This window comes from Vicugna pacos, chromosome 16 (assembly GCF_048564905.1).
Source record: "Vicugna pacos chromosome 16, VicPac4, whole genome shotgun sequence".
Taxonomy (NCBI): Eukaryota; Metazoa; Chordata; class Mammalia; order Artiodactyla; family Camelidae; genus Vicugna; species Vicugna pacos.
Genome location: NC_133002.1, coordinates 55,443,454 through 55,731,811, shown reverse-complemented (window position 1 = coordinate 55,731,811; position 288,358 = coordinate 55,443,454). Strand labels below are relative to the sequence as shown.

Genomic DNA, 288,358 nt, shown 5'->3' with positions numbered 1-288,358 from the left:
AGGCCATGCGTGCAGCATGAACAAACTGCAGCTTGGCTTTCGCTCTGTCCTGCTCTGGCTTTGTCCGAAGCCACCAGTGTGTATTCTTTCTTTTGACAGAGAACTCCCTTCAGGGCTGGAGCTGGTCTCAGCCTGTGTCCGTGCCCAAGCGAAGCCTGCCGATGTGGACAAGTGGGAAATACTTGGTCAGTGGCCTGCAGTAAGAGGGTGGCCAGCCAAACGATGAATGGCAAGGATGAGTCAGCTCCTGTAGAGTCAAACTCAAAGAACCTATCTTATCAGGCCCCGAATGGCCAACAGGGGACCGCTGTTCCCTGGGGGAGGAGAGAGGCTGCTTAAGTGGCCTCTCCACGATGGGAAAGGTAAAAATAAAGAGAGCCTCGGCTGGCGGATGCCTGGAAATAACTCCACCACGCCACTGAGCCAAACCCTTCTGTTTCCAGTATTGATCTGAAATGTGGCTGTTCCTCTAGTTCCTACTTCTCTTTCTTAGATTTTGTTTTGTTTATCGGGAGGCTGTCAACTGGTCTAGAATGAGAAGTCGCTGGCAGCAGCTGGGAGGTGAAGGGGGTTGTAGCTGAAAACAAACTTCGCAGGAGTGAAGGGGGCGAAAATAATTAATGAAAGATGGTGTAGAGGCCACCGGTTGGAGTTGGCTGAGGCCGTGTGAGAAACTTCCTCGTGCTGGGGCACGTTGTCCAGGAGAGGGTGTTGTCATCTGAATTAATTTGCATGACAATAGGCCGGCCCCTTATTATGCATAGGAATGCTAATGGGTACCAGCCTCGGAGCATTTCCATGGGAAAAGGATCTTCCTTTGAGGAGGCAACCTCTTCCTCCTCCCCCTCCCCTCCTCCTCCCTTTCCTCCCCCTCCTCCCTCCTCCTTCCTTTTTGCCCTCCCTCTTTTTCTCCTGTCCTCCTCCTCCTTCTCACAGTGGAAAGCCCCCCCCCACCGCCAATCGCTCACCCAGTGGAATATCCCCTCGGGGCCAGCACTCTAAGTGGGAAGGAAAGGGTGCTCTGAGGTGGAAGGAATGCTTTTCAAAACCTCCCCCAGACCCGTGTTTCTCCCTCCCACCTCTTACGAAATGACCAAGAAGGAGGTGTGAGTGTGTGTGTGTAGTTTAATTAAAAACAAATGGATCTGCAATACTGCCAACCTCTTGGTAACTGATGACACGGGTGTGGGGGAAGACGCTGTGGGAGCAGGTGGGGCAGAGGATGCCAAAGTTTAGGGTGGGAGCGGGTTCCAGGAGAAAGGATGGAGACGAAGGTGGCATGGACTTTATTCAAGCACCTGGGAAGCCATCTGGAAGCAAGCCATTCCCTTGTGGCTTTCTCATCAGCGCTCTCTTGTAGGACCTGAAACGAGGCATGGTGCAGCTGCTCAGCCTTGCTTCCCTCACTTCTGCTCTGGGGGTGGAGGGGGATGTAGAATTACAGGGGAGCCAGAATATTTGGGTTCAAATCCCATCTCCAACTTTTCACCAGCCATCTGACTTTGGCCCTGTGACTTAACTCTTTGTTGCCCCAGTATCCTTATGGGTAAAATTGGTACATAAGCACCACCATTAAGGAAGGTGCTTAGAACATACCCGGCACACTGAAAGCACCCAGTAAATGTCAGGTGTCACCATCCTTCCTTTCTTCTCTGGCTAGTTCTTCCATTCCACGGCCTCCATTGTCTCCATGTCCCTTTAGAAAATAACCCAGGTGGCCCCTTAGGCTGTTAGATGTCTGATTACATTGGCAGCCCCACCCTCACCCCTCCACTGCTGTCCCCCATCACTACCACCGCCTTGGGGGTGGCAGGCTTGGTGTGACTGGACAGCTCAGGAGCAAATAGCACCCTTAGGCAGGGACTGTCCCTGTTTTGTCACATTGTATCCAATAGGTTAGCAGAGGTGCCCAACATACTCATTTAACTGTGGTTGCTGCAATTCTAGAAGGCTTATATACAATGTGTCTCATGGTATAAAGTGTTCTCTCTTCCCCAGGACAGGATTTGATTGCAGAGGTTGAAATTTTGCATCTAAAAGGAATTTTGAGTTGCTTAGTTTTGCCCCCACAGTGTCCTTGAAGAGAAGAAATAGGGCATCTCACTGGAGGAGCATGTGACTTACAGGCTTGGACAATGAGTCTTGAATATCTTTGCAGCATTTTTCTCACACTTAAAAAAAAAATTCTGAGGCTCAGTTTTGAGAAATACAAGTATTTGATTTCCTGTGCTGTCATTTAATATTTCAAAACAGATATTTCCACTAAATGTAAATCAAGCAGGTGGTAATTTTAAATATCCTTTTTTGTGAGTCCTTTATTAGAGGGTGTGATGGGAGGACCACCCATCTGGTCTTGAGTCATGAAGCTCTAGCACCATGAGTGAGTGGTACCCATGGCAGGATGACATCAGGAGGTGGACTTGAGACAGACGTAAAGCCTGTTTGTTCTTATGCTCAAGATAGCCATATCTCGTAGACCAGTTTCAGCTGTTGTATGCTAGAGGGGCGTTGACATGACAGCAAATCTCCAGAGGAGGGTCATTTGGTTCTATTTTGCCTCAGTCCTGTTCCACATTTTAATCAATAAAAATTAGATGATGCCATAAAAGAAAGGTTTAATGGGAGGACGTTATAGCTCAGTGGTAAGAGTATGTGCTTAGCATTCAATCCCCAGTACCTCCAGTAAAAAAATAAACAAATAAAAATCTACTTGCCTCCTTGTAAAATTAAAAAAATCATAATTTTAAAAAAGAAATGCTTATGGTATGTGTTTGTGATCAATAATTGAAAGGGATGTCACATTGATAGCTCCACCAACCAGTCAAAATTCAGAACGATCTGAGAGTCCGCAGCAACGGACACAGGTAAGCCGAGGGAAACTCAACGGGGTGGAAAGTCAAGTCCTGAAAATGTTAGCTCCAATAATCAGTTAGAATTGGTTTTTATGGGTATAAAACTAGATGTTTGGGTTAACTCCGTCAAATTCAAAAGCATGGAGAAAGGACCTAAAAAATACTTTAAATTCAGTCTTAAGATCTGTTAATAAAGATTTCCAAGTTTAGAGGAGATTATTTTCCAAATCTTCACTTATAACCGTGTTTGGAATTCAGAATGTATTTTTAACCCCCAGAAACAGTGCTTTAAATTCACCAGGCTTTGATATAGATTGAGTTCAAAATCTAGCCGAACAGCAGTGTTAATAATAACTCGGATTCCCATCTGCAGACAGGAAGACCCTGTCTAACTGCTTCCAGACTGTACACTCATTTTGCCTTCCTTCCTCCTCCCCAGACCCTGCACTTCCCTTCCTCACAGTCAAGCAACACCTCCGGCTCCTTTAGTTCCCGGGGCAGCTGGACCGCGGGGCAGGGAAAGCTGACCATCGCGAAGAAAGACCCAGCGAAGGAGGCAAAAGAGATCGATGACAAATCCATTTTGGGAAAAGGCTTTCTTATTTGGTTTGGCTGCCAAACAGATTAGTAACCCCAGGTAGAAAGTTATAATCTGCATTTAAATAGATTTCCCGTAAAAGGCACAAGTTCAAGGCCCAGACTGCATTCTGTTGGAATTTCAAGACTTAGGAGTATTTTGTTTTTCCTTCATAGACTTTTGAACTGTTAGATCTCACCGTTCATGTGGTCATTTCCAGGCAAAGGGGAGGGAAATCACAGCAACCTCATGTTAGTTTTGAGCTTTTAGAGGGTTGAAATCTTTTCTGAATGAGAGGAAATCTCACTGTGATTTATTTTTATTATTATTTTATGTTTCCTTTTACTTTCTAATTCTGTGTGTGTGAGTGTGTGCGCGCGCGCATGTGTGTGTTAGTTTCTGGTGCACAGCAGAGTAATTCAGTTATATATATACATACATATATAAAGTTATATGTATACCTTCTTCTTCATGTTCTTTTTCATTATAGCTTACTACAGGATATTGAATAGAGTTCCCTGGGCTCTACAGTATGTCCTTGTTGTTACTTTCTGATCCTTGACACATCTAAGTTTTGAACATGGTTAAAATAATGACGTGTCACTAATGAAGTCATCTCATAATGTAATTTCCTCCCTGGCCTGGGTGCATGGAAGTTGCTGTGTTTCTGAACAGACTGAACGGTGTGTCCCCGCAAAATTCGTATGTTGAAATCCTCACCCCTAATGTGATGGTATCAGGAGGTGGGGCCTTTGAGAGGCAGATAGGTCATGAGGGTGGAGCCCCCATGAATAGGGTAAGTGCCTTTATAAAAGAGATCCCAGAGAGCTCTCTGGACCCCTTCTGCCATGCAAGGTCACAGCAGAAGATGAGAAGATTGTCCTCGACCTTGATCTTGGACTTTCCAGCCTCAAGAAGTATGAGAAATAAATGCCTGTGGTTTGTAAGCCACCCAGTCTATGGCATTCAGTTAGAGCAGTCCAGACTGACTGAGGTAGTTTCCATCAACAACCCAGTCATGCCAATGAAAGGGAACAGGACCCTGTGGTCACTCCCCCAAACCCGGGCCTCTGTTTACAGAAAAGCTGAAGTCTCCCAGGAAGGACAGGCTCAAGCAGTAGGTTAGGACAAGCCTGCAGGCACTGGGGGATGGCAATGACTCTGACCACCCATCTCAGTGATTAACTCGCTTCCTCGCTTCCCTTTAGAACTTTCAGGGCTGAACAGAATCTCTGGACATGATTTTTTTGGGGGGTGGGGTGAGGATGATGGGTCCACTAGACTGCCATCTTTCTGTTTAAAAGCAACTTTCCTTTTTCTCACCAAGCCTTTTGCCTCCGGGATCATACCCTTGCCCCTCTCTCAGATAGAAACTAACTTCTCTTATCTCAGGAGGCAGCTGCAGAGACAAACCAAGAACTGGCTAGAACCCAGACCAAGATGGTGGAGGATTTGACTTCCAGTGGACCTTGAGCCTCATTATACACTCACTGTAACAGATGAGCATGCTAAGTGACACGAACACCAGCACCATGACCGTTGACGATGACCAGGACAACAACCGGAAAGGCCCATCCAAGGACTGAAAGGCTCGAACAAGGACTGATTGGCTTCATCACACAGGAAAGGAGGATATGATGGCAGAAGCCTCTCATTAAAGTCCAACCCTGGCTGGAGCTGTCCCTACTGTCCCTACTGTCCCTACTGACCATCTTGGCTGATGGCTCCCTGCTCCAGCACCGCTTCCTCGCTGCAGTGCTCTCCTTCCTTCTCCCTGTTCGAGCATCTTCCTTCCTTTTCCTCTTTTGAGCAATAAAGGCAGTTTCCCTCTGTCCCTCTGCTTCAGCTGTGAATTCTTTCCAGCCAGCAGGCAAAGACCCACACTTTGGTGGGCCTCCTAATTTAGGGGGTTCACAATCAGCGAACACCAGGATGAATCAGGGATAGGTACCAGGTGGGCAAGAACCCTGACACCTCTTGGCACTTTGTTTTCCTTGTGAATCTTTCTAAGGAATGGGAATCAAAGTGATTAAGGCAATAAAACATTCCACCAAAGTTTCATATTGCCCCAATTACATTTATAACAGTGACGCCAAAAAAAAAAAAAAAAAAGAGAGAGAGAGAGATGCTCTCTCTTGTAGGTACTGGGTTGTAAATAAAATGTTGATGTCATCTTCATAGAAGTTTCAATCTCATGGGAGAGACATGCATGGCCACAGAGCATTGTAATACAGTGTGTGGTAAATGCTAGGAAAGAAGTGGTGATAAGGGCCTCTGAGAGTACAGCGGCAGGCTGAACCAGCTCAGGGGAAGAGGGGAGGGCTTCCTGGAGGAAGTGACTCACGGTCAGGGCTCGGAGGATGAGTAGGAGTTTCCCACGCAAAGGGGTCAAGAGATCAGCTAAGAGAACCCACTCGGGGGCCACCACAGCCATGAGAAACAGCCAGGAGTGACAAGCAGTTTGGGTTTGCTTTCACCTTGAAGAGCAAAGCAAACAACTCCAGGGGAGCCCAGAGATAAAGGTGTTCAGAGCAGAGAGAGGCCAGGTCACAGAGAGCTTTCCAGGCTGGATGAAAAAGATCAGACTTTATTCTCTAAACAAGGGGAGCCTTTGAAATATTTTAACACCGGAGATGGGCATAGCTAGAGGGGCTTTAGAATCTCCCCTTAGGCAAGAGCACTACTCCGAGTTGTAACCGCCATCAAATAGGATGAAGGGGAGACAGCAGAAGGCTTCACATGGGAGGTAGCACTGGAGGTGGGGCTTGAAATCCAGATAGGATTTGAAGACACAGAGACAGAGGAAAGGCCCTGGGGAGGGAAGTAGGTCATCCAGCGTGAACGGCACATAGAAGGGTCGAAGGGGAGACGAGGGAGACTTCAGAACCACAATGTGAGTGGCACCAACATCACGGAAGGCCTTCTTGTTTGTCTGTTACCTGTGTGAGCTGCCCGCCATCTTTGATTGTGAAGTCTTCCGCGCCACGATCAGTCCTGCCTGCTTTGTTCCTTGGGGTGACCACACATGTTTGCTCTCGGCATCTCTCCTTATGGTGCTTAGTTATGGTACCTCCCTTCTGAGTTGGTGGCCAGGGCCCCAGTGCCAAGGGGGAAAGACTTTCTCTGTGCACTGTTTCCTTAGGCTTTGCTGCAGGAATGGTCTATAGACTGATCCATGCTGGTGTCCCCACCCTCTGTCACGCACGGCCATTTGGCCATTTTTATTACTTGCCCCAGGTAAGTACCCTCTTCCACATAAATTTCCAGGGACAGAGCAACCTGGTTAAAAAAAAATGTATGGGCTTGTATCTTGCAAGGCTTACTTGCACAACTATTCCAATAAAGCGATTTGGGTTAAATAAAAAAAAGCAGCTGGTAGCTACAGTAATTGACATATAATCTGTATGCACGTAGGACATTGGCACGAAGCTTTCTCCTGGTAGCTGGCTCCCACTTTGCACTTCTTCCTGTCTCCACAGCTTCAGAGGGATTCTAGTTCGGAGACTCGAGGAACCTTGCTAAGCCTTCCTTAATGTAAAGGAGTTTGGACATGAACTTGAATAGCTACTGAGCTGATTTTCCAGCTGACAGGAGATGGTTAATTGTACACTGTCTATAGGAGTCTTAAACATCTGTCTGGCCACATTAATGGCAGCTTGAAATTTATGACTTGGGACCACTGGGGGCGATCAGGACCCGAGAGCCCCAGCAACCCAGGGTAATGATCCCTTAGGTGGAAAACAGAGCCCAGTGGGAAGACCTCACAGACCTATAAACAGAGATGATCAAAGGCAAATATGATCCAAGTTTAGCATCCCTGGTGATATTACCTTTCTTTCCTTCTGGGAGAGCATCTGCTCGTTCAAAAGCCTGTACAGCCAGCTGACAGGAGGTGTGAGAGCTGGAGGTTACGGGATGGGCTGCTCATGTGCTATAGGGATGGGAACGCTGCATCATTTTCAGGAATCTGCTTTTCCCTGGTCTGGTATTTTGTTCTAACAACTGAAAGGTTAGACAGGCAATTTATTACAAGTGGATGAATGGGCAGATCTTTGTCTTGCCTTGAATCCTGAGTCAAAATGCAGTATTGACACCCATGGAAGGAAGACAGCCAATCTGTCTCCCAGGGGGAGTGTGGAAACCTCTTCCAGAATTCACAGAAGATGCCTTGTTAAGAAGTAAGTTCTAGTACAATCTTTGGGGAAGAGGAACAGGAACAGATCGGTATGAGCTATAGATTCTCTGCCCAGAAGCATAGAGTCATAACTGAGGATCTGCTCAGTGGTTCTCTGCTGTCAGATTCTGGCTTTACTGGCCCTAGTTTAGCTCCCAGCCTACCTGACTCTCAGCACCTCTGTGGTTCCTTCGATTGCTTCCTTCTCATCTAAATACCTGGAAAGTGGAGCCAACGAGCTTTGCCTACCTCATGGGGTTGTCAGGAGGGTGGAATGAGACAGGCGCTCAGCACAAGGTGCTAGATGGATGGAAGTCCGGTAAATCACGCTGCCCTAGGTTTCACTCCTGTGCTTGCCGGACACACAGGCACAGGAAGGGCACGTGCCATGGTTAACGGACGCTTCCACTGGGAGCTGGAGTGTGTGGGCTCTTCTGCTTATTTCTACTCCTCTGCAATGTGTGAGTTGTTCACAACAAGTGAGACATCTTTTACAGTTAAAAAGAACGGCTCACGTATCATAGTATTAAAGAAAATGAAGGATCTTTTACCATACCCTACATACAGCAAAGTGGCTCAGGAGAAACCATCTCATCTGGTGTGAACAGTGGTTACTCAGACTCACAGAATGGATGAGAAAAGGCAACTGTTCTGACCATAGTTTTTAAGGGTTCCTGAGTTCATGAGCCAGGTCAGTATCATCCCTTTCTTCACCAACCATGCACATGATCTGCTTTAATTCAGCTGAGTGTCCCCTTTCCCTGCCTCCCATGAGAATGCACCTCCACCTGCAGGGAGGGTAGTAAACTAAAGGCCTTGGCAGCTGCTCTAGGAAACCCAGAGGCATGTTGGTGCAGAAGACACGCCCCTCACAGGCTCCTCCTGGCCAAGGGCTGAGCCCAGCAAGGATGCTATGCTCGGGGAGAACTGCTCCGGGGAGACCTGCTCCGGGGAGAGCCAGCATCCCTGTGAAGGCCGACTTTGGCTGGATAATCCCTGTATGGCCTTGCCCAGCAGCCTAGGATGCTTTTACCTCTCTGGCATTCAGGGTCAGACTTGCATTGTGGTCTGCTGGCTCTCCCAGCGTGTCCAGCTCCCTCCCTACGTTCCTTCACACAGGCATTTCCTCTAATAAAGTCCTTGCACATTTAATCCCATCTCCGCATCTTCTACTCAGAAGACCCAGGCTAACACATCTTGGGTTTTTTGTTTGTTTGTTTCTGTTTTCCTGTCCGCAACCTCCAGGGTGCCGAGGAGGAACTATCCATGTTGGTTTCTCCCTCTGAGGAGGGAGGAAAATTCCAGGATTCCCTGCAGGGCCTGGCATGGCCTCCCCTGGAACCATATCCTGAGATGCCCTGGTTCTTTCCTTGAGCCGCAGCAGCACCACTGCCGGCTTGGCAGTGAGATTTGCTCATTTCTACAGGAGCAAGTGCTTTTTTTTTTTTTTTTTCTTCTTTGATGCGAGAACTAGACTAGACATTACTCAGAAATTTTTGAGCTTAGACTTTGACGTCGAGATAAAAATGGGTTCAAGTTCTACCTCAGCTGCTTCTGAGCTGGGACCTGACTGAGGCTGGACGAATGAACACTGCTCATCTGCAAAGTGGGGTTCGCAGTCCCCGTCTCAGGGGGCTGTTGTGAGAATGAAGGCGGCTTGGAGAGTTTCTGCACTTAGCAGGTACTCGGGTGCAACGTTTGGACAGTTTGTAATGTTTATGCCCTTTTCTCGTTAATTTGGTGTAAATGTCTCTACTTGTCAATGTAACTCAATATTCTGAAAAGTATGCTAGGATTTTAAAAATATGTAAGTATACATTTTAAACTTTAAAACCTAATGCATGAATATTTGTGCAAAGATTCTTAAAGACTGGAAAGTTTATTCATTCTTACTGTTAGTTTCATATATATATATACATTTACATATATATATATATATATGTATATATATAAAGATGTATTCATGTGTGTATATATAGCCCAAACTCTGAGCCAGGTTTGGTGAGGACCACAAAAGTTGATCCCCTGGAGACCACGATTTAAGAAGATGGCAGCTTAGAAAAAGAGAAAAAGTCATTACACAGCAACCATAACACCGGTTAAGCATATAGAAGTGAGTAGGTATCACAACAGGACTTTATTCCATTGATTCTAAGAGGCACATTTTGTCTTTCGATCGATAGCATCTTAGATTTGGCATTGTTGTTGTTGTTTGTTTGTTTTTTTTTAACAGAGGCACACAGGGTTGAACCCAGGACTCCGTGCACGCTAAGCATGTGCTCTACCACTGAGCTCTGCCCTCCCCACTGTAGCATTTCAGATTTGATCAAATACAAAAATCCTTCCAGGGTGCTTTGCTAGTTCAGAGGAAGGAGCGATTCTTCCAGGCTGGGTGCGAGAGCAGAGGAGGACAAGGCTCAGGACAGGCATAAACATGCACAGAATGCGGACAGAAGGCCACGGGGAAAGGCATTTTTGAAGGAAAGAACATCGTGAACAAAGCGCAGAGGCAAGTAAGAACTTGACGCTGGTGAAAACATGGAGGCAATAAATACAGAGCAGGGGGGAGAGGCATGAGAAAGCCAAGGTGGGATGGGGAAAAGCGCAAGAGTTTCTGGATTTCATCGTGCAAATAAGATAAAAACCATTGGACAACCAGGGCGGGGTGAGACTGGCACTGAGTGGTTAGAGGCCAGGGGTGCTGCTATGGTACACAGGACACCCTGCATCTCAACCAAATGTCAGTACGGCTGAGGCTGAGAAACCTGGATCTGCAAGGATGAATAATCCAGCACTGTGATGGGGTGTGGGACAGATCATCCAGAGAAGCAATGGGGGATGGATCCATTAGGGAAGGGGGAAGAGCCGGGCTTAAAAAAAAAAAAAAACAAAAAATACCTAAAGGTTTGCTTGGCTGAGCATGGTCTTTAGGATCCAGGGCTGTGGGTTCTTGAACGATCCAGAAACGTAAGAAAGCTGGTGCTCCAGGAAGCTCTGATGACAGCAGAAGCAAGAAGACCGTTCAACCAACTTTAGTGTGAAATGCAAGGGCTCTTCCTAGGGTGGGTGTGTCCGGAGAGATAAGCTGGAGATAAAGAGTTAACAGAATGTGGGGACATACTCTTGCCACTGAGCGAAGGAAAAATAGTCAACAAAAGCCTGGTTTCGGCACTTCAGTATGACAGTATCCTCAAAACCCTAGCTTTGTCCTTGGGACCTTAGGGACTTTGGCTGGATCTCACAGTATCCTTTCTAAAAATTTTTTAATTTATTACTTTTATGGAAATATAGTTTATTTACAATGTTGTGTTAGTTTCAGATGTACCACAGAGTAATTCATTTATACATATTCATATATATACATACTTTTTCAGATTCTTTTCCATTAAAGTTTATGATAAGATATTGAATATAGTTCCCTGTGCTATACAGTTGGTCCTGGTCGTTTATCTCTTTTATATATAATAGTGTGTATATGTTAATCCCAAACCCCTAATATATAAGTTACAGGGGTCCTTCTTTTCAAGAATGACACTAGCCTCTTCCCTCTTAAGGGGCGAGTTGGTATTTCAACTAGTTTCCAACTTTTCTTAAGCCTGATGACATCATTCCTCCTAGGTTTTCTGGAATTGAGTGAATTTGTCTGTTTGGTTTTTTTTTAATTTGTTTTTGTTTTTAATAGAAGAGTTAAAGTAAAATAAAAAACCCAACAGCAAGTTCTACAAGGAAGAAAACCCATTGTTTTCACAAGAAGGTTTTGCTCCTGCATTCGCGGCTGCTCTCCCCAGACTCTTTCCTTTAAAGCTTTCTGAGGACACCAGCTCCCCTCCCCACGGCTGCCTCTCATTTCAGGTCCCCGGAGTGTCGGCGGGTGGGGGACATTCACTTCTGGTTCCTGTCCTTCTCTGTCCGGAGGGCCGTTCGTGGTGCCTGGCGCGGCGTGTGTGTGCGCGCGCGCCTGCCTGTGCTTCGCCCCTGGGAACAGGGAAAAGCACGGGAGAGAGACAGATGGGCCCCTTGAGCTTCTCTTCGGCCTGGAAAAATGAAAGGCGGAGAAAATCGTAATAAAAAACGGAAACAGCTGTGGCAGGACAGCAGCAGCTTGTGGGTGGGTCCTCGCCTGAGGGGGTTGCAGTCTGTCAAGAGTCTCCTCCTAGGCGGGGCGGGTGCCACCAAAAAACGATGTCCTCAGCACAGCCGCTGCCCGCTCCGTGGGTCATCAGATCGACCCCCCGCCCTTCCTCCCCTCTTTGCTCCCCAAGCCAGACTGTAAGATGGGAATCAAATTAACCTGCATCAGAGGAGAAGATTTGCAAAGAAACCCCTCACTGCTGCTGGGTAGTTAACCGTCTGTGTGGCTGTCCGTTTCTTCTTCATTTTCGTGTAAATTTCCCCAACTTGGTTGAAATCCGCATTTTGTCTGGGTCTTGGCACATCAAGCCAACAGCAGGTTGGCACACGGTGTCATTTTTGTCCACCATCGACCAGGATGATACACTGAATAAGCAGAAAAGACATTTAGTCATCATCATTGGCTCCCTGTCAAAAGCTATTGGATTCTCTCTCCAGAGGGACTTTTGGGCTGGGCAGCTCTGAGAAATCAAGAGGGAAAATGTGGCCACGGCAGGGGAAGAGGGTAGCTAGCGTAGCAGACTAGACAGAGTAGACAGAGTTTCTGGGAAAGCGAGGAGTTTGTTACACACTCTCCACCATCAGTAATGAACGGTAATTATAGTTTCAGTTAAATCCCTAAATTTATAATAAAATGTATATAACCTTGTCACGTAGGGGAACCTAAATGCCAATCAACTGGAAGATGGCTCTACAAATTTTATTTGGGGGCAATCCATTTATTTACTTATCAAATAATCTTCTATTTCTCATCTGATGTTTAAAAGCAATATACATTCAGACGAACACATTTAGAAGCAAGGGAACTTCTGACTAGAAGCTCTCTTTTTTTTTTTTTTAACTGAACTTGGCTATATTTAATCTAGGAACGTAACTCTCCAACATTGATTAAATCTATGTGTTCAATGCAGATCTCTCCCTACTAGGTGTGGGGTCCCACTAAACTACTAACTTCCAGCGTTGAGCCTGTCAGGCGGCGGATGAGCAAGAAACATTTGTTGTCTCGATGATCATGACCTCTTGAGCCATTGGGCTGAATAGACAGGAGCAAGACTGTTCTGATGAATAGCTGTCCTCTAGCTGGACAGCTGAATTTCATGGCCTCATGTCCACAGATCAGTGACTGCTCATGGCTGATTTCTGATACTCTGTTGGCTCAAGTTACTTTCCTGCCATCTTCATTTTGCTGTCTGGCACGAGGTGCAGGCTTGGTTTCAGTAGTTAACCACTTGCGCGATGGTTCAGTCGAAATGACCAGAGAACACAGGTGAAAACTGGACTCCAAAGAGTCTTGGTGGGAACAGGGGATCAAGGAGCAGGGGCATTGGGGAGACTTAAAAATGCCGTATCTTTTTTTTTTTTTCTTTTCTCCTTCCAATCCCAGAAAACAGCTGCAGGTGGAGAATAGGATGGATTTCAAGAATTCTCCATGGAGGCAGGGGTTCAGACAGAGGCCAGCTGGGTGATGAAATCAACTCAGAGGTCAGATGTGTGCTCATGTTCAGTGAAGGCTTCAGAAATTTCAGGGACTTTCAAAATTGGTTCTGGAGAGAGGCGATCTGTTGACTGGGGAGGCAGGGATGAATGTGTGATCATCCTGGGATTCAGGGGCCTCAGGCTTAAGGGGAAATGAGTTCCCAGACTCGTTCCACTATCTTTGTTTTTTGGAAAACTCTAGGGAAAAAAAAAAATGCCCTTTTTTTTTTTTTTTTTTTTTTGCTGAATTTACAGAGAGGTAGGACACTCTAGATAGAAGAAAATCTCACCCCTTCGAGGGACTTCAAGCTATAAAGTATGAAAACCCCACAAACATTGTCTTTCTGTAAGATCCCTTATCTGCATGGAAGTGGGTCAGCTCCCCACAGGTCAGAGAATTTATGGTAATTTGAATAAGCACCACCTAGCAGTTCAGATGTTTGTTTGCATTTAACATTTCCCTCCATTATCCTAACTTCCTCCACCTCCCAAGTTGCCTCTAAGGGAGCTGAGAGTCTCATATTAGACGCTCCTGGATTCCCAGCCCTATTTGTCTCCAGCTGGACCTGGGGAGCCAGTACAATTGGCTCCCTCGTGGTGCTTGGCACACCCCGTATGGGTCTAGCAGGATTCATACAGTGCCAAGGCAGCTGCAAAAAATGAAAAGTCGCAAGAAAAATGAATATTCAAACTCTTCCCATCCAAAGAAAGAAATAAACATCTGGGTTCCAAAAGAGTGTAGGGGGTCATTCGATCAGATATCATATTAACTCTTTAATGCGAAAAGTTGAGCCGGGAAATTACGCAGGGTGTCGAGGAAGCCGGGTCACTGGAAATGCATGCTGGAAGCACACGATACCATTTCACGCTCACAGAAATAGGTGTCAATGTTTTAAAATCTGACAACGAATGTGGGTATTGGTGTAGAGGAACTGGAACGCTCCTATCTTGCTTGTGGGAGCGTGAAATGACTTATGCACCTTAGAAAATGGCTTAGACGTTTTTTACAAAGTGGAGCATCGATCTCTTCTATAACCTGGTAATAGTATTTCTAGATATTTGCCCAAGAGAGAGTTGTATCAGTTTTATTCAAAATAGCCCCAAACTTAAAAAAAAAAACTGAATGTCCAGCAGCAGGAAAACGGATAAACACATGGGAAAAGTCCTGTTCGTGTCGCCCCCAGCTCCTACCCCTACCCTCAGGGATCACTCAGGATCAAGGAGATCCCAGCTCCTGAATGAAGTCTAAAGAGGCAGTAAAGGTAAAAATAAAGTTGCATCTTGAGCACAATTCACATACTGCACTTGCTCAGTACTATAGGTGACGTGTATGTCCACGTGCCCACAGGGATCTCCAACCATGTTCCTATGCTCCACGGTTCGTGAAGTGGCACCACCTCTCACCTTGTCGCTGAAGACAGAGCATGGAGGTTATCCTCAACTGCATCTTCTCTGTTGACATCCCACCAGTTCCCAAATCCTGCCACTTCAACCCCCTGAGTCTCCTCAGAGCCATCATCCTCTCTCCATCTTTATTGCCTCTGCCTTGATCTCAGCTGGGGCTTTAACGCTTCTTCCTCAATGGACTGACAAGAGACTCCTACATGGTTTCCCTGTTCCTGGATTGTAACAGCAAAGTCAAAAGCCTGGGCTGGAATGACGCCCTCTATTCTTAAAGCACACACCTGTTCTTGTCATCACTCTGGTTAAAATCTTTCTGAAGTTCCCTATGATTCCACCTTTGCTTCTCTCATAACTAATTCTCCTCCATTTACCTACCCGCATCCAACCCTAGTCAAACTGAACCAATTTATCGTTGTCCCCAAGTGTGACAGTTTCCTGCCTCCGTTTTTTTGCATAATCCCTTCACTGTGCCTGAAGAGTCTCCCCCCTCAGCTAACCGGCTTCCCCCTCTCCAGAAGGCTCCCTCTGCCTTCCAGCTTCTGCATTCATAGAGGATTCTGTGCACACCTCCAGCTGAACACGCAACACTATTATTGGCTTAATGGCTTTACCTCCATCCTTTTTCTTGTGAGCTCCTTATCTTGTTAGTCTTGGAGTCTCCAAATCCTACCTGGCACAGAGTGAGCACTCATGGAATGTTCACCAAGTTGATGATTTAATTACAGAGTAATTGATGACTTTTGGCCTTTGAACCCTGAATTCTTGATTCCCACCTCAGAATCTAGGGGAATAAAAAGGGCTTAAAACCTCAATGAATTCATCCATAAACAATTTCTCACCTCCTGCTGTGGGTCAAACTCTTCTCTAGGTACTAGAGATAAGATGGACACGAGGCAAAGCTCAAACAAGGCCTTAGTCAGAAGAGAGGAGCCATCTAAATGAGAAAGATCATTTCAGGAAGTGATGGCGCTACAAAAATACACTGAAAAATAAGTGCATGGCTATTTGATCTAGGGTGGTCAGGCAAGGTCTCCAGCAGAGATGCTGTCTGAGCCGAGACCTGAAAGACTGAAAGGAAATTTCTGATGAAAGGGTGCTTTAGGCCCAGGAAGTGCAAAGGCCTTTACATGACAAAGAACTTGACAGATCTGAGAATGAGAAAGAAGGCAGAAGGGTAGAGACATAGAGAGTAAGGGGGAAATGTGAAGAGATGAGGTCACAGAAGTAGGCAAGGGCCAAACTGTGTAGAAACAGTGTCAAACCTTCTCTGTAAAGACCAGCTGGTAAGTACTTTAAGCTGGTAGGTAGGCTAACGGGCGTGACTGAGTTCTGATAAACCTTTATTGGATTGAGTACCTGGGCTATAATTTGCAAACCCCTGGAGAAGGATCTGATAGCCTATGGTAAGGAATTTGGATTTATTCCAAGCGAACAGGTAGCCATTGGAATGTTTGGAACCAGAGGTGGCAGTGGTTGGGGAGGGGGGCGTCATATGTCAGATTTTACTTAAAAGATATTCCCTGGAATATAATTTACAACAAAAGAAGGTACTCTCCCATCCTTATTAAAAACTATGCAAACTCTCTTTTGAAAACTGAGGACTTGGTAGGGGGCGGGGGAGGCAGTCAGCAAGGTGAGGAGGGGTCAAGGTAGCTGTCTATGCCGATCGCTAGTTACGTGGCTGTGATCTTAGGTTAATCGCTTCATTTCTTTGAGCCCCAGTTTCCTTCTTAATAAAACTGTCATAATAACACCTGTCCCTCAGGGTTATTTATTGGGTTAAATGAGATCATGTATATAAAACATCTGCCGCAGTGCCTGGCACCGTAGGGGCTCAATGATGTAAATTCTTTTTCCTCCCATTGAATTTGTATACATCACGCTCCAGTCGAGACAGAGGTACATGGAAAACTTGGTAACTGAGTTCAAAAAAAATCAACTGCACAATTATAGGATAAGAATTTCTCCCCATAACTGGGTGACGTGGCTACTGCAATAACAAATACAACTTGTTTAAATTAATAGACGCACAATTTCTGATGACAAAAGAGATGAATCTATTTGTGTTCTGTGTTAGTCAAATCCTATCTGGAGTCCTGGAAATAACTCTGGGCATGCTAAATTGAGAGAAATGTTAGTAAGTGAAGTACATCCAGAGAAAAATGACAAGATATGAAAGGGCTTGGGAGTCATACCCTATGTAAAAATGGATTGGAAATGTGTAGCGTGGTTAAGTCTCTGAAGATTAAGAGACTCTCTTGGATACCAGGGACTGGATCCTTTTCTTGAGGTCTCTGGTTGAAAAAAAAAAAATAAGAGGATTATGTGATATATGAATCTGCGTTTTGTCAAGAAGTAGAGAAGACTGATAGAAGGTCATTGGGCGGGGGTGGGGGGACAGGAGAGAATGACTAAGATAGAGTGGGTCAGCTTTTTGCAAACTGGGTCCGAGTAAATTTCATGTCACTGAAAAATGGTTGGAGATCAGGACAGGAAAAAAAAAAAAAAAAGGAGTTCTGGAAGTTCTTACCAAAATCGTTCCCAAATCCATTAACTACCTTGTCCTTCTGCCATCCTAAACTAGACCACCATCATCTCTCGCCTGGATGGCTGCAACCACCTCCCAACTGGCCTTAATCAGTTGCATTTTTTTCATAGCATGTGAACAAATAAATATCGGAGTGCTACTTATTTTTGCCTGCCTCCATCACTCTAAAATGTAAGCCCCATGAGGTCAGGGATTATGTCTGTCTTGTTCACTGCTGAATCCTAACCCCCAGGAGATGCTCTGAAAATGTTTCTGGGAAGAATGAGGAGCATAAATCTTCCTAAAGTGGAAAATGGCAGCATGAAATCATGGTACATGGATTAAGTTCAATATAAAATCCTGAAGTTTCAAGAAATACGTCTAGCAAGAACTGCAAGGTAATGTACATACGGTCCCAAATTTTGCCTGGTTGTTTTAAATAAATGCAAATATGCATCATTGTTGTATTTGGTCAAAAATTAATTTTTCAGATATTCAGAGTAAGACGGTCCTTGTCTGTGAGCGATGGAGAAAGAGTAGCCCCAACAGGGTGTAGCAAATTTTTTGCAGCTGCAAAAATCAGTGGGAGATCCTAAGAAAATACAGGGGAAAGGTGGCATAAGAGAGGAAAGTTAAAAAAAAAAAAGAGTAGGAAGAGGGCAGGGAAGGAATGAGGAAGGACAGGTGATTAATATTTCTTGCGGGCTTTACTTCCTTTAGCCTCTATTAAGCCCCTGAGGTAGCATCATTTGAGTCTTAGAGGACTAAGAAAATCGTGTAAAGCCAATGATGGAATGTTCTGGCACAGATTCCCAAAAACGTGTTCTGTGACACTGCCAGCAGGTCCATGGATAGGAAGAAAGGTCGGCCTTTATTAAGCACCTACTATGTGCCTGGTACTGCGGAGAACAGAAGGAAAAGCATCTTGTTTGCAGCCGCTGAAGTCATGGTTTGCTGTCCAGCAGCAGTCGTCACGGACAGACCCAGGTTTTGTGGGGCCTGAAGCTTACAGGGTTTTTTTGTTTTTGTTTTTTGAGAGGTTAGCTCTTAAAAAATTGATAAAATTTAAAAATACAAATGTAACTACAGGGTCTTAGAAGGAGCCTGTGAAAGTGATGTGATGAGTGCTAACGCTTAAGTTTCTTTAGCATAAGAGGCCGTCCATCTCTGGTTATAGCCATGGTTCATCCATTAATTTAATTTAAAAAGTGCTGCTCAAAATGAGCTCAAAAATGCTCCTTTTGGAAACCAGGGGAAGGGAAGGGATGGGATGGAGTTGAGGTGGGAAAGCTAAACACACAGCTCAAACTAATTCACAAGTTCCATTTTAATAGCGGTGCAAACAATTGATTCTAAATGAGATTTTTTAAAATCCCTTTTGTTTGTTCCATTTTGCTAAAAATAAAATCTCTTTTTGTTAAAATAATAAAAGAGAGAGAAAGAGAAAGATTTTATTTTGAGTACAAATAAACAAATAACCCTGGATCTACAAGTACAAGCCTTTTCTGGTCTGGAAGACTTTTCCCTAGGTTTCCAATAGAGGTCTTGTTGTCAAGGTGATAAGCCCTGCATTTCTGGATTTAGAATAAAAATTCTTCTCAAGTATTTTACAATCTGCTGATACCGGGCTTTGACTAGATCTGGCGGACGGACGGGGCTGAGCCGATTCAGAAGCATTTTCTGTCTGTGCTCCAGTGTCTCTTGTATTTCCCTGGGGATCAGAGGCACTTGGGGAGCTTGGGAAACCCTTCTTTCCTTCTCCTCTTGTGCCTATGCAGCAGGAATCCTGCACAGACCAGTCCATTCTGATGCAGTCAGTCCCCAGGCTGCTCCTTGCTAAAAACAGCTCTGAGGACAGCTCTGTTTCAGGAGGGAAGGACTGTAAACATTTTAACCAAAAGGGAAACCGAGGCAAGGGAGAGTAAGGGACGTGCCCTAGGTCACTGAGCACGTTTACGTCCGAACAGGCCATTCTGGCTCCAAGAAGTTCTGCCAAAGGTCACATACTGAGGGCAAGAGCCCACTTCTAGGAGAAGAGAGAACCGTCCAGCAAACAGTAGAGATTTGGGGAAAGGGTGGTCGTGATGGGATGGGATGTGTTGATTTTAACGGACTAGTGAATTCCATGAAGACTGTTAAAAGGGACTTTGTGAATGTTGGCAAGGGGGGAAAACAGAGACTTTTTACTCCTGGAGGATTGTCTCTGGGCCTGAGTGAACGGGACAGTCTGACACAACCAAGGAGCAGAGTGTGACTCTGGGGGGTTGGGGGAGGGCAGGGAGGGATTTGCACGGCACCCCGAAGGTCACAGGCCCTCAGTCCATGTTTGTTGAAGGAATTTGCAAAGGAGGAGAGTACTAGAGGGGCCTCGATTTGATAACTACCATTTTCCTGGTTGCCATGCTCCTGGGGTGGGACGCAAGCCAGGAATCCAGTAAGCAAAAACAGACAACGTGAGGTAATACCAGAGTTTGGATGCTGGTGAGACTGTCAGAGACACGGGCCCAGTAGTCAGACCAGCCTGAGCTGTGACAGCAGGCTTGCCTCGTTAGAGCCGCTTCCCCAGTCAGCTGGGGTGGGGGTGGGGGGTGGGGGTGGGGGGTGTCTCAGTGTGGGGGGTGGGAGGGAAGGAGTGATTTCATCTGTTTAATGAAAAATGACCTGAACGTTTCTCTGATCCTGGAAACTCCCATGTAACTGAGGCCAAGGAAAACAGGATTAGGTCTTATTAGTTCTACGATGGCTTTGCATCTTCTCAGAGTGAGTTAAACTGCAGGGGACAGAAAAATAAGGGAATCTCATTTAGTTGTCCCTGCAGATAAACCAGGAGACTTAAAGGGGACAGATTTCTCTCTGATCCCCTTCGGGCACTATTTTATTTGGGTTCCCTTTGCCTCTTAAGCGGACACCCGTTTCCTTGCTGTGTGTTCATAATCACAGAAGGTTAGCTCTACTAAATTCAGACAAGCAAGTCACCCCCTTTGGCACTCCGTCTACTGACAAGCTAACCAATTTCAGGGCTAATATTACCCCTTTGACTTCTACAAGGGAACACCTTTGCCCTGAAGCATGAGGGTGTTAAAACCACAACAAACTTTTTGCCAGGAGGGCAACTGCTGACGTGTAATTCTCCATGTGACCTTAGGGGGTGGCACTTTTCAAGGTTTTTCTGCTTTGATTTTTGGGGACACAGTCTTTTCTTCACAGTCAATTTTAGGACTGCCAAAAGTGTGCATAAAAAACCAAAAAGATCGCAATGATCAGGATATCACAATCTCTTTGGTGCCCCAATTCTTCAAATCATCCTTTGGGCGAGAGAGAACCAGGTGAGTAAGACCATAGGCCGTTTTGTTTTTAATGCAATGTATATTTATTGTAAACAATAATATACAAAAAAAGAAAGGAAGAAAAAAAGGAAAGGTAAGTTTCACAGAGAAAACAAGAAGTCTGGGGAGGGGTGAAACAAGCAAAACAAACAAAGCACAAACACAAACCAAATCTTACCTACAGACAGAATATGATTTAAATGCCAGGTTTCTTAAGTTACAGAAATATTTTTTTTTAAAAAAAGATCTGCTTTTATACAGAAACTGAAAGATGCCATATTATAAGAGTGCTTTAAGATTTTATTCTACTGACTTCTAAAACTGTTAATATATCTTTTTTTAAATAAAAAAAAAAGTTTGCTGTCTTTTTTAAAAAGCAATCCTCAAACTCTCCAGCCACAGAAGGAATTAAGCATTAAGATCTGTCAGTGGGCCGACTCCCTCCCCCTTCCTCCCTCTCTCCAAGAGAACATGCAGGGGGACACAGATGACACATACTTGCACTGCTTTGTGTCCCAACACACACACACACGCACACGCGCACACACACACAGTTTAGGTGGCCCAAAGACCTGTGGCAGAAAACACTGCAAATGACTCAGTGATACACTACATCTGCAACCTCTCATTTGTACACAAAGAAAAACAAGTTTCCAGTTTGTTTTCAACAAAACAACAAAGAAAAAAAAAAAGGACAGACAAAAAGGCATTTATACAAATCTAGGACAAGGAATCCAAAGAAACTTGCTTTTAATAAAAAAAAAAGATTAAAGAGATAAATAAAAAAAAAAAAACTGGTTACAGTTAAGAACATAATTTAACAACAGATGACCCTACCCTTTGAGGACGGCTCTGACAACCTATTTTAAAGAAGGCAAATTTAAAAAATAAAAAGAGGAAGTTTGTTTTTGTTTTTGTTTTTAATTAAAACCTCTCCTTACAAAATAAATAATTTTAGCACGTGGAATGTCTTGAAGATTAACTGCTGGTGTTCAGAGAGGCACAGGTGACAGTTAAGTGAGGGACTCTAGCATCTGTGTTCCACATGGGGCCCGGGCAGGCAACCAGGGGGCAGTGTGCTGGGGCACGCACATACCGGCTGCTGGAGCACCCCCCAAACAGATTTCTTCTCCTTTGCTTGCCTTTTGCTCCTTTTTATAAGATTGCGGTGAACAAGCAAACACTGGAGGAAATGCACTAAAAGTGGGCGAAAGCATTTTTCAGCAGCATGGTTTTAAGGCTCAAGGTGTTTTTCTCTTGTTGAAAAAAAATATATATGATAAAGCTTACCAAGTGCATCTCTAGACTATTGTTTACTTCCATATTCACAAAATAAGGCCTTTATTTTTCTTTCTAAGGCAACTCCTCCTTGAATCACAAAGCCTGAGGAATTAAGCAAAGCTAACCCCCCAAACTGATCCCATAACACAAATTTGTGGGGTTTTTTAGGTTAATACAACACACACACTTTTTTTGTTTGTTTGTTTGTTTGTAAGAGAAAGCAAATCTGTACAAAAATACTCTGGTTGCAAGAAAAGCTAGGGCACACTGTTCAACTAAGTAGTTTAGCTGTTGGAAAAATAAGAGCATTTAATTTTTTTTATCTAAAAATATGTATAAATCCCCTCAAAATGGTAATGAATCATACACAGTACATACTAAAAATATTTAAAATAGAGAATATTCCTCACAGAGGACTTTTTTCTTTAATTACGGCTAAAAAATAATTACAAAGTCCAAACAGGCAGAGAGTGAGCAAATTGGTCACAACGAAACTCCATCATCCTCCACACTTGCTCTGAAGGTTTCAAGTCCAGTTTCCTGTCGATTGCGCTGGTCCGTCTAGCCAAAAGTGGCCTGGCCACTGATTCCCAACAAGGTGGTAATGCGTTTGAATAGCCAATGTTTCTGTCTTGGAATTTGGGTTCGAGTTGCCTTTAGAGTCAATGTCTTTCAAAAAATAAGAAAAAAAATGTTCAAAGGAAATTCTGGTTGGTTACGTGTTTCTTCGGTTAATTTTTATGATCATCACGGCCATTATCACCCTCTACGGTCTCCTCAAGGTCTGGTGAGCTGCGTGTAGACGGGCTGTTCCCAGTGCTGGGGGCTGTGGGTTTGCGGGATGGAAGGGACCCCGGAGGTGTCGGCGATGGGCGTGTACATGGGCCGCTGCGCCGGGTTCATGTAGGTGAAGGTGGAGTAGAGGCCGGAGCCCTGGCCCGCCGCGTGGCTGTAGTAGGAGCCGGAGTTCTGGTGGTCTGTGTAGTCGTACTGCGAGCGGGTGATGGGCGGGTAGGAGGGGCTGTAGTGCGGGAGGCTGAAGGGGCTGTAGGCGATCTGCTGCGGCGAGTGCTGCTGCTGCTCGCTGTAGTGGCTGGGGCTCAGCTGCTCCGTCTTGATGTGCGTTCGCTGCGACTGGCCCGGCTCGCTGCTCAGCGTGGTCAGCGTGTGCGCCTGCGCCTGCGGCGGGGGCGCCTGCGGCTGCGGCGGCGGCGCCTGCGGCTGCGGCTGTGGGGGCGCCTGCTGCTGCTGCGGGGCCTGCGGGGGCTGCTGCGGGGGCGGCGGCGGCGCCTGCTGCTTGGACATCCACACGTGGCCCGCGCCCGCGGGGGTCGCCGCCGTGCTGCTGATGCCGTAGCTGCCCGTGTAGGTGACCTGGCCGTGCGTGGCCGGCACCCCCGGGTGGCCATTGGGCGGCAGGTATTGGTCAAACTCGTTCACGTCGAAGGTCTCGATGTTGGAGATGACGTCGCTGCTCAGCTCGCCGATGTCCACGTCGCGGAAGTCGATGGGGGGCTGTCTCCCGCCCTCTGACAGGGGGCGCCCCTCTCGCTTCAGGTCAGCCTTGCCCGGCTGCACGTCGGTTTTGGGGGTGGTGGGTGGCGTCGGTGGACCCTGGGATTGCCCTGCAGGCAATAAAAGAGGAAGATGCACAGGGAAATCAACCAGGGCTGTGCAAAGGCTTTAGTCTTAGGAACCCTCCTGGGACCCTCCCTTCCCGTTAAAGTGTCCTAAGGACCCATATGCGCTCCGGAGGCGCGATGCACCCGAGATAAGTCGCAGAATGATTAACCTGCCAGTACACACTCGGCAGTCTCCTTTTATCGGGGAAGGGTTTGAGGCCCAGAGGGTCCGGAAGACCAAGCTGCTACTTGTAGAAGAGCCCTGTGTGTGCTTTTGGGGTGGGGGAGCAGAGAGAAGAAGGGAGAAGTCCTGTGAAGCTGTAAAGGCATTTTACCTCTCAATAAAAATTAATCTGTTAGGATGTAGGGATTAAGTTGTGTGTGTGTGTGTGTGTGTGTTTAGAGGCTTCGTGGGACCCTGGGCAGGGAGGGGACGAGAACCAGTCGCAGGGGTTAGTGCTTCTCTCCCCCGAGGAGGGCAAAGTCCTTAAGCAGAGCCTACTCGGGGGTGGCCTGGGGGTGTGTCAGACGGGGCCGCGGTGGCCTGGCCTGTGCGGGTGGTAGTGGCTTGGCCTGGGGGCCGTGAGGAGACTCACCCGAGTGCTCGCCAGGGGAGTGCACCTCGCTCATGCCGGAGGAGGAGTGCGGCGAGTCGGCCTGCAGCGCCTTGAAGATGGCGTTGGGAGAGATGTGCGTCTGCTCGGAGGCCTCCTCTGACTCCGCCTGGCCGTTCTTCACCGACTTCCTCCGCCGCGGCTGGTACTTGTAATCCGGGTGGTCCTTCTTGTGCTGCACGCGCAGCCGCTCCGCCTCCTCCACGAAGGGCCGCTTCTCGCTCTCATTCAGCAGTCTGGGGGCGGGAAGGGGGAGGCGCAGAGAAAAAGAAGGGCTCTGTGAAACCGGCTGGGCTGTCAGTTCGGCGGGAGGGGAAGGTGATCCCCACCACTTGGATTCTTCGCACACAGCCCCTTTCCTCCCTCCTCCCTGCTTTCCAGACACTACAGCAGCTCAAAAATTTTCTTAAAAAAAAATAAAAGAAAGGAAAAGGAAAAAAAACTCCGCTCTTCTAGTCCGACCTGAGCGGTCACTACCCGCCCCGCCCCGCCCCGCCCTCTCCCCGTATCTTCTATTTTGGAAACCCTGGAGATGAAAATAGCTCTCCGCTGCTCTGGCTCCCAGTGCCTTTGCTACTGGAGTTATACCCGCCCCCCTTCTGTCCCCAACACTCTTTAAAAACTTTCTGCAAGGAGCTCCTTCTGTCCCCCGCCACCGCGCGCACACACACACACTGCACCCACCTATTTCCAGCAGTCTCCCTTCTTCTCCCCCCAACCCTTCCTGCCAGGGGGCCCTCTAGCCTCGGCTTCTTCCCCAATTCTGCATCCCATCCCCTAGGCGTAGAGCTTCGCGAGAGAGCGCAGTTTGAGGGAGGGAGAGGTAAACTTCAAGTCCCACCCCCAAACCCCCACCTTGGGATTGGACTTCACTGCGGCAGGAGGTCAGGCTGGCAGCCCCCTCCCTCCCACCGTGTCTCCTACTAGAGTTCTCCCTTCATTTGGCTATCTACCCCCGCCCTCGCCCCTCCCCGCTCCACCTACCCTCCCCCCTTCCCCCCAAGAGCAATCCAAGAACTTTGTCAAACTCTGAGCCAAGTTACACCTCGTCCCCACTCCCCCCTCCCTCCCCACCTCTTCGGCTCTGGGACCGGCAACTCCCTCCTGCTGGGAGGCGGGACGTGGAGAGACGGTCCCGGCCAGCGCCCCCCGCCCCCCCTGCTCCCGCCGCCGCGGAGCCCACCCTTCGGCGCCCGCCCTACCTCCAGAGCTTGCCCAGCGTCTTGCTGAGCTCGGCATTGTGCAGGTGCGGATACTGGTCGGCGAGCTTCCTGCGCGCCGCCTGAGCCCACACCATGAAGGCGTTCATGGGCCGCTTGACGTGCGGCTTGTTCTTGCTCGAGCCGTTGACGCGCACCGGCATGGGTACCAGCGTCCAGTCGTACCCCTTGAGCACCTGGCTGACGGCCTCGCGGATGCACACGGGGAACTTGTCCTCCTCGCTCTCCTTCTTCAGGTCCGGCTCGCCCTTGGGGAACGTGTTCTCCTGGGGCCGCGTGTTCTCGGTGTCGGAGCCGGAGCCCGAAGGGCAGGGCGAGCCCGCCGAGTCCTCGGACATGGTGGGGCTGGGGGCGCCAGACAGGCCCTTCTCCTGCTCGTCGGTCATCTTCATGAAGGGGTCCAGGAGATTCATACGCAGGCCCGGGGCAGGGGGCGGGTGGCCGGGAAAGGCGAGAAGCCGCGGCGGCTCGGGGACTCGAGGCGCGGGCTCCTCTCCCCTCGGCTGCCCGGACGCGGGGCGAGCGGCTCCCGGGGAGCCTGGCGCGTCACTCGGCCGCAGCGGCGAGCTTTTAGGAAGGCGCGCAGTGGCCAGCCTGCAGCTGCCCGCTCCAAGTGGGGGAAGGAGAATTGGAGAGGAGGAGAAGGGGAAGAAAGGAGCAAAAAAACGGGGGCGATTGCACCCCTTCTCTCCTCCTCCTGCAAAGAAAAGTTCCTGGGGTGAAACTGGCAAGTCGCGGCGCCACTGAAGTTTCCAGTCAGTTTCAAGCTCCGCTCTCCGCTCTCCAACTCCCAGCTCAGGGGCTCTTTAATAAATACTCCCCCTCACCTTAGAGACCTACAGCCAATCACGGCACGGCATTTCAGGGGTTGGCAGGCAGCTGATTGGGTCCAATTTGGGGGGAGGAGGATTGTGGCACTGGGCTGGGTGACGAGAGGGGAGGGGGGAGCGAGGAGGGGAGTTCTGCCGCTGGTCCGGCGGGTGGGGTTGTGGGGGGTGCTGCGGGAAAGGCGGGGGACCCGGGACGTCCAAGTGTGTAAGTTTGCCTTCCTCTCGTAATGTCAGAATTCGGTGCCGTCTCCGCGCGAATCTTTGCGTGTGTGTGTGTGTGTGTGTGTGTGTGTGTGTGTGTGTGTACTAGGATCTATCCCCACCCCCAAGCATTTCTGTTCACTGCTTTCTCCGAGGTCCCGGGGAGTTAGCCGGAGTTTGCAGTGTTCGAAAAGCTGTCTCTCCTTAAAGCGTAGCCCAGTTTCCGCGCCTGGAGCCTGCGTCCTCCGAAAGTGCTTAGAAATTTTCTTTTGAAGCAAATGTTTTGGTGACTCAACGCCCGCTGTTCCTGTGTAATAATCCATATAAATAGATCAACATGCTCTGGTTTGCCGGGGCTGGTGCGGCCGGTCGGGATTCGGCTGCGCTCTTGCAAAGGGAATCAATGAAAACTAAAGTTAAGTCCCCCGCACAAGCTGGCGGTCGCGGCGACGCCGTAGCTCTGCGCTCGCGGGAGACGTCCCGCGCTTCACCGACCTTGAACTCCGACAAGTCCTTCTCCAGCCCTCCCGAGCCCCCAACCCGCGGATGCTTCTCAGTGACAGGGCAACCGCTTGGACGTTCTGCTCTTCTCCTCTGGCCGTCAGAACGTCAGCAGAGTTGCCACGGGAAAGAGTTTGCAAACTGTTCTGGCTTTGAGAAATCGAACTTTGCGAATGTGGCTGTCCTGGGCCGCGAGGCTGAGGCCGGGCACCTGGTTTGAAAAGGCCAAACGAATGCGCACCACCGCAGACAAAACACTCCACTTCGGTGGAGTCCTGATGCTTGCCTGCTTTTGCCTTTTTTTTTTTTTTTTTAAACAAAACACCTGGAGCGGTGAAGCTCCTGTCGTCCTGACTTTAGTCGGGTCCTTTCCGACTTGCAGACATTCCGGAGTTCTGGGGAGAGGGTGGGGGTGTCTCTAATGTATTTCAAGTATGATTTGAGCACAACCTTTCTGTTTACACGAACTGCTTAGAAGCCTGGTTGGGTATCTGTCCTGGGGAAGATGAAAAATCTTTGTCGCCTGCGGGTTACATGTCTTCAAAATCACAAATAAACGCACAACTGTGGAAAATTCAATTTTTAATACCCCCTCCCCTTTCTGGCTCTCGCCAACGTTCACCTCCGAATTAAGTGATTGTTATTGTGAATCGGCCCGCGTCATATCAAAGACTTGCTTATTTCTAATTTGCAAATTGTGGACACTATTACAAGATTTCAAAGAATGTTTTCCTTGAAGAAATTTTTGAAATCTCGTTTTCTCTCGTTTTCTTCCGAAGAAGCCGATATTTGTTATAGAAATATGGAACTGTTCAGAAGATAGTAAGTTACAAGCCTTTAAAACAGTATTTACTTTTTAAACGACTGTAACTCACAAGTGGATATCTCCAGTACCCTACAGCCTGTTTACACGTTTGAGACCTCATACAATAGCTTGCTTTCGTGGCTCCGTATATAGGCTTGGAAAGTATAAGAACAACTTCGTCCTGGCTTGGAATAAAAAAGCCCCGCTTAGTATGGACTGATTTCTGTGTCCTAGGGAGAGGACAGTTGCTAGTATAGCTGTGTGATTCACAGACACCTGACCCAGGAGGGAACCCATAGACCAGAACTTCGGGCAGAAGTTTTAACCAGGCAGTCTGTACTTAGTTACATTTTATTGTAATTCCTGTATTTACTGGTATAAAGGCAGTGAAGACGACTGTGACTTCAAGATATTTTGGAATACTCCACTAAATATTTGTGAAGATAAATACGTACATATAAAAATATATTTTAATACAATTATGTAATAGGAGATACGTAATATATAACATGTAAAACCACGAACTACGGGTGTATATACCTTTTCTGTTCGTTTGATGCCAGCGGTTTTGTGTTCTTGTATCTTTTTGAAAATTTATGATAAACAGTTTTAAATAATGGACTGCAATTTTTAGCTGTATCCAGAGGGGGCGCCAAAAGCCCAGAAACTGTCTAACTCAGAAACTGCAGGAAAAGTTAGATGGTGACTGGGCGGGGGAGGTGGGGGGATGTGTTCCATTCAATCAGGACTGCTTTGCTGCCGAGATTTATCTCGGAAGAAATTCCTACTCGATATTCCCTCCCGTGCGGATCCACTTCTGAGCAGCCCAGTTCGGGGAACTGGGAGGTGTGTGTCTATAGGGAACTGGGCAAAAAAAAAAAAAAAAAAAGCGCGTTCGAGATGCCTGACATTTCTATTCTGCACAGAACGGGACACCGAGACCACAAGGACCCCCATCTCTCAAGTGCCAAGCGTTGCCCTTTGCTCAGTGTGCCAGGATCAGGCCAATTCTGACGTGTGGGCACCGTCGATTAGCCAGTGGGGCGGTCCTGCATTTTTGCAGGTGCTCTGGTGCCAATACCCCCACCTCCGTGCCGGGACTCATTTCGCTCGGGTGTGAATTTTCCGGGTCGCCCTTGACCTCTCTTCCCTGCCAAGGGAAGAACGCTTGCAGTCTCTGACCACAGAACCCGAGTCAGAGAGAGCCCGAGGGGAAAGGAACCCTTCACAAGGTTCCGATTACAGATCGGGAAACTGAGGCTGTTGGCCCAATTTCAGCCAGAGCATTCTGCCAGGAACAGGCTGGTGGGGCTGAGGAAGGGAAACGGCGCAGATCAAGGAGAGGGACAGGCAATGGACCACATTTCACCAATACAGGACGTGCTTTCGGGTCCAGCTCGGGAGCCAGCGCCGCGAGGTCTGCCGCCGGGAGCGGAGACTTGGAGGTGCGAGCGGATCCCAAGGGAGACCTCGGGAAACCGAGGTCTGGGATCCGCCCCCTCCCCCCTTCTCTCTCTTTCGGCATCCGGGACCGGCGCCGGGCTCAATTTCCCCAGCCGGGGCTGCCAATCGCCCTCCGCGTCTACGCGGGAGCCCAGGGTTGCTGGCGCAGAGCGCGTTTCGCCGGCTCTGTGGGGCGGCGCAAACGCTCGGTGCCTGGGGTTTTCTGTCTTGGATGGTGGTGGACGGTGTGGGCTGATAAGGTTCCCTTTACCTGGGGAACTAAGGGCCACTACCTCCCTCTCCAAAATTCCTTAGCAGAAGTGGGGACTGCGTCTAAATCCGTTTTCTGCGGGAAGGCAGGTCCTAGAAAGTGGGGAGGGGGGCGTGAAAACAGCAGCGTCTCCCAAAGATCTCAGCCCTGGGCCACGTTTTCCATAGAGGCGCTCGGGGGCAAGGGACACCCTTCCTCTCTGCCAATTCCCCTGACCGGGTTCCCTGGAGGTAAAAGACCTCTATCCCCGGTGGGACACTGAGGTCCCCGCGCCCTCCCTCCGCTCGCAGCCGCTCCTCGGTAATTAGCACTCTTCCCTGGGCATGGAGCGCCTTTGCCCGTCACTCTTCACGCCCGACACCAGTTCTCTTTGGAAAAGAACGGCAGGTAGGCTTGTCTCCGGACAAGCGTTGGGCTGGACAGCAGCAGCAGCAAAAGGCAAAAGGAAAGTCCCAGATAGTTTCGTAGGTACGCAATAAGTATCTGTTGACCGGCCAAATAAATATGACCTTTGGACATTTTGCCCGAGTGTGTGTATGTCCCATCACAGGCCTGCAGACCTCCCAGCGACACGTTCCGTAAGCGCATGTGGCTGTATGTTTCTCCGTGTGTATTTCTCCCCAAACGGACGCCCTGCTCTGGGAGGCTGTCCGACATGTGTCACCCAAGACCAGCGCCCCTAAAACTGCAGGCCGAGAGGGAAACTTCAATTTTCTTCCCTTCTCTCTTTTCGAAGAGAAGAGGGGTGAGGTGGACGGGAGGTATCGGGTGAAAGAGGCATGAACCGTCAGTATGCTCCCCCGGTGACCCAGCCGGCCCCGGGGCAGCGGCGGCTGCAACCCAGCGCGGCGCCCCGGGGGCGCGGACCAGAGCCAAAGCGAGAAACTGGACGAGCTGGCTAGTCCAGGACTGGCTGACTATCTGAGGGGGAAAAGAGGTGTGGGAGTGGGGAAGTCCCAGTCCCAGTCCCAAAAGGGACTTTGCTTCCAAAGGGAGCGTGCTCGCCTTCCTTTTCCGAAAATACCTGTTTTTAGTCAAGGTACAAGGGAGCTGCGCGTCATTCGGATTCCCTCCACTCATCCCTAGAAGCGGGAAATTTCCTAGGCCAAGTTTTTTTTTTTCTTCGTTCCTCAGTTTTCCTCTTTTAAAAACCTCTCAAGCATGTTCAGCTGAAGGTGCTTTTTTTGCCTTGCTAATTCAAAAATACAAATAAAATAAACCCTCGAGGCAGCGGTGCCTCCTTGGCAGTGGGCTCCGCGGGGTCCGGGGGCTCACTTCGAGCCAGCGACCTTCCTCCGCAGATAGAGGATTCCCACCTGCCTCCCCTCGGGTCCACCTTTCGGTCTAGGGATGTTCGGTCCCAGGGATGGAACCGACAGAAAAGAGCTCAGATTCTCAGGACAGTTATGTACGATTTCCCAAAGGGATGGCAGGCTCCAGAGCAACAGCTTCATCTCAGCCTAAAGGGACTCTAACCAGTTGCTCCCCCTAAGATGCCCTAATGGGTGGGTGATTATTTCAGATCTTTATTGTTCGAAGGAAATGTCTCCATCAAACCGCGAAAACAAGAAATGCTCTTATGACACAATTCCGAAGGTAACCATCAGAATTAAAGACAAATTATCTTGGGTCTTCTTCGCAATCCTTTTCTATCTCAGCAGGCCCCCGGAGGCCCGGGGGCAGAGCGCATGCCCCCAGTTTCTGGAACCTATACGTTCACTGGGCCAAGCCGGGCGTCCTTCCTTTTGCGGGTTGGGCTCCGCTTTGGAGCGGTGTGAGCGAGGAGCGAGGGCAGAAGCGCGCAGCTGGGTCGCCTGCCCTCCGGTTCGGTCCGCGCTCAAGGCCATGAGGTCAGCCCCCAACTCCCAGGTGTCCCCGGGAGAGACGTCTTAACGCGGCGGGCTGTGGCCACGGAGGGTTCTCGAAGCTGTGACGTCGCAAAACCTGCCGAGGGTAGGCAGACCGAGAGCCTGGTTCAACAGCCCTGGGGCTTCGCCAAGTGGGGGCCACAGAGAACCCGGGGACCCGATGGGCTTCCCGCCTTGCCACTGTTTATTTCAAATTAATTTCTTGGGACGCGTCGCTGTCTGCAAACCTGCAGGAGCGAGGGGCAGCATTATTACCGAATCTGTCCCGGCTTTGTTTCAAGGGAGAAGCAAGGAGTGTCTCTGGTACTCTCCCAACTTCCAATAGGCAGAGAGGGTTTTTGAGAAAGCAGTTTTTCTTCCTCCCTCCCTCCTTCCCTCTTTCCTTCCTCCCTCCTTCCCTCTTTCCGTCCTCTTTCCTTCCTTCCTTCCCTCTCTCTGGCACACGCAAGGCACTTTCACTGATGTAAAAGAAGTAAGTAGCCTTTTTAATTGCCACCTACCCCCCCTTTTCTTGGATGAGTATGAAATTTGGCCTGGCAAAAAAAGACTTAAAGGAGAGGGACAATTTTTTGTTTTGTTTTGTTTCGAAATCATTAAGACTCAGAAAATCTCCCAGTGTTCCTGTCATGGTCTTTAGGACAACATGTGCTTATGTCCAATGGGAGAGTGCAGATTACATCTGTCACAGCCATTCTTCTCCGACTGGAGCTTGCTTCTCCCCCAATTTCCAGGTGGGCTGAAATGTGAGAGAAGGCTCAGCAGAGCAGGGTCTGGATGAGGCAGGAGTGGTTGCAGAAACTGCTTCCCTTTCGGTGCCCCTAAAGCTCACAGACCTGTCAGCTTCGGTTGGCAGAAGCGGAATGGCTGAGCACCCTCCCTACAACGCAGAGACAAACAGCAGTTACAGGTATAACTTAGGGGTAGGGTCGCCACAGAGTCAAATATCAGGGCATCTATCATTCTTCAAAAGGGACGGGTAATCTTAGCCCTCAATGGAGGTACCTCTCCCTTAAACACTCGCTTTCTGGGAGCCGTGGACACCTCTCACAGGTTGGGCTGTTCTCCTCAGCAACCAGGAGAAGACTGGTGTCTGGTGGAGGGAAGGGCGCTATCTTCAGTAGGAGAGGAAGGCAGGGTGGGTGGTCTTGGCTCAGATGCTCTGCCCAGGCGTTCACTCCCTTCCTCCAGGGTCTGTTCTTGGCCTGTAAGGGAGCCCCAATCCAGCTTTTGTTTGAATCGCAGCTGTAACAAACACATGAGGTATGGTGGGCAGCCAACCAGGTGGCCACCGGGGCTTGTGAATTTTCAAGGTGTGGGTGGCCACGGAAGGCCATGCAGGAACTGGAGGAGTGGGGTGACAGGTCTGAGCATCGTCTCTAGGACCCCAGATGGTGGACTACAGTTCTGGGTAGAGGAAGTGTAACACAGTGGGAACATCTTATCCTCTCCATCCCATTATACCATCCCCTGTCGTCTTTCACTTGTCTCCTCTTTCCCAGTGAGCCCAACAAGGTTAATCCTTCTCAGATCCCACCTAAATCAGTTCAGCAGCTATCACTTGATGGGCCTCCTATGTGCCTGAACAGCCAAAGGGGACAAGGTGGGGTCCCTGCTGTCATTGTCTCCGTCAGAATTCAGCCTCTGAATTCCACCCATTCCCTGCTTTGCTCTCTGGGCTCCCTGGGTCCTGAGACCCTCTCTCTCCACCTCTACCACAGATTCCCCTTTTCTTGCCCTGAAGAAACTCATGGGTCACAAAGAGCTGCTCCCCATCCTTGCCGCTCCATCAAAGTGCTGAGGGGAAGACAAAGCAGGAGGGAGCAGTGGTCCTGAGCTCCTGGCTCAGTGTCGGACCCCCTTCTGTCTCTTTCCTCGTGCCCGCAGAAGTCCCCTCTCGCCTTCTGTCCCTGGTGATGTTGCGCTGCTCTGGGCCGGAGCCATCCATCGTCTCCCCTGCCCCCTTTCTCGGTCCAAGCCCAGAAAGGCCTTGTAGTGTGTGGTACACTTCCCTCTCTCTTTGGGGGACATCTGCCAACCAGTGCAGTGGTGATGACAGTTTCCAGATGATTTTCCAGGAGCAAAGAAATCTTCTGGGGGAGGAGAGAGGGGCACTGGCCAAACGCTGAGTGGGCTGAACATTGTGGTTCCGGGAGAGGCCCAGGGAGGTGGAGTTCTTGGAGGCTCCAAGATTTCTTTTTCCCCTTTAGATTCTGCCTAAAGCAAAAGTCACTAATTGCTTTTTATTTTCCTGGCACTGAGGAGGCTCCCTTGATTCTGAGCCTCCTCCAGGAACGGAGGTCTGAGGAAAGCAGGCCTTCGGAGTGATATCGGTGGGAGCATTTGCCTCCAAGCTCACTTCCTTAGCTCAGCGAGCCCTGAGACCTGCTTTAGCCAACTCTTGGGTTAGTATTATTAGCGAAGAGGACCATGCCATTTAGACAAAGGATGGCGTGAACATTCACCTACCCTCTTCCTTTGTCCCTGGGCTTCGTGGCCCGGCCCGTTTCTGCAAAGGGCACTTTGATTTTTCAGTCAAACAAGCCAGGAAGTGGGGGTGAGGTTGTCTTTGAGATTTAAGGGTAAGTCCAGAGAAAAGACTTGATTTAAAAAAATCCCAAGCAATGCCTCTGTAGAATTTCCTTAGAAAGAATTACTGATTTGCCTTCATTTGCTCATTTCTGAGAGTAGCCCTAACTCTTTGAGTCTCCTCCATATTTTTTTGGTTGTTTCTCAATGGCTCATATATGAAACTGGTTCAGACTTTCTGGATTTATGTACTGGCTTATTCCCCAACTTCAAGACTTTCCTTGCTCGTGGACTGGGAAGATTTCCTTACAGCCCTTTCTTGAAGCACTCCTTTCCCTCTTTAAGGAAGAGTGTCTCTCTCAGATAAAAGCTGCCCTCATCTACTGTTCTCTTGGGAAAGATGTGAGCCTCTTTCAGACTATGGTGTAAATGACTATATACTTTGTATATAGTCTCAATCTAAGAGGTAGCCAGCCTTTAATAGGGGATGGAGATCCAGTTCACATGCTAACCCCTTGAAGACTTCAGGTCTCGTCAGGAATAGATATTTGCTCTTATCTGTTTGCATAACATTTTGTTTATGCCTCTTTGTGCTGTCATTTGTTCTTTGTGTGGATATGCTTACTACTAAACTGTGATCTTTTTGAGGACAAGTACAGAGTGGTATCCTTGTTATATCCCCAGTCTGTATGCCACAAAGACTCTGCTGACTAGATGTTCATTTAGAGAATGAATGACCAAAATTTTAGCCAAAGCAATGAATACCTAATGGTAGATTTCAGCTAGGCACATGGTGGGACACCTTGGCCAGCTGGGTGGAATAGCTTTATGACTCCCCTCAAAATGTGTCCTGTAGATGGCTGCTGTGCCACTTATGAGGAAGTCTGTCCTTGTTCTGGAATCCTTTTTTAAATTTCCCACCCTCTGACTTCTTTCTATAAGAAAGGGTGTTGGAGACATGCCTTCAGAGAATATCTGGAGTGATGGATGTAAAGCTTTTAGATTGCAATCTTTATACATTTCTGGCCTGGATTTACAGGTTTTGAGAAAACAATCAAACCACAAACTGAAATCATTATTAACATATCAGAGCCTCTCAAACCCCTAGACCTTGCTGCCCAAATATACAAGGATAATAAATATTTTTTTCTTCCTGGTTTTCTTGCTTGCTTTTCTAAGCACAAGGCACAGTCCTTTCACGGATGAGCCGTGATGTGGTGGTCTGTCGAATGAATGGTGGGCGGGGGTGGTTGGGCAGGGGGCAGGGAGGGGAGGGGGTCAGAGCAGAGGAGACAATTATGACCTGGCTTTCCTCTGCAGCTCCTTGAAGAAAGGCATTTTCTTTTCTCTGCAAACGGTGCTGCTGTTTGTTTGGAGAAGGAGAGCTGTGGGTATGGAATTAGGGGGTGTCATGTGGGCTGCACGTGTGGCTGGAGCTACCTGAAATCTGTAGGCTAATCACTCCCAGATGGCCCCAGGGACTGCAGTCCCAGGAGCCCCAGAAGCACAAATCTTTCCCCCATTCCTCTTTGAGGGAGGGGGATTTAAAGGGAAAGAGAGAACAGTGTGTCCATGGATGTGCGGTGTCTAGGAACTTGGGAGACTCGTGCAATAATGTTTAGACCTAGCACCCTCCATCCTCTCGGACCAAAGGCACTTGAAAAACAAAAATCACCCATCTCCACCCCTGCCCCTAATTCCAAACTGTGATTTATTTGGAAGAAGGAGGAGGAGCGGGAGAGGCGGAGGACAATGAGAAACAGGAGGAGAAAAACACTAGCTTCAGGAAATACTGAACTGGCTTGAGGGTGGGGTGGGGTGGGCAGAGTTAATTTCAACAGGTATTTATTTAGTTATTAAATGTCAGAGTGCCACAGTTTTTGCTCCTCCTAGGTGAAACTTGTTGCCAGATGGGTGGAGCGATGCAGTGAGGGATCAAGGATGGGCATTCTCTTCCAGCCAAAGGGTGGCCACCCCATGTAGGAAATGTAGGGTACCGGCTTGGGGAGGAGAAACCTCCAGCTTGCCCTCAGTCTGTTCAGAACTTCTATACTCCCTGTTCAGTCCAAGGCACTGTGTCCACTCCATCCACATCATGGTCTCTATTACTCTGTCCCCCCAAAACTGGCAACTGCCTGGACTCACCCATCACAGCTCCCCAACACCAAACACTGCAGAACCACTCACTCCTGTCCAGGAATCCTAGGGGTACAAATTTGTTCTCTCTCTCTTTCTGCTGCATACACACACACACATATGCACACACACACATGCATCACTAAAGCACACACAGCCGTCTGTTCTTGTACCTTCTCACCTATTGCTGAAAAAATCATTTCACTGCTAACGAATATTCCTTGCTGCCGCTTCCTGCTTCTGCTTTTGAAGTGCCTTACATCCACTCGTCAGCTTTATTCCCCGGACATCTCTAGGAGGCTGTGAGGGGAAGAAATTATTCTCTTTGCTTTTTCAAGTGCAGAAACAGAAGCCCTGAAAATAGCGTGTGGCGTGCTCAAGGTCACACTGTTAATGGGAGAGGCAGCTCCCTGGGTCTCGTGCCTCCCCCGCTCGCCCCTGCGCTCGCAGGATTCCACGGGCTGCAGTTTCCACGGAACCCTGGCTCCCAGGCACGCAGGCCAGCTCGCCCACAGAGCCCACTCCCCCACGCTCTCATTGTTCCGCCAGAGCTCTCCTTGGGCCCTGGCTCTTCTTTGTGGGTCACGTGGAGAGGCTGGGGCTCCACTCTTTTGTGAAGTGTGTCTCTGATCTTATCTCCTCCCTCCTCCCCTAATCAGAGTTTGGCTGCCTTTGTCTTGGAGGAGCAGAGAATAAAGTGTGACTTGAACCTTGTAGGTCTAATGCGTCTTCCCTCCTCTTAATTTCCTTTCCGTGAGAACTTCTCCGGGTTTACAGGAGTGGTGCCCGGGTTGACTTTGTTTCACGGTGATCGCTCTCCTCTGGGTTGTGGGGCAGCCTTTTTACCTCTGGATGCAGGCTTGTCCAGATTTTCAAAATCCTTTTGTTCTACAAACTGGAAATGGGAGGTCACCATCCACCTAATCCTGGAGAAGCCCTCGTTATTCCAGAAGTGCAGGACCCTCTGTCACCACCCTGTCCCTTTTCCTTTTTGCCACATTGGGTCATTTATCAGTAAGAGGAAATGTTTGCAGAGTCCTTACTATGCGCTTGGCACTCTGCTAAGGGCTTTACCTGGTTACAGCACCTGTAATCCCCCAAGAAAGCCTTTCGTGGTAGGTCTTAACCCCACCCCCCCCGCCCCATTTAACAGATGAGAAAACTGAGGTTCTGCCTGGTGACTTCACTTGTCCAAACTTTTACAGCCTTAAGCAGTAAAGGGTAAAAACTCCACACTAACAGCAACAGTGAAACAAGAAGGCAGTCGCTACCAACCCCTGGATGCTTACTATGTAAAAACTCATTTACCACCAAGACCAGATGGGCTATACCACTGTAACCACCGGTCTCCAGTGGGGGAAACTTCACCTACGGCCTTGCTTCTTTTGAGCCTTGCCCTGTTTCCTTTGGACTCTGTGTTTTGTGGCGCGGTCCACACCTGGGGACAGAAGCTCCCAAACGAGGCTGTCAGTGGAAGAGAATGAGGACTGGGAGGGAAGGAGGGGTGCTGGGACACCTGCATTGCAACGGCTGTCTTGCACTCGGCATAAGCCGTGGCTGGTTGGGTAACCTGATGACCTCACCCCCCAGTGGGACTCGCTGTTTGCCTCACAGCCATTCTCCCCTTCTGCCCAGACTCCCGAGAAGGACCATGTAGGAGACGGACACGTTCTTTTGAGGGAGGGATCGAGATTAGAATCCCCAGGTTCAAACCTGGCCTGTGTGAGAACACATCTCATTTGCACGGCGAAGACTGGTGTCTAAGACTCGATCATGTACAACACGCGGGGAGAGGGCTATGGTGCCGGTTTAAGGAAAGAGGAAGTTGCCGCCCAGAGGGTGGGGGGGATGGATGTCTGCGGAGACTTGGAACTCAGGTTCCCCAATGATGCTGGTGTGCTTTCCACCACTCTCCAGCTGTTTTCTCCAGAAAGAGCCAGATTAGAATCAACAAGGCTCAGCCTTAGTTTTTGGCAACGAGTCCTGTATAATTGGCTGGAAACAATGGAAAGGTGGGTAAAAGGGATGGCATGGGACTGTCTGCAGAGATTATCCAGAACGAGGACAGAAGACTTGAAGAGAAGGACAAAGATCGGTTAGTTTAGGGGCACATTTTATTGACGTTTCCTGAGCTTGGAGCCTTCTCAGGGGAGCCAGGGGGTCTAGCTGAGATGAGTCATTGATAGAATGTTTGAATTTGCCGTTGTTCAAGTGTTCACATTCCTGTCTCTGGGAAGCATCCAGCACGTTCCAACAACGACACAGAGCTCTTTAAAAACAAAACAAAACAGAACAGCACACATTCATTCCACAAACATTTCACAAACGTCTAAGAGAGGCCTGGCTCGGTGCTACCCAACCACCCAAATGGACCACCTCAAGGGCAGCGTCATTTCTGAAGCCACCATGGCACGTGGTGGTTGCTGCTTTCTCAGCCGAAGCCCTTGCCCATCTGGCCTTTGCAAAGAAACGCCATGGGGGGACCTGATTAAAAAAAGAGAAAGCCACACAATTGGACCCTGCCACGTGCCTTCCCCGCATGTCGGACACTGGTCATAGTCTTTTTCTAGGTCTGCGGCCGCGAAGGTTTCCATGGATGTTATAAAGTGCTTTGTGTATTGGAAACTGTGAATAAAAAGGTAGAGGGAAGCAAAAAAAAAAAAAAAAAAAAAAAAAGCTAACCATCAAGCTCACCCAGACTCTAAACCTCAGACTCTTGGAAGGAACCAGCTGCATAAAACAGCCCCAGACTACAAACATACCGTCAGCAGGGAGCCGTTTCCGAAGAGACTGGTGGTTCTGCCGCTCTGGAGGCCTCGGCCGCCGAGTCCACCCCGAGCAGAGCACTGGAGGTCCTTTTAAAGTTTCTGAAAGCAAGACACTTTCTTCCTGCCCCCCGCGTCCCCAAGCGTCGCTGCCTCTCGGGAGGCGGGTCCTGTCTTCCGGGGGCTCCTGGCTGACCTCCGAGAGCTCACGCCAGCGTCCTCTGGACAGCAGTCACCTCTCCTGCCAGCGCTCCTCTGGGAGAGCAGAAGCCTCACCTTTCAGATTCCCCGTAGCTTCTGAAAGAGGGTATTGTTATTGTCTCAAAACTGCCCAGGTTAGGAACGAAGGCGGACTCTGGATCTTCCTCATGCAGGAGAGAACTGAACTGGCATTCCTCGAAAATGGCTTGTTATTATAGCCGGTTTCTGCTAACAATTACCTGACAATACAGAAGGGCTGACTCCTTTAGGGTCCTGTCGGATTTTCCCTTTTTCTCTTTGTGGAGCCTTAAAAAAAAGAGTGGTGCAGACTTGGAGCTTCGACAGGCCTAGTGTATTTACATCCATGACATACGTGGAGATCTGACTCGACAAATAATTATTTTATACAGGTGTGCATGAGTGGCTGTGTGTCTGTGTGTATCTGTGTGCGTGTTCTCAGAAAAAAATAGAAAATAGGGCTAACTTCTTTCATTTTACAAACATGTTGTCTCTTCTTGAGAAAAGGATTGTGAAAAAGCAAAAAAAGGAGTGAGTTACTGAATTTTGGAAACATCTGCATGGAGAATATGATATGATGGTTTGCTTCACGAGCAGATTTAGCATTTTTTATCTGGCTTGAGCAAATGCCTTGAAGGTCATTGATGCTCAACAAATACTCACTGAGAAGAGTTCCCCCTGCTATGTTTAGGTAGAAGGTAGTCCTGGTTATATGCTGGAACTGGTTAGGTGGGAGGAAAAGGTTTTATTGATGATTTGGGAGATAGAGTTCTGGAGATTCTAACGCAACAAATCTTCAGCAGATGGTCTGCATATTTGGTTAAACCTGAAAGCTAATTTTTGTCAGCAAAATCCAAGCTCCATATGCCTTTCAGCAAATAATCCTAGATCCAGAATTCCTTAGACCAAAATGGTGGCCTCTCTGTTCCTGTCAATACATTGTGTGACCTTCTGAAAAACACTCTGCTTCTCATGGAGCCTGTTTTCTCCTGTTAAAAATGAGACGTTGTCTGGTCTGAGTTTCCATAGGTATTTAAGCTGCACTGACTCCGTCCTAGGGAATTTGGCTTGCGAGATAAGAGCTGAATTTAAAGGGCCAATCCAAACCAGACACCTGGCATTATTAGCGCTGTTACCCATTAGATCTACTTGCTCGATAGAGAAGCTGGGGGTGGAGTGGGTGGGTGTCCTCAGTGTCCCAGCCTGGTGAGAGGTAAGACACTCTGTAGATCTCTCTCCCAGGCCAACAGACCTGAATACCAGGAGATGGGTGTGTTTGGGGATGGATGGCAGCTCCCTCGAGACTTCAGACTTGTGCCAGCCCTTTCAGAGGTGATATGTGTCTAGAGAGGGTCACGTCCATGTAATACTCTTTGTAACATGAGCCTCGTTCCAAATGAGCAGAATCTTTTTGATGAGAATGGCTCCCGATAGCAGATGGATAGGTTTTTGTTTGTTTGTTTCAACCAAAACCAAGGTGTCGCCTTCCCCTTTCAGCCCTTCTGTTTCCACCTTCCCGGTTTCCCTCCGCTGTCGGGGCCCCACACATTGATTTTAATTTTCAACACTTAGCGCCTGACTTAGTGATCTAAGATCACTGACTCAGAAAACGGGAAAGGTCAGTCTGACTAACACCTCACCCAGCGTCCTGGGATTAGCATCCAAAACAAACAGATGGGAGATGGGCTGTAGACTCCCAGGAGACGGTTCCCACGTGTGAGAAAGCCTAGGAGAAACGGATGGCGTTTCTCAAGCTCACTGACGTCACTCAAGTTCACGATCCAAGGCTTTATCTTACTGAGGTTGGGGGTTGGGATTCTACCGGGAGAACAGAAGAACTGGGATGGCGGATTTAAAAAAAAGAAAAAAGAAAATAGAGGGGGAGGAAAAGGACTTCTTTCTGCTAATCAAAGGAGAAACCAAATGAAATGAAAGAAGTCCAAGAAAAATACAACTCTATTGTTTGGGGGGCATAAGATGCTGGCTCGAAGGCTTCATTGAGTAATCCAAGTCACACCCTTTCTCTGTGGGACTGAAGGAATGTTGGCTGTTTCTCGGGAGGCCAGGTGGGAGGTGGGTAGACAGGTCTATGGAGATGAGGATTTCTTGGATCTAGAACTCTCTGAACATCCCCGTGGCCTTGCAGCTGGGAGGCTGGCACACAGAACAGCAGTAATGCGGTGCTGAATTAGAGCCAGGGCGCAGCAACCATGGGAAGGAATGCGGGGAGCAGAGAAAAGTGAAGAAAACTAGGAAACAGGGAGGGTAATGACCTTGTGCTTTTCGTCCTCATCTGAACAGGGGCTCCTGTGTCCTCAAGAGCCCCTTGGCTCCCTTTCATTAAACCGTAGGGCGGATGCCCAGGGAGAGGTGGCGTGTCTGGGTCTGGGGTGCGACGGGAAGCAGGAAGTACCAGTCATTTCACAAGAAGGCTTGACAGTGGGGAGAGAGCCAGCGAAAACTGGCAGACCCCCAAGGTGGGGTAGGAAAGTCTGGCCCGGCCTGAAGAACATTTGCTTCACATAGTTCTGCGGGTACGTTAAAAAACAGGGCAGTCCACACGGTTGTTCTGCCAGCCCACCTAAAACATCACTTTCTCTTCCCCAACCTTGATTGTTTCTCTACGATGACATGTCGGCTGCTGGCGGTGAACGTCCATGGCCCGAGGAAGGGTGGATGTGACCAGATGTCTTGGCAGGAGAGTCCTTTCCAATAGCAAGTTCTTAAATATAATTCTCATAAATGTGTGTCGGCTCCTGATGGACCCTGCTGCCTTATTTCATCCCTCCTACCCCCTCACTCCTTCTCCTTAGATTTTAGCGAGAATCCTGTTGGTCTAGAGACAGCTCTGAAATTGCTTATAACTCCACTTTCAGGAGAGTTTCACTGTCGGATCAGTTGGTGGTCCGTTTCCTTCGGAACATGCCCATCCCTTCTGTGGCTCTTTGTCTCTTTCCTGGGCTGGAGATCTCTTATCCAAACTCTGACTTATCTTCTTCAACTATTAATGGCCAAGACTCGGAAGATGCCCCTTCTTTTTCATCTTGGATGCAAAATTTATCAGATTCATCAACAGCATCCTATCTTGGTGTATCTGAAACGGCATCTCTTTGAGAAAGACAATATCATCAGGGTGCTTTCAGTTTTTCCCAAAATGCTTTTTTCTACAAGGATTTGTTTCAGTCCTCGAGTCTCTGGACTCACGCAAATGGGTGGTGTTATTTATCTGGCTTTCTCCCGTAAGTTCTCTCTCTCTCTCCTCTCCCTTTTTTGATCAACTCGCCCTGTGACTTTAGAAAAGCTATACCACATCTCTGGGCTTCAGTTGTGTCTCCCACCCAGAGATGGTTCATCAGAAGTTTGCGTCCACTCACTCGTTCTTTTGCCTTTCCCGAGGCCAGACAACTTCTCGTAGAGATCTCAGACATGCTCCTTTCTGGAGGAGCCTGGTTAGAGTTGAGTTTGAAGGGCTTAGAATGAGGGAAGGGTTGCAAACTGTCAGGAGCTTTTTGGCCTGAAAGATGGCAATCCATTTGCTTAAGGAATCCCAGGCCTTGCCCTCGAAACAGAGAAGAGCTAATCATCTCTGGGTCACTAGCCCCAGAACACTCAGGGTTTTGCATTTGTATGGCAGCCACCACGGAAAATAGCTTTGAGCTGAAGAGATGAGGGATGAAGCCGTCTGGAAATATTTCTACAATGTAAATAGCCATGCTTACAGGAGGGCATATGGATGGAGTTTAGATTTCATAAATTTCCATCACTTAAAAAAAAAGTTGATCCAGCCAATAAAAGATATACCTTAACCAGTGCTGGTATCTGAATTCTATTTGTCTGATACAGTGTGGAGTTACCCAACTGGGGCATTTTAATGTCCTCCAGTTCCCTAACACAACCAGACTGTCCAGTGTTCTGAATTTAAAATCTGAGCACTCAAAGCAGTGCTTTAGCAGAAAGGTCTTTGCCAGCTAGACAGAAAACAGCTCTCCCGTGAACCCTTGGTTTGGGGGTCACACCCTTATTGCTAGGGCAGAAGTAATGGCCTCAACTTTTCAAAGAATTGAGTATGGGAAACCCTGGGAGTGACAGGCACTGTCACTGTTGGCTATGTTCTCTGCTGTAACAGGGTGCTGATTCGGTACCTTTTCTGAAAACACTACAACTGCTAATAATCTCATTATCATCATCATCCTTGAATGATTCGCTGAAAAGCTACCATAAGTAAAAACTTGTATCAAACGTGCCACGTCCACTATTGCTCATTTCACCAGGGCACTGCAAGGTAGCAGATGGACGTCCAGCCTGGTTCTCTACAATAGGAGCCAACACTAGGGCCCCTCTCGTGAGGACACTGTGAGGATCTGAGCTAGCGGGTGTCTATGGAAGAGTTCCTAGCGTCTAGCAAACGCTGAGCATGGGGTTTATGGGGTGAACTTTCTGCCCATCATAAACTGAAGGCAAACTGAGCAATAAAATAACGCACCCAAGTGCACAGAGCTGGTCGGTAGAAGGGTCGAGATCAAAACCCAGGTCTGTGTGTAACCATCACCTGGGTTCTTCGCATTTCTGAAAGAGGGTGGCCGGAAGCCCTGATTTCCTGTGTCACAGGTTTCCCATGACAAGTGTCTTGAAAAATGTGGCTTGGAGAGAAGGATGGGATTGTAAGAGCCATGCAGGAGGAGGGTAATGACTGAAAAAAAAAAAGCTGAAAAAAATCTCCTAGGTGGTTAATCTGCGATCCTTTGAAATTTTCTGGATACTTGACATTTTCACAATAAAATGTTGGGAAAAATTATGGCACAATGGGAGCAAGAGGAGGTTGATGCAGAAGGTTAGAGGGCCTTCGCCCAGAAATACGAACTGTCATCTCAGCTTTTTCTAGAGGCAAAGAGGAACAGCAGTGGCCTGATGCTCTGAGCATCGTTCCTGGGGGCCTGGCTCCTGAGAGTTGCTCGGCCTGACTTCAGGGGCCATCTGCCCCGGTGGAAGACAGGTTCTAAGTAACAGAAAGCCCCTTTTCCTAAAACCTTGCACAATGTGGAGTTCTGTGCCTGCTGTGAGGCTGGCAGGAGCCTGAACGTGCTGTGTTGATAATACATGGAGTCTTGCATGCAAACTTTGTTTATATGCTTGGCCCTCCCTCTGCGTCTGGGGCAGGTAGCCGGCTGCCCAGCCTCCACCAGAGCCTGGAAGAGTCAGTGTTTTATGGACACTCATGTTTATTTTGCTGTCTGACTATGTTAGCCATTGTGAGTTTGGTTAAAGCAAAGCACTGGAAAGAAATGGAGAAAGCATTCTTTGATAGAGTCAAGGGCTTCTCCACGTGGATCTTCTTTGTCAGATGGCAACCCTGTCCACGGAGGAGGGCCCAAAGGGAGATTAGAGCTCTCTTTTGAGGCTTTATCTAATTGCCTCCCACCCCAAATTTTGTTTTTATGTGAACAACCGTTTAAATATTTAACCAAGTTTTGTGTCAAAGCTGACATCTGAGAACTGGAATTCCGTCCTTGAAGGGATAGCAGAAAGACGCATTCCAGTCTCTCCCTTCCAAGTCATCAGATCTGAGTGGGAAACGAGACCAGCTCTTCTCAAGGAGCCTTCACCATCCCAGCCAAGAGGGAGTTCGGGCCTCAGGTTGGGGCAAGTTCCCATGCAGCAGCCAAATGTTTGCAAAACCAGCACCAGGATGAAGAGGCTTAGTCTGCAGAGACATCCCAAGGTTGCTACAGTCTTGGAAGAGATGAGGGGAGCCAGGGCTGGGAGGCAGACCGCCTGGGAAGAGCATGGTCCCCTCTGCTTGCTGCCTGGGCTGCAGGGCACTGGGCAAGGAAGGGCTAACTGGCTGGGATAATTGTCCAGTGTTTATACTTGAAAAGGGATACTACACTTCCAGGATAATTCCCTCCAGCCTCCTCTTGGGCTAAGATTTCCAATTGGTCTAGAATCCTGAAGAGAAATCAGAGGCTGATTACCTGGCCGACTGGGCTGCAATCACACCTTTCAATACTAATTATCTGCTCCTTGAGTTCAATGACACTGAGCGTCCAGGCTCTGGCTGGGGCGAACCTTGTTCCGTGGTTTGCATCACTGGCTTAAGACAATGATTTGAATGGACAAAGTAGCCGCGCTCTGCCTTGATAAGCAGGAAATGAATGCTTGTTTGCAAATAAGATTGGGAAATGTGATCACCTTCTTGTTCTGCATCCGTCTTTGAGTAACTAGCCTGATAATACTAATGTAGAAATAATATGTCAGAAGACACCAGAAAGGGAGCCTTTTTTTTTTTTATGACCCTCGCCTACAACTTTCTGTACCGAAAGCAAGGGCAGAAGTAAGCGAAATGTCATTTCTTGTGTTTTTATCCTCCCGAAAATATTCTAGCCTGAAATGTTTCTTTGTGGGGATTTGGAGAAACGGGTAACGATTTGATATGAAACGTTCTCAGTGTTGGGATTTATTCGCATACATGTCTTTTCCTAGACGCCTGCTTCTGTTCTCGGCCTTCTGTGACCACTTCCCCCAGGAAGCCCTCCTTCACTGGATAGAATAAAATTTTTCCTTCTACTTGGATGCAGCTTAATCAAGGCTCCTTAAGTTACACAAACAGCTTTGGTGTAGAATCGTTTGAGGGGGGTGTTACTTGGTAGCCAAAATGCATTCGAGAGTCTGGGAGCTCACGAAGTTTTCAGACATGGGGTGAGTGAAGGGAGAGAGTTTACAGGCCAGTTATCTGTTGGAACTGCCTGCATTGGGGTCCATTTTAATGTATCACTTCTGGTGAAGGAGTATTGGGACAAGGAGTAAATGTTCACATCTTTAATCTCCGGAGAATGTTACTTTCACGACTCGACTTCTTGATCAGAAGTTAGGGAAGGCTAGTGTTCTGGGTTGCACTATGTCCCCCTTAACGCTGTGGGAGCGCCTAACCCCTAGTGGTTCAAAATGTGACCTCATTTGAAAACAGAGTCATTACAGATGTAACTGGTTAAGATGAGGTCATACTGGAGTGGGGTGGGCCCGTGATCCGACATGACTGGTGTCCTTTTAAAAAAGGAAAATTTGGACCCACACACATACAGAAGGACGAGGCAGGGAGGATGCCAGGAGAAGGGAGAGGGTTGGATTCATGCATCTCTGAGCCACGGGGCACCTGAGGCTCCCAGAAGCTGGGAGAACAACCTGGAGCAGATCCTTTCTTAGTGATCCAGAGGAAGCATGGACCTGCCAGGATCACGCTTTTGGACTTCTGGCTTCCAGATCTCCAAGACAATCCGTTTCCCAGTTTGTGGTGCCTGGTTGGGGCAACCTGAGGAAACGAATGCACCTAGCTTCTACAGATCCAGACACACTGGCCAGGAACACAGTGTCAGTCTCTCCAAGCCAAAGAACACACAGGTCCTTTGATTCTCCAGCAGGGGCAGTGGGAGACTCCCAGGCTCTCCATCTGGTACGCCCGATGTCTTGGAAGGGCCTGGCCTATCTCGGAGGCGTTTAAGTTTCAGGGGACTGAATCAACTCCAAGCGAGCCTCGGGCCACATTGCTAACTGGGGTCAGGATGCAGCTGAGGCAGACGTATGGTATGATGGACTTCCACTTTGAATTCCTCCTTCTTACCTCCTTGACCAGCCTCAGGGCCCTCTGAAACAGATCGGGGTGTTCCATTTAACACTCCTCCCACGCAACTTCCCCCCAAGATATCTGGAACACAAGGGGAAAGTGGAGACCCTCTGGCCTGAGAAGAGTGAGCGTATTTCACCTTCATTTCTTTGTTACTATCCTGAGAACCACTAGATCCACATGTGTCTCTTTGTCTACTTAGATTCTGCTCTGCCATGAGAAGGAAAACCAGAGAGGAGATTTGTCTTGCCTGGGCCCTTGCTTTCTGTCATGGTATTTACCCTCAATAAACCCATTAAACCCTCAGAGATCAATATTAAAGCTTCCTTATTTTTAATTGAGAACGCTGAGGTCCAAAGAGGGAATCATTCTGTTCAAGATGCTCCTGCCTTCAAGTGGGCTTTGAATCCACGTTATTCTGAACCCTGCTCTTAGTTCCACACCATGGTTCCATCCCTTCCTATCGCTGGAAGCCTCAAGTCTTGGCTAATGATCTGACAAAGTCTCAGTTTTCTGTCTTCCTCAAGCTCCCACCCAGCTGCCCCCAGACCACACAGGGTTGTTCTCTTTCTCTGTGCAGGCTGCCTTCTCTCCTTGGGGTACTTTTATCAGGAGGCAAAGGAGCATTTGCTCTTTGTCGTGCACTGTGCTGGGTGCTTTGCCTGGGTTAGGAAAGGAGGGGACTGTGGTTCCAAGAGGAGAAAGTCATGTCCCAAATTATCCAGCTATTAAAAAGCAGAGCTGGGTGCCACGGTTCTCTGGGGAGGTTCTTTTTCCAGCTAGAGGACGAGGACCACACCCGTGGTGCGATGCTTGGGCGTGGTTGTGATCGGCAGAGGGAGGGTGAAAATGGTACCTCCATGCTACATTCCCATTCTTGGCCACGTTCTTCCAGCTCAACTGTTTCTTGTTTCCAGTCAACAAGAGCATTTCGGTTCAACAGGAGCAATGCCTGCTATCTGTAAATGAGGTGATTTATTTTTTTTTTCCTGCTCTGAACCTCCCCAACATAAATAGAACACTCTATGGCCATGGCGCACGCAGACTCCCCCACGGCACGCTTGTAGGTCCAGCATCACGGTCAAAGCAAATCAACAAATACGTGGTGGTGGGCACCCCCGATGCCTAAGCTGAAAGGAGTGATGTGTGAGCTCCTCTATTTGAGTTGGTTCCTAGCCTCGAGAGGGATGACTCAGGGGCCACTTAGCAAGTCAACATGCCCCAAATAAGGATGTTCCATGAGGAAACCAGCCACTGGCCACCCCTCAGTTCACCTCCAAGCCTTTCCTGTCACGTCTCTCCATTCCTAGCCCAGTCCTGTTGCTATGGCCACTGCCACATCCTGCTCACTCACGTTGGTGCCACGGCCAAGGGTTTACCCCACCTCCTCCTAAAATGCCCCGCATGAAGTAGTGGAAAGACTGGGTACCTGGGCTCCTCACTCCCGGACCCTCCTCTGCTACAGGAACCAGGCAGGGGGGAAATCCCACTGGACCTCATTTTCTGCATTTGTAAATAAAGGGTTCTCCTGAAGGAAATGAAAACAGGATATTGGAAGGATACATGCACTCCCAAGTTTATTGCAGCATTATTCACAATAGCCAAGATAGGGAAACCATCGCAGTGCCCGTCAATGAATGAATGGATAAAGAAGATGTGATATAAATGTGATTTTATATGTGTGTGTATATATATATATATATATATATAACTGTGGACTCCAGCTCTACAGATTCTGTATGGTATTATTTATACGTGGCAGCTTAAAAAGCCAAACTTTGAGAGAGTTAAATGGTGGTTACCAAGGGCTGGGAGGGAGGGGGACAGGAGGGATGTTGTTTAAGGTTACAAACTTGCAAGTTGTACATAAATAAGTCCTGGAGATCTAGGGTAGAGTCTAGCGAATACAGACAACATTATTCTATTATGAGCACCAAACCTGCTTAAGAGGTGAGGTCTTAAGTATTCCCACCACAAAAGAAAATAATAATTACGTGAGCCAGTGGAGGTGCTGTAGCTACAACGGCAGTCATGTTACGATGTAAAATTGTATCAAATCAATGTGATGTACATCTTAAATTTATACAATATTATATGTCAAATAGACTTCAAATAAAACGCTTGTAATAAGGGCATTCTATTTAATAACAAAACAAATTCTTCTTCCAGTTCTAAGACTTTATAATTTTTTTTTTTGGTGCCAAACCCCATTCATTCACTCTCTTCAAGTCTTTTGCCGACACTCTTAAGTTTTTCATAACTCACTCTAACTGAAAGCATTTAACTAAATGGTGTTGGAGTATTATTTTATGCTTTTAAAATAGGGCGCCTAGGATAGTTTCATCAGTATATATTTTGTTTTCGGAGCAAGATCGTTAGCTATCAAGCATAGAGTTATATCACTTTTTTAGTTATTAACTCGGGCATTCACCAAATCTGCATTGTATAAATGGAGCTTAATTGTAAATTCCCATATATCGACCCTTACTGATAATATTTTTTTCATCCAGTCTGCTATTAAATTCTTTGATGGTTTAGATTTTTTTTTTTTTTTGTAAACACACTCCCACACCCATGCAAGGCAGACGTGTGGGAAATGTCATACCATCAGGGTAGTATCCATGTTATAGGATACAGAATGAAGCGTCTGTGATGTCTCTTCTGGCAATAAGAGCATTCGTTTCCTCGGCCTTTTGGGCTGCACATCTTTCTGCCACTGATGTTTATCATTCGCATGAACTCAGCTGAAGAGAAAATTGCCCGCAGGATCAGGGATTCTGGATCCTGGTGACAGCTATTGATCTTTCCCTTGAACTAATTAAGCCTGGACAAAGCAAGGACATTTATTATTATTTAAACAGATATTGATTGAGGCCTCATCAAATTCAGGCGCCGTGCTGATACAGCAGAAAACAACCCCCAAGGAGCTTCAAGTTTGAACAGGAAGACAAAGCAAATAAAGAGTATTAGAGATGGTGACAAATATTTGAAGAAAGCCAATGAACGCCTGAGAGAGAGAATAATTGGGCTGGGGTTGGTGCAGAATGACCTCCTTTAGACAGGGCAGCTGGGGAAAGGCTCTTTGAGAAGACGGCATTCAAGCTGAAGCCTGATGGATTAGGGATGCCACTCATGAGAAGGAGGGAGTGAAAGGAGGAGGAAGGGGTGGGGAGCATCCCAGGCAGAGACAAGAGCACATTCAAAGGCCCTGGGGCGGGGAAGACTTTGGTATGTTGGAGGAACCAAAAGAATGCCGACAAGTTGTCAAATGTGGAGCCTGTGGCATAGCAGCTAAGTCACTTTTTCAAGCCCGCCCTGCTAGAAAGTGGAGAATCCAAGTCTGCTCTCTCCCGCCCGCCATGCTTCAAGGCGTGCAGTCAGCTGGGCGTGTGCCTCTGTAAGGAAGTCAGGATGGATCACCCGTCAGGACTGGGAGGCTGGGGCTTGGCTGGCAGGATGTGGAGTGTGTGTGTTTTCTGTTTATTCTTGAAGTTTACTTCCCTGCAAATACATGCCTAACTGCCTTGCACCTTCCACGAGGAAGCCAACGCCAGCACTCCATCGCTCATGAGCAATCCTGAAAAAACAAATCCATCTCCTCCGTGCAGCCCTAGTGCCAGCCAGTCAGGCCTGCACTGGCCGGGCAGCCCGGAGCTTAGGAACAATCTGGTCCTTAGGAAGGGAGGGAAGAAAAACAATTTCGAATTCCAGGCGCCGAGGGCCTCTTACAGACGGCCATTGTCAGAAGAAGGAAAGTTAAACTGTGTGAAGGAGCACGGTGGCGCCTCTGGGAAGGGGAGAGGATATTGAGTTTAGGGGCCGCTGCCCAGGGCGCGTGGGCGGTGGGGCCGGGGCTGGGGAGTCTGAAGACGGGCTGAGCAGTTCCCTCGTGTGAGCTTGGGCAGTTTCTTTAAGGGGACTCAGTTTCCTCATCTCAACTTATGGGAAGGTTAACATCTGCCTTGCCTCCCTCAGGTAGGACACAGGAATGAGGACAGCCGTAGGAAAGGCAGTGCACTTTTTAGATGGAGGGGACAGCCAAAGGGGGCTGCTCCCTCCTTAATTGTGTCGTTGGCTAGACCCTCCAGAACGCCCTGGTGACCTTTCCCCTCCTGGGCGTAACCCCGTGGGAAGACTCTTACAATTCCCTTTTTCTAAAGGGGACGGTAGTGGGTGGAGACCTTTGCAGTGATCTAGGCTAGGTTACCTCCCCCCCACCAATGGGTTTGGTAGCTGCAAAATGGTACCAACTCAAGTTTTAGGGTCCATCATAGAGAGACGCAGCAGGGCTATGTTAACATTTGGATGATGGTGGGGACGATGACCTTGACAATGGTGACAGGCATTGTTAAATGAGTTGACTGACCACTACTGCATGCCTGGGGTCTAAGTGCTTCGGCTACTGAAACAAAAATACCAGAGACGAGGTGCTAAACAGTGATTTATTCCTCCCAGTTCTGGAGTCTGGAAGTTCAAGATCAAGGCACCGGCAGACTCAGGGGTGAGGGCTGGCTGGCTTTCTCATGGACAGCTTTTTTTCTCAGTGTCCTCGCATAACAGAAAGGGCAAGGACTCCACCCTTATAACCTAATCACCTCCCAAAGGCCCCCTACCTCCTATATCGTCACATTGGGAGTTAGGATTTCAACATATGAATTTAGGGGAGAGACGAACATTCAGTCCACTGCATCTGGTCAGTAGCACTAAGCAGTTCATTCTTATGATCTCATTTGATTCTCCTAACAACTCTATTAAGCAGATGCTAGACTCATCCCCATTTAGCAGATGAGAAGACTGAGCCAAAACGGGGTCAATAATTTGCCCAAGGTCATACTGCTAATAAGTGGCAGGGCTGATACTCAAAGCCATGTATATCTGACTTCAAAAAGGATGACCTACCAATTCTACATATATATGGATCATTGTTAAGAAATGTACCTTAAAATTTGACTAACTGATGTTCATCTTTTTAATAAATTTGCATAAGCACTTATAAGCTGTACTTAACATTTAATGCTTAAAGATTATTTACCATAGAGCATTGCTTGATTCATGGCTTTGCACATCCTTTAGTTCTTTGAGCTTTCAGAGGAGCAAAATATTAACAGAATACAAAACCTCAGCTGAGACTTGGTACTATTTATTTTATGTCATATACTTTCCAGTCCAGTAGATGTTAGCCAGAGAAAGGGAAGGTGGGGAAAATTCAGCTTCAGACAGAGGGAACAGCATGGGCAAAACCCAGGTATCAAGAGAAAACATGGCAGGTCTTGGGAATGCAAGTCAGCGAGGTGGATGGAATATAGAGGGTTAGTGAGGGTGTGGGGTGGGTGTGAGAGAGAAATCTGGGAAAAGCGGCTGGTGCCAGATCAGAAGAGGTCTCACCCGCAATGTTAAGGACTTCAGAATTTATCTAAAACCAAAGGAAGGCAGACATACTCGGATTTACATTTTAGAACCAGAATGCCTGGTGTGATAGGCCACTTCCCTGCTTCAGACCTGGCATTCCTCCCTCCCCATCCCCAATTCAAACAGTGAGAGCCTTGGATTCTTTTTTTTTTCACGATCTGGTTCAGTACTCTGGGGGGTTCCCCAGAAGGGTTCTGCCATCCTCCTCTTCTGGGATTTGAGCTACCACAGTGGATGGCGCAGCCCCGCCCTGCCCCAGTGAGAGCACGTGCTCCCTTCCTGATTTTTAGTCCAGGTTTGTGCTCCCCCCTCTTTTCACTAATGGGACGCTGAAAAGACAGGTGCTGGGTTTCAGGACTTTCGGCCCCTTGACTGGTAGCCCTTTACGCTGTGTTTTGAAGAATGTTTGGCTGAAGCCACTTGGATGCAGACACTGATGTGAGGCCCTGAGTGATTTTCCACCTTAGTTAGAAGTCCTCCCCCACATCAGGAGGGAGGAGGTTGAATGGGGCCTTGGCGTCCCTGTGCTTGACGACGACATAAGAGATGTTGTTTCTTCATCTCCTGTGGCCCTTCCACCTCTAAATGGGGTCCCCATCACCACCACAGCAAGATATACAGGTAGATAAGAAACTGGGCACGTTGGACTCAAAATGCGTCAAGTCTGCCGACCTCTCTCCTTGATTTTGCTCTTCCCGGAAGCCAGTCTCACCAGCCCCTCTTTCTTTGGTCCAGTCCAGACGCTGCAGGTCAGTGTGGGAGGCAGGGGGAGGGGTCTGCTTGCTGCTTTCTCGGATTCAATTGTCCAGTTCACTCAGATCACTAAATACAAATTTCTTGAGGCTCAGTTGTGAAGCCCGACTAATTAGACCAGAAGATCCTGGGTGATGACTGTGCTCGGAAGCAGAGCCAGAAAATTCCTTCCTTGCTGTTTCATAGGTGTTAGGTCTCCAGACGGCGAAGGACTGCTGTTTGCAGGGTGGACCTCTGTCACCTGAGTGGAGCTTGGGAAACTTCACAGCTCCGCTTCGAACTCGCCTGTAAGAAGGCAGAGCAAACACTGGAGGTCAATGACTACATCGTATCTTAAACCCTTTTCCCATGAGAGGCAAATTCCATCGCCAGCTGTTTAACCAGGACACCTGCAACCTGAATGTGAACATTTTGACGTCCGTTTCTGAAGGGTCAGTTCATTGGATGACGACCTACCACTATCTTTTAGCCACAGGAAGAGGGGGAAGGAATAAAAATGGCAGAAAATGTTGTGCTGCCTTTAATTTAGTTAAATGGTTTAACAACCCCAGTGGCATCTTTGAACGCTGGTTACTAAAAGATTGATCATAAATTACAGACTTCTCTTCCATTTTATCCTCTCCGTTTGAATTTATTTCAAGACCTAAATCTTCTCTGTGTTAAAAGTCATGGTTCAGTTAGGGTGAGAGTCATACATTGTGATTAAACAAACGTACGGAGTTGCAGAAGGAAAATAAAGCAGATCTAGAGGGTAATGAGTGTTGGCTGGTAGAGGGTGATGTTTTGGAGGGGGTGGCCGGGAACGATCTTTCTGAGAAAGTGGCATTTGAGTAGGATCTTGGGGGATATAAAGGAGGGAGACAAAATGCAAGGCTCACATAGACATGCTGCAGTTATTTTGTAAAATAAATTCTTCCTAATGTGCATCTGACTTTATATGAAAAAAAAACCCCACAAGCTTGTTGGGGGCAACAATGTAATAAGAGAATGTCGCTCGCCAAGGCAAGGCTTTATGAGCTCTTTCAATCTACTTGCTGCGGCTGGAGGGAGGAGGTGGAGCAGATGGTCCCTGGAACTGTTATGTTCCAGAGGCTCCACGGGCATAATCTTCTGATGGGGGATTTGAGGTCTGCTGAGTGATTCCCTGTTTGTTCTTCTGAACTGAATTAGAATTGGGCAGTCTCCATGTTGCGGTTTTGTTCTCCAGTCTCCGGCGGACCAGAGCATCAGCCAGTTTTCATCTGTGCTGATTTGCCCGGAGGAAGAAGTTGTGGCAGACACTGCCCGAGGTGTGTGAACTAAAGCCATTCCTGGTGGGTTGCTGCAGACTCTGTTTCCGTTAGTCTTTCCCTGGGGTGGTGTTTTCAGGTCTCTGTTTTGTTTTGTTTTTTTCCTCAAATTGAAGTATAGTCAGTTTACAATGTGTCGATTTCTGGTCTCTGATTTCGAACGTCGCACAAGATGGCGGTGCTCCCGCTGTGAATTTGTAAGTCCTACCTGAGGCTGGGTGAAGACAAAAACTGCAAAGACAGTATTCTACGTCACCTACTGGGCAGGTGAATAAGTTAGGTGAGGCCTGGACTCTTCCTCCGTGAAGATCTAGAATGTGGCGGGCAGTTTTGCTTGAAGACTGGATCTTTCACCTCTTCCAGCCTGGGACTCAGAGGAAGTTCACAGCAAAAATGTGATCTGGGTAAGTGTAAGTGTGAATGAAGGTAGCTGCTTTTGGGGACATCTTTGGCCAGTGGTAACATTTAACTCTATCCAGAGCCAAATTTTAAGTTTTGGCAAAAACACGTTTTGCAACTCAAAACGTCTCTTCCTGCTTTACCCTGTTTAGTTGTTGGTTGAAAACTCTCAGCACCTCAGCTCTGTGCACCCCCCACTCCTCTTCCCCCCACAACAGCAAACTTCCAAGCAGAGGGCTATGCCCAGAGTCGACACTTATAACAACTGTAGGAAGGCAGATGGGAAGAAGCTGGGAAAGAGGGGAGGACAGAAGGGAAGGAAGAACTGCCTAATTCATCCAGGTCTAGTCTTGGAGATGCTGCTCTATAGGACACAGAGGGTGCAAGCATCAGGAGTGAGAACAGTGGGTTCAAATCTCCATCCTCCACTGAAAGCACTGTGTGACCTCAGACCAGTGTCTCAACCTTTCTGAGCTTTGGATTTTCCTCATCCGCAAAAGAGTAACATGAGGATTCATTTCAGTGAAGTAACTTTAGTCAAATGGTGCTGTTAAACTGCTCAGCAAATTGCCTAACACATAATGAGCATGAAACTTGAGCACTCTTTCATTGTTACTTGATTTAGACACTGGGAGCCCCCGTTTCTGGGGGTGGCGCTGCCTGGCCTGGGGTAAAGTTGCAGCCATGAATCCCAAGTCCACAGAATCTTTGGTTTTACGTAGTTAAGAGGCTTGAACAACTCCAAAGCTCCAAGAACTTCAGAGGGGTTCAGATGCCAGCAAAGCCTTGAGAAGCTGTGATGGTTAATTTTGGGTGTCAGCTTGCTGAAGCTACAGCATCGAGCTATTTAAATCAAACGTTCATCTGAATATTGCTGAGAAGGTATTTTGTGGGTGGGGTTAACATTCACAATCTGTTGGCTTTAAGTAAAGGAGATTACCTCAATAATGTGGGTGGACCTTGTTCAGTCAGTTGAAGGACTTGGGAGCAAAAACTAAGGTTTCCCAGAAAAGTAGAAATCTTGCTTCTAGATTGCAGAATCAGTGCACACCTGATTTTCTAGTTTGCTGGCCTGCAACTTGGAGCTTTCTAATCTCCATAATTGCATGAGCCAATTCTGGAAATTAATTTCTTCATATATATGTACATTTATATATATAAAGTGTATATATTTATATATAAATATGTATTTATATATAAAATTGTATCTTTAAATGTATATATTTATAGGTAATATAAAAATATATTATATATTTTAAAATAGGTATATGAAATACATATAAATATCTAGATATATATAAAATGTCCTGTTCGTTCTGTTTCTCTGGAAAACCCTGACTGACACAGAAACCCATGACTTCACACGTACGTAGACAATTTTTAGCAGGAATCTTTTTTCAGCTCGTCTATTATAGGAATCCAAACTTGAGTGCTTAATGAAAACAACACCAAAGGATGCAGGCAGGAGCTTCTGGCTTGGTGGGGACCGGTGTGGGGAAGGATTTCCTAATCCTAAGCTGAAAAGGGAATTTTGGGGTGGAATGGACGGCATCCCAAACCCCAGCCCAGGGCCCCGTCCCTGAAAGGCTCTGGAGAAGTAAACAATCAGGGTGGAGCGAGCAGTTTTGCCGGCTCCATTGCTTCGCGAGCCGGGCTTTTCCCGCAGGCTCGGTCATGGTGGTTTGTTTAAAATTAGCTCTTGTTTGGCCTGTGGGGAAGAGTGAATTGCAGAGTCTGGGATTTGCTCTGAGCCTTTGCATTTCAGGTTCTGAGGCCGGATCGCTCGTCTATTTTAAACGTGGAGAGACATGGGCCCAAGACTGCCTGCCCACCATGTGACCAAACCTCCATCCTCGTGGCAGACCTGGCTGGAAGAAGCCTAAGCAGAGTCTGAGGCCATCACCTGGGTCCGAGCTGAGGAGGATCTTCCTGGTCCCAAATGGAGCTCCTCACCTCCCAATCTCCGGAGATGCCTCCAATCTTCTCAGAGAGCGGACTCAGGAATGAACTGTGAGCAACTGCCCCCTTACACAAGTGTCATCTCAAGCATGAGCACACACTGTCATTCCATTTCAACTTTAGGAGTAACTCACATCTCCTCCAGGAGGGTCACCTTGGAACAAGACACCGGGTGGGTAAGCTTTGAGGAAGGAAGGGTGAGATATGAACTGCGTTATCACTGCCTATTTAGAAAAGAAATTCTGGCTCCCTGGGACTCAAAACACAATCACTGGGAGCTGGGGGGTGGAGGACGTCAACAGAGGAAGTTCTGTGAGGGGACAATGGGGCATGAAAGCTGGCATTCATTCATTTCACGAGTGTGTTTCCAGCTGGCATGAAACCTTCTTGGATTCTGGAGCTTTATCTAAATATATTTGCTTTCCCGTTTTCTGTAAAGTTGGTTTTGATTCCAACGTCAGAGTAAGGCTACACACGACTAACTAACCACATTGCCTGGTCCCTGTGAGGAGGTCTGAACTACTCTTGCATTCGGGTTGTCCTTAGTGGATCTGTATTGTGCAGTGTTATTTGAATCAGGCACCGTGTCGACAAGCCATATTGCAAACATGTATTGTCAGCTTGGGTGGTTTAAGACTCACACTACACATCTTCACACACGCTGGTTCCCCACATAGACATGTGTACACACAGAGCATTTTGCTGCATGCTAAGCTGAGTTTACTTATATTCATTTCAGTCTCAGCCACGCTGGATGACTTTGCCAGATATCAGTGGTAAAACCTGAGGTGATGAAAGGTGACTGCCTCTAGTCACCTGACGGTGCATATTTAAATCTTTGGTGGGCAATTCAGTCTCATGGTCACCAAAAAAGAGTGATCCTTGGGGTAAAGACCAGCTTGCTGAGAATGTTAGGATTTTAATACCCTAGATATCCTAAAACAAATTAAAAAAAAAGAAATAACTGGAAAACGTGTGGCTTTTCTCTTGCCTTCTGAAACAGCCTGCATTCTGTCTATGGGGTATGTATCTCTCTGAATAAGTCTACCTTTACTCAACAACAAGAAAGAAAGAGAGAGAGAGGGAAAGAGAGAGAAAGAGGAAGGTAGGAAGGAAGGAGGAAAGAGAGAGAGAGAAAGGAAGGAAGGAAGGAAGGAAGGAAGGAAGGAAGGAAGAAAGAGAGAGAAAGGAGGGAAGGAAGGAAGGAAGGAAGAAAGAGAGAGAAAGGAAGGAAGGAAGGAAGGAAGGAAGGAAGGAAGGAAGGAAGGAAGGGAATTCAGGGTGCAGACAAGTCAGGACCTGCTCAAAGAAACAGAACGATCCAAGTTTCTCATGTCTCTACTGCACATCACCTCTGGTGCTTCTCCTCTTAGGAACAAGGAGATGCAGGCACGCTCAGCCCTCTGAAGATCTGTTGCTTCTTTATGAACCTGAGTAGAAAAGAGGTCAAGTCACGGCTGGGTCTGCTCGACATGAAACTACGAGTTGGTCACAAGAAAAATGGTTTTCATTTCAATTAACCCAGCCATCTGGTCTGCTCAGGCTTTAATAGCCCAATGGAAGGAACTGCATTTGGAAGAGATTAATTTACTTTTGTAGTTGAGCAAGGGGGTCACAGGGGTCACTCTCAGGACCTTGCCAACACCAGACCAGCCACTGATGGAGATCCTAACTGGGTGTGACAGGTCTGAACGTCACGCTTCCAGGTTGTTGCAGGGACACACTTCCTGAAAATCACCTCTGATTTAAAACTTTCCCCTGACAACCCAGCCGTGAAAGCACAGTATCTGGAAAATTCACCAAAGAAGTTAAAGAAAACGTCCACAGGTCATCATGGACGTTTCTAGCCCAACCGTCAGTGAATAATTCATCAAGGACAAAGAAGTGTATGAAAAATAGTGTCCACAGGGGACCGAGATGCTTCACTCACCACTGCTGGTTTGGGGTTGGCCATTTCTACGGAGTGAGAACACCACTGCGGTAAGAACCATCACAAACAACCCCCCTCTCAATTGAGAAGGGACAAGAAATGAGAAGCTTTTGATGGAGACAAGGCTCTGGGGAGAAGACGGCAAAGTCAAGAGCAAAATCCAACTTTCTACCACTTACCATTCTACCTCCCTCTTGGTGGCACCACTGGGGTGGTCACAGCCCAGGGTGACGACATTCCTTCTTGCTCATGGGAATCGGGGAGTACCAGGAGATCTTTTACATCTTTCTTAAACCAAGACAGACTAAAAATTTTCAAAAGTCTCACAATGTTTAAAAATAGATCTTTATCAGAAGAAAAAAAATTTAAATGTATGAGTAACATGAATTAGTGGAGTTTTCAAAAATAATTCTTAGAGAACTGAAATATCACCATAGAATAGCCCCTGTGACCAACAGGCTTTTGTCTTCATTTCTCTGGCTTCCTGTTTCTGTCCCATCTGGTCTGGGACTTTTTCACTCCTTAGAAATTAGTCTGAGCTTCCTGCTCTGATTAAAGTTACATATGACTAGCATTTTCTTGTTTCAAATATATGTATTCCTCAGTGTCTATCCTCTAAGGACAGGATTATGATTTAGAGGAAGAATCTCGTTCTTTATGTTTATGCAGCACACGTGATTAATACCCTTTGTGCACAATAAGGGCACGAGCTCTTCCAATTTGTCCTTCTCCCTTCCACTGCTCTCTGGATCATTCTTCACATAAATTTGTCCCCTTCTTTTGGGAATTTTCTATGTGGAGTCTAAAAGAATTTGGTAATAAGGTATCATCTCCCAAAATGCATTCCGTGGAACACTGATCCCCTGTGAACTGGTATTTCGTGTTCCACCTAATAACAGCTTCCAAGGACTTGTGTTCTCAGGGAAATTCTTCGGGAAATGTTGGAGTGGTACAGTATTCTGGGGAGAAACACAGAAGCTGCGCTGACTAAAATTGCCTTGGCGTATTGGAGAAGGTTTCTGAGAGGAGGTGATCTTTTATCTCGATCCTGAAGACTCAGAAGGAACTCAACTAGAGAAAGAGGCTCATGGCATATTACCCTAGACCAGGTTAATGTCTGAACAACTCAAAGAACCTGGTATTTTTGGAAAGCTTTGGAATGTTCCCCTCGGAGGGTACATGGGAGTGAGGGGTGGAGAAGAAAGGGGAAGCAGTTTGGACCAGAGCTTGAAATGCCTTCAGTTCTGTGCTAGATTTCTTCTGTTTGTCCCTCCAGGTCACTCTCCACCCTTGTGCACCTTGCTCTTGGAAGGACATCAATGAGTTCCTTTGCCCTCTGGCTTCTGGTTGGATTCACCCAGCGGAGCCTTGGCAGGAGATTGGAAGGAGGGAGGAGAGTGAGTTTGGTGTTCTTGCTCCACTGGCTCCCCCCACGAGAAGTCATCTTGGGTTGACTGCTTTTCCCAATTAAAATCATTGGTCGACTGAAGGTGTCCTTCCAGGATCAGGTAACTTCTGCCTCTCCTTATCTTTCTGGGTCTAGAATTGGTAAGCCCTAGGTTACTGTGCTGTCTCTTGTGATTTCCCCTATACCCCCACTTGTGTAAATGGTTGCTATGTAGATAATCCCTTCTCCAATTGTCATCTTCAAATGTGCCCTCTACTTCCTGTTGTGGCTCTGAGTTATATAAACATGATGCTAAAGACAGAATATAATGGAGACCAAAAAAGAGCAATGAGAATCTTTAGTAAGGGCATGGTATCACCTGATTTACATTAGCAGGAGACCATTAGTAGCCCCAGACTCAGATCTCGTTGTTGGATGTGTTAATGAAGAAATGCATGTATCATATATCACGATTTTGTTTTTCTAACTATTTGGAGAGCTGTATTTCAATATAATTTTTTAATAATCCTTCATATTTCAAGTTATGCATTTACAGAAACAACTCTTAGAAAAAGCCTTCAACAGGTTTCCAGAAGGGTTCATGGCACACCAGTTGTTAAGAATTTGTGTTTATTCACAGACGCTCATTCAAGACAATAAAGCAAAGGCTGGCTCTCAGGGATATCTCTTTCTAGGAAAAAAACCCCAGTCACTAGAAAGCCTGAATAGTTTCTACATTTGGAGTTTCTAGACTACATCCCTTTAGTTCAGTGCATTGACTACAACTCAATTACCTTAAATATTTGATCTAGTTCTATTTTTCTCTAATTCTGTGTATGTTTCCTAAACGTATTTCCTATTTACTGTTTGTTTCTCAAATGTTAAGAGGGAAACATGTCATCCGTGGCCTAAGTTTAATTTTCATTAGGTAAACTTGTAAGAGGTAACTCACAACTTGGTGTCTCATAACTCACTTCTGAAATATCCAATAAGAAACTGCCAAGTTCTTCACGGTTGTTTATTTTGGTTCCAATACACTGTCCATGCTCTGGTTGACTATCTCGCCAAATTTCCTCCAATTTATTGCAAAGCAAATTGGCAGAACGATGAGGAAATTTGTTTGGGGCCAATTTCAGGCAATTGATGGTGCCGCTTCTTCCCCCCACCCCCACTTTGCCCTAATCCCTCAAGTTTCTTCCAGATCTGACCATTCTTAGCGGGAATATAGCACCCTGGCATGACTCCAAAGATGAAAGAAATACATTCTTCCTATCCTGGGCCCACTTCTTCCCTCCCTTCTGCCTCCTATTCTTTCCTCAAAACCCACACCCCCCAAAACTTACTTCTTTCAGCAAAGAGAATGGTCAACCTAGCACTGCAACATCTGGAATAAATCTTATTTTGAAAATGGGCAACTGTGATCTTATCAATAAAAGAACGGGAGATTTCAGCCTCTTTCCATCAAGGTAAGTCCTTCACAGAGCAGCAAATCTGGGATGGTTGCAGGGTGGTTGATGTTGGTGGGAGGAGCTGTCTTGCAGAACCTACTGGGATCAAAACTAGGAAGTGTCTTTACAACCTGTTGATATTTTGTGCAGATGATGGTGCCTTTCTAACACAGGCCTTAAAGCTCTTTCATATAGATTCTCTATAGATCTCTCTGCAATTTTTTTTTTCTTTTTAAGGACAAAGAAAGCAAGGAGATGAGATAGTTTGCTACCATTTATGGTCTGAAGACTAGAGACTCAAGAAGATGATGTGACTTGTTTAAGGTTATTCAGACAACTAGCACCAAAACTACAGTGGAATGTTTTCTTCTCTTAGACTCTGCTGCCATTTTGGGCTAAGAATCTGATTCTCAGATGTTCCCTAGGTGACAAGCAGAAAGAAATGCTGGATATTGTGCTAGTTAGGGGTACAGGCAAAAAAACCCAAACACATTAGGTATTTCAACAGAGGGGTTTTAATATAGGGGATTGGTTATGTAGGTGTTCAAGGACTGAAAAAGTGAAATAGGAACAGGGAGGTAACATAGTAGCTGATGGAAGAGGCTTCCCCTCTAAGGCTGGGGGAACACGGGAAGAGATTAAGTCCAGAGATCAGAGGAAGGACCCTGAGAAGACAGAGCCCAAATCTCTGAGGAGGAAGTTCTGCACGGCTGCTGATGGCATCCGAGGAGCTTAAGGAAGTGATATATGGAGCTGGAATTCAGATCTCTGAGGAAGGAGTGATGCTGCCTTGCCGGGACTTGTACCTCTGAGAAACCACTTTGGGGCTGGCTCTGGGAGATGGAGGCTGCCTCCGACTGCTGCTGTGGGGATGGATGAAGTGCTGCTGCTAGGTGGCACTGGCAAGAACGCAAGTGAAAAGGAAGAGGGGAATGCATTCTTCTCTCTCCTGTTTTCAGTCTCTCTCTAGTGCCCCTATTGCAAGAACCTATGGAGAAGCAGCTAGCAAGGATGAAAAGGCATTTGTAGAGTACCCCGTGGCATCAGAAGTGATGCACGGGAGTTTTAGAGCTGAGCAACAACAGCTTACTGCCTCACACAGGTATGCAGGACACTTTCAGATGACCAGAGGGTGCACCAGTTACCTGTAGGGACAATTGGTATCAGGAAGAGGCTGACTTAGCATGAAGCCTTCAGGTCATGCAGGTATAGCCCTCACGTGTGAGTCACCGGGACTTCAGATTTCCTAGGTCCTCTCTCTTGTTTGTACAGTCTTGTTGCTTGGGGCAGAGAGAGTGGGGCTGGTGTGGGAAGAAGGAGATTGCAGCAGGCCAGGCTGCAGGTGGTGGTGGTAGCAGCGCCCCTGTCCAGCTGTGCAGGTACTAGAAACTCCCTAGCAGTTTGGGATGAACAGCAGCCAGGGGTTCAGGCAGAGAGGAAACTGATAGAATATCTAAAGGACACATCAGTAACATTTTCACGTGGAGCAATCAGTGTATCAGTCTAGAGAAGCAATCATGCCTACTTATGACTCAGGTTTCTTGAATTATAAGGAACTGAAAGACTCTTAATCATATAAACCTACAGATGCATGTGCTCATCAAATAATTATGGAGTGTCTACTATATGCTACTCATCATGCTAGGGCCTGGGGATTTGTAGATGAATTACATAAAGAAGAATCTGTGAATAAAAGAATGCCATTTGCAGCAACATGGGTGGACCTGGAGATTGTCATTCTAAGTGAAGGAAGCCAGAAAGAGAAAGAAAAATACCATATGATATCACTCATATGTGGAATCTAAAAAATAAAGAGACCCAAATGAACTTATCTGCAAAACAGAGACAGACTCACAGACATAGAAAACAAACTTATGGTTACCGGAGGGGAAAGGAGGTGGGGACGGACAAATTGGGAGTTTGGAATTTGTAGGTACTAAATAATAGCAAACAATAAGGGCCTACTGTATAGTACAGGGAACTATATTCAATACCTTGTAATGATCTATAATGAAAAAGAATATGAAAAGGAATATATACATATATATGTATAAATGAATCACTAAGCTGTACACCAGAAATTAACATAGCATTGTAAATCGACTATACTTCAATTAAAAAAAAAAAAGAATCTGCCTCCAGCGGAACTCTAATGTTAATAAGTGCATATAATAGAGCATTATGGCCACATTTTTATAGGCCTCTTTTTTTTCTGGCAGAGTGGGAACAAAGTTGAGGGAGAGGTAAGTTAACTAGGACACTTCAGGGAGAACTTCAGAAAGGAGCCGCAGACCTAAGTGCTGATACATACAAGGATGGGAGCTCAGGGGCTGTCAAGGTCGGGGCTGCGGGAGGAAGGAACACGACTGCAGGCCCACAGGGACAGAACAGCCTGGTGCCCATGAGAAAGCGGGAAGGAGAGTATGAGAAGCTTAGGGTCTTCACTGAGGCAGCAGCTTCACTCTCCTCTGCTCAAACACACTACCGGGTACCAAGCAGACCGACTTGGGTTTCCCCGGACTTCTGCTCACCTCTGATGAAAGCGATCATCATCACTACCCCAGAGAGCAACCAAAGGAAAAGAACCCACAGAAGACCCCACTCTCTCTGCTCCAAGCAACAGAACTGTACAAACAAGAGAGGACCTAGGAAATCTGAAGTCCCCGTGACTCACATGCGAGGGCTCTTGGCCATACCCACATGACCTGAAGACTTCATTTGATATCAGCCTCTTCCTGATACCACTTGTCCCTACAGGTACACCCTGTTGGGATACTCGGCTCCTGGTTAATGGAGAGAAGACGGCCATGAGAACAGGCTTGATTTACTCCTGAAGGCAGAGTCCTGTGCTCCCGGCATCTGCACTTTTCTAGAACCATTCCACATTTCCCTGTGACTTCCCAAGGTAGAGAAGGCATGTTGGGATCTTTGGGGGTCCTTTTTTCACATTTTAGAGAGAGGGAGGGGCCCACAGTATGGATAGGCGGAGTGTGAGACGCGGGTCGCTCTGAATGAGCTGGCCGCCAGGGTCACGCCAGGAAGCCGTGTGACGGTTTGAGCCACAGCTGCAGCAGCCTTCCGTCAGCCTCCCTCCCCCGCAGAACCTTTGGCTTCCATCTGACCGGCCTTGACACCCAGTGTCCAAACACCGATAAAACTGATTCCCCTGAGTGTGGGAAAGTCCTAGAGCATCGACTGTTTCCTCCTCTTCAACACCCACCCCCTCACTGCGTGCCCTGGTGTTAGCGCTCTCCCAGCATGTACCGTGTGCTTGTTTGGTTGGAGGAGGTCAGAGCCCTGATGAAGAATGAGAGGAACTCCACAGGACCAGGCCAGTCCTGATAAATGACAGCAGGGGATGGTGCGGGGATGGGGAGCGGACTGGGGAAGTGGGCAGAACTGATTGCCTTACAAACAATCAACCTGTTGCCTCCTCTTGTTCCACCAGTCTGTCCAGTGCTTTCAGAGTGACTGACGACTTGCCATTCTACATACTGGGAGTTTCAAAAACTTATCTATGGAATATGACTTTTTTTCAAGGTAAAAATGTTTTTGAAAATACTGTTGTTACACCTTACGGAGCTAGAACCAACCAAGCACCACTGACTGTCATTAGTTGGAGGTTCCTGTTCGCTCTGACATTTTTTTTCTTTTTTTCCCCCACATTTTTACGTATTTTGTTTTGATCTATATTTCTCTAGATGTTGTAGAAGCTATACATAATCAATTCAAAATCAGCCAAATCAAAATGTTGCACAGACCTTTCAGCAGTCTGTCCTCTTGAATCTGCAATCTTACTAAACTACAAAAAAAAAAAGTCAGAAGTTTTTATGAGTACAGACGTACATATTGCCTAATTGCCTTTTTTTTTAAGCATAGTTTTTTTCTTCTTTATTGCTGTGAACATAATCAGTCCACCTGAAGCTGTGACTAGCTTACTGTCCTCTTGGCTGGGTTCTCTGCCGTTAAATAGCTGGTGACTGTCTCCAACTCATTATCAAGTGAAGGGCTGGTTGGTGGTCTCTAATGTTGCTTCCTTCCAGCTTTGACTTCTACGGTCTCTACCCCCAGGTACCTCATCATGTCTGCAGAACAGACATAGGTAGGTTCGAACTCCAGACGAGCCATCCATAAGGTGGTAGCAGGACAGAAAGAAAGTTCTTGGGTTATCCTTTACATCGTCTCAAACCCAGCCAGGGACCACAGTGGCCACACAGCGTGGAGAATCACGGAGACGTTTTTGGTTATTCTTCCATGTGACGTCCCCTAAGGAGAAGATAACTGCTCACACTAACAGGAAGTTACACTAAGATAGAACTACCTTGATTACAAATGCTACTCAGGTCTCTTAGTCAGAGTCCAAGGTGCAGAGAACCTGGAGGCTTTTGGACCTATGGCCAATAGACTTCTTGGGAAGGCCCCCTCCCAGTCACAAGAAATGTCTTCTCATTGTTTAAGCCCCATACACCAGAAGGAACATCCATTTCTGTTACCTTGGGGCTTAAAACCATGCTGCAATGTCCACGAGGGACTCTGGCATGCAGGATTCAATAGAATGGGGTTGCATTTATGTGCTCTCCTTTCCTTGATGATGAAGATTCCTTCCATTTAGTGCAGTGGCTCTCATCTGGGGGCCATTTTGCCTCCAGTGGACATTTAAAAGTTCATAGACATTTTTGATTGTTAAAAGGGAGGATGAGTGCTACTGGCATTTAGTGAATAGAGGCCAGAGATGCTACTGAACATCCTACCATGTTCCCACAGGGAAGCTCCCCACAGCAGAGGATGATCTGTCCCACATGTCAGTAGTGCTGTGATTGAGAAATCCTGATTTAGTGACTCCAGGTTCCAGAGGAGTAGGAGGGTGGTGGTGGTGAGGCTAAAGCTTTCCTGTTGTTTGGTGGGAAGACTCAAATTCAGTTATTTATACCGTATTTGGTTTTGCTTAAGGTTGACTACACTAGGCTGGCTGTGGAGTCAAGAGAAACCCCTCCTTTATCAAACGTGGCTTCAAAATATGTCTGCCGCCCTTCTCTGGTGAGTTCTCTGTCCATTCACAAGTGTGGGAATTAGGAAGGAGGCCACTGAGAGACTCCCCAAGGATGCAATAACTGGATGAAGAAACTCTGGAACTGAAGGGGACCTTAACGACCATTTCTTCCATGTCTTTGCTTTGAAACACCAAACCCAGGGGCCAGCCAAGGTGAGACCATGAATTATGCCATTTTCAGCATCGCTGTTCACAGTCTGTCTACACTTCCCTCCATCACCTGCACTCTTTTTGGTGCCTTCTTTTCTTTTGGATATTTCTTCTTCCTCTTCTGTGAGCAATATTCTGGCGACTTTGGGTCCCTGCAACCCCCAGGAGAACACAATCTAACAGATGAGTTCACGCACAAAAGTCAGCAACTCATCCTGCCATCACTGGCAACTTTCTCAGCCTTTTTAAGTAGAGTCCTTGAAGAAAGAAAAATACTGCTTAGCCCCGTTTTCCAGTAGTCGAGTCCTGGGTGTGATCCCACCCAAAGGAAGAAAACACTTTCGGCTATGAGCCTCTTTTATCTCTTCAGATTGCTGTGTATGGGCAGTCACTCACTCTCGATAGCTACTTGATGGATGCTACTATTCTGAGCAAGGTATTACATAATCTCCCTTGGAAACACACCTGGGAACTTAACAAGATGGCATCCTTGAGATGACATCGCCACATTCACCTAACTCTGAACTCTTGAATATAGTAAGAAAATATCTCACTTGTACTGTTTCGGAATAGCCATGACCTAGACCTGCTACACTGCAGAGCAGTTGAGTCTCCTGGCATTAAATGTGACGTGTCTCTCTGTGTGCCTTATTAACACTGGTCAGCCCTCTCTGTTGCAGAGTCACAGGATCCATTGGAGGCGGACCGCTCATCTGACTCGGGTTCAGCAGAGGGAAGGAAGGTGGCACCTTCTTAATTAGGGAAAAGAAAGTCTAATGAAGTCCAAGAGCCTTCCCCCCAGCTCCCAAGAAAAGGGCTGGAACTGGGGCTCTCAGCGATCTGAGAAAAATCTCCCCCAGGCCTCCCTGTTTCCTTTATGACTTTGTTTTAGAGAAAGAAAGCTACCTTCCAAAAGCTCTCCTCTGTCACTCTCCCTTACTGTGTGTTCTTATTAAAATGGTTATAAGATTCTTTATCTTTCGATGATGATGTTAGGACTCTCGTCAATTAATAAGACATACTGTAAACTACAACTTGCCATTTCACTTTTTAGGATACGAGAATAACACATACAGGGTCCTAATCATTTCCTAAGCCAGTCCTAAAGTATTCTCAACATCAGTAGAGACTGTTAGCAGATCATGGGGTTTTTCAGACCAGAAACGCAGTGAATACATATCTGCTGATGTTGCGGTCACACTCCTTGCTTGTTGTGAGAACATGTGAAGTGTTTTCCGAGGCTGACAGCAGCAGAGCAGTCACTGACTATTTTAGATGTTTTCCGATTGGCTGTAATTTGTCACTGTCAGACAAATACGGCCACTTGAATTCCTTTGACGGTGGCCCGTTAGCAGAGGAGTAATATGTGTTCAAATATTAGCATGAAAAGCTTATGGTAAGTAAGCTATTTCCATTAAATATCTTGACTATCTGATTAGCAATTCTGCAAAAATTTAAACATCAGTAATTTTATAGTGATGTCAAAATTTCACAGAACATTGGAAAGCGTGAAAAAGAAAATAAACACCACTCACAATCCCATCGCTCATTTCTAATGCTGTTAACTTTCTGATATGTAAGTGGGTACATGAAGATATAACTGCATCGCGTACACACAGACCTGTAAACCAGCAACACGTAAGTGCTTTGGTGATCCTACGGCACGTGCGATTTTGTAAGCTCGTATTCAGATTATACTCTGAGCGTTGCCTCCTGTCAGTACAGAATTTTTTATAAACAGTTTAAGGGGTCTGGTGGTAAAGCATGATGTGAGCACAGCAGACTGTTACTCTCAGCAATTATACAAGAAGACTGTTTTCAGTTTTTCACTATTATAAACAACACTGCAGTGAGCATCGTTGTCCCAATCCTGCAGATTTTTGAGAGGATGAAATGAGATTGATGCATGTAAAATTTCTAATAGAACAGCGATGAACATTCACAATGCTGTCCTTTCCAACGCTCGTGCGCCACCTACTTTCCTCCTTCTCTGTCTTAATGCACTTCCCACCCCCCACCCCCCGCCCCCAAGAACAAGATCCTAGAATTGTAGCTATTCACTTCAAGCATATACACATTTGTTAAGGTCTCGGGTTGGGCCACTAGGTGATTTTCAGTTTGTACCACGTTTTCTTTTACACGGACTGCTGTTATTTGCATCCAGACCTTGACTGTTTGGTGCTGCTTCTTGCTCTCTGTCCTAGTCTCAGCTCATGTTAACACATAAGAGGGTGGGGAGGAGGGTGTGCTCTGGGGTCCAGCATCACTGAGTGGGAAGGCTTGTGAGCTGGTGGTCATGTCAAATCCTTGCCCATGCCTAGCTTTATTCATCTGAAGGAGCAGCCGGCCAGCTCCTGAACCAATCTTGACAAGACTGGATACACATGAGGAGTTCCACCTGCTCTGGGAGTGGGGGGTCTGGACTTAAGGTCTGGGTGGTGATACCCAAACACCTCCCTGTCCAGCAAACCCATTTTATCCCACCATGTTTATTCAGTCCGTAAGATTGGACCTGCACGACCCCAATTCCTGACTTGAACTTAGCTTTCTTTCCTCCTTGCAAAGGAAACTCTGTCCTAAACATTAGCCCTACTTCTCTGGGGCCTGGAGGCCCTGTCTGGTTCCTGCCGATTCGGTATCCCCAGGGGAATGCAGGGTGTTTCCAACTGGATGGACCACGTGGAAACACGTTGCTGTCATTCAGTCACATCGACTTAAAAATTTCTGCTCCTCTGTCCCACCCACAAAAGCCAATCTCCTTGAGTATTTACAGTATTCCAGCTCGAGGTCAAATTTTCCATTCCTCTCTGGAGTTTTGGCCGCCTCCCTTCCCAAAACACTGGCCCTGGGACTGATTCGTTCCATCTGCCGTGAGCCCACCATCCCCAGCAACCTTCCTGCATCCTCAGCCAACGCCGCTGAGTTCCTAGCCCACTCATGGCCAAGCCAGCTCGCAAAATACCACTCTCCAATGTACTTCTGGCTACGAGCAGAAACTATAAGCAGAAGCAGCAGCTGGCAGAAGACATGTTGAATAGACCAGAGTCCTATGGGAATTCCAGAGTTCAGCGTTCCCACCCCCTCGGGACACCTTTCACATTTGATTGATTTTTTTCGATTGGTTGTTTGCCTGACCTGATCAGAGAGTTGGGGCAGTAGTTTCTGTTGACACTTTATTTCACTTTGGGTAAAGTTTAAACATGACTTATCACAGCTCTGACACATCGAGAAGGCCATGTTTTGCCTCTCTCCTGTTCTCGAGCTGTTTTGATTGTGAGAACACAGTGTATAAAGGCGTTACACACACACACACACACACACACACACACACACACACACAGAAGCAGCAAGTTCATGGCTTTGGATCTTTCTGGAGAAAGGTCTTAGACAGTCCAGGTTGTAATCATTGCTAGACAGACGATCCTTCTTTTTTCACTCTAGACTTAAAAACATTCATATTTATTTCTTTTCTCAAGGTGAAAACCATTTATTTCTTAGAGAAACACCACCGTGGGATTGCAGAGTCTCAGGACCAAGACTTCTATATGTCTCTTTCCAGTGAAGTGGCTGAAGGTATGGAGCTGAAGTTGCAAATGTCACAGTGTCCTCGAATCTCAAGTCCAGACTGACGAAGTCCCTGAAGTTCCGCTGGTTCAACCTTCTGTCTCACGTGGCAATCCATTCTACAGTGTCCTTACACGGGAATCATAGGTCTCTGACCAGCATAGTCTATGTGGGGGCTTATTCTCATAATTAAAACCTCTTTCTCTCACTCAATGGGAAATTACCTCCAATTTCTTTTCACTCTCTCTTCGCTCCCTGTTATAACAGTGCCAGGCATGCTGCTAGGCTCACGGGATATGCAGTTGAGTACATGCCAGGATTTGCCTTTAAGGGGTTCAGAGTGGAGCGATGGACAAGGTTACAGGGTGTAGTGCACACAGTTCCCGGGGGACACAGGTGGGAGCGCGCTCAGTTCTGCTAGGGGAGGTGGGGCAAGATGCAGATGATGTGACCTTAGCACTGAACCTTGAGAGGTAGGGTCAGATTTCATTATGCTGAAAACATGGCAGAAGAGCATGCTGGGCAGGAACGGAAACATAATCACCCCTCCCTGACCTAGAATCGTCCGTTGCATACATACTGGAAACAGAGAACAGGGGTGCTCAGGAATGGATGATTCTGGAAAGGTGGGCTGCAGTGAGGTCCATGTGGACCTTGAGTGCCATGCCCAGAGTTTTGGACTTCACGCTGCTAAGGAGAGGAGCCATTACAGTGAGGAATGTACAGGCATTTGCAGCATAGCTGCTGACTGAACCAAAAGAATCCAGAATCTGGGGCCGAGATCGCACTGAATTCAAGACATTTTTGGGAGCAGGATCACAGAACGTAGCAACTGCTGTAACTGGAAGGGGACGGAGAACGTCGCTCCAAATCCTGCAGCGCCCTGAGCATCATTCTCCTGCTTCTCCAGGAGCCTCCTCTCCTCTGGCACTCACTCAGTATACCACATACCACATGTGTTCCAGAAGCTCCAACATCCTCATCACCTCCCTTAAAACACGGCGCTTTGTTGTGGTCCCCAGAGTTGAAAACATACAACAAAAGATACATAACCAGGGGAAAATGTCATCTCTTTCCAGGTGAACAGGACAGATATTTTTTTTTCTTCTCTCAATTCCACACCGTGCCGTGTCCTCCCCTCCTGCCCAGGGAGAACCTTCCTCCCTAAGTCTCTGTTCATCAGCACAAACTATTAAACAGAGCACACAGTCACTTAAAGAAAAAGTGAATAGAAGTCATTTTTGAACATTCATTCATCCACTCAGTAAAAATGTATGATGTTTATAGTGTGTCAGGCATTATAATTAAATACTTACTATGCAACAGACACCCCCCCCCGCCCCTCACTGGGGCCATAGGAGGTAATGATGGGTCAGTTTCAGGATTTGCCTTTAACCAGTTCAGTCTAAATATCTAAAATACCTAAAAAGATGTCCAAAATAAGTGTTCCAGTAACAAATAACTTAAGAGTCTAGAAGGAAAAGAATGGCGGCCACCCACACTTGCATTCATGCTGTAATAATAATTCGTGTCTTGCATAGAACTCTTCCTCTGTCCGGGTATCCTCTGAAGTTCCTGACATGAATTAACTCACTCTGTCCTCACAGCAACACCGTGAGGCAGGTGGTTACTCTTACCAACACTCCCATTTTACAGAGGAGGAAACTGAGGCACAGCAGCTCAAGGCCACATAACTCAGAATAAAGGGGAACCAGAATTCAATGGCAGGAGTTTTGCCTCCCAGCTCTGCACCCTTTACCTGAATGTTGTAAGATCTTGCAAATAACTAACAGAAAAGGTGGAGAGAGAGAAAGGCGATGAAAAGGGAGAGAGAGAGAAAGGCGATGAAAAGAGGAAGCGCAGACCCCTGTGGCTGCTTGTGATCCCTTTGTAAATGATTCATCCCCAGTGTAGGCTTCTCCGGAGTGCATTTCCCATTTCCGGGTGCCGGGGAGGGAGGGTACAACGGCCTCACCTGGTGTGTCTATCCGCTGCCACCTGTAATTTACAGCAGAAGGGCTCACACCCAACTGGACCTTGGTGTTAAAAGTAATAATGTTTTATGCTTTTGCTTTTAGCAGGTGACAATAAAAAATCAATGGATTATAATTACAGGACCTTGAAGTTTAGTGCTGCCCCAGACTGTAATGAAAATTCATTTATGGCAGGACGGCCACAGATTAGCAATTTCTCTCCCCAAATAGCAGGGCGGTTTATTATGTTGCTGGTTTGCCTCCTCTTACAGAAGGGACCAGATCGTGTGCCAGGTTGCCCCAGTGAGTAATAGCCTGGTTTTATTATATGGGATAAATCAATCTCGTTGACTTCTTGCGTCGGCTTAATGAGGTTAGATCAGCCGGCGCGGAGCTTGGGAAACACTTGTTGGTCAACAGCCTCCGGGTGCTGACAGAGGGCCCTCAAAGGGTTGAATTTGGAGTGAAAACTCAGCAGTTCGCTTGCAGGTGGGTGGTAAGAATCTGAGGTTTGGAATGGGAACTGGCTTTCAAGAGGGCGAGCATTCTGAAAAACAGTTGAACCCGCAGAGAGCTTTTGTGCACTAGTAGATCAGTGACTCAATAAATGAAACAAAAACACAATTAAAAAGGAGTCTTTTTTTTTTAATTTTAATTTGGTAGTCCTTGTCCTGTCCCCATGCAGTGATGCCTTTAAGTTCCCGGAGGGTGGGTGTGTGGGGAGCAATGCACAGAAGGTGGATGGCTTACACCATGGTGGCCTTCATCCTGCTTCATTATAGCTAACATGGGTTGGAGTGCAGGGAGTTGTTCTGGCACCATATGTAGCCCCTCCCTGCCTTCCAAGCTCCAAGATAGTGCAAGAACCAGCCTTCACTGCTGGAGCCAGGGTCATGGCAGGGGAAAGGCATTAAAGCTCCCCTCTACTCTGGTTTACCTCTAGGTGAGTGAGAAGATTCCTCTGAATATCTCTCAGGCATCTGCTAACAGGGACAGACCATCAGGACCTTCCTCTGCCTTAGGTGACCCCTCCTGCCTAAATGTCCCATGAAGCTTTCATTGCCTCCCTCTGTGTGTGTGATTAATGAGAACATCATGCTCTCCAGACTGAAGTAACCACAAGAGGCCGTGTTGCAGGAGGTGCTGGAGCAGAGGGAGGTGGAGCCCAAGAGAAGGTACAGATGATGTCCACTTTTTGGATTCTCCATTTCAGAAGTCTAACCTTTTGGAAAGCAGCTTGAATCCTTAAGGGAATTATGGATGAGAACTCTGAAAACTTTCTGCCCCAGCTAATCCATGCCATCTTTTACTTCATGTTTCTCCTTTGTTCTTTTCATTAAAAAGACTTCGGTTTATCAGAAAAGAAAAAAACACAAGGTTTCAGTTATCATCTCTGTAGATGGAAATTTCTTGACATCTAAGCAGAAAGGGGAATCACTGAGACACAAGAAAGCATTTCATAACAGGGGCCATGTTGGTGATTCTGTCAGAGCTGGCTGCGTTGTATCAGTCAGGGATGTTAGGGTGTGGTAACAAACAATTCCCAGATATTTTTTAACCTTTCAGTATAAGACAAAACACAGATACAGTAACTCATAGGAAACAAATATTTATCACATTATTACAAAGCTAGCATCCTTCTAACAGCACTTAAGTTAGGATATGGGGCTTAGAAGTTTCCCCAGAAATCCCTTTTACATGTCCTATCCCTCCTTGATCTCCTAAACTAATCACCTTCCTCGCTTTCATAGCAATAACCCCCAAACCTTAATGGATTAAAATGATTAATGTTTATTTCTTATTCATACTACATATCTATCCCCAGAAGCTCAGGGTGTTGCTCCCTTGTCTTCACATCCTTATTCTGGGACCCAGGCTGACAGAACTTTCTGGGACATTGTCAGTGAGCGTGGCAGAGGAAACAATGTATTCTGGGGAGACGCACACTGGCTGAGCCTGGAAATGGCCCACATTCTCTTTTATGCAACTCACTGTCCAGTGCTGGTCACGAGGCCCCCTCCAACATGAGAGCCCAGGAGATGTAATCCCACCGTGTGCCCAGAAGGGGGAGCTGAGGAGGGAGAAGGACTATTTGGCAAACAGCACTCAAGTCTACCCCAGTTCTGGATTTGGACTCTGGGTTCATATTCTAGTTCTACCAGTGGCTAGCTGTAAGCCTGGGACAGGTCAACTTTAATACTCAGTTACCTTGTTTATAAAATGAGTCATGCATTAAAGCCTTAGGACGTTGCCTGGTAATCATAATCTTAACTCAGGGCTTATTATAAAAAACTGTTTAAACGCCCCCTACTCAGTTAAGATGTTCAAGATTGAGAGTCCCTCGGATCACTGTCTAAGACGGGGGCGGGGGAAGGATCAGATGGCCTTAGTGGTTTGAGTTTCTTTAACCCCCTGCGTAAATATGAAGGAACTGACCTGTGCACCATCTCTGGAAGCACCTTGGCGTCTGTCTGTCTCCCACTCCATGACCCACTCGCCTGGGGTGGGGGAAAGGGAAGATAGATACCTCTGGGGTTTCCATTTTGTTGTTATTGCTTCAGGATGTTGATCTTTCTCCCCCGTTTTTGGATGACAAGAAATGATTCATGTTCAGGGGAGGGATCCCATCCCTTCTTCCACTGACAGCAAAACTGTCAAAAAGCCCATCCCTATAAACACTAACCTGGCAAAGGAGACCAAGCCTCCATATGGAAAATCAAAGTAAGGGATCTGGCAGGGAGGCGCAAAGATGGTTTGAATCAGAGGCAGAGACAGCCCCTGGATATTGGGGTGGGGGCTTGGGGGCCGTCTGCACCCTCGTGCCAAGATGGCTGGGAACCTGGGCCAGTGACTTTCCATTTGCCGGGGGGAAGGCAGGCCCTGTCTGCGCTGGGAGCCAGATCATGGCAGGTCTCTGGTTTAAATTCGGCTCATCGGAGGGTCCTCCGAGCTAATTGGGAAGGAGCCGGGCTGTGTTTTCTTTCCTGCTTAATAACAAGGGGGATTGCTTACAGCTCTGGACTTTATTAGGGGGGGAATTTGACATTGTTTTGTTGGACAGAGGCTCCGTCCAGGGAGCTAATCTCTCACACCTGTTTGGCTTTGTTAAGGAGCCAAGGGGCCCTGGCCCTGCTTGCTGTTGGTTCCTGCAGAGACTGATACAAGGGGAGGAAGGGAGGGGACAAGAAGGAGGGCGAGGATTTTCCTCCTCACTCCTAATTCTTAAAATCTAGCGCTAAAGAGGATTCAAATGCCAGTGATGGAATTAATCAATGGGACACTTGCATCTGGATCAGATCCATCCAACGGGACAATCCCCTAAATACTTATGAAGCATCTACATTCTACAAGGCACTGTCCCCTGCTCGCAGCAAGCGAGACAGGCAGAGCTCCTGCCCTTTGGGAAGTCAGACGCTGCTCACCCCAAGACAGAACTGGAACATCTCTCATGAGTCTAGGAAGCTGGGGCGCTGGGGGGAAGGGCTGCCTCTAGGGGCTGCCGCTGGCTCCCTGCCTGAGCTCCTCCCTTCACTGGAGAAGCTTCCAACATTATATGCTATTTCACAAGCCCCCAGAATCCTGCCGTTTATCCTTTGGGAGGAATTTTATCCTTTTCAGGGGCCCTAAAATAATGATCAATGGAACCTTCAGGAACTCTTCAGAGAATATAAATAGGCATATATTCCTGCAGGAGAATGGAAAGGCCCTCATCCTGTAGGGTGAGCATTGGGCAAACCCGAGGTCCTTTGGTTACCAGTCACCCACATTCTCCCTTCTTGTCACACGGGCGCTGGCGAAGGAGGAAATCCATCAATGCTGGAGGAAGGAGCCAGCTGAACAGCGGAGGGAATAATCAAAAGATGCTGACCCTCGTGGCTAGAAGAGGGCCTCCCTTCTCCCCCACACAGGGATCGATAGCTCCGTCACTTGACCTGAGGCATCTGGGTTTGCACCTCTGCAGGGCCAGCTGCAGCACGCATGGGGCCTATTGCAAAATGAAAAACGTGAAGCCTTGGCCAGGAGAAGGGAAGTCATGGGCCCGCAGCCCAGACCCACAGTGAACATGCAACCTCCGCTCATGACTTGTTTCGAATCTGGACTGGGGATGGTTGGGAGGCCCCCTCCTGTCCCCCAGGTGGGAACAGTCGGGGCCGTCCTCACTTGAGAAACCCAGGGTGTGCACATGACCCTGTCCCTCTGTGTGCCTGCATCATGGGCATGGAGGGTGATGACAGAACACAAGATAGACTTTCCTTGTCTACAGGACCCAGGGGCTGCTGCAGGTGGCAGGGGTGGCAAAGGGGAGGACAAGCAGACCCAGAGCATCAAAGATGGGACACAGGTGGTCGGGAACCCATGTCCCAGGGAGGCCAAAAGGTAGCAGGAGGCTGGGCCACACATTAGCAGAGGCCCCAAGGCCCCAGGAAATGCTCCATCCGACTCGATTTACAAAGTGCAAATTCAAAGACAAAATTATTAAGAATTTTAAGACGGCATCCGCAGAGCATTAAACCCAGAGCATGGGCCCTGGGGATGTCCCTGGCTGACCGCACTGGTTGCATGCCCAGGAAGCCAGCCCTGATCAGCTTCGCGACTTACAAGCAGAAAAAGCTTCAGACTGTTACCTGGCCTCTTGAAGCAGGAATTTCTTCATCTACAAAGTCGTGAAGATGAGAGCATTTATCTCAAAGGCATGTTGTAAAACCTTTAAAGTGATCGTGCACTTGAAGTGGTCAGAGCACTGCCTGGTACCTAAGAAGCACTCCTAGCCATGATCATGACTATAGATTCACCTGCTTGCTCTTCCATACTCTGACGTACGATGGGAGTTTTATTTTTCTCCCATCTAGTTCTACCAAGGGGCCCTCACTCCTTCATTCTGCCCTTTTGTTGCTGGTGGCAGGAGATTTTAAGGTATCTAGCCAAGCTTCAGGAGGAGACCTACAGGGAAGAATATGGTGCCATCTGCCCCCTATACACGCACACACACACACACACACACACACACAATGCCCTCATTAACATTAAATGTTGATGTGGACTTTTTTAAGCTCCTCAAGACTAGGGTTCTTTGGTGATGCTTCAAGGGTTCCCATGAGCAGACAGCTGGTTATAACTGGCCACTGCCTCCCACTCTGCCCATAGAAACTGGCCTTTTGGTCTGAGTTATATTTTGCTATTTCATATAGGATTTTGCTTGAAAGACTGAAACGGATTCTGTGAAAACAAGTGCTCAAATGAACAGAGCCATAGGGCCAGGACTCAGATCCTGCACAGATATTCGTCCACTGAGTCTGGTTCTCTGGCCTGGTGACTGCGGACTTTGGAGCAGTGGCTATAAGTGGGCTGGCAGACCGGGCCAAACCTGGGCTCTAACATCTGGGTTCCTGGCCCAAAGAGATACAGTTAGGAAGTGTGACTGAGGTGACAGCTGCACTTTCAGGTGCCAAAGCGCCTTCTTTTCCCACTGCACTGCCTCCTCGCTTAAACTCAGGTTCCGGAGCGATGGGGCTTAGTAGAAGAGCTACTCCCAAGCGCGTTGTTCGATCCTCCCTTGAGAGACACTGGGATGGGCTTTGGAAGAGCTGTGTTCTAGTCTTAGCCACCCACAGCCGTGTGACACTGGACAAGCTACATAAGCCTCTCGAGCCTTAATACGCTCATCCAGCAGATGGGAACACTCTCTATCTTGCCTTTTTCTCAAAGCCCTTACGACGCTCACATGATACAATTTGCACAAAACTCCTTTTGGAAACTATAAAGTACTACTCAGATGGATGACAATTTTAAGGATGGGCTCTTGCCTCCCTTGCCTGTCCTTTGATGAGCCTTGTTCCTGGTGACCCTCACAAAACAGTAGGGCAGGTAGGAACAGCCCGTACTGTGTCATTTTTCTAGCAATAGCGTCTTTCACTGTTTTATGATCTGCCTCCACTAAACCTTAGTTAAGCGACACACGTGCAAACACACACATATATGTGCACTTCTATTTAATTATCACTCTCTAAGCCATTAAAGTGACCTGCTTTCCTTACATGCAGTTATGCTTTTGAACAGTAATGTGTCAGTAAATGTTTAGCAACCAGCTCTCTGAAGAAAATGCATTTATATTTATACACACATAAGTAGATAGTAAGTCGTACTGACATAAAGGATGACATTTGCTAATAATTCTAAAATGTGCAATACCCTTCAATGTAAATTCTGCACAGCAAATTGACTCTCGAAAAACATTTCAGACTTTTCTTTGGCAGTTGAGGAAAGAGTGTAATTCTGACACGAAGGCTGGTTGATAATTTTCATTTTTGTCGAGGAATGAGATGAAAGAATGAAGACGTATGCTGGAACCTCACTTCAAAGACCATGATATGATTCCTTCATTAGATCAGAGAATCGTTTTTGAATACTGGGAGAATATTTCCTGGATCTGTATCTGTTGGCTACTCACGAGGTAACACTATAGACATCATACACTTTAATGTTTCATTTGCGTTATTATTTTCTCCATCGCTCTTAGTCTGGGGACTTACAAAACCATAGATCAAATCCTGATTTGTAGTATTTTTGGGTTTCCATGGCGTTAACGTTACCATCATGACTAAGCTAAAAATGTAACAACACTGAACACAGAACAGGGGAGAGATGTGTAGTCATCAACCATCATACGGTATTTCTACCAAATGGACACAAGCGATGTAAATGACCTCAAGGGTACAGACAATAGTAAAATGTTGCAAAATAATAAGGAAGTGATATTCCTCGTCAGCTTTGTTTTTGATATGATTTATTTAAGTGTTAAGTTTACAGAATTTAACTTCTAGTAGTGGCCGTGCTTAAAAACTGGCTTGCAGAATTCTGGTGGACTGGATGGTCAGCCCCCATGAGTGAGGACAGGCTGGCTCCAGCCCAGCCCTGCATATTTGTTTTTCTCTTCTTGTGCATTTGGAATTTTTCAACATTCAAAAAGAGTTACTGAGCTAGATGCTGGGGATTCAGTGCTACCATCCCTGTCCTTATGGAGTTTCCCATCTTCTGGAAAAACAAACAAATAGAGCAGTGATTTAGAGCCGTTTTCTAAGTGCATGCTTGTTTTTTTTTTTTTTTTTTTTAGTTACAAGATCAAAAACTTCTGTTTGGCGTTCAAGTGCCTATCCGTCTCACCATTTCCCAGTTACGTTCTAGGTTTGGCTTTTTCTGTCTTTGCTTTCCAGGCTCCCAGCTTAAAAAAAAAAATCTTTCTCTCAAGGAAGAACTTAGGGTAAGACTGTGGCGCTAAGGACCATGAGGTGCTGTCTCCAAGCTGGCCTCTGACGTCTGACTGTAACGGGCCCGGCACCCTCCCCATCTAGAGGAGACGTGATAAACACCTTGCGATTTGTTCGGACTGCAGGAACCCCGCTTCCTATACCCTTAGAACCTATTCCTGAGACTTGCACCCTCTTCCACGGGCAAGTGCAAATTGTGGATCCCAAGCAGAGACCTAAACACATGAATAAAAGTTATAAATTACCCACTTACCCTTTGTTGAGAATAAATGCCCATCACAAGGGGACTAGTTAAAATCAGATATACTATTAATACATTCGTAGGGTAAATGCAAGTTAATAATGAATGTGGAAGCTCTTTAAGTACCAATATACGACAATTTCTGAAATGTGTTGTTTAAGAAAAAGGTGAGACGCAGGGAAGTCTGTAGAGTGCACTCCTCATTTTGTAGATTCCCCTCAAGCCGGAGACTTTCCAAGCCTCGGTGACACCTCTGCTTATGTGAGAGGGTGGAGAGCTTGGAGAGCACTGGTCACGTTGCTCAGGAATGGCTGCTTGTATGTGTGTACATACACTCACATGCACGCACACAGACGCAAGGAGAGAAAACCTCTCCTCACACCTGAGAAGAGGCTGTTCCTCCCAAAGAGTCAGCCGTGAGTTCTCTGTCATCGTTCGTAATAGCTCCTGAAATGACTTGGAGAACTTCAATCACGTGAGGGCTTTCTTTTCAGCTGCTGTTATCTTTTGAACTCCGGGAGCGGGTGGGGGAGCAGGCTACCCCGCAGCCCAGGCTTTTTCTAAAGAGCCTTTGTCTCTCTCTGCCCAGGTATTAAGTTGGTGGCACAACAATTGGAGGTATATTCGGTTCACTTTTCTCACTGCCTCCACCCCCCCACCCCCACCCCCTGCTCCGAGCACCGTCCTGGCTCTGAATGCGGGCCTGTGTTCTCCGGGTCCACCGTCCTCAGCCCTGCGCAGGGGACTAGGAGAGAATGGGCCACAGGAATGCACCCAGAACAGAGCCAAATTGTTCAAAGCCGCATGAAGAAGAAAGAAAAAAAGGATGGGGGGGTGGGATTGGGGGGGCGTTGGGAGAAGAAGAAAAGCTTTTCTTGTCGGCTCCATTTCTGCGGAGATATTTGGAGGATAATGCAGCAATTTGGAGGGGAGGGGCACGAGGGGAGCAAGAGACCAGAGAGCCGAGTTTTATCGGCACCGTGGCCCGTACGGGAAGGTGACATTTGAGAGAACAATTGTGAGGTTGTTTGCTGCTATGAATGGAGCTTCAGAAAAGCTGTCTTTGGATTGCTGCTAATAGTCATCTTCATCATTCCTGCACACACACTCTCTCTCTCTCTCAGTTCCCTTATGAAATAAGGGCACACGGGTAATAAACAAAGCACTATAAAAGATCAGATCGAGGTATTCTGTGGGCTCATTCAAACTACACACCACCGTTGGAGCTTTCAGCCTCGGGAGCAGGTTCCAGACTGAGGCGGAATTAGGCGGGACCCCCTGCACCCTCTCTCCACCCCGGCTGAATTGATCGGGGCCATGTCCTTGGTCAGCTAACCCGCCCCCGACCACCGAGGAAAACATGGCAGGATAGATTCCCCTTGGATTCTGCTCATTTGGATTTTGGAGTTTGCCCTGACTTTGTCAATCCTCAGGCCAGATCCAGGTGAGTAGCTACCTGGGTTAAAAAAGCCGTTTGTCAGTCGAATCTGACTTTTTCCTCCCCCACAGCTGCTTTGACAGATGATCCAGTCGTGACTCTTCTTTTCTCCTCCTTTTGCCACGGTGTAGGCACTGCTGGCGACAGCCGTCTCCCAGCTGAGGCCTGCCTGGCTGCCTGCCGCAGGAGGAACAGGCCAGACTGCCAGGGAATTGCGTTCATGTGTGCGGATGAGCTGGGTGGGCTCGCTGGATCTGGGGGGATAATCAGCCATGAGTGTTTGGAGAGAGGTAGAAATGATTCTTCTCCTGACAAGCGAGCTTTCTTCTTGCCTTGAGTCCTGGCCGAGCCTCTTCCGCCTGCCTTCACCTCCTCCGTAATTCTCCTTGGCTTTCAATTTGCAAGATTCACCATCAGTGAACAAGGGAATTCTTGGCCCTGTCTGGTTTCAAAGACAAGTAGCTTGGGCATCGGGGAACAGCAGGCATCAGCCCCGGATCTGGTTTCCTCCCACGAGCTGGTACCCAGTGTGTGCCCTTGTCTACAAAGTTCATCCACATGCAGGTGCTGGTGAGCTGGGCTCCGACAGGCTGGACCTCTGGGTTGACAAGTAACTAAAGATGAATGAGGGGACCCCATGGTTTTGGGGGGGGGTCTCTGTGCCTCATCAGAGCCTAGCCATTCTTTGCTATTTGTTCTCCTTTTCCTGGATCACAACCACCACTGCTGGGAATATAATCTAGGAATGAAACACGATGAAATTGTATCAGTTTTGCAGAGAGAAGTCTAAGGCTTGGATGGGTTTGTGCCTGTGCTTGTGCGTGGACAGGCACAACTGAGCGTGCTGTGCACACTTCAAAGGTTCGCTTTACAAAGCCTCAAAAACGCCTGTCTTGCTTACAGACAGTGTAATAATATCAGGCGTCTAGTTCCAGGCATCGTAAGGAGGAAATTGTTCTGGCAGCTGTGTATTTGCATCTGTCTTGTCATTAGCGAATAATACTTCAGTGTATAGTGCTTCAGCGTATACATTCTGTATGATTAGTCTCTCTTCTGTTTATGCATTTAGCCTCAGGACTTTAGGTGCTTTCCGAATAATCCGTTTATTATTAATTACTTTTAACTTCCATTTTGCGAGTAGACTGAGAAATGGATTCATCAGGGATTCCAGTTGTATCCCAGTTGTTACAAAAGAAGGCTTTCTGGAATTTAACTAAAACTTCGACTTCACAGATGGGCAAGACTCTGTGTGTGTGTATGTGTGTGTGTGTGTGAGAGAGAGAGAGACAGAGACAGATGACAGAGAGAACACACACTATGAGCGTCATATACAAACAGTGCTATATTGCTTGTTCTGTTCAGGTGTGTGTATGTGAGTATAAAATTACTGTGCTGGAGAATAGAGTCATTGTGCCTTGGTAATTCGGATGCAGGCTTTAGATCCTTCAGCAGAGGCGCCTGTGACAGACTGATGCATGAGAAATGAGGCTGGATGCTGCAAAGACACGGTAGTAATTCGTACGAACGGGGTTATATCTAATACTTCGTAGATGTATTTCACAGACATGTGCAAAGTTTACCACCCTTAGGTCTTCTCAACAATGAACCACAGATGCTTGAAAGCTTTCCCAATTTGCCATCGCATAGAAAATGTCCTCTTTATTTGTTCAGCATTGATGCTTTCTTTCCCAGGCTTGTGTTTTTCAAGCAGCACTGATTTCTCTGGAAATATCAGGATGTTTCATATGGCTGCTCCAAGAGAAAGCTGACCGACACAGCAGGGAATCAGTAACTGTCTGAAGAATAAAGGAACGATTGAATAATAGTTCCTGAACTGTAGGTAACGGCCACCCCTGTATTTATTTATGCACGCATGTACTCTCTGGAGTAGAATATTTACAGAGTTATTGGACTAGCAGTCTGGACTCAATTGGCAAATTCTTTTAATGTCTCATTTAGTTCATCAGTAACTTAAATTCAGTTCATCGGCTGATCGCTTTGGAACTAGGTAAATATATCGCCCATCTTTCCATCCTCCAAGTTTCCTTCTTTGTACATCACCCAACGTCATCTCTATTTAATCAACATATATTGGGCAGGTTAATATTAAGGCCTCACTTTCTTTGAGACTACGATTTGAAATATGTCTGCAGTGTAAGTACGTGTTTACTAAGCTGTGGAACAATTTAATTTCTTCTCGAATACATACCCATAATTTCTGATGGGAGCCTAGAATGGCCAGGAGAGTGGCAGCACAGAAGTCAACAATTATTATTCAGATAAGGTGAAGAGAGGGGGGGAAAGACATCATTGTGGAGAGGTCTACATGAAGCACAATCTGCAGCAGTATTCCAATAAGCACTTTGCCCAAATGACACTGGGTGAAGCAGTTACCAAAGGCGTCTGGCCCCAGACATCTCCCTCATACAGACTTATGGGGGTATGGGGACCCAGGGCTCAGACACATGCATTATTCACTGTATTTTTTTTTCCTCTGCTTCTTAGACTTGTGGGTAAGGGCGACATTAAGCACTGGCCCAGCCACCTTCTGAAAAACCTTGCAAAATGCAGAACACAAAACACATAGTCTTGTGTTTGGGGCTCTGAGAGGCTCTGAGGTGACCCGGTGCTTGGGAAGATCCAAGAGCAGATTGGCTTGTGGCCGTTACTGTTGGCTAATAACTGCGCTAATCTTTCTGAGGGGAGTTTCGTGTGCATGCACAATCCCCTCTCCCTCAACCCCCAAGTCGGAGAGCAACAGAGGAATTGTGTTTCTGCACTATTCCACGAGATAGGTCAGGGGACAGGGTGGATAAGGTCTGCGATGGATGACCCACTGGGCATTAGCCCTGAGCCATTGTGAATGAACCCGAGGTCTGGGCGATATGGCATTGGCCGAATTATAGGGAGACATCAACAGCTAAGTCATTTGAACAGCAGCTGTTTCAAAGTTGGCAGATCCAGTGCCCTTTGAGGGTGTGTGTGTGTGTGTGTGTGTGTGTGTGTGTGTGTGTGTGTGTGTATGTAAGGGAGTTGATGGATGTGTATATCCTTAATGTTAAGACAATCTACAAGGTTATCTGTGAGGGGGACACGACCTCTAATGTGGAAAGTGTTATTTAAATGTCCAGTCGTGACGAGGATGCTCCTTATAATTTGGAAAGTGCTTAGTAAATACTTATGCCTAGAAGTTCAGAACCAGAAGCCAAAGATTTATAAGATCCAAAGGGCAGGTAAACCTCCCCAGGACGTCCATCACAGTGTGTGCTGATTTCCTGTACTCTCCCCAAAATGGGGCACAATTATCATGTCAAACATCCTGAGCTCACCATTTTGTTTTTCATGAATTTCCATGGACCAGCGGTTCAAATGCCAGGCATCGTGACAGCAGGGTCCATGCCGAAGGCGCAGCTGGGATAAGCGCTGAGGATTTTACTTTTCCTCTGCCTCTCTGCCCTGGGAGTCTGCAGTGTCCACATCAGGGCTAAGGCTCCTCTCTCTCCATCTGCTCCCTGTTAAGCGGCTGCTGGGTTTAGTAACAAGAAGGCCGGCGTGGCTGATGGACTGAGCGTGCCGTTGAGTGTAATTTGGCAGGGGTTGCACGCTGGCATCGGAGGGCAGGGAAAACGAGAGGAGGTGAGGGTGCTCCACAGGGCGGGTGGCAGGGCTGGCCAAGCTAGCTGCCCCTGGTGGCAGCCAATGCCCTTGGGAGGCTCTGATCTGAATGAGACAGAGAGCCAAGCAGAGACAGCTTCTCGCGCTCAGACCCCGGGAGTTCCCCAGCCTGCGTTTTCCAGCTCCCCGCGTACATTTCCAAATTAAAAAAAAAAGTGTGGAAAAGTACAGTAAAAGTGACAGCGCCTTCCCAGTTTCCGACAGTTCTGTTTTGACTTTGCAATCAGCCAAACTGAAGCCCCCGCGGAGGAGCTGGTGTAATTTGTCACCTTGAGTTGTTAACCGTTTCCCTGCCTCTCTTGGTGGGTGTCCTTCTGGCTCCTGGCCCCCAGCGGGCTCAACGACCTGCTAATCCTGTGTCCTTTCTCTCAGGCTTGTGGCTCTGCCTGAAGGGCCTGGTTTCTCTTCCTGGAGTCCAGTCTGAAGTCACCTCACTGTCACCACTCTTGTTGGTTTTGGCCAAGAAGTGGCTGAAACAGAAGGGTGATGGGTCAGGGAGGGAAGGAAATGTCTCCAGAATCAGTTCTCTGATGGTTCAGACTGTTCCTTAGAGGTCCAACCGTTTAATCCATTTTTCTTGGTTAAGGGCCAAACGCGGAGGAAGGCTCATCTCAGAACTGGGATAGCTGAATACACGTATGTATACGCATGACTGGGATGTGCTGTGCACCGGAGACAGACACACTGTAACTGACAGTACTTCAATTAAAATAAAATAAAAAAAAAAGAACTGGGATAATCTACAGGGAAACAGATGGAGAGCTAATCTTCTCTCTCCATTTTCCAGCATCTCTTTGGTACCACATACCTTTATTTTGTCACTTCGGTACTCAGAATTTTCTTGGTAATAATACCAGACCTTCAGGCCATTACTGAATGCTTCCTTTCTCCTCCATATTCCCATATTCCCAATACCACTGTCCTCAAAGCCTTGTATTTTTGGGCCATCCAACTTATTTATAGGAGAAATTAATCCAAATTAATTCTTTGGGGGCTTCTAGTTTAAAGGGTTACTCAAAAAAGTGAATCTCAAAACTTACATCTTTTAGAAACAACTTGGATTTAAATTTTTTTTTTAATTTAAATTTTATTTTTTTAAATGGTGGTAAATTTGCATGATTCATAATTCAAAATATAAAAATGCATAACAGTGGAAGCTTCTCCTCCAATAATTCAGGTCTTTCTTTGGAGGCAACACAAATTATTAGTTTATGGTCTATTCTTCCAAAGATGTTTCATGAACATGTGAGCCATCATATAATCTCTACTCCCTTCTATTTTTAATGCGTTTTATTTTAGAAAGGTTTTAAATTTAAAGTTGCAAAGCTGTTGCAGACTTCCTATATATGCCATCACTCGGTTCCCCCTTTTGTCAACATCTTGTACTTCTACATAAGCTGTTATGTTTGTCACAGCTAAGGAACCAACATTGGTATATTATCAATAACTAAATTCTATAATTTATCAGATTTTACTAGTTTCATCCCAATGTCCCAGCTCTGGTCCAGGATCTCATCCCTGATACCACCTTGTCATGTTTCCTCAGCTTCCTCTGGTCTGTGGCAGTTTCTCAGACATACCTTCTTTTGATGACCTTGACAGTTTTGAAGAATGCTCCTCAATTTGCATTTGGCTAATATTTTGTAGAATGTTCCTCAGTTTGAGTTTGGCTGTTATTTTTCTCATGGTCTGCCAGGGTTATGGAGTTTGTGCAGGATGACCTGAGAGATGAAATGCCCTTCTCATCACTGTATCAAAGGTACCCGGTATCCATGGACTTACCAGTGATGGTGTGAACCTGCTCACTTGGCTGAAGTGGTGTCTGCTAGGCCTCCACACTGTAAAGTCACTCCTTCTCCCTTCTACACCGTAATTCTTTGGGATAATGGCACTAAGTTCAACCCACACGCAATGGGTAGGGAGTTATGTTTTACCCTCTTGAAGTTCCTTTAATTTCTAACAATTTGGCAGCATCCTCTCCAGGCTTTCCTGTGTCTCACCATTTTTTAAAACAACGTATTTCAGAGATTGTACTACATTGGTACTTAAAGAGCTTACACATTCATTATTAACTTGCATTTATCCTACGAATGTATTAATAGTATATCTGATTTTAACTAGTCCCCTTGTGATGGGCATTTAGGTTGCTTCAATATTTGGGGCTTAATAAACAATGCAGGAATAAATAACCTGGTTCGTGTTCAAGTATACCTGTGGGACAAATTCCTGACAGTCGAATTGCTACTGAAAGAGAGCGTGATTTGTAATTTCTCAAGCTACTGACTAGTTGCCTTCAAAAGACAGGGAACTGATTTATACTCACCTAGTAATGTATAATCAAAGTGATTCAGTGGATGGAATTTCCAGTTGGTGGAGGAAATGTTTTTAAATTGTGGACCATTCAATGTTTTGGCCAATCTCCTTAAATCACAGCACAACAGGAAATAAAAAAGTATAAGGAATCCAATTATTTAGTTGCAACTTGGTTTGTGACTTAATTTAAGGCATCTACATGCCGAAGACTTCGACCTGGTTCCTTAACTAGGCTCCCCTTCATGCTAGTTTTCTGGCATGCTCTTGAAACCTTCTTATCTTTGCATAGAATGTTCTTTATTCTTTCAAGTTTCTCCCCTTCTTCCCCAACTCTCCATGTACCCATTGAAAGCTCACATCTTGGTTAGGGTCATGTGGCTCATTCTCTGTCGTTTTAGCACAAATGAACTCCATTTGCCTATATTATTTGCACCCACGTGTTGCTATGCTCAGCCTCCCAAGTCACTGCTATGCTGAAGAATGGTTTTACCCTCCAGGTGTATGGGGAATAAATACTCTGGGGTAGGGGACTGTACCTCCTAATTATTGCATCACTCCCCAAAGGCTTCAGAAGCCAATGAGAAGTGAGTTCATACTGTTGGTAGAATTACTGATGGATCCTCTTCTTCATCTGCTTCATCATCTGGTAGAGGAAAGACGTGGGAGGAAACCATTGCTGGAAGGATATCTGCCTACCCCTGGATTCCTGGTGCCCATACTCTCCCCTCAGAATAACACGAGAGGGACAAATATTTTCTTTGTGGCTAAGTGATAATTTCTCGGGGGCGGTGAGAAGTAGCTCTAAAGGTCACTAGGGAGATCTAAAATTATCTGGAAATGTTGCAAATCACCAAAGACCAACTCTGGGCTCCAAAAGACCTCACGGATTGGGGGGACCATGGCTTCTCTGATGTGTTGGCCCTGGGATGCTGTGAATTTATTGACTGCCCACTGGGAAGGCTCCCCACTCAGCCTTACACCAGGCTCCTCTTGGTGCCAATCCAAGTTGAAGCAGAACATTCTGCTCTCGTGTTGGTTTTCTTTTGTCTGAGTCTCTAAAACCTAGCCTCCATAAGATCAGAACACTGAGAAGGCTGGAGTCCCTACACTTTGGAACAATCCTTTTAATTTGTCTACAAGAGAAACACCCCTCCCCCCACTGCCCTTCTTCTTCTTTAACCCCCTTACCCATTTCCATTGACATGGTTTCTGTGCCATTTGGTTCTCATCCATTCAACCTACTTAAATTATGAGATTTTCAAATTGGAAGGTATCTTGGAACCCCAAGGAAAAGACCCTCAGAAAGACAAAGTCTCTCTGATGGTCACAGAGCTGGTGGAAGAAGCTCAGGGGTCAGCGTAGACAGGTCTCTAACAGCCTCGAGCTGGTTTCTTTCTCTCACACCCCCTTATTCAGCAAGTGTCCCATAACAATAACAGTAATAATAGTGATAACCATGGCTGACATTTACTGAGTACTTTCCATGAGCCTAAATGCTTTCCCTATGTTGTTTCCTTACAACAGCTCTCTAAGGCAGGCAATTATCATTTTTGCCATTTATCAGATGATAAAATCGAGGAAACAGTGGTTAAGGTACTTGCCTAAGATCGCATGGCTCCTAACAGGTGAAGACAGGACAGTCAGACTGCAGAGCGTGCACGCTTATCACAGTTCTTACGCCTTGGCGTACTGCATTTCATGGCAAAGTAATGTATGGAACACGCAACATTAGGTTTTGCAGAGGGGATCTGGCCGAAACAGTCTCTGCCCTTGAGGATCTTCATTCTGCTCAAGGGCCAAGACGTGGCAATTGGGGTGCTGATAAACACAGAACACCCAGTTACATCTGAATTCCACACGAACATTAAGTTTTGTTTGTTTGTTTTTATCTAAATTATGTCTCAAACATTGCATGAGATGTGTTTATACTAAAAATCATTTGTTTATCTAAAACAAATTTAACTGGATGTTCAATTTCCAATAAAAATGATTTTTTCAAAAATATAAGTATATCCAAATATTTGCAGGGGACATACTTATCCTAAAAATGTATTTGCGGTGGATCTGAAATTCAAATTTAACCAGGCATCCTGCATTTTTATTTGCTAAATCTGGCAACTTCACATGTAGAGCGCTTGGAAAACATTATGCTGGTGCAGTACATACCATACGCTCTTCCTTAGCCTCACCCCTGATTATCTTCCCTCCTTCTTTCTGCTTTCTTGACATCTCTTCCTGTTGAGCCCCCCTCCCCACTGCGTGCATTCCATCCAGAATACATAGCCTTGTGACAAGCAGTGAGCTCTAGAGCTATGTCTCTCCCAGGGTGTCCAACAGTCTGTATGGAGACCTTTTTCTTTCTTCCTGGGTGCTCAGCTCTGGGGAGTGTCCTGAAACTCCTGAAGCCTCCACTCTCCTCCACGAACACTCTTCCTCTTGACTCTCCCTGGTTGCTCTGTCCAACCCTCCACCCCACCCAGACTGGGGTGCACTGGTTTGCATCAATCGGGCCACTCTGTGTTCATTAATACTCACTGAAGTCATGGGGTGGGGGGTGGGGGCAAAAGGGACCGAGGCAGCAAAGGCTACTTCTTTGTCCTCTGTCTGAGATAGGCTTTCACGGGGATCGGGGTGAGCTGTTGGGGTGGGGTGGGCGGGTGCTCTGAGCACACTAGCTAACAGTCACCGCCTGTGTACTCTCCGGGATGGGGGCGTTCCACTGGCTATTTTAAGGCCAGACTGGTGAATGTTGGGTTCCCCTTCGTTTACCTAGGCTCTCAATATTTTCCCTGGCACACTCTGAGGTGGTCACAGAATGTGGGAAACCAGGCAAGGGAAAAAATTAATGCTGTGTGATGACGCCCCTGGTCGCGGCTGCTAAGTTCCATGGAAAAGACAGGGGTTGGGAGAGTGGGGGGCTTACTATCTGTGTCTATGGGTGTCTCCCAAAGCTTTTAGCTGTATTGGCACCCACTCAACTCTAGAGATGGTGGAAAAAGAAAATTGGCTGCAAACTCAGTCCGAGGACCGCCTGGCAGCCCCAACTCCACCCACTCCCGTGGAGTGCCTTTGCCCGCAGTGAATGCCCCTTTATCGTCAGCGAGCGATACTGACTTTTCAAAAATACTGTGTAGGCCTTGTGCCCCAGATGCCTGTGGCATGCAGGCTCTGCTTTCTTTCAAGGGTGTTGGCTTAAAAACCCACCCAGAAACCTGAGAAAAATTTCTCCACTTGGCATCTCAGGAGGCTGACACCAACTGCCTTCTGCTTCTTAGCCTACTGGCCACAAGCTACCTACTGGATGGCTACTGTAAGGGAAGCAAGCAACTTCAGTCCGGGGGATGATGCAGTGGGCAAATCACAGCTGTTTAATAAGCCCTCCAGGGAGCATGCCCTGCCCCATCACTCAGACTCACAAGGCAAAGTTGTAGCTCATCACCTTCCACGAGCTGTAGATGGGCTTTGCAAGAATGCTCCCTGTTGTCCTTCTGCAGGCGTGGCCCTCCTGGTTAGCACTGTTTCATCAGAGCCAACAGTGGAAACTGAGACTGAGTGTAGGTCTGAATTGGGTATATGGTTGGGTGTTAGTCTTTCTCCGGGGTCAAGCATTTGTAAATGCTTACCGCACACCAGGGACTGCACCGGTCATACTGCATGCATTTTATCATTCAGCCATTACAGCAACACCGTGTGTTAGGGATCACTGGACCTGCTTTACAGTCGCCAGGTTATGTGCTAGCTTGACTGCAACCACCAGACGAGGTCAGCCTGGAATGCCTCCTGTGCTGTATCTTTCTTTACACTAAATCTCACTAATAGAAGAACTTTTCTCTCGAGTCCTTGTCCACCTAATGACAGCTTTGTTTCACTCTTTCTGGAAAACTTGATCATACCTGAAATTGAGAGGTCCACCAGAAGATATTTTTCAGAGTCATTCATCACATATTTGTAACTGAGTTCTGTTGAGATATGGGTGATGTAGTCTTACTGCTGTTTATTCAGAGTAACGCACACCCCACCCTACAGCTGTGGTCTTTCTGTCATAGCTGGATGCGTTCTGGTGACACGGAGGACCACATGTGTCTTCAACTGGTCAGAAGACAGACTGTTAAATGTGGTCCCCACCTGACTCACACTGGACTTTAAGATGTCACAAGTAGATCACTTGAGACTAGTTTAGAGTGTGTCCAGAGATCCATGAAACAACGCTTCATAGGAACTTTTATTCCTGTAATGTCCAGCATACAAGATCTATGTGTTGCTTTCCAACTTCCCAGTTAGACGTGAGTGCCCAGAAGTGCTCGAAGTCCTTGGTATTTGACTAAGTCTAGGCAAAAAGCCGTAATTCCAGGTTCTATTGATGACTAGGTCCCCATCATGGTCCCAGTTCCCATTGTTTCTTCTGTCAGCCAGCACACACTGCCCTCAGTTGATGCTGTCACTTCTAACTGGGACTACTGGCTTGTCTTCATTCCGAAAGTCCCAATAGCATCTCTAAGTGAAAATATCCACAGGCTACATTCATCAATACAAGGTCTGATGTTTTTAAAATTGAAGTAGTCAGTTACAATGTGTCAACTTCTGGTGCACAAGATAATGTCCCAGTCATGCATATATATACATATATTCATTTCCATATTCTTTTTCATTAAAGATTATTACAAGACATTGAATAGAGTTCCCTGTGCTATACAGAAGAAATTTGTTTCTTATCTATTTTTATATAGTGATTAACATTTGCAAATCTCTAACTCCCAAATTTATCCCTTTCCACCAGTAACCGTAAGAATGTTTACTATGTCTATGAGTCTGTTTTTGTTTTGTCAATGAGTTTGTTAGTGTCCTCTTTTTTCATTCCTTTTTTTTTTTGTAGATTCCACATATGAATGATTTATGGTATTTTCATTTCTCTTTCTGGCTTACTTGACTTAGAATGACAATCTCCAGGTCCATCCATGTTGCTGCAATGGCATTATTTTATTCTTTTTTATCGCTGAGTAGTATTCCATTGTGTAAATATACCACAACTTCTTTATCCAGTCATCTGTCTATGGACATTTAGGTTGCTTCCATGTCTTGGCTATTGTATATAGTGCTGCTATGAACATCTGGGTATGTGTATCTTTTTGAATTAGAGTTTCCTCTGGATACATGCCCAGGAATGGGATTGCTAGATCATAGGGTAAGTCTCTGTTTTAGTTTTTTGAGGACTCTCCACACTGTCTTCCATAACGGTTGCATCAAATTCAAGGTATGATTTTTAATTAAGCTCTTGACAACTCAGAAGACCACAACCTCCTCAGAAAAGGCAGACCTTCCCCTTGCCTGGAAGACAGGTGTTAATGAAGCACAAATATCTAGAAAAAATATACTCCAGTTCTATGTCCTGAAGACATCAATCCAGCCCCGTGGAAAGTAGGAAGAGATGACAGTATTTACAGAGAAAGTCTCGATCCTGGTATCTTAGTCCCCAGACTTGCCCATCATTCTTCATCAGACGGTTTTCCCTCCCTCTATGAACATGGAATCTACCCTTATACATACTCTGGGGACAAGTTGGCTGTTATTTACTTTAACTGCTTATCTTTTCTCCAAATTATTTTGCCTACGCTCTTTGTATTATGCTGTAAATGACATTCATCCCGTAACGTTTCTAACGTAACTACTACAGGCAAATCTCTATGCTTGGGGCTTTGAAGGACATGGATGAAGTCAAGTGTCAACAAGGGAGACTCGATGACCATGCCCAGAACTAGCCACCAATTACAAGGCGACAAGCAGACTGTACAAACCTGATACTGATAAGGTGTCTTAATGTGTGCTTTTGCCAAAATATGCAGATCAACTAAAGCTCAAAGAAATTAATTTAAAAACGCAATCACTCATTCACTCTTAGGTTCATTCAGCATATATTCTTTGAAGGTCTTAAATGTCCAAACCTTTGAGTTAAAACACACAAGAGGAAAACAGAACGGAAAACAGAGAGGTTTCCTGCCCTCGAGAAAATTGTAATTAGCCCATTAGGAGAAATGAGAAGTAGCTCCTGCTTATATTTTTATTGCAAACTGTAAGTATGGAGTCTGTTATTTACTAGGAAATATGTGATTTGTGAAATGCAAATTCAGACAGACATCACTTTTTCCTAGCCATCCTTAGATTAAAAAATTAAGAGTAAGAGGGAAGAAAGTTTGACTCTAAAGTGAATTTTTTTTAAAGCATTTCTTTATGTTGACAAGATATGTCTAATGTGCAGCAAGGGTGACTGTCATGGGGTGGAATTCATCAGGGAAACTCTCATAGGTAGTTTGAATGCAAGACAGCTTTTGAAGAACTTGAGTCACAGAGAGACAGGCCTCTAGGAAGGTGTAGGGGGGGACCTCCAGGTTTGAGCAGAGTATACAAGGGGTGTAAGGAAGTTGGCATAGTGGTGGGTGCTGGGAGTGGGGACAGAAAAACACTCAACACGCCAGGAAGAGTCAGGCTTTGTGGCAAAGAAGGGATAGTGGTAGAGCATATGCTTAGCATGCACAAGGTCCTGGGTTCAATTCCCAGTACCTCCAGTAAAATAAATAAGTAAGAAGAAGAAGAAAGGATAAATGTGGGCTCTAAGTGCTTGCTAGGCTGACACTGATTTTTTTTTATTATTAAAACAAAATTTTGTTTCGGTCTATCAGGTTTCAAGGCTGCGATCTTGCCTTTGCAAGTGCATGGTGCAAGCTTTCAAAAGGGGAGCAGGAAAAGCCACCAGATGCACAGGGCCCAACATGGAGAGCTCATTTCCACATTTTGAAACAAAAGAAAAAATATTTTAGCTCAGAAAGTAAAATGTGCATGCATTCGAAGATAAAACCGAGAGGTGTGGAGGAATTTTGTATTTTCAGCTGGCCACTCCCAGATCCCCAGAACTCTTTTCAGTTTTCTCTGCTAGTAGCAATTATTTGGTTAAAGACTTTGAGGAATACGGCACTGTATTCAGTCACCAACTCCATCTGCACACTGAACACAAGACATGCCATGAAAAACATTAGTACCTTCAAAACATCCTGGTATCAAAACAGCTAAAGCAAACACTGTTAGAATATGCATGAACAATTTGGGCAAAAAAACTCCAAAAAACAAAAACCCCGTACTTGTAAACCCAAATAAGCACAAAACCACTAAAAATAGCAGAGGGACTAAGTCTTGTGGAAGAGTCCTTCTGAACATCTCTTTCCTTTCTTTCTCAGGTAGCAGTACTCTTGAAAATCTCCACAAGTGGATTCAAGAGTCAACCAAACCAGGAGTGCCTACAGCTTGAAAATTTATGCCAGTGGAGGAATTTGTAGCATCTCATGAACTGTGAGCCTGTGAAAGGTACCCAATTCCTAGAGCTGAACCGAATGGCAGCCCTTTGTCCTTCCATGAAAGGAGACATCATAGGAGATAGTAGGTTTCCTATTGGATTGCTATCAAATGAATGACCTTGCCTTTTTTTTCCTTTCTAGCTCTTTCTATTGAAAGGATGCAGAAATGCAGCACTATTTTAACAATTCAGTGAGAGAAAGGAACTGTCATCATAGCAGGGTGATGTTGCTGTTAGTAATAACTTTAATGATAATAAAAATAACACCTAATATTTATAGAACAATGACTATCTGCTAAGCCCTAGAAGAGTGGTTCTCAACCAGGGGTGAATTTGCTCCCCTGGGGACATTTGTAAATATTTGGAGATATTTGTGATTGTGATAGTGGTTGGGGCGGGGGGGCGGGGGGTTGACATGTGGCTGATGGGGGGGCTACTGGGATTAAGTGGGTAGAAGCTAGGATACAGGTAAACATCCTACAGTACGTAGGACAGGCCTCCACAATAAAAATTTATCCCACTTGAAATGTCAATAGTGTTTAAAGCTGATCAGCCTTGCTGCAGAATGAGGCTTTAACACGCATACCTAACCTTCAAAATAACCCTATGAGATACATACAATTATTGTCCTCACTTTCTTAAATGAGAACATTTAAGCTTAATGTAACTAAAAAATTCTAACAAATTGTTTTGACCTTTAACTCTTTTAAGATTTCCTTCTCTTTCTTTTTTTTAGGGCAAACCCAGAGCTTTATTTATCTGGTTTTTTTTTTAACCAATCACATTGCCTATATTAAGATTTAAACACCACTTACTGAGTTCTGATGCCATGGGAGGCACAGGTAAGTATTAAATATTATTAAGTATTAATAAATGTTAAGATATTTCTAGAGCAAAAGTGGATGAGATCATTTTGATGGTTAATAGTCACTGCTTTTTTTTTAATCTCTGTCTTATTTATTACCAAAAAGGCTAAAAATTAGAGACATGTTATCCTACAGAAAGTTTGTGCCAGCTTACCTTCCCATGAATCATGCTTATGTCTCATAGAGAATGAGAAATAGATTTTTCTTGAGGTCGATTTGACTCTATAGTAATTGCAGAAAATTTAGATTTCTTCAGTCGCTGGGAATTGGCTCTCTCAAATGTCAGCTGAGGCTGATCCAACCCCCATCCCATTCTGAGATGAGACTGGCTAACAGCTGGTGGCTGGGGCAGGGGAAGAAGATATTATATAATGTCTACAAAAGTAATGAAAAGTTGCCTTAACTGCTAAGATAAGCAACCAGTAAGATAAAGAATAAGAATCTACTGTGATTTAAAATTTTGTTTCCTAAGCATAGTATCCAGACTTTCCCTCGCATCCTCTGTTTTTAGTCCTGATCTCTGACAGTGGCGTGGCACGTGCTGTTGAGGAAATAGAGGTCCCAATGCCAGGAGACTCAGACAAGAGAGGCAATCTCTCACCACAACCTTATAAAGAATTAGATCACTGAATTCCAACATTGTTGGGCCCTCTGGAAGACAACTTTGTTTTTTCTTGTTTTCCTTCTTGATAAATGCCAAATTCCTTGTCAAAATATTTATGACTAAAGTTGGGAAAATCAGACATCTTCCTTCAAATCATTTCTCTGCATCTGGCTTGAGGGTTCTGACCACTTCTCTTTCCTCTGCTTTTTTCTTTCCTCTTCTCCATTATTTTTCAACTTTTTCAAAGTTCTCTTTCCAATTTTTTCTCTCTCCTTGCAGTATTTCTCATTGACCATGTGAAATGTGAAGCAAGAGAAGGGAGGAGAATTGCCTAAACAATTAGACTGACTATCCAATGGGAAGGTTGGTGTGTCTGGGTCAAGAAAGGCAAGTATCTCTTTACTGCGGTTAGAAGGCACCAACTTTGAAGTCTTTTGAAAATGAATGATGCCCCCCACCCCCAAAGTCTATGAAACATAAGCTGGGCACAGTAGGTTATAAATCTGAATAATATTTTTCCCTCTCACAAGTTTCAAAAACTTTCAGCCCTAACCAGCTGTCAGCTTCCTACCACTGGTGCTTATTTAAATATTATTGTTATTTAAATTAACTGAACTCAGTGAAGCTCAAAATACAAGTTAATTTAACAAACATTTGTTAAACATGTATTATGGGGCAAGATGAGTATGATGTAACCAACTCTTGCCCTGGAGGAATTCAACATTTTGTTGGGTAAGATAAGTTAATATATATCCAATTGTAATTATATGTATTAGTTATCCATCGCTGCATAACAAATTACCCACCAAATTTAGTGGCTTAAGCTAATACCACATCTATCACTGCAGAGTTTCTGTAAGTCAGGAACATGGGCATGACTTCTCTGGGTCCTCTGCTTTAAGTTTTCTGGCACAACTGCTATCAGAGTGTTGGTCTAGAGTCTGTGGTCTTATCTGAAACCTCAACTAGAGAAAGATTCTCTTCTTAGCTCATCCATGTGGTCATTGGAAGGACTCAGTTCCTTGATGGTTGTTGGACTGAGGCTCTCAGTTTCTTACCAGCTGTTGGCTGAAGGCCAGCCTCAGTTCCATATGAGCCTTTCCAACATGGCAGATTGCCATCGAAGTGTGCAAGCTGAGAAGGCAATAGGGAGTCTGCTGACAAAAGCAGATGGTTTATACCATCTTGTATAAACCACTTTTGGAAGTGACACCTCATCACTTTTGTGCATTCAATTCATTAAAAATGAGTCATTAGGTCCAGGCCGCTCTCAAGAAGAGAGGATGACACATAGGCTCGACTACCAGGAAGGGGGATCACTGGGAGCCAAGTCAGAAGCTGCCAACCTCATAAAGGCTAAGGGATTGTTAAAAAGAGAGGCTCAAAGAAGCCGTGATTCTGTCAAAACAGGGAGTGGTATAAGAAATCTTATCTTTAAAAAGAGGTATTTTCTGGCCAGTCTGATACTGGACTGCTCTAGAAAGTTTCTAGCATCTACCTAGTGGTTTGTGGGATAATCCCAGGCTTACAGAACAGCGACTGCAGCTTTGGTAGCTAACAGCTGAGACAGTATGTCCCCAAACATGAAGAAACATAGGCCCTCAACAGTGTCCCACAAGTCACATTTACTTGTTCTATTCAGTATCTGTCTCAAGGAAATTTTTTGCAGAGCACTGGTCATTTAGCTGCTTATTCACTCATTTTATGCATCAGATAATGCTAGCTAGTGAAACTCAAAGATAAATTACTTCTGAGGAACTAGATAATGAAACTCAAAAATGAACGAGATTTACCTTTGAGGGTCTCTCCTCGGTCTAGACTAGGGGTCAGCGAACTATGTCCTGGGTGTTGTCTGTCCTTTCCCTCCTCTGTTTTTGTGTGGCTCATGAGATAAGGGTGGTCTTTTCTACATTTTTTAATGTTTGAAAAAGCAAAGGAGGAGACTATTTTGTGATGCACAAAAATGATACAGAATACAAATTGCAGTGCTTTATAAAGTTTTATTAGAACACAGCCATGGCCATTGATTTACATTTGTCTATGGCTGGTTCTACTGCAACTGCAATGTTGAGTAGATGCTACAGAGAACGTACAGCCCACAGAGCCTAAAATATTTACTATCTGGACCTCTCAGAGAAAATTTGCCCACTCCTGGTCTAGTGGAAGAGTGACATGCAAACAAGTAATCACCACATTGTGATATGTGACCTACTAGACTCGCAGACAAGGGTAACGGGGAGCACAGAGGTGGGACTTCTGTTCATTACTATTTCTGGGTTGGTCAGCGAAGGCTTTGTGGAGGTCCCCTTGAGGGTAAGTAGGGGTTTCCCTGGAATGGGAGGTGTTAAAGAAAAGTTATTCACGGCACTTGTTAAAGATGGTAAGGAAGACTTCACTCAAGAGAGACTACTACTATGATGAGGTTTTGTAGTAGGAGCGAGAGATTGGGCTCAAGTCCAAACACAATAAGGATTGATGGAGATTTATAGCCCAGCAGCAAGGTGGGGTCGGTTGGTGGAAAATTACTAAGATGAAACAGCAAGAATAGCGGGATTCGGGCTAAACCAACTTGACAGGATTTTTGCTGAAGGCTGGTCAGGGTGATAAGATATCCAGGGTGCAAGAGGAGAAATTTGATCAGATATGAAGGGTGGGGGATTTCTGCAAAACAGATTCAGCAATATTCTTGCTAAACCTAGACTGAATAATCCAGGGACAGGGCCTAGTCAGAAAGAGGGCTTAGGACTTAAGCACGGTCAAAGAAGAGAGTCTTTGCATCCTTGTCAGTGGAGAAAAGAGAGAAAGGACAACCTTTCAAGGGTCCGTAAATTGGTGACCATGGACTCCTTAGAGGGCTCAGGTGCTCCCTGAAATTGTTTGCCAAAACCTGTGTTTATATGCATATGTGCATTTTTTTCCCTCCTAGGGAGAGGGTCTATGTCTTCCAATGGGTTCTTAACAGTTTAAGAATCACTGTTGTGAGCAGATATGGCAGCCTGTGCAAAGCCACAGATGTGTGAAAGAGAATAATACACTTACAGGAGTCAACAGCAAGAATACAACCTAGGTTTCTACGGAGTGTGGATGGAAATGAGGCTAAATGAATGTCACCCACTGTCAGAGGGATCCCCCAGGACCTGGATGGAAAAGAGGCCTGAGGCTGACTCAGTACAGTTTTAAAGGTCTAACTAGGACAAGGACGTTGAACACAACTCAGTGAAACAGACTTGGTCTTGGCTCTCAAGGGACCACTCCATCAAAAGCAGCTGACGGATAGGCAAGAAAACCCCAGCCACCCTACAGAGAGGCTGTGAGTTCCCAGCTCACTGTGTTAAAACGGGAAGAGTCGGCTAGATATACAAGTCTTTAACCAATGCTTGATCAAATCTCGTCCTCTATCCCCCTCCAAACCAGAGCAACATTGACTAAATCTGCCTCTGGCCCTGAGAATGCCTGGCCAAACAGCAAGAGGCCAGCACAAGACCCAGCTTCCTCTTCAAGAGCTGAGTCTTTATACTTGGTGGTACCGTGGGCACACAGAACTCCCCAGGACTGGGAGGGAGAGTTTCTAGGGCCGAGGGGGATGGATGAAGGCTCTGGACCTGAGGTGTGTAGGGAGGAGGTAATGGTTTTCACTGAATTCCTTTTTATATTTTATTTAGATTAAGTTCTGCTCAGCAGGGTGATTTCTTAATTAGAGCCGCCCAGCCAGGCAGACCTCCAGCTCAGACCCCTGTGCTGCCTTCTAAGGTTTCATGGGCGACCTTGTCCTGCCTTATTTCCTGAGTTCTAATATTTGAATAGTATGCAGTGGATTTCAATGGGAGGAAAAGACATGTAATTTAATCATCTTTATTAGATTTTACCCACGGATGGGGAGAGGGGAAGGAAAGAGGAGAGACGTATGTCCTCTCTTTAACTTCTTTTTTCTTTTTTCTCTACCTTTCTTCCAGTGGTCAAAGAAGAAGGAGACTCAATGATCTTTTCTTTTTCCTTCATTTTTCAAACAAAGAAGCTAAATGAGAACCTAAGTCCCCCAAAAGAATTGTGTTCATTGCAGGACTTTTCAAGACTTGGTGGAGAGATTTATATAAACAAATTACTCAGTGCCTCCTTGGTAACCTTGATCCTGAGAGTGAAAGTGATGATCCTACAGCTTTCATGTCCTCTCCTTCCTTATAGAAGTTGCAGACTGCTCAGCAAGACCCCACAAAATGGAGGAAAGTTAAAGACAGAAATGGTCTACTGTGTATTCTCTTACTGCCATAAACTGGCGTCATTTTGGCCACTATCCAGCAGAGAAAAACCAGCCTATGGAAACAGAGAAAGAAGATCAGAAGGTGATGGAAGGAAGGGAGGTTTGTCATGTTGCTGTCCTTAGGATGGGGATAGGAAAACTGAGCAGGAATTAACAAGAGCAAAGAGTCAGCAGGAACTCTTTTAAAGGAAATAAATCCACTGGAGTTTTCCAAGAAAGAGAGATGGAATTCAGCATGGCACATCGAAAAGAAAAAGAAAGAATTGTGTCTACAACTCCCCTAGTTGTCCCGCTAAATGCAAAGACACACGTGCCCATCTTGTTTTTTTCGATTCCCACATCGATGGGCACATTTGCTGAGGGTTTGTGTTCTTTCGTTTATATTCTATTACCCACAACTTCAACCGCCTGTGTGCGCACACGCATGTCCATACATACACACACAGAAACGCACACATACACCCTGCAGTTTATAATCCTCCCTCATGCCCCTATCCTGTTGATCTTTCTTCACTTAAAAATTATCGGCAAAGAATTTATTCATTTGGGAGAATTCCAGGCACTACATTTAGGTTCAGTTCCAATGAAATGGGATCCAGACTTTTCAAACCACGCTGTTTTGCAGATAAAACACAAAGGTAGAACCTCATTATCTGGAGACACAATCCTTTCTTTTTCCTCCTGCCTTTTGTTTCTAAGCAATTTTAAGCTTGTTTGGAGAGTCTCATAACAGGGGCAGAACATTTCTCACCACATCTATTTCAGGAGGGTTTTTAGTTAAGAATAATGAATTTATCTCCAAACAGATAGATGTTTTACCAAAGCTAGGAAAAAGACACTTTTACTAATATCCCCTATAGGCTGATCTTAATCCTCTTGTTGTTCAAAATGCTTGGTCTACGAGACTTACTTATGTGCCAAATGTCTTTATTAAATCATTATATTAACACAGAAAGAAAAAATCCTATTACCATGTGTTTCTATGTGTGATCAAAAGTTATCCACAGTCCTGCTAATAGCCTATTTATTCCAAAATTTAAAAAACATAAAATTCCAGGAGGGCCCATTGTTTGGCCAAGTTTTTCAAACTTCACTGTAATATGGCTGGAGGGGTCACCAGGTCCTAGCCAGGAAAAGGCCTAAGTTTTATCAAGGCAGTAGCTCCCGACAACAACAACAAAAAACTGTAAAAAATAGACCTCCCATTCACCCATACAGATAAATTCTTGGCAACACTGTACCATGATTTGATCCATAGAGACACAATGAGTCTCTGATACCCGCTTTAATTTAAAAAACCCAAGTGGCAAACTCAAAGACAAATTGCACTAGTGAATTCCAGGGTTGGGGGGGTTGAGAAATTGAGTTTCAAAAATCAAGAGATGCAAAATTTGGTGGGCTTGTATACTGGATTTTGAAAGTGGACCAAAAAAAGAAAAAGATTTTTGAATGCAAAATTAATACACATTCATTGTAGGGGGAAAAAAAAATCACTCAGAACCCTACCACTGAAAAAGCACATTTGTTATGGATTTCTAGACTTGGTTTCTGCCTTCAGGTAGAAGTGAGCTTTAAGGACTAAGGGTTAGTGTATAGTCTAGAATCGCAGGGCCTTACGGGCATTAACGGAACCTGAAAGGAAAAGATCAAATGCAGAAGGTCCAAGGACTGTGGCCTGTTGGGGGGAACTGGACAGCTTAGGTGGGCCACGTTGAGGATGTCAGCAGGAGGCTCCAGGTAAAGCAGTAGATACAGTGGGACCCTGCATGACTGGAGATCTCAGGTAGCAACAAGATGTAGTAATAGAGGTGCGATGGATGTGGCTGACGTGAGAGAGAGAAATGGGAGCATTGCAAAGAGCTTGGCCCTGGAGACATACTTAAAGTCCTTTGGTCTTTCAACGGTGATTAACCCAAATTACCTTTCTTGCTTATTGCAGATGCCTTAGGATCTCGTATTATTACTACCTGTCACGTTAAAAATAAACGTTTGGGACGCAAGGGTGATTTTTCTCTTTTCTTTTTAATTGCAGTTGTGATGTACTCGTGGCCTGGCATTCAATGAGGTCTGGCTTATATTAGGCCCCGGCTGAGAGACGCATGCTAATTTAGTGACTTCAATTATGCCTGCCTCTAACTGTGGTCTCTCTATGTGGGACATGCCCTTTGAGTTGATTTTCTCCAACAGAAGTAGTGGTTATGCTGGGCCATCTATGTTTTTTCCCCAGGCCCGTTACGACACATACTCGCGAGACAACTGGCCAGGATTAGAGGTATGATCTGTGACCCTGAAATAGACTGAAATTAATTGGCCACAAGGGGTTTGATTCCACAAAAATAAGCATCGGAAGCATGTATTCTTAATGAAAGACCCCAACTGCCACAGGTGTGTACCTGCCTCCCAGCCATAATAATTCTTCCAATAAAAGCAGCAGAAGGGAAGAAACAATTTTTTTTCTACCTACCAGTGCTTTTGCTTGGGGTGTGTCTCTCACCAGCCACAGGCTGCAGGTAGAGGTGTGCACGTCAGCTGAGAAGCGAGAATGATCACCAGCGTTTGCTTTCAGTCTGCAGGGATTGGCAAAGAGGAAACAAGCCATATTACCAAATGCTGGCAAAACTGGTGAGTGGGGGGAGTCAGAGAGTGGGTGGGTCCCCGGAGGGGGTGTCCCCCAGCGCTGTATTCAAAAACTGCAGAAATCCCAAGTTTAAAGTTTATATTGTTTGACTCCAAGGCAAGATAGAGAGACTGTATATTAAAAAACAAATTCTAAATTAGTTTTAAAATGCACATCAAGAAGCCCCTTCCCCCAGCACACCTGGATATTATTTATAAACAGAAAGAAGAATAAGCTACCTGCTCTCTTTAAAACCACCCTGACCCCTCATACTTCGAGAATCACAAATGATTCCAGGAAAGCAGTTGCTCGAGTCTGTGCGTTTGGAGATGAGGGTAAGGTAGAGTGAAGCATGGAAGGCTCACTGTTAACAGAGCTCCATCTCGGGCTTCCTGAGATGGGGCACTCGGCTGTGAAGCCACAGGAGGCTGGAGGGGTAGAGATTGGGGGCAGGAAGAGGAGGAAGTGAGCAAGGGGGCGATGCCTGGGAGGGCTGCGGGAGAGTAACCAATCCCTTCGCGGGGGCAGGTGGAAGCCTCCGGGGTCATTATCGGGCAAACCGTGCAGGCCAGGGGGGAATGAGATTTCCGGAAGTCTCCCGCTCTCCCTCCTGCCTGCTTCCCTCCTTCTCCTAGTGGTTGATTGCAAGGAGCAGCGGAAGGAAGGATGTATCAAACCCAAAGAAGAAAGGACCCCTGCCATTCGCCCCCGGTGACATCGACTCTGAAGGCAGCAATATTGCGACAGCGGCTGTTACAGAATAACAGCAACCAGAGCAGGAGGCAAATCCGATGCGAAAGGGCTGCCTGTTTTCTTTAGCACTGAGAGCCTGGCGTAGGCACAGGTTCCGTATCAAAGGGAAAAGGATCAAGTCTGTGCAACCTCACCTCAGGACCTGGACTGGGAGGGATGGAGGAGGTGGCGGCGGGAAGGGGGCAGTCCAAGCCCCAAAGATTTCCAACACCAGCTGAGTTTTTAAAGCTCATTTCTGTGGCTCTTCCTCCACGCAAACATGCAAATCAAAATACAGTCCGGCTCCGTCTGCTACAGTTGGTACAGGGGAGGGCTGAACGACTGGGAGAGGCTGGCGATCTCCAGCAGGGTTATCTTCTAGGTCTTGAAACGTAACTTTTGTTTTATTCGGTTAGCTTTCCACCTGCATAGACTTCCCGTAAGGGAGAGGTGGGTCTTAACCAGCATTAACATGAGTTTCACTCCCTGAACACAGAAGGTAAAGGCTTGGGAGAAAATTCCAGGAGTCAGCATTAAAGCTTTTCTCTGGATAAAGGAGAAGCCTCCAAATTTGCACGTCATCATCGGACGGTTGGTAACACCAGAGACTGCTTGCTTTTTGTTTCTAGCCCCTTCGTTTACCAGAGCCAACCTTGTAAGGCAGACAATGAATTTTCAGGTGGAACGAGAGAAACTCTGCCAGGGGGGACCTTATTTGCTCTCAATTCCTCAGGATGGAAAGAGATCCCTTTGTGGTAGGAACTCCTACCCATATCTGCACGTTCTTGAGGTTTGCCTGGGAAAGGAGGGTGACAGAAGGTGTTGGAATTACTCATTTCTGATATCTGTTCTATTCCTTAATGATCATATTTCCCCAGCCCCCAGATCGCACTGAGAGGAAATACAGCTTTTTATCTGTTGTCCTAGCACCTCCGTATTTTCCCGGGTTTTTCCGGTTCCCATAAAGCTGTTACTACTGTTGCTTTCCCTCTTTCTTATATTTCCTGCAATAAGGGTTAGGAGCTTTTAAGAGCTGGTGCCCCCAGAAAGGTGTACAGAAAAAAACAAAGGAATCTTTAGTTTGCTCTTTTTGGGAGTGATTCAATGCTAGATAGCCTTGTTACCTACCCTTCTGAGTCAGGCCGTTAACAAGCGTCCTCCTGCCCGGTGTCCTTGGAGCCAGAAGCAAAGGAAAGCTTTAGTCTCTGTTGTAAGGATGGAGAGATGGAAGCTCACGCTCTTACGCTCAGGGTCTCTGGACAGGCTCAGCGGGGTAGGGCTGCTTTATAAGGTTCCTGACCCTGGAGAGAGGGATGCAAATCTCGACAGAAGAGGCGGTGTTCTTGCATGAAGGGGCCGACTTCTCGTGGGAAGGGGCAGAGTTCTCGCGGGAAGGGGTAGAGTTCTCGCGGGAAAGGCAGGAGTTCTCGTTGGAAGGGGCAGAGTTCTCGCGAGGTAGGCGCAGCTGCGCTGCTCGAGGCTCCAGAGCTCAGTTCCCTGCGCAGCTTCTCCGCACGCTCCTCACACCTCGCCATCTTGAATTGAGGTGTTGTCCAACAGTTTTCCTCTAGAAACTCAGGTCGGAAGTGCTAAAAGGTTAGACTTTTTTTTTTATTACCCAGGTTCTATTGTTAATGGTCTTTGATGGTGGTAGCGTTTCCTCTTAGCTGGAACGAAACCCCGGTAGTCATCTCTCGTGTGGAGGAGGGGCTTGTGGTGAGGGGACGGCTGTTTGAGGTGGAGGGAATCCGTATTATGCTTGTCTCTGACCATCTGTTAACTTGTCATCATCCTTGCAACGTTCCTGTGAAAGGGCTGTGGTCTGCGCTCAGTCACTCACTTATTCATTCAACAAACATGGGTACAGCACATGCTCATGGTGGAATAAGGCTAAACATTGTATTTAAAAGGTGTATTTCTCTTAAGATCACCTCCCCTTCCCTCAATGCCCTTGAGGCTTTTGAGAACGTGCTTCTTTGAGAAAGGAAGAGCAAGACACAGATCTGTCCTAAGAAAACTCCCCTGCATCTCCAGGCTTCCTGAGCTAGAGATTATCACAGGCCTCCTCGAGAATCCTGGGGATTGTGTAATCTGATGGAGTTGGAGGGTGTGAATTTTGAAAATAACAGCTCATCGTGGTTCACAAGAAAGCTTTCCCGTGCTTTAGCCAAAGGAGTATTAGCTTGAGGATCTGTCAGGCGTGAGCTCAAAGCCATGATCCCTCCCTGTTGGCCCCTGAGGTTAGTGCTGGGGATAAAGATGCCTAAGGCAGGCCTCCTGCTTCCTTGGCAGCACAACTGTGTTTGTGGTCTGCTGGACACACAGGAAGTTAGCAACCGCTCCCAGTTCTAATATCTATGACACGCATCCCCAGATGATCAGATCGCAGAAGGACAGCAGTGAAATCTTATTTACCTGGCTCAGTCTTCCGAGTCAGCTGCTCATCCGCTCACAGAACAAAAGCAAAAGAAACGGAAAACTAAAAAAAAAAAAATCGGAAGAGTGATGATTTTAGAGATCAAGTCTGGGTTTTCAGGATTTTGGGTTGGTTGTGTTTCCATGGGTATTTTCTTGGACCCACAATAAGTATTAAACCCAAACAAACAAAAACCCACCAAAACTATACTGGTTCTCAAGTTTTGACCCTTGTGCCATTCATTTATCATCAGAAGTCATGGGCTCCACAATTATAGGACCCAGAGCAGAGTTAATCTTTGAGGGACAAATCATGGCACATTCTGTTTTCGAGGCTAGTTTCAAATCTAAATATCTTTGTCAGTGATTTATGATCTTGGGTGATTGTTTATTTAGTTTCCTTCATCTTAAAAAAAAAAAACAACAAAAAACAGCATTTAGGGTCAGCCTTCAGTGAACAGAGGCTGGGCATCTCCACAGCATCAGCCCAGGCTTTGGCTTCTGCTGCGTCCCAGGCATAATGACCGGGAATGTGACATGTCCCTAGCCAGTCGGTCACTGTCCGGAAATGCTACTCCCTCCACTATAACTAGGGGTTTTGGGGTGTGGGGGAGGTGTTCAGCAAACCTGGCTGACTCAAATGGAATTCCACTCTGCACGTTCAAGCATTTTGGGTTTGAGAAAACCCCAAAACACTTTGAGCCCCGGGCACTTTTTCCATTAATTTTTTAAACTGATGTGTATGTCAAGAGAAATTTAATACGTAGGTTTCTGATTCATTTACACTTAACTCATCAAAATATTGTTCTGTAAGAGGCATTCAGTGTCCAAGAAATCTTAAGAGCCTTTTTATAAGCTTTTAAACTTCTTTTAAACGTTAAGAAACAGAAGTTGCAGTCTCCCCAAAGTAAACAGGAGTGAATCCCTGGTGAGGGGGGAGGGAAGAAGGGAAGAGGGAAGAGGGGGGGAGCTGGAAAGCAGACGCCAAGACACACTGACCTCAGCCCCTGAGACACACCAACACGGAGCCCAGAACTTTCCAGTCCCCTCCTGGTGCTCACCGTCTCACCCACAGTCAGGGGAACAATTGGTGGTTCTACCTTTTTGAATTCTGAAGGCAAAGACAAGCTCTTTTAGGGGCCCTGCTGTTGGCAGAAAAATCTCCCAAGTGTTCTCCAGAGAAGAAGGATATAGACTCCAAAATTTTACTTCCAGGCAAGACCCCCTTTTTTTTTCTTCCCCTTCAAAGAAAGTGCTCATAATGTGTCCTTTCATTTATAATTTTATGAAGGTCTCAATTGAACATGTAAAGAAAGTGGAAAAATTCTAAGTTGCCATGGATGTTTGGCATTTTTCCCACTCTACTAAAAATCTACTTTCTCCCCCAAAGCAAAATGGTTTTGGAGACTCCAATAAAAGCGGGAGAAGGACAGTGAGGGCAGCTGTCTGGAATCAGAGTCTTCGGCGAAATACATTTGTACTTTAATTATTTGAGTGCGATCTCCTCAGGTTTTCACTCTGTTTCCCTGGGCTTCCTATGTTAAAAGGGGACTCTCTTGCATTTCACGATGCCTGTCATTTCTATAAACGGGCACTCCCATGTTTTAATCTGGTTTCACCAATTAATCTTTAAAGTTGATGACGCAGAATCTCAGTGCCTCTTGTTTAGGTTTGTTTGTTTGCTGTACATTATTTTCATGTTTCCATGAAATCATCAGTGATGAAAATTTTGTTCTGTTTTTGGATTATTACTATTTGTTTAATCCTCATCGTCTTGAGCAAATACAGAAAGCATTTATATTCAGAACAGGAGCCAAGGAAAAATTTTAGACAACACTTTTAAGATTCATTGAATATATTATTTATCAAGTGGAGGCTTTTTTCTGGGTGTACATTTCAAGTTATTGGCATTACCAATATCTGTTTTCTCCAGCCTTGTTCTAAACAGATTCAGGCTTTCTAAAAACTGGTATTTTACTCAGATTGAAATGTATTTTCTGCTGTTCTCCCATATGATTTCAGGAGCAGAGACCAAGATCTTTTATACACTGTAGAAGTTGGTGATAATAGTGGTCAAGAAATAAGAGGCGTTGCAGGCTAAACCACGCAACACCCCTTATCACAAAAGTCCCAGGAGAAAGTGTTTTGTGAATCCTATGCCTTACCTGTGGGTCCAATGGCAGTATAGATTCTGGATGCCCAACCTTTGCAAGGACCTTTCCAACAGAGTTTCTTGAGAAGCATGTTTTGTAACCTGGTCAAATGCTGCTGTATTACAGCTTATTGAGTGAGGAATGCTTGACTCTTCTATAGTGTCTGGTGTAGATGTGGAGATTTTTGAGGAAATTAAATTTAGAAATTTCTTCATGAGTTTAAAAGGAAGATGAGAAACATCCTTCTGAAACACAAGGTAGACTTTTGGGTACTTTAAGATTCTCAACTCCCACTTATTATTTACATGCCTCTTTTTTTTTAAGTAAAACTTCAAATAACATTATTATTATATTCGCAATGACCCTGTAGTTTACTTCACTGTTAAATTCTTTGCAGTCTTTGTATTTTTCTCCTTTTGATAAAAAGCTGCTGTGACATAACTTCATAATTGCTTTTGCCTTTTTCTTTTTTAAACTTCTTTTTGAATGTTTCATTTTTACAGCATTCCCTGATGCTTAGGTGTCAGGCGTGCCTCTTATGATCACGTGATACCGGTATTATGATCTCTAATATTGCCTTTATGCCACTTGCATTATCAGTTGGCAAAGAAAATTCTTGTCCGTGGAGGGTAAAGCTACACTTATTTTCAGCAAAGTTAAAAATTTTTTTTTCTTTCTTAAATCAAAGTTCCTATAAAAAGAAAACAGCTGATGTGGCTATGGCTGACATTTATTGAATAATTTAATTCTGTATGATTTACGATCATTCCATTTAACTGTGACAACTGCCCCATTGCATAGCTGAGAAAACGGTGGCTGAAAGAAGTCACCCGATGCGGACATTGATTAGATAAACCAGGGCAGCTGCTTCTAGTGCCGGGCTGCTTGAGAATGTTGTCTGGACAGTCTCTGTGTAATGATGTTTGTCTTAACGACCCAGCATCAGAACAGGGACTTGTGAATGGAGAACATGTGACAGAGCTTTTTCACATCTTTGACGTAGTATTTTTTTTAAGTTCAGAGGAATACTTTATGCGCCCAGGGGCATACTTGCTCCTCTGAGTTGTATACGTCTATTTCTCGTTACTGTTCATCGACTGACTCAATGAATACTTAATATTGGCTGGATAAGGCTGGAAATAGGAAGAGAAAGATAATGTACGGCTTTGGCTGTATAATCTAGTAGGGGAAATATAGAGACAACTAACTTAAAAAACCATGCCGGGACTTTGCAAAACGCTTAGCTTTATCTGATGGCTTTTAACTTGACTATGATTTCCTATTTAGGAAACTCGTATCCTATTTTACAAAGAGGACAGAAGCGCCTTCATAACATGTACGGACACCCCAGAGTTAGCATCTTTTCTGCTCTATAAACTTCATCTCAGGTAGGCCTTTACACTTGCCACAAAACATCAGATTAGCCCCATTCAAACCGTGATTCCTAATTCAGGAAAAATGCAAATGATGACAAAAGCTGTGCTTCATTTCCAGTTCCCTTAGGGCTTTTAGGCATCAGGATAGGAGAGAGTCAATTTCCAATTTATTTCCAGTTTTAAAATCTTTTTCTTTGAACATTAAACATTATTTTTCACTCTAATTAGATCTACAGGACTAAACCTCGCTTATCTCAACGGTAGAAGCCCCTTCCCCAAATTGCCTTTTTCTTTATGGGCCGTTAAACTAGCAGAAAACACTAATTAAATGATCATTAGCTTGAGGATGAATAATTATACTTAGATTTACATGTTGCCTTTTATGTTCAGAGAGCTGCTTAGGCATCAACTAATTAATCTACAAATGAAGAATACTTCTAGCATTGCTCTGTAATTAGACAATCTCAGGGGGACACAAGAGAATTGCCAACGGAGAGTTAAACAGTTTTACAGGCCTCTGTGGCATTTGTTTTTTCATTGCTCAGGTAAAATGGTCAGACCCAAATTCAACTGCCAACTCATTACTCTTATTTACAAATAAATTCTTTTTAAAAAGACCAAAGTTATATAACTGATGAGGAATTAGAAATAAAAACAAATGAATAAGAAGTATTGCCTTTAATCTGAACTTTCGGGTTATTTTTTAAAACTTTATTCCCTGTGAGCAGTGAACTTAAGTGAGTCTGTTTCATGATTTTTGGTAGACTGTACTTTGTTTTCTTCAGTAGTGTACTCATTTGGAAAAGCTGTTGCTTTGTGGGTGGGTGGGTGGGTGGATGTGTATGTGTGTGTGTGTATATGTATGTGTAGATGTCTGGGGGTAGAGAATTCATCCTTTTTTTGGCCTTGGTTTTCTAAGTGTTAAGGATTTGAGATAGGACAGATCCTAAATATGTATTGAGAAATCGACGAACAGAATTTTGCAAGTATTTTTGGGAAGCAAATGCTTGTGACCATAAAATTATTTTTGTTTATTGGATGTTGGACATCTCTTTGGTGTAATGATGGGATACAATAAAGTGAAATATGTCTTTATAAACTCATGACCAAATTGTGAAAAATACAAGGATCTTTAGTAGTAACAAAAAATGATCCTCAGCGTTCTCATCTGTATGTTGGTTTGGAGGGTATGTGATATTAAAATGTTCAGCCTCTGTGACCAAATGGCCACAAACTTTTCCTGAAATACAATTAGTCTTTTCAGCTTTGAGAAGTAGAGGTATGTAACAATAAATGAATTCAGTTCAAGTTTCTGGATTTGGTTGGTTTCAGATGATCTTGTGTTGAATGCTAACTTTTCTCCAATTCAGTAACTAGCTTGTATATGAAAATTAAACGTTTAGGAGAGAGCTTTCCCCATGAATTTTGAGACTTGTAGCTTGGCATTTGTTTGTATTAACTTCCCTTCCCCCTCCCCCCTCACTTACTTGCAGTAAATTAACGGGATGTTCTACTTTTCAATTACAGTTTGGTAAGTGGGTGTCTTTGACGGTAGTAACTCAATTTTCTCACTATGAATATGCAGTTTCCAGTCTGTCAAGACAAGCATAGATTTCCTATGCCACACAGGCATGCTGATACGAAATTTTGAAAGCTAGGATTGTTAGAAGAACTAGAAAGCACAGATTTCACTCAATTTGGACAAAGATAAACAGAAAACATGGTTTAAAAAAAAAAGAAATGAAATCAGAGATTAAATGAGTTGATGGAATCAAGCCTAGACATTCACATAAGCCAGGGTGGAAAATTATAGACTAAAATACATCTGATATCAAAGAGAATGACTCTCTCCAAAAGCCCTCATTTTTTTTTTATTGGAATCAAGGATTTTTATAAGCTCAGCAACTCCTGGGATTTTAAAAGAAAAATAAAATCCTCAAAACAGCATGGCTTTTATCCAACACTTTTGTGATTTTTCAATTGACCAGATTTGAAACTTTAATCATCTCACACCTAGGGATTTTTTTTAAATGTGTGCTTTAATTTGTGAGGCATGTCCACAGACAAAATGACTCATGAAAAACAGAATCAGCCTAATTTCCCTGTTGGCCCTATTCCTCTATCAAGTCAAGAAAGTCAGTTTTGCCTTGGAATTTTAGAGTGTCCCCAAGTAGCCTTTAAATTTATGCAGTATTCATCTTGCAGCTATGATCACTGGTTTCTTTTGAAATGCACTTAAGCTCTTACGTATGTACATCCATTCATGGACCATTATTTGGGAAATTGGAAAATCCTTTTTCAATGTGGAACCTTTCTTTCTGGGCCGCCTTATAACTTGAGATGATGACTCTTGGTTCCCACAAACCCACGGTTCCCACTGTGTGAGGCGGTTTTACAGAGGAGCATAGTTGGTGATATGTAGCCTTGAAATGGACTTGGAAAGTGTGTGGGAGCTAAGATAATGCCTCTTGAGAGTTACCGGTGGCCTTGAAATTATAATGCACAGAAAGTCACTGCTGGCTAAGATCTCCCTGGAAGGGGAGATAGATGAATTCTATTGTATGTATATGTTTTTCCTCTTAGGGAATCAAGTTTTGATTCTCTTGAAGTTGGCAATGCTAATGCCACTCTTCTTTTCCTCAGAGACAGAATGACACGGGTTAAAAAACAAAAGTCTGTCTGCTCACTAACATTTCAGATTGTGCCCCCAGATCACTTGGAAATCTTAACAGCAATAGAAAGAAAAAGAGCAACATGCATAGCAGAGAAACACAGTCTAGGAGGATATTAGGCCCTTTCTATCAAGGAGAGCAACAGCCAGCTTCACTCATTTGCTGGTGTGCTACAGCACTGCCTCACAGGAAGAAGCTCTTTCTCGCTGGTGTCTTATAATGGTTTAAAAGCATAGGTTTAAAAATCCCAACTAGACTGGCTAGCTGTGTGACCTTGGGATGCCTTAAGCTTCAGTTCTTTCACCTGCAAAATGGGATGCACAGAGTCCCTGTCTTACGTAGGGTGACCAGCTGTCCCTGCTTGCCTAGGCTTCTCCCAGTTTTTGCACTGAGAAGTCCAGCATTTCGGTAACTCCTCAGGCCTGCACAAACTGGAATAGTATGTCACACTATTTATGAGAAGCAGGTAAGAAAATGTGTATACCACAGATGGCATGATACCTGGCACAAAAAATTTTTACTTTAGCCAATGGATTAGAAGGAATCAAACTATCTTTTTTTTTTTTTTTAATCCCATACATTTTGAGTATTCTTTTGTAAAACAAGAGGGGAACACAACTTTTCCATAACCGGCTGCCAGATTTAGTTACAGTCTTCCTGGTAACTGTGAGGACTTGTGTCATCTCTTTGTGAGGACCTTCCAGGATAAACTGTGTGATATAGATGAGTCAGGTATTGAACAGCTATATACATAAATGCATTTTGGTTTTGTTTTCTCTGTGCTATGATGACAGCAAGCCCAAGTCTCGTTCCCATGGACATTTTTCAGCCCTAAGCTTCTTGGGTCCCCAAATTTTCAACTTTATACTTTTTCTCATAGTCATCACAATAGCCGACATATATTGAACACTTTTCTGTGTCACAGATGACCCTTCAGCACTTTGACATACATTAACTTGTTAAACCTAACAGCAACTCAAGAAGTAGCAACTGTTGTTTCCCCCCTGTCTCACAGGTGAGGTCACATAGACACAGAGAGATGGAGAAACCAGCCTGGGGCTTAAGAGTTAGTTGGGTGGAGCTGTGATGCAAATCAAAGTGGGCTGTCCTCCTTCAGTCTGACCTTTCTCACCTGTAAAATGGGCTAATAGTAACTGCTCACCTAACTTGCAGGGCTGTTAAAAGAACCAGGCAATTTGGTATATATGAAAACATGTCAGCTTCCAAATACTAAATGTACCCTCATGATTCTTTCCTCACACTTTTATTTGCTCCCCTCTTGCTACACAATCTGAAGCTGCAAACATTTTGAGAGATAACAGGGCTACCCTAAGTAGGTTCCCTCTGTTATCAAGGACACAAAGCCTTATTTCCTTGGAATCATCCCCAAGGGGATGATTAGAGAAAAGAATTATCCCAAATGCATCAGGTCAATGATACACCCCCACTTTTCCCCCTCTTGCCAATAGCATTTGTTGCTCTGAGGCACAAAACACAAAGCGAGGTCTCTAACATCACTGTTGCGCAGGTCAAAAGTGGACCGTGCAGGTTCGAAGACGGGAAACAGATGATAAAGGTTAGGTGAGGATTGAGTTACCACTACGCAGCCTCTAACTGCAAACTAATTAGAATTCAGGCCTGTTTCTGAGATGCCAACCCAACAACGATGTCCTTAGAACACAAAATAAAAGGAGCACAACCCTGGAGCTTGGGTTTCTTTGGACTAGAAAGCTCAGCAGGGATGGTGCAAATTATTCACTATTCCCCAGTCCCTGTTTAGCCGGTACCCACACAACACTCCCTCTGATTAATGGAAGCCATATATGCACAGTGACATAAGCCTCGGAGCGCTACAGCATTAGAAATCTCACCAGGTGTGGCTGGTTTATTTTCAGGTGTGGACAGGATGGTCATTAAAAACAGAGCCAGATTTGGTCTCCTACCTAAAGTCAGCACCTCTGCTGCCCCACCCCTGGCAGCGTTTTCATGCCTGCAGAGCCTGACTTTCCTTGTTGGGCAGGCAAGCCTTTCACTCATCAGAGGCCCAGAGCACTTTGGAAGCCTTGGATGTGTCAGTATCAGTCAACTAATGGGAGCCATGTGTTTGCAGAATGGAAAAAAACCTGGCATCTTAGAGATCCAGACATGTATCGCTGTAAATAGGTCTAAAGCAGAGGCTTTTTTTTTTTTCCTGAGCCCCTTTCTCTTCTTAGTAGGTCATTGGCCACCCTGCTGATCGACTATTGATAATCCGATTCCGAATGACTCCGTTTCGAAACGGGAAGGGCTCTTTCTCTGAGGGCAAGGGAAGCAGCTGAGATTTATTGAGTACACATTAGGTCCTATACAATTTATCACTCTAGTGATGATCACAGGGATTACATCCACTGCTGTGTAATTAGTGCATATACCTGCTCGGAGCTCTCCTGACCGCAGGTGGGGAGGTAGGCAGTATCAGCCCCACCGTGGAGACGACTGGAGGGGAGTTGCTACAGTTTGTGTGCTTTCCCCACCATGGCACAATAAATTGGGAAGATAGAAATTACAACGCCAATTTTATAGCTAAGTAAGTTTGAGATTTAGAGAGTTTGAGTAAATTTTCCAAGGACACGTGGCTGGTCAGTGACAGTGGGGGAATCTTAGCCCAGTATTTAAAATAGCCCCTGCAATCCGCTGTGCTTTACCATCAGGCAAAGTTCCCATCATAAGAAGGATTCATTTCCCAACAGAGATGAGGCACATGCTTAATGCACCACTGTAACAGCATAAGCATAAGGAGAAGGAGAGACGTTTTTGAAAACTCGGTTTCATGGAAATGCCAAATTATCAAAGCAGTCATTAGGGAAACAGTCAGAAATCTTTTGGACTTTTTATAGTTTTGTATCTTTAGTAAAAGACAACGTCAAAATATCAGTGGCTAAAAATAACAAAGGCCTATTATTTATTTGTACTGCACAGTCACTGTGGGTCAACCAGTGGGGACGGAGGGTGGTGGGGTGGGGTGATTCTGCGCCACTTTGTCTGCACTCAGGGAAGCAGGCTGGAAGGACTTCCACCAACTGGAGCAGGCCTGGCCTCTGCGACAGAGGGAGGCAGTGTGGGCCATTGTCCGTAGGTTCTTAAAATCAGTCTTCCACCTGATAGTGTCTTTCTTTTTCTTTTCTTTTTACAGTTAGAGTTTTTTTTTTTGCATTTTTAAAAACTGAAGTATAGTCAGTTTACAATGTTGTGTCAGTTTCTGGTGTACAGCCTAGTGTTTCAGTCATATACATACATATATACATATTCCTTTTCATGTTCTTTTTCATCGTAGGTTACTACAAGCTATTGAATACAGCTCCTGGTGCTCTACAGTATAAACTTGTTGTTTACCTATTTTATATATATTAGTATCTGCAAATCTCGAACTTCCAGTTTATTCTTTCACATCCCCTTCCCCACTCTGGTAACCATAAGTTTGTTTTCTCTGTCTGTGACTCTGTTTCTATTTTGTAAACAAGTTCATTTGTGTCTTTTTTTAGATTCCATATATAGGCAATATCATACGGTATTTTTCTTTCTCTCTGTGTCTTTCTCCTGTGCTTCCATTCCATTGGCCAGAGCAAATCTCCTGGCATACCTGACTTCAGGGAGTTAAGGACTGGCAGTTAGTTCCTCCATGAGTGCTGAAGGAGAAAAGCCTATACATTGGGGAATGAACAGTCTGTCGATCACAGCTTTATACACAGATAGGCAGAGGGATACGGAGGACAGTAATCTTTTCCCTGCTTGGGACCCTCAGGTGTCTTAATCCTCCCCAGAAGGGAAGGAGGAAAGTTTGGGATCCCCATCCATTTGAATAAATGCAGACAATAAGATTCCACAAACCCCTTTTCCTTCCAGACCCTGTGACTCCTGCTTCTCCTTTTCTGCCTTCTACCTCATTCCCAACTGCTGGGGATGTGCTTTCTCTCCGGAAGACGTGCTGGGCTGATGACTTCTTCCATGGACGGTCTCTGAGCTGCTCTCTCGGGCAGTTTGGTAAACAGCCTTGGCCTCTGAATTGTCGTCATTTCAGAGCAGAGCTAAGGGGCCTTGCTGCCCTTGGTGTGAATGTGGCTGCAGGCAAGGGCTGACGCTCTGCGGGGATATTATTGCCTGTCTCTTGGGTGCCCCTTTTTCTCACCACTTTCCCAGCCCTTCCTGTTGACCATCTCTTTTCATATTAGCATCTGAATCCTAGAGACTGAGATGAAGATGATCATCTTGGGGGCCAAGGGGTTCTAAAGACACCCAGTTAAGAGGGCGAGTGAACCATCTGTGGGTCTCATTCTTTGCAGGTTATCTTCCTTCCTTCAGATATGTAATTTTAAGAAACAAATTGCCTCCCCAGGAAGCAGCTTCCACCCCCTGAGGGCCCACCCCCACACAGTTGCCCCACCATGAAGTCTGGCACTCAGGCTCTAAGGCCCCTCCCTTTGTTCCATATCACTGGCTCTTACCAGCTTCATCCTTTTTGGAGATGAAAGGCTCTGTCTGAAATGTCAGTTCTGACGATGCTGGGCCCTTTAATTAACGTCACCTGAATTGCTCACTGCTTTACTGCAGTCATCCTAAGGCCTAGTTTCACGCTGACATAGCTCCCAAAGGAATCACCTTGACATTTCTACAAAAATTGGTTGCAAACGGAGCTGTTTAAAAAGTAAGGTCTTATTTAAAAAAAAAAAAACAGCTTCCTTCTTTTTCTTTTGTGGTTCATTAGCATCTTCTAAAATTTTTTTCTCTCTCTCTTTCTACTGGAAACTAAAAGTATTTCACTGTGGCTTGCCAAATGATTTCTATCTCAGTAGAAAAAGAACTTGCTATTTCCTGAAAATCTACCACCATACCCTGCCCCCCCACCCTTTTTTTCAAAATACGTTTTGTGCTGGGAATCAAAGTCAAGTAACTTGATAAGGAGTTAATGAAAACAAATTAATTCTGTCTGCATTTAAGAGAGACAGCATGGCCTCAAAAAGTTACCTTACTTGCTTCTCTGGACTTGGCAATTTCTGGGTGTAACACTGTTAGAAAATTCTAGGTTTTGGGGGAAATAAACAAGAGCATACTATTTTCCCACTGGAGTAAGGTGATTATGGATGTGTAAATTATTCAGATGATTTTGAGGTGAGGGGGAGTGGGAGAAATTTCATTCCAACACATCTGGCTAATTGCATCTAAATTATCATGTTGACCCTCCGTTATGTGGACAATTTGCATTAAATTCTGGGATACAGAATAGGAATTTTAAAACAGTGTTTGTGTGACAGCTGCAAAAACAGTATTTTAATCATCCTAGGTCTGTCCTGGAACTGGATTGTATACCAGTTGAAGAGCTGTCCTGACCTTCACTTCCTCCCCACCTTCCTAAGCCCTTGTGCTCCCAAGGACAGAATGTGCTCACTCCATAACCTTTCTGGACTTGGAGGAAGACTTCCAGTTTGAGTAAACATGTATCTTTCAAAGCTGGCAGCTTTCTGTGCTCTTGTAGAGCCACTGAAAAGTGTTGCTGTAAAAGTGACATAGAAGGGAGTTAGTACAGGGAACAAGAGGCTGTACGTTTTTGTTTCCATTCATGTCAACTCATGTAGCTGTGTGTCTCTGAAGACAGAAAGAATGGTGGCAATGCACTGGAGGTCATTATTGTGTGGTTTATGGTAGGGGGTGAGGGCTGGAGGTCTAAGCCTGCCGATGTCATTGCTTGAGGGTTTGCTCTTACTCCTGGTTTCCAAAGAATATCTGATCATCATGTAGAGAGGGCCAGAGGGTGATAGATGGTGGCATCCCAGTAGCCTTGTGTGGCTTCCTCTGGACAAAAATATCAAGACACCCTTCTTCCTTCTCCTCTTCTCCCTCCATCAGCCGCTCTTTTGGATAGTGAGTGATATTAGACTTGGCCGGTGTAGGGGGAAGTGCATTAGAGATGTGTCTGCATCTGCTCCTTCTCTTTGTCCATGTGCATTCTCTCTTCCCTGTAAGAATCTCCAGTGAGGCTATAGCTTTTTCTTCCTCAGCTTAAGGATTCACCTTAATCTCAGCCAGGAATTTAAGGCTCTCATAGACTTAAGAGGCAGTTCTTAGGCTAAAGCTGAAATAAAGTGGACATTTCACATCCATTTAATTTGAAGGATGCTTTCCAGATCGTTTTGCTTCTTTATGGATCTCATCCCAAAAGGTGGAGGGAGGGGCATTCCACTTATTTATGATATTCCATATATTCATGATCTCAGCCAAAATGTCATATAAACCATCCCACCCACCTCTGTTTAGGATTCCCTCCATGTGCTGAATAGCTTTTAGCCAGGAGGTTCATAAGCAGCTCCAGCAGAAACCACCTGAATCTTTCTCCAGCTCTGGATGTTTTGATGAGGTGACTTGAAATAGGGATGGAGCTGTGGTCTGGTCCTGAAACCCAGCAGACAGCAACAGTTATTTGCCTCAAGATTCTGGGGTTGGAGGTGTTTGGCTGTTGGTTGAGAATGACAGAAAGGGAGAAACCCAATAGACCAAAGGGCGGATGCTAGCAATGCCAAAGGAATTCAGATGGGTGGGGAGGGGGTAAGGACTAACATCCTCCAAAAAAGGTTCCCTTCAAATAACTGGCTATTTGCATCTTGAGTTTCTGGATTCCATTCTCAACATGCGTGCTGAGTCATTCCATTTTCTTCCTAGGGCTTTTCGATTTGCCTTCCAGGTTTACAAATTGATATTATCTGCTAAGGCAAATGCAGGCTTGTTAGTACCAGGGCTGTTCCATGTTGAGAGTGGCCATGAGATCTTGGGAAAAGTGCAAGAGAGAATTATTGAAGTGTCAATTTAGGTTATCTAAACTGAATCCTCCTTATCCCAAGTATGTGGATATCTTTGCTTTTTTGTGTGTCCATGTTATCATTGAGTCAGACAACCAACATTGCATTTTGGTGACGCAACTTGGGCAGCAAACGGTCCAGGTAAATGCCTCTGTTCCGTTTACATGTACTAACACAACATGCTTTCTTGTGCCCTATTAAATGTTCTTTTTACAGTTTCAGCCAGTTTTCATAATAAGTAGGGATTCGGGAAAATGATACGGGGAACTTAGTATAAGACATTAGAGGACTTGAACTCAAGTTTCTGATTTTCTACTAACCAGCTGTCTGATCTTAGTAAAGCTGCATAACTTCTCTGAGGGTCAGAGGTCTCCAGTGGGAACTGGATTGGCTAAGATGCTATGACCAAACATGTGGGAAAACTAATGGAAGGCACCGCTGATTTCTGTGACCTCTAGGTCACGCTTGCACGGTTCTTTTTGCCAGCGCTATGTTATTAAAGAGTTAACCACACTCTAGTCAGGAATATTGAGGTGAGGAGCTGGAGTCTCTCTTTTTTTTTTAATTGAAGTATAGTTGATTTACAATACTGTGATTCAGTATAGTTTCTCAGAGGCAGTTATAAATACAGATTGACTAGAGATGGGATTTAAGAATGCCCTGTCTACAGTTGTCTTTTCTCCCCCCAACACTTAACTCCCTTCCCAGGCTATTCTGGGGCTCACCTGAGATTTATTCATTAAGACGAATGACTGATTTTTTCTCAAGGGTCTTTGGTGATTGCCTGTACGAGTTTTCTGTTCTTGCCATAACAAATTACCATGAATGAAATGGTTTAAGGCAACATGAATTTATTATCTCGTAGTTTTGATAGGTCAGAAATCCAACGTGGGTCTCACCAGGCTAAAATCTAAGTGTTGGCAGGACTGCACTCCTTACCGGAGGCTCTGGAGAAGAATCTCTTTCAAGTTCATGCAGTTCTTGTCTAATTCAATTCCTTGCAGATGCAGGACAGAGGCCCTGTTTCCTTGATGGCTGTCAGCAATGGGGTCACCGGCATTCCTTGGCTTATGGCTCCCTTCCTCCTTCCTCAAAGCCAGCAGAGCAAGTCAAGTCAAAAGTCAAGTTTTGACCTTCCCCTCCTTAGCTTCCTTTCTTGTGCTTGCTTCTTCTCCCGCATCCTTCCTGTTTGACTGGCCTGCCTTCCTCACCTTTACGGACTCTCGTGATTACATGGGGCCAATCTGGGTAATCCGGTCTCTTCTTCCTACATTAAGGCCAGCTGATTAGCAACTGCAATTTTTCTCTTCAAAGTCACTTCACAGCAGTACATAGACGAGCGTTTGATTGAATAACCAAGGCACAGACATTGTGGGGGTGGGGAGAAAGCATCTTTAGAATTTTGGCCTAAGAAACTGTCCTAGACGGGGACAAAGCTATTATCGATCATCAGCACCTTTACAGAATTAACCCAATGGGTGTATTTCTAGTATCACTACCAGCTAAAGGGACTAGAACACCTTTTACTATTTAAGTGCTAAATAGACATTGTGCAGGAGATTACTTTAATTTTTGAGATCAAGGATTAGGATTTTTTTGGCAGAGAGCAAGCATATGAAGGCAGTGAAAATCTAAGCTAGGTGATACAGACAGAGAAAGGGTCACGTACTGGAAAAATAAATAAAACGAGAGAGATCACCAAAGGGGAAAATAATTGACTTAACACTACTCTGATACGTTTCAGGTTGAGAGGCACCTACTGACTCATAAATAATACAATGTCATAGAAATACACACTGCCCTCCTTTGAAGTATTGCTTGGAAAATAAATGAAAAAATATTTGAGTATTTGAGCATCAATTTGAGAAAAAATTTGAAGAGATTTGCATGAGCTGGGTATCCTACCCTTTCCCTTTTCATCCTCCTTAGATTTTTAAATCGAGCCCAGTTGCCCCCTAAGCCTAGCCACATGAAATACGTTCTTTATAGTACTGTGGTTTTATAGATAAAGACACACAATGTTTAAATATTATACATTTCCAAATTATCTTCAGGAGATAAGAATTTATTGTCTTCTTTGATGACATAACATATACCACACATGTATTTCTATTTGTCCGCATACATAGATATGGATTGATGTAGAGATAGACAGATATGGGTAAATGTAGAAAATGATACAGATATGCTGTTATCATCAAATAGACTTTAACACAAGACTTTGCATTCTCAAACAGAAGCAACTGCAATATTGCATAAGAAAAAAAGGACTATTACAGGTTTTGTTTTTACCCAGATTCCATTATTACATGACTCTTTTTTTTTAAGTCCTTCTTGGGGTAGATGTAGATCTCATCTAAATAACCAAATGGAATCGTTCCCCAGTTGCAAGTCCTTTCCAGGGCAATGGGAAATGTATTCTTCTTACATGTTCATTTTGTGGTCATCACGATTTCCTGTCCATGGTCTTTCTTTGAATTCCCTTTGGGCTAAGTTTGGCCCATGTTTGCAGGAGTGAGTGGAAGACAACCTTGCTTTTGATAAAGGCATATCATTTCGTCAGATCCCACACATTCAAAGAGTCTGACCTACCCACGGACCTGGGGTTTTTCAAATCATTAGTCTGGGTCAGGTTGACTATTGTCCCGTGTTCAGTCCTTGACTTGGAAGTAACAGGGCTAAGGGAGAAAGGAAATCATATCCTGTCAATAAGCGCTGAAAATATTTAGTGTGGCAAGCTCTGTGTTTTCTTTCTTATGAAAAGCTGATTAATATTCAGTGGTTGAAGGTTAATACCCCATTCATTTTATTCACTTTACATCCTGCACACAGCAGTGACTGTTCCAATTTCAACTCCTAATTCATACAAATCTGGTTCCAATCAGGAGATTAGTAACTTACTGCCTAAGCAGAAACAAATCACACAATTGCTAAGCTTATCTTTCTGTCCATACACAGACCCGTACATGCACTTGAAATGGACTCATTCATGGATAAATGCAAATGCATAGACCAGCAAAGTCCAATCCATGTGGACACATCTAGAAACTTGTATTTGCTTACGCAAGCATGGGATGGGGGTACCTGAAACTGACACCAAGAAAGCATTGTCTGAATATATTCAGGCAAAGGTCTTTAACCTTACTCAATAATTGTGTCTCTGTGAAGTTTTCTATATCACAGATATTCCTATATTGAATCATATTCTAAAGATATTAGGATGAGTCATGATGTAAAAATTCTCTATGCCATGTCCTTTTGTAGACTATGGTATCATTTGGTAAGTGATCCACGACAACTCAGTCACTTCTTCTACAGATTCATTTTTATGTTGGAGAGGTTTTCATGAAGTTGGGCACACCACTTGTTTGAGAAGGTGAAATTGTATCAGGGTGGACTGGAAGGTAATAATGAAGGTTTTTCTGATCATATAAGTAAAGCTTCAAAACTAGTCACCAGAGTCGGAGGGGATTTGCATTTCCTGAAGATCTTTTGAAATTGTATCGCATTTGTCTGGAAAGGATTAAGAACAGACCTGCGGGGGTCTGTTTTTAGGCTCCTTCCAGCTTAGTGAGTCTGTGACTTGGGAATATCTGTCTGTAGTCATTCTGTAGGAGAGAGAAGTTTAGGTGGACGTCTGCACTCAGGATAGGAAGGAGAAGAGGGGAGGAACATTGTGTTTAAATTTTTCAGATGATGCCACACCACAGTTGACCTAAAGAATGAACCATCCGAGTGTTGGCCATCTGATGGTGAGGATAACGGGTACTAAATTTTTTAATTTTAATTTTTGTATTTATTTCTGCTCAACATAACGGTTACCTTGCTTAAAAAAAAAGATACAGTGGGACTAATAGAACATCATTGTATTCAATGCCATGAGTACTTTATTTGGGGGCCTTGGTGTTGGTGATGCTTTCTTACCAAAAGGATATTTCCCAAAGCCTTCAAGAGATGGCTGTCGTTGAGATGCTATTCCATATTGTTTGAAGGCCTCAAATCCATGTATCACCTAGAGAGTCCTAGGAATATACCCTTCTTTCCTTTCCTCTTTGACTGTTAAATTAGGGGAAAAGGCAAAGTACAGGATTCACAGCTTAAAAAAAGAACTACCCAAGCAAGCAAACAAACAATCCTGTCTTACAGTCCTGTCTCTTCCACTTACTAGGCCAAATGATCGTGGCTTCTCTAAACCTCTTAACCTAGACTGAAGATGAAATAATGCAGTGGCTGGAGATGACAGTTGGTATATTGCAGGCCTTCAGTGATGACAGTTAATCATGGGTTTGCTGTAATGACTGTGTGATTCACATTTGTGAGAATATTTGAAAATCTATACATTGCCAAACAAAGTAGGAATCATTATTATTTCTTGATGCAGTTATAGCTCAAATGGTCTGGGTGTTTTTTTACCTGCCTATGTCTGTCTACTCACCAACCAAACTCCAGCTCCAGTCAGCTGTCGGCAGTGTTCTCTTTGAGCTATAGGAAACACACGGACGGAACTCTTCAGCTAAGTCTTAAACACCTTCTAGCCTGCTGCTGAAGGCCAGGGTTGGCAACACTCTGAGGAACTGGAGAAGTTTCTATCAGCAAGAATTGCACTTGTAATAAAACTGGTAACATCCCTGTCAAAAATGCTTGAGAATGTGGAGGCCCACAACTCAGAGGAATATCCCTGAAATCCACATTTCATTTGAGGACGCTCACTCACACTTAATCTGGGGAAGAACTTGGACTCTTAACTGAGACTTTCCTAACCACTTTCTGGCCTGCATCATCCTGGTAAATTGTAGCGAAATACACGTGATGTAAAATTTACCATCTTAACCATTTTTTTGAGTATATGGTTCAATGGTCTTAACTACATCCACACTGTTGTGCAACCATGACCACCAATCTATCTTTAGGACTCTTTTCATCTTGTAAAACTGAAGCTTCCTTCCCATTGAGCAATACCTCTCCACCCGCTTGCCCCCTCCAGCCCCCGGCAATCACCTTTCTACCTTCTGTCTCTTTGCATTTCACTCTTCAGAGGAACCTCCTATGAGTGGAATCATACATGTTTGTTCTGTTGTGACTGGCTTATTTCACTTAACATCGTATCGTTCGCGGTGTGCATCCTCTCTTTTTGTGTCAGGCGAGAATGGTAGCAATGACCCTCAGGGACATTTGGTGGGTACCGAGGAGCCAACCTGTTCAGTTGACGTCGCTGGATACTGACAGGATCCAGGGTGTGATGGCAACATTAGCCTTACTCCTAATTGGTGGTGATAAACCAAGCTCCAGACCTTCTGGTGGTTCTGAAAAGAATTCTAGGAAACAAAGACTCCCTCCTGGCGGGAAAGAACATGCCCTCTGCGATTTGGAGGTGGAGGAGGCAACCACATGCGGACTTGGAGGCTGTTGTGCTGGGGTTTCTCCCTGCAGAGGGGAAGTTCCATTTAGCACTTTCTTTTAATTTTACAGATGCCATCAGGAGAGACTCTTTGGCTTGTGGAAATACTGTTCTCTTCCTGCCTTTGGGTGACTGTACAAACTTAAAAAAAACCCCTCAAGCTCCAGCGTAGCTCCGCACAGGGTGTCTAGCCAAAATGCAAAGTTTTACCACAGCGCACAAGCAGACAGTGTTTTTCAAGTGAGGGAACAGAGTGAGGTGCCTTTCAGCACCTTTTCCGGCACTTCTTTAAAAATGATTTAAATTGGAGGCAATAGCATCGAATGCTGAACATCTGACACTCAGACAAGACTTAATGAATCATACACTTTAACAACATCACTCCTCTCCAGCCACTTCACTTGGCATCCGTGGTGGTTGTTTTTTTTTCCCCCACAAAAACATTTGTTCTGCAGACCATTTGCTTGTTAGAGTATCCTGGGCAACTCTTGGTTCATGGCAGGGAAATCTGGCCCCAGGGAGGCTGCAAAGCCCAGTTCCTTGTGGATTTCAGAGTGAAAAGACAACAGTGTTCCTTCGGAACCCAACTTAGAAACACCGTTGGTGTCTCCTCGATTCAATCTCTTGCAGAATACAGAAGCTGCATAATCAAATGTTGATCTTAACCCCACAACATCCAGCATTGCCGTTTGATTTGAACCAAAGTAACAAAAAAGTCAGCAATTTTTGTGGGTAGGAAAATTCTAGTGCTGGGGAAAAGACATCAATTCTGAGTCTTCATGTGGGAGTAAATTGTTATCTTTGGTGTCATGAAATAAACCTCTGCAGGTGGGGTCTGGCTGTAGAGCTCACAGCTTGCCTGGCAGTTGTTAAGGACACAGGCAGAGTGGACAGGGGCTGCCCAGCTTCACCGAGGACCATGCATTAGTGTCCTCCCCCACCTTTCAGATGGGTCAGTGTCAGATGCAGTGCCGTTGGCAGAGAGAGTGGTGGGGCCGCTCCCTCTGCAGCTGGACCGTATGCAAACAATTTGATCTTCTAATCCAATCCTTAATGTAAATGTTTAATATAAACCTGATGTTAACACGATATACATGAATTTACTGGCAGGCAAAACTGGGATTTACATCATTCTGAAAATCAGATGTTCTTTGCATCAGAGGTTAGAAAAACCTTTAAAGATGGCAGAATTTTCTTTCTGAATGGCAGGTGCATCCCTAAAGCGTACACACCCAGTACGCTGCTGGGGGACCAACCACTCACAGATGCCAGATTCTGGTGTGTAATCTTTTTTTTGCAGACTGCTCCATGAATGGGGAGTTCGACTCCAGTGCAGTGGCTGGCGATCTAAAGTCTGTGGGCCAAACTGGGCCTACCGTGTCTGTTTCTTTTTAATAGCTTTAATGGGGTATAATTGATACACAAAGAATATCACATATTTAAAGTACAGGCGTACCTCATTTTATTGGGCTTTGCTTTATTGTGCTTTAATACTTCGGTTTTTTTGCAAATGGAAGATCTGCACAACACTGTGTTGAACAAGTATATTGGCGCCATTTTTCCAGCAGCATTTGCTCACTTCGTGTCTCTGGGTCACATTTTGGTAATTCGCACAATATTTCAAACACTCCACCAGCCCTGAAGGCTCAGATGATGGTTAGTATTTTTTTTACTAAGGTTTATGTATTGTTTTTATGGCTATAATATTATTGCATACTTAATGGGCTACAGTGTAGTGTCAACATCACTTTTATACACACTGGGAAACCAAAAAATCCATGTGTGCCACTTTATTGTGGTATTGTCTTGTTGCAGTGGTCTGGAACTGAACCCTCCAGCACCTTCAAGGTCTTCCTGAACACAGTTTGATGAGCTTGGACATAGGCAGACTCTCATGGAACCATCACCACAGTCAAGGTAACAGATACATCCATCACTTCCAAAAGTTCCGTTGTGTTCCTTTTTTCTTTTTGGTGTTGTTGCTGTTTTTGATGTTTTGTTTTGTTTTTGTATTTAGGGGTTAAGAACACTTACCTTGAGATCTACCCTTTTAACGACTATTTAAGTGAAGTGACTCAATCGAGATAAAATTTTGGGTGTGCAAGGTGCGTAAGTTTTTAGAGATCTGTTACACAAACAGAGAGTCTACAGTTAACAATACTGTATTGTCCACAGCCTGGTTTTGGATCGCCCACAAGCTAAGAACAATTTTTGCATGGTTGAAAAGGAAAGAAAAATAGTATTTTATGACATGTGAAAATTATATAAAATTCAAATTTCGGTCACTGTGGGTAAAGTTTTATTGGAACACAGCCATGCTCATTCATTTATGTGCTGTCTGCAGCTCCTTTTGTGATCCAGTAGCAGAGCTGAATAGTTGTGACAGTGACATTATGGCCCATACAGCCCCAAATATTTACTCTTTGGCTCTTCACAGAAAAAGCTTGCCATAGCCTGCCCTAAAAAGTCCGCACATAATGATGCCACTGGCGCTGATGGTACTGACAGTGATGACCAGCATTTACTGATTGCTTCTTTACACCAGGTGTATGTGTGCTGACTGCCCTTTTAGCGTGTGCCATGTAGTCTATTAATAACTTCCACTTAAAAATTACATTTGCTAAGTGTTTATGAGACTGTCACCTGTGTGGACTCTGCCTTTGTCTCCTCCTCTAGATTTGGGCTTTTCTACATGTTAATGATTATCTAGAAGGCATTTTTTTTTTCAATCTTCCTAATTTTACCACTTCCCCAGATGTTTGATGCTTTATAAACTAGGTACACATTTCACAAAACTGGCTGCTCACCAGTATTATCAGGGAAACTTAAAAGATGCCCTGGCTTAACGAAGTAGGGCCTGGGTATGGCACTCAGAACTTGCTTGTTTGGCTTTCATTTTTAAGTTCTACCAGCAGTGCTAAGAATCAGCCTAACTTGGGAACAGTCGGCCAAGATAATTATTTTACTTTATACTTTTCAGACGGATAAGTATTACAGATACCACCTGGCTTGGAACCCTTTGACAGCGAAACTGATTTCCCTATTTTTTAAAAAATCTTTTACTTCCCAGCCCTCGAAGCTCCCCCATCTCCACCATGGTTACGAGCCAGAACTTTGTACCTAGGGGATGCCCAAACCTAGTTACTTGACTGACTAGATAGTGCTGTTTCTGATAAGATGTATTGACTTCCTTCCCTTCCTTAGGAAAGAATTTCCCCATGAAAATAAAATTGCACCCATAGAGCATTGGATTCTCGTATGAAAATATTTACAGTAGTCTGGGACTGGCCCAGGTTAGAGCAATCCTTTTGTTCCTAGCCAGATTTTCACGGAGTCAGATTGACCTTAATTGGAAACGAAAATTTCCACCTGGCCTTAAGGTAACCTCCCAGAAAGATGATGAGGAATTATCAGCAGATTTAATATCTGTACTTTTATGCTGGGATTCTAATTTTTTTTCCCTTTAAGCTTTTAGAGTTAATTTCCCTAGTTTATAGGCAGAATGGAAATGTCTCAAGGTCCCTTTGGCTCCTCTGGATGAAATAATTAGGTGCACATGCTATCCAACACTCCTCTATACCACGGACCCTCATTAGTTTCAAATCTCAATTTAATTTCCAGGAGAAATAGTTCAGGGTTTCCTGAGACTTAGCGGTTGAATCTGAACAACTGCAGGGGGTCTCATACTCAGACTGCCTTTTTCCTGGTCCCCGGTCCACCTCTCACCCCACACCCCCCAGTCAGGTCTCTGTAAGGTTCAGTTTTGCTACCTCTGTGTTTGCAAATAAGACAGACCCGAAATTGTTTCCTGAAAACCAAATGCTTCCATTTTCTGTCTTCCTGATTGCTCCCCTAGTTTGATTTGAAGCCAGTGGCCGTCCGGAACAGGTTTTCTTAAGTCGATCTGTGGTGAATTGATGCAGCCCTAGAATCAAGCATCTGAGCTGTGAACTCAAGAAAAAAAAAAAGGATGCTAATTTGTGCCGTTAATTCATTTGATGGTAACTATATACTAGTTTGGTCCCCGTTGTGATAGCTCTCATACTATTCCTCAAAACCTGAAGCCCACGGCTAGTTGTTTTCTGGTTTCAACTTTCTTCTGTGTGCTGTGGGTTTGACCAACCTGGAAGAACACGACTGATTAGATCTCAGAAGGGTGCTCTGAGTTCCATTCTCAGCACCAACTCAAGTAGTAGTAGATCTTAAAGAAAATGAAATGTTTGAAGATAAACTGTGATGAAATATCAGATTCTCTTTTTTAAGTGTTTTGAATTGAAGTATAGTTGATGTATAATACTATATGTTACAGGTGCATGATATATATAGTGATTCACAACTTTTAAAGGTTATACTCCATTTATAGTTATTATACAACATGGGGAATATAGCAAATATTTTATAATAACTGTAAATGAAGTATTAGATTTTAAAGACTGATAAACTTAGATATTATTCTTTTAGGAACTTTTACTCTGAGTAAAAGTTCTCAAAGAATTTCCTTTGAAGGAGTGGAAAGAGGCTTTGCAGAATGGCTCTTCTTATGTATTTTTATTTATTATTTATGTATATTTTTATTGCAGTGTAGTCAATGTGTCAATTTCTGGTGTACAGCACAATGCTTCAGTCATACAGGAACGTACATATATTCATTTTTATATCCTTTTCACTGTAAGTTACTACAAGATACTGAATATAGTTCCCTGTGCTATACAGTATAAACTTGTTGTTTAGATACTTTATATATATTAGTTAGTATCTGAAAATCTCAAACTCCCAATTTATCCTTTCCCACCTCCTTTCGCCTGGTAACCATAAGTTTGTTTTCTATGTTTGAGTCTGTTTCTGTTTTATAAATAAGTTCATTTGTCTTTTTTTTTTTTTTAGATTCCACATATAAGTGATATCATATGGTATTTTTCTTTCTCTTTCTGGCTTACTTCACTTAGGATGACATTCTCCAGGTCCATCCATGTTGCTGCAAATGGCATTATTTTATTACTTTTTATGGCTGAGTAGTATTCCATTGTATAAATATTACCACAGTTTCTTTATCTAGTCATCTGTCAATGGACATTTAGGTTGTTCCATGTTTTGGCTATTGTAAATAGTGCTGCTATGAACACTGCAGTGCATGTATCGTTTTGAATTAAGGTTCCCTCTGGATATATGCCCAGGAGTGGGATTGCTGGATCATATGGTAAGTCTATTTTCAGTCTTTTAAGGAATCTCCGTACTGTTCTTCATAATAGCTGCACCAAACTACATTCCCACCCACAGAGTACGACGGTTCCCTTTTCTCCACAGCCTCTCCAGCATTTATTGTTGGTGGACTTTTAAATGATGGCCAGAATGGCTCTTTTAAGGAAGTAACAAAGATACCCTTCCTTGAAACCTGCCCCTTTTTGGACTTCTCCTACATCTCATTGGTAAGAGTTGGGTCACATGTCCTTTTTCAAACCAATCGCTCTCAAGGAGAAAAAGGATTACCAAGATTGAATAGGAATAATCACTATTCATCCCCTTTGAGTTACTTGTTGGAAGAAGAATTGACCAAAATAAGGGCAGGCTGGCATGAAAGGGTGGTGGATGGGCAGGTACTTGGGTAAGGCAATCAGTAAACGACCATGCCTGTCCTGCAGATTACTGTACCACACAAGGGGCTTATAGAATGTTTCATTGAGATGAGGTATGAACAGTTCTGCCGAAAAAAGGCAAAGGCTAATTGGCTTCTTATAGTCAATTAATTAACCCTGGAACACTCAAGACTGTGTGCTTAGGTGAGTGGATTCCAAATTCCTTATTTGATTGCCTCTGTCTCTCCTTTATAAGACTATGATGTCGGTTCCCTGGGTTGTGTTACAGGGAGTGACCTTGAATTCTTGCTATGTGGTCATTACCAAAGCCTATCGTGATGAACTGATGTTCTTTCAAGTTTTTGCTGGATACCTACACTAACTAACACGAACAACAGTAGCCATGCTACGTAAGAACTGCTCAAGACTTGAGTTTGATTTAACGCCAAATACTCAAAAAGAACCCCCAAAACAAAAACCTAGCATTAGGGGAAATGAAAATAATCAGAAGTTTAGACGTCATATTGAGTTGTTTTCATTGGCTGGCATAATACATAGATTATTTTCCTCTTCATGGAACAAAATGTGATACCATATTTCTTCACAATTAAATTAAGGCTGAAGAACAACAAAGACATTATGGTTCATATGATGCATTGGGAAGATATTGTCTGTGCTCCACTTGACTACAATGCCTTTACTTTGTTGCTTTATGAAATGCCAGGTTTTCAGGGCAAATCCTATTAAGGGGTTTTAGTTCCTGCCTGATATTTTGCTTTCTTCTCTGCCAGCTGCCACTGCACAGAGATGCCCTGGGATTGTTCAGAGTGTGACTGGACTTGATTTAGAAATTAAAACTACCAAACTAGGGAAATGTGTCCGATCATTCATTCTCTTATCTATTTATCTATCAAATATCTATCATATCTCTTAAGTTCATTGTAATTGCCTGCTTACTTGTCATTTCCCATCACTACTCTGTAAGTGGTGAAACTGGTTCCTAGCTGTATCTTCAATGCCTGGTGTATTTACTGAGGAGTCTGAATATTTATTCAGTGTTTGAATTCTCAGTGAGCTTTTAGTCTAGGGGAGAAAATAAGACATACAATTAAAGAAAAATAATATGTTAGAAGAGGGTACTGCCACAAGAGATTTATTGGAATTTTGAAGATAGACAGAGATCGTAAATAGTACACTCATTACTGTTTAGGGGAAATGATCAATCAATCTATCTGTCTGTCTGTCTATCTATTATCTGTCTGTCCATCTATCTAATTGCTTAGGTAGCATACTTTAGTTCTTTATTCATATAAGCCATAAACAAAGCAAGCAAATCAGTTATTTAAAAGGTGTTCACAGATATAAATGCTGAATATATTTCTTTGTCAGTGTTTACTCAAACTTTTTTATTTAAAATATAGGAGATCTACGTGAGTTTCTTGTAGATAGCAGATAGTTGCGTCTTGCTTTTCTATCCAGTTGAACAAATACTCTAATTGGAGGGTTCAGTCCATTCATATTTTATGTCATTATTGATTTGGTGGTAGGTAAGTCAACCATCTTGTTATTTACGTCCTATTTGTCCCATATGTTTTTGATTTACGTGTTCTTTTCCCTTCTTTTGTTGGGGGGGGGATAACGGTATTTGAATATTTTTATCCTCCATTTCATTTCCTCCGTTGGCTTTTTGTAGTCACTTAGAATTAGTGTTGTATTAGTGTTTCATTTATGGTACAACACAAATGTAAGAACTGTATTAGTCAGGGTTCTCTAGAGACACCAAAGCTCATTGTATTGCACTTCATTTTATTGTGCTTTGCAGACATTGCCTTTTTTTCTTTTTTCACAAATTAAAGCTTTGTGGCAATCCTGTATCAGGCAAGCATACTGGTGCCATTTTTGCAACAGCATTTGCTCGCTTTGCATCTCTATGTCACATTTTGGTCATTCTTACAATATTTCAGACTTCTTCAGTATCGTTATATTTGTCACGGTGATCTGTGATCAGTGATATTTGATGTTGCTATTGCAAAAAGGTTACGACTTGTGGAAGACTCAGACGGTGGTTAGCATTTCTTAGCAATGAATTATTTTTGTATTAAAGTATCTGCATTGCTTTTTAGACATAATGATATTGCATGCATAATAGACCACAGTATAGTGAAAATACAACTTTTATATGCACTGGGAAACCAAAAAAAAAATTGTGTGACTCACTTTATTGTGGTATTTTCTTTATTGTGGTAACCTGAAACTGAATCCACAGTATCTCCAAGGTGTGCCTGTATGTGTGTGCCTGTGTGTGTGTATGTATACATAAATACACACACACACACACACACACACACACACATATATATATATAGAGAGAGAGCTTGATTATGAGAAATTGGCCAATGCAATTACGAAGTCTGAGAAGTCCCACTATGTACCATCTATCAGGATGGAGACCCAGGAAAGTCGGTGATACAATTCCAGTCCAAAGGCCTGGGAACCAGGGGAGCCAGTGGTGTAAATCCTAGTCCCATGACAGGAGAAGACTTATGTTCCAGTTCAAACAGGCAGGCAAGAGGGAAAAAGGGGGAAATTCTTCCTTTCTTTGCCTTTTTTTTCAAGTATATTCAGACCTCCAATGGGTTGGGCGATGCCCACCTACATCATGAAAGACAATCTACTTTACTGCATCCATCAGTTCAAATGCCAGTCTCATCTGGAAACACCCTCACAGACACACCTAGAAATAATGTTTAATCTGAGCATCCTGTGGTGTAGTCAGACTGACACATAAAATTCATCACTGCAAGAACCTTAAAGCAGAGTAATTTTGTATTTCACAACCCCCATCCTCTGTGACCTATTTTACTTGTATTTATTACAAACCCTAGGTTGAATATTAGTTTTGTCTTAAAAATGATTTCTCTTTCAACAAAATTTTAGACAAATAGCTAAAATTTTATTATGTAACCAGATAGTTACCATTTTGGGTGCATTTCTTTCTTTCCTGTAGCTACAAGTTTCCGCCTCGCATCATTTCACCTTTAGTCTGAAAAAATTCCTTAGTATTTCTTGTAATGTTCTCTTAGGAGTGTCCTATTTCACCCTCATTTTTGAAGAATATTTTCACTGGATAGAGAATTGTGGGATGACCCTTTTTGTTTCTTTCATGACTTTAAAGATGTCATTCCACTATCTTCTGGCCTTCATTGTTCAGATGAGAGGTTAGCACCCATTTGTACTGTTGTTCATCTCTCTGTAATGTGCTTTCAGGAATTCCTCCTTATCTTTGGTTTTCAGCAGTTTGACTACGATATACCTGGTTATAATTTGCTTTGTATTTATCCTTTTTGGAGTTTGCTCAGCTTCTTGGGCATACAGATGGATGTTTTTCATCAAATTGGGGAAATATTTGACCATTTTTTCTTCAGGGGTTTTTTTTTCCCCCTTGCCCCATACACTTATATTCTCCTTCTGGGATAACACTTACACATGTGTTAACTCCTTGATGTTTTCCCACAAACCATGTAGGCTCAGTCTTTTTGTTTTTTCTTTCTGCTCTTCAGTTTGGGTTACTTTAAAATTATTACTTATTTTTTAATGGAGGTACTGGGGATTGAACCCAAGGCCTCATGTGTACTGAGCATGCACTCTACCACTAAACTGTTCCCCTCCCCCATGGGGTATTATTTACCTGTATTCAGATTCACTCACTCTTCCTTTGGCTAATTTCAATCTGCTATTATGTTTCTTCATTTAAAAAATTTTTGCAGTTTTAGCATTCTCAAAATTTGTTCTTTTGCTTATAGCTGACACGCTACATCTATTTGCTCATTGAGACTATATTTTCCTTTAAGTTCTTGAACAAATATTTAATATCTGTTTGAAAGCCCCTTGTCTGATGTTTCCAACATTGGGGTCATCTTGGGATCTATTTCTATTGTCTGCTTTTATTTTCCTGATTATGGGTCACATTTTCTTGCTTTGGATGTTTAGTTCTTTATCATCTGATGAATATTATAGATCATACATTGTAAGGAGTCTGGATTACACTGTCTTCCTTTAAAGCATGTTAGGTTATATCCTGGCAGGCAAATAGTACACTAGAGGTTCTCCTTGATCCTGTTGGAGCTTGGTTTTAGGCTTCAGTAGGACAACCTTCCTTACTCTAGTGCAAGGGTTGGCAGAGTTTTCTTTAAAAGCCTGTAGTAAACATTTTAGGCACATGATTTATATCATCTCTGATGCAGCTATTTAGCTCTGCCCTTGTAGTGTGAAAGCAGCCATCAAAATAGGTAAGCAAACAGGTGTGACTGTGTTTCAGTAGAAGTTTTTTTTACAAAAAATATATGGTAAGCGCATGGGCCATGGTTTGCTGATCTCTGTTTGCAGTCATGGGCCTTACTCCTAACAAATGGCCTTGCTGGTGTCCAGCTGCGTGCCTGAGATGTTAACAGTGTCTCTCTATTCTGGATGGGATAATAATCCAGTGTCTCCAAGTTCTGTGTGACCTTTAGTCTTCCTTCCATCCTCAGTCCTAAAGCAGCTTCGTTCTGCCAGGCCTCATGGAGTCTCATCTTGCATATTTACAGCCCAGCCCTTGGCTAAGGTCTTGCAGACCCCTCACATCATTCCTCACTCCCTGCTTACCCATGCTTCTAGTACCTTGCTCTAAAGTTGCCACTTGTGTTAGTATTCCTAAACTTTGATCTCTGCGTCCTCAGCTCAGCAGGACTGCCATGTACTCTGGGTTCTACCTCCCTGTGCCATGGTTGGGAGCCCAGGTGAACATGGGGCTTGCCTCATTCATTTCCCTTTTCTCAAGAATCTCAATCCGAGGCCACCTATTTTCCAATGCCTGAAATCAAGTAGGTGCCTTATATATTTTGGCCAATTTTATTATTGTTTATAGAGAAAAGCAACTCTAATACCAGGTACTCCATCTGGGCTTGAAGCAGGAGTCTCCTCTCATTGTTTAAAAGCAAAAAGTGACTGGATTGCCTATGTTACATAAGAAACTAGAAAAACTGATCCCATTCAAATGGTATTTCAAACAGTTAAAATGAGGAGGGCTCACATCCAGCAGAGCTTGGGTGTGGCCCCCTGTCTCATATTCTGCAGGGATTACTGGAGCCCTCTGCACATTCCCAGGCTAAAACAGATGCTCTTAGGGGAGTTGTAATCTTTTCAGCATTTGAATAATGGCTCCTAGTCAGAAGCCAATATGTCAACAAGAAATTCCAGATAATTGATTAAAACTCACCACCAAAATTTACTTCTGTGGATTTATTGACATCTCTCTACCTACTAATTCAACAAGGACAAAAAGTTCAAAGTGCTCAGCATCATGCTAGGTGCTTAGAATGTGAACATAAAGAAGACACAGCCCCTCAAAGACCTCATTGCGTAAGAGAAGACAATAGAGATGTAAAAAAGAATATTATGATAGTGTGAAAAATCCTACGATGGAGGTAAGGTTGGATGAGGTGTGCCTAAAGGTATCCAGGCAAGCTGAAAGGTGCTTGAGCTAGACCCTTACTAGTTGGGATTGATTGGTTACACAGCAGGTCCATGCATGTGTAATGGACGTTTTAGGCAGACTAGAGCACCTGATGACAGCCACCAGGTGGTGGAGGGAGAGCATGTGCTCTATGCTTGAAGTTAAAAAGCAAGAGATGATGGTAGGAGATGAGGCTGGACTTGCAAACAGAACCCAGTTCATGAAATGTGTTACGGGATGCAATAGGGAGTTTACATTTTATCCTTGAATAATGAGAAGCTGTTGAAGGATTGTTGAGAAGGGCAGTGATATGACCAAAATTAGGTTTTAGAGAGATCTAGGTGGTAAATGGGAAAGGTTCCTTTGGTTGGGGTATTGAGTTAGGTGGATAATAGTTGTAGTAAACAAAGAGAAATCCCTCGACTTGGGTTGCCACCCGGAGGCACTAAGGAGGAGTTAGATGTGAGAAATGTCTCAAGGTAATTTTTTTTTCTGTCGGTGAATTTAATATGATTAAGAAGGAAGGAAGATCTAGGATGGTGCTTTTTGGTTTGAGTAGTTAGGTAAATGGCAGTGACATTTACAAGGAAGAGAAAAAGATGGGAGGAACAGGTCTGTGAGGGATGATGATGCATGGTGTCGATCAGTCATTTATTGGACATATATTTAGTGAATGACTACCGTGTGTCAAATGCTGTCCCGGGGAAGTAATGACCAAGGCAAGCAATGTCCCCACTCACATGGTGGGAGAGGGGGATAAAAATTTAAAGAATGAATAAGAAGTTTAGATATTGAAGACCACAACTTGGGATCCAGTGAGTGATAGACAAGCTAACAGAAAGGGCCATGTGCCCGGAGAAGAATGAGTGGGAGATGAAAATGGACCTTGTAGAGCACGGGTGCAGAGGGTAGGGATTTGGGTGTTTTTCAAACTGCAGCCTTTCCCTTAGTATATATATATTGGGGTCCTTATTTCCCTTATTAAGAAGCATCCTTCATTTTGGCTTTAGAGATGTTGAGTTGTGTACTTGTCACACCCCTAAACTGAGATGCTTACCAGATGGTCAGATGCAATCCTGGAACTCTGCAGAGACACAGTGACTGGAAAAGTGAATTTGAGAGTTGTCCACTGACAGCATATGACAGTCGGTGCTGAGGACAGGGCTACATTTTCCTAGCAGGAGTGTGTAGAAGCAGAGACTCAGACTAGCTGCCCCACATGTTATGTTGCAAAGACAGGCATTTTTAAGTGTTCAAAGGTGGTGCAAGATGATAGCATCACTCTTAGTTGCAACATAAACAACGAGGCACCTCTCTTTACACCTGGCTTGCTCCATGCATTTTTTTTTTAAAAAGTACGTATCATCTGTAGACACTCTGGTGAAAAGTAAGGAAGAGAAGTGGGTTAAAATGGAATCTTGGAGGACACAACATTTTTAGATATTGGCCAGGCTATGAAAATCAGGTGTAAGAAGTAAGTGTGACTAATATATTTTACATTCTATTTTACTCTGTATTTTACTAAAATAATTAGCATTTCACTCTATTATCTTTCCCTGTCAAAGCTAGCATCACTTGGGTAAGCAAAGAAGCTATTTGTATGCTTAAACCTGTTGAATACCTCAGTAGAGTATTGGTTCTTAACTCTTGTGGGCTGAGAGTTTAGGATGGATTCCAAGCATCTCCACTGTCTTTTAAGACTTTAGCTAAGTTGGTTAACTTCTGTAAAGCCTTCACTGACTTATCTTCAATGTCTCATCTCTCTGGAGTACTAATTGTCTGTTTGTATCACTAGATGAATCTTCTCCCTTGTGTAAAAATGATCCAGATCCCCTCAAATTGGACAATTTGCATCTTGAAATTATAAAAAACAATTGCAGATTATTTTAAAAAAATAGGTTCTATTTAGTGTTATCATCTTTTTATATCTTTCTGCCAATGGAGTGATGATTTACTCCAAATAGCAAAGCCAATCTGTGACTCCACTAACTTGGAAGGACTTGGAAGGCGATCTGTTTTCTCCATCAGTCCTCTGATTGATTTCTTTCTGCAGTTAATTCCATCTAAGGGGCATGCTTCTCATCCATTAAATTGATGTCACACGCCAAGTTAAATCAAGTATTCCTGTCTTAAAACTTGCCTAGAGTTCTGTGATGGTGATATTTTTGGTTTCCGTGTCCTTTCCTGAAGACTGACTGTCAAGTCAAAGTAAACAGAGAATGTAGGGTGTCAGTAAATAAACACCCTCAGTAAATGAGGGATATATATTAAAAGGGACTATTTCAAATAGTGTTGTGGACTAGAGAGATGTGTTCCTCAGCCTTAACACGAGAAGGGGGAGAAGTAGTGTAAGCATCTTACCATTGGGGATGGTGGATTCTGGCTGGTAGCAGAGAGAGCATTTCCAGGATCCCTTCATTGACATCTGTGGCATCCTTCTGTAAGAAGCAGGCTAAGGGATCGGTTTGTAGGAAATCCTGAGCTTTCCCTCACTGGGAGCTGTTATTATTGGTCCTGGCCTTTAAGGCAAATTCCAGTGGTATCTCAGGGTCCCCCAGTCTGAGAATGGGATTCCTGTAGGGACTGTAACTGCCTTTGGCTATGACACACCCTTGGCAGACGCTCTCAGCAGTTGTCAGTTGCAGTTTCAGGTGGAAATAAGTGATTTATTATCCCCAGAAATTTGGTGGTGGTGGTGGTGGCGGCGGCGAGAGAGACTGATGGCACAATTCCCTGCAACTTTAAAGATCTCGAGTGGGCTTGGAGAGTCAGGAAGCTTGCCTTTTGTTTGCTTGTTTTTTCTTTTTTTTTCAATATTCCCTTTTAAAATAGTGGCTTTGGGGGGATAGAAGACAGAGAAAGTGCTAAAGTATTATAGGTAAATTATGCAAAGCAAAATTCTTCTTTGAGCACAGTAGAATAGGGTGATATGGGGATCTGAATGTGGGTGGGAACCAGCTCTGCAAGTCAAGGACTGCTTTTCCGTCTGGAAATATGCACCTTGGCTGATAGAGTTCAGTGTAGCTGAAAGTGTATCTACATAGAAATGCCTTCTCTTAGCATGAGATATTGTATGTAATGGGGGCTCCACCTGTAAAAGCAACTGGCAGAAAGTTCAGGAACGAAATATTATTGAACTCCTTACTGACTTCTGGACAATAGAGGCAACCAGTGGAAAGGCCATATGGGATCCATGGAAGCTGGTTCCCTGGGAATTTTAAATGACTTCAGTGAATTATAGGAACCCATTTCAGGAGTTTTAACCCTAGATAAACAGTATTAGCAAGGAAGAATCTAGTTATTTTTATCTTTGAGATGTGCTTTTGGGAGGCCAATGAGAAATGTCAAATGGCTAATTGCCAGTTTGTGACCTCTAGATACAGATGATCCTAATTTCATTTAAATCCAGGGTTATAGATGCTGAGAACTAGAAGAGAAATTAGAGCCCATCAATTACTCTTTTATATCTTTATAGCTTCTTGGAGGCAGCATTATGGGTGAGGTGAGAAAATGAGGATTTTGAAAAGAAACAAAAGTAGATTTTCCTGATTCCACTTTCTCAGGATAGTTCTGGAGGACTGAGTCTGTAAAATAGAAACCAGGTTTAGCTACATCCTTTTAGATGTCCCCAAATTAATGTCATGTTAATCTCTGTTCTTCCAGTGGAGGAAGAAAAACAACTCAGAGCCTGAGAGGGCATGAAGAAATACACAAGTATCCAATGAGTCTTCCTCCTCTTCTTCTTCTCAAGCCCCTCAATATACTGTCCTATTGGGACTGGGCTTACAGGCTAGAGGGTTCCACATCTGGGACTTCCCAGTCTGGACTGATGAGGTTTTTCTAACTTGGTCCAGACTGCCGGCAAAAGTCATCATTTTCTATCTACCCTTAACAAAGGAGACAGGAGTAGGGGACACTTATCTACAAGAATCACAATGTGTAGACAGTTGGTAGTAGAGGGCTCAGTGTCTTCTTGTTAGCCTCCAGCACAAGTATTTATAGGATCAGTATGATTGGTACAGTAGTATGATTTATCCAGTTTTTGGTGGAGAGTCTTAAAAAAATGTTCTTCCCTTTGAAGTAAGGTTGAAAAGACTGCCTGGGATTCAACAATTCCATTTTTGGCTCTGCCACTTTGAAAGACCTATAAATAGAGGCTGTGCACACTACACACACACACACACACACACACACCCCTTGTCACCAATGTCCAATGCGTCCACCAATGTCAGATGTATATGCGTATGGCTTTGCTCCCAGCTCTGCCAGGTAGGCTTTGTTTTCTTTGTTCTTTGAGGTGAGTTGTCCTTGGATGTTCTCTCACTAGAAAAAAATTTCAGAACCATGTCCAGTGAGAATAGACTGGTACAAGGGAGGATGGGGAGGATGTTGACAGCCCAACCTGGATGGAAATGTATTCATGTGTTTTTATAGAGGGCTGCATATGTGTTTATAGAGAACTGGTCTTTGTTATATTACCCTCACCAGAGAAAGGAGTTGGATTCTGAGCTTGGCTATACCTTGCTAGTCTCAAAGGACTGCATGATAGTCTTGGGACATTGGTGACTCCACTGTGTGATTATATTTGGGACAAGCCTGAACAGCACCTGTTGAGAAGCTGGCTCTCCTGGGTGTGATGCTTGGGAAGCACCCTGCAGCCTCAGTGTGAGGCCTTCCCTAGCTTTGTGCTGGAATGTTTTGTGGCCCTTTGCCATCATACCTGCGTTGTGACGGTGTCAGTGCTCATCCAAGAAACCTGCTTGGGCCAATGGGATATATGAGAAGGAGATCTTCACGGAATTACTTAGAGAAAGGTGGTTTTATTGAATGTAGATTGCTCTTGGAAGACACATCCACGTCTATTGAGGGAGACATTGGAGAACACTAAATGTATCCCCATCATTCCTCCCACTGCACAGCCCTGTTTATGAGGGTTTGGGTCATATACGGCTTGGCCAAGAAGACACCTCTTGGGTGGAGTGATACTCACCTAACCACACCTCTGGTATGCTGAGACACCCCAAGGAGAATGTGTGTAGAGAGGCAGATGGGGACACCACACCCTGAGCTGGCTTCCCTCTTTGCTGTGAGAAAATAACAGCTTCTAGAAATCAATCCTGCTTTCCCAGAGGTCTGCTGCCACCATCCTAGGATATAATGAAGAGGAAGAGGAATCACATGTGGGAATGTTGTCTTGGGGAATTAGAACCTTTATTCTCCTCAGATACTTATATCAAAATAGCTCAAGTGGCTCAGATCTCATGGGACCTTGAACACACTGGCATGTGTGACTTTGGCAATAAAAGTGTTGGTTGCTTTGATGAGGATGCCATTAATTGGTCTGTAAATGAGATTTGTTTCCAAAGGATTCCTCCTCGCTCTCTCTTGCTCTCTCCTTCTTTCTCTTTTCACATCTAAACTGAGATATTTTGACAGAAGAATGCTAGTTTTACTTTCTAGCTCCTGGAGAAGCAAATAAAGCTAAGAGGTAACATTTGTGAGACACTTGATATATGACATCGGTTAGCGCTTTCAAGCAGGATCTGTTTTCATCTCTTTTATAAGGCAGGTGCTGTGATTTTCTCCATTTTGATAGATGAGGAAATCAATAGATACTCAGAGAGATTCAGAGAGTTGCTCATGAACACTCAGTTAAGAAGAGAATATATTTGTCTAAATAATCAAGGTTATACCATGCCTCCAAGCCCGCCAAGTAGCCCTCAGATTCAGGGCTTAAAGCAACAAACATTTATTTGTCATGCATACTACAGGCTCATATAATTACTCAGAGACCCGTTGAAGGAGGCTTCACCATCTTGAAGTGTCATAATCTGGGGACATTGCCTCCTGGTTGCCCTGGCAGCTGAGAAGAGAATGCTGAAGGGTCTCTCAACAGCAGTTATATTCTGGAAATGACATACGTCACTTCTGCTCACAGCTCATTGGCCCAGATTTGTCACATGACCCTGCCTAGCAGCAACCTTGATACAAAGGTGAACCAAAATGGCTGACTAACAGAAGTTAGGGCGTCAGAGGGAGACTTTGAGCTCTTCACCACAGTGTGATCCTGCTCTTCGGAAGAACAATTTAATGCTGGATAAGAGGATCAAAGTAACTGTGTGGAGCTTCATTATTCATTCTCCCCCATCCATCTTAACCTTCCCATGCCTGTCATTAGATCCCAAATAGACACAGTCAGGACCTCCTCTCAGGGGTCCTTTGGCCTCTTCCAAGCTTCTGTGCTGTTCAAGACCAATACTCAATGCCCTGTGGCCCATGTCTAACCTTGGGAGTTATGTGCTCAGCACCCACACAGCTGGGAATCACTGAGTCACAGGCTGAGTCGCTGCTTGCATCGTTGGTGCCTGGAAACGAGATTTGTAGGGCAGAGTGGATCTGCCTCCTACAGTTCTGGCAGGCTCCCATGGTTCCCTTCATTCCTGCTACAAAGCCTTGTGGAACTAATCTTTGACATCTCAGAAATAGTGTTTTAACAAATGCCACCATCCATAGCTTACAGGACTCCGTGGTCTTAGATGTAGAGGTCTCAGCTATGAACATCTTGGCAGGAATCTTCATCCTCTTTCTGGATATGGGGTTTGAGGAATGTCTTCATCAGGCTGCCCCTTTACAGTTCACTGACTTATGGATTCATTTACTTTTTCAACTTATCCTCCAGGTAAGATACAGTTTCACTTAGCCCAGAAGTGAACAGCAGAAGAGTCCAAATGTAGAAGCTGTTTGCAAGCATTGCTTTTGGCTAGAACTCTCCTCCTTCTAGGACAAGTCGGGAGAGAGAGAGAGAGAGAGAGAATAGCAACATCACACCCAGGGGGGAAAAGCAGTCAACGCACACAAAAAAAACAGAGCTTTATCCTAAAAACTAAAAGAAAAGCCTACCTCTGAAAACTACCTTCTGTAGGACATAGACTTAAAAACAAGAAAAACAAACAGACAAAACCGACTCTTTGTTCTCAGTCTTTTCAGTTCAACCTGTTCTTGCCTCCTGTTCTTTTTTTCCTTTTGTTTCATGGAGTGTAAGTCATTTATGCATCCTCAGTAAAACAAAGTCACGTATGAGACTGTAAAGGATTCTGAAAAGAAATAGAATTAATGCAAAGAAACAACTTGGAATGTTAAAGATGTCTATCCTGCAGACGGTAAGTAATAGACTTGACACTATAGAACATAGGATCAGAACAAACTTAAGAAAAACTCTCCAAATGAAGAGAAAAAGGTTAAAGAGAGCAGGAAAAGCCAAAAAGGCAAATTGACTGATATGCAGGAGAGAAAACAAAGACCAGTTAAAGAATTACAGACACTTTTTATGAATGGAAAGTGAAAGATCTGTTAACGAATGATTACTGATGTAAAAATCACACATGAAAATGCTAGTGAATTGTGCTTCTACAACATCAATTCTTAGTTAATACATTTTTCAAAATTGTCAATTCAGATAAGACATGAAAAAATTTTTATACTAATTAGGATAAATGCTAAAGAAAATTTCCTAAAAAGGTACAAAATGAGATTAAATAGATATTCCTGGTCAGAAGATCAGATGGTATCAAGATATACATTCTCCCAATATTATATTATGATTTAAATAAATTTTAATAAAAATTCTAATAGTACAGGCTAAAAGGACCCTTGAAAAAGTGAATCTAACATATATCTGGAAGCAGAAATGGTGCATGTAGCCAAGACATTTTTTTAAGAACGATTATAATAGATTATAATCAAAACAGCATGGTGGTGGTAGAAGTGATCAGCAGAGAATGCACAGAGAAGATGTCCCAGCATTATTTCATGATTCTTTCTCCTCTAATTTTGAATGCCAGATCTAATCATAAACTCACTCTTCTTTATATACCAAAGTCTATTTTTGGGAAAAGTGGTAAACTATTTGAAATAAAGTTGGCATCATTTCTCAAAGCATGCACCACCATATAAAGACCAAAAGGACTAAATAGTCAAATGCACAAAAAGGAGCCAAAATAAAATAGAGATGGATATATCTCTGATCTTGAGCTTGGTTTAGTTCGTCTCTGTATAATGAGATGGGGAAAATTTTATTCACCACAACTCCACTTATGAATGGAACTCATTTGTTGGAGAAAGTTCATGAAGTAGGGAGGGGGACAGTAACTGGGGCTGAGAAAGAAAACACTGCTCTGTGGGAGACAAGAAGACTTTCCTTGATACTCCAACAAGGAAGGGGGAAGGGAGAACAAAAGAGAAGCGAAAGGAAGTAAAACAAAGGAAGACATCATGTGTGTGGAGGGGAATGGGAGAAGGAGTGTCTAGAAGGAGCAAGGTGTTGAGCTGTTTCCAGTTTCCAAACCAGAGTCTGCGTGGGCTGTCAGCAGTCTCTTTAGGGCAAGAGGTGCCTACCAAGTCTCTGAGTTACGACTATAAAAGCAGTGGAGAAAAATCTCAATGAGGAGCAACTGGAGGATTTCCTAATGTAAGAGAAGACTTTTTTTTTTTTACATCAGAGGTCTGCAAATTACAACCCACGAACCAAATCTGGCCATGCCCATTAGTTTATGCATCATCTATTCCTGTTTTCCGGCTACCATGGCAGTGCTGAGTAGTTGGAATAGAGGATATAGGACCCACAAAATCTAAAATATTTACCATCTGGCACTTTATAGAAAAACTCTGCTAATCTTGCTCTACATTAAAAAAAATCACAATTAAAAAGCAAACAGGAAAAAAAATGAGACACTGGACACAAACATACCAAAGCAAAGAATAATACCATAAGGATGCAAAATTTATTGAAAAACTTTCAAATTTATTGAAAAACTTCTAGTTGGCAATAGACAGAGAGTGTGAATAGACAGTTCAATGAAGAAAAATATGAAGGAATCAACGTTTAAAAAAATGGAAGTTCAGCCTTACTAGGTAAGCAATCAGAGAACAGCGAAATTAACCACAATCATGTCACAGTGTTTGGAGTAAGAATGTCATGACGTGGACAGTTTCATATGCTGTTGATTGAGGGTGAGATACTTTAAAGAAATTTGGTAATATACGTTAAAACCTTAACAAAAAGAAAGCAAAATTTACACCCTTTGATCCAGAAATTCCACTTCTGAGAGACTATCTCGGGAAACTTTTTGCAGATACAAATATGTAAAGGTGAGAATATTCCCTAAAGTAATAATACCCTGGGCTCTACTTCTTACTAGCTGGGATGATTTTGTGCAGGTGACCAAACCTCACTAAGCCTCAGTCTCCTCATCTGTAAAATGGGGATTTAAAAGTAATATCCAATTATAGAGCTTGTTGTGAAGATTCAACATGATGGTACATGTAAATTTTTTTATAAAGAAGATCTGTTACATAGTAGTAACATGTATCAAATTGCAACTACTTTTTAAAGGTGAAATAATAGGGATGGTTAAATTAATACTGGTATGACCTTAATAAAGAAATATCAGCCATTAAATTAATAAGTTTAAGGTATATTCATATAGAAAAAGTTCATAATGAAAAGAATATGCATTATTATTCTAGTGATGTGTAGAAAATACATGAATGTATGCAGATGGACATAAAAGGACTGGAAGAAAATATATAAACTATTAAGAAATACATCAAATATTAAGACTGACAGGAGTAAGATTGACTTAATTGCTATTGTTAAAAAAATTATTTTGGTGGGGAAGGACACAGCACATGTGTAGCACACACAAGGTCCTGGGTTCAATTCCCCAGTACCTCCATTAAAAAATAATGTTAGTGAAATAATCACAATAATAAAATAAAAATTAAAAAATTAAAATTAAAAAATAATACATAAGTCAATAAAAACCTAATTACCTCCCCCAAAATGATTAAACAATTATTCTAAATATTATTTTTCATAACCAGTCAACACTAAGTGTTTTCTAATATAAATTAGAATCAGTAGGGAGTAACAAGAAAATTACATATGTTGAGGCAAGGAAAAAAATACAAACATAACTGTTGACTCTTAATGAGGAAAGGGTTGACGAGCAAGGCCAGGGGAAACCAGTCTCTTGTCAAATTTTGAACTCGCCTCCTATGTGTAAGGTCTGCATGAGGAGTGGAAAAGATGGGAGGTGAGGTCTGTGTTGATCATAAGTTCTCTCACGTCACAAACTTCTCACCCTCTTTCAGAAACCAGGGGTCCCCAGACTATTCCCCTCTTTGTCTCTACCAGAGTCCTATCATTTCTGCAGGGTTCTCCTGGGTAAATTTACCTGTCTCCTCCTGTGCTCCCTTGTCCCACTCCTTTCCCTGGGTGGACCTGGAGCCTGGTGCATTCTCCACTCTGGCTCAGCAACCTCCCCGTCTTCAGTGGGACGCTTCCTCCAGTCTCAGCCCTCCCAGGCCGACTTGCCAAATTAACCTGGAATGAGGCCTCCATCTGCTGACAGCCACCACACTCTTCCTGTGGATTACCGCTGAACTCTGAGTATAAATTATGTTACTTTACCTATACTTAGGATTGTATGCAGTTCTTCTGGAACTTAATAGCTCAGTTCATCACTAGTCTAATCACAAAATCCTTCAAATTAAATGAATCTTCTGAGTTTGGGTCTTCTACGTATGAGCCCCACATTCTCCTTGTATGGCCCTGCAATAAATCTTTCTCTGCTCCAAAAAAATTTTTTTAATTAATTAAATTAACATAAAATAAAAATCTCCTAACCCCAGCCTACAAAGCCTTAGTGATCTGGCCCTTGCTAATCTTTCTGGACTCCTTCTAGCCTTTCAAACACAGCAAGTCTGAGCACTTTTGTTCCTTCTACATGGAACACACCTTCCTTTCCCTCTAATCTTCACGTGCCATCATCTTAGAGGAGTTTTCTCTGTTCCTTGCAACCTAGCCAAGGTACCGAACCAGCAGGAAAACATTGAGCAGCTTGGATTGGTTGTGCCTCCTTAAATAGATTGTTAATTAATCAAACCTTGAGTTATTTTACAGAGACAGCCACTGCACATGTGCAAGATTGAAACCCCTGTCTCCAGGATGACCCTAGAACCAAGAATCTTTAGGTTAAGGAACTCAAAAAATAGAAATGTTGCCACCATGGCTTTTTACTAAGGGAGAATGTCAATGTTCAATAGGTAAATCTGGCTTCCCGCAGCCCAAGTAGCTTGATTACTGATTCGACACTAGCCAGTCAGCTTAAATTTCACCATGAAACCTGGATGTCAGAGACAGATTTGGGAGTCTTGTCTCCTGGCTGGTCCACCTTGCAATAAAGCTCTTTCTCAAAAGCTGGTGCTTCTAAGTGCATTGGGCCCTCCCGATCACCCAATTTTCTCTTCCCCAGTGCACTCATTATGTTATTCTTATTCTCATTCTTACTTCCATGTTTACTTTCTGTCTTCTCCCATTAGGATGGGGAGGATCTGTCCGCCTTTTGTCCTGTGCCCAAGGATCCAGCCCAGAGTGGCCCTTAATAAATGCTCACTGACTGACTAATAGTCATTATTTCTAATGGCTTCAGTTGGCCTGAAGTACTTAAACAGGGGAATAGTTAGCACTGAAAAATAAAACACATTTAATAACATACCAAAAATATATTTTTCTAGGTCCTGCTGCAGTGCCATTCACCAGCTGGGATACAAAGGCAGCATCATAGTATTGAAAATAGGAGAAAGGGGAAACAGGGTCTTGAGAGCTTGACTAGGCCATTGAGATCATTGGATCCTGCCCCTTCCATTTCATGGAGAAGAAACCAAGGCCCGAGAAGGCCCCACGGGTGACAGAGCAGAGTCAGACCAAGAACCAAACTGATGGCGGATCTTACCTAAGGAACCCACACCAGTTCCGGAGCCTCCAGGAAGTCCTTACCATCCACTCACTTTTTTTCCTATCTCTGGTGGTTCTGGGAGAATTCAGAGCATGTTTGACTTGCTGGGCTTAAAGAAGTCTATGGAGGCTTCTGTTCCTGTTCTGGGGATGTAGGCACCAGCAAGAGTCATCTCTACCCCATCAGTAAGAAGGTTTATTGGACAAGTGAACACAACAGAAGGGAATGCCTGCCCAAGGCCTGACCAAGAATTTGGCGTTCTGCCTCTTGGAAGTTGGTTTCACCTAAGCCAAGAAACCAGTTATCAGATGGGAATGGCATTCTGTCATCCCAGCCTGGGATCACCAGAAAGAAGCCTAGAGGTGAAAGTCTTTGGGACATATTTCCCTCATTAAGCCATCGTGGCATCCTTCTGATGTAAAAGTGTGGAGGGAAGGAATGTGTGATGGCGGCTCAGTGAACCAGTCTTTTTATAGCATGACCTCGGACAGGAGGATGTGAACACATGAACACTAACAACACTTCAGCAAAGAAATATGTTCAGTGAACAGCCTCCCAAACGCCATCCGTGTGACATGGAGGGAAAATGCCAAGGGCTGCATTATTTATGAGCAGAAAGTAGGAACGAGTTGTGTCACTATTGCTGAGGACAGAATAAACACAAGTGGGCTTGAGAAGAGCAGAAGGAAATATGGGCCAAGGGAGACTGTAGAATCTCTCTCTCTCTCTTTGTAGATTTTAAAAACATGTTAGTTTCTACCATTTTAGGAATTAATTATGGTCATTTTTGAAAGAAGAAACCTAGTCCCCTGTTGGGGGATCAGGACCAATATGGATAATACCACTTAATCTGATGCAATCAAGAGGGGTGAAGCAAGGGAATTAATATTGATTGATTGTCTGTAATGTGCATTTTTCAATCACTGACTCATCTAATCATCTGCACCGTGAGGTTACTGTTATCATCCCCCTTTTTCAAAGTAGGAAAATGGGGCTCAGGGAGGGAACCTACAACCAGAGAGGTGGGAAGCAAATCAGGTCTTTGAAGTCTTTTCTTACGTGATGCTGAGAGCAAGCACAACACTCATCCCCCAGTGCTAATTAGTAAAATTATGTTATGGAGTTGAATGTTTTTTCTTTTTTTAAACTTACTGAAGGATAGTCAGTTTCTAATGTGTCAATTTCTGGTGTACAGCATAATAGTTCAGTCATATATACATGTACGTATATTCGTTTTCATATTCTTTTTCATCATAGGTTTCTATAAGATACTGAATGTTAGTTCCCTGGGCTGGTATAAACTTGTTGTTTAGCTGTTTTATATATACTAGTATCTGCAAATCTCAAACTCCCCATGTTTTTCTTAAAAGGAAGAAGTAAGCAAGGACTCATCCTCTGCCTTAAGTAGAGGAAGCTCCATTGTCACTTTTTTTGGGAGATTTCTTTAATTTCTTCTCCAATCTGTGCCCCTCCTATCAGGGAGAAGGGGACAATCTTGGAACATTGTGCAACCTCAAGCATAGACCATGAGGATCAGAGGGCCACCCTCATGCCTGGTCTCACATGGTACAGAGGAAATCACATCCCCTCTAAAACCCTTTGCCCCCAGGGCAGCTTCGTGAAAAGAGCCCTGGTCTTTGGGGAATCTGTTTATCGGTGAAGCACTGTGTCATGTCAGCTCCCTCACTGGCTGTCTTCCTGCTGAGCAGTGGTATCTAGTGAGTAGTAGGTTCTGAACGTAACACTCGGCAATCGAATGCACGAATGCGGGCAGGAATAACGTGTAGCTGGACAAAGGAAAGCCAAGGAAACACAGGAACACATTTAAATTGTACAGCATGATAACTGTTGATGGAGATGGATGGTTTTAGTACTTTGAGCCACTCAGCAGTGCTACATGGGGTTTGGCTCTAACCCTGCTCTCCTGCCCTAGCTGCCAGGGCTCAGAGGATGAATCTGATCAGTTTCCAAAGGAAACTGCTGAGCACGCAGATTGCAGACTCGACCCACGATGGGACCTGTGAGCTGCCAGAGCCCCTCTGCTTCTGCCACCTTTTGAGTATCAAGAATCCTAAAATAAGCACTCAGTGCCCCTTGCAACTGCTCTTCTTGGCTCCATCCCCCTCTGCCTCCTCCAGCCTCCCCCTGGAGCTGGGCAACAGCCACTCCTGGCTGAGGAGAAAGGAACATCCTCTGAGTCAGGGCTCAGTGAGGAGCTGTTGCTTCACCCCCAGACCCTGAGGGCTTGGAGAGCTGACCTGCTTTGTCCACAGGAAACTGGAGCGCTTGGGCCAGCGCAATAGGGTAGTTTGATGTGAATAAGCAAAAAAAGGAAAAAAAAAAAGGTGTGTTGGGGGTGTTTATTTCTCTTGATTGGACTTGTTTGAAAACAACTGTTACCCCCAACACTCTTGCCTTTGGGCTGCACTAGGGTCCAGAGTCTGCCCCTGTGTCAGAGGAGGAAGCAGAGGATGGCCCCCCAAATCCAGAAGTGGGGGCCTAGGGCCCCAGGGCTCAGGGCGACAGGTCTGTAAAAAAGATGTGGGCCTCCAAGCAGCCAGCCCTGAAGTGAATCCACCACTGGAGTGAAAGCAAACAGAGAGCCTGGCCAAGCCTGGACGTAGGGGGAGATGGGGAGCCGAGGAGGGAGACTCCAGGCTCTCCTGCCCCAGCAGACACCCGCAAGCTGAGCAAGGGAGCTTCCCTTCCAAACATTGCAAAGAGTCTCAGAGGAGGAAAAGGCTCTTGCAGACGCGCCAGGAAGGCAGCATTTGAAGCTGCTGCTGGCACGGGGCAGGGCGCAGGCTGGGGCTGTCTGCTCTCCCACCCTCTGGCTCACTGGGAACCCCATGCCTCTCTGACATCATGGATGAAAATCAGGCCTGGCTTTCACATATTGGGGTGGCCCCGCCCAGCACAGCCCAGCCAGCTGGACCCTCCCAAAACGGGATCTCTTTTGTCAGCTGCCTTTTATAGAACTATAAAACCAAAAGTTCAAGTAAGAAGCCTTAGACCAGTCATCAAAAAAGGCAGGCTTTGCCTCCCATACTCTTCCTGCCTTTTCCCCTACTGCCGAGGCTTCCACCATCCGGCAGAGCTGCTTGGCTGCTGGCTTCCATCTCTCAGCCTCATAAAGATCCTACAACCCCAAAAGGCACATTAACCTGCCTACGAGGGGGTTCTGGACTTTGGAATTAGGGGAAAGGAAGGGAAGAGGGGAGGTTATATTGCACTGATTTGGGGGAAAAAGAAAGATACCTCTGTCATGCCGTGAAGTGGAACACGGAACTGGAAACTGTAAAAGAGGCAACTCAGGACCACAGTCAGTGAGGGCGAGACTTTTGCCAAGTAACCGTGACCTTTGCTGTTTCGAACTACCTCTTCAAGTATTTGGATCCTTGGGCCAAAGCCTAAGTGAATGGGATGGTGGGACATCAGGTGACCTTACGCTCAGCTGAGTTTAGAAGGGAGGGAACATTCGACATTTGGAGCTTGAAAAAGGGGGTTAAACTCCTACCTCCTTAGGAGAAGACATAGGCCGTTGAAGGTCCTAAATTAATAATGGCTGCAGAAAGAAGCAGATGGATGAAATCAGTTATTTTCAGCTTCTTGACAAAATATTGGACTAAGATCAATCGCTAAAGATCTTTGTGATTCTTGGGAGAACGAGACTGCTTCTGCAGTTCAGGAGGCCCCATTCGTGTAGTCGAAACGAAGCACTCGAGAAGAAAAATCAAAACCAAATGGAACTCACCCAAAGGTCCAAGATGGTGACGGAGCCAGCACAGCTTGCCCCTGTGGGACCGTCTTGTCCCTGGCCTTACCTTTTAAGCATGTCGTTTAGCTGCAGCTTAAAGGATTAATGTGAAGTGGAGGAAAAGGTGTCAGTTAAGACCATTCTTTGCTCACATTAGATCAGTTATCTTGACCTGATAAGGAGGACTTTTTTTCCAAGGGATAATGCATGGAACCTTTCTTCTGGTGGCCTTGAGATATTATTAGCATGTATGTTGAGCATTAGCATTCCTGTGGGTCTCTCCGATGATGATAATCAGGCTGTTATATAACCGGCATTAGAAGATTGGAAAGGATCTTAAAGATAGTACCTAGGTCAATGTCTTTAACTTGTGAATGAGGTTAAGGGAGATTAAATGACTTGTGCTTTTCACATACACCTACATTTATTTACCAAAGATTATTACTGCTGTTGCTCTGTTTGTTTTTGCCGTTGTTATTACTATGTAGCACCTACACACACTAAGCATTGTTCTGCACACTGAGGAGTCATTCAGTACGACTGGTGTCTTTATCAGAAGGAGAAATTCGGGCAGAGACAGTCCCTCAAGATCCTTCCACTGTGCCCTATAACTCGGGGTCTCTCATTATCAAAATACCCCATATCCTTACCGTTTTCTGAGAATGTCCTCTTTGAATGCTTGATGCGTCTGAAATCAGCCTCCCCTCGAGGTTGGAGCTTCCCTTTCAGTCTTCCCCGGTAACGACTCTGCCTCTCTCCCCACATATACAGAGCCTAGAAGGGGGTTATGGGTCTTACCTTCGCCATATTCCATTCTCCCGATCGTTTGTCCATCCTCTACCCTCTCCATCCCAGCTCCTTCTGTGCCTGGAGCATTAGACTATATGCCGTTAACGACCCCCCTTTTTGGTGAGCTAACCACTGCCACTCTCTGATCGTCCCTCCCCTGCAGGAGACTTTGCACATGGCTCACTTCCACTTGTCGTGATTGGTGGTTTCCATCACGTAGATAGGTCTTTCACTACTCAGGGCTCTCAGATTTTTGGTTTATTCTCTTCCAGTGATCTTGTCCTCTGCACTTCCTCAGCCCTCCTTCCCTGGCCACACCCAGCCGGTGAGTAAGGACTGTTTTTTTCCGAATCTCATTTTTACGGATTCACTCTCCAACCACCACCCTCTACTACCCTGACCTCAGCAATTCTTTGACCCTGTCGAGACCTTTAACCCATTGACTCTTCCATTTGGCATAGTTCCTTCAATCCCTCGTACGCTTTATTCCCTTCTTTCTATTGTGATAATCACTGCGTTGCATGAACTCTCAGCTTCCATCTCTCCCTCCAGCCTATTGACCTTAAAATCTACCACTCTGCTGCCACCCAGCTCTCCACTGACTCTAAGTTGCATCAGAGTCTTCAAATACGGCCAGAGGGAAACAGGAAGCAGAGCTATCTGGTCACATGCTCATTTTTGACCACAAACCTCACGCGGGCCCTCAGCACTGCCCGGCTACATTCCCCTGGTCAGTTCACAGCCCCACTCTCCAAGGCCACAATTTCACATCCCTGTCTTCTCACATCCACCCCCTCAGTCTCAGTTGATGAACTCATCTTTTATTCACTGGGAAAACAGAAGCAGGCAGAAGAGAACTTCCTCATCCACCTACAGATGAGTCACCTGCCACGTCCTCCAGGACACAGGTCTTCTGCTTTCCCTGCAGACTGCAGCCTGCTCCCAGTGCGACTCGCCCTGTTGCTGATGCACCAGATCCCATCTCGAATTGCCTCCTCCAAGACTGCTCCACAGTGATGTCTCCTCTCCTTCCCTCCCTGTTAGCTGTCCTCTCTGGTGTCTCAGTCACATCAGACTGCCAGTGCTCTGGGAAATCTCCCATTCTAGACAGTTTCCACCTTTCTTGATAGCTTCTTCTAGCTATCCTTTTGTTTTCTCTTTGTCATATAACAAAACTCCTTGGGATGGTTACCTATACTCTGCCTTCACTTCTTTACCTTCTCCTGATAAATTCTTCTCAATCCTCTCCCACAAGCCTTTTTACACCATTTTTTATTTTGCTCTTATCTCAGTCCTTAGCTGGGTTTAAAGATTAATTCTCAGTCCTCATCTGGAGATTATAGCGGCATTTGGAATAGCAATCTTTCTTCACTTGGCTTCTTGGATATCATACTCTGCTGGTTTTCCTGTTTCCTCAATTGATTTTTTTTTAATCTCCTTTCCTTTGTCCCTCCTCTTTTTTTTTTCTTGATCCTCTAAATATTAATTTGCTCTCGAGTTTAGCTCTTGGTCCTCTTCTCCTCCGTGTCTACACTACCTGGCAGATCTCATCCTAGACCATGGCTTCCAATACCATCAATAGGTCAATGACTCACAAACATTTATCTTCAGACCCAATCTCTCTTTTGAATTCCAGACTCATGTATCTAACTGCCTACCAGACATCTCCACCCTGATATCTGATAGATATGTTTAATATAACATGTCCAAAATGGAAATCTTGATCTTTCCCTCCCATCCTTTCCCCCAAATTTGAACCTCCCACAGGTGTCCCCATCTCAAGAAATGGTGTCACCATTCTCCAGCTGTTCAGGTGCCAAGAATAAGTGCCATCCTTAAACCCTTTCTTTTCCTCCTATTGCACAGAAAAACCCATTAACATGTCTCTCTGCATCACATGTTAATAGAAAGAACTATGAGAAAAATAAGAAAGGGTGTGGGGATAGAATGTACCAGAAGCAAAGGAAGGATGGAGGTATTATCTGTTAATTGTGGTCAAGGATAGATTTTCTAAGAAAGAGACATTAAAGCAAAGACTTCCCTGAAAATATAGGAAGGCACAAGCCTCTAGCAGGGTCTGAGGAGAAAGCATTCCAGTAGAGAAGAGAACAAGCATGAAGGTCATGAGGTGGTCAGGAAGATGTCACGTCTGAGGAGAAAGAGCAAGTTCAGAGTGCCCAAAATAGACTGCGGAGTGTGACGGTAGATAGAGGCCAGATTATGAAAGCTCTTCCCAGCCTGGGTGAGCCTGAAGTTGTCATTTTATTCTCGTTGTTAGGGGAGACTAGTAGACAGTTTTGAGCAGGAGAGTGTCATGATATGATTTATGTCTGATAGATCACATTGGCTCCTTGGTGGAGAATGGGTTGTAGGAGACCAAGGGAAGAAGTGATGGGTCCAGCTTGGAGCTTACTGCAATATTCTGGAGCAGTTAGCAAACTTGTTCTATAAAAGGCCATGCTATGGACAGAATGTTTGTGTCCCCCACCCCCAAATTCATGCATCAAAACTCATATCCAATGTGATGATCCTTGGAGACGGGGCCTTTGGGGAGTAATTAGGTCATGAGAGAGGGGCCCCCATAATGGGATTAGTGCCCTTATAAGAAGAGACACAAAGGAGCACCACCCCCCTTCTCTGTCATGTGAGAACACAATGAGAAGACAGCCATCTGTAAACCAAGAAGAAGGCCTTCACCAACAACCTACCCCTGCTAGCATCCTGATCTTGGACTTCTTAGTCTCCAGAACCATGAGAGATACATGTTTAGCATTCTATGGCATTCTTGTTACAGCAGCTTGAACTGACTAAAACACACTAGATAGGCAATATTTTAGGTTCTGAGGGTCACATGGGTCTCTTCACAACTACTGAACTCTGCTGTTACAGCGTCAATTCAGCCACAGACAATATGTGAATTAATTAACACTTACTAACAGTCCCTGGGCTGGCTTTGGCTTGTGGGCCAGAGTTCACAGACCTTCATTCTAGACTGGCGATGGTGATGGCTTGGCCTGGACCTAAGCATAGGCATTGTATTAATGGTAACTCTGGACTATTTCACTGCTACTGGATTAAATATGGGAGCTGAGGGCTCAAAGGCATCTTCTTGTGACCCACTTTTGAATCTTTCCACTTTATCACGCTTCATGTGGCAGCCATTTTTTTTTGCTCATCATTCCTCAGACAATATTATTTATATTTTTATTAGGGTGAACTGATAAAATAAAATTGCTACCAATGAAAAAATAAGTATTAAGTCCCGTTTGTGGAAAATAAGATGAACTCCTTCCAGAGGTCCCTGATTTTCTGCTGAAATAAAATGTTCTCCCCAGAACAGTCTTCTACCCCCATGAGACTCAGTGGCTAACCAAAGGGTGGTGGTGGGAGGTGGTGGGGGTGGTCTTCTCAGATGGGGAGGTGTTTTCACTGATGAAATTGTTTAGAATCACCAGTGCAAGATGCCAGTGAAAAGCAAATTGACTCTCACTTGTTTTCTCAGTTGCCTTTAAATTCTCTATCTCTAGTTCCCCCCTTTTATTGTCTGTGTTCAAGGCAGACACACCCACTGCCCCCCCACTCCCTTGGTACATTGTTGTCCCATCTGCCCCAAGGAGATGGTGAGGGCCCTGGTGACTCTGCATGTAAATGGTGAGACACTGAAACTTAGTCCTGATTCTACCATCAATTTCAGGTGTGATATTGGGAAGAGCCTCCCATTAGGAAAAAGAAAAAACAGTAGAACAAGAGAGTGAAAAAAAAAAATCTAGCCATTTAAGGAATTAGGTGTCACTAAATTTGTGACTATCTAGAAGTTTCCCAAGGACAGCCACCGATGGATACAGAGTATCAGAAACAGCAAGAGAACACTTCATACCCTGCTGAGCACGAGCTGGGTGCACAGAAGGAGAAACCAAGCAGGCAGCCTGTGTCCCGGCGGTTCCTGCGCCCGGCCAGGCTGCCATCCCCCGGCTGGGAACACGCTGTGCTGGGCCGGGCTGCAGAGCCTTGTCCGTGCAGTAATAAAGTGCACACTTAGAATGTTGGGCTGCGTGACAAGAACAACATGAAATAACACTCTACCCACCCACTGAGAAAGCCGAGTGTGTCACACTCCTCTGTGTCATGGTTTTAAAAATATCTCCACGGACGGTCCAAGTCTCAGGTTGGGTTTGAGGGGTGTTTAATGCCTAACTGTGCCAGGTGGAAAATGTTTTCATCAGAATCCCAGGGACCCGGGTGATGGACGTCTGCTGGCTTTTGCGTGTCTGTGTGCGCATGAATGTGTGTTTAAGAAAAATGGGGGTGGGTGGCTGTTTCTTGGCTCTTTTTACCCCCCCTTTTTTTTCTCTCTTTTTTAATTACATGTTCCTGACAAAGAGGTGTGGTCCTTGGCACCGCTGCCCAGACTCTCCTCCACCTCTAACCACACGAGGAGAAGAATACAGAGCATGGTTCTCAGCATCAATGGAAACACAAACCCAGGGGCCAGTAAAGAGCTCAGGCTTCTTGGGGATGAGGGATTGAGAAGCCGGTGAATGGCTGTCCGCAGAGGGAGATGGCTCTTCCAGAGGGTCTGTCCCTTGGTTTCCCCCTGCTTTGCTTCCTTGCTGAGGAAGGCACGGCCAAGCCTAAGTCTGCTGGAATTTTGTCTCAGAGTAGGGGGTTTCAAACAGCGGGGTGAGCCTTTTAACCTCCTTGTGGTTTATTCTTGTTTGCTTTGGAATCTCTTGCACTTACCAGCAGGGCAACTCTGGCAAGTTGTCTAACCTTTAAGCCTAAGTTTCCTGACTTGTGAAAAGGAATAATAATAGCACCTACGTCTTAAGGTTGTAGTGAAGAATAAATGATGTGACCCCAAGCAAGCCCTGGGTGCAGGGCCTGGCACATAGCAAGCCCTCCAGAAATGTTTGCTGTGTTTGCCGCTTCGGAGCTTTACAGGTTCCCAACCCATGGAAATAAAGTCTTTCGCTTGGCTATCACAGGGGGAAATTGTATGTGAGACCCTGTGGGCTCTGGTCCCCGCCTGCACTCTGACCTTGGACACTGGCTCTCTCTGCTCCACTGACCTCCTGGAATTTCTTCGTACACATCAAGCATCCAAGCCTTTACACGTGCTGTTTCTTCTGCCTGGGATAGTCTCCTCCCAGACATCCTCATGACTTGTTCCGTCACTCAGTTCTGATACTTGCTTGAATGTAATTTGTTGGAGAGGGAGCTTGGTCTCCAAACCATCTAAAACGGCACCCCCACCACCCCAGAGGCACTCTCCATCCCTCTTCCCAAAGTAGAAAGTAGTTTTGTCTTTTGTTGTTGTTCATCAAAGAAGCATTTCTAACATCTTACAAGGTGCCCAAACTTCAAAAGGCATACACTCAATATCAATTAAATGAACAAATAAAACGTATGTATACATAATCACCATTTTACAAAGGAATACTTTTACGGTCACATAGTCAGTAAATTGCTGAGTCAAAACTTGTACCAGGATCTCCAGACATCTTTCTGGTTTATCCTGAGAATGAAGAATATTGAAAGCCCTCAGGCAATCGGGAACATTCTGGGCCGTGACCTTACCTTTACTGTTGATGTGAGATGACTTTCGACCTAAATCCGTGAAAGTCACATCTGAAGCGTTGCAATCTTTCCTGTCTGGGGTATTCTCAGCCCATGTGATACTGTATTTGATTGGAGGTACTCTGACATTTATGCATAGGGAAAACTTGAGAATTTTGTTTTCCTATTGATTGTTCTTGTGATTTATACACTTCCCCAAAGTGTCATGACTTTTACAAAGCCGCCAGGGATAAAGAAGTTTTGCTCCTGCTCCCTCAGGCTTCCTTAAAGTCTCCTTGTCGAAATAGCCGAAGACCTCCTCCTCATGACTAGCTGTTTGTACAATATGCTTCATGCTAGAGGGACGATATCGCTCCCATCCAGGCAATGCAGCATTCCTCAAATTGCAGGCAGAAGCATTCCTCCTGGCCTTTTTGGATTTCTGCATAATGGGGCAAACCACGTCAGCCTTGGAAACTGCATTTGAGTGAACCTATGAACATTGTCAAGCAAGATATTGAGGGACCAGACAAGTGAATGAAGGCATCTACCTAAGGTTCTGAAGACACAGAAGATTGTCATCCTGCTGCTCTTTTGTTTCTGCTCAGTTTGGGGGAGCTGAGTGTGATGCCTACTACCATCACATACTGAAAAGTAAACTCCAAGGCCATAGTGGAGAAGCTCAACAGGAAATTGGCCAAATGCTGTGCCGTCACTTCTCCTGTGGATAGCAGGGCTCATCTCACTTACTGAGGATAGCAGAGCTGAGCCCTGGTCCTCACCCACAACCAGCCTAGCTCTGAAGGCCCATAATGCATCCCATTCTCACACACCCCAGCTCAGGGTCAGGTAGTCAAGAATATCTTACTTTGTTTTATTTCAGTTCAGAAGAGGAGCTTGCCTCCCTGCTTGGGGGCCAGATGTCCTCTGGCTTTCAGGACCTCGTGAATTGAAGACATGATTTTACTGGCTGTTGTGCTCCACTTTGGACACGGGACATCATGTTCTCTTCACATCTGAAACAGAAGCCTGATTGTTGCATAGCTGAGCAATAGAACTTGTGATCCTTCAGCAGTTTGGTTCTTTAAGAAACCCTTTGGGCATTTTCCTCTGCCATTTAACACATACGTAGGAGGAAACAAGTTTAAACCTTCGTTCCCTAGTTCATATCCCTTCTTACCACTAAAAGGGTTCGAAGTGTGCTGAGTTCAAGAAGAATGAGCAGCAATCACGGCTCCAGAACACAAAGACGCCCGTTGGGAACTCCCCTGAAGGCAAGTTGATTCCTTGGATTCTGTCCACTGTCATCCGTCTCCCAAATTCCCCCAGCCTATCTGCACCATGGCACCTTTGCCAAGACTCTCTCCAAAGAGGCCTCCCTCCAACGATGATGGTACCCAAGAGGCTGCCATCAGTGACGTCAGACCTATTGGCAGTAACCACGGTGGCACTTCTGACAATATGCCAAGAGCTCTGGGAGCCAGGCGTGAGGTGGGTAGTCCAAATAACCACTCCTGCCCAAGCTGCCCTCTGCTGGGATAACCCACCACTAATTAGAGGCCATCTGTTTAGACCATACAGGCTGTCCTGCCAGAAGCAGCCAGATGTCAGCACATCACTCCAGTCCGTGACCTCTCTTAGGATATTAACATGGATTATTTATGGGTGGGCTGAGGTGGTTACCCTGTGTGAGCCTCCTTCCTGATGCATGGCTTAAGAAGTTATAAATATGTATATATAGTATATATAACTTTATGACGATACCATTCATTTTGGGTCTTGCCAAGTTCCAGACCCATATGCTCTGTAGTGGGGTTCTGGGCCTGGTTCAACAATAACAATTTTTAGAAACACTCTAGTGTCTCATTTCTCTGTGTTTTCCATGGGCTCTACGTAAGTATAGATACGAATACTCTCTTCATTGGGATTCACTGGCCTTTAGTTCTTGCCAGCTGTCTGTGAACTGCTCTCTCTGCTTCAAGTAGAGAGGGAAGCCAAGTGATGCAGAGAACTGGATGGCATCTTTCTTGATGGTGTTCCTCATTCTTCTAAGTTGCAAAGTGAAATGCCTTCTATCCAGAGCAGGTGCTGGGCCAATTAGTTTACCCCATGAGGGGAAGAAAATTGGATGAATAACAGAATTAAGAATCATACAAGCTGAATCCTGGTCCTCGCTCTGCCGTCGACATGGCACGGGGACTTGGGCAAGTTGCCTGCTCTTTCTAGGTCTCAGACTGTTCTTTTCTATAAATTTCCATTCTCTATGTCTTACACAGGAGTGTTGATAATTGACTCTGAAACAGATACATATTTATAATAAAAATATTTAAATGGATTGGCTAAGTTACAACTAACCTTCATGCTGAATCTGCATTTTGTGAAATGTAAAATTAAAAATGCTGAAAAGAGTTAACTCTGTATTGGTCTATGTCCTGGTATTATTAGCATTTATCCTACCTACCTCAAAGGAATGTCACAAAGAGAAAGTGAGGTACCTAAGAAATTCTGATTTGATACATTTAAAAGGACTGTGCAAGTACACGACGCCATGTTTTGCATTTTTAAATTTTCCCTCTTATGTTCCCCTCCTTCTAACCAATAGCTAGGGGCCAAAAACTCCATTTCTATAGTATCTCACCCTTACCACCCAATATCTAATTATTATTAGATTCTCTAATGGCTGTCACCACCTCTTGAAGGGTGGTTAGAAAAATGACTATAGGCATTTTGAGGTGTTAACAATACAAGAGGCACTAGACATACTAGTAACACTGAGTACATAGGGGTCAGTGATGCTGTTCAATTCTGCAATGTGCTGGCCAGTGCTTCACAGCAAAGAATTACCCGGCGTCTTTCACTGAACACTCATATAACACCTACTAATATCAGAGCCTAGAAGCTAATTCTATCTCACACATAAATACAGTTCTTTATGTTTTGAAGTGTTCCACAAATATCCCAGAAATGCAACTCTCACACACATTTTAAAAAAGTTGTACTGCGTATTATTGAAAATTCTCCAAAAGTTGTTTGTCATTTTAGAAAAATCACATCAGAAAGGGAAGCACCACCGTGGTACTGGAGCATTGATGAAATACATTTGCGCTGGGGCTGCTACCCAAGATAGCATAGCGTGCATGGCCCTGTTGATGTTTGTCTCCATTTGCAGCTGGTGCATTTGCAGGGACGCGTGTCTGAGGCGTTCATTAGGTTTGTGGTAGAGTGGCATCTGAATATTTATATACTGGAACAGGCAGGGTCGGCTCCATGGGTATGGACTCTGCCCTTGGTTGACTGCTTTGTTATCACCATCTAAAAATCTTTAATCACTTTTAGTAGGAGCCTGCGTTTTCACTTTGCACTGGGTCATGTGAATTGTATAGCCATTCCTGAGAATAGAGATCGGCAAGTATTTCCTGTAAAGAGCCAGGCAGTAAATACTTTAGGCTTTGAAGGCCAAGAGTGCATCAAGGATACTGTGTAAGAACTTACATAAACATTTAAAAGAAAACCTTAAAAGATGAAAAAAAATCTTTATCTCATGGGCCGCATGCCATATAAAAACAGGTTGATGGCTATATTTGGTCATTTAATGACCCCTGTATGCTTATTTTCTAAGAATTATGTTTGTAGGTGGGTTATAGACTCTAGATCATTCCATCGATGGTCATTCTACCTCCATTCTTTTCTCCCTACAGTTCATCCTACACATTGCTGTCAGGCTAATTTTTCTCAAAATTCATCTTTGATCACACCATGCCACTTAACGTGTGGATATTCCAGATTTGGACTGAAATTTCTCAGTAAAGATTAGCCCTCATGTTTATTTCTAGCCTTTATCCCCCAGTTCTCTATCATGACACTTCCTGTCTGTTCCATTTAACACCTTTCCAAGGCTGACTCTTCCAGCAGCGCACTGCCCTGGAGCCCCGTGTCTCCTTGGATCTTTCTCATGGTGCCCCTCACATTTTGTTCCTGTACTTAAACTTAAGTCTCCCTGTTATTTCAGAAGCACCTTGGTAGCAGAGATTCAATAGGCCTCCAGAATCTTCAACAGTGCCTTGTTGTAATAAATAAAGAAATACATACATACATAAATAAATAAATACATAAATACATAAATAAATTTGTACAGTTGGATTGAATTATAATACTGTAATCCAGGGTTTAATCCTTGAGATTATTTGTTGGATAAGGCAACTCATCCTGGAATTTCTCTTCGAAAAATCCCTTAACTCATGCCTGGTGTAGCAGATGCTTATGTTTGCATTTTCAGCATCCAGTTTGCCTTCTTCTTTTGTAAAACTGAGACAGACAAGCAGCCTGATTTTGTTCCTGTGTCCTCCCTACCTCCCTCTAGAGGACAATTTGGGTTAATCTAAGTCAATCAGGATTAGTGTTGCCAGGTAAAATATGGGATATCCAGTTAAATTTGAATTTCAGATAAACAATAAATAATTTTTTAGTGTGTGTTTCCTTCATATGGTATGACCTGACTTAACTCAGGTAGACCAAAAGGAAAAACTTGTATTTCATTTTGTTTTGGAAAAAGCCTTTTCTTTTTCATGCGAGACCTCAGCAATGGAGCATAAAGCCACCTGCCGCCATCTTGGACCAACTGTCTTAGGCTATAGTGGATTTTAAGTGTGGAAAAGCTGTCTTTCATCAGAAGCTCAGAATTCTAGATGGTTTCAATGTTGTGACATCTCCATGTCAACCCATGCTTTGTTTTTCCTATGATCATGGCAGAGGAAGAGAACGTGGAGGATTTCATACCACTCTAAATCACATAAGTGACTTCTGCTCAAAGCTTACTGGACAGAAAGAGTCAAGTGGCTTTTCTTAACTCAAAGGGACACCAGGGTAGTATCATTCTTTATATACCCCAAAGCAGAAGAGAAGAAGGTATTTGTGAATAATACTGATGTCTCCTATCTGCCAACTTAAAAAGGACCTGGAAGGGAAAATGACTTATTCCCTTGACTTAAGACAATGATATGTTTAGACAATCCTGTAAAGTCTAGAGGGCTAACAGAGGAGACATTTCAAAGCCTCCCTTAGTAGTAGCTATTTAAACATTAAAAAATAATTTTTGAGGTTATTTTTATACAGCTTTTATATAAATTCATATAATATAAAATTACTATTTTAAAGTGGCATTTATTACATTCAGAATGTTGTACAACTACCACCTCTATCAAGCTCCAAAATGCTTTCATCACTCCTAAATAAAACCCTCTAAGCAGTCATTCCCTATTTCCCCCACCCCTCAGCTCTTGGCAACCATCAGTCTGTTACCTACCTCTATGGATTTATCTGTTCTGGATGTTTATAGAGAATCATATGATATGTGACCATTTATGTCTGCCTTCTTTCATTTAGCACGTTTTGGAGGTTGATCCATCTTCATACATGTTGTAGCACGTATCAGTACATTGTTCTTTTTTATGACTGAATAATATCCTGTTGTAGGTATAGATCATAATTGGTTTCACATAACTCATTCAACTCTTTCTAGCTTTTGGCTATTATTAATGATGTTGCTATAAATATGCGTGTTTATGTACATTTTTTTAGTTTCTGTTTTCAAGTCTTTTGAGTATATACCTTCGAGTAGAAATATGGGGTCATGTAGTAATTCTATGTTTGACTTTTTAGGAACCACCAAACTGTTTTCCACAGTTTTAAAGTGGCTGAAAACTATTTTAAATTCCCACTATCATTGTATGAGAATTTCAATTGCCTCATATCTTTACCAACACTTATTATTATTTATTTAATTATAGACATCCTTGTGAATGTGAAGTGGTATATTATTGTGGTTTTGCTTTGCCTTTCCCTAATGACAAATGATATTGAGTATATTTCATTTGCTTTTTGGCCATTTGTACTCTTTTTTTTTAATGTTTACTCAAGTCCTTTGTTCATTTTAAAATAGAGTTGGCTATATTTTTGTTGTTGAATTTTAAGAGTTCTTTATATATTCTGAATCCTTGACCCTTATCAGATATTTGATTTGCAAATATTTTCTCCCATTCTGTAGATTGTCTTTTCACTTTCTTGATAAAGTCCTTTGATGCACAGTAGTTTTTAATGTGATGAAATCTAGTTTATCCAGTGTTTGTTGTTGTTATTCATGCTTCTAGTGTCATATTTAAGAACTATTGCCAAATCCAAAGTCCTGAAGATTTCATCCTGTGTTTTCTTCATAAAGTTTCATGGTTTTTAGCACCTATATTTAGGTCATTAATCCATTTTGAGTTAAGTTTTGTATATGGTATGAGGTAGGAGTCCAGCTTCATTTTTTGCATGTGGATATCCAGTTGTCCCAGCACCCTTTGTTGAAGAGACTACTCTTTTCTCATTGAGTGCTCTTAGCACCTTTGTCAAGAATCAATTGGCCATAAATATATGGGTGTTAGTAGCCATTTTTAATATATAACAAACCCCACAATTATGAAAATTTTTTTTTATACCTAAATCTCTCAGGCTTCAGTTTAAAGACATTTTCTCTTTCCTGTAGTCTGCAGAGAAAATGGAAGAAAATGTGGCCTGTAAGTACATATAAACTACAATAAATATAACTACCCCAATTGGCAGTCAGCTTAATAAATGAAAGGTAATGTACTTGATACTGGGGGGGGGTAAAATATGAATAATACGTAGTCCCTGCCTTACAGGAGCTCATAATCCATTGAGGAAGAAAAGCAGATACAGCGATAACTGTGCTCAACTTTCACACAATGATACATTTTGACTGTGGGTATTGGGGAAGACATCATGAAGTGGAAGGCGGGTAGCATGAAGTATCTTGGGTGATACTAATGAAACCTTTTCTGATGACACTGTTTTAAAATTGTAAAGCAGGTCATGTTATGTTAACTCTGACCTTTGATCCCACTAAAATGGTCAAGAAATTAAATATTCCAATGGTTATAACCAGATTACAGATATTGCATCAGCATATAAGGAGTTAAGCCTTTCAAAGTTTCCTCCTAGTTTGTATATTTCATAGAAAAATGCTTCAATATAAAAACACACGAGACATCTTTAATAGTATGTTTGTGGGATGGGAGTGAAGAAACAAAATTCCTATGATGTGTATCATGGGTCCAGGTGACTCTGTGATGTAGACTTGCTTACGTGTGATTAATTGAGGACAGTTCTTGAAAAGACCAACCAAAAAGGAGTGAGGAAAGCAGGACTGGGCAGAGGGAGAAATAGAATTGCAACGTAATGATAACAGAGGGATTGGCCGATCTTATGGGGAGCTCTAGAGCTGGCATGGCCCCTCAGAGATGTCCCAAATTCAGATAAGGGTGCTGGACCTTTGTACACCACATACACCAGTCATTGGACCTGGGCTGCTCTTGGGAAGGTGCGTTAACTCGGGCAGGGTGTCTCCTTTAGGCTAAAGGCAGTTCCTGGTCTATGAGATGTCAGTAGACAACACTTCTAATACTTGGAGAAAATAATTTCCTTGGTCTCAGAGGGGTGAGCAGGGCTGAGCGCCACAGTATCCACTACAGCAGGTAAGGCTGATGTTACCATGGTTACCATTTTCAGAGGACAATGAGACTCAGGAGTTTAATTGCCCATCCAAGTTCCACAGCTATGAATGGCAGAGTTAGTACCAAAACACAAGTCTTCTGATTCCAAGCCAGGTTGCCTTTAAGCAACATTATTGTCCCTCAAAATGTGCAGTACCATTTCATCTCCAAAAAAAAAAATGTTTGAAGCTAGTAGAACTTCAATTAGAGAGTTAGATTTCATAACTCTCACCTGGGAATCCCCCTTTTCCTTCCAAAATATAAAATTCAGTTCTCAACTTGCCTGTGTCAAGGAATTCTTCTGAACCTCCAATCCTAACAGGGGTTTAGGCAATTTTCTTTCACACACAAACACATGCACTTATGTATACTCTGAAAGCAGTGTATAGGATGAAAGCAGAATAATACTGGAATTATTATTAAGTTAATGGAATAATACAGTATCCAGACATCTATGCTATTGTTAAACTAGTGAAGTAAAACAGCATCCAGGCATCTAGGCTGTTTTCAGACTACAGGAAAAAAAAATGTATCGACAAAGAGGATATGTGTGAAGATTAGGGGATGGATGTGCACAAAGTGGTCAAAATGTCAGCTTGAGGCAAAAAAAAAAAAAAAAATTAACTTGAAAGCCAGAGTAAAGGGAGCATTTCCAAGCAATGCTCTTGTTGATTTCCAATGTGCTGCCCTGAGAACTAAGAAACTAGGCAAGCCTCAGCATCCAAGGGTTTCCAAGCCAGTGATAGGTGCTTGAGTTCCAGTCCCTAAGAATCTGTCATGTTGGAATTCAAAGAGACAACCCCATTGTAATTGCCACTACCATCGAAGCCCCTTGGGAGAAAGTAGGGTATGGTGCTTAAGGATGAGGACTCAGGAAAAGTTTGGATCTTTATTCTACCGCTTTCTAGCTGTATGATTAGGGTGAGGGTCTTCATCACTTTAAGAAATTAGATTCCTCACCTATAAATGGTGTAACATAAGAACAACTTCATAGGGGTGTTGTGTGATGAAATCAAGTGAGATAACATGGATAAATGCTCCAGTACTGAGCCCTTATGAACGGCTGACTTAGTGCTCTGTTAGCTCTTAATTTATGTATTTTTTAATTTATGTGTGTGTGTGTATGTATGTGTGAATTGGATCTAAAAAGACTGCAATATCATAGCATTATAGAGCAACACTGTCAACAGAACTTTCTGTGATGATGAAAATATTCTTTATCTGTGCTATCCAGTATGGTAGCCATTGGCCACATGTGACTGTTGAACGCTGTGGCTAGTACAACTGAGGAGCTGAAGTTTTAATTTAATTTAATTTAACTGTAAGCTTAAATAGCTGTATGCAGCTAGTAGCCACCATCATGGACTGCAAGGTTATGTCAAGTTGGAGGATATTTTAGATGTTATCTAATTCAAAGTGATCATTACAGGGGATAATATGCCTGTTTCAGAGAAATGTGACATGACATGCTCAGGGTTTCACGACCACTAGGGGGGCTGAGCCAACATTCTGATCAAGTCCCAATATTCCAAGGCTAAGTCCTCATATTGCCACATGGCATAACAAAATTAATGACTTAAAGACATGGGCAGGTTAACAACAGATGCAAGGCCATGTCTTCCTAGCTCTCAAAGTTACAATTATTATCAGTACCGTCATCACATTACCTTCTAATTTCTGAACACCTACTCTTGGCTTGGAAGAGACCAGCCAAGGACTGTTCTCTTGACCTCTGTGCTAACATGCATCCCTTCTGGGCCCCTGAAACTTTTACTGACATGGCAGGCCCCTGTATCTATCTTTGTAGGATTTATCACACTTGCTTTGGAGCCTACATATCAAGGCCTCTGATGTGCTTAGTCATTTCTTGCTCTTCTGGTAGGATGAACACAATGTCATGGATCTTGTAGACTAGCGTGTTGTTCTGTAGAATGTCTAGGTGGTCCAGATCTCTTCAGACTGTATTTTGACAGGTGAAAGAGTTGAGCTAGCCCTGGGGCAACACTTTGAATGCATTTTGTTGTCCCTTGCAAGACAAGCAAACTGTTTATGACTCTCTTTTCTGATAAGGCAGAAACAGAATACATTCCCCAGAACAATGACCACATACCATATACTGGACTCATGTTAACCTTCCAGAGCAACACGACCACATTCGGCACAGTGGCTGCAGCTGGGGCTACAACTGGGTTTAGTGTGAGGTAGTCCACTGTCAAGTCCAGGATCTGCCTGCTTTTCTGCAGTGGCCAGATTCCTGAGTCAATGGAGATAAGATGGGAACTGTCTTATAATATAGAAGTTGGCAAGCGTTTTCTATAAAGAGCTAGACGGTAAATGTTTTAGGTTTTACAAATCAAGTGGCAAGGTTGAAGCCATTATAGGTATGTAGATAACACATGTAAAATGTAACCGTTTAAAAATATAAATACGTTCTTAGCTCATAGGCCACTCACAGGTAGAAGACCAGAGTGATCTATAGCTTGCTGGTCTCTGATTTAATCCTTTCAGTCTTCAAGGGTGGCATTAATTTCTGCCGTGCTTTTCAAGATGAAATATTGATATTGATTTACTGTCTTGTCCAGGAGAAGGGATAGTTTCAGAGCATCCACATGTCCTCTGCTTTTGATAACTCTTGCTTCATAGGCCAAGGGCCCATTATGGGATTGGGCCAAATACCAAGTGTATCTATTCCATTTATACACTCAGGGACTGGGGCAATGACCACCTGGTGATGCTGAAGACACAGGGGATCCTCTGTTAGCTGAACTTGAGCCAGGACATCATTGATTGCCTAGCCCCCATGTGCTCCCATTTAAAGAGGGACCATGATTATGCTATGAGGATGTGGGCTGTCTTTGTGAACTCAGTGTTCTATGGCCCTCAAAACGTTTGGGCATTCCCCTTTCCCCTGTGTGTACTTACTCAGGTTAAATGTCACTAGGCTCCTTTGGAGAAGGACTGGGGGAACCATTACCACATGTCCTTGCAGTGGTGTTGCAGGGTCCTTCCTCCTGAGGATTCAGACTCTTCCTTATTCTGTAGGTTCCAGGGCCAAAAATGGGCTCAAGTCTGAGAACTAGGCAAGGCTTTGTGACTTCTTACTGGGGCGACTCACCTCACCTAGTCATCCATCCTCGAATTATTTTGATTATAAAGTTTCAGTAAGTCCCTGGTGGCTTCTCATTTGTCTTGTCCTGTTTTTTTTTTTGTTGTTGTTGTTGTTTTTTTTAACCATCTCCATGAGTCTCTGCTGGCCCTTTTGGTTGCTCTCTCTCCTTGCTGTTGCTTATGATAATTGAAACCCGTTTGGCTTTCGGCTGTTAAGTATTATAATCTGGCCTCTAGTGTTGTGAGATCTTATCATTTCATTGCTACCAGTGAGCTCAGTTCTAAATCAGCATCTTCTCTTGTGGGCGCTGTCCCATAGAACAGAGCCACCACCGACCTACTTCTAAGGCTGGTACCCCTCTCTGAAGAATATTCCTTACTGCTTTGGGAAACGTTGGTTCTTTTGGGCTATCCCATGAACATTATTCCCAGGTGAGATTTTTCAGTCATTCTAAAGTGTTCCCGTCTCTGGCCTTTTGTCCCTTCCTTAATGTCTGCAATAGCAGTGTGGTTCTTCTTCCTAACTTAGTAGGGGGGGCCATCACTTTCCCCATGCACCATCTTAACAATGCATTCATGCCATCTCCTGAAGTCCTTGCCAGGGTGGTTAAAACTTGTTTGTTGTTTTTTGTTTGTTTGTTTGTGGGGTTGGGGGAGGAAATCCATATCAAGAAATCTCTATTTTATCCAACGTTATTATGTTCTTCCCCCTTAGTCTAGCACTATCATAATCCAGTCCCATGAGCATCTCCAGCTCCTGCTAGGACTTGCTGGCCAGGCTTCCAGCTTCCTTGGGGTATAGTTCTTTTCCTCCCTTAGCAGGCCCAGCACCTCTCTGGCAGGTTTGCGTTGTTCCTCATCCCTAGATATTAGTCCAGCGGCCAGGACGGCAGGAGGGGACAGATCCTAAGGGTGGAGCATGTTGTCTGGCAGGGAAGAAGCCTGGGCAATGCCTTTAAGCAAGGGGCAAGCATTAGTTCACTGGGAGTTATGGATGACTTCTGCAGACTCAGAGGCTTCAGGGGAATCTGAGAGGCTACTGTTTGTGGGTACCATGATTCCAAATGTCCCTTTCCCATGAACCAAGGCCCAATTCTTTCCAGCTAAGGTGCTGGCCTTGGCATAGCCACCTTGACTTTGTTGGGAATTAACTTTCTTTGGCCAAGTCCTCTGTTTTCTCTGCTTTCTGCTGGAGGCAAGGAGAGCTTCTGTCGAGGCTACCATCCTCTGGTGTCCTCTGATTTTCCAACTTAGCTTTTAATTGCTGACACATCACACTCAGCTTTTCTATTTCCTAGGGGGTCAATCAAGCTTAGCAATGGCCAACCCAGTCCACTGCCCTATGGTTGCTCTTCTTCCTGTATTTTTAAACATCTTAATACATTGCACCAGCTAGTGCTTTACCTTTCACAGGTACAGCACCCCCTAGTCCACATTTAACAATTGCACTGCTCCACTGTGTTTCATCTGGCATGAGTGAGGGGTCCTCATGGCTAGATGGGTGGCAGGGGATCAAGTTCCTAAATCGCATCTTGGCATCTGCTTTATCAGCCCATTCCTGGCACCAGTTGTCACAGGCAGAGGTCCCTGGGAAGAACTCCAAGATAGATGTAGTGTGCAGGATAACTACTATGGAGAGCTCCTGGGATTAGTGTGTTGTGGCAGAGAGGGGAAGGGAGGAGAATTGGGCAGGAGGAAATGCCAGGCTGCAATACAGAGCCAGCACCACAGGTAGCTCTGGAGCTTGAATCATCTTCTGAGTTGTCTAGAGTTAGAGTGAGCAAGTTGGGCCTTTATGCCTCATATTAATCATCCTTGGGTGTGAGTTGCCTTGAAAGAAGGCATAGCCTTTGGTGAGGCATCTTTCTTCAGTGGAAGCCATTCTTAAAGAAGGCTGACAGCTGACGTTCATCTCAGCCCAACCAGCAACTGGAGAAATCCATTCCAAAGGGAGATCTGAGCAGCACATCATAGCGTCCACCTTCCACGATTAGGAGATGTTACCACATTTCATTTTTTTAAAAAACTCCTAACATAGAGCCCACCACTTAACCTATAATTTGAACTGTGACAAGCTCCATCAGCAGTGAACATAGAAAAGAAGCATGTTGAGCAAAAAATGTCAGCTGGTGGACTAGCATAGGACATGGGAAACTTGTATACCAAACAAAAGGAGGGGAGGCGTGGTGAGGAGGTGGGACTGACAGCATGTGTGAGGGTGGAGGGGGGCGGATCTAGCCCAGCAAACCACTAAAAAGAAATCTTTTTTTTTTTTTTTTACAGCAGCCCCAGGAAACTTAGTGAGACCTCATAAAATAATGAAAACCAGGGAAACAACACTCTATGCTAAGTGTCTCTGTCACTGTTTTACAGACTGGAGTGGGATTTTATGAGCTATTTGGCTTTTCCTTTGGATGCCTCTTTAGGAGAAGTTCCTGGTCCTTCAGCCAGTTATTTTAACTTTTGGCCAGAAAGTGAGAAGATTCCAAAATCGGGTAATCACCATTCGGGCTTTCTGGCAATGTTCTCCAGACGTTGACCACTGCAGGCATGTAGCTAACCCCTAGGGAACAGACGAATTTGCCAACATGGGATGTCTACACCTGGGTCCCTTGGAAAGAAAGATAAAGTCTGGTGGCTGTGGGAATTTATGACACTGAGAAGGCCCCCTCAGTTTCTTCAGTGAGTTCCAGCACCAAAGGGCTTTGTTTAGTAACAAGTCATCAGATAATATTTATAAGGTTCCTGGGTGCTGAGCCAGCCTCAGAATGGGAAGTGGAGTTTATTCACTTTTTTACATTTTTTGATATTTTAAAAATTGAAATAAAGTTGATTTACAATGAAATAGAATTTTAAGTTCTAAGAACTTAAAATATCCTCTCCTTTCAAGATGACATAGTCAACAAAATTGAAGGAAAATAGAAGCCAACTTCCATTGCCTATCTACACAGAGGGGGAAAATAGCCTCTTTATGAGTAATTATTTGGTTTACTCTAGGGCTGACAGTGATCCAAGGAACATAAGGCATTAGTTTGAAAAATTAGGGACTCATCCTGATCTTCAATGTACTTCTCAAGTTATTTAAGAGATTCCAAAACACATGAGTCATCAGTGCTCTTAGAGGATGGCTTTGCAATGGAAAAGCATCAAGCTGGAGGGTGTACCAGCTCTCCAAGATGCAGACGGGTCCTCGACCCAGTTTGTGACCCTCTCATTAAGTCAATTCCATATTCAGGTAGAACTTCCTGCTTCAGGTGGTAAATAAAGGAATCCATTGAACTTTCACCCCTTGTTCATTGGGCTATCAAGTAATCTCCTAAGTTGAAGAGACATTAATGGTATAAAAACTGACCTCAATCCTCTTCTCATTCAGAGACGCTCTGCATTTATTCCTAAGTCCAGAAATACAATGTTTTGGTGACCTTGGGCAAACAGAATTTGGCAGTAGCAAGAATGACTGGGAAATTTTCAATATCATCCAGAGGACTCCCGCGTAACCTGATGAAAGTGCCTATGAGCAGACTCTGTTCCCCCTCACTCAACTTTTCTAAGCCATTTTCCCTACATGGCCCCTTACGTTGGACCGACACCTTCACAACAGACGTCTTAAGACTTTCTCGGTGTGTGTGAGAATTAAGTATTTTTGATGATACTAGGTGCCATGCTAATATAAGATCTTGTTTTTATCACCATTACAATCACTGAATTTGGTTCTGGCTTTTGAGTTGAGATATCTATATCTATATCTATATCTATATCTATATCTATATCTATATCTATATCTATATCTATATCTATATCTATATCTATCTATCTATCTATCTATATGCTGTTTCTCTGCCCACCACTTTGCATGCAGGGAAGCAGAGACATGGGGGCAGGTCCTTCTGTTTTCTGTGAATTAAAGACAAAAAGATACAAGACGTTGAGGGTGGTGTGTATGTGTGTGTATATATATATGTGTGTGTGTGTGTGTATGTATATATGTGTGTGTGTATATGTGTGTGTGTCTGTGTGTATGTGTGTGTGTATATATGTGTGTGTATATATATGTGTGTGTGTATGTGTGTGTGTATATTTATATGTGTGTATATATATGTCTGTGTGTGTAAGTGGATATGTGTGTGTGTGTGTGTGTATGAGAGAGATTGAAATGAATGAGGGCGGGATGGGTGGTAGTAGGGGAGGAGAGATAGAGATGCTTTTTATAAAAAATGTCAACAGAATCTTTCACAAGCCTCAGTGTGATTTTACTACACTCTTTGACGGCTTTATACTCATAAAGCATGACATCTACTGTGTGCTGGCTTCTGTATGTTGCTCCGCTCTGCTCGCTGCAAGATCCCATGTTGCTTGCTCAGGACTGCAATCTACAAGGAGATTGATATTTGTATAACTTTCCCTGTATAAGATCATTCACAAGCTAATTTTGAAAGACTATCAAATAAAGGCTTTTGAGTTTTGTTTGAAGTGGAATTAAATTGTGTATGTGATTTCAGTTCAAACCTTTGCAGGGGGTGGGTGGAAACAGTCCAGGTTTGTTAAATTTAAAACACAAAGAAATCACTTGCGATAGGACAATAAAGTTGGAGAGGACCTTAGATACTATTTAATATTTTTTTGAGAAGTAGAGCAACTGAGAGCTGTTAAGATTAGTTAACTGTTTAGTAGCAGAACAGGCAGGGGCTCTGCCTGCTCCGCTCACTGCTGCATCTGTCGCCCTGGAGCACTGGTTCTCAGCTAGGGGGCGTTCTGTACCCCATAGATGCCCCAGGGCACATTTAACAAGGTTTGGAGATATTTTTGATTATTACAGTTGGGAATGGGGGTTCAAGGTGCTGCTGGCATGTAGAGGCCAGGGATAATGCTAAACATGCTGCAGTGCCAGGACTGCCCCTGCAGCAAAAAGTTATTTGGCCCACAGATCTAGAGTTTGGAGGCTGAGAAACCCTGCCCTATAGGGGGAAAAAATTGCGGTGGACACATAGCCTGACTCCCAGGATCTAAGGAGCTGGTATTAGCTGGCATATGCACTCTCAAGAGAAATGGTATCATCCCAAGGCAGAAGGTGAAGGGGTGGGGTTGGTTCTTTCTGGGCAAGGCCAAAAAAAAAAAACAACAAAAAAACCCAACAACTCCCGCTTTTTTTTTGAACATATAAAGCACATACATTTACATGCATACAATATATAAATGGATATACAATATACCTGTGATATACATACACTCTATAAATACAATCTATAAATACATACGAGATATACTGACAATATATACATGGATATACAGTGCATCTGTGACACTAAAATTTCATGGAGATGGGGCAATTAGGGGAAATAGTCAAAAAAGTTTTCTTGGGAGGGGGTGATAGTGGAAAAAAAAGGTGGAAACAGTGGTGTTGCATGATTGCACTTTCTCTTCTCCCATGCTCTGCATGGCACCTAGCATGTCGAGCAAGTGCTCTGCGTGTTCTGTTACCATTCCCGGCTGTGCTGTAACCAAGATGCTACTCTCTGAGTGTTTCTCTGCCCACTGCTTTGCATGCTGGGAAGCAGAGACATGGGAGCAGGTCCTTCTGTTTTCTGTGAGTTAAAGACAAAAAGATACAACAAGTTGGGGGAGGTGTGAGAAACAGCTTGAAGGGGCAGTGTGCTGGCCACGTCCAGAATTTGGGAACGCTGGGAAAGGGGGAGGCTGCTCCGTTATCTGGCTGGCTTGAATGTTCATTCCTGAGTCCCCGGTGGTGGCCAACAGTTGGATGGTCAGTAAGCACATCAGTCTCATGAGATGAATCCTGAGAATGTTTTTGATTGTTTTATTTTTCTCAACCCAGCAATGAGATTTTTACAGTTTATGAAAGTGCGCTCTGGACTCTGTTCATCAGTCTTAGTTATCTTTTCTTGGGTCTTGATGTGTCTTCATGGGTAGTAGTGAATGCCTCCTGCAAAGCACGACTTGGACGTTTTCATTTTCAATTTCATTTTAATAAGTATGTTTTGATTCCTTTGGGATTTGTGGATGACCTCAACCCATCTTTTCTTTGAAATGATTAGCATCATTTTGTGGCTTCTAGAACAAAGTCTGGGGCTTCAAGTAAGCAAATCCAGGCTTCCTCAGATGAGTGAGTAGTCTTTTGAATCTAAGTGCATATCTGAATGTCATCCGTGGCCATCACTGGGTATATGTTTCACCCCAGAGAAGTTTCTGGAAATGTACGTAGGGAAAGTGCATCTAGGAATGTAAGGATGGAGAGGGAATGTTGAAAGGGTGTTCTGGTATTGCTTTCCTGGAATTCCCTCTCTCAACATGGAACCCATGATGACTTTATACGTAACAGGGCCTATTAAGCCACAAAACCTCTAGCAACAGGGCAGTAAAAAATAATGAAACGCAATATTCAGAATACATGGAAAAGCGATGATTTACTTTAATCCTGGGGACCAGCAATAATACACCTGCCTTGGAACAGGGGATGGCATAATGTTGGCATAACATTGGGGGTTTAATAATTTTTGACCACATTTTATAGACCCTTTCCTGCAATTAATGCTAAATAAAGTCAACATCTTCTCCACCTGCTGCTGTGTTTGGGGCTTTCATCGAGTGTGTCCACCCTCCCTCGTTAGCCAGGCTATCGCAGGTCTCGTTCAGCTTGTTCTCCTGTCGTGTCTTTCCTCTCGATAAAGCTCCAGGACTATCATGTGCGCTGTTTGTGGTGTGTCTAGCTTTCCATTTTATTTTTTAAAGACTTAAGCTAATTGAACTCAGTGCCGCCCATCCCCTGGTTGTGATCGTAAGACTGCCTCTGCAGAGCTGATGCCTCGGTCCATGGTCTCCCTTAATGACTTGGTACGATTTTTCTTTCATTTTTATTTTTAATTAAAATAAGTTCATGTGAGTGGCTATTGCTACATACACACACATTGCTGTTGTTCAGTTCTGTCTCTTGTCTTTCTTAGGTAGAGTTGGGAAACATGTAGAATTTTTCTAGGAAATAAGATTCTCTATGTTCATGTATAGTTAACCCCCCTTTTTTTTGTCCCATTGATGTCCTGTTTCAAGGTTCAAGGAAAACCACTTGGGGGCTCTGGTCCGAGATCTCATGATGAAATAAACACCGGGCAGGTCATAAAACAAAACAGAAGCTTGCAGTTTTGGAAAGGAAAGATGACCTGCATTGTAGTCTATGCCTCTTCTTAGCCTTGTTGAGAAGCTTAGAAGGAAAGCAGTGCAAGAGTAACAGAAATCTTCATTTTGCAAGATCAGGGTTAACTCACAGAGACATAGCCGTATTCCTGAGTTTAGGGGTGTGTGTGTGTCTGTGTATGTTTGTGTGTGTGTGTGTGTGTTGGTGGGAAGGGAGTTGAAAGTGTTAGCTATAAAAACCATTAGCAATTCCTGGATGATTCAAATCAGTCTCAACATTTTTCAAAAAACTCTCACCTAGATGCTTGCACTGTTTCAGGCCGCATCGAGGCGATTAATTCACACAGGGGGCTGTTTATTTAATTGTAAGTCACAGTATATAAAGCCAATCTGTCTAATCTCCTGTTTTTGAGTTTTTAAATCCCAAATGGTGAATGGTAAGCAAGGCTACTAGTTTTATAGCTTCATGAATTAGTTCAGCTGAAAAATATTCTGCCCCATTTCCATTTGGGAGCCAGTGAGGCGGGGGTGGGGAGGGTGGGGAGCGTGGAGAGGAGGAGGGAGGGGAGGGGGGAGGGGGAGGTCAGGATTTGTTAGCCAGCACTAATCGGTTCTTGGCCTCTAGCAACTCTCTGTGGCAGAATAAAGGGAAGAGATAATTATTCCGCTTAATCACTGCATCAATGACTGCGTTTAGAATCCTCTCCTTAAAGGCTGACCAGATTTCCCAGAGAATATTCTCAACCCTTGAAGTAAATAAATGTTCTGAAAGTATCTGCTCACAGGGTTTTGTTCGTCTGGGACTCTCAGAGACAAGGAAGCCCCAGTGGCTTCAGATGAGTGACCCTTCTCCTATCTGTCACCAGGCTGTTAATGAGGGTGGGTTTTTGCATCTTTGCAAGGGGGATCTCCTGGCAGGAGTGACCAAGGAGTAGGATCCAAAGGTGACTTTCATGGTTCCTTTTTCTCTGTCTCGATCCTGGCCCCCCACCCTCCCCCGCTATGTCCTTCTCATCTGAAGTTGTGAATTTGTGACGTTAGGAATGGATAAGTGAGAAGACACACAGAGGAGAGAAAGAGGACAACAGAGAGTCCATGGCGGTTACCAGCTTCCGGAAAGGAATCTGGGGGTCTTTGTGGGCACATGAAAATACATGCAAAGCAAACGTGTGGCTCCAGCTGATTTTTCTCACTTTGATCTGCTGGTACAGAAAGGTCAGTGTCTTCGGATTGTGTGGCAGTCGAGCCCAAGTTTCATGCAGCTGTTGCTCAGGAGCTCGGTTTTGTCAGCAGATCCTGAAGAGGACACTTGTCTACCCCCAACTTCTATTTCCCGGAGACGCTTACCCCATCCTTTGAGGTTCACCTCTTCATTGAAGCCATTCTCACTCCCCCTCCTCAGTATGTGACTCCCTCTCCTGTCTCTTGAGGTGAGTTTATGGACTTGTCCCTAAGTTGAACCTGCCTTATTCATTTTCGTAAGAATATTAACATTTCCAATTGTAAATAAATATTTACACGTTAGTTTCCAGAGAAAGAGGAGCACTTAAGAAAGTCTAAGGAATGAAAAACAGGACAAAAACCTACAAACGCTCCTCTCCCTTTGTTTCATAGCCCAAGGGAAGGATGAGAAGGGCTGTCTTGATCTAGTAACTTGGGAGACCGTTTGGAATTGAATGCTCACTCCAACCAGGACTTCCTAGCTGGGTGCCCCTGTGAAATCTAATTGACCACTCTGAGTCTGTGTCTCCAATGGTATTTTGGGGATAATAATGGAAGTACTTCATAGTTTATCATGAGGTGGCATGAGTTAACCTATATGTAAAATTCTTAGGGCATGGCCCGCTACATCACACAGCAAGCCTTATATAAGCCTTCACTCTTATTATGATGATCCCGGTATCACCGTCATGTCCGTCCCCCCTCGTCTAACCCTCCCTCTTTGCGTTGGTCGCCAGAATGCTTAGTTCAAGATGCACTATATAGCATTTTACTGAATGAATTTGGCATATCCCTGCCTTAATCTTGTACCTATATTTGTCGTTTTGTTTGCATTGTTTCTCTAACGTACTTGAATGCGTTTTTTTTTTTTTTTTTGGTATCAGATGCAATTTTCTAAATTGACATAAATCCTTTTTGAAACAAAAAGGGGTGTCAGTTCATAAGTAATCAAGCTTTATATTTTCAGAGATCTTTTTATGGGCATGGTTTTTCTCTCTCATCACGTGACAGCAATGCTAGGGCAGAAATCATATCTTAACTTTCTTATGTTCCCCATGGCTCTTTGAAATTCTTTTTTTGGTACATGATAAGATTGAGTAATTTGTTTGCTGGCTGTTTCTGAGCTCCTTCCATTTTTATGAATTTCTATTGTTGATATGTTGTATAATATTATGTAGTATCAATTGCCTAGAGTTTAGCATGTGGCTCAGGGGGAAAGAGCCACCTTTTGCATTTTGGTTCATCCCATTTCGTTAGAGTTGAATGTAAAGAAGCGTCATCATATCCTCTAGGCTTAGCCCAGTGTTCTCGTAGGACTCAGGTTTTCTCATAATGTCCATGGTAAGATATCCCACAAGCCATACTACAGAGCATGAATCCTATAACCAGATGGAAAAGAACTTCTCGTTCATTTCATTCAGCCTCTTCTTTTACTAAGGAGAAAACTGAGTCCTAGAGAGTCTGGCATTGTTTGGTGATGATAATAAACTCGGAGTTAGAACTGGTTTCTCTTTACTTCGAGTCCTTTCTTCTTGCCAGGAGTCCATTAATTTGAAAATGTTCCTTTACTTTGGTTTAGGTCTTGTGGTAGCATTTCCAACATGTTCCTTGAGATTACTTAAGTAGACTCATTAGTAAGATTAAAATAACTTTTCTATGTGTGTGTGTGTAACTGGGGCGTGTGATATTTCTTACTATCAGAAGGTATTTCTTTCCAGTTTCTTACATTAACACTAAGGCTGCAAACGTTGAGTATACAGAATATGCGTCACAGATTCATCTATGAGAGTAAGAAATTAGACACGCTTTAAACGTCCATCAAGAAGGATGGACTAAACTACATTGTGCTACACCCACAATTACAGTAGAATACTTTCCTGTCATTATAAAGAAAAACACAAACGTATATTCGCTGATGTTAAGTCAATAGCTAATGTTTACTGAGCATTGACAAAGTTAAGATACTAAGAGCTTTAGAGAGAGCATCTCCTTTAAGCCTCAGAACCACACGACTAGTTGGTTGTATTTCAACCGGGGCTGAAAAAGGTTGGGTAGTTTTCTCAACCCACTCAATCGTTTGAGAACCCATGCACTTCACACTTTTGTTGTTCCAGCTTACATGGAAATATCTATGACATATTGTTGTGAAAAGTGAAACAAAGTTGGGTAGCATAAGGATTTGTGTGTGTGTGCACTTCATTTTGTGGGTGCATATCTGTGTACACACGCTTAAAAAGTTTTGGACGTATATACACGAAAACCATTAACCAATTATCTGGGCAGCAGGTTTATGGATAATCTTCGCTTTCTTTGCATTTTCTACATCACTGGAATTGTTCCATGGTTCTTATAGAAACATGCATACCTATGAGTGTTTAACTTTGAAAGTTAAACATTTAAAGTTAAATAAAATAGTAACATTTGGAGCCGCAATGAAGCCGCCATTTTGTAGAAAGGGAAAAACCCCATCAAATGAATTATTAAGACTTTGTCCTAAAGAAAAGTGCCCTAAAAACTTGACTTTCTGAATCCAACTTGGATTTTCTTTTCTATTTTGCAAAGTAGCCAGTGGAGGTAAAGACAGGCTTCGGTCACCTCCCAGATACCATCCAGCCCTTTGAATCTGAGATGAATAGAGACAAGGTAGGGGGTCGGGGAGCAGGGAACCCCCAATCTGATCACCAGCTCCCAGGGTTCTCCTTATGACCCTGGTTCAACCTGCCTTGATTTTCCACAGGGAAGCTGATGTGGACATTACTCTTTTTGGAAAGAGATTTTCTAAGTAGACTTCACTCAAACTCGGCAAATAATTAACTTTTCATCCTCTCATAAAATTGAGACTGTGGCTGGTTCAAAGCCCAGGACCCCGGGCCTTTGGGCCTTAATTGAATTAACTCGGTTTTCCATCCTTGTGAAGGATCATTCCAAACCATAACATTTAGCAAGGGCTGCCCTTCCTGGCGAGAACATAAGCGTCCATTGAGAGGAGGAGCACCGACTCAGGACTGTGGCACGCAAATTGGGCCTGAGTGGAAAATGGGACACTCTCCGAAGGGGACAAAACACTTTCTGTTTCCTGCACTTTAAAGTTCAGTTTGAATGCATCTCCACACAACGCTGTGTCCGCCAAAGCAAAGAGAGCGGCCAGTCCCCTCGGCTTGCCGGCCGAGGCACACTCCTGGCTCGGGGTTAGTACAGGCCCGTCCATCCGTCACCTTCCTCACCTGCCATGAGTGCTCTTTCCTCTCCTCTCCACACCCCCACCTGCCCACTACCTCCTTTCAGACCTCCTTTGCTCCTGTTCTCCTTAGCTCTTGCTCCTTGATTTTGGCTTCGTTTGTGTCCCCCGTGCATAGGCTAATTTGGGCCCCCTTGCTGAAATGAATGTATTCGCCGCCAACGTCAGAGAAAAAAAGTTGTTATACAAATGGGAAGCCCTAAAGGTCAGGGATGAGGGTCAGTCTCCAAAACTGAATGAGTCAGAATTAGAGAGTCTTCTGTTATTTGATTGTACGTCCAACAACTGTTTGTACAAAGAAGCCACAGTCATAGCAGCAGCAGCAACAGCACCTAAAACAGAGGGCGTCCAATTAAACGGCAAGTCCCCTGAGGGCAGAGAGTGGCCTCTTCTCCACTAAGGTCTCCAGTCGCCTTTGCACAATGCTGCGCATGACTCAGATACTCAGTAAATACTTGGCTGATAACACCCTGTCTGCAAAACAAGAAGAGGACCCCTCCCATGCCCGACAGCTGGCACAACTTAGGTTTGGAAGTGTGGCTTTAAGGCAATTCAGAGTCTCGAAAGCTCAATTATAAAGCAGTTGGAAGTGTTTTTCTTTTCTTTGAAAATCTTTCTGGTCTTGCATCGAGAGGCTTTTGCATTTGAGGTAATCTCTTAAAGACCACTAAAATCTACCCAACCACAGAACACTCAGGCACGCCGAACCTTGGAATTAGTGATCTGCCGGAGGAAATGTAGAATTAAACTCTCATATTGAAGCTGACACTCAGGCTTCATCTCGGACCACGCTGGGGAAGGTCTCTCTGCTTCTCTGTGCGGGATGAGAAATGTAACTTGTGATTCAAGGTCGACGGAGGAAAACCCCTGGGTTTATTTTATTTGGACTGTGTTTCCGAAATTTTCATTTGCGCGGGCTTATGCGGTCTGTCTCTGCGAACCCCATTTCTAAAGTCTCTGTTTGGATATACGAAGGCTTTGGAAGTGATTCTCCAGTTTGTACAAATAACGATCAGAGCGCTGTGCTTACAGATTTATAATAGAGTAATGAAGTCCATCCCTGGGTAAAGTCCCTTTCTGGAGCAGGATGGGAAATGTCCGGAAACTCAGCCAGGCTTAGAGGGAAGCGGGTCCCTTATCCTTGCTCTTGTCCCACAACCTTCTCTCCAGCTACTGCCCGTCTTCGCTTCCATATAGGTCCCTCACCGTTACTCTCAGCGAAACGGCTTGACTTCCAGCTCTGGTTCTTAAAAACTGCATTTTGCCCGACCACATTTTCCCTCCCAGATTTTCTTCAACCATGTGGTCTATCAGTGTTAAGGAAAACTGCAGGAGAATAATAGTAAGAGCATGTTGCAGGTGGCAACCTGACATGGTATAGAGAGGAAAAAGCCCTTTACAGGAGATGGTAGCCCTGCACATGCTCCAGAGCAGCTGAATGTGGGTGGCGGACATGCCGAGTTAGGAGCTGTTCATGGTTTTTATTAAGGAAAAAAAAAATGGAGTTCAGAAGAGCTAGGTCTTCAGGAGTCCATTCTTTCTGCTTCTACTTCAGACAAGACAGTGGGGAAAATACATCCATTTGTTACTGGCCATATCTGAAGGCAAAGAGGAAATCCAGTTCTCTCCTGCTTACCATAAACCTGACTGCCGACTGTGTGTAAATAAGAGGGTGGGAGACTTTGATGTAGGCAGCAGGGGAGGAAAGGATGCAGGGAGCATCTTGGGTGCTAGTAAAGGGGACTGAAAGCACACAGTGATGATGAGGATGTTGGCGCTGCTGTTGATAACAATGACATCTGACCTACACTGAGTCCTTTGTATGTACCAAGCTCTTTCAAGTGCTTTATCTCATTAAACCCAGACAACAACTTTCTCCAATAAGCTCTATTCTTAACCTGGCTTGACAGATAAAAGAGAACATTTACTTAGTCCAAATTACAGAGTCTGCATTCACACTTAAGTCTGGCTGACTCTAGAACTTACATTCTTATCCAGGGTAAAATTTAGGGAGCCCACTGCCACATTACTTTTTCTCACTTTTTGCTTCAAGTTCCTCTCATTCTTTTTTTTTTTTTTTTCAGACTTTCCCTTCTGAGCCTCATTCATTTCTTCAGGAATAAATATGGCTAGAGCTAAATTAGGAAGCATTGGGAGTATGTGATGGCTCTGGCAGTCCTTCCCACGAACAAGGGTAGAAAGGCAGTTGTCTGCAACCAGCCTTGCCCAAAGCAGAGGTGGGCAGGGCGATGTGCATCCCTTCCTAAGCTTCATAATGCTTAGAAAACCACTTTAGAATTTTAATCCTCCCCACCTCAGATGCTGCCATCGAAAACCTTTCTTCCCATCTCTGTTAGCTACGAGCCTATCAATCTGAGATTAGCATCGTTAAAGCTGACGGATACATCTTGTTTTTTCCAGGAAGAAAATGAACTCCACTGGGACTAACACCCAGTTTTCCTTAACTTTCTACCAGTGTGCTGCTGCATTAAGACTGGCTGAGTTTATAGTCACAGAGTTCAAATCTTATCTTCTCCGAGTCTCAGTTTATGTGTGGGCCCACAAACTAGGAGTAATAATAACTGCTTCCAAGGGTTCTTAGAAGGACTGAATGAGATTTCTGAATTTAAAGCATCTCTATAAAAGTTCCTGGCATATCATAAGCCCTCAGTGAAGGTTATGTGCTATTTCCAACTATTATAGTATTAATACCATTTCCAGCCAAGGTTCAGGGTACCGTGTTGGGGCCATGGGATGGCATGAAGGTTCTATAACTCAGCTGACCAACCTGGAGCGTCAGTCTGTCCAGAAATCGGAATGATCAATCAGCCCCCACTACAACTGCACGATTTCCCATCCAAGAGGCGAATGTGAGTAAGCAACCCCGGCCTTTATGTAACAGATGAATTTTTTAGACCAACAGTAAATGACCAAATCCCTTTCCCAAGCACTGATTCCAAGTCAGTAAAATAACTGCAGTTCTGCCCTTGAACCCCTTGTTAATCCTCAGCATGTACCCAATTTTAACTTTTCCCGGGACTTTTATTTTCCGAGATTGATTATTTTCAGCAGATGGATGGGGTGTCTGTGGCAAAGCATTGCTCATTGTACCCACAGGTCATATTTCATCAGATAAATATACAACATGGTGTAACCCAGGCTTCTCTGCTGGGCACCCAGGCTTGGAAGAAGCTTTAAGGATGGAAGTCAATCAAGTCCGAGGGAGGGAGAGTAACAGACACTGGATTTAGTGTTGTGAATGAGCGCATAGCTGGGAGACGTCGTCCTTGTTTATTTATTCAGATGTTAGGCGTGTGGAGAGTCAGGCTGCCCACTCAGTTACACGTCTCCTCGAAGAGATCACTGAATCTATATGGAAATAAGCTTTGGAGAGAAACAAAGCGTGGTGTTTACTTTTTAAATAGTCAAGGACAGATTGTGGGAAAAGGGTGAACTGTAGCTGCAAGTATTTTTGTATCTTGGAAATTCTCTTCCAATGGACACACATTTCTTTTTCCCCAAACATTGTTCTGCAGTCTTTTTTCAGGTAGTAGGGGGTTTCTCATAAAAGAAAACTATATTATAGAAATATCACTTCTGAAGTTTCGTGACTTGGCTCATGTAGGGTCCCAAGAAGTATGCCAGGATAATGTTTTGCCAGATTCAGTTGCCCCATCTTCTATGTTATCACTGTGGAGAGAGAAAGAATGAGAGTGTGGACAGGCAGTGGGTAGGCTGACATATATGTGTGCTTCCAGGCTGTAGGTAGCAGAAGGTAGAGGGTAAATCTGCAGGTGTGTCAATAAATGAAAATAAATGCACAGGTTCATTGGCAACAAGTAAATGCTACCAAACCTTAAAGTTCTTGAAATATGAAGATCTTAAACAAATTCACGAATAAAACCCAGATAACAGAAATAAGATATTCCCCAACTTGTGGTGGTTTGACTGAATGATTTTTCAACATTATAGTGATGTGAGAGCAATACAGATTTCGTAGAAACTATACTTGGATTTTGGATTTTGGTCTTTCCGTGGTCGAGCTATAAGCAGGACTATCCTCTCTCGTGAGGCTGGGCGGTGGCAGTGAGTTCCGGCTCCCAGTGGGCCATGTGATCCTCTCTGCACCCAGACAACCATTCTGTTTTCCAGCTTCAGTACAGTATCCAATCAATTACATGAGCTAGTCAACACTGTGTTATAAAATAAGCTTTGTGTTAGATGATCTTGCCCAACCGTAGGCTCATGTAAGTGTTCTGAGCACATTCAAGACAGGCGAAGCTATGATGCTCAGGAGGTTAGAAATATTAAATGCGTTTTCATCTTAACGATACTTTCAACTTACGATGGATTTATTGGGACATAACCCCGTCATGAGTCAAGAAAGGTCTGTATAGGCAAATACAATGAACAGACCATTCACAAAAGAGAAAAACCCAAGTGGCCAATACACGTATGAAAAATGTTCAATCTTAATAGCAATTAAAGAAAGGAGAATTAACATGGCATTCTGTTTTCACCTATCATCAGAGAATTTAATGATCTTTAAATTTCCAGTTTTAGTGCTGGCTGATTGTAATGAGATGACCAGTTGTCTGTTCTTGCTTCAACACCCACCATGTGCAAAGTTATGATGGCTTAATGATACATTTTATTGTCTAGCAGTTCTCTAAACAAATTGCTTACATTTGTTTTCCAGAGATTTATTTGTTATTTTTTGCACTTTTTTTTCCCCCAGACAAAGTTTAGAATCATTTTTCCAAGTTTCAAAATATGCCTTTGGTGTTTTGCTTGGACAAACAGTAATCATCTATACTAATTCTAGATTAATTTAGAAAGAAATGATGCGCTGACAATATTGCCTTCCATCAAGGCGTTCAGTGTTGCTTAGTCGAGCATTGCTTGATTCTCCATCCCCTCACTTGTCTAGAACAAGGAACACCTTAGAGGCGAGGACACCGTAGACAAGTTTCTGTGGAGTGACTGACACATCATAGTAAATAAATAACTACTGAATAAATTAACTCATAAATAAATCCAGGTGACAACAGTGATTACCAAAAAAAGAGTTTATCTCAACTGTGTCACAATTAAGCTACTGCTTGTCCACTGGGGATCCAGACAGCCTGCGATCCGTCTGTTCCTGGCCCACGTCAATCTGTCGTATTCCTCTGGGTCCGGGCACTTGACGTCCCTTTGGTGGGATCACTTCCCTGGACTCCTTCCCCTCCCGGCAGCAAACTTGATCTATTTGCTATTTGACTGTCAGATAGGGTTACTTCTTTCAGGGAGCCTTTACAGATACTCCTCCATTACGTCAGTATTTCCCTAATGATTTAACAAACAAGCCTTCCCTTGCCTTCAACACACACGCTTTTTTTCTGAAAGACAACCAAGCATAATGGCTTTGAAGCCAAGCTGCCTGGGTGCACACACAGCCTGTCACGTGGTACCATGTGACTTTAGAGGAAAGATCTCAGACTTCTCACGTGAAGGAGTTTAACACAGGTAAGTGAAAGTACCTTCTACATAGGGTCATTATGAGGATCGAGCATATTAATATATGTAAAACATTTAGAACCAAATCTGGCACATAGGAGCACAGAAGTGCTTGCTACCATTATTACTTACTTATTCTCACGTAAGTGATCCTTGTGTGAACTATTCCCATTATAAACTGCCAGAACATGGTCTAGTTTTTATTCATTGCTTTATCTCCAATGCCTAGAGCAGTGCTAGGTATAAGCTCTCAATAAATATTTGTTAAACTAATGATTTGATATATTAAATCTACCTTGGCTTTGCTCCTCATGAAGGCAATGTTTTATTTCTTTAACAGATGATTTCTTTATTTGGCTATCCTGGTAAAATGTTGTATTGTATTCTTGATAACTTGGCAATTTTTTACGTAGAAGGTGGGTTGGAGATTTCCTATTTTTTTCTTTCTTTCTTTCCCTCCTTCCTTCCTTCCCTCCTTCCTTCCTTCCCTCCTTCCTTCCTTCCTTCCTTTCTTCATGCTTTTCTGGATTGAAGTTTTTTAAAAATTAAAGCTGTTTAGTGGGCTGTTTAGGAGGTAGTGAGACCCCTGTGGCTTAATAGTAAGATCTCTATCACTAGAGGCATTTAAATACCTGGTAAGGGGTTAAGACTGGGTGACGTTTCCAAGTCTGCAATTTGTGATTCTAGATCCTTCATTCTCAGAGCACTTAATAAGGGCAGTTAATGAAACGTGGTCTTAACTGGTTTTCCACCTATAGCTTGTATTAGGTTAAATGCATTTTGCATGTGTTTAATATGACTCTTAGAATGGTAAATATAACCTTAACCGTTTTCCTGTGACATCAAGTACTGGAAATGCCTTTAAACCCACCCAGCAATTGTTTGATGCCATTCCACATATTTTACCAGCCATTTAACTTGGTCAATTTTTAATAACACAAATATATTGTATAAAGTGACACTGCAATTTAAACAAGGCATGTAATATTTTTAAAACCTCTGAGTTGGAAAAAAGAAAGTGCATTTTTTCCCCCTCTGCTACCCACAAATATAAAAATAAAGACTTAGAAGAATTCTGGGCAAGAGATCAGGAAGCCTGCGTTCTAACGTAGGTTCTTCTATTGATAAGGTGGAGAGAGTGATTTACATTTTTTTTCTGCATATGAAAATTCAAAGTGCAAAGTAGCCTCTGCCAATTAGTGGGCTTCCCCAGACAGCTGGAGCTGGGTCCCTCATGCATAATGTCATGTCGTCGTTGAGCTATGATGCATCGAGGGCTACTAAAATAGTCCCCAGTCTAGTACAGAGACGCAGAGCTGGGAGGAACATTCTGACTTGGTCTGGCTATGCGACCAGTTCAGAGCCTGGGAGAAAACAGGATGTGGGCTCCTGAGAATTGTCACAAAGACTGAAGGCATTTGCTCAAGCGCTGGGGCTTCTGGGTGAGGTTCTGCCTCTGTCACCCAGTGTCCCTTCACCATGACATAAACAGAGAGAACTCTGACCACCTAACGGCAGAAGTTCATGGACAGTTATTCTATGGCTTTAGAGTAAGTGCCTAATCGTGACTTCCCGTTCAGGGAGCCTCCTTCTGCTCTCTCATTGTTGATTCTGTTTTCTCCAAAGAATCCTGCATCCTGTCTACCTAGAGAAAGTGTTCCTTGAAAACAAGACAAAAAAACTGAACATTTAATGAATCAATCAACCTCCAGTCTGCTGCTCACTCAAATTGTCTTGTGTGCTGCATCTATGCGATTTTTGAGTCTGCGATGGAAAATGAGATTTTTCCAACGACATGTTCAGACCTTTCCTGATACCTTCACCCTCTTGCCTTATCTAAATTAGGTCCCCCCACGGATCTACCTCTTAGGATTTCCAGTATTTTCCTTTTCTAGTTCTTGACGCAGTTTGGGTGACCATTTGCTCATTGTCTCTCTCTCCTTCTAGATGTAAAATCCATAAAGACAATGAGCATGTCTGCTTGGTTCACCAGCTTTGTTCCCAGCACAGTGCTCGGACAGTGGGCACCCAGGAAATAACTGGTTCAGACTTTTACTCCGGCTTTTATTTCAGTTTGGCATGTAGCAGCACTGAATTGGTTGAGGGTGGTGTGGGCCTCTGACCCTGAGAAAGCTCTGATCAAAATAAAGTTTCACGCTTCTCTCATTGACTTATTGCTATGAATTGCCAGTTCTTTGGGGATTTCTGTTCTGCAGTTTTTCTGCTAAGGTGAATATGGGTGCAGAAAAGTTCTACACTATTGTACCGGCAAATGCATTGAGGGGGAAAAAATGTGCAATGCCTAGCATTTACATCCTCTGGGCATGCAGTAGGTTTTGATCTGTTATTGTCATGTCAGTTCTTCAGGATTTCCTAAGAAAAAGGAAAGGATTTGGGGTTTAGTTTGACTCAGGTAGAAGAGAGAGTAAAGTGAACTCGTCCATCTCTTTGAAGTTCAGCTCATGTGCTATGATCTGGGGTGGAACCGTTCGCTAGGTAAATGGCGTGCAGGGGCTGGATTTAAGCCACAGTCTGTGCTATGGTTAGTGAAGGGGTCAGGCTGGGAATTTCTTGACAGTGATTGGCGGGAATACATCAGCTCTTTCTTGTGTCATAATGTGATTATTCTTTTTTCTTTCTCTCCCCTTCCCCCAGCGGTGGTACTTTTCAAGTGCTCACTGGCTATTCCTTTCTCCTTCTCCGTCTCCCTCTGCGTTATCCTTTTTTGTCTGTATAAAACAAATAGTAGAGAATATCCAGCTTTTTTTTCCCTGAGATGTTCTACAATCCAGACACTTGGCCATATCAATCCGGGTTGTTTTTGATCAGGATGGAGGAAGTTCAATTTTCCAAGGCAGAAAGCATTAATAGGGTGAACCTATGTGGAGTCCTTTCAATTCCTTGTTAAATAGCCAGAAACAGTCAACAGGCGGTTAGAGCTTTCTTCCTTTTTTTTTTTTTAAGTGACTGCAACCACCATGCTAAACTAATTATATCATTTCCTAATTTATTTGGAATGTGTATTTGTAGAGCTATACATGTATACATATCTATCTATACTTTTAGGGAAAACGAAGTCAATAATCACCAACTTTTTTGTTTTTTTTTTTTTGAAGTCAAATAATTCCAAATGCAGCAGATCTTTTCCAAATGAATAAGAACCTGAGAAGGGTGGATTTGCGTGCTCTGAAGATCTGATTTTATAGCTCGCTTACTTCACTTACTTTACCTCCATCTCAGGGCTGGGATCATACCTGATAAGGTACTTGGGCAATTGGTTCTGGTTTCAACTTAAATCTTAACAATCCTGCTTTATTTATTTAGATTTTTGCGGGGGTGGGGGGTTAAATATTACAGTCTTTGCTAATGACAACTTCTAAGACGAGATTTATATTGTCTAGGTTTGCCGTCTTTCTGTGGTTTGCAAATTGACATGGAGACTCATCCTGAAATAGGGACGGTCTTGTCCCACTGGCAAATGCAAAATGCCACGCGTTACTGAATCGCAGGATCTTAAGGCACGTCAGAGGCATGACTGTTGTTTCCAGTTGGTCTAGCCTGTTAGCATTCTTGTCAAGGTTCAAGCCACTGTACTGTCTGTTGGATACATCTGGTCTAAAATGAGGTTCCTTGGGCATTTTGTAAATAAGAGTTTATTTTGGGGGGATAAGAACCAAGATAATCTTGCTTGTGTTAAATTTAACTTTATAGAAATTTTCTAATTAAAAAAAAGTCATATTGGGTCTTTATTTTCTCTCTATTTGAAATAATTGGTGAATTAAGAAATGGTTTAATTCAAATTTCAATTCTCTGCACATACGTAAGAAATACCCTACTTTCAAAGAAAGCTGGGCAGAATTCAGTAGACCCTAAGAGCTTATGTTCTCAATCATATTTCTCTCTGTCTCTCTCTTTCTCTATCTCTGTGTCTATCTCTTTCCTTTCTTTTCCTTTCTGTCCCTGCAAAAATGTAGAAGAAGGGTAAAAGAGTTATTTGGCTGGAACACATTGGAACTGAGTAAAGTTGAAAAAACAGGAATCTTCCACAATGAAATGTAAATTTGTCTAAGCAATGATGCCAAATATGTTTTTTTTTTTTTCCTTCTCAATGGTAGCAATAACAGAGCAGCATATTGGCCCAGCAATGAGGCGGGAACCTTGCCCAACTCCTGGTCTTAATGAAACGGAGCCTTAAAAACAACAGCGAGCTTCTCGTGGGCTGGCAGGGGTTCAGAGCTTCAATCAGAGCAAGCTCAGTTAACCTCTCCCCACCCTTCTGTCTTTCCCATACTTGCTCCTGCTCCTGCTCCTGTTCCTTCCCCTCTTTCCCACCCCATCCCCCCTCCCTCCCTGCACTGCTCTATCAGTGTTTCCCGGGTGAAACTTTCTTGATGCTTCTCAATGAGGTGATCATTTTGACTTGAGAGGACATCAGATCCCACATATAAAGAATAGTATTCCCTGGTCATACCCACCTGGGTAAGGTTACCAAAGGGTTTCCCTACCTCAAAGCGGGTAGGCAAGGCATAGAGAGCCTGCATTCTTATTATTTGAGCTTGACACAAGCTCACCTCCACCCAGGAAATTAATCAAGAGTTTTGCTTTGAGAAAAATGAGGTTTTGCACCCTGATGAGTTGCAGTGGTTTAACACACCTGGCTGATGCCTAGAAGTCTACACACTGGTCTGCATGTCCCACTGCAGCCATACGTAGGGTTTGCTTGTATCCACTGGGCCTGGCTAGGAGGGGACCCTCTGGCCGGGGTGGTGGTGGGGAAATACCGCAGGTATTTCTTGTGTTCCTAACAGTAGTCAGAATGACAAGAGTGACATGGGTTTGAGGCTTCTGGGAATTTAATTGAGGAACATAGGGCATTGCTGTCCATATAGGGCAGTGCCTGTGGTTTTCAATGCTTCTGAACTGCAGAGTCCCTCAGCTGTGTTTCCTAAGCCCCGGGACACCAGAGTCGAGTGGGCTGATGCGTGGTTGTGTGGGTACGGTTGGTAGATGACGGGAACGGAAATTAATACATTGCATTGCAAATTGAACTGAAAACCTTTGATATGAAATTCAAAGACACTTAAGAAATTAAAGTATCATTCTGGCTATCCTTATCTGCCTAGTGAGAATTTTACTCCATTCGTTACAGATGGACAATCATTTAGTTTCTTCTTCTTTTAAATCAGTTCTGAAAAAAAAAACAAAACCCAAAATCCTATGGTACAGTTTGAGCAACCTTCTTGGGAAGTTTCTCTCGTATTGGCCTTTTGTAGAATACTTTTTTTTCCCTTCTTTCTAACTGGAGGATCTTCTGCTTTAACACGTTATTTTTCCCCTTGAAACTGGCTTATTACAGCCAATGAATTGGCCTTCCAAAATGTTAATTCAGTCTTACCCCTGTTCCTTCCAGCCATCAGTCAAAACGGATTAGATTTTCCCAGTTGATAATTTCCAGTTCCAGTTCCGAGAATCCAGTCTTCTCAACTTGTCATCACCTAAAATATTAGTTTTAAATTGGATAATAGAGATACATTACATCTCTATCAAATGCAGATAACACAGCATGATGTCTCATAGTTTTATAAAAAGTCCTCTACATGCACTGACTTTAGGGAACTTTCCAAAAATATTCTCCCCCTGCCCCAAACATAGATGCTATGAGTCACTAGAGATCACTTGTCCAGCTTTTTGGGTTTATCTGTTGGAAGTGAACCACCAGACTGAGAAGTCTGTACCCTGATCCTCACCCTGTCTACCAAACAAGCTCAAGTTTTTAAAAAAGAAGCCTTCTTGCACTGTGTTAATTGCTCCTACTTTTATTTTATTTTTTTTAACCCTGTCCTTTCTTCTGGGGCAGGGAGTTAGGGGGAGGATTAACTTGATAAGCTCTTAAATTGGGGGCACAACACCCCTGGGAGTTTCCTCTTGTATGTTGCTGTCAGCATTTTGGAAAGCCATTTGCAGTGATGGCCAAGAGTTATACGGAAGTGGGTGGGGAGGGAGAGGGTTGTAGAAGGAGACCCACACAAAGTCAGTGCAAGAACGTCTCTACTGGCTAGTAGAGACAGAGGGCCAGGGTGTGGACAGTAAGAAGTCACTTGCTTCTGGAAGCAGAAGCTATGGAGTCAGCAGAGCTGAATTCATACTCATTCTTTTTGAGCTGCTGTGTAGCTGAAGAGTTAGGATACCAGCTTTGGAGCCAGATTGCCCCGGGGGGTCAAATTCCAGTTGTACTTAAACAGCTGTGTGGTCTTGGGCAAATGACTTAACTTCTCTGTGCTTCACTTTCCTCATCTGTGAAAGAGGGTTGAACTCCTACGTTGTAGGGTTTTGTGAACGTTGAGTGTTCATATAAAGATGTATTGGACCACAGTAAGCATTCAGTAAATGGTAGCTACCTGTAGTTAAACGGAACGTCTGGGTTTCCTCTGCGGGAGAGAAATTCACCCCAAAACAAGTACCGGCCGCCAGCTGTAGAAACGAACTGTTGTGTTAAGTCGTCTGTTCTGAATGCGCGCCTCTGAAGGGTGTTACTGACGTTTATTTCCTCAACTAATTTCAGTTTGACCATCTTATATGAGTTAATGGGGCTTATGAGAATAAATGATTTGGGTTCTGTCTCTGATACATCTGCCCATTGATCCGGTCAGCATTAACAGGTTATCCTGTTCCCAGCATGGACTAGGCCCCATGGGAAAGCAAAGATTGAAAAAGATGGAAATCAAGGGATAAGAATGAGTGACGAATACCAGAGATAAGGGTGCCAGACAAAATTCAGAAACCTAGTTAAACTTGAATTTCAAATCAACGAGTAATTGTTTTTTTTTGTGTGTGTAAGTATGTCCCAAATATTGCATTTGCTTTTGGGTGACCTGATGAGTCCTTCTGCCCTTTTCCTTTCTCCTCTTTCATCTCTAAAGCCACTGCAGGCACTTGTAGGACCGGGAGGACCAGGTGGACTCACCAGCAGAGTGTCAGATAAACTCTGTTCCACAGAGGAGACAATGAATAAGTCACGCTCACCTTGAAGAAGTTCTCCAAATTCTGACTAAAACTCTGTATATGATGGATGTTTTCTTCCTCTCAACAAAATCTGCTGTATATTACTCCCCTCATGCTCACCTGATTTTTAACCAGTAGCGCTTTTGATCAAAATGAAACATCTTCCAAATTAAAAAAATAACAAACAAAACAATAAACAAAATACTTTCTGAGCTCTGCACAAGTTCCTTATGGAAATTCATGGGGGACCTACATGGAGAGGAACAGTAGGATTTGTAAAATACTTTTTAGATCCACCCCTCATATGTTTATATACATATACATATATATACATACAAATACACATACATACATATATACATATATGTGTGTGTGTGTGTGTATACACATACACACATGCACGTGTGTGTATGTAAAATACAGTGTTAATCCCCTGGAAAAACAACGACTGCTTGCTCATCTCTTAAGTGGTGTGTGGTGATTAACTGGAACATCTCTCGCTGCCTTGAAGGTCTTACACCTGAGTGTGCGTGCTTTTTGGGGATCTAACCGAATCCTTCCAGACTGGGTGGTTTCCTGTTTGGGCTGCTTCGCAAAACAAGGGAGCTGCTGGAGCTGAAAATAGCACCTGGCCTGACGGCTCGGGCATTGACCGAACCTGGAAAAGTTCTGGATTTCGGGGGGGAAGAGAACACTGGAACATCAGCAGAGCATTGAATGGATTGACTAACCATGTCACAAGCCTAGGGGACGGGGACTTACAATTTCTCTGTTCAGTGGCTTCTCTTGTTTTACAAAGTTTCCATGATTTAATTTCTCATTTTATCTTGTGGTTCTTCTGACTCCCACACCCAACTCTGTCACCACCCACTGCTGGCAGCTTTGATGCTGTGACTCTGCTATTAAAAAAAAAATAACTCAAATTGACAATTTCAGGAAATGCATTGACTGACATACAGTTGATGTTCGGGACCTGTGTGTTGGATGAACTGCAAACCATAAAGTTTGCCACCTTTGCCACTCTGCGTTGGTCAAAGTTGGGTATGATGAGTGAGAAAAATACCATTATATGTCCTCAGACCAAGTGGGAAGAGTCTCGCTTAATCCATGCCCCAAAGAGAATGAGCTTTTAACATACGGCAAATCCATCAGATTTATTCTGCTGCTTCTCTAAGTAGCTTAACAGAAAGGAAAGGTCCTCCCCCACAAAGTGCATATGTGGCCTTTATCTGCTGTAAAAGTTCTCATGAAATTCTCATGTCCCACTATCCTCCCTGAAACGTTACATCCTGAGAAACAGCCTCAGCGTGGCTTTGCTGCGATACAGGGTAGCGCTGCTGTGTGCGTGTGCTGTGGGTTCTAATTAATTATCACTTGTTAAGTAATTTGCAGTCTGGACAACAGATTCCATTAGTATATATATTTTTTTCCCTTCAACAGAATTTTCCACTGAGTAATAACTAGCCTTTTCATTTCAGTGGAGCCACTGGGAACTGGTGAAACGAGAAGCCAAAGCTCAGTAGCCTGGGCTTTGCTGCTAGTGAGCTGTTTCCATTTCCCTTTTAGGAACATCAGGCTACGTAATTTTTTGTGTGTCTGCTGAGAAACTCTGGTTTGTCATTTCTTCTTTCACCACTTCTCGGTTATTTGTGTTTTTGGGTTTGTGATTTTTTTTTTTTTTTGGCTGCAATTGAAATTTTTTCATTCTAGGCTACAGTGGAGCAGTGGAGGTGATCAAATAGTTAAGAGAGAAAGAGAAGAAAGAACGCCAGCTTGTTTTCAACTAGTAAAGCAAAGGACAGGTTGTAATTGGGGACTTTTGATGTGAAAGAGGGAATGCTTCTTGACTATCAACAGACATTTACATCTTCACACTCTTATGATAATTTATTAGTAACATTTTTTGCTGTGTACTTATTCACAGGAGACCCAAAGTTAAGCTGAGTTTTAAACCTCTTGCTAGTATAAGAAAGACAGGTGGTAACAGGTGTTGGGGAGGGTGCGGAGAGAACGGAAGCCTCCTATCTTGCCGGTGGGACCGTACAGTGTTGCAGTCACTTTGGAAAATACTTTGGCAGTTTCTTATAGATTAATTTACCATGTGATGCAGTTTCCATTTTTGAGTATTTACCTAAAGAAAATGAAAGCAAGTCTTCAAAAAAGCATTATTCATTATGGCCTAAAAAGGTCCATCAACTGATAAAGTGTGGAATAGCCCATGCAGTGGAATACTATTTGGCACTAAAAAGGAGCTAAGTACTGATACAGTTACAACACAGATGAACCTTTAAAATATTGTGCTAAGTGAAAGAAGTCATATGCAAAAGATATGTATAGAATTATAAATATTACGTCATTCGATCCATATGAAATGTCAAAAAAAAGGCCAATATATAAAGACAGAAAGTGGGTTATTGACTGCCTGGTGCTGTGCGTGATTATTGCTATTATCGCTATAACCCTGGGTATAATTCTCTGTTGGATTCGGTTAGTAGGTCTGTAACTAAATGAGATTCTCTGAGTTTTCATGTTTTTTGAAAGCTTTGGAGGAGCAACCACTAATAACTCAATTTGCTTTGCACACCTAGAGTGTCGTGAGACTTGCCAAGTGGGAAAAAGAAGATACCACTCTGGTATACAGTTGTGTAAATAAACAGACCTTACTGTGATCTGAGAAGCTTTTGGACCGTTCCTTGGGTGATGTGGTCTTCTGGCTACAGTCAGTAGATGGTCAGCCTATTAGGAGTGGCAACTGGCAAATTTTTCTAGGAGCTGCTAGGCATTGCCTATATCAGCAGCTCTTGGCATTTGCCCTGGGGGTACTCAGGAGATTTTTTTCCACTGGAGTAAACTTGTTTTAAAAAAAAGGTTTATTAGAACAATTCTGCTTAAAGAATGCAAGACAAATGCCCTATTTATCTAGGAATTTGTGGAGAAGTGGTCATTTTCCCTCTTCATTTTTACTGTGTGAACTTGACCTCTGCTTTCAACAGCATCTTCATGGGTATTGTATTTCATGCATTACGCCCTGTAAGATAGTTGAGGAGTGACGTAGTGTGACCCAAGGAGATATGTCTGCTTTATTGACACACTTTCATCATCACAGTGTCTTGTGGGTGTTTGCTGTTGTCAGCATGGGACCTCTTGATGAATGGTCTGAGTGTGTCTACTTCAGTAGGTGGGACACACTGAGGATCAGAGAACCCTGTCCATAATCACGGCTCCTCACGGCAGTGGTGCATCCTGAGATATTTTTTTTCTGGTCATTGTACAGTGCTGTGTTTTCCTGGCTTTTGTTCTCTGTCCAATCCAAGTACTCCATGAAGTCGTCAGTGAGGCTTGCAGGAACTGAAGGAAGGTTTTGAAGTACAGTGCACATTCATGGAGAAGTTTGAGTTCCCTAAAGTCCACAGTTCAGCCTTGCCTCAGGAATGGTTATCCCTTCACCTGCCCTTTCTTCTTACAGATGAAACTGTTGAGGTCCAAAAATGATACGAGTTATTACAGTTCACACAGCGAATGCCTGCTAGAAACAGGGTTATAACTTAAACTTCCTCACCTAATTTAGTCCTTTTTTTTTTCCTTTGTGAAAACACTGCCTTTTTCTTAAAAGTTACTACAGGGATTATTTTGTTTAATTTCAGAGATTTTGAGTCTTCTTGTTTCTCAGAGATAGCTGCTTGCCATCATCATTCCTAAAGCATTAACTTCCAAGATCTGCTTTTTCACCAATAAACTAGTTTTGTGTCCCTCAGTCTCACTGACAGAATGTGTGTTCTTTTCAGTAACAGGAAATCAGGGGTCCCTGTTTTGCTCATAAATGCCAACTGAAGAATTTGATTAGGGACTGAACTTCTGCGTCTAAGAATCTGTCCTGTAAAGATCAGCCGCCTTCCGGAAAATTGAGAATTCTCTGTGTTTCCAGGCTCACGGCATTCATTACTGTTAATCTCCTCACACCGGTTTCTAGAGTTCTCTCAACCAGTGGTTTCTCAGGTGGGAATCTTATCCTAGCGAACAGCATTTTTACATTTTGACTGATACACACCATTCTTGTGGTTTGGAAGGAAATTAGAATTTCTACAGTTGAAGTAGAGGTCAGGGATATCGCATGCTTCTAGGTCAGAAAGTACTGAATATAAAATAGGCAGGTGCTAACTTAGATAATTCATTATAACATTGTTCAAGTAGAAAGTTTCCTTAAGTTCTGACCATCCCATACTTATTGCAGTGTGAGCCTGTTTACATAAGATTTGCCCTCACTGAACGTTTACAAGGGTGCTCAGTTATTGACAAGCAGAATAAATTCTTAGTATACTCTCATTTGCAAAAAGCAATTGAAGAGGCAGATCTTTCCCCAGCTGGGAAACGATCTTTAGGAGAGCAAATCTGGGGGAAAGAGAAAGGGATAAAGGATAAAGCTCAGCAAAATTCAAGGAGATCATGTTGCTTTGACAGGGGATCCAGAGAGCAGAGAACAAGGGAGTCATGACCATCTTCATCACATACTATGGTCTCTGAGAGACTGTGCTCAGAAACACGGTTTTTCTCAACAGTTTTGGGGGGCTGGTTAGGTCTGAAATTATGCTAGTTTCAAAAACGGATAAGACCGAGTGTCTGTCCTGAAGAAACTCACAGCTTGCAACCTGGAGCAGGTCGTAAGGTCGCTTGGGGGAGGTTAAGGATGTGCATCTACTGAGGAGGGTGAGTTGGGTCCCACCGAATTCGTATGTTGAAATCCTAACCTCCAGTATCTCAGAATATGACTGTGTTTTGCAATGGGGTCCTTAAAGATGTAATTAAGTTAAAATGAGGTCATTAGGGTGGACCCTAATGCAGTATGACTGGTGTCCTTTTAAGGACACCAGAAGAAAGATCACGTGGAGACGCAGGATGAAGATGGTCATCAACAAGCCAAAGAGAGAGGCCTCCAAAGAAACCAGCCCTGCCCACATCTAGATCTCAGACTTCAACCCTCCAGAGTTGTGAGAAAATACACTTCTGTTGTTTGTCACCTGCTCTGTGGTACTTTGTGATGGCAGCCCTAGCAAACTAAATAGCATCCCAAATAAATATAGAGCAATGTGAACGTAAGGGTCATCCTACAGGCGTAAGTTGCAATGCTGAGTTAAGAGGAGGGAAAGGATATGTCCTTATTTAAAGGTCAGGAAGGGCTTCCTAGAGGAAAAAGCATTGGATGAAAGATAAATAAGATTTGAAATGAGAACACTTGGAGAGTAGGGATTCTAAGGAAAAGAAACAGGACAAGGACAGTTTATACAATTCTGTAGGGTATCTGGAGCAACTGAAGACAATACACATGAGCTGAAATGTGTTTATTAAAGGGGGAGACAAAAAAAAAAGGGGAAGAGGAAGATGGTGCTGAAAAGGTAGATCGGACGAGGCTGTGTTTGACCTTAGATTCTAGGCTAAGGAACATGACGCATATATATAGTTGATACGCAATGGATGTCCACAGGTTTATTTCCAATTACTTACTTACTTTAACACATATTTTTTTAAAGGTCTGTTTCATGCCAGGTGCTATCCTAAATAAGCTTGGGATATTTTAGTAAGCAAAACAGGCATCTCAGCCCTTGAGAAACAGAGAAAGGCAATAGATCATAAGCATAATAAATGATATATTTATTAGGTCAATTTAATATATTACTTCAATCATAATTATATTAAGCGTAACAGACTTTATAGTGTGTTGGAAGAAATAAATTCTACAGAGTAAATATGTAGCAGCTCATGGGAGTATCAGGAATGCTGGGGGTGGAAGGGTGGGTTGTAATTTGAATAGAATAGTCAGAGCACGCCTCAATGGAAGATGGCATTTGAGCAAAAGGGAGGAAGGTAGAAATGATGCTATGAGGCAGAAGAGCATTCCAGGCAGAGGGTGTAGTCAAAGCAAAAATAGGAGCATCTCTGGTGCATAATGGAACAGGGTGTGCACGTGGGGGGAGTTATAGAGTGTCCACTGACAAAATAAAAAGTTGGTGATACTGTTATCAGAATGATGACAATGATTATGATATTAATACCTAGAATGTGTTGTTACTTCTAAATGCTTTTAAATTGATAACCTCAACATTTTGCCCTTCAAACAACCCCATGGAGGTGAGAGGTGCAGATAGGATTATTCGTATTTTATAGACAGTGAAATGGAGTCCCAAGATTTTATGTGATTTGCCCAAGGTCAAAACACAAGGCCTGGAAATCTCTACACCCAAGGCAGAACAGCACCTCTCTGTTGGTCTGTGGGGCCTCTTCAGCAGGGGGCATAATGAAGTTCTCAGACAAAGAGTGGGAGGACTCATAAAAAATGGTCCTGTGATGTCAGGCCTCAGGAAATGCCACCCCCACTGCATTCCACGTGCTGCATGAGGTTCACGAAACTACTGACTCTTCCCTTAGGAACCTCAGTTTCCACTGTTGGTACCCCAGTGAGAACAATTGTTCCTCAGACAGAAAACATCCTGGTTTGGGAAGAATGAAAGTGGTTCTCTGATTCTTGCATCTTGGTGTTTTCTTGGGCTTGGAACAAAAAAAAATTTTTTAGATACCAAAGATGATGAATCCTGTCCTTATTTGAGTAAGGAACTTGCTCTTATCTGATCATCCTTCTGCAGTACCCAAGGAGGAAAGAGGGAATCTGCGAGAATGTGTAAGGACAAATGAAAACCATCGGGAAACACTGAGGGATGCACTCACAGACACGTGTTCCCGGCGGGTAAAGGCTACTGTGGTTTTCATGGGAGCCACCTCACCACCTTCAGTGGCAGAGTTCTCTTGAAACTGGCTAAGAATATGCCTTCTCTACTGGCCTTCCAGAGACTGGTCAGCATAAGCTTGGTTTCTACAGCTAAAAGAAGTAAAAATGGATCTAACTCAAGATCAGTTTTGAATTGGACTTGGAAATGAATCACAGAACATACAGTCTTCTCTTGTGGGTACATCCGTAAAGCTGCATCGGCCGACCTTTTACCATCATTAATCACTGCTCGTAAGGACTCTTTGGTTGAGAGAAATGAAATAATTCCACTTCACTGTTTTCGCTAACTCCTTTGACCTAATTGGCTAGTGACAAAGACTAGGAAAAATGCATTGTAGACTCACTCACAACTTGGTGAGAGAGGCTCTTTTATTGTCTCCTATTTGTGTTTGTTTTCCCCGTGCCTCGCCGGGCTGTTAGAACCAAGTGCATTGCCAAGCATCTGTCGTGATTTTCTTGTGTGGGATGTGTAAAAGGAGAAACAAAACGAATTCCTCCAACCTTTTTTTTTTTTTCATCTTCTTCACAAAGACAGCCCCAAATCCCTTAGTTCCGCTTTAATCATCTGCCTCATGACAAGCCTGCGGATTCCCCAAATAACTGTGTCAAATCAGATTAAAATTTTAATTCCATGTTGGAAGATGGAGTCGGAATGCCTCTGGTGAGCTCAGAGTCCCTTCTCAACTGTATTCTGAAGACAGCTCCTATGACCCTAATTCAAGGATCAGTGGCTGGATTAGAGAAAAGATGGAAAACTGTTGTAAAGGTGTCAACTGCCGGAAATGGCGCTCGGAAGTGGTCATGGGTGCTTGGGAGGAATAACCTGCTTGCACTTGGCTGAAATACACCCAGAGGAGCCACCTTGTCTGTGCTGTGATTGAGCTGCATCCGGAAGAAGGGGCTCCTTGGCCAGCTTTCTTCTGTACGGTCCCCTCGACAGACCAGACTGGGGATGGCACTGGAACGGTCTGGGACCACACTTCTTCTTATTAAAGTAACATGGTCATGTGGAGCTTCACCAGCAAGCTGTCAGCTCTGCTGACAGTTCACCCTCTCAACCAACCTACTCTCTCCCACTCAGCCTCTAAACTCTCAGGGTTACCTGTTCAACCACCCACTCTCCTCCGTAACCTGCTCTCAGGATGTCTGGGAGAGTGGCCCAAGGACAGAGAGTGGGATGCAAATAAGGGGTGATATCAGAGGGTGGACCCGGGGTCACAGACAAAACAGGAAGAGATGTGTGGGCTAAAAGAAGTTACTGTGTGCTCACCAGAACTCCTCATGGCTTTCTGAAAGCATCTGAGTGTCTGTCAAATGCAAGCTACATGATACAGAAACAGAATACTCCGAAGGAGTTCTCAAGTGTGCAGACTGGAGATGCCAGATTTAGCAAATAAAAATAGAGAATCTCCAATTAATTGTGAATTTCAGGTAAGCAACCCTAGATTGTTTTTCTAGTGTCCCATGGGATTTTAGGGACATAGTTTTTTTTTTTTCTACTATATGTTCCATATAACATATGGGACATACTTACATTTTTAAAAATTATTGTTTATTTGAAATTTAAATTTAACTGGGCATCTTGTATTTTATCTGGTAGCCTCAATCCAGACCCTTTACTAAAGGAAAATTAAAAATTCCTTGTTTGAGATCTATTGCCAATGGACATGAAGATATATCTATTTCTATATATCTCTATCTGTCTATCTGTCTCTATCCATCCATCCATCCATCCATCCATCTACTTAATTTCAAAAGTCACTCCAAATTTTTAGTTGTTCTTTAAGATGCTTTCCTTCGTCGTAAAATGACTATAAATCAAAAAAAAAAAAGTTAAAAAAAAGAAAAAAAAGATGCTTTCCTTCATCCCTCCTCAGAAGTACTCACCTCCTAGGGATTTCTCCATTAGTCACACATATTTACGCCTCTGCTCCATTTCATAGACGGTCCCCTCTCCTGAGGCCCCTTCCCCTTGTCAGCATGGCCAGTGTTTAGTCAAGGTTTAGCCAGCATGGATGCCACTTCTTCACAGCCTTGTGAACTGAGCTAATTCCCTCAGAGGTCATTTTGTCACCAGCCGTGACCCCTCAAATAAGTGAAGGTTGATGTGGTAGGATGGGGAACGTGGCAAACTGTACTGTTCACGCCCTAAACATCTCAGATACATATATTTTTATAAAGTGTTCCGTCTGGACCTCTGGTTGTAAGGCTTTCAGTCTCACCCAGGCATCCTTGCCCTTCCCTTTATGTCCCCATTCAATCCCACATTTACTTGTATTTCAACACTTCCCAGACTGGATCATAATTCTTAGCTGCTCTGTAACATTTTACTGTCAAGTGCTGGGTGCAGGAACCCTGCCGAAGTCATGGTTGTATCTTATCAGCATGGGATGGACTTGCCTGGTATCTAACAGGGGCTCAATGGATGTTTGCTGAATGGCTCGTGGCTGGATGTGTAGATCGAGGAATGAACTCCAGAATCTACCTTGCCTTGTGCCCATTCCCAAGAGCACTCCCACTCTGGGATTGGGGATGGCATGAAGGAACCAAACGTGGTCTCCACACAATATAGCCCAACCTCCATCTATGCTTGTGTGTGGAGGGTTGCTTGCTGTGAACCAAGAGAGGAAAAAGAAATTGTCCAGCTGTGATATTTGCTCCTGTTGGGGATAAAGGACTTCAGGGGAGTGATTACAGTCATGCAAATGTTGGCTGCCTCTCCTCTACACGCATACCTGGAGCTGTGGGTAATTCCAGTCTGTGCTGGCGCTGGCTGTCAGTGGAAACGCCACAAACACTTTGTCGCACTTGATATTCACTGTTGCTGTTTAGGCTCCTCCCTTAAGTTCCATGTCAAAAGAAAATGCTCTTCACCCTGTTTTGTCCAACATTGATTTTGTTTTCTTTTTCTGCAACTTTTGTAAGCAATCAGAATCATGATCCATAAAAGTGAAAATGTGTTTAAACCGTTCTCATTTAAATTCATGGAAACATTTCACATGCAGTTACGCAACCTTCCACCCTGCCTATTTCCCTCTCCACAGTGGTAGCTTTGGCCACCTTTTGGTGCTAATTAGGACCAAGGCATGGGTTCAATCCTTGTTAGGGCTATTTGGATTTCATGGGGAAATTTTTTGGTCTGGAAGCCACAAAGAAAGACCTGAATCCTGGTCAGTCCTCTTGGAAACTCATCAGAGGGAGACTCCATGACTCAGTGCATCAGCGCTGCTGAAAAGCAGCTAAAAGTGAGCTTGTCTTCATCGCGTTGGTCATAGCGGAAGGAACCAGGCACACAGGCAAGAATGGCCCACATTTCTGACCCAACCTGCTTGGCCAGATGTGTTCCCCACCAGGCAGATCAGACAATGTACTCTTCTCAGGCTCACCCCAAGGCAGCTCCTCGGAATGTCCTCAGGTGTGGCCCTACTCCGTTATGCTATGTCCCACCTTTGATTATGAATTCATTCTTAAATTTAATGAGTTGGTGCTTGGGCTCTTCCCTTGTTCCTTAGTCTACGGTAGGGTCAGCCAGTCATTCATCCATTCATACAGTAATTCATTCCAACAACTATTTAATAGCGTCTCCTATGTCTACACTGAGGACATGTCACCAAATGAAACAGACAAAGTTGATACAGTCAGGAACCTTGCCTTTAGAGGGAAGACACAAATAAAAAGGATATGGACCCATGCAAGTTTGCTCATCAAGTGGGGATAAAGGGTATAAAGAAACATAAATCAGAGTAAGGAGCATATTGAGGAAGGGCAGGATGCTGTTTGGGGAGGAGTATGGTGCCTGGCTTCAGTGACAAAGTGAATCTTATCTCAATATCCACCGATGTATGACCTTAGCAGAGTTACTTAACCAGCCTGTGCCTTTGTTGCCACATCTATAAAATGGGCTGGTACGGATGCAGCCTCATTGGCTTCTTCTGAGAGCTAATGAGTAAATACATGTCAAGAAGTTAGAGTGGAGTCTGGCTCCGTGAGTGCTGGCTCTTCCTGGTTCCCTTTGCTCTAATCCCACACCTTTGTCTGATTATGGCTGTGGAATCCCTAAACTAAACCATGTAAAATTGCTGACATATATTATTGACCTATAAACTCAGCAATACTGTGTGGTTGAACTTATTAAACAAGCAGATATTAGGTTGGATTTCTTTTGTTTTCCTCCAATGTAACAGCTCATAGCATCCATTTGAATTCTTAATTTTTAATAAATAAGTACCCACTGACCCTTCTCAGTGCTCCATGTCATAGCTCACAAGTAAAGTTAGGTGCAGCTGTTTTTGTGAAACTACTTTTTAAAAATTCCCTAAGTTTACATGATGCAGTTTTCTCAATACAGTTATTTTTCATCTTTAAATTATGCTTAACTTTCATCAAGCAGCCATTAATTTATTTCCAAGTACAAGTTGGACTGCCAAAAATAAAATATGACTAATATCATTGACCATAGGAAGAAATGCTAGTGTAATGTTTTTCCAACTCATATGTAAAGAATATGTATATACACAGATATATATAAAGAGAGAGGGAGGGGGAGAGAGAAAGAGAAGTTTTGTTTTGTTACACATCTTTAAATTCCATTCCCAACCTTATTATGCTAATATTTAATTCTTCTTTTGTTTATTGTAACCTTTACAAATTCTTTAAAATAAAGGAAAGCCATACTAAGTTCTGGAATCAATCATTTAAACAAGATGACCAAGAAATTGTGAAAGATGGTTTCTACGTGTACTTATATACCTCTAGCTAGACTTAATGAATATTTCTTTGTTTAATGACATTTCACTTTTTGTGTTTATGTGAGTGACAGAAAACTTCTGGGGAAGTCTAAAAACTTCCATCCCAAGTAACTGTTTCTACGTTTGGTCTCTTTGTTTCGGGGTCTCTCAGGATCTCTTTCTTTTCGTCATTGTTTCTCCAGCGTCCCTTTCCTCCTCCACATTCCTGACCAGAAAACCCAAAAGGTTAGAGAGCTGTGGATGGGCAGTCAATGTGAGAACATCTCTGAGTCAGAGTGGCAGGAAGTGTGACCAAGCAGTTTATTAACCATGTGTTTTCCATCTCAGAGGTTAGATGGGTTACCTGCCAGCCCCTAATTAGCGAGTGTGAAACATCTTTGTTACCTCAGGCTAGTGAGCTGATGTTGAGGGTCCTGAGGGACAGCACAGCCCGGGGAGAGGAGACAGTTGCAGGGGAATGTTCCTCTGAAGGGCACACACATATTTCTGTATCTGGAAACAGTCAGCGTATCTCACTAAAACAGAGCCAGATCTGAGACTGAAAATTCCACAGAACTATACGTTTTGACCATGTCTACACCCTTAAAACCAAACAGGTTTTGAAAAAATAATCTCATTTACATTAGGGAAAGGTGAGAATTTTGTTTCTTCAAGAAATAATTTTTTTTTTCCTGTCGGACACTTTAGATCTTTATTAAAAAGAAGCTACATAAATTCTTAAGAATACCTCTTCTTAAACATTTTGAGTAACATTGATTTAAAAGGTAAAAACCTCATTCACCAGGTATTTGTTGAGTTCTCATTGTGGGCAAAGTGCCAGGTCAGGTGTTGAAAAAGTTCTTGCCTTTTGGGTGGTGTCATCGTTGGGTTTTCTTCTTGGTGGTGTTGGGTTGGTTCAAACCTGTAAGCCTAGATCTCACCTTCAGCAATCAATGTGCTCCTTGAAAATTATGTGTAAATTGAATTTTTATGATTTGAGTCCTCTTAGAGGGACAACTAGTAATCTCCCCATTATGCTTTCTGTGTCTATGTATTATTGTTTATGGAGTTGATGACCTACATTCTGAGTAGTTAAAGGTCTCTCTTGAGTCGGGTTTACCAGCCTTGGCTCTACTCATACTTCGGATTAAGTAACTCTTGATTATGGGGGACCATCCTGTGCATTATAGAACATTTAGTAGCATTCCTGGCCGCTACCATCTAGATGCTAGGATGTTCCACCTTTCCTAGGTGTAACAACCAAAAATATCTCCAGATATTCCAAAATGTCCCCTGAAGGGCAAAATCACCCCCAGAGGAGAACCACAACTATAGAATAAAGTGTGTGAATGAAAAATAAATAAATAAGAGTAGGTAGAGGAAATACTCCTTTAGGGTCTCAATGAGAAAAATAACCCTCAATTAACAAAATAGCTCTTCACTGTATTTAAATAAGCGTATACACATATTTCCTCGGTAACCTAGTTTAATAATAATGGAAGTGGTCTTTACTATTATTAGACAGCTTCACCTTTCAGTTTCAAAGATTTTTAGTGGTTGTTCTAACAAATTACATCAATCAGTCTGGAATGTTTGATCAGCCAATAAAAATAAAAAGTCTCTATATATGTCATACATTTTCTCGCTCTTGCAGTCAAAGCCCAACTCTAAGAAAGAATTAGGTTTTTTAGTTCCTTACCCTGCAACATTCTGAGCTGCTTGGAAAGTGTATTTACAATAGAATGAGAGCTGGTGGCAGGAGTACTGTGCATAATTTCATTCCCTCCCACGTCTTCCAGCATTTGACCTTTCACAACAAGAACTTCCTGGTCCCTAACTCTAACGAAAATAAAATTCCTTCCTAGGATTTATTGGGAATTCACTTGATGAGTCAGAAAACCCATCAAAATATACTTTTATGACTATGGAGAGCCTAGAAGAAATCTGTGTAGCTAACCCAAACCTGGTAATTGCATGTATTTCAAATAGTCTTTAATGATTGGAGAACTACCACCAAATTTCCCCCTAAACGAATACTCCATTATTATAAGACACCTGGTAATGAAGGTTTTAATATGTTTACCATAGTCAGTCAACAGTGAAGTTAACTCAGTAGTACCCAGCCTGATGGAGCTAATGGCAGAAGACCAGTTAATAAAACCAACACATTCCAGTTGTTTGATATAAGAGGTTGTTGGGAGTGTGACTTTTTTTTTTTAAGGCCATTTAATTACATACCCTGATGTCTTCACTCAGCCATTCTCTAAAATATATTTTCCCAATTTCAGCATATACCCCTTCTGCACTCTCAATTAGCTCTTGCATTGGGCCTTTGCTTCCAAGCCCCATAAGTAATAGTAACTTAATTTTCCAAGCCATAAATCAGGTAGACTTATGCTCCCCAGCACATGTTCCATTTGTTTTTAATCAAGGGCAGCCTGGTACTCAGAGGTCGGAAGCTTTAATTCAGAGGGCTCCCAGGCCTTTTGGAGGGAGAAATCTTTTTGGCTTTCTAGAATTCCCTTTGTGAATGTCTTAAGTATCCTTTTGGCAAAAGCTGGAATACATACAGCATCTCATACAGAATCCATCTTTAATTCACTGACTTCTACACACTCCCTTCTACCTCAGCTCTAAGATTAAAAGAAACATTTAACAACGTTCCTGCTCTTGTGTACTCTGATTTTTAACGTCGAACTTTCAAAAGAAATGTAGTTGCAGGGAAAAGGGACACAGGTAGGGAGTTAAGAGGTATTATATTTCTAGAAATCATTTTAATAAAATAGTTCTAATAAATAGTAATGTCATTAGGATAGTTTAGGTTCTATATTGTCTTGAGAAAGAAGAAAGAACCAATTAAAATCTTTAAAGTTTATAAAGATTCAGAGTTCCTAGTACACCTTTTTATAACCAAAAATTGTCTTAGAGATATTTTCTGCAACCTCCTCATTGCTTCTGTGAGGGAAGACGAAAGGGATGCTCAGAGAAGTTTTAAACCCAGACACTAGCCACCAGTATATTACCATAGAGCTAGAATCAGAACTCAGTTATTTTATGTCTTTTTACGTTGGATCTAAAATAGAATCTAATAAATGTTTAGTCATTTAGATAGCTTATCCACCTAACATCAAACATCCAAACATTTAGGAGTTTCTTAACTATTTACCAACCTTTACTGTTTCATCTAGATATAGTGCATTAAAATTTTATAACATCAGGAATAAAGAGAAACATCCAAAGATCTGTCAGAGTAGGAAAAAATAGATTCTCTACCATAGACGGAGAATCACATTGACACAAGAGGTCTCATCAACATTGGATGTAAGAGTACAGTGAGCATGTTAAATGCTGGAGGAAATTTAAATTTTCATATGCTGAAGGAGAATTTCTTTTAGCCTAGTTCTGCACCTAGCATTGATATTCAAATGTGAGTTTGAAAAGAAGATAATTTTCTACAGATGAGGAAGAAGACAGCTAAATTTCCGTAAACATTCTGAAAGAATTACAAGAATAAGAAACAAGAAAGATGAATCTAAGAGGAAATCATGAGATAGATGAACCTACATAGGGCAACAATATTAGGAAAACTTAATGCTAAGTTAAATAAACATTCACTGTGAAAAAAGAAATATCTGGAACTAAATTTCCAGGATGCATCAATGAGGAATTTAGTGGAGGTGGGATGGGAGGTTAGATGAGTAGAAAAGAAAATCATTCTTTGTCTAGTATTAGGGTATGTAGAAGTAGCTATGTTTGTAAACCGGTTTGTAGGGTAACTTAGTAGAACTTATTAACATGTGAAATGTGCATTTCCAATGACTTAGCTAGCAGTTCTTCCTCGGGGTGTTACCCTTAAGAAAAACATGCATATGTATGCGAGGAAGGTTATCTGTTCAAGAATTTCATAGCAGCCATTGCTGTTAATAGTGGGAGAAAAAGCATCCACATAAATATCTTTCAGCCAAGGAGGATAGCTAAAAAAAATCTGGGATATATTTGGTCTATGGAATCCAAAGTAGCAATTAGAAAAGAAAAAAGAAAAACAAAAATAAAAACAAACAGATACACGAAGGCCTGATCCCAAAAGATCTTTAGGACATAATTTTTCAGTTTAAAAAAAAAAAAAAGCAAGTTGCATGTTCCATGTATATACTCAAAGTATTGGATTCTGTGTGTATTCGTATATTAGGTTTTATATGAATTGTGTTATACTACCTATGTATGTATATGCACAGAATTACGTGCAGATTAGCCACTGTTTTACATCTTCCATGCATGTATGTTCTCTATTAGTGTTACTGAATGAGTCATTTGTTCATTTATTTATTCGTTTTTTAGCAGACACATCAAATATCTGTTGAACACCTTTTATGTGTCATGTCTTATACTAAGTTCTGAAAATGTGGTCTCTGCTCTCCTTAAGCATATTCTATGTCACAGGAGCCAATCTATTGACTTAACATGTCAACTGAAATGCGTATTATAAGGGAGGTAAGCATAAAAGAAGGTAAAACCAGAGTAGAGGGAGAAGTAGCTTTGTCTGAAGGGTTTTGGAAGATCTTACAGAACAGATGAGCAAATGGCTTGGCCTTTGAAGGAGTAGTACTTTGCCAATACAAGAAATGGAAGAACATTCCAGAAGGAGTAATACAATATGCAGTGGAATGTTGACAAGGATGTGCACAGCATGAGTGGGGAAATGTAAATATTTTGCATGTTATGCTATAGAGAAGAGAGTGCCATTAAAGACAAGAAACATAGTTAGATGCCTATTTTCAGGAAGATAATTAGACAGTTTGGAAGACAACGATATTAGAGGAAACTAGAACACTGACAAGGATTTCCTAAGACTCCAAGTGAGAGATAATGAAAGGGTCATGGAATTGAAGAAGAGGAAATTGATGTGACAGATACTTCAGAATTTTCAGGATGAACTTGAAAAAAAAGGTTGCCATCTAACTTGGGGGCAGTTTTCAAGTTATTTCTGAATTTTAGTTTTTATTTCTACTCAGTCGTTTTCTCTTTTTGTCCTGGTTTCCCTGGATGCAGTGGTACCCAACACATTAAAGAAATGATGGGTAATGGGTGGCCCAGAAGCCCCTTCTTGGTGACTAACGGTTTCGGCGACCTTTGTCTGAAAGAGGCAGTTGTAGATACTGGCAATAGGGAAGGATCACGCTCACCAGAGGCAAATGCCAGCTGCAGGAGGACTCCCTTCCAGATGTCCCAGGGAGCCCAGTGGTCGCTGAGCCCACTCGAACAGCATCCATGGAATATACTCCCACAAACAGATGCCTTCAGCCACAGGATGGGGACTCCAGTAATTGGTTGCATTTGGCATCCAAGGTCTCACCACAGCTTGGCAGAGGCTGGTCACACACAGAGAAAGACGTGTGTGTGGGCATGACCCCCTCCCAACCCAAAGCTATGGTCTCATGGGTGGTGGCGACTCAGGCTAGAGGGACCACGCGAGAGTTCTGCAGTCACCAGCAGGGAGCCTTGAAAGGGCCTGAGGTTTGGTTTGTGTTAAGACCCCCGGCTTTGGCTACTTTGGCAACTTCGCTTAACCTCAGAAGGGTGAGTTATAAGGCTGGAAATGCTACAAGAAAAGACCTCCTGGGCACAGAGCTTCCCGTTCCCTGCCCGGACGTTTGGGCCTGGATTGTTATGTCCTGGGTCTCCTCTGAGCGGTACCAGTTCTGGTCTCCATCGTGCCAGAAGGAGAGGAAAAGCATAAAAAATAAAGCTATTCTCTTCATTAATGCATAGAGAATCCACTACATTTCTCAGGATGTCGTAATAAAGTTAAAAAAATCATTCGTAAAAGAAGGGTCAGTTATTGGTGATGTGTGCATTTTGGTTTTTTATTCCCAATAATGTTATTCCCCTCCAGCTGTCATTCTTTGCGGAAGAGGGGGCCGCTCTCACCCAACAGGCAGACCCGTATGTGTGGGTCTGTGTGATGTCCTCACCTGGACATGTTTGCCAGGTACACAGGTGTATACTGTATCATCCCCACGCTGGGGACGATTCCAGGGCTTAGCTGAAGAGCGAGGAGACACTGCTCACCAGACAGGGAACTTACATTTCCTCCTCTTCCTCTCTAATCACGTGCACCAACAACTACGCATGTGGCGTTTTCTTTTCTCTCTCCTCCTTACGACTTCCGCTTTCTGTCCTCCTGTCTCTTGCTTTCTTTGACTTCCCACGTCTTCCTCTTTCGTGTTTTGTCCCTGTCGCAGGGAAGAGTAAGGATTAACTGGCGACTTCATCGATTCCCCATGTTTACCAGTGTGTGGATTTTACAAGGAATATGTGAGTGAAGGAAAGAGTGAGAGAGATTGTGTGTTTGTGAGAGAGAGAGAACGGGAGTGTTAGCACTTGTGAGAGTGATGTTAGGTGGCAAACAAAACATACTATTAGAAATAAGACAAAACACAAGTGGTCCTGACCATGGACAATTCTGCCTTCTGAAGGTGCTCATGTAATCTATACGGGGGGAGACGGCATTTCATATTATTTTTTTTTTTACTGCCAAGACTGGTGCCGAGGTGGAGGGCTGCGCTATTTTGCATAAAAAACAAATCAAAAGGAGGAGGAGGAAAATGACTCTAGCCAAGAAAGTAAGAAGGAAGTGAAAAATCGGGCAGTGGTTACAGCATAAGACAAAAGAGACAACCCGTGAGGAATTTCCTGATGCAGGATCAGCCAATGGAATTTTAATGCAGAGAAATGCTTGATTGGGTCACTGTGTTGTCTCGCGATGACACTATCTTGTTTCACTGTTTAACTTCTAACTTGTTTGACTTCAGACTTCCTTATGCGTTGATTATACAGAACTGGCTTAGGACGATGGTATTTGTGGAAAGGCAAGGAAGAGGGGGATGTGTTTTCAAGGTTTGCAATCGGCAGGAAAAAGAGAAGGCTCACGTGAGACGCAGATGACATAAAGGAAAGTTGAGCCACAGCAGGGACTTGGAGGAAGCATACGTTCCAGTAGAAAACCCACCGATCTTAGAAGAGACGTCCTTGTCTCTCTCATAAGATAGAGGATGGAGGCAGTGAATGGGGATATTTACCGAGAAGGTATCCTCACAAAGCTGAAGGACCCGGGAGACCTTGGAGTGATGTATATAGGCATATATAAGTGATAAGGCATAAGTTACACACACACACACACACACACACACACACACACACACACACACACACACACACACACACACACACACACACACACACACACACACACACACACACACACACACACACACACACACACACACACACACGCCATCCTACCTGATTTCGCTAGAGAGTCTTGTTAACTGCTGTCAAATAAACTAATTCCTTTTGGTACTCGACCAGAAAGGCTGGTCTACACAGAGGTGCAGGTTTGAGAGGCAGCTCAACAGATCATTAAAGGCCATGGCACCCCATGACTTTGGATTCAGGCTTGTACTTAACTGCACTGACGCTTTCAATGTCCCTGGCTTCTTCACATGGCATGTCTTTCTCAATTCGATTCCACATCTTGGCATGTGCCCCCAGCGCCCTCAAAGTAAATTTCACGAGAATAGCCCTCAGATACGCTCCAAACTTTGTCGAATTACTCTCATCATTTTGGGAAGGGCTTGACAAACAAGAGCCAAGAAGTTACATAGTTTGTTTAGATTTCCCGATTTAACTTTCTCCAATAATAGGGGAAAAAGTGAATGAGAATCTGGTAAAGAGAAGCCACTCTCAGGTCCCTCTGCCCACTTTCGAGCTCCTCACTGGGTCTCACGGAGGGTGAAGTTTTGTGTTTGCTGTGTTGACTTGACATGAGGAGTAACCCTGTTTATCTTCATCTTCACTCTGTCCTGTATTGTTCCTTCACCTCTTCCTAGAAGGCACTTGCATTTCTACAGCCTTTGTAATGAAAACGTGAAGAGAAAACAACATTTTCTTGTTTATTGTGGCCCAGTAGAAGATGGGGGTGAGTAGAGCTCTCTACGAGGTCCTGGATGGATGAAAAGGACCCAAAACATATGGAAAATATGGAGAATAGGGTATAAGTCATAAAAATAAAAATAAAATAAATAAAATAAATTGGGAATGCCAGTTTCTGGTAATGATTTGTTTTCACAGTAACTGAGAAGCCCCTTAAACCTGCGATTAATCACACATTTACGGCGAGGGTAAGCTGGCAGAATTAGGGGGCTTGCGTTATTAGTGCAGCTGCTCTCCATTGGTGAGATCTGAGTTCAAATCTCAACCCATGTTACAAATGAAAATGTCATTTTGAAAGTTAATTAGCTCCATGCAATAAATACTGGCTACTTGATTGATGTACCTAAAAAAATCACTACCCAGAAAAAAAAAATTATATATATGGCCCGTTAGGAGAGTCAAGCCAGTCAAAAAGTCAGACATTATTTAAACAATTTGCTTTTCTTAATAGTCCAACCACCTGCAAGTAAATAGAATTTATTAAAAGAAGGTGGAGTTTCTAGCAGTCAGAGCACGTGAAAGAAAGTCAGAATGTATTAAGAACTGTAGAGGTTTAGAACTAGAAAAAAAATCTTTAAAAACCATCTAATTTAATTTTTTTTTAATAGAAGAGGGAATAGAAACTTGGGAGGTTAAGGGACTTGCTTAAGCCACACAGTTAACGAGTGGGGGGATCAGGGCTGGAGTCCAGGCATTCTGGTCATTACACATGTTCCCGGAATTCTTCCCAGGGACTCTCAGCTTGGTTCTCCCCTCACTGCTCTGACACTTAGCCTCTCCCCTTGGCTTGTCCACAGGGTCTTGTCTCGATAGTGTATTCTGTGCTTCAGAAGATTCTGTCTTCTCCTATTAAGACAACTCAAAACTTAAATTCGCCACATTTTTTTTGGGGGGGGGGAATGAAAATGCTTCTATCAGTGTAGTCATCCCTGATCTCACAGGTAGAGGAAAATCAGCAATACACACAACCAGGATCCCTTTACATGAGATTCCCTAAAATTGAATTCAGCATGAATTTGACCAAAAGGAAAGAGGTGTGAGGGACTGCATTTAGTGAGAGCAAACAGCCTATTCCCCCAAAATCAGTATTCTGTAAAGAGTGTTGTCTGAACTGGTGAGACACAAGGAAGCCACAAGGAAATCCTAGATGGCTTTGTTTACGTGTTTATAATTTAAGCTGCCCCTGATCTTAAAATAATATCTTTTATGGGGTATTTCGTTTGGTAGCAACATGACTTTACTAAGCCTGTTAAAGGCAATTCTCAGTGAGATTTCAGTCTGGAAAGAGGAGAGCTACAGAGGCAGACTCTGTTATCTTAGAGAGAACATGCATTATCAGGAACCAAATGCTGGCAGAGATGCGGACATTAAAGGCCATTCTGGTGAGGTCTGAAATGGAAATGAGGAACACGTTATTGGACCCTGGAGGAAAGATGACCCTTCACTATGAAATGACAGAGAACTAAGCTGAACTGTGTTTAGTGTTCTGTGGGAGGGAGAACTTGCGAGAGGTGAAGTTGGATATTTAAGCCCAGGAAATTTCTAAGCAAAATGTTGAAAGTCTGGCTTGGTTTCTTCTTACCAATTAGAGTGAATTGCAAGAGGCGAGAGAGGAATTGAAGGTCCTGTCAAGCGAAAAAGAACCAAGACTTGAAGGTCTGGGAAACACTCAGCCTATCCGTATTGCTAGGAACCAGGAAGCGTGTTCTAGAGAGAGCTCCGAAGGCTCCTTTTTGGAGACGCTAGGGTAGAATCCATTTCCTTGCTTATTCAAGTTGTGCAGAGAATTTGGTTCCTTTGGGTTGTAAGACTGAGGTTCCTGTTTTCTTGCTGGTCATCAGCTGACAGCCCTCCTCTGCTTCTTGAGGCCACCCTCATTCAGCTCTCTGCTGCCTTCCCCACCTTCACCTCCAGCAACGGCAGACAGGGTCTCTCTCACGCTTGGAATCCTTCCTTCCTTTTTTCCCGTGATCTCATCTCTGACTTTTCTCCTCTTCTCCTCCACTTCTAAATACTCATGTGATTAGATTGGGCCTACCCAAATAATGCAGGATAATCTCCCTATTTTAAGGTCCATAACCTTAATTCCATTTGCTAAATTTCTCTTTTCCATGTAAGATAGCACATTTACAGGTTTCAAATATTACAGTCAGAACCTTTGAGGGGGGGCATTATTATTCTGCCTACTCCGAAGATGAATATCCATTAAAATTTTACTCTTTATGTTTACCACGTATTTATAAAATGTTTAATATTGAATGTAGTTCTGCTCAGTTATATAACACAAAGGACTGTAAGCATAAGTCAATTCAGAAAATATTTATGGTCACAGGAAATAAAATAGCTTTTAAAATTTCAAATTAAATTTTGTTACAGACAAACATCAAAAGTGATCAATGAAATTGTAGAAGTATAAAATATATACATTAGGATAAAATATATATGAATGAAGGGAAATAAAAATGTAAATTCAAAGAGAAAAAATTAAAGATAGTTCCAAATCTTGGAGAAGAGTCTTTTTTTAAATGAATGATGGTGGATGGCGTATAATTGTTGAATTACATTGAAAAAAATGTGAAAGCAACAGAGGCTTAGTTTTAGATGTCAAATTTTACAATATTGCAACTCTTTAAGGTTAAGAATCAATAATATAAACTTAAAATGCGAAAGTATTTGTAATTTTAGAATATCACTTTATTGGTAAATGAGCAAAGAATTGCAAAATTACTACTTTAGAGTTTACATTTCCTTTTACCTTCCCTAAAACTTAATAAACTTTAAAACTTCAAAACTTTAAGTTTTTTGCCAGTCTGTTGGGAAAATAATAAGCAATGTTGATCTAATTTATATTTCTTCTTTTGTTAATTGCCTGATCATGTTTTTTTTTCTACTTTCCAATCAGTTTCTTTGCCTCTTAACTTATTCATATATATTCTTTCATGTTACATGTTACATTTTCCCAGTGTGTGCTTGTTTTAAAACTGGTTTTCAACAGTGTGGAGATTCCTCAAACGACTAGGAATAAACTTACCGTATGACCCAGGAATCCCACTCCTGGGCTTGTATCCAGAAGGAACCCTACTTCAGGATGACACCTGCACCCCAATGTTCATAGTAGCACTATTTACAATAGCCAAGACATGGAGACAGCCTAAATGTCTATCAACAGGTGACTGCATAAAGAAGATGTGGTATATTTATACAATGGAATACTACTCAGCCATAAAAACTGACAACATAACACCATTTGCAGCAACATGGATGCTCCTGGAGAATGTCATTCTAAGCGAAGTAAGCCAGAAAGAGACAGAAAAATACCATATGAGATCGCTCATATGTGGAATCTAAAAAACAAACAAACAAACAAACAAAAACAAAGCATAAATACAGGACAGAAATAGACTCATAGACAGAGAATACAGACTTGTGGTTGCCAGGGGAGCGGAGGGTGGGAAGGGATAGACTGGGATTTCAAAACTGTAGAATAGATAAACAAGATTATACTGTATAGCACAGGGAAATATACACAAAACGTTATGGTAGCTCACAGAGAAAAAAATGTGACAATGAGTGTGTATATGTCCATGTATGGCTGAAAAATTATGCTGAACACTGGAATTTGACACAACATTGTAAAATGATTATAAATCAATAAAAAATGTTAAAAAATAATTAAAAATAAATAAAACTGGTTTTCAACTTTAAAGTTTTTAAAAAAATTTAATGTATTCAAATACATCTATATTTTCTTTGATAGCTTCTGCTTTTGGTTTCTCGTTTAGGGAGAATTTTCTTATCTTAAGGTAATATTTTTAACACTTCCTTTTTGATATTTAAGCATTTAATCCTTTTACATCTATATGTTCAGATTGTGAGAAGGATATAACTTTATTTTCTATCCCTAATGACTAGCCAGTTAGCACAACCATTCATTCAGTAATCAGTCTTTCCCCCATTGCTTAAAAATGCTTCAAACGCCATGATTCTCAAATGCACTTCCCACTCGAGCCTCTTTCCAAAAGTCTAGGCTTTTATAGCCAAATATCTTGTAAATGTTCCCTGCTGGATGTTTCCAGACACTTTGTAATAAATGCATGTAAATGCAGCTGACCACGATGCTAATGATCACCTTCTAAGTGGCAGTCAGGTCAGCAGACGTTCTGTTCAACACTAGAGGGATAATTTCAGATAACTTCAAGGTGGGTCCTTTTACTATCATCTCTGTTTTGTAAGTGAGGAAACCAAAATTCCTAAAGGTTTAACACATTCAACCAAAGGGATCAAGATGAATTCGAACCTGGGAAGTCACAGTCAACGGTTTGATCTCCTAAGATACAGGGCCGGGGCTCTACTGCCGTCTCCACGGGAAGCCTGCTCCTCCTGCCCTCCCCTCCCTTTTGTTGGTCATCTCCGACAATGCACCACTTTCCAGACCCTCCAAACAACTGCCAAGTGTTAGCAGATCCTACCTCCCAGCTATCTCTCAGTCCCTCCCTTTCTCTCCATCTCTTCTACTCAGTTGCTTCTCCAGGTTCTCATGACAGCCTTAATCCCTACAGCAACCTCCCCAGGCTCACCTTTTCCCTTCTCTCTCCAGCCACTTTCCTACTCACTTTCTAAACTCTAGCCCTTTCTAGTTGATCTAGAACTGCCTTACTGCCTTATGGATTTGAATGACCCCTACAGTCCCCTTGGATCTGTTGATCCTAACCTACCCAGTTCGTTCATATCCTCTCTCACGTGTGGCCTTTGCGACCTGTACTTCTGCCTTGTTGGCAGGGACTTGCATGGTTTCCCCAGGGCTGATCACAGTAGCTAAACAATAGTCATCCTCAGCAGTGTTTGTTCTATAAATTAAGGATGACATTAAATAAATGGATGACTTCTACTAAAGTCAACAAGACATGTCTTTGGTGTATTGGTATACTGACTGAGAAGAGAGAAAACTAGGTGAACAAAACACAGACTACCAATGATGTTAATTTTCTCCCTGATTGTCAGTATATAGAACAATTATTAATTTTGTAAACTTGTTTGCAACTCCGTTTTCTTCAAATCTGGTATTGTTTCTTTGATTGAGTCATTTTTACATAGATAATCATGTTTTCCAGAAAAAAAAATCATACTTTTGTTTCCTCGTTTTTAACCAACGTTCATGCTCAATGTTTTTAACCAGTTCTCATCTGTCCTCCTTCACCCCAATTTATTTCCCTGTTGGCCAAATTCTATTACAGTGAACTTCAGGAGATTTTGTATTTGTATTAATCAATTCCTTCAGTGATAATTTTTAAGATTTTTAAAAAGTGATTTCAGATCCAGTGAGTACTGACTGAGAACTAATTATCTTCCAGGTTCTGTGCTAGATCTTTTCACTCATAATGTGTAATTTAAGTTACAGGATTGTTAAACTTTCTGTGACGTGTTTGTTTTACGTGGGAAGAGGCTTTCCCTTCTAGAAAAAAGTCACCTCCCCCAGTTTCTGCATGCTAGAAACTACACATGACATTGGGATGTGTTGTTAATATCTTGAGGTGTTGCTACCAACAATGGCAACTTGGAAAAACGTGCTGAATAGTTTCAAGAGCAGTTACGACAGCTAGACAATCCCAGAAGTCTGTGCCTGGAAAGAAATAAGGCTGTGCTTAAAAGAAACTAGGCTGATGATTCAAATGGAAATTCAAAGTAAACCCGTAGCCCTTGAACCTGTTTATTTCTACACTATAAATGCTTTCTAATAGCAGGCAAATTGTCTAGATAACTTGTCTCCCTTATTCAAATTCCTGATCAAGACATACTTCCTGAGTCATTTCTTTCTACTCAGTTTATTCCCATAGCGTTAAGTATCATTAGGGCCACTAGCTTAGAAATTATTCTGCCCAACTTTAAATGCACCTCAAATCTATCCCGTCCGCTCCCTTCTCGGTGCCACTGCATTAGTTCAAGTCTGCATCATTTTTCTCTTGGATTATTGTAATTGCCTCTGTTCTCCCTTAACTGCCTGAAGTCTCTCCCCTTTCCCTGTGCTCCCTTCAATTTATTTTCTGCGTTGCCCGAGTAATCTTTTTTAAATGCGTGCCTCACCATGTCATTCCCTGCTTAAAATCCTTCAATTACACTCAATTGCATTCATAATACATTCCAAGCTTTTTAGCAATAGCCCCTTTAAATCCTTCCTGGAATAAGGCTGGGGATATAAATACAAACACGGACACATGCTTACATGAATTCCCTAACATGGCATATAAAGAAGACCCTTGAGCCTGCCTCCTGCCTCGCTGGCCTTCACCTTGCACCTCTCACCCCTTATGCACTCCAGGCACTGTGTGTTCTGCTCCCCATGCCTGTGACTACATTATACTTTCGCCCCCTCTGCATAGAATCCTCTTCCCTCTAGATCTGTCTGCTTAACCGCTCATCGTTCAAGCCTTAGCTCAGATGTAACCTGCCCCAGGAAGCCTTCTGTAGGAACGGGTGTGTGATGCTCTTTCAAAGTCACCAAGCATTCATTCAGCTACCTCTTCCATGTTGTTCTTAGTTTATTTATCAATCGACAAACTGGGAATTCACTGAGAGTGTAAACTAGCATAGCATTAGGCATCCCGCTTCAGATGTAGAGCTGTCTTGTTTGTTTTGAAATGCCACATCATTTTTCCCCACTCTGAGGCTCTTCTACAATAACTCCTACATTGTTTATCATAGACTCCTAGATGAAACCAGGGAGAGCCACCTGGCCCACCCTAGACTTCCAGTACAGGAACACTGTCTCTTAACACTTGGGCCTGCGGTCATCCAGCCTCTGCCTGACACCACGGGCTCAAGCTGTGCATTTTCCCCTTCCCAGGGGGACTGTGACTTTTCATTGACTTTGCTCAGTCATTTCTTAAAAGTAGTTTAGGGAAGGGTAATCTTGGGCTTTTGTTCCTCTGGAAGTACTGACCATGGACCATTCTCTGTGTTAGGATAATTTACATGCTAATTGTCAAATAGGTAACCCTAGTCTTGGACAACTGCTTGTTTTTCCTTTTAGTTTTCTTTAGGTGCTTCTCCTCGCCAGATCCTCGGTGCCCTGACCTGCCCCAGTTTCCTTACACCCACTTGGGTTCCTTTCTTTTGGTTGGTGCGTAGGTTTATAGTTTCATCTCCTTATATATAACTCTTCAGGACCTTTGTTCCCTTCGAAATGTTTAGAATAGGAAAAGTCATGGTAAGTGGTTGATGCCTAACAATGATTTAATTATCTGTCGATATACCCTCTGCGTGGTAGTAGATGTTCCTACTTGAACCCAGGAAAACAAACTTGCGATGGTGGAATTTCTGACGTCAGAGATGGACTTGTGGTTGTTTTCATAGGTGTTTGGGCCATGATTATTCTTCTCAGCATCCTTACTAAAGATGCCATCTGGGTTTTCATCTATTCTACTTAAGCATTGATCTGTTATACAGCATCCATTTGTTATACAGTAGAAACAATATGAATGAGAGCATCAGATAGCGTCACCTGATTTAAACCGGTGGCCGCAGGTGAGGGCTCTGATCTGGTGGAGGAAACAGGACAGAAAAGTGTTTGGGGATGGGGACACTCAGGCAGCTGGGTAGATGCTTCCCTGTTGTCAGAGGAGCCTCCCAGCACGCAGCTTTACCCATCTGTGATGATGACTTATAGAGAGGAAAAGGAGCCACATGCGGTCAAGAGGCCAGTGAAGTCTCCGAGGAGTTTCTGCATTTCAGAAATCTGCTGATTCAGAGAATACAGCGCATCCTCAGGACAACTTTAAAATTTTGCTTTTATCAGATGTCTTCCTGTCCGCCCCTTCCTTTCTCTAGAATTCTTCAGCGTAGCTGGTTGTGATGTGATTTTCCACCCTGATATGAGCTCTGCCAGAGCTTCCCCTTCACTTCTTTTGGCTGCCAAGACCCTCAGGGCTCAACGACATCCTATTGACTTTTTTTCCCTGCAATGATTAAGGGAGAGGCTTCTGCTGTGTTGGGGCATCGCAGCTCATTCCTGAGCCTTTGTTTCAGCTTGAAATACACCACAAATTAATTGGGCTGATGCAGGTAATTAAGATAGTCACTTGGGTTGTGTGCCTTTCCTCTGAAAAATGTCTTTAAGTTGCCAGATCTAAGCTTGTTGTATTGAAATGTTAATAATCCATGGCCTTAAAAACAAAACGAAAACAAACAAAAAACCCCCAAAAACCTTCCTTTGAATGGAATTCATCACTGAAGAAAATGTTTAGACTGTTTAGTGCTCATACTTCACATAAATAATAGAAAATCATTTAGCATAACATATGTCTCAAGTCATTCAACACCAAGCTTTCTGTGGATTTCTACTGTTATAATGACAATGATTTCTGGTCTCCATTCTCAAACGATCTTGCAGCAGAGAGAGAAATATTCTGAGGGCATTTTCTATATCTGCAGTCAGAGAAGACTCAAATTTGAGTAGAAACAAATGGTTTGAGCGAACAGCAGTAACCCATAATCAGAGTCTGTCGGCAAGAAGACGCCTACAAACAGAGTGATCAGCGTCCTCTGGCATTCTGGGCTGGTGGTTAGGGTTCTCTAGCATTGCCGTGTTTGTGCTCACACGTTCAACAGATCAGGACATTGTCTCTCTTCCTGCTAAGAAGGACCAACCGTGTTCTAGTCTCAGCCCTTCATCAGACGAACACAGGAGATCTGTGTTCCTTTTGGATGCATATGCTTCATTTCTGATCTTAATTTTGCTATTTCTGATCAGGAGCTAGTTGCCTGATTCTTACTCCTCATCGATCCCTTAGAGTTAGCAGTCAACTTGGGAAGGTGCCCTACCTGACTTTGCTAGCTTCCCACTGTACTAGCTGAGCAGAGTACTTAATGTTCCTCTGTTAGGGCAGTGATTGTTTTGTGCACCTGTTCTCTCTTAAAAGTCAAATCATTCTTCGCTGGAGAAGAATATTTACGTGAATATTTAAAAATAGCTATTGTTCAGTTACACAGCTATGTTTTCCATTAAAACTTCTCTCTTTTTTTAAGTTTGTTTTTTAGTGGATCAGGGGGTAGAAATATCCACAATTAAACTTTAAAAGATAATTCCACCTACTAAGCAGAGCAGATCAGTGTTATCTAAAGGTAATACTAATGTTTGATACACAGTTTGATATTTTAATAAATGTTTATGTTTATGTAAACATCACCCAAATCAATATATAGAGAGAACATTTTCATCTGCCCCAGAAAGTTTCCTGGTGCCCCTTCCCAGCCAATCCTGCTCCAAGAAAATACTGATCTGATTTCTATATTATAAATTAGTTTTAATCTAGAATTGTTCAAATACAGATGCAGATAGTATGTACTCTTTTGTATCTTACTTCTTTCACTTAGCGTAAAGATTTTGAGATCCATCCTTGTTATATGTGACAGTAATTTTTTTCATTTTAGATTGCTGAGTTTATTTCACTGTGTGAATATATGACAATTTATGTATTTAGTCATTGATGGACATTTGTATTGTTTCCAGTTTGGGGCCATTATGAAGAAAGCTGCTATGAACATTCATGCATAAATCTTTTGGTGGACTTATGTTTTCACTTCTTTTGGATGAATACCTAGGAGTGGAATTCTTGGACCACAGAGTGGGTGTACGTTTAAATTTGCAAGAAACTCTCAGTCTGTTCTACAAAGTGACTGTACACTCGCACAACGGGGTATGACAGTTTCAGTTGCTCCAAGCCCCTTTGCAACACTTGCTACTGTCAGTCTTTTTAAGTTTAGCCATTTTAGTGGTCATGTGGTAGTAACCATAAAGAACTCCTTTGTGGATTTAATGTGCAATTCCGTGGTGTCTAATAAGCACTCTTATTTGTGTCTATCAGCCTTCCATAAATTTTCTTTTGCAAAGTGGCTGCTCAAATAGATTGCCCATTTTCAACTGGCATGTGTCACTATTGAGTTGTTAAGTGTTTGTTATAGACTTCGGACACAACTTTTTTGGTCAGATATATGTAATGAAATTATTTTCTCTCCGAGAGCTTCCCACAGGTGGTCCTGTCTCTGTTCGTTGTTCCTTGTTGGGCCTTGTGAAGTGTCCCCCTAACCACAAGTAGCCAAAGACCCAATGGACCCCACGCAGATTCCTGGAACTCTTTCTGTGTAGCTCCCTCCTCTCTGCTGGACTCAGCTACATGAATTCTAGCCACCTCAGCCTCTCTAAACCCTGATCTTTGTCTTTTCAGTTCAAGGAGACCAGTGTGTTCTGCCCTTTTCCCCCCCTCCCTCTTCCAGGATTCAGAAACTGCCCCCAGGCAGAAAGCCAGAGTAATCACAAGTCTCACCTTATTTGTTTCCCTTCTTGTGGGGATCACAGTCCTGCGTCATCTATTGCCTGGTGTCTGAAAACTGTTGTTTAATGTATTTTGTCCAGTTTTCTAATTGTTTGTTGCAGGAGGGCTGGTCTGGTCCTAGTTAATCCTTCCTTTATGGCCCCAGGCAGAAACTTTTAGAAGGTACTTGGAAACAAACAACAACCACCACAACAAAAATAGGAAAGTAACAGATTAAGGGACTTCCAAAAATATAATGAAAGGCAGCATTAGTATATGCTAAAGATATTTGGCCAAAGAATGATGGAACATTTTATATTTTATTTCTCTCATATTCTCTCCCGGCAGGCGGCTAGGTAAACAGTAGGGCTCAACTTGTTGCTTCCCTTCTCTCAGGGTGCACCGTCCTTCAATTAACTGATGTCCGGTGTCTTCAAAACCACCGGCTCCTGTTATTTCTGCCCCAATTTTTAAAATTTGGTTCAGGTGGGATCAACATGGTCCCTTTTACTCCATCTTAGCCGAACAACTGTGATAAAATTAAAACTCCATGAAAAAAATCGTGGTCTCAACCATTGTTGACACCGTCTAGTCCCCTTGTGTACTGCTGAAGCTGGGATGACAAACCCTTCACGGTTTTCAAGGGAAACACCTTGGGTGTCTCCTGGTAATTTCAGCTAGAGAGTAGCCTTTTCTGATTACAGGTGGCTGTCCCTGAGGGCACTGTCGTCCCACTTGGAGTTGACCGTATAGCGCTGAGGAGCAAGGAGGCGAGGCTCCTCAAGCGAATATGGCGCCAGGGATGTTTTGGTGGAGACATTTCACCTCTTTGACCCTGAGTTTCGTCCTCCGGACAGTCGCGTCGATACTGTGTACTCTGCTCTGACGTTGTGAGGCTTAACTAAGATGTTCATAAGAAAACCAGCACAGAGCCTGATGCCCCGTTACTCTCGGAAAATACTAGTAAACTTGCTCGTAAGCGCATCAGTCGAGGCAATCTAGTGATGGGCCCCGTTATTTTCTCTCACGTGGTCTTGTTGTCAGAACCTGCGGGCTGTGTGCGTTGTTGGCGGGTCTTGAGTAATTTCGGAGTGGCTAGAGCTGGCTTCTGGGCGGGTCGTATTCCAGTGCTCCGCTCCCCGCTAGCCTCCACGGCACAGAGCTTGGCACAGAGAGGGCAGGCCTGCAGTGAGCCTCAGATCCCGGCCAGGGGCAAGGAAGTGAACCGCTTCCTGCCGCCCTCAAGCCCAGGGCGGGCCGTCGGGGGCACCCACCCAGGGCAGAAGAGCCCTCGCGTTCATTAGCAGCTAATTAATGAGAGGGGCCTCTGCCTGGCATTTGGAAAGTTCCTAAGCACGCAGCGCCGCGGGGAGGGGCTGAGTAACATCCTGACGCTATCTGTCCCACGGTTCGTTCTCACTTCTCTCGGCCTGGCCTCAGCCCACTGCATAAATCTACAGCTGCAGAAACCGAAATCTCATATAAAAATTGAAGGATTTATTTGGAGGTATTGAAAGGTTTATAGCCGAAAAAGTTAAAATCTGCCGAATCGGCACTTGGAGGACTCTCCTGTGTGCCTCACCCCTCTTGGCTCTCCAGCTCTGTTCTCTGAATTCCTGTCTCCACAGGGAGACGGGGAAGCCAGGGGAAAACAGGGACGTGGGTGGGACTGTCCAGACTTACCTACCCTTGGCCTTTGTGGCTTCATATTTCAACCTGAGTAGCCCTTAAAAGCTGTCGTGATGATGCTGAGAGCCACATACAAGAGAAACAAAACACGAATAACTTCGTTCTACTCTGGTGCCCAATTGCCTTTTGGACTCCAGAAGCTTCTGTCAGTTTTCACAATGTGTTTTCGACAGCGATATTAAGTTTTTGGGGCTGACTTCCCTGTACCTTTGCCGCTTTGGTGGGAATCAGTTGGGAGCTAGCTTACGTTTTTACTTCTCGTATAGAATAAAAATCCCAGTTATCACCCCTGTATTTAACCCAGTGTTTAGCACCTCCTCATCTGGACTCACTAGATCATCTCTAGTGAATTCTTTGATTTCCCACTCAAGGTCCCAATCATTTATTGAGCTAAGAGAGATAGCTCTTAAAATCTTAAAATGCTTGTAGATAGATTATCTAAATTAAAAAAAAACACACACAACTACATGTGCATGTGAAATGCCATTAAGACCAAGGGTTGGAAGGCAGTGTGGCATACTGGTAAGACCAGGAAGCAGAAACCAGAAGTCTTCAGGCCTGGTGACGGTCCACGGAATTTTCTTACCGTCTTGTGGGGTTGTTGGGGCATGGCTGTTGGAAATCCTTTCCGTCATCATTGTAGCTGTAAATGGGTGAAATATCCAATCTGTAAGTGAATGACACACACCTTGTTTATCTTCCAGGGATTTTGTAGGAGATGAGTGAGGTAATACACACAGCCTGGAAAGCTGTAAATACTTCAAAAATATCAGGCAGAATGACTAACTGGAACATCAGTCCAATTGATTTGGCTTTTGCTGCTCTTTTCAACTTCTTTGCGCCAACCCCCTAAGTCATGAGTGGTCCCCTCTTGCTTTTCTCCGGCACTCTCCAGTCCGGGAGATAAGACAGTGTCCTCGTATGAAAGCTACTGGCGTTCCATTAGCTAGCGCCGTCGGCTCTCTGCATCTGCCCTCTATAGAGGGCCAGCAGTACTGAACCATCGTCTGTAGAGGACTTGAGCATCCCTGGATTTTGGTATCCGCAGTGAGAAGGCAGAAGGGTGAGTCCCGAAACCAATCCCCACCCTTACCGAGGGATGATTATACTGTCTTTCTTAGATGTTCCTGCCGCCCTTGCAGTGCTTCTTGGGGTCCCATATTCACAGAATCATTCCAGAGGTGTGTTGTGTTTGATCGGCCCTGACCTCAGAGTGCAGGCGTAGCCCTGAGAAGCGGAAAAGGCCTTTAATTAATCTACAAATGAAAAGTCTAAAACCAGCCCCTGGCTGCCCCCTTTGTCTGGTGATCTTTCTGAGAATGGGCTCACTTTTTAACCGAAATACAGCTATTTGGGCTTCTCTACAGAGCAAGCAGCAGTTCGGCTGTGCAGTCGCTAAGAAGTCAGGAGGACCCCTATCCGGTTTTATAAGCATGCATGTCTGAACTCTGCGAGGGCTTGGTGTTTTGTGAAATCTCCTCTGTCCTGTGAGAAGAGAAATCTTTTTTACCTCTCTCTGCCCAATGCCAGTTCCAACAGCTGTAACTATTTCATTTTTAATTTGCTCCTTGCAGCCTTGTCTCTGCTTAATCCATTAAGACAACTTTGAATGTTCCCGGCTCATATATTTATAAAGGAGGGGAAAAAAAAAATGAAGGGAAAAGACTTTGAATAATGGTATCTAAATTGTAGCCAAATGTACTCAGAACTCTCCTAGGTTAAATTGCAAATAATTTTCTTTCAAACATCACAAACACTCTCTCTAACTTAACTCAACAAATTGGACCAAGGGGTTTCATTGCTCTCGGAAACATGATTCATTCTGTTTTTCTCTCTGTCTGTTCCTCTTTCTCTCTCTCCTCTGTCCTGCTTTCCTTCTAGAAATGCTCGACTGGTTGTGTTTTAGCCACATTTCATGATCTCGAGGTTTCCTTCCTGGAGCTTCCATGAATAATTCGCCTGTCTGTTGAGAGAGCCATTTTGGAGACCAACCCCATCCTCACTCTGCTGGGACATGGGAGGAGGGAGGACGGCTGCTTTAAATCAATCAGTTGACACTAATCTAATGTCTAATTAGCTCTGGGTGGGCGTGTGCTTTGATTATAGGAAGTGCCTCAGGCGGTGGCTGGCGTTTGAAGGGCTGCTCCACACGTATCAATCATCCTTTGACAAGGAGATCTTGAAGGGAAAAACAAAAAGAGGGGCGAGGGTGGTGGTGGGGGCACGTTTCTCTCCATCATCTGTTGATTATCTGTTTCCAATGGTCCAAACCAATGCTTTGAAGCTCATCCGTTTGCTCTTAGCAGTGGCCCCTGACCACAGAGAGAGAAACTTTCTAAAAGCAGCCAAGACTGCCAGTTGTGTGAAATAATTACTTCCTGTGTCACAAAATACCTAATCATATCTGATGACAGTTATGGGCTCTTTTTTTTTTTAATCTAAAGGAAATGCAGAAGCTCTACTTTTCCATACTCTGCTGAGTCCCAAAAACAAAAAGGAACAATTCATAATTATAGAATTGTTCCTGTTTGTTGTTTACATGAAATGATTGATGATTGAACAACAACAGAAGGGCAAAACCTTTCATTAAAATAAGAAGTTGCTTTTATTGAAAATGGCATGCCTGTCATTATTTCCTGACTGTCTTATTTTCTTTCTTTCTGTACTTGAATTCACTCTCTTTAGGGGGATAAATGGTTTAGAAATTTCCCCCTAAGTGGGTTTGGCACATCTAAATGCTGCTGCTCCCGTTACTATTTCTAGTACGAAGATGGGAGGCTGGTCTCATTCTCATCTGCTTTTCTGTGTGACCCAAAGTCACAGGATGATGATTAGATCAGAATTAGTAAGGCAGTTTGGGTGCCTTCCAGTTTTGAAACAAAGGAAAGCAAATCTAACTGAGGGGGGGTTAATTTCACTCTTATTCTTACCATGAAAAAATGAAGGATGCATTTTAAAATACCATTTTTATTTCAGATCTACTTGACTGGCTTTTCTATGTGCTTTATTTTTCTAATGATTCCAAGCTGTTGAATCCGTTGGACACCAGGAAGTGGAGTGATAGTAAAAGTATATACTTAAAGAGATTCATGTGCAAAGCCTGGTACAGAATGCAATCTGGGGCTCTGCAGACAAACTGTTAGGTTTAAATCCTGGCTGTGCTACTCACCAGCTGTGTGACCTTGGGCAAGACACTTAACCTTGGTGAACCTCACCTGCCAAATGGAAAGCACGATAGTGCCTACTTCACAGGGTGATTATGAAAATCAAATAATATGATGCATGCGGTGTGTTTAGCACATGGTAAGCACTCAATAAAATGTTAGCCATTAGTGTTCGTGCAGGTAACTGAGCGTTTTCCCAACAACCCTGTCTGAGTTTAGAAATCCAAAAAGCTGTGTCTTTCTTTGGAGGCAGAGACTTGAAAAGGAAGTTCTCCTGAAATTTTATGGGAAGGTCAAGCATGACCACTGTCTCGTGTACAGGCTTTGCAGGCTTATAGGGGCACTGCATTCTTGGATGTAACATAAAGTCCTTGTTAAGGCTCCAGACCTACTCTGAGTTAAGGCACTCTATCTTAAGAATTTTCATAAGGCTCAACTTTCTTATCATGATACGAGAAGAAATTCTGGTCTGACAACTTTATTAGAAAATTTACATTGGAGTGTCCACTGGCATACTTCTATCCTTTTGCTGCCGTCAGGAAAATGCCCCCTTTCTCTCTCCTCTCTCCAACACAAGACAGAGTAAGGGAAACAATTACGTATTATAAAAGGCACTAACTAGCTCACTCTTTTACCCTCTAGAATTCAGTGCTTTCAAATGTTGTCAATTTTGACTCAGTTGTAAAATTTTCTTTAATATTGTTCCATTTTTGTCAATATGGTGACTCTTAGAAAGCTTTGTAAATGTTAATATGAAAACATACGTTTTAGTATAAACTCATTCTTGTAAGCTTTGTTTTTCAAAAACGGAGAAAATGAGAATATCACGAAAGTCATCAGTTCTGATGTCTTTCCTCAAAGCATCCTGTTGGCAGTCATACTCTCACCAGTTGATTACAAGTCAGACACTAAGCGGAGGGTATAGCTCAGTGGTAGAGTGCATGCCTAGCGTGCATGAGGTGCTGGGTTCGATCCCCAGTACTGCCATCAAAAAAACAGAAAAATAAGTAAACCTGATTATCTCGCCCCACCAAAAAAAAAAAAAAAAATCAGGTAATACATTTCTAGGTTCCTTACTGGAAGACCATGGAGACTTACTTTCTCTGAATAAATTTTGAAAAGAGCAGTTAAAGGTCGTAAACACAAATTGTCATGTGCAGAGGCCTGTTACTTCATTACTTGCAATTACTTATAGTAACTTAGAGTAGGATGGTAAGAGATTGCCAGTAAATGTTCTGTCCTCTTCTCTATTTTACGTAATAGAAGAACAGGTAATAATGAGGTGTAATTCGCATACCACGTGGTAAATATTTTAAGGTTTTTAGAGTCCAGATTTTAGACACTTCCATTGGTTTAGTCAATCTCTTTATGATTCTTTTAATATAATGAAAATGAAATATGAAATAAAGAACTAAACAGACTTGTGTCACTCACATCAAAATCTGAATTAACCGTCGCAGTCAGGAGACTGCTATTCTATTCTACAGGTCGGTTTCATAACTAATCAAAATAAAAAATAAGGCCCATAAACAGTAAAAAGGAAAACAACCCTTGCCTTCCAAAAAGCCCATATCGTACCTTTTGTTTTGACGAACTCCGATACGAAAATCCTAGCTAAAATCAAGACTGTGCAATGTAAAGGAAGCACTATTAATTTAGCCTCTTCTTTTCGGGTGCACACGATGCACCGAAAGTGATAAATAGTTCTCGGCTACTGTGGGAACATGTTTTTTAAGGGTGGTGGGAGGGATTTTGTCTAGACTGTAGAAAGCCCTTTCTACATGAGGGTTATGTGTCATGGGAAAAGACTGTTACAACAGGGGTTGCAGAACTTCCTGCTCTGGGAATTTTATAATAAGAGCCAGGCTGGTGTCATTTCACACAAGACCTGCCCGGAGGTAGGGGAATGGATAAAATGACCTTTCCTGCCTCCTCCGAGGGCTATGACTGGCCCTTAATGAAAACCTGGTACCAAGGACTAGTTGGGTACGGAACAATGCTTTTAAGGCCAAAGTTTAATGTCATAACAGCAATCGGATACCGTAGATAGATGGATTGCGCTCTTCGGAGATGGATAAAATGACTTGGTCTTTGGAGAGCATTCCAAGGGGCGCTGTAAGGAGTATTCTCTGGGAATGGCCTCCTGTGCTGGCAAAGGCATTACCTGATGATTTAATGGGCCTTTTCCATTTCCAGGTCTTATGATGTATTATTACCACCATCGAGCGGTTACAGTCAAACATTTTAGTGTCCACATGGTAACCAACACCAACTAAACAGTCCGGCCATCCAGCTTCACAATCTGGTCTTGTTTCATTGCTGCACAGTTACTCAGGACGGTAGCTGCTACGCTTTTTCCTCCCTTCTCCTTTGAATTTGAGTGTGTTCTCCATTGTTGTCATTAAGATCTGCACAGAGAGTTATTCAGTTTCAGTCCACATTCCAAGGAGGTTGCTGTGAAAGTTTATTGGTCTTGCAGCCCATTCTCTTGGAAGTTAAAAGTCCCCGGTGCCTTTGATCTCAAATCTATTTACTTTCAGAAAAGTAACAGATATGGTCTACTTGAGGATACCAAATAGGAATAGTTTTGAATTAGGATACCAAATATGAACTCTGTGTGTGTGTGTGTGTGTGTGTGTGTGTGTGTAGTGCATTCACACTGGTAATGTTCCCATGGTAATGGGCTATCCAAATAAATGCTTATGTTGTTGCCTTTTGCTGATCCTTACATGGTGTAGCTCTGAAAAGAGACAGAATTGCTACACTTCCTATTGAACCAGGCCGCTGGGCAGGCTGTGGGAGGGAAAGAGGTACAAGGAAGCTTTCTGGCCTCCTCTTTGTATGTGTTCATGTTGAATGCCGGCTACTTTGACTTCTGCTGCTGCTGAAACAGAATAAGGTGGCACACAATGGGGACTGCGGGGAGGGAGGGGTGATGGACCGCTTCCCGCAACAGGTGCGAGTAACATGGCCGCCACTTTCCCACACGTATCAGTCCGTCTCAGGTCGCCTTGTGCGCTCTGAAAATGAAATGGCTGTGCAGATCAAGTGTCTGCCAATTAGAAGCTGGAAGCAAAAGAGCAACAAGGAGGTGGAGGCAGGGGGCGCAGAGGGATGGAGTGCGGCGAGAGGGCTTGTTTGTGTCCTTCCATCTTTGTTATTCCCATATCGGAAGCTTGAATGTGAAACCCCATCTGTGTTATTTCGCTCCCAATAATCATGCTCCAGTGAGGTTCCAAGATGGTATCTGGGGGATGAACACAGAGAGACCTTCCATTGTTCCTCCCTTCACCCCCGCTGAGGAGCTGCTGTAAGTGTCTTCAGGCGGGACTGGAAATTTCCTGGCGAGGCAGACACCCCACAGAACCTGGAATGGGGCTCCCACCAGCAGCCTTCCCTCTTGTGCCAGCACCTCTGCTCTCTCTCTCGTATCATTCACATTTAATGGACTGATAGTGCCTGTCACATCCTTCAGCCTGACCTGAAATTGTGATTCTCACTTGGAACAATTTTGAGATCAGACAAGTGGAAGACATGCTTGTGGTTAAGGGATTATTTTCACGGGCCTGTCAAAGTGTTTCCATATGAGGCTAATGCCATTTTCGTAAGGGGCAAATGCAAGAGACACAATAAATATTACTTCGTTTCCTTTGGTCCATTAAAAAGAAAAAAGATTCTGAATGTGGAAAGAAGGCATTCACAGAGAGAGTTTTTTTTCCCCCCGAGAGCAAGTAAAATGTACTGTTATCTGAGCAAGTATTATTTTTCTTTTGCCATTTTGGGGGTCTTTTTTATTTTTCAGGCTTGAGGTTTGTGTGGGCATCTCTGCTCTGTATTTCAAGTTATTTTCAGTTTCTGCGTCATAAGGGAGGCAAGAGATACATTCCGGTAATTCCCACCCCAAACTTAGTTGTTTGATTTCTGCGATGGATCCAGCCCCTGGGTATCTGCTGCTCTGTATGTAAAGCCCTCTTTTTCCTTTTCTCTATTTATTGACTTCTCATCTTCCAACATTTAGACCCCAAGTCCCTTCTTGTGTCAAGCCTTCTCCAACCCACTCAGGCATTTGTGAGTACCCTCCTCCTAGTCGCCCTGCTGCTTTCTGAGCGCTAGTGCAGTGCGTTTGTGCGCGGTAATTATTTGTGAGTATGGCTGTCTCCTCTCTGGGTGATGAGTCTGTCTGGAGCAGGGGTCTTTCCTCCTTCTTTAATTCCATCACTGTCTGGTGTGGTGCTCTGTAAACACTGATTGATGAGTCCAGGGATGAATGGTGCTTTCAGAGATTAGGAGGAGCCCGATGGAGAGATAGGCCTTTTCGATCCTCTTTAACGATTTGCTGCAGATGAGCACTGGAGCCCAGAGTTATGAAGGCAGTTCTCCATATGAGGAATTCTCCAATTAGGAATTCTCTGGGAATTCCTTTCTTAGTCTTGAGCGTTTTACGTGATGTGTAAGGTTGCTGTCAGCTTTACAGTCAGGCTTCTCTGTATGTGTTTGGCTGCGTATGACTAATGATGGTGATGAGGGCTTGATATAGTAACAATTCAGTAACTATCATTTCAAACTCAGGAGTGCTTCATGCGTTCCAGGCACGACGTATGGTAAGCAGATTTACACGGATAATCTTATTTCCTGCTGACAAGAACACGATGAGTTATATACTATTATCCTCATGTTATGTGGGAGGAAACTGAGGTAAAGCAGGAGGAAGTGACTTACTAAGGACCCCAGTGTGGTGTGAATAGTCGAGCCTGGATGGCAGCCCAGGGAGCATGGTACAGGCAGGTGGGTGTAAGACAAGGGCCTTGAGAAACAGTCAAGGATGCCATCGCTGTCCTGAGCCGTTGTGGGGAGTCAGCCTGTGATGTCTTGTTCTCCTAGAACTTGCAAGGCACCTGGTGCTTCCTGTTTCCATGTTATCTGTAAACATCCTCTGATCTTCTAAAAGCTCAGAAGAGCGTTGTGTGTACATCCTGGACCAGCCTGTACCTCCTGACCGAGTGGAACCAGTCAGCTGGCATTCTGGCTGTGTCTCTAGACTCAGAAGAAACTTGTGGGACTAAGTGGTTTTCTGGAAAATGTTGGCCAAAAACCACATTCACCCCAGTTGCTGTATGAATGAAGCACATGGGTTTTCTTTGTGTTTTTTTTTTTTTTGAATAATTCCAGCGGTAGCCTCAAGCTTCTATTTCCCTGTATTTGTGTGGAGTCAACCAAAATAGCTTTGTATAAACAACAAAAAGTATGAAAAAGCATATGCACCTTGTCACTGCTTTGCCAACTGGAAGTACTCTTAGGACACATGTTCAGCCACAAAAAAAAAACAAAACAAACGTGGCTTTAGCATTGACCAGCTTTTAAAATGCTAAAGACGTTGCTTATTCCAGGTGTGTCTGTCTTCTATTTACTTTCTTTTCAGTTTTTGTATTTGCTCATTAGCTAGTATTTCAAGCATTACGTTTTTCTCCTCAAATAGAAAAGATTCAGTTTTATTCTTCAAAGATATTTTTAGTTGTATCTGATGCTCAAATGTATCAAATTCTAATGAAGGGGGAATGATACTGGTTTTATGTTGGTAATGTCATATTTTTTGTGGTTGATTATTAGGAAATTTTGGATGCGTTTCTGCATTTTGTATTTTTAAACGACTTAAAGTTTTTGAAAGGTTTATGGAAATGTTGAGCATAAAAATAAGCCTCTTTCCTATAAACATCACTAGAACTCATTGTAAGTTGGAAATCAATGGTCTTCATCTGTATGTCAATTATATTTTCCTGTGGTATGATGCATATGAACGAAAATAAACATTTTGTCTTACTTTTTATTTATCAGCTATTTTTTCTGAGATAACACAGAACATGAGACAAGAATTACCATATTTGTTCTCAAATATCTTTCTCCTTTTAGTCATAATAATCTACCAGGATTTAAAGAGGCTGTTAGTAATAAGGCAGGATTTGAACATGAGTGGTGGAGAGTAATTACCATATTATTAAATATAAAATGTATAAAAATATATAAAAACATTTGTGTGAAAAAGCATTCTCAATTTTTTCACAAGCATATTATAAGAAAAGTCCTGATAAACAGTTTATGGAATGAAATTAATCTTTATCTTATGGAGCTAAAGATTTGTCCCTGGCTAAATTCCTTCAAAGCGATTTGCTTACATTGGTCCCTACTCATAACTTGGGTATTTTTACATGTTTAGATATTTTGACTACTCAGAATATTGAAAAAAAATATATTTGAAGCCTCAGTAAGTTATAAAGTTCAGAGCATTAGTCAGGAAGGTTGGTAAACTGAGCCCACTTAAAATGATAGAACTCACCCACCATTAGAAGAAACTTTTAGGTAAGTAAATTATTTCTGAAGAAAGACTAATGAAGACTCAAAAAGGATTGAATGATTTACAAAGACTAGCAGGACCTAGTGCTAACTAGATTAGGACCAATTTCAGATTAATATTTATATATTTTTAATTGTGATGAAGATTTCCTCATCATTAATCCAAAAGTAGTTCGATAGTAAATGTTGTAATAATGAAGTTGGTATGAATTAAGTCCCAAATTATGATTTGACCAAATACGGTACTGAATGGTGGTAAATTGAGTGGATTACATAGGAAAAAATCAATGGAAGATCATACCTATAGGAAATTACATAACACTACCAAATAGGTAGAGAGACACATGTTTTATGACCAGAAAATAAAGATCATACTTTCAGCCATAGCCATACCACTGTCTAATGGCCAAAATGGTCCTAATTCTTCATACCTCCCTGAATCCATACACATTGCAGTGTGACTTCACAGATGCTCTCATCAAGAGATGGCCTGTATCTCCCCATCCCTTGAATCTGGACATGCCTTGCAACTTGCCTCCACCAGCAGGACTATGGTGGAAGTGACAACATGCCAGTTCTGGGCATATGCTTTAAGCGTCCTTGTTGGTGTGTGTGTCTCTCTCAGAACCTTTCCCATGTGCCATGAGAACAAGCTTGTGCTCTTCTCCCAGATGACGAGAGACATTTGGCTGTGTGACCTCTGTCACTCCAGTCACCGGACAATAAATTGTGAAACATGTAAGTGAGGCCATCCTAGACCAGCCATCCCCCAGCTGGACCACCGGCTGATTGCATAAGCAATCGTAAGCAAACCCAGCTGAGGGCAGCCAGATCTGGCCCAGATCAACAGAACTGCCCAGCGGACCTGTCAACTCTTGAGCAATAATAAATGCTTATTGTTTTAAGCCACAGGAGTTTTGGAGTGGTTTATTAGACGGTTTATTGTGGCAAAAGAGATCAGATATAAATAGTCAAAATTAAAAATACAACTGAAACAATAGCAGGACTCAGAAATTTCACAAACCACTTATAATACTCAACTTCACTCAGATATGGTCAAAGTCATTCTTGTTTTTGCTTACTTGGTTACTTGTTACTTGGTTCAATGCTCCGTTGATCTGGTAATTTTCCTTTTTTAAAATTCCCACAGACTATTAGTTAAAATTGAGCTTAGAAGTCACTTCGTCCAAATGTTCACTCTATAGAAAAGGAATCAAGGCCAGTTGAGTTAAAGGACATGCCTACAGCTACTCTTTCTGTTACTCAAAGAGCTGGTGCTTAATCTTCCTGCTACTTAACATTGGATGCTTTGATTTTGCTCCGAGGAAGGCATTATAAATAAGGACAAATGTTATGTGATTAGCATGTTTTGTGGAGGTCACAACTCCTGCCATCTTATCTTTAAAAAAAAATGATTCAGTGTTTTCCATTCTGATGAACACATTCAGCTCCTACTAAGAGCAAAATGTCCTCAGTCTTGGTGTGGGGACGTGCGCTGCACTGCAGTCAACACAGCGCGCCTACCTGCATGTGTCTCTCACGTTAAGTGTGGGATCAAGTGCTGTTTATTGCACAGATGCCGCTCAATGATTTTAGTAAAGAAGCAAATCTTTTCCTTTTAGATCAAGGCCATATTTACGTTGCCACTGAGATGTTTTACCTTGAGACACCCTCCTTCAGTGTGCAATTTCTTGCAGTTTTCAATGACGGCAAATGTGCATCGAAGTCTCCACATCGAGCCTACGAAACATGGCTCCAAGCAGTTTCCTAAGGGGAATAAACTGTCATTTTTCACCACATTAAATTTTATAAGTTTCAAGCGAATGGAAAATGGATTTTATTATTTTCTCTCTCTCCTTCTCTTTTTTTTTCGCCACGAATGTTTTATGGCTGCAAAAACAGAATTTGTGGTTTCAACTGTTCAAGTTTGATGCAGAAAGCTATGGAACCTCTTATGTAACCTGATGGCCTGAATAATTATCAAAATATTTTGCTTTCCACCCTTTCTAAGCTTTAGCAGCAGAAAAAAAAATAGTGTATGCAACCTTTTGACCACAAAATAATAATAATGAGAAAGCCCCTTTTACAAGGTCTGCTCCTACACCTACACACTAAAGATGCTGTAATTGGGGGAAGGCCAGTGCTCCTGCAGCCTGGGCCTACGATCCAGCTCTTATCAGGGACTACCTTTTGCAAGGAAGAAAACAGAGCCTATGGGAAGAAAAGCCAGGGTGAAAAGGAAAGAAAAAAAAATGGGATGGAGATGCAGAGCCATGTGGAGTCTCATTCCATATCCAGAAATCATGTTACACTGATCTAAAAAGTTATGGGGACAAAAAGTTGTGTGTGTGTCTGTGTGTTTCTTTTGGCTTACACAAAGCACTGTTGTGTCTACTGAGACCTGAGTGTCCTCTTGGCTTGTTCAACATAGTGTCACCCAGACGTCTCTTAAGTAGAGGTGAGCCTCACTTTATGAAGTCTGGGATCCAGAACACTATGCTGGAGAACCAAATTCTTATAATGAGTTCCATAATTTCTATATACACAAATAACTTATAGTATATATATATATATATATATATATATATAATATATATAATTGTTTTTTATAATTTTTTTAACTTCAGAAGGTTTTAAGCTTATTCAAAATTGGTCTTCAATTAGCAGTACTGGTCAACCTGCCTTGCTCACGTGTCTTTGCAGTAATATTTCTTCATGAAGATCAAGATCCACATACACCAACATGTACATGAACTGTAGAGTCCTGCTGCAACACAAATACCACCGTCCCCTCCCCACTCCCCAAAGTGAAAGAGAAATTATCTGTCCTTTTCCCATTTCAGCTTTGATTATTTTCCTCTTGGTCATATTTATATGTTCATAAATGCCTTTATTAGCATGATATACTTCTTAGGGATAGAAAAAATATCTAGCTTATTTTATTCCTAGCCAAAAAGCAGTAGCTTATTTGCCATTAAGTTTCCCGCCATGTTACATACTACCAGTGTGTAGGCAGTATAAACGTCATTTGTAAATGCTCTTGATGCATTTATTTATGAGTGGACTATAAGGTGCATGAGAGCAGGGATATCATCTTCCCTGTTCTAAGACTTTAGCCTTGGTCTGCTATCGTGCTATCAGGCTGGCATGCAGCAGAAGCTCAAAAAGTTTGCCGAGCGATGGAACTAACCCACCGAGCTCTACTTCTTATAAATGGCATAGAGTTAGCAAATGACAGCCCATTTTTCTGACCCAGAGACTGAGGAACAATAATGAAGTACTTGCCTTTGAGTCTGTCAGATATCATAGGGATGTTGGGGTTCAGTAGTGGAAATGAGACCACATTTTAATTCCAAAGATCTTATTCCAAGTTATTCAAACTCTCAGAGTCCTTTTCCTGTTGAGGTGTGTACCCACTTAGCGGAGTGCCTTCTTAAAAGAGATGGTGTAAGGGAAACACCTATATAGGATTTGGGGATAAAATAGAAATACACAGTATTATTGTAGGAGTCATATAAATCTATTAAATTTGACGTAGCCGTAGTCCGAAAGAAGATTAATGGAAGAACATGACTGATACTGGCATTGATAATCACTGCCAACTCTTTAGCTACCACCCAAGACCTTGCAGAAGTGGCTCTTTGCAAAGCTTCTGAAGGGTTTTGAATGGATAAGTTTAGGCTTTTGAGTCTAACAGATGTGGTGTGGAATAGCAGCTTCATTAATTTATGAGATATCTAAACTTGAGTAAGTTAATATACCTATGCTTCTATGCTTCAAACTCCCCACCTAGAAAATGATGAGCATGTCTCCCCTTTTGGAATTTATGAACATCTGGGGTGAGATGGTTTTCAAAGTGGAGAGATTTTGTTTATTTACTTACTTAAAATTTTTTTTTAAATTGAAGTACAGGCGATTACAATGTGTCAATCTCTGGTGTACAGCACAGTGTCCCAGTCAAGCATCTGCATACATGTATTCATTTTCACATTACAAAGTGGAGAGATTTTAAATCATAGGCTCTGGAGTCAGATCACCTGGGTTCATATCCTGGCTCTGTTACTTACCAGTCAGGTAAACATGAGCAAGATGTCCAACTTCTCAGTGCCTCAGTTTAGGACAGTTTTGAGGGGATTGGGTTAATTAAAAAAAAAAAGAAAACAATATTTGGCATTTCTTGAAACATGGTATAAGTTGAATATACATCACTTTATTACCATTATTATTGTTATATTATCACCTATTAAATGGAAGCTATTTTGACCTTCCTACTAAGCCATTCAGAAGAGGCAGTTCCATTTGGAGAAGATGAATATTGGTTGTTTGATTTTATCTGTTCTTAAAGAGATGCTCTATCATACTTAGGAAATTATTCTAATACGAGCATTGGTTTATGTTTCACAGTAGTTTCCGAAAAGGAAGACTCTTTCGGTGCTGGGTCTTGCTTCATTAGAGCCAGGGGAACTTCAAGAAGGGAACGATACTGTCCTGGCAAATTCTATTTTTTTCTTATTGGATTAACCCTATGTCCATCAAGTGTAAATTCTAGTGATTAGCCATCCATGCTGCTTGGTTAATAACAGTCCTTCTATTCAGCGCACACTGAGTTTGGGGCCTGGTGGAGTTTCCTTTTCAAATCAACCCTTTTGGAAATCCTTCCTAATGGAACTCTGTTCGTATGGCCAGAGAACAATGCAGCCAAATAAGCCACCAGCTGGAGTGAAAGAGATGGCAAAGCTAAAAGGCGTATCTCATTCTGGGGAAAATTAACCTCCCCCTTTTGCCCAGTAATTGATTCCATCTGACTGGGGAGTTTCAGTCTCGATTGTGACTGTCATTTGGATAGCTGGGAAGCAAAAGCCTGTAATTACAGTCAGGCTACCCTGTTATCAGAGCCCGGGGAGGGCTTTTGACTCTTCCTACCCTGGGTGATCACAGGTGAGGCTGGCCAGGGAGGGAGGAAGGAGAGAGGGGAAAGCAGGCTGGCAGTTCTTTCTCAGTGAGAAAGAGCCCCTACGGCAACCTCGACCGTGGAGAAGAGGTCAGAGGTCCTTGGGAGTCCTCTTGAGTCTTCATGACAAGAACAGGAAGAGGCTAGAGCTTCCTGCTCTCTGCAAATTCTTCTTTCCAGGGAGATGCTGTGCCTGGAGATAGCCAGTAAAGCCCTGGGACTGTTATGATTAAGAGGTAGTGGGGAGGATCATGGCGATGCCATCTATAATACGCCATTAGCAGCTGTGTAAATAATTTAATTTTGTCCTGATGGGATCTGTGCACTGACAGCCTGAGCACTGAATTTTACAGAACGAAATACATGAGGTAAATTAAAAATTGGATTTGTCCTCACTTTCTATAAATGTGTAAACTGGATAGTGTTGAAACTTCCAAGCACTGTTTGGCTATTCTTACCACGATTAGACTGAGTGCAGTATCACTGCGATTTGTCAGTGTAAGTGCTTGTCTTATTAAAGATGGAGGTGAGGCCATTAAAGGCAGAATTATCTGTTTGAAAAATATGTCTAGTGGGATGAAGAGGCATGCCTGTGAACATTTTTTTTTCCCCTAGAGCCAAGACATTCTAGTAATGGAACTAGGGTCTCGAAGCAATAGTTCCAACGTAAGAAATAAAGTATCAGGACTCGTAAAACTTGTACACTTCTTATTCATTCACTTCTTTGACGAACAAAGATTTTTTTGAAAGAGAATTGGTACCATTCTTTGTACACCTATAAGTAATCCCAGAGAAATTAAAACGGTGGCCTTCGTTAACTTCATACGACTGTAAAAAACAGGTTTCATTGGAAGCTGCATTTATTACTGTGAAGAGGTTGACTGTCTTGGCAGATTAAATCCTAGTGTCTAGAGGAGAATAACTCTTTTGATGCTATTAACTTAATTGCAAATACACAGATAAGTTTGTAGCTATTACTGTTTATACCTAATATGCATATTATTTTATAGCTGACTAAAGATGTTTGGCTGGTATCATTTAAAGATATTTAGTTGTTGGTTTGAAATTGAAGGGTACGCTTTGGTCAATTCAATTAAAATTAATTTCTTAATTACCTACCTGGTGGCAAAAATGTCTTTAGTGAGCCAAAGCTTTCACAAATGGCAAAAGTTTGCAAGAAGGTGTAAATTTATAGTTTGAGTGTACTCAGAAAATTCATGTATGATAAACATAAATGTTTTCTTATGGTCAGTTTCATGGAGGAAAGAGAACTTAAGCTCTATCCAAAGAGACTCAAACATCGGTTGGTATTGTGACTGTTAATTACATATATAAGAAATAATCTTCCACGTAGATAAATATAATTCCAAATTCTTAAAAAAATTTTTTTTTGCTCTTTAGTGTATGATGGATGAACCTATGTGAAGAACGTAGTGAAAAAATTTGATTAATTATTCCCCAGGTAGCAACTTAAGAAAAAATTAGATACTTAGGCTCCTCCATACCATCTCTTCAGGAAAGCACAAGATTCATGTCCAGGTTTACAAAATGAAATAATAAAATGTAAGCCTTCACCTTCTTTCATTACAGAAACCGAAAGATTGACATTAATGTCAAATGTGGGAAGAATAAACAAAATGTATTTCTTATATTGAGAGTAAGTATAAAGTACTATGTTTGTGTGTTAGCTAGTATATGTCAACACACAGATATTCCTAGTAGTAACCTAACTTCTTCTGCTCAATATATTTCTTTGTTAAAATGAGCAACAGGCAGAAAGAGAGAGAGAGAGAGATACTTTGCAGGACTGCCATGAGTGTTGAACGAAAATATATAAGGTTTGATGTGGAAAACATTCTGTAGCTGTATACATACATTTCCTCGTATCTTTTTATTGCAATATGCTGTATGAAAAGACTACATGTTGTGTGAATAGACCATGCTTTATTTAAAGATCCAAGATTGCCATTGGGTTGAAACCAACTTTCGCTATTGCAAACTATGGTGAATATATTAACCTGACCCACTGCTTTTAGCATATGCTCATGAGTGCTGTTTTATCTTCAGAAAATAGAGGCTGTTGGTCGTTGGAGAAGGCCCAGGTAAAAAGCATGTATGGCTATTTTCCATTTCACTAAAGGGAATTGGAAGGGAAAGCAGGGCAGAAAGCCACCGAGTGGACACTAGGGCAATCTAATTATTGAGGTCAGGCAGCACATTGCAGGGACCCCTGGAAGGCTGAGTGGCTGGAGTATGGAAAAATCCCAATTAGATGATTAATTTAGGTTCTGGGTGTGCTTTTAGCCTATGGCCATGGAGTCGGGCAAAGAAACAATTACCTCTCAAATTGCCATGCTGGACCGATTAATTTTTAATTGAGTCTTGTTAAAAGCATGGAAAACGGTGACATATATAACCTGGAGAAATAGTCGTGAACCAGTGGGAGCCCCTCTTCTCCCTGCAGGAACCTGCAGATTTAACCAGAGAGGAAAGTGATTCAGATAGAGCCTGGAGGCAGGGGTTGGCAGTGATGTGGAGAGGACTCGGCTACCTTGGAGAGAAAGCTGGGCTTCAAAATAGTGTGAAGGGGACAACCAGTTTTCCTTCTTGTCCTTTATAGCCAGGCCACCCCTTCAGGGGCCTTGCTGGGCAGTGAGCCCTTCTTCAGGTCGCCTGTTGTCTAAAGTGACAATTTCCTTTAATCTCAACGCTCTCTAGAAAATTCAAATTAGACCAGAGCCTTAATCCTTTATTTTTCTTTGGCTCTGCATAGTCTGAGGAGAAAGAGAGAGAGAGAGAGACTGTCTCATCCTCAGTGAATATTAAAGCTGGAAATCTTGGTCTAGTTTAAGAAAGAAGCTGAGTATCGGAGGAAGGGTGTAGAGTTTGCGTGAAATGACTTTAAGGGGAATGTAGATTTATACCAGGATGCAGCAAGCCAGGAAGAATCCTCACGTGGCGTCCTGGAGTTTCTGAGTTTTCTGAGGCTTTGTGGAGGTAAAACCATTAGTTAACGGGATCTCATCTGCGATGAGCATCAGTATGCTAAAGATATTTCACTGCATCTTTTATAGATGTCAAGCATTCCTGGCTACTTGGAAATCCCAGGGATTGAAGACTCATATGCTCAAGTTATTTACTTTCATCAGCCAATTTCATCTGATTAATTAGTATTATTTCCTTAGGTTATTAGGTTATTTCTTTTTAAATCTCGGATTAGTATTTTTAACTTGGCATCAAGGAGATACTAATAAGTGACAAGAGGTATTGGCCATCTTATTTAAATTTCACCCTTCCAAGCGGGGGGTCAAGCCAGTGGTCCAGCAGAAATTACAGAGGCACGTGAAGCAGCCACCGTTTAGCACACACGAAGTGTCTGAAATGTTAGTAATGATGAAGTGCTGACTATAGTTTAAGAGTATTCACTCTCTTCTCTGACTTTCGTGGGGGTGGTGCCCTTCCAAGGAAACTGATCCGTGGCATGGCCATGTGGCTTTTCAGCTTCAGGTTGGGAGAATATGCTTCTCCACCCTTCCACGTGTGCCCAGTTGTTGACTCTCTTTGGTGAATAGGATTAGTAGAAATGACAGGATTTACTTGTGTAGTTGTGGGGGCTGTTTGGTTGCTCCGCTGCCATGGCCATGAGATGATCTTGTCCTGGCTAGACTCCTGCTCCATGGGGAGTGAGAGACTCAGGGGGAAGGTCCAGACTTAACTCGCTTCTTGGGCCGCCCAGTTGTGATCAGCCTTGAGCTCAGCCTAGATAGTCAACTCCCAGCCCACCTGCAGGTGAATGAGCAAGAATAAGTAGTTACCAATATATGCTGCTGAGCTCTCATGGTAGTTTTGTAGGAATCAGACAGCTGGTATACTAATGAAAACTATTAGTTTTATTAACAGTTGTACAAGCCACGTTAGGATGCATCTCAGGTTTTATAGGACAAATAATACAAGTTTTAATCATTTGAAGAAAATACCTCTTCATTTTCTTTTCCTGAGATGATTTGCTTGAGGCCAGGGATTGCCTTGTGTCCTTGGACAAGTCACTCCGGCCTTTCTATGTCTGTTTCTCCATTTGAGGAAGAAAGATATTACTTGCCACCTACTTTTCCCCAGAGGTCATAAATTAACAGTTGAAAAACTCTTTGAGATCTCCCATGAAAGGTGCAATTTAGGCAGAAGCATGCCTATTATTTATTTTTATTATCCATTTTACAATTGAATACTTAGAGCAAATAGATTTTCCAGCCACCAAAAAGGAAGTCTCTTCTATGCCACAACATATTATGTATTGGGCACTCTCCAACTATAGACTATATTTCCCATTTATAGCACTAATTTAGATGTTTATGGGTCTGTAAATGTATTCCATTTCTCCTGGGGCTTCTGAATACCTATAAGAGTCTAATATTTTGGAACACTAAACGATGCCTTGAGCAAAGTATAAAATAGGGCAACAAGAAAGACAGGGAAAGAATTGGGTAACGAGGGAGACACTTTAAAAAAAAAATAAAATAATTTTAAACTCCCAGAATTACTCTGCAATGTAGTCCAATTTGTGATTATTGTCTCCCTCATGTTACAAATTATCACTTTTATATTGAGCTTCTACTGAGTGCTCAGCACAAAACTATTCGTGGAAGAGGCTGTAATCACAGGAATAGCTCTCATTTACAAGCTTTCACTCTGAGCCAGGCACTATGCGGGATGCTTTTTCGTAAGTATCCATTTATTTCTCTCGCCAACCTGATAAGGCATGCACTATTATTATCCGCATTTTAGATGCTCAGAGAGGCTCAGTGACTTGCCCAAGATCACACAGAGGTAGATAGAAGCAGTGCCTGAATCGAGGTTCTTCTTGTGGAGTGACTCCGAGCTCTTCACCATTAGGCTGTACTTCACAGCGGCTCATGTGGTTCTTGTTTACAACTTTGGGGCATGATGGGGCCATTGTCAAAACAGCATAACGTATTTTAGCATCTACAGTGAAAATCATTGTGATGCCCTCAAAAGTGACCAGGGAAAGAATGGTTCGGGGGAATGCAGAAATCAAAGCCTGGTGTGACATTTCCAGTGAATCTGCAGCCTTTGTTTATTTTTGCAACCCCTGTTCCAACACCGATGCAGCTAATCAAGGTTTTAGTCTAAACACAACTGAAATAGCCCTTTCTTGATAGACTATATGGAATTTTCTACTCAGTCATGTACGGTAGAATGATTACCTAATGATTGTTCTCACTCATAAAGACTTGTGTATAATTTGAAAGCTGGTTAGCATTATGAAGACTAGCGGAATGAGCAAACCTAAGGTCATGAAGGTAGAGCTCAGAATCGGAGGTAAAACCATGGATAAAGGACCCTTTCTAGCTTGGATTCCTGCCTGGGACCCTGTGAAAAGCTATGAACGCTAGTCTCTTTTTAGGAACTGGAAAATTCAGACGACATTTTCACAAACATCTCCACGTTGTTGAGTTCCCCAAGTGGAGGACTAATATTTTCATCACTCTGATCTGTCCATATGTTTTTGACTTGTAGGGAGAAGAGGTTGCTTCTAGGCATTGAGCTTCCAAAGGACTCACGAATAATTCAAATAATTCTGAACTTGGCTCCCTTCACAATGTGCCCTGGGGGCTCATGACATTGTTAACTACTCTTCTAGTTTTCAGGGACTGGGCTGAAGCCAACTGGCTCCGGCTTCCTATTGGGGTGTGAAATTCCAACTTTGTCAGTACATTAGATTGGTATGTCCTATGTCACGTTAAAAAAGGGAAAATCATTTTGAGGAGACATTTTAAACCCTTCTATCAATCAGCCATTTATTAGTTACCATCTCTACACAATGTTGCATAAAGAAGTAGGGACCTTGGCTCCTCCTTGACATTGGTTTTAACATTCAAATCATTCAAAATAAGTCATCCAAAGCCAGTGAAGCCTGACTTGGGCTCACAGAGGCAGTGTGAGGGAGTGGATAGAGATGGGAGTCCCTTCCTTCCTGATCTTAATCCTGGCTCTGCCACTTTCTAGCTGTGTGATTTGCGCCTAGTTACTCAACGTCTCTGAGACAGTTTCTTCAGTTACATAACCTGGATATAATACCTAAGTGTGTTTTTTGTTTGGGGGAGGATATAATAAATCATTGACCACACAGGAAGTACAGTATATTCTTTCTATCTATCCATCTATCTGTCTATCCATCCATCCACCCATCTGCCTGTTGTGCTCATCAACATCAACCTTTTATCAAAATCAAAAGCGCTTGAAGAAGGTTATCCTTAAGCTGGGAGAGATAAATATACCACTAAGAGAGTTGTGCAACCCATCACAGAGCATCTCAAATTTTATCAATTCTTCCAAACATTAAGGAGTACATCTTATGTTACTATAACTCTGTGTATGAGAAAACATCTTTGCGAGTCTAGAGATTTATGGGTTTATGGGGAAGAGGGGCTGGGAATACACACACAAACACACACACACACACACACACACACACACAGGGTAGAAAAAGAAACCTATGTGTTTTCTGTTCTCTCAGTTCCTTCTGCTAACTGGATCTTAACTTGAGAGATTTCTAGATCGTTCAGAGCAAGTGTCTAATGCAAGGATCCTCTCTGTACGAAGTCTGGCAAGTGTGACACAGCCTTCATTGGACACTCAACCGGGAGTTTAACATCTGCCTTACATGGAGCCCATGGCCAGCTTCAAGCATTGCAGATTCCTCCTTGCGTTAAGCCCACACCTCTCTTGTGGGCTCTTCCTCTTTTTTCAGTCTCTATTCTGTGTTCTGTGTTCTGTAGTCACAAAGAACTGGTTACTTCCTTCAAGAAAAATCCCGCATCTCGTAACTAATGGCAAACGTGGGTGCTTAAGAGAGAGGACTTATTTATGTTTCTGTAGAAAATAATAATGGTACTTAGCCAGATTTCTTTACCAGACACCTCAGTAAATTGGGCCTTCCAAGGGCAGACAGCTCAATCTTTTGGCAGAGGCCAGGTGGCGTTGGTGCCACATTGAAAACCACATGTTTCACTAAAGGGGGTGACCTAATGAGTTTACTTCTCGGCCTGGGTTCCAGCGACAGGGCTATTGAGTGACTTCACTGCCATCAGTATTGCTGACTAATGCCTGTATCAACACCTACCGCCGCCACCACCGCCGCTTCAGCCATTTTACGTTTAGTTTGATTTCTCCAGACAGAACTTTTCCACATCATTGGAACTAATTGAGGTAATGGAGAAATTATTCTGGTGCCAGAACACTCTTACTTTCTTTTGCCCACTTCCCCCCGCCTTGGTATTGAAAGACAACAATGCTCACAGTCTCTCAGCGTTTCTTTACAGCAGGAAGGGGGAGCTTGGTTTTGTCGCCGTTGCACCTACCCTGCTCTTGGACAACTCAGGCGGGAAGACATACTCTAACCTCCGCCTTTCTTTGCTTCCCAGGGCTGCACGCTCCTGCACTGTCGCCGTGCTCCCGGGCTGCGTCTCAGGGGAGATTTGGGAACCCCTCCTGTTGTTCTCCAGACTGACCACAAGAAATCTTCCAGTACTTGCTAAAACAACTAGCAGATGGAAACAAACATTTATGAGAACATATTCCACCTTAATTATATGCATTGTCTGCCAATGTTTATAGCGTCTCTGAGGGAGTTTGGAGGTAAGACCGAGCTGGCTGAATATGGTTTTGATTACAGGGATTTGTATCAAAGGTGGAATGGTGCCTTTTACCAAATCCCCATCCCCCTACCTCACGTCCTTTACTCCCGAAGGTTGAACCAAACCTTTCTTTAGGGAGCCTGACATCCTGAAAAGTCCCTGCTTTTGCCCCATGTCAACAGTTAGGGGCTCAGTAAGCATTTGGGGTTTATTTTTGGTAGACCACAGTGAACCTCTCCACTGAGGGGCCTGTCTGGTTTGGATTTAGGGAGCTACTCCGCAGTGTGGGCGGGTAGGATAGCCTTTCAGCAGTTTGCAGAGCCCTCTGCTTGGCACGTGAAATGCTGCTTCGTCTGCAGGAGTGGAAGGGCAATGAAAGATGTGTGAGAAATATGCGTCTGCATGTGAGGTTGGAGGAAAGACTCTAATACATTCTAAATAGTAGTCACTTTAATTATAATATTTAGCTTGCATATTACTCCCATATCCCCTTTTCCTGCTTTTTCCTTCCCTCTCCAGTTGCTAGTCTTCCAACTCTTCCCTTGTTGATCTGCTACCCACCCAAGGTGGGTGGGTAGCAGAAAGGGTGTGATTTGAGCAACCGGTTGCCCATTTATCTGAGTTACTACTGGTTGGCAGCTCTGGTCAGCATTTGGGAAGCAGTGGCTATTAGAGCTCAGAGCTGAAATGGGTGTTTTGCATTACTCACTGATTTTATTTCTCCACATCACCTCTGACCCCTTTTGCAAAGTTAATTGAGAGTTGGCCTTTTTCAAATTGACTGCAGGAAATTGACCTTTGTGTTCACGCTATGTTAGGAAAGGCCTGGATGAAGAGAAAATCAGGAGGCAAAATGGGAATGGTCTGGCCCTTTACAGTTACGCTCCAGCTCTATGTGAAATGATCACAGACTCCTTGGTGCCATCCCACGGGCCATGGAACCCGCAGCATTGTTTCCCTGCAGAATCAAACCGCAAATCAGAAAATCCCATTGTATTTTGCGGTATACTCTGATGGCTCAGAAATGTGACAATCTGAAAGTAGCTTTTAAATTAACGTCTATTATGCTTATTCTGTTTTAACTGGAGCTGGTTTCCTCGTTTGTAATCACTGGTAGAAATAGCTGCCTGAGGCCACTGATTTAGAATAGAACCCTGGTGGTTGTCTGGCAGGTGAGCGTGTCAGTTACTTGGGTAAGAGGGGCGGGTGATTAGAAAAAAAAAGTTTGTCCATTTTGAACCCAACAATCCTGCATTCACAGTGTGACTCTCTCACTCATTCGCTGAGTTATTTTAGGAAAAATATCTAAAACCCTGAGTCTTAATGCTTCATCTATAAAATGGAGACATTTGCAAGAAATAAGCTTGTATGAGGATTAAATGAGTATTTTAAAGAATTTAGCACCTAGATGCTTAATACTTGTACTTCCTTATTTCATGTCATGTTCCTCTCCTGTGCTCTAGGGATCCAGAGCAAAGGAAAGAGACAGGGGTCTACCGTCTGGGAGGTTATTGCACTCTTTGGGGGCTCATGGTTTCCTTACGCTTTCTGGGGACAGTGAAGAATCTCGGTTAAACCAGCGGTGTTTGAAATGCAGTAGGAAATGAATTGTTATTTTTAACTAGAAAGCCAGCATGTGAAATGGCTTCCTAAGTCTCACAGCTGGATTAAATAATTCTGGGTCAGAATCTAGATTTCATGGTCTGGTGGTGAGGTCAGCCTGAGCTTGCAGGCAGGGTGTCTGATTCACCGCTTGAGCCCAGACAAGTCCTCTGTATCTATCTCGGTCTTGATTTTTGTTTGTTTTGTTTGTTTTACCTGTAAAATTGGTATAACGATCCTTTTTTTTAACCTCGTAGTAATATAAATATAAAACCAGATAAAATATGTGAAGGTGGCATACAAGGAAGTATATTCTTAAGTTCATTCTAATTTTATTAGTGAACCAAGGTGTGGAAATGCTCCATTCCAGCAACTTACTTATATTGATAAATTATTTGAAACAAAACAAAACAATATTAGGCAGTCCTGGAGGAATCCTTAAATTTAAATACAGTGGTAAGAGTAGATCTTGAGTAGAGATAGAATGAGTTCTTTCCTTTTAAAAGCACTTGGAAAGGAGAGGCAGGGAAAGAGAACTTGGTGTGAAGCCTAAGTGCAACTGAGGCAGAGGAAGCTTGAGAGACACACCGAGAAGCCTAGACCTGGGTTTGAATAGTAGTTCTTCCACTTTCTGTTGTATCAGTTAGCTACTGGTGTGTAACAAACTGCTCCAACCTAAATGTCTTAAACCAACAACCATTATATATGGGTCAGCTGGGTAGTTCTGCTGATTTTGGCCAGTTCACCTGATCTTGGCTGGGCATGCTCAGGACTCTATTGTCAGATAGCAGGTCAGCCAGGGTCAGGCTGATCTAAGGATGGCCACACTCCATGTGGGATGGTTCACAGTTTGTCTGGCTGTTATCTGGGGTGATGGATGTGGCTGGGACACTGTCTTTCATTACCTAGCACTCTAGCCTGGCCTTATTGACGTGGTACAGGGAGGACTGCAGAGGAGAAAGTAGAGGTGTCTGATGGATCTCCCAGCCCAAGCTCTCAACTGCCACCATATGACAACTTGGCTGAAGAAAGTCACAAGAGGAGCTGTGATTCAAGGGGTGGGGAAACAGACTCTATCTCTTGATGAGAGGAGGTTAAAAGTCATACTGCAAAGGATATGGATATAGAGGAGGGTGGAGAAATGGGTTGTTTCTGTAATTAGCACACTAGTCTGTGCACTTGGACTAGTTCCTTTTTAACTCTGAGGGCAGTAAATACTTTGTAGCACTGTTGTGAGGATTAGAGACACCTGTAAAACCCTATACTACAGGTGGATACTTCATATGCTGACCGTTATTATTTGCCCCTTCATTTTTAGTTGCTCAAAACTAACATTTTTTTTGGTAATATACAACATTGCAGAATAATTAAAATGCATATAAAATAACATTTATATGATTTATAATATAAAATAAAATACATATTAAAAATAAGAAAGAACATAATAAAAAAAAAAATCACTGCAATCTCACTTTCCAGCGCTAAGCACTAGAAACTTGTAGGTAACTCAGACATTTCTCATTATCAGCTGTCATTATTCCATTGGCTTGAATAGATTGCTCTTGCTTCATGTGACATTGGTAGGTTAGGCTGTCTTTCCCTATTGTCAGGTGACTGTATTGTCTAAAATTTCACTCTTTCTGCCTCTCTACCTCTGTCCTAAGCCATGACTACTCACTCGCCCATTGACTACAAGCTTCTTTTGTTTATCCATTATTTCACTTGTCTGTTTGTTAGTGGATCCACCTTTGCTTGTAACTCAGGCTTATCTGACTCCCACATTCCAATCGCTTGTGCACTCTGAGCTGGCGCTGGTGTAAATTTCAGTTCCGTTGCTCACATCTTTCAAGTGCTTCCAGTCACCCCCAGGAGAAACCTGGGTGGATTTCTTAGCGTGAGGAGCAAGACTCCTCATTATCTCCTCCACCTGCTTCTTTCGGGTCTTGCTTTCAGCTACTCATTGAATCTAGGCTTCACAATCTTTTCACCCCAAACAGTGCAGACGTTCTGAAACACACAGTGATGCTTCTGCCTGGAAGCTGCTTCTGCCTCATCTTCATAGCCAGTTCCTTCTCATCCTATAAGATTTAGCTCAGTTATTATATTATCCATTACAAATAAGCCTCAACGTGTGAGCCACACAGCCTTCTCTGAGATGCACCATGTTCACTGTAGCACTCCTTAGTGGCAGTGTTGGGTTATATGTTTTTCTGTTTCTATTGTTAGACCCTGCATTTATCAAGTGAGGGGATGGAGCCATGGTCAGTCACTAGACAAGCATTTGCCGGGTCCCTCCTGCCTACAAGCATGGCGTGTGAGATTAAAAATAAAATAAATGAGTGAGGAAATAACCTGCAGATCTTCTCTTCAGCACAACGGATGAGGGTTAAAGCTGCTCTTTGAAGCCACAAAAGAGAAGGAAGTTGGTTGTCCCACATGGACATGGTGATGCTTTTGCCTCATGATAGTCTTCTACTTCCTGGTGTGTATGGAGAACAGAAATGGGAGCTCAGCCTTAGTCTCAGCAAGGACTCACCAAACAAGCGATCAGGTCGGTAAAACGGTAAATACTCCGAAGAAAGCCGTGCAGTCAATGTCAGTAGCTAATCCATTCTGACTCTTTGAAATATGAGATGCATCTTGCATCCTAGATGCAAATTGCGAATGGATATAGGGAAGCGTTCTGGTAAAGAAATGCAAATTGAAACATTCACCTCTTTCAAAAGTAAACAGTTTTAGAGTAGATGGCCCTCAGTGCTGACAAGGCTGCTGTGAGAACGGTTACTTCATATTCCACTTGAAAGTGTAAACTGGTGCTGTTTGACAGTAGGTCCTGGTATCAGGTGGTCTGTAACTATCACTCAGCAATCTGCAGCTAAGATCCTATAATAAAGAATGCATGAAGGGTGCAGACAGCAATGTGTGTTCAAGTTGCTTGTTTACGTGAGATTGTACATTGGATTTTAGTCATGAAAATAGAAATAAAACTTATGACATTTTAAGTAAAAACAGTACACAAAATATTTATTATATGTGTGTGCATGTCTGTCTGGATATACAATATCCATATATCTGGATGTATCAATTTTAAAGTCGGTAGATCTATATCTGACTCCATCTACTGAGAGAAAGAGACAGAAAGGGGAGAAATAAATCAATTATATATATGCTTATATATGACTTGAGTAAATTATGTTTTATTTATTTTTTTGCATTTTTTAAAATGTCTTGCATAGACAGTATATTATTTTAATGTTAGAAAATAGCCAGTAATCAGTGTAGAAGATAATTGAAGAAAACCACACTATTATACACAAACTAATACATTCCGGCTTTGATGCTGAGACGCAAGGAACTACAGGACTGCACTCACACATTTTTTAATCTGGCTGCATTTATGCATGGTAAGTTGCTAAATGGCTCTTTGGATGCTTTTTATTTAGGAAAAATAATATTGCTACTGCCGCCTTCCATGGAGAAAACTCCAGACAAGCATTCCAAAAAAAAAAAAGGCAAGTATTAGAAACAAACAACATAGTTTTCTTTTAGAAACAAAACCTGTGTTTAGAATCCAAAAGTAATGTAATCGCTCTGGAAACTATTATCGTAAGTAATTCCATGCCTATTAGTTCACACTCCCATGTCTCCAGGACGTGGTAGGGTCTAGCAGAAACAAAGGTCTGGACAGGAGGGAGAATCTTAGATTCTCAGCCCCATCCATGTCTCTGGGCAAGTCACAAGTGGGCAGTGACAGAACATTGCTGACAGCCTCGAACTTCCCTTACGCTGAGACTTTTTTCATGACCTCCGGGTTCGTTCCCCCCCTTGTTTTGACTTCCCAATTGTTCCTATTTTGGAACATACTATATTTGGAGGAGTTGCCTTTTGGTCAGAATCCACTTTTACTCTGTTTCCCATTTTCTTAACAATGCGCCTGCCTCCTCCGGCTCATTTGAAACCCTCAGGCTCCAGTGGGTCTGAGGAACGGAACTGGGGTATTTTGGAGTAAATGGAGGGGGAGAAAGCAAAAGGTAAGCTTTGTGTGTGCCAGCGTCCCTCAGTGGGGCATTCTGGCCATGGTGGCCATCCAGATGGACCCTCCTTTGGGGATTTCTCTGGGTGGAGATGAAGAAGTGAGATAAGCCAGAATGTGTCACTGTGCCTTCCCGGGCCACCCAGGTTGGTGTTCCTTCACAGCCTAGCACATACATAAAAACAACAGCAGTGGGAGTCTTCAGTATGTTGCCTGGGAGGCTCTGTAGTTCCAAGTTCCCCATACAATTAGTTGTCACTCTTGGTTGAGCTTGGCGCAGCGTGACCCACTGAAGACTATGGAATTTGGAGCCAAGCAGACCTGGGTGGGATGTTAACTCTGCTACTCAGTAGCTACGTGACTCTGGGCATTCTGTAAAATGGGAGTAAAAACACCTACCTTCTCTGGCGTTCCTGGCGTTTCAAGCCCAGGCTGCTCCCCTAAGCACGGAATTTCAGCAGCAGGTCTCCAGGGAGGCTCCGGGACTGGAGGACTGGAGGACTTTCTGGAACTCCTTTCCTCCTGACTCAGGGGATGGACATCTTCTTGGGATTCATCTCATCTTGCCATCTTATAAAAAGACTGGTGGTGGCTTCTGAAGAGGTTTCAGGCATCAGCTTAGTGCTGGGGGTGGGGATGGGGGAAGGAGCTTCTAGGGGCCTTGTCTTAAAGCTGGTGAGAACACTGTTTTTACTTACATGGTTTATCACCGATCAAATTAAAAAAAAAGTTTTCTAACTTGTGCTTCAAGCAACATTTCCTTCTTTTCTTGTTTTTCGTTTGGGGAGTTGATGATGAATGCCCAGGGTTTGGATCCTTCCTCCCTTTGCTGTAGACTTTTGGATTTCTGTTTCCATAAACACGTCCTGACATGCCTGCTGCTCTGACAGGTGCCTGTCTCTCGTCCTTCACGGAGAGGAACCTTCCATCCAGCGACCAGCTCTCTCCTCTCCACGTCTGCCATGCCAATCTGACCTGGAAAAGTGATGAGGGTGGAGTAGAATGAATTCGATCATTTACTTTACCAAAATTAAGAGCAAATACATACATAACTTATGTCAAGAAAATATGTCAAAGGGTATGGTAGGCACATACTAAGGGTTCTTTCTCTTTTCTCCAACTTTCATACCTTCTACCTTCAATTCAGGTGGCAAACAAAGAACCGCAGTGTATAGGGGGTACAATTAATAATAGAGGATTGGCCAACATTAAAACTCTCTTCCTAGAGGGCCCTGATTCCCCATATTCTCTCTTACTGGTGTTCATAAGGCACAGGAAGTAGGTCTGACCTGCAGGCGGATTACTTTCCCTTGTTTTGTTCCGTAGTCACTATGTTGTCAAATGCTATTATCGGCTATGAGGAGAGTAGGAGAGGACATGGCTCTTGGCAAATAGATTTGCCTGGTTAGAGAAGTTATTCAAAGTGGACGTTTTACAGAGTGAGCCAGCACTGTCGTCTTCTACGTGAAGGTCATCCCTGTGATCAGGCGCTGGAGGTCAGAGAACAAGTCTTATCCAGCGGGGGGCACTAGAAGAGCCATCAGCAGGTCTTGTTTCCAGTCTGCTTTGCTTGTTTATTTCTAGGGTTTTTTTTTTTTTTTTTTAATACGCCTATGATGAATTCTATGACTTCAGGCGGTTGTCATGTGTCTTGATTCTCTTTTGATTCCATTCTCCATCTTGTCACCAGAACTGACCCGTGTAACACAGATCTGACCTGATCATGCCATTCTCCTGCTTGAATCCCTCTAGGGTCTCTCCTCTGGTCCTGTTGTTCAAGACCCTTCATGCTCTTCCTTTATCTTCTGGTCACAAGCTCTTCACTCCAGAAAGGTTGAAGAATCCGGGGTGACCCCTAATCACTAGGCTATTATCGCTGCCGAAAATAAAATACCACGCTGGCTTCTAATTATCCCCCAAGCATATCTCAGATGTCTCCTGCTGAGACCTACCACAGATCCCATCCCCTATTCCTGAATCCCTGTACCCTCATCCTGAGTAAGCTGTTCTCCTTTTTATGTTTCTAATTTGGATACACATCATACTTTCTGGAGCCTATCAAACTTGGCTCAAGAACTTTGACTCTTTGGTCAAGATGAAAATTCTGAGAGTCTTAGGCCAGTTAAATTTTTCATTCATATTCTGTTCTCTTTATTCCCAGATCCTTACAATGTCTGATATTACCCACACTCTTCAAGGCTTCTCTGTCTTGAGGCAAGTGTTAATAACAGCCTGGATGATCTTAGACCCTCGGGCTGGTGTACAAGGAGCTCTCTTGGGGGTGGGGGTAGAGGAGGGTCACATGGCACCTGAGATCTTGTAGGTGTGATTTTTAGGGAGCAAAGGGTGTCAAGTGAAGGTCTGCCTTCTTTATTCTTTCACTTTGAACAGAAATCATAGGCCCATGGTGACATCTAATCACAACCCTTTTTTACCTTATCGAGGTCACAGTGAGCAAGCCATGCTTTCTTACATTTTCCTTCTTCTAGACCAGAGATATAACCTGCAGGCCAACAGCCCCTCTTGCCTGTTTTTGAACAACCTGTGAGTTAGGAATGGTTTTTACATTTTTTTTAAATGGTTGAAAAACAGTAAAAGAAGAATGGTACTTTTGACATGTGAAAACTATATGAAATTCAAACTTGAGTGTCAATAAAGTTTTATTGGAACACCGTCAAATCTGTTGGCTTGCACATTGGCTATAGCTGCTTGTGCCCAACGGCAGAGCTGAGTAGCTATGACAGAGACCAGAAGGTCTGCAACGTCAAAATTAGTTCCTCCTTGACCCTTCACAGAACAAACTTGCTCTAAAAAATGCACTCCTTGAGGTCAAGTTTGTGTTGTGCTCAGTTTTGTGCGCCCAGAGCTTGCTACATGCTTGGCACCTAGTAGGGACTCGAAAAAACATTGGATGGACGTATGAGTGAATGAATACATGGAAGAAAGGTGGTTGAACTAATGTGCATTCCGATATCCATTCCAATTTCAACATTCCATAACTTGAAAGCACACTGGAGGTCACTAGAATCTGAACACTTTTTTCTTGCATGCAGGAGTCTTATATTTAGAGTCCAAGCTCCTTGAGCATTATTTTAGAAAAGGAGAGTTATGAAACATGATCAGCACCTCTTTAAAAATGTATCTTTTTTTCTAGTTACTATTTTTAACTAGCCTACCTACTCATTGTTTGATAAGCAAGGTAAATAAGCCAAGATAAAGCAGTTTTAATCTGCTAGCAAATGAAAGAAGCTAAGTTATTCAAGATGGGAGGAAATGGGGTGGGGAGGGGAGGAATGAAAGGAGGGGATGGAGTAGCAGGTATTTTTAGGGTCTGTCACTGTTTTAATAGCTCTGCTGTTATCACTTCGGAAAGGTCCACATTTGGGACCATTTACGGCTAATGGACATGTGTTGAGAGGTGTAGGAAGGATGATACGTCACGCCAGAGTGAAAGCTAAATGTTTGATTCTGCCTGGCCAGAATGTGGGCCAAGAGGGAGCGTCTAGGCCAGTTACTTTAAGTGCCTCTCCTCATAGCTAACAGGTGTCCCAAGCTCATTTGGGGTGTTTCTACATACACCGAAATTGTTCCTTTGAAAAGGAGTTTGCCAAGAATATGAGGTCAAGGGGATATTTTAAATCACTCCGGTTCTACAGGGCCCCAGATCTGGCCTCAAAGAAAGCCCACTGTCCTCTCTGCTCAAACAGTTAGACAGCCTTCCTCCAAATTCCCAGTCTCATGATTTGGGTTCATTTAGTTCTTGCAAGTAAATTCCCGTGTCTCTAACGAGTGCTTGGAATCAGAGAATCCTAATTCTAGCTTCTGCTCTCCCCTGAGATTTATTTCTCTGGACGGGGTTGTGATTTGAGCACTCGTGATGAAAAGAGAAAGTGTTAAGGCCTGAAAGCAGAACATGACCTAGGGAGCTACGTGCACATCTCCAACTTGGCTCCTCTCGTGTCCTGTGTTGGGAACAATGACAGCTTACTGCTTTTAAGCACACTGTGGGCACTGTTCTAAGAACTTTTCATCTACTAATCTGTTTACTCCCCAGAACAACCCACAACATAGATGCAGAAACTGGAGCCTTAGTAACATATCCAGTGGCTCATTTGACAGATTTTTAAATCACACACTGTGTTCTGCGAGGTGCTGTTCTAGGCACTCGGGATATCTCCAGACACAAAACACGTACAACCCCCGACCGTGTGGAGTGTATCTTTTCCTACCTAATGACACATAGCGGGTAATGTGGCGGAGGCAGGATTTGAACTGGACATTCAAGACCACCTCAGGCTAATGGCACTCAGAATTCATCTCCATCTTCCCCCTGTGACTGCCTGACTCACACGCCCTCGTGTTTCAGTTCCCTCCCAGGTTTTACCGTGTCCTGATTTAATGCCACCCGATTTAACTCTGGTAAGGCTCAGTTGCAAAATTGTTTCTCTACCAATGGATTCATCGCCCTTCTCTCTTCCCAATGAGATTTTTTTTTTCTTTCTCTTCTAATTACTGTTAAGTCATCAGAGGGAAAAAACAAAAGCAAATGATTACAAAGGAATGCAGGTAAAGATGGATCTGGGACGTGAAACTGTCATCATTTATTTATCCTCTGCCTCCTTAAGGATGTTGTCCACCTCGTTCTCCTGTATTTAAGCCCGTCCAAGGCAAACGTGGGATGTGAGCAGTGTTTGCAGCCTTGTCCTGGGTCCCTGTCCTGCTTCTCCTAGAGCTCCCTTCCCAGTTCTCTGTTCATCCAGGGTTGGCCTTTGATTCTGCCTCTCCAGTGTTAGGGGAGTTTGCTCTTATTGTCAATGAGCTCCTGTCACTCACATCTCTTCAAAACAATGGATTCAGAATTGGGGTTACAGAATGACTGCGAGTCTCAGTTTGCCTGTTTTACTCTTGTTATTCCAGCGTAATTATACATCGCATCCTTTCACTCTCTCAAGTATCCCATTTTGATAAGGTCAAACGACATCCTAACCCAAGGTCGTACCTTTCCCCGTCTCAGGATGCCTGAGGAGTTCCTGGGTCGCCAACCCTGCCTTACAAAACTGCAACTCGTCCTGAGAGGGAACTGGAAAGATGCCCCCTTGATCATTCTGATCCGACATTTCTCCAACCAGAGAACAGATAAGTAAAGCAAGTTTTCACCCCCTTCTCTTCATCCATACGATGATATAAATGAATCTTGCGCATTTTCAAGAGATTTTGCCCATATCCTTCCTCTGTCTCTTTGCTGAAAATTCCATCATTTTTTGGCATCCCTGTTAAGGATAAAAAGTGAGGAGTGAGGGCAAGGGAACATAAACTCCGCAGATAATCGCTTAGAAGTTTTTGTAAAAGTTTGAAGGGAAAAGTTGTTGAAATTATTGTATAAAATGAGTCTTTTTTTTTTTTTTTGAGCTGGAGATTTCTTTTGTCTGTGTGAACCCAGTGACTGATAGGTGCTCACAATTTTCAGAGAAAACATTTTAAGATCATTGGAGTGTACACAAAAGGTCAAGCCAAAGCTATATTCTAACAGTAAGTAACCGTTAGGGATTTATTGAGTCTTACCTGGATCCAAGGAGATGCCTTAGGGACTCTTCTTAAAGTGGATGGGCCTGAATTTGTCTCTGCTTGGCCTCAAACTAGCAGTGCAACGATGAACAACATACTTAAATTATCTAAGCATGAGCTTTCGTCCATTATTTGATCTTTCTGCACACACTGAGGGACTCCTAGATGTCTGGAATATATTTTATACTATCTCTGCATAGGTTTTGATATTGTGTGTGTGAGAGTGTGTTTGTGTGAGCTGAACTCACATCCCATCCTATACACCATTATCACTTTAGTCAGAGACCCACACCCAAGGATGGTTGCGGGAAATATGTCAGAGAAACCAAATTCCAGATGTGGAGATTACATAAGCATGTTTGAGGCACAGATCTCTGCCCAGTGCCAGACTTTAGCTAATTTCCAGTCTGTCTGTAAATGAGTAGTTTGTTAATTAGCAAAAGAGCTGTTTGGAAGGGATGTTGATTTAGCGCTTTGCAGAGATGTGACTTGGCTAAAAATGACCTCCGTCCTCTCACGATTAGAGGGCAAAGAATCCAGCAAAGGCTGTAGCTTTTACACTGGGGCTGACAACTGAGGATTAGTATCAAAGGGGCCTGAAGTCCAGGCATTGGCTTTGAGCAGGGTTTGTCAACCGCAGTACCACTGACATTTTGGGCTGGATAATTCTTCCCGAGTCTCGGTTGCAGGGTGGGTGGGTATTCTGTACACTGTAAAATGTTTAGTAACACCCTTAGTCTCTTTGCCAGTAGAAACCCTCTTTCCTCCCATTCTGTTTGTCAACTCATAGTGTCTCCAGCCACTGAGAAATGTCCCCTGTGGGAGGGACAAAATCGCCCCAGTTGAGAAAGACCAGTTTAGAGGATATTGTGACTTGGGACCAACTATAAGGGTAAGAAAGTTGTGACAATGGACCATTATCATGTCCTTTCCTAGAAGATGGACCCAGATCCCCTTAAGGGACAGAGTGCTGAGCTGTCTTTGGGCTCACAGAACTGGTCCCCCGAGGTTTTTTGTGCCCGCTTGCTAATAAATGTTTGCTTTCGTATCTACATTTTAATTAAGGGGGAGACAGATTTGGTCTGACACTTGGTTTGATCATAACTGGGTAATGAGTTCATGGGGGAAATAATAAAACCTCTTCTACCTTGAATGTCTTGGCGCTTGCAACTGTCTACTGTGAAGAATGTAAGAATTGTGGCCAAACTGTCTCTGGTCTGTTCTCAGCAGGATGGATAGTGGCAGATAACTGATTCAGTTGACACCTAGAGCTGGCCAGAATTCTTCAGCCTGAAGTTCTAGGCTCCTAGTGTTGGGAAAGCAGAACAAAGGGGTACACGAAAGGGAAGGGAGACTCCCCCTCCTGCACTCCTACCCGCCGACACACACCTAACTTTTATCACTGGCTTGTCTAGCGATGCCCTGAACCACCTTGCAATGGCTCTTTCTTTGTGAGCCGCTTGTCACTGTCTGAAATCCACGGGAAGGAACAGTCCTACAGAAGCACTCTTTTTTGAGTTAAAAAGCCTTCAGTTATCTGACTGTAGGTCTCAAGAAGATACAAGGCTGAGACTTGGCTGACCACCCCCCTCCCACCGGAGTCTCTGGCAGAATCTGCACTTCATCCATAGCTTTGTACCTAATGGAGCCAAATGCATGCTCATCATAAAATAAAATGTCCATCTGGGGTTTTGCAGTGCCTCGGGGACTTTATGCAGACCCCTAAACTAAATTCGAGTCGCTCAGGACTCCCTTAGCTCCCCTTCCCTGGAATCGTCCATGGGAGCTGCTTTTGCAGTCCGGTGACTAGGCAGGGCAGTGGGGTTCTGATTTTCCGAGCAGTGAGGCCCCCAGCCCAGCGCCTCTTTGCAAAGCATTCCCTTTCACATGGGCTCCACCAGGCGGCTCCCAGCAGGGAGGGACAGCGCCGTCCTCAGTCCCCGGTGGGGGTGGGGGGGCTCTGCTGCTCTCCGGAGGGGAAAGTTAACGATTTAATTGTGTCTATGTGGGATACATAATGAATGAACCTGAATAATTCAAGACAGGATGTCAGTGAAGAGGACACAGCCAACACCTGGGCTGGACAAAGATTTCTTTGGCGGCTTCAGTAGCGGGGGAGGGGACGTGCAGTCTTCATTTTACCAGACTGTGCTCCCAGCTGCAAATAGTCTAAAGGACGGGGACAGGCTCTTTCTCTTTTGAGGAGACAACTGCGGCTGTCTGGATGTGTGTGCGTGCGTGTGCACGTGTGTGTTGGTGTTTCCTTGCCAAGGCAAATTCAGATGATAAATCTGGCACCTTTAAAAAGACACTGGTCTTGTATCCCTTTCCTCAGTCTCAGCCTTGGGCCTGAGAAAAATATCAAGCAACCTACATTCTTCTCCAGAGTTTTATAATAATGATAATAAAATAGTCCCCTACCAGGTTCAAAGAGGCTTTTCAACTGGATATTGTGACCAGGGTCTCTGCAGAGGGGAAGAGTGGGGATCTGCTGGAATTCTGCTGCTCTGTGAGAAGACGGAAGAGTAGAATCAGACGCCAGGCTCACCCAAAATAACCCTGGAATTGAAGTTCCTCGGGGTCGGTGCCCTCGATTTTTGCAGCCGAGGTGTTGCATTTTATTTAAGGGGCTGTGTCGATTTGATAGCTTCTGAGGGTTTATTATTTTGTTTCTCTTCTGTTAAATCTCAGAAAGTAATGAGATGAAGAACTGAAGTAGTCTGCAGAGAGTGACCAGGAATTTTATAGGAATATCTTGGGAGATGTCACAGTGTTTCTTTCAATAGTCGAAAGAAGAGATGACTGTTCATATAGACCTAGGGTCTCTCTCAATTTATAATCCATGCCCCCTCCCGCCCCCAGCAAGTTGTATTCTCCATCTTCAGATTGTTTAATCTTAAAACAATGGCTGTTACCATCTTAGCCGAATGAAAGTCCTGGACATTCTCCTGGGTAGTATGTACAATATGCATGTTTGAAGTGTATCCAAATTCAGGGAACTCACCAGAAGAACCACCCCCAGCTCCCCAGACCTCTTGGTGACTCTGGTCTCTATAAAAACGACATTTGTCCTGGGGGGAAGATGACTCCCTACTTCCAATGATCATCAACTCTCATAATTTGATGGGAGTGGTAAGAAGGAAGCTGGAGTGACTGTGATTTCAAGAATAAATCCAGGCCACTAGACCACCTATAACGTTACTTGACTTTAGGAAATGCTCAAAAGGCAATGTCAGAGCCTCTCCAGTGGTCCTACAGATGTTGGATAAAGAGGACAACGAAACAACTGGAAATGGAGACCAGGACACAGAGCTGCCCCGTTCTCAGGACTCTGTGCACTGAATAGTTCAGAACCTTCTCCTAACGTGATGCTGTTCGTGTTTCTGTTCATCAGCTGCCAACCTCTCAGGTGCCTCGGAATCAATGCACCATATCTTCTTTGTGGGCTGCCTCATTTGGAAATACCACCTAGGAGAATTGAGAGCGTTAATTTTAAAACTGTAGATGAAATATGGGAATCCTGTTCTTTTAGACAATGAATACATTGCAAATTTTCTGGCACATTGGCACTAATGTCCCATGTCAATTAAGAAAATGTGACAGTCTGTCATAAAGTGCCTTTATGAGCAGGAGGGCCTTAGAAGTGACTGAGTTCCTCCCTCCAGGTGGACAGATGAGCAAACGGAGAAACAGGCAGGAGAGGGGGACACTGTCTCGCCTGAGTCACTTACTGGGTTGGTGGCAAAACGAAACGTCCATTGCCAGTCTCTCAGTTGGCACTTCCCCACGCTGCCTGCATTTTGACCATTACCCTGTCAACTTAAATGATTCAAATACTCCAGCTTTAAATGGGTTCTGGTGATTTAAAAAAAAAAACAACCCAAATCAGACAAACTTTCCATGACTCACTTTTCCAAAATGTTTTGTATCAATGTATCACATACAAGGCGAATGTATAAGTTGTCGCAGGACCGCAGCCAAAGGTTCTCCAAGGAGGAGAGTGCATTAGGGAAACCCCGATACAGAAGAGTCGGTTGCAGAGTCTCTTTTAGTAAATGGTTGTTTATAAATTCCATGTTTAAGAGAAAGAAAAAAAAAATCAAGACTTCATGCAAACCACAGAACAAACGTTGAGATTTCCAGTGATGCAAGAAAGCAGGGACTTTAAGAAAAAAATGGGAGTGCGGAGGGGGTGGGAGGAAGGAAAGGGGTACTTAATGGTATATTGTTTTCTGAGCTCTACCAATTAGCAAACATCTCTTATAAAAGGAAGAAAGAAAGAGGGAAGGAATTTCATGCACTAAAATAGCCCCAGTCAGCTGCAAACGCTCCAGGCTCCCGCTACAAGGCTTTGATCCCCTCTCCCCAACTCTGGCCATTACATCAGTCCAAGTGCATCCTGGGGGGCTATTGTCATGCTGATGAGACTGGATTCTCCCACTGCCCAGGGAGACATTCCCACCGTAGACCGGCTCTGGGGCTCATTCAAGCTGCGCTGAATTGCCCTGGAGAATAAAAGATGCAGCCTTAATTAACTACTGCGCTCGGCTCCCAATCACAGCTTGATTGTTGTGCTGGCTGCACTTTCTGCTAAAGAGGAAATGCCAGGGCTCCTCACGCAGACCCGGTGCTGGGAAGTAGGGCTTTCCTTCGGGGAGCTGCAGTTGGGTTCTGCCTTGTTTTGAAAATAAAATACCGTAAGGCCTTATATCGCTGGTGTCCTGATTTTCCGGAAAGAAACCAACCCCAGTGTCTGTGATTTCCCTGCGCGGCCCCTGGGATCCACTCAGCGCACACATCTCCCCACGAGGGTCTTCGCGTGCTTTTTGCAACTCTGGCAGAGAACTCAGTTTTCTTCTTAGCTCTGTCTTTATTTCATTTTAGTCATTTCTGGCATGTTAATACTGGGGAAAATAAAAGAATCCGATTCATTTAATGTATTGACTTTGGGACAGGATCTATTTCTTGGCAAGCTCGTCCCCAAAAGGTTGTCTGGGGAAAGCAATGATGCTCATATCTTTTGACTCTGTGGCATCTTAACCTTTAGTCTTCCCTAAAATCAAAGCCGTGGGAGAGTGGCTTGATTTTTTTCAGTTGAGTTTTTTTTCTTTCATTACTATAGGAAAAAAAAAAAGGGTGTACTTAACGGTGTATCAGACAAAATCGACTTCAGAAGTGTTAAAGGTGCTGCGGTTGGCAGATCTTGTAGTCGCTGGGTGCCGTGGAAGACGGCGACTGAGGAGGCCAGTGGAGCCAGGGAGAGGCCTTCCCGTCCCCCCTGGGCCCGCGAAGGCTGTTGCCGGAGCAGGCGGGGCCGCAGCTGTGGGTCTGACTTCCTTCCTTCCTGACAGCATCCCTGGTGAGCCCTCCCCTCTGCCCTCCCCTCCAGTATTCTCTCTCTCAAGTAGAATCACAGAGAGCCTCTGACGTCTGGGAACCTGAGACGGTTGTCTTGGACGTGTTTTCTTCTTAGCATAATTTTAAAGACTAGGTGGAGTTTTAAGGAGATCAGAGACCCGGATGAGTTTCTGCCACTGAACTGTCATTCTCGACGAATCCGTCTGCAAGGTCAGTGTCAAGGGGCCATTGTTGCCTTTTGAGCATTTGGGCTACTTACTATAGGACCTGCTTCCAGCCAGTCTACAGTCCCACCTTGCCATTCGGCCTGTAAAACCTCCCATGGTTGTGGTCAAATAAGAGAAATCCCAGTACATTCAACGATCAGGGCTTATTTTTAAATAAAATAACAAAATAGTTAACAAACAACCCATCATAAAACAATTTTCAGTATAATGGATCACTATTTATTTTAAAATGACATAAATTAGACCAAAACTTTAAGAAGTCCTGGGTACAACTATGTGCCTCAGTCACTAATCCTGAACTAATGAAGTTTGACGTTCTTATAGCTGGAGTAAAGTTTTTTATTCCCCTCATCAGGAACCTTTATAGCCCAAGACAAACTTTTTTTAATTTTCCCTGAGCTTTAATACTTTAATAGTTTTACCAGGCGTCAACCCACGCAGCGTTCCTATCCACATTTCTAACAATGGAGACGTACCTGTTCACATTTAATTTAAAAAAAGAAAGCACAGCATATCAAGGTATATGTTTTGGAATCATACAGACCTCTCTTCTAGCTACAGCTCAGTCTCTAGTGAGCTGTGCAGCCTTGGGCAAGCTAATTATTGTCTCAGATCCTGAAGTTTCTCATCTCTACATTGGATATAATAATATCTACCTTGAGAATGTTGCGAGGACTCAGTGGGATACAAAATGAGAAAGTATCGTTTGAGTGTGGATTGGACACCAAGGGGGTGACCAATAAGCACGAGGTTCTTTCTCTGCCTCCTCCTGTATTCCCCAAGTCTGAGTTTTTAAGAGTTTTTAAGAATTCCCTCTATTCATGGACAGAAGCAGAGAAGGACAGTATTTTTCTTCTTTCCAGAATGGGAAACCCTATGATGCTGATGGCTTCGTGATGATCTAGTCAAAAAGGGAGTGAAGTCTGCAGCCAAACCTGAGATCGCAAAATTTGGGGGTTGGAGTGGGATTTAGGGAAGCAGTCCAAAAAAAAACTTCATCTCGTAATCTTGCTCCGTTGTTCTGTGGCAGGTGCGAAAAGTTGATTCTCAGCCCAGAGCTTAGGTTGTTACCCCGTTTACCTTAACATATTCTTTCTTAGATTAGTTCTCTGTTATTATGCAGTTGAGTGTTTCTCTGCAACTCTTAAACATAAAGAACTGGATATAAAATGTATTGGAATAAAAAAAAAGTGAAGTCAAACAAAGGTAAACTGAGGACACGAACACACCAACTTAAATAGAATTTAACGCACTTAACGTAGCTTTCTAAGAGCGTCACTAATGGCATCACTGCCTAATGGCATCACGACTAGGAAAAATCGAATGAAAGGATTGCTCTCTTGTCAGAAGCGGGACTGCTGACATGGGAGAAAACAAGGCTAGGGTCATGGGGTTGGACGGTGTTTGCTGGTCAGCAGAATTTTAAAAAGGGAAATGTTATATAGAATCTCAGAGTCATGAAGGAGATCAAAGGAAGATGCTTGCATAGGGGCAGAGGCCAGTGGAGTAGAGTTCCAGTTTCTCTGCCATCTTATCACTCTGCTCTCATTCCTCAACTCTTAAGTGGTGATGTGCTTCCAAAAAGAACACTGGACTTCACATAAACCAGCCGGAGAGACAGTGACGTGAAACGATGAACTGGAAGATGGACAGGAGGTTTGCTTCCCTCCCTGCCCACCAGGAGGTGGAAACAAGGGTCCAATCAACACACCTTTATTAAGAATGAATCATTCCCAAAGTACACCACTAATGTAATTAATGATACTTACTGTTGGTAGATTGGGGAGAAGTCAGAGTAAATAGTAACTTCACAAGGTATCAGCCACATGTTACTTGTACTTAAAAAAAATGTTGAAACAGATAATGGAAAGACATTTGTTAGATGGACTTACAACATCCAGCTGAGCAATTAGCCAGATTTACTGTTGATTTTCGGGGTGGGGGGGGGTAGCCACTGGACGCAAAGGAGCAGACATATTTTAATATGCTATTTGAATTCATTAAATTAAAACCATGGCCTAAGAGTAAAGAGAGGGATCCTCTCAAATTAAGGGAAGATAGTTTAGGTAATCAAATCAATTCTACTTAATTAGTGAGTGACACCCACTGTAACATGGTTTCTTTAAGAGGTGGCTTTAAACTGTAGCCATCTGGGTCCCCTGGGACTTAGATCAATTGAGGCCTAAACATTTGTCTTCTAGGTCCATCTCAGCTGTTCTGTGCATGATCCTGTTGTTTGGAGGGGGTACACTTCCCTCCAGAGGGGAGCAAAATATATGCCTGATGGTAACTGGGTAACTTTTCTCTCCGCCTTAAATTCCGTTCTTCCAGTGCAGTTTTTGTTTTGTTTTGTTTTACTTTTTGGCTTTTTAAATTTAATCAATGAAATTATTTAAAACTAATCTATTTATTTATTTTCCTTCATTTGTATTGATCCATCAAGGTTTAATTCAATTATTTCTTCCAGGAGATTTCCCTGAATTCCCCAGCTTGGATTCAGTACCTCCCTTAACACTCTATACCTACTTTCTCTTTCTACTGATGGTGTTACAATTTTTGTGTGTTTTGGTTCCTGCATGTAAGGTAGTTATAGTCAAGCTCGAAAGACAATGACCTACCCATCCGTGTACCCATTAGTACCATCCATATACCATCCACATACTACTGGAATGTAGTGGGTGTTCAGAAATGTTTTGGGAGAATTTTTCCATTTAATGAGATGAGACAATTTGTGCATTAGACAATTTTCCTGATGTTTCCTGATGTTTTCTCTTTGGGGGGGGTATTCCTTTGTGTGGTAGTACATGGTTAGCAGGTTGAACGCAAAACGGTGACTTCCTATAAACCACAAAACAAATTTAGAGCACCAGACCCTCCTCCTGTGGAAAATTAGTTCCTCTCTCATTATCCTCCCATAATACTTTGAATGTACTTCTCTTGATCCTAGGGTGACCATGTAATTAATTTACCATCCAAACGGGACTCTTCCTGAGAGTGGACGTTGGCACCACCAGTAATTAAACCGCCACAGCAGACAATGACCTGGTGCTCACCCTGGTGATCCAGAATGTGTGGTCACCCCACTCAGAACACTGAGCTTATATCACACAACCAGTATTAAGGTGCCTACTGTGTGTTTCTTGGGAGTTAGAGTGGCGATTTATGCTTAATAGAAGCCTTTCATGTGCTGGGATTTGGTTTCATGTTACGTTGAATGAATACATTTTCTGAAGCTATTACTACAGTGTCATTTTCTTCACCAAAGTACACAGTTAGGGTGCTGGGTTCTGCATTCTCCATCATTCAGCTACGCAGTGAACAGGTGGAATGTCACAATCTGAGGGATAAGACAAAAATGTGTTTGTTTCCTTTTTTTTTTTTCTGTCAAACGCCCCCATAGGCCTTCAAAAGTAACTGATAAAGTCTAAAAAAGGGAAACTCTCAGGTCCACAGGATAGAGCATTTGGGTCATGGCTAGGACTGTGACTCAAGCTGAATCAAGGGGCAAATGTGGTCATACTGATTTCCTTCTGTTAGTTACCTGTTCAGGTTCCTGTTAATACAGTAGAGAATGGAGGTTACGAGTGTGTAGACTGAAGCCTTAGAATTTCAATCCCACTGATTACAAATACCATGTGCTTGGGCATGTTCCTTGACCTCTTGATGCCCAAGTTTTATCATCTGTAAAATGGGGATAATAATATTTCTTCTCCTCTTATCTTCCTCCTCCTCTTCACAATTATGACCGTAGGATATTTAGATGGTCCTCAAGGGCCTAGGTCTTGTTCATCTTTGCAGCATGAGCGTTTGGAGTAGTAATCAGACATAGTAGGCACTCAATGAATGTTTGATGAATAAGTGAATAAATGAATGAATGAATGCGATCATCTATTTACGAAGTACTGGTATCATTGTATTCTGCTCAGATTAGCTTCACTGTAAGGAAAGCCCTGGTGGTTCAGGCTTTTCAGGTATCTTGCTGTGTACACACTTTTAGGAGCAGCCAGAAAGGTCCATGTAGGAAGGGCTGAGGGGAAATGGTAAGGGTTTTCAGGCTGACAGGTTGATAATATTGCTTTTGTGAATCTCCTCCACTGACAGTCCTGGAATCAAACAAAGTCCTTTAAAATTTTCAGAGGACAGAACAGTTTCCAGCATCTCACCGAATCAATCAATGCAGTTTTAATGCTCTTTTAAAAGTAGAGATTCTTGCAGTGTTTGGTTTATAGTGACTCAGACATTTTTAACCAAGGAAATAAAAGAGGCAAATAAATCCACTAGGAAAGATAGCTTAGTGGTCTAAGTCTCAGGTTAGAAATGGGGAGACTCCCTAGAACCGTAAAGTTCAAATTACAGCCACACTGACTCACCCGGTTGTCTTTTGTGAGATAAATTGAGTTGCATCTGGTTTATGGTGGGACAGTCTTTTGGATAAGGTCTCTAAACACCCAAGGTTTGTTTGCTCTGTTTAGGACATTACAGAACTCCAGAGGCTTTTTTTTTCCCCTTTAGAGAATGGTTTGCTGTAATTTGTTTGGCCCCAAATTCTGGTACTCGTCTGAAATGTTGGGAAAACAGAGAACTGGCTTTCTCCTGTAGTCTATTAGACACTTAATAAAATACAGATGATTAAGAGACCGGTTTCTGCTTCCCAGAGGAGTGCTTGAAACTGGGTAAGAAATAAAAGTAAAAGAACGGGGTGACAAATTTCAAGAACAGAGGACTTTAAACGTAGGGCTTACTGGTATGACTAGAAAAATAGCTCTTGGAACTGACACTCAGAAGCATAGGACTATTTATTTCCATTATATTTTCAGATATAGAAGTAACAGCACCAGTGATTTTGCATTGAGGGAAATGAGTATAGAAGTAATTATTAAATTATTGAAAACAGAAATGATTCCTGCTTTTAAAAGGAGGTTCAAATCTATAAATAATGAGACCGTTAAATTTGCAGGTAAGATTATTCGAAAAATACACTAAAAAGAGTAAGAATCCCACATAAGTCCCACGCTGACAAAAATATCTGCATTTCAAGAATTAAAAAAAAATTCTCTACGTACTCAAGCAGAAAATTTAGGTTACGTACAAAGGAACAAAAGGAAGTCCTATCTCCTCAGTAATACGTAATGCTAAGATAATTTTGGAGCTCCTAAAAAGTTTGGAATGATAAAAAACAAGATTCAAATAGTCCATAAAGTCATGTAGTCACTCACGAGCCAGAGCAAAATGTTCTCAGATGTGAAAATATAGACCGTATGAGTTATTTGTGTACACTTCTGATAAAACTACTTAGACTTATTCTAGAAATATTAGAGGTAAATGAAATTGATGGAGAAAACATAGTATAAAAGATGGAAATGGGAATTGAAATCAGGGATTTCTATTATCTAACACAGACGAGAGTAGGAACTCAGTAAATTCTTACTGAATGAATTATATGTATTATATGCATATGCACAGGCCTCTGGGACCTTCACAGCATTCACAGGAAGCCATGCTGTCCAGGGTCACATCTAGTCAACAACTGAGCAAAACAGGGGGACAATATCTGGGACATTTCAGCCCATCTGTTAGTTCCAGGGCTCTCCACTGGCTGGCCGGGATGTCTCAGAGCTGTAGTGCAGTCTGAGCCCCTTCCCTCCCCCTTCCTTTTGTAGGAATCAGACCTGTGTGAGAACACTTTTCCCTGCTTTATCTCCCCTTCGCCTTTCAACCAGTAAATCTCTTCACTTCTAGTTTCATCGTGGTGGCTCCTACCTGGAGGACTTGAACTGACATAGTATGTGTGTGTGTGTGTGTGTGCGCGCGCTTGCTTGCTTGTGATGAATTCGTAGGTGGAGAAAGCAAAGTATACTCTAAATTCTCATCATTGCTGCATGGTTGCTCAGAGTTTAGAGAAACTAGTGAAACATCAAAAAAAAAAAAGGTGGAGACAAAAATAGGAAGCATGAGATTGAATGGCAGAGGAGATCAAACCTATTCTAAATGTAAGGTGTTGACCCACTCATCCAACTACATTATCTCCAATTTACTTCTTTATATCAGGGAGAGGATCTTCAACGAAGATGGAAGTCAAAAAATTCTATGTTCTAGAGTTAGAGCTGTGTGTCTTTGGAATGTTTTGGTAAATTCTTCCACAAAGTCTTCAGAATGTTTCACTTTCCCTCTGGGTACACAGTTTCAGTCTAGCTTAGGGGGAGAAGGCCTAAAATAATTCCTGTCAGGCTCTGAATATCAGCTTCCAATTGTCCAACTTCTGATTATGGAGCTGCTCAAAAAAATATATATATAATCTTTCAAAGATCTTGTCAGGTTTCAGCCAGGACAAACGGTAAATATTCCTGGCACTATCAAACAACCCCACGGACAGAATAAGTGCCCCTAAATAAGGTACAAAAGGCACAACCCTCCCAAGATCCAGAGCCACTCCCAAAGATAACCAAAAGAAGGACTTAGACAGTTACCCTGAAAGCTGGCAATAGTTGGTAGGACCCTAGCCATGAACGGACTGAAACCCCACATTTCTGTCTGACTATGTTTTTTGCCCCTCACACCCCAACCTTATGGTTGCCAAGTCAAGTCCTCAGGCTACGAAAAGGGACAAACAAGAAGGCATTCCTTGGGAGAGAAAGGATCAACCACCAATGGGTACTCAAAAGCAAATTCACATGTCACAACTCAGATCTAATTCTTACATTTTTTTCCCCTGCCAATCTGAATTTGTAAAGAAAGAGACAGCATAAACTTTTACCTCCCGCTTTGACCAGGCATCACAGACAGAGATTAGGAGAGCTCAGTTTGATAAGAATTCTCAGCCTTTGCCAGCTTTTGTCAGTTTTCTCAGGATTGTGTCTGCAGGCTCTGGAGCGAATGGGGGTGTCCCAGCAGATTCCAAGCTGGTCACCAGAAACTGCAAAGGAGGTAAAAAAAACCAATTTCCCTCTGCCCTGTATACAGAGTGCTTGGCTGAGACTCCTCTTTCCCTAGAGCACCTGTTACACTTATTTAAGATAAGCTTATTTAAGACAGTTAAAAGTTCTCCACTGTGGCCCATGTAGTTCAAGATTAACTTTGGTAAGGTTAATCTACATTTTCAACCTTAAAGCAACAGTTTACTCTCCGGAGGCCTTAACCGAGACCCAGTCCAGCATAAATTGGACCCAGTGCGACCGGAATCCAGTTCAGGTTGCAAGCGGGATCCAGTGCCACCAAAATCCAGTCCACTTTCTAAGTCTGATCCAGTTCGCAGGAAACCCAGTCTAGCTTCCATGTCGCGGACCGTCTGACGTCGGCCCCCACCCCGTCTGACGTCGGCGTGACGTCGGCCCCCGTCTGACGTCGGGGTGACGTCGCCCCCCCCCGTCTGACGTCGGGCCCCGTGCGTTCCTCACATCCGGCGCAGTCCAGTTCGCGCGGGTTTCGGAACTCCGTCAAGAAAAACAGATACTCGAAGTGTGGAAGCTCCTGACGCAGAAAGCGCCCAGCCGGGATGCAGAGGGGCCTCGCGCACCGCCCCGGAGGCGGAGAGGAAGCTGCGGGCCCAGGGGCCGCAACAGGTATCAGGGCCTGGTTGCTTGTTGCTCTGGGGACCACGGAGGTCTCCTTCTTTCCCCTTTTGATACCAGTTCTGTTAAAAAAAAAAAAGAAACCGAGGCTTATTAAAAATTTTTAGGAGTTTATTTGGGCAAAAACCTCTTTGAATCAGGCAGCATCCAGTCTAACTGGAAAAAGTACAGGTGGAAGGAGTGGGAACAAGGACGTTGTATTAGGCAAAAAAGCGGGTTTTTGCAAAGTTACTTTACTTTTGGGGATGGCGGGGGTGTGGGGGGGTGCTGTAAGTGGTGCTGGTTGACTGGTTTAAGATTCCATTCCTGGGAGACAAGACTATTTATGTCTCGTTTTGGTAACCTGGGGCTTAACATAAATGGCTCAATTTTGAGCATAAATGACTCTTAAATGACTTGTTTTAAACACACCCCCAGCACTTAATTATATTAGAGGGGTCGTTTAAAAGACATGCATATTCACTTACCTTTGGTGCTTGACGAGTGAGGTGAAGACATTTAAAGGGAGAGTGCTTTATCATTTATTGGAAATGGTGGATGGTCGCTTTTTCTCCAGGTGGTTTATACTTAACTCCTCACGCATAAATCAGGCTTTGGCAGTTGTCTTTTGGCCTGTACGTTTGTCTGATTCTTTACCCTTTAAGAAGAGTGTGTGTGTGATTTATAAAGGTCCAGCAATTGTGTAGCAGATTGTAGATAAAATACTGAAGCCAGCGAGGTTCATAGGTCACTGTCTCTAGCCAGTCAGGTGTCATTTAAACTAATTCCGATATCTGTTACCTTCTTCGAGACTGTTCTATACGACATCCTTCTCTCTCTCTCTCCTCCCTCCGTTTCAGTCTCTCCCCCTTGGCTACCATCTTTGGAAGCAAAGGACCCCAAGATGGCAGAGCCATAGGACAGAAGGCGTCATCCACATCTATGAACCATTTGGGGGAGAGGTGTCCAGGGCCACATGCAGTGAACTTTGCATGTGTGAGAAATGCATCTTCCTTGGGCTAAGCCACTAAAATTCAGAGGTCGCTCATTTCAGAATCTAGTATTAATTATGCTAACACAGGTATCAAAACTGTTAATCTATCTCGATGCAAAAAAGAAATACATTTTTTAAACATTACTTATTTTTATAATTTAAAATTTACCCGCTTTTTATAGGCGTATGATGAGATCCCACTGCCTCATTCCCTCCTTAAGAGATAATTTGGTTCTTTGAGTGGATCTCTCTAATCTGATACCCATTTTGTTAGGTACAGTTCTCACTGCAGAATACCGTTATTGGACCAGACATTAGAGAATTGAAAAGTACAGTCAGTTTGTTTTACAAGAAGTTAGCCGTCAAGGGCAGATAAATCATCATGAGTACATATTCTTTTATATGAAGATATTTTAATGGACAGTTTTAGACCATCCATCACTAAATATCCAAAGAAAATAGCCACTTAATGGCCTGGTGAGATTTTTCCAAGTTGTTTACTTTTGTATTTTTTTTAAAAAAAATATTTGGGATGTTTACTGAATTTTTCAGTTTTCTGTGAAAATTTTGGAATAATACTGAGAATGCTCTCACTGGTCTTTCAGGTAAGGGCTGAAAAAAAAATTCGGTCACAGAAATAATTCAGTTTATTTTTTCCCCCAGCAAAAACGTTAGTGCGTAAAACACGAAGTCAGCATTTGTTGTTGTTTTTGTTTGCCAGAAATTTTCATTCTTCCCTCTGGGAAGTTGATAACTCCCACAAAGTAATAAAAAAGAAAAGAATTTAAATGCTGAAGAATTAGGACTCTGTACACATCATGGGATTCTGGTCTTCCTGGTGATAGGAACCCACGAGCTCCGGTGTTCTGGTTGAGGGAGATTGCATCTTCCGTGGTTGCGATTCTGTGGATTTTCTCTTTATCCTATAGGTTTTACGTAGGAACAGTTAAGTTATCACATCTTCTCTCAATCCTGGTGTACAAAGTTGGATTAGCTCCTGTATGTGTTAATAAAGATTCAGCACACTGACTTATGCCTACATGTGATTCTGTACCAGACAAGGCCTTGCAAGACGCTTTGCTAGAACTTGGCAAGGAATGTGTATATTCTTTTAATGAATTAAAGAATACATTACTATCTCAGCGGGTTCAGCTTGGTAAGTGCTGTGTGTGAAGGGCAACAAAAAACTAGAGTACTCAGCCATAAAAAATAATAATAATAAAATAATGCCGTTTGCAGCAACATGGATGGACCTGGAGATCATCTTACTAAGTGAAGTAAGCCAGAAAGAGAAAGAAAAATACCATATGATACCACTTATATGTGGAATCTAAGGAAAAAAAATGACACAAATGAGCTTATTTATAAAACAGAAATGGACTCACAGACGTAGAAAACAAACTATGGTTATCAGGCGAAAAAAGAGGTGAGGAAGGATAAATTGGGAGTTTGAGATTTGCAGATACTAACTACTATATATAAAATAGATAACAAGTTTCTACTGTATAGCCCAGGGAACTATATTCAATATCTTGAAGTATAATGAAAAAGAATATGAAAAGGAATGTATGTACGTATATGTATGACTGAGACATTATGCTGCACACCAGAAATTGACACAACATTATAAACTGTACTTCAATTGAAAAAAAAAAACCCTATGGAATATCCAAATGATTGGGGACCAAACATGAAGCACTGCCATATGGAGCTTGCTGATGGTATTGCAGCTACTAACGAAAAGTCAAGGTCGTCTCCCCTTTTGCTGCAACATTATGATCAAAACCACAAACCCATGCTTTTAAAAATAACTCCTCTGGCACTGAGAGGGACAGAAGAGAGAAAAAAGAATAAGAAAGTAGAGTCATAAGTTTCACTGCTCTTCTTTCCAACATATACAAACCCACATCCAAAACACATCTCATTTACATGCCTGTTTATTTTGTTTTCATGGCTGTCTGGAAGCTGGGACCTTCTTTTTCTCTAAACTGAGACAAAGAGATATAAAGATAAACCCTGACCCTGCTTAGCTCCCCTTAATGTCTTGGGCTGTCCCATCCCCACTTTGGTAGGTGTCCTTATCACCGAGGGACTCTGGTATATGTGTAGATGTGTCACTGAAGGTTTGGAGAGAATATTATGAATTCTTTTGTTTGTTAATTTTGAATCGGAGGTTTTTGCTCTAAGAGTTACAAATTCTACTTGATTTTAGAAGGATTTGAAGTAGGTGGAAGGAGCATAGCAGGAGGCTAAATCACTTCTTAGAAACGGAAACTTTAAATTTATGGAGAGTTTACAGTACGTACATCATCCCTGAGCAGCAGTTACTGATAGATTTTTTTGGTTACCGTTGTAGCGTGCTCTATATTGGAGATTGCTGTCAGTACTTTGTAAATATTAACATATTTAATCTTAGTAACAGTCCTATAAGGTAGGTACTTTTGTTATCCCCACTTTACAAAGGAAGAACCTGAGGCTCAGAGAATTTCAGACTCTTGGCTGAGGCCACACAGTGTGTACATGGGAGAGCCTGCTTTGAGCCCAGATAGTATCGTTCTCAAGCCCGGTGCTCATCTGCCACTGTTGGCTCTTTCTCTGTACTCCTTTCCTCATGAGACCCCCGCCTTTGTAAACCAGGCTTCTTGGATGTAAATGCGTTCTTGATATAAATCTTTCCTTAAGAAGATTTTCTCCCCCAATCCTGAGTTACCGTCACCCCTGTAGGGTTGGAACTACCGATCCCTCAGACCCTACTCCACGTTAGGCTGGCCTGCCTTCTCAGGAGATTTTCAGAAACTGAATCCTAAAATCGATTCTCTGTTTTACCGCACAGCAGTTTTCTCTCATTGAGTTGCAGGTTTCTCTCTCACATTCTGCTGATTTCAAAGGGCGGCATTCAGTTGCCATTCTGTCTTTTACGACATGTCAGGGGCTAATTTATCTGTTCTCAGCTACTCCCTTTCTTAAGTAAAAATGATAGCGATTTGAGTGGAGGTAGAAGAGACCTTACAGGGAGCAACAACAGGGAGGCCCAGCATTGCCTCACCAGTGAGAAAAATACGCTGGTGAAAGATTTTATATTTTTCAAGGAGAATAAGAAATCTCCATATAAATAAATCTCTGCAAACTCAGCCTTGAGCACAAAGTAGAAAGGTGCTTTGAAAATGGGCTTTAAACACCCGTGCAGTGATTGGTCCTGGGGTCATTCTGCTGAAATGTAAACTCAGCGGTGCGGACGCTGCGTGCCTGGGGGCTCTTAGCCAGGTCACATCCGTGCCCTGGAAGAAGGATGCTACCAACGGAGTGCGGAGTGCGATTAGTTTGTTGTAAAAATCAACAGTTCCCCAAGGGCTTCCCAGTGGAACAGGCCCTTTACTCTCTAGGTCTGCAGCTCCCGACGTTCACGGCGCATTCTGCTGCTGCAGACTCTTCAGTAAGCAGAACACCTTCTTTGGTTTTTTACTGCCCTTAAAATGGATTGCTCCAAACTGTCTGAATGAACCCTCATGATATGGCCACTGCTGATCTATCTAGTGTCATCCTTTGTCTGATCCCTCGTGATCTAGAAACGAGCTATCTATCTAGTATCATCTTCTGCAGTTTTCTCCCGTGAACGGCATGGTCCTACTGTACTGTAATTTCTCTCTGATTCCTCAGAGCCCACTCCTTTTATCTTTGCACTTGCTCTTCCATCCTTTTGGCTTGCGTGCTCCTTGCCATGCTTCTGCCTCATTCCTCACACAGCTGCTTCCACTCACCAGCCTGGGTCTCACCTAACCCTAGGAGGGGTTCCCAACCCTACCTCCCTACGTGGATCAGGTGCCTGGACTGTGTTCTTCCTCTCAAAAGGTTTAGCCCACCACATGTGAAAATTAATGTATGAGCATTTAATTGGTCGAGTCAAGACACTCTTCAGAAAGAAGAAGCTATTACTAAGTATACTGAGCAGGGCGGTGGAGGAGGATATATAGCTCAGTGGCAGAGGGCATGCCTAGCATGCACGAGGTCCTGGGTTCGAACCCCTGTACCGTCATTAAGTAAATAGACCTAACTTGCACCCCCTCAAAATAAATATGCTGGGACTACAGCGTGCATAAATAAATCACACATACATCAGAATGTCCAGGGAAAACTGGTCTGTCTCGTCAACTACTTTCATTGAATTGCATACATCCCCCACCGTTTATAACTTCCAGGAAAGGAAGAACCTCACTTGTGTGTTGTTTTCTCCTTATTTCCTAATTTGCTGTATCTTACTGCAAAATTGGAGCTCAAAGTAATAACTGTTGTATATAACAGCAAATATATGCTGAATCTATGAAAGCGTGTACACGCAAAGTAGGAAAAAATGCACTTGCAAGCAAGTATGTAACAGCAAAATACAAAATGATGTGTGTGTGTATGACAGCTGTCTGCCAGGCAGTGAGCCGGCCACCGTAAACTGAAATACTGATTTTTGTAGTCCTCATCTCACGGGAGAGGATGCGGAGGCATAAAGAGATTAAGTGAGGCTGAGATTCAGCCCCAGGTCAGTTGGACACTAAGCTATGAGTTTCAGCTGTGCTGTTCTGCTTTTGCTAATCTCCTAGGCAGTTTCCAAGAGTCCTCTCGACGTGCTGTTCTCTTTGATATGTCCCTTCAGCTCTCTGTTGGGCCCAGTACCCAATACAGGTCATTATTTATGTGACTTATAATTATTCCAAATAGGAAGGGACCCAAGGAGAGTACCAAAAAATGTTTCTTGTTTGGTAAGGTTAGGGGAGATGTTGAAGGGAAAAAGTCAAAACAAAACAAAAACAAAATCCTAAAAACTGGACTAGATGTATTTGAATGAAAGAGCCTTTCTGGCCAGGAATGGGCAATCAGGACCAAGCTGGTTGAAATTCTCAACAGAATTTGCACAAATGCCATGCAGCATCTGACATGGAACATCATCAGTATGGTTCTTATTTCTGTTTGCAGCTGAGAGAGTCATTTCTGTGGTCTGGGGAGCAGTTCTGCACATGAGCCAGTATCTCTCCCTCTTCTCTGTCCCTAGGGTGAGTTCACAGAAAACTGTAAGGAATATAAACAGTGGCATTTATGTCAAAGAACTTTTACTTTAGTAGCTTCTAACTTGATCTGCTTTCTGTACGGATTCTGTTGTGCTTTGTCTCAACAGAATCTGCCTGAAGCCTCCTTCCTTTATCACTCAACATCACCATGTGCATTCCATGCATTAGGCCTTCTCTTGGTTTTCAGCTTTCTTAATATATCATGCCTTCCCATTATAGCACGTCGTAACCTGATGGGTAGAAACTATGATAGGCTGGTGCCAAGAAAAACCAAACGAAGCTCAGAATATCCGTCTGATATTATCCCAGGGTAAGCTGAGTTGGAAACTGAATGCAGCTGAACTCACAGCCCTTTTAATCTAAGAGGAACGTGGTGAGGGGTCATGCTCGGGGGCGGTGGATTCCCCACAGTGTCCCATTAGGAAGAATTTGCCTATGGAGGTAGCACTTAGAGGGCAGTTTTTGTCCTTCAGCGTTAGTGTTTCACAGCTTCTGAGCCACTTGCCAAGTGTGTGGATGCTCACCCGTTTCTGCGGAAGAGCTGAACGAAACAGAGCACGTGAAAGAGGAAATGACAGAGCTGAGGAATTCCAGGGTGTCTTCCAGGTTTGGGATCCTAGGTTAGAGTTTATGTTTCTTTTTAAACAATTCAACTTTAAGAGCTATTGAGGTACTTCATAGTTAGAGACTGAATCACTATTTTGGAATAAAAGGCCCAATTTTAAGTCACTGGAGGTTTGTGTACTTGAGTTACTATTTTTCTTTCCAAACAGTAACTTTTTATTTTACTACAATTTTTAAAATTTTGGTCTTTTTTGATATTAGTATAATGGATTATGTGTCATCATAACTGGGGTTTTTTGGGGGGTTCTTTTTTTCGTCAAAGGAGGAACATTTTGGAATTTTTAAGATTAACAAATTAAGCTACCTTAAGGAATAAAGGGGGGCTCCCTGGGTATTCTGTTTGGTGCTCTGATTTCATGAACTTTCTGTTTTTGCACAAAGTCACCAAACCCTCCAGGCAAAGTTTTCCAATTATATTATTATATTTAATACTTCTAGTATCTAGAATCCAAGGTATCTATAGAAGTTCACACACAGTTAGATGTTGATCAGAAGCAAGTAGTTATGCTCCATGTAAGTGCATCCTTATCACCTAATGCAACTAGCAGGAAAGTTCCATCTGCAAACAAAACAAAACAAAACAAAACAAAACAAAAACGAACAAAAATGACAGTTGTTAAGGCTTACAGTGTGCCAGAAACTCATCGGAGAGCTTTGTATGCAGTGATGCATAAAGCACAATTCCTAACCTTTCAGATCTCACAGTCCAGTGGGGAGACAAAGATAAACAGCTGTAATTCAGTGCACCATGTGCATAAATGAGACGGACACAGTTCTGTTAGAACACAGGTGAGGGAGTGGTGGTTTTTTCTGAGGGGCTTTTAGAGAGTTACAGAAGAAAAGACAAACTTGGAATTAGAGGATGAACTGATTCCCCAGATAGACGGCGAGGCGGGTTATTTCAGGGAAAAGGTCTCCTGAACATGCTGGGAGGGTGGGAAGTGGTCCGTGGACACGGCGCTGAGCAGACTGCCGGGAAAGCAGGCCTCGGCAGGAGCACGCGTGCTGAGGGGCTTACGTGTGACGCGGAGGAGTTCAGACGTGGGTGACCCTACCAGATAGGTTGTCATGGAACAGTGAAGAGACTCCTGACCTGAGCACCTGGTCGCCTGGGCGCAAGTCCTGATCCTGCCGTTAGCAAGAAAGTATCACTCGAGACAAGCTCTTTACCTTTCTTGTCTCCAAAATGAGGCCATTCCTGCAGCACTAAAATTCTAATTTTTAGACTGGGGATAATGCTTCATCCAAGGTATATTAAGAAAAATAAGTTTTTGTTTGCCTCTGAAACTAGAAGCGCATTTAACTCCTATTCTAGTGGTAGTTGTTTCAGCTTATACGTGGAACTGGATTTATATGGTGTAATCAAGCAGGGGACTTGACGTATAGGCTGACGATCTACTACGAGTACCCTCAGCAAAATATTACAAATGAAGAATGGAACATTGCATCCTCCACCGTTGGTCAGGGAAGAAATAATGGCCTGAGACAAAGGACAGGACTATTTTTTTAGACTAAACTTAAAAGCCTTTCTAATCTTCGAGAGCACCTGGGCTGTATTGCAGACTCCCTGGAGGGGTCCAGAAGGGCTTCTCTAGACGCGCAGGGCGGGCAGGCGAGCTGGGGAATTGTGGAAGAGGAAGGAGGAGCTGAAATACTATGCAGGCCGCGACAGTAATTTGCAGGCTGAGGTGGAGGAACAATGGGCTTCGAGAAGCTTAGACCTAATGCTGTCGTGCTGGTTTCCAGCTACCCACTGACGCTCAGCACGGGAGCACCACTGCCAGTGAGCAGAGAACCCAGGACCCCGCACTGCCTTTTAGGGAAGTACCATTTTCTCAACACCTTTGTATCTGGCACCATTGGACTCACTCCACACACACAGGAAAGCTCTGAGAGGGAAGAAGGACATGGCGACATGTGTTGAACACTTACTACGGATTGCAGGCTGTGCTGTGCTCTTTAATGAACAAGATCTCGTTTCAGTCTCAGAGCAGCCCTCCCAAGTAAGTTGTATGTAATTATTACCATCTCTCCTGTTTGCAAACTGAGGAACCTGAGGCACAGAAAGGCTAAAGCTGCCCAAAGAAAGGGGCAGAGTCAAGCTCTGAACCTAGAATTCTCTGATTCTAAAGGCCACGCCTTGTTGTGACATCCTAGGAGAGGATGGTTGGCCAGTTCTCAGTAAGACCGGTTCCTCACCAGGTCATTGTTTATCATCTGCTGGAAGACTTTCCGTCATAAAAATGCTGCGTTCGAATCTGTTCCTGCAGGTGGTAGAGACACAGCCCATAATGGCTGACACATGACCAGTGGAAGAGTGTCCATTTTTCTTTCTTTCTTCAGTTAAAGCTCTGAATTGGATCCAGCTGTTCTTTGATGCAGAGGCCAAAAGACCCCAATATCCTGCTCTTTGTTTTCCTGGAAGTTACTGGCTATTGTTAACCCTGAAGGCCAGGTTGGAACCCCTTAAAGAACCAAAAAGTTGGTCAGTGGTTACTGGGGAGCAAGGTCATGGACTAGCAGAGATGATGGTATTTCAAGATCAAGCCTCAGTTTCAGGTCTGGCTAAGGCCATGTGTTGACCCTCATGGGGTATAGTTTGTAAATAGACCTTAACAAAGGAACCAACTGGACCCTGTCTGTCCTTTACTTAGAGCAAATAATAATGTAATAATTTGAATAATAATTCTCATGACTTGCCATGTTATTACTGCATGCTAAATACTGAGCTAAGCTGTCTATGCACACCATCGTTTTTATCTCCAACACTGAGCGCTTATTAGGTACCATGTTTTTGTACTAAACACACAGTCCTCATCATCCTGTAAGGTAAATGATAATATATTCTTCATTTTTGAGGCAAGGAAATTGACCCTTAGGTTAACTAGCTTTTCTAGTATACCACAGTTAGTTAATGATGGAGACTAGAAAGCAGTTGCAATAGGATTAAAAGAAAAGGACAGAAAAGAGTGAAATTATCGAGAAGACTGAGAAATTTGCCAACTTCTTGTACTCTACCAGCATAAACCCACTGCCTCTTTTACTGCCTGCTCTTTCCTTTTATCTTCTGGTTTTGCAGCCAGAGGGGGCTGACCATTTGGATTGGCACAGTCTTAGGCTTGTTAGAAATGGGATTCCCAAATTTCCTGCTAAATTGCAAGTCCGTTGAGATGATCAAGTGTGAACTTGGTCAGGCAGTACCTTTACGGATCAGCTTGGTCAGAGTAGGAAACTGACTCCCGATTAAACTTGGAACTCAAAAGGGATTTTCGTCTTCCAGATGTCAGATGTGATGGAGGACTGTTGGTGAGTCACTCCCTTTTTCAAGGAACAGAGGCATAATTCCCAGTGGAATAATGAGCTTCAGCCCACTGGCGCCCAAGGAGCTCACACAATGGGCAGATGTCCGAACTCTACTGGCCGCAGCCCAGATGCAAACAATAGAACACTGGCCAGCTTCTACTAAAGAGAATTTCTGAAGCCATGGTATTGCCTTGGCCAGCCAAAAATGCATTACAAGACCACAGTTATCCACAATAGTCTCACTTCATAAAGAAGGAAAGGACTGGGGAGGGGAAGTAATGTGAGCTTACACTCTCTGATGGAGTTTGAGGAAAAGTGCTCAGAGATTTTGCCTCTTTGCCCTTTGCATGATGGATTGCTTCAGTTTTATGAAATGCTGGGGCTAAATCCCTCCAGGGTTGGGACTGCATGAATATTAATTGGTCCCAAATAAGAAGAGTGAGGCCTTGCTCATTGCCAGTCTGGGACAGTCATCATCATTGGTCTTTTCCAGACTCCCTCTTTGTTTTAAAGGAGATCTTTTTAATGGGGGAAAACTCAGAGACTTAGACTTGGGAAGGAGATTTTATTAAGCTTTCCACAGTCATCAGTTATTTTGTTCCTTAAAAATTGCATCATGTTAAAGGACGATAATGACATTGAATTATCTAAGCAGATCCTATTTCATATCCTCTAAAATGGATGCAGATTACAAACTTTAGGATAAGCACTTTTTACAGTTCCTAGAATTTTGTGTATTTGTGTGTTTATGTTAAGTAGTACTTTCATATATATCATCTTCCCTCAAGGTAAATAAGGCAGGTATTATTTTTCCTCTTTTATAGGCAAGATCAACGATTAAATAACTTGCAAATGATAGATCGCAGTGAGCGAGTGTCAGAGCTGGGAACTTTAATCTGGGTCTCCTGATCATAGGTTCCCTCTGTTTTCTGCATGTGTCCTGTCCAGTCCATGTGGGTCACTCCCTGCTTTCTGCCACTCATTCCATTAATAGCTTCAGCCCTGGCTATGACATCTTCTCCATAAACAGGAGGAGAGTGGGGCCTAGAGAAAATTGTATTTGTAAAATTCACCTGGAGCCAAGGAACAACTTTTGCTTTCTTGAATGTATTAACTTTGGGCACAAACCATTTGTCTGGGAGGAGCGATTTGCCTCTAACTTTAGAGGGGAAGAGGAAATTACTTCCTAAGGCGTGTTTAGAGGTGAGCTTTCTCCAATGAATAGAACTCTGTCAATCACAGTAAGACAGTGAAAAAATAAGAAATAGAGATGCATTTGGCTGTGTAGGATCAAAAACATAAACATTAAAAGTCACATTTAGTAATTTGAAGGAAGTGTCTTCCGAGCCACTGAATATCTATACACAGTTCCCTTGGGACATAATTCTGAAAGCTAAGAAGACTTTTGCTAAATTCGGGGAAAATAAAACAGAACAACTCCCCCTTGACTTCCAGAAGATTCTAGCCAAGCCTGAGTTCTAAGCTTCTTAGATTTGGAATGGGTTCTAAACTTGGCAAAAAAGGTCTAACCCATCCCTACTGGAAATCTCTCAAGAGAGTCAGTTCCAGCTTTCCAAAAACTTGCAGCCCAAATATGTTTGGCTCCACATCTAAACCTTTGTAATATTTGACATCTATTAGAAATTACCAAGTCAACTTCAGAAACCTAAAATCAAGCTGAACTCCAATGGGTGTGTGAAGTCAAACTGATAAGATTGCCATACGATTAAAGCAAACGTTGAACCTGACTTGAAAACCCATGTCAAGGCTCACTCACATTTTTGGCAAGGGCTCAGAGATCTTTGGAGATAGTAATGAGAAGGAAGAGGAAGGAGATCTCAGTTTTCTCTTCTAATCCGTTGCTTCCCCGTAGCTACTGGATTCCATGACCTTGGAGGACAGAGCTCCTGAAACCAGCATAACAATGGCCCCTGAGAAATCAGAGTTCTTTAAAAACAAGGTGATAATTTTTCCTAATCTGAGTTAACCCTGTGGAGCTGGTAACAGAATAAGAGAATGACTACTTTGACTTCACCAAGAGATTGGTAGTTTTTAAGCTGGGAAAACCCAGATCAGTTTGCTCAGAAAGACGGAAAAGCACTTAAAGATCAGATAAGATATTAATCCAATTTGTAACTCCCTAGAGGACAGAGAGGAAGTGGTCGATTAGAGGAGTCTGATCTGGCCTAAAAGCTGAGAAGACCCTCAGAGCGGCTGGTGGACTTTTTGGTTGGTTTGGTTGGTTGCTTTTTTCTTTAAAGGATGCTGTAATGTAGAAAAGCTGCCTATGTAGTTTGTCTCTTGTAAGCTGTGGGGACTTGGTAAGCTTGCAGTTGGTGTGTGAATGTCTAAGGCTCACGGCTGTCTAAGAAGTAACATATGCTGTGTCCATTGAGAGAGCAAAAAGTAGCCGGAAAAGCCATGCGCCAGGCCCAAGCATTCTGCCCCTTAAACAGCAGTGTGACCTTGAGGTAAATCACTTCATTCCTCGGAGCCTCACTTTCTTCAGCAGTAAACGGTTATTGTAAGATCTTTTCAGAGTGTCATCGTGAAAATTGAATGAAATAACGTATATACCATCACTTCGCACTGTGTCTACCAGAGAATATGTTCTAGAACGATTATTTAAACCTATAAGGAAATGGAAAATCCACCTGCCTTTCTACTCATTCATCCCTTCCACCACCTTGTATGATCTCTAGGATCGGACAACCTAAGCTGCTCTCTGGAACATTATTTTATGATATTATGATAAGTGCTGGACACCTGGCTTATGGTTACCTTCCGCCTCCACATCAAAGCAAAGAAGGAGATAAGACAGAATATGCAGTCATTGTCCTGTGTCTTCTTTCCTTTCCCTTCTACCTATTTCATTAGCCACTCTGCGTGCTTTCCTTAAATTCATTGTGATTATTTTTTCTTTATTTTAAGACTGTATTTTTCCATGTTTAGAATAAATGATTCGACTCTTTCATTGAGTAGAAATGTTACGAGGTCTAAGTAGTGGTTTTTGACTGATGTTTTACGATCACCTGAAACACTGATATCCTTTATGCAGCTCAGAAAGTTTTGTAAAAATGGCAGAGAACTCCCTCACTGTCTCCCTCAAACCCTATGCCTCCCGCCCCCTAGGAAGTTTCCAGCATCTCTTACAGGTACCATTATCAATAGGATAGTAGCATGTTTGCTTTTTCTTTATTTTATTTGTGTTTTATAGGTACCATGGCAGCAAACTGAGTAATTGATAGGATTACAACAAACTACTGATGAATTGTAGTTTCAATTTGTCTTAAAACAATAGCAAGAAAACGCATTCTTTATAATGCCACGTTATATATTTTTATGTCTTGTAGTTAACATTAATTCGCAAAGCACCAAGTTAATTACAGCATTGATGTCAGTATATCAGTCGTTCTCTCAGGAAAAGTTGAGTTTTTGTTTCATCGTTATAGGACTCAATCTTTGAAAGACAGTTTCAAGCAAGGCACCTGGGGGGTTGGAAGGCAGGGCAGAGGAGTGGCTTTTGGAGGTTTTGACATTTGGAGTCTGACTGCTTCTTTTCCCAACCTGGCTCTGTTACATACACCTTGCATGAAATTGGGCAAACCATGTGACCTAAGTGTACCCTGTCACCTGTAAAAATGATATTGCACAACTTATTTCTCAGAGCTGTCCCCAGAATGAAATGAGATTATGATATGTGAAGCATTTGTTAAAGAGGTGAGCACAGTTAGTGTTAGATGCCTGGTAGCTACTAGTTAAGGTTGAGAAACACTAGTAAAGATGGCAAGTCATGAGCAAGACTTTCCGGATTGGAGTGAAGTCACTGAGCAGTGATTTTCTGTGTGACGTCTGTGATCTGCTTGTTATCTGTCTGCTTTTCCCGTGTTGGACAGTGGAGACTGATGTATTTGAGACGTTGTGGGGTCACCGGCTTTCATTGGCTGTAGCTTTCAGAGTTTTCAAAATGAAGGACCAAGTAGCTCATTTATCTGCTGGAGATACCACATCTGTGCATAGGAGGAAGACTGAGCCTGAGTCTAGGTGAAATCCTTTTAAGGGACTCTTCCGCAAGTAGTCAATGTCCCTCTCACCTTCCTCCCTTCCTGGCTGCCTCCTTCCTTCTTTCTCTTCCTTTGTCCCATTCATTAATCTATTCAACAGTATGTTTGAGGACTGATTGTTGAGACTTTATATATAAAGTCTATATACACAGCTGTATACTGTGTGCTGACCCTGCTCTCACAGAGCTGATGGTCTAGTGGTGGGGGGCGGAGGGACAGCAAGTAAAGACATAGAGAACCAAACAGGATGTACACAGAGGTAGCAGTAAGCACCAGGTGAGATATGACACCAGATAACAGGATAGAGGCTGGTGGGGGGTTAGGTTTGGGAAGATGTTGCTGGTAAAGGAGGATTTGAGCAGAGACCAGGAAGGGAGGTGAAGGAGAGAGTCACATGATCTTCTGGGAGGAAGAGCATTTGGCAGAGGAAACAGCCTTTGCAAAGGTCTATTGGAGGCACAGTGAGGAAATCAGAGACTGCGGGGTTTACTCTTGAGTTGGATGTGAAGCTGTCAAAGAATTTTGAGTAGATGCCGGACATAATAAAATGTAACTTTTTAGAGTGGTATTCTGGATCCCATTTGGGACATGGCTGTAAACACCGACTTAACAAGGAGCCATCAGAAAATAAAGCATATTCTCAGGATGGAGACTTCTGCTTTTCTGTTGAATAGTAATGTTTAGTTAAAAATAAGCAAGCAGAGTGCTGATACTCCTGTCTAGAGATGCAGCTTCTAGCTTTTCCCTCATTCTTTCTCTTCCTTTCCCTTCTCTGTTCCCCTTGGCTTAGGAATTGTTATTCTTCTTGCAGGTAACTGGGTTGAATCATGAACACTCAATTCATTTCAATACCCTATATAACAAAAACAAGCCTATGTCCTCTTCAGTGTTACATACTCGTATTTGAGGTTGACCATGACTCAGTTTCCCCAGCAGTCTTCTCTGAGAACCTCCGAGGAGAGTTCCAAGGAGAATGTGTTCTTGATGGTCAGTTTGTCCTGCTTGCCATCCCTTTGCTTGGAAAAGGAAGAGCACGAGCTTGAGAAGGGAGTCACTCTTCTCCATCTGTAGGAATGAAGATAAGAGTCATAAGAGAGATAAAAAGAAATAAGCAGATTTTTGGGGAAGAATATTCTAAATGAGAAAAGAACTCACAAGCAGGATTGAATCTAAACATGTGACTTTATTGAAATTATTTGTCATAGGTTAACATTCACCTGAATATCCTGACCACGCATAAGATACAGACACAGGCTTTTAAAGAAACTGGAAATGGAAATCACAACAGAGATGATTGTACTTTTTAATATGTCCCGAATGTGAATCAATACCTTGGTAAGTTCCTGATTCATTGCATACCTTGAAGTGACCCAGGGGCCTTTCAGCACTCCATGTGGCATCCAGCTTGCTTGCCTTGGCCTGGCTAAGAAAACCACAGCTCACTGCCTTGCTGCACACACTCAGCAAGAAGACGAAAGGGGACTGCGTGAGAGAAAACACTCAGGGCAGCACTGACTCCATTTAGAAAGCCTCGGGACAATTGAAGGGGTAATGCGTCTTGACTTCTGACACTGTTAAATGCTCTGCTACTACTTTTCTTTCCATTTCTCACCTTCCTCAAGTAGCAGGGAAATGAGGGGAACAGGAAAGTTTGGCAGGAACTCCACTTTGGAGAAAGAAGATCTTATTTGAGTAAAGGTCCTGCATTGGGGGGCCCTCATTGCATTTGCTTTGATAACCGGTTAACTCTTTATTAACTAGCCCACAAAAACTTGCGAAGGTCAGACGGGAGGAGGAACTAGCAATGCTTAGTTTGCAAGATGAATGTAAGAAGGGAAACTAAACTAAAATAAAAATTGGTGCCTGTGTATGAAAACGGGAACAGAAGAGAGTCAAGTACTCAGGACTGATACAGTTCATTGGTTCTGGGCAGCTACCGAGAAGAGTGTATTGAACCTGAACTCCAGTCTAAGCATTTATGCTGTTGTCTTGTGAGGTCTGTTGAATCCTAAAACGCTTCGGGTTTGCACTAGGCTTGCGAACGCCTTATCTTCTCTTGTTCTCTTGGTTAAGAACATGGGGACATGGAGGTATTTGAAGCAAAGTTGGAAACAAAAGACTTGCTTCCTGGTTATAAGAAGGGCCTTTTTTTTTTTTTTTTCAACAGGAGTAAGTTTGACTATAAGGAGGGGGAATGAAAACGGCATTTGAGAATGGGAGGTAAACTGAGCTGGACTCCTGATTGGAAGTTGAGTGTCTCTGCAGATGACTTTATGTGCATGTGGGTAGGTGTGTGCTAATAACATGGTAGGACGTACCAGCTAAGGTTGGTTGAATCTTTGTTGGTTTAGTAGCCTAGTGAGACTGGGAAATCTGTTCTAAAATGGGCAGAGTAGTCCTGGGGATCTTCCCATGCAGCCGAAAATTCCCAAGAGCTGTAAGCACCCACTTTGTTTTGTCCGATTGCAAAAAACCTTCTCTTCTAATACTGCTACCCACATAAGTTTCTCAGATTAGGAAACTCATTATATGGCACGAGGTTTAATTATACTTTATGGGGCATTGCCACAAAATAAACTTTGCCCACAGGAAGTTTTATCCTCTTTTTTGGGGGGAAACTGAGGCTTTCTAAAGTGCTGGACTGGTATCTTTGTATATAGGTCAAAACATGGGTTCTTCTTGACCTCCTGAGGGGCCAGGAGTTTACCAGAATAAACTTGTGTAAGTGTGTGAGTGGGTGTGTGAGTGACTTGGGAAGATGCATTTGGGTTAAAAGTTACCAAGGAGGTGTACAGAAGCAGTTCTAGTGAGGGTGGGCAGGAGAAAGACCAACTGTGTCGTGTGTTATTTAAAAAGAAGTCAATTCACAAAACCGTCTGTACATACTTTACTGGAGCCGTGAGAAGGAAGACAGGCAGCAAGGATGGTGTGTGTGTATTTGTGTGTGCGTGCGCGGTGTGGGGCGGGTCTGGGTTGGGAGGGCTCCTAATTGCAGCTGCTTGTCTGGGTTACTTTTATTCCACGTTCCAGGGAGGAAGGCCGGGTGACTGACAACACTCTGCATACATGTCTGCTGGGTTGTTGAGAAAGTAAGACTTTTAGTGATGTTGAGAGAACATTAAGTGATACATTTTTCCAAGACTCGGTGTTCCCAGCTTGAGAGTGTCTGGGACTAGCGTGAAGCTGTGTGTCTTCCCTGGGTTTCATCCCATGACTCACAGCTGTGATTCATTCCTTTGTCTGTTGTGTACCGGGGCTCTGGTTGGCAGGCCTGTTGAGTGTTCATCCCCGGTGGTGCGTGTGTTTGTCTCTAACCCTGCTAACAGTGTTGTTTTATTTTATTTATTTTTATTAATTAAAACATTGAAGTATAGTTGACTTAACAGTATCATATTAGTTCCAGGTGTACAACTGGATGAGTGGTGTTGTTTTAAATGTGTCACTTGTCTCCTTCTGAAGGAGTTGTGTCTTCTAAATGGAACAACAACAACATCAACAGCAGTGACACCTGCTGCCGTTTACGGAGCTTTGGTTACGTGCCAGGCGCAGCCTGAGGTCGTTAGCAGCCCAGAATCTGTCTTCAGAACATTGGATTCAAATCCTGACTCACAGTTTACTACTTATGGACCCATGGGTGCTCTGTCTAGACCTTAGTCTCCTCATCTGTAAAATAAGCATGATAATACTACATACTAGTCTTATGAGGACTGAATGAAATGATGCCTGGAAGTAGCTTTGCACTGTGCCTGGCACACGGTGAGCACTTTTTACATGTTAGCTCTCACGACTGTTTTCTTTATTCTCAGTGTTGGATTTAACCCTTACGACAGCACTGAAGGCTGTATATTATTATGCCCATTTTACAGACTATGAAGCAGAGACTTAGAAATGTTGAGTAATTCATACAATTTATGTGTCTTGTAAATAATGGGGTAGGGGTTTGAATTTGCTCCTGTTGTTCCTGTGGTTTTTGCCACTAAGCTAGACTGCGCCATAGCCTGTTCTGTGATCTGACTTCAGAAGGCAGCGTGCATTCTTGACAACTCAGCACTATGGCAAGAAGAATATTGTTTTACTTACTCGTATGAATTAGTTACGAAAAAGCCAAGCACCTTTCTTATATTATTTCTAATTATTTTACAAAATTCTATGAAAATGACATCCTTATCCCATTTGGGAATCCATGAATAAATAAAACTTTGAAAATTATAAAATATTCTATTAATTGTAGTTTCCTTCAGAATGCCTGTCAAACTCCTGCCACAGGGCCTTTGCACTTACTGTCAGGAATGTTTTCCCTCCAGGTATTCATATGGCCCTTACCCTCAACGCCTTCAAATTAGTGACATTTTCCTTGACCATCCTAATTATGAACACCATCCCTCCCCTTGTCAGTTCCTAAACCCCTTTGTTGATTTACTACGTTTTTTACATTACCCCCCACAAATGACAGTCTGTATATTGTACTTATTTGTTTATGGATGGCATGTCTCTCCTCACTAGAAAGCTTCACAAACAAGGGGCTTGTGTTTCTTTTGTTCACTGCTATAATTATGTCACACCAAAGAGGGTCAGACAGATAGAAGGCATATGAAATCTATTTTTTGATTAATGAATAAATGGATGTTACCTAACACTTTCCAACAGTGGTAAATTTTGGGACCTGAGTTTTCTCATTGCTGTAACAGCATATTTTCTGCTATATGACCCTTGGGATTTTAAAGTATTTGATACTTGTGTCTTCATGCAGTCTAC

General features: G+C 43.4%; 1 protein-coding gene and 4 long non-coding RNA genes across 22 annotated transcripts; 3 read left to right on the top strand and 2 right to left on the bottom strand.

Annotated features, from left to right (window-relative positions):
* Positions 1-20,492: 20,492 nt before the first annotated feature.
* Positions 20,493-26,004, bottom strand: SOX9 (SRY-box transcription factor 9). The gene is made up of 3 exons (XM_072939498.1): positions 25,187-26,004; positions 23,967-24,220; positions 20,493-23,373 (listed from the first exon to the last, which is right to left on the bottom strand). The coding sequence occupies exons 1-3, from the start codon at positions 25,615-25,617 to the stop codon at positions 22,526-22,528; spliced, it is 1,533 nt and encodes a 510-aa protein (XP_072795599.1). The 5' UTR covers positions 25,618-26,004; the 3' UTR covers positions 20,493-22,525.
* Positions 26,005-78,465: 52,461 nt separating this feature from the next.
* LOC116283711 (uncharacterized) lies at positions 78,466-104,316 on the bottom strand. Of its 2 annotated transcripts, XR_012059823.1 has the most exons (5): positions 104,178-104,316; positions 102,165-102,267; positions 88,232-88,319; positions 86,641-86,738; positions 78,466-78,730 (listed from the first exon to the last, which is right to left on the bottom strand). It is a non-coding gene; the product is annotated as an uncharacterized lncRNA (long non-coding RNA). The 2 variants fall into 2 exon arrangements; XR_004193394.2 differs by lacking the exon at positions 88,232-88,319.
* Positions 80,494-104,164, top strand: LOC116283710 (uncharacterized). 5 transcript variants are annotated; one of them, XR_012059819.1, is made up of 9 exons: positions 80,494-80,648; positions 93,857-94,055; positions 94,709-94,814; positions 95,722-95,829; positions 99,396-99,782; positions 101,733-101,972; positions 102,267-102,322; positions 102,540-102,652; positions 102,953-104,164. It is a non-coding gene; the product is annotated as an uncharacterized lncRNA (long non-coding RNA). The 5 variants fall into 5 exon arrangements; XR_012059821.1 differs by adding an exon at positions 95,350-95,427 and having other exon boundaries at positions 102,540-104,164; XR_012059822.1 differs by adding an exon at positions 95,311-95,427 and having other exon boundaries at positions 102,540-104,164.
* A 238-nt stretch (positions 104,317-104,554) lies between the features above and the next one.
* On the top strand, positions 104,555-249,749 carry LOC140686197 (uncharacterized). 13 transcript variants are annotated; one of them, XR_012059838.1, is made up of 8 exons: positions 104,555-104,645; positions 108,905-109,005; positions 125,706-125,807; positions 125,908-125,995; positions 127,747-127,891; positions 129,042-129,087; positions 129,195-129,316; positions 157,741-159,270. It is a non-coding gene; the product is annotated as an uncharacterized lncRNA (long non-coding RNA). The 13 variants fall into 13 exon arrangements; XR_012059828.1 differs by lacking the exons at positions 108,905-109,005; positions 157,741-159,270 and adding an exon at positions 191,540-191,742; XR_012059832.1 differs by lacking the exons at positions 108,905-109,005; positions 157,741-159,270 and adding an exon at positions 169,889-169,990.
* Positions 187,748-188,368, top strand: LOC140686198 (uncharacterized). Its single transcript, XR_012059839.1, has 2 exons — positions 187,748-187,881; positions 188,021-188,368. It is a non-coding gene; the product is annotated as an uncharacterized lncRNA (long non-coding RNA).
* Positions 249,750-288,358: the final 38,609 nt, after the last annotated feature.

Bases quoted from the DNA above. Each gene is read 5' to 3' on its own strand.
- SOX9 (XM_072939498.1), bottom strand. From the start codon at position 25,617: ATGAATCTCCTGGACCCCTTCATGAAGATGACCGACGAGCAGGAGAAG. The intron at 24,221-25,186 runs GTAGGGCGGGCG...TCCCGCCCCCAG, and splicing joins ACGCTGGGCAAGCTCTGGAG to ACTGCTGAATGAGAGCGAGA. The intron at 23,374-23,966 runs GTGAGTCTCCTC...TATTGCCTGCAG, and splicing joins CTCCCCTGGCGAGCACTCGG to GGCAATCCCAGGGTCCACCG.